This window comes from Crassostrea angulata, chromosome 3, assembly GCF_025612915.1.
Source record: "Crassostrea angulata isolate pt1a10 chromosome 3, ASM2561291v2, whole genome shotgun sequence".
Taxonomy (NCBI): Eukaryota; Metazoa; Mollusca; class Bivalvia; order Ostreida; family Ostreidae; genus Magallana; species Magallana angulata.
The window spans coordinates 17,579,806-17,837,360 of record NC_069113.1 but is presented as its reverse complement, the minus strand read 5'-3'; the positions used below and the strand labels follow the sequence as shown (position 1 = coordinate 17,837,360).

The 257,555-nt window shown below is 33.9% G+C and overlaps 16 protein-coding genes and 1 non-coding gene across 44 annotated transcripts; 9 read left to right on the top strand and 8 right to left on the bottom strand.

The window, feature by feature from the left end:
• Positions 1 to 12,594: 12,594 nt before the first annotated feature.
• LOC128178075 (sodium-dependent phosphate transport protein 2B-like) lies at positions 12,595 to 17,900 on the top strand. Its single transcript, XM_052845072.1, has 10 exons — positions 12,595 to 12,799; positions 14,340 to 14,381; positions 14,553 to 14,594; positions 14,746 to 14,824; positions 15,017 to 15,145; positions 15,483 to 15,626; positions 15,746 to 15,937; positions 16,052 to 16,170; positions 16,280 to 16,421; positions 16,516 to 17,900. The coding sequence occupies exons 1-10, from the start codon at positions 12,767 to 12,769 to the stop codon at positions 17,385 to 17,387; spliced, it is 1,794 nt and encodes a 597-aa protein (XP_052701032.1). The 5' UTR covers positions 12,595 to 12,766; the 3' UTR covers positions 17,388 to 17,900.
• A 4,229-nt stretch (positions 17,901 to 22,129) lies between these two features.
• LOC128178726 (sodium-dependent phosphate transport protein 2B-like) lies at positions 22,130 to 27,505 on the top strand. Of its 2 annotated transcripts, none has more exons than XM_052846026.1 (8): positions 22,130 to 22,368; positions 23,052 to 23,127; positions 23,342 to 23,470; positions 24,571 to 24,714; positions 24,978 to 25,169; positions 25,278 to 25,396; positions 25,531 to 25,672; positions 25,815 to 27,505. In XM_052846026.1, the coding sequence occupies exons 1-8, from the start codon at positions 22,252 to 22,254 to the stop codon at positions 26,711 to 26,713; spliced, it is 1,818 nt and encodes a 605-aa protein (XP_052701986.1). In that variant the 5' UTR covers positions 22,130 to 22,251; the 3' UTR covers positions 26,714 to 27,505. The 2 variants fall into 2 exon arrangements, with proteins under 2 accessions (XP_052701986.1, XP_052701985.1); XM_052846025.1 differs by having other exon boundaries at positions 22,131 to 22,374.
• Positions 27,506 to 33,176: 5,671 nt separating this feature from the next.
• LOC128177542 (sodium-dependent phosphate transport protein 2B-like) lies at positions 33,177 to 37,905 on the top strand. The gene is made up of 8 exons (XM_052844279.1): positions 33,177 to 33,292; positions 33,432 to 33,504; positions 33,672 to 33,800; positions 34,379 to 34,522; positions 34,816 to 35,007; positions 35,319 to 35,437; positions 35,557 to 35,698; positions 35,872 to 37,905. The coding sequence occupies exons 1-8, from the start codon at positions 33,206 to 33,208 to the stop codon at positions 36,768 to 36,770; spliced, it is 1,785 nt and encodes a 594-aa protein (XP_052700239.1). The 5' UTR covers positions 33,177 to 33,205; the 3' UTR covers positions 36,771 to 37,905.
• A 1,165-nt stretch (positions 37,906 to 39,070) lies between these two features.
• Positions 39,071 to 54,660, bottom strand: LOC128177613 (2-aminoethylphosphonate--pyruvate transaminase-like). Its single transcript, XM_052844403.1, has 8 exons — positions 54,422 to 54,660; positions 53,695 to 53,850; positions 47,180 to 47,280; positions 46,627 to 46,867; positions 46,297 to 46,461; positions 42,999 to 43,158; positions 41,565 to 41,725; positions 39,071 to 39,679 (listed from the first exon to the last, which is right to left on the bottom strand). Exons 1-8 carry the CDS (start codon positions 54,528 to 54,530, stop codon positions 39,531 to 39,533), a joined length of 1,242 nt encoding a protein of 413 aa, XP_052700363.1. The 5' UTR covers positions 54,531 to 54,660; the 3' UTR covers positions 39,071 to 39,530.
• A 106-nt stretch (positions 54,661 to 54,766) lies between these two features.
• LOC128177614 (proteasome subunit alpha type-3-like) lies at positions 54,767 to 58,318 on the top strand. Its single transcript, XM_052844404.1, has 10 exons — positions 54,767 to 54,919; positions 55,219 to 55,301; positions 55,599 to 55,722; positions 55,969 to 56,070; positions 56,436 to 56,582; positions 56,696 to 56,761; positions 57,109 to 57,155; positions 57,313 to 57,380; positions 57,759 to 57,823; positions 58,099 to 58,318. The coding sequence occupies exons 1-10, from the start codon at positions 54,899 to 54,901 to the stop codon at positions 58,141 to 58,143; spliced, it is 768 nt and encodes a 255-aa protein (XP_052700364.1). The 5' UTR covers positions 54,767 to 54,898; the 3' UTR covers positions 58,144 to 58,318.
• A 966-nt stretch (positions 58,319 to 59,284) lies between these two features.
• On the bottom strand, positions 59,285 to 93,854 carry LOC128177610 (CSC1-like protein 2). 11 transcript variants are annotated; one of them, XM_052844384.1, is made up of 25 exons: positions 93,653 to 93,854; positions 86,903 to 87,089; positions 86,636 to 86,718; positions 85,316 to 85,348; positions 83,903 to 83,999; positions 82,065 to 82,102; positions 80,779 to 80,918; positions 80,539 to 80,590; positions 80,086 to 80,268; positions 79,649 to 79,729; positions 79,409 to 79,535; positions 79,063 to 79,196; positions 78,270 to 78,395; positions 77,749 to 77,899; positions 76,191 to 76,300; positions 75,728 to 75,814; positions 74,907 to 74,963; positions 74,444 to 74,606; positions 74,020 to 74,125; positions 73,572 to 73,739; positions 73,364 to 73,381; positions 72,106 to 72,227; positions 71,595 to 71,657; positions 61,089 to 61,139; positions 59,285 to 60,794 (listed from the first exon to the last, which is right to left on the bottom strand). In XM_052844384.1, exons 2-25 carry the CDS (start codon positions 87,062 to 87,064, stop codon positions 60,642 to 60,644), a joined length of 2,505 nt encoding a protein of 834 aa, XP_052700344.1. In that variant the 5' UTR covers positions 87,065 to 87,089; positions 93,653 to 93,854; the 3' UTR covers positions 59,285 to 60,641. The 11 variants fall into 11 exon arrangements, with proteins under 11 accessions (XP_052700344.1, XP_052700343.1, XP_052700350.1 ...); XM_052844383.1 differs by having other exon boundaries at positions 93,657 to 93,854; XM_052844390.1 differs by lacking the exon at positions 71,595 to 71,657 and adding an exon at positions 61,812 to 61,838 and having other exon boundaries at positions 93,657 to 93,854.
• Positions 63,730 to 70,266, bottom strand: LOC128177609 (uncharacterized). Its single transcript, XM_052844382.1, has 8 exons — positions 69,719 to 70,266; positions 67,660 to 67,911; positions 67,270 to 67,407; positions 66,638 to 67,040; positions 65,883 to 66,053; positions 65,490 to 65,574; positions 65,080 to 65,211; positions 63,730 to 64,741 (listed from the first exon to the last, which is right to left on the bottom strand). The coding sequence occupies exons 1-8, from the start codon at positions 70,200 to 70,202 to the stop codon at positions 63,824 to 63,826; spliced, it is 2,583 nt and encodes an 860-aa protein (XP_052700342.1). The 5' UTR covers positions 70,203 to 70,266; the 3' UTR covers positions 63,730 to 63,823.
• On the top strand, positions 91,306 to 91,378 carry Trnai-gau (transfer RNA isoleucine (anticodon GAU)). Its single transcript has one exon. It is a non-coding gene; the product is annotated as a tRNA-Ile (tRNA).
• A 2,823-nt stretch (positions 93,855 to 96,677) lies between the features above and the next one.
• Positions 96,678 to 109,912, bottom strand: LOC128177611 (gamma-butyrobetaine dioxygenase-like). 9 transcript variants are annotated; one of them, XM_052844399.1, is made up of 16 exons: positions 109,838 to 109,912; positions 105,604 to 105,766; positions 104,240 to 104,397; positions 103,680 to 103,732; positions 103,090 to 103,166; positions 102,420 to 102,547; positions 101,803 to 101,989; positions 101,334 to 101,409; positions 101,161 to 101,205; positions 100,907 to 101,031; positions 99,968 to 100,108; positions 99,623 to 99,683; positions 99,128 to 99,181; positions 98,929 to 98,997; positions 98,463 to 98,567; positions 96,678 to 98,298 (listed from the first exon to the last, which is right to left on the bottom strand). In XM_052844399.1, exons 3-16 carry the CDS (start codon positions 104,394 to 104,396, stop codon positions 98,191 to 98,193), a joined length of 1,386 nt encoding a protein of 461 aa, XP_052700359.1. In that variant the 5' UTR covers position 104,397; positions 105,604 to 105,766; positions 109,838 to 109,912; the 3' UTR covers positions 96,678 to 98,190. The 9 variants fall into 9 exon arrangements, with proteins under 9 accessions (XP_052700359.1, XP_052700360.1, XP_052700357.1 ...); XM_052844400.1 differs by having other exon boundaries at positions 105,604 to 105,762; positions 109,838 to 109,856; XM_052844397.1 differs by lacking the exon at positions 109,838 to 109,912 and adding an exon at positions 108,742 to 109,741 and having other exon boundaries at positions 105,604 to 105,898.
• A 1,750-nt stretch (positions 109,913 to 111,662) lies between these two features.
• Positions 111,663 to 119,511, top strand: LOC128177967 (serum response factor-like). The gene is made up of 7 exons (XM_052844903.1): positions 111,663 to 112,217; positions 112,333 to 112,596; positions 115,488 to 115,731; positions 116,025 to 116,138; positions 116,290 to 116,403; positions 117,039 to 117,253; positions 117,780 to 119,511. Exons 1-7 carry the CDS (start codon positions 111,954 to 111,956, stop codon positions 117,867 to 117,869), a joined length of 1,305 nt encoding a protein of 434 aa, XP_052700863.1. The 5' UTR covers positions 111,663 to 111,953; the 3' UTR covers positions 117,870 to 119,511.
• A 1,284-nt stretch (positions 119,512 to 120,795) lies between these two features.
• Positions 120,796 to 139,547, bottom strand: LOC128176420 (glutaminyl-peptide cyclotransferase-like). Of its 2 annotated transcripts, XM_052842724.1 has the most exons (9): positions 139,391 to 139,547; positions 132,389 to 132,538; positions 126,261 to 126,542; positions 125,782 to 125,916; positions 125,332 to 125,431; positions 124,574 to 124,687; positions 124,213 to 124,387; positions 123,107 to 123,127; positions 120,796 to 122,476 (listed from the first exon to the last, which is right to left on the bottom strand). In XM_052842724.1, exons 1-8 carry the CDS (start codon positions 139,454 to 139,456, stop codon positions 123,115 to 123,117), a joined length of 1,035 nt encoding a protein of 344 aa, XP_052698684.1. In that variant the 5' UTR covers positions 139,457 to 139,547; the 3' UTR covers positions 120,796 to 122,476; positions 123,107 to 123,114. The 2 variants fall into 2 exon arrangements, with proteins under 2 accessions (XP_052698684.1, XP_052698683.1); XM_052842723.1 differs by having other exon boundaries at positions 120,796 to 123,127.
• An 8,605-nt stretch (positions 139,548 to 148,152) lies between these two features.
• Positions 148,153 to 168,310, bottom strand: LOC128176248 (poly(A) polymerase type 3-like). 7 transcript variants are annotated; one of them, XM_052842440.1, is made up of 23 exons: positions 168,185 to 168,310; positions 166,662 to 166,815; positions 166,261 to 166,327; positions 165,987 to 166,071; positions 165,594 to 165,703; positions 165,137 to 165,190; positions 164,702 to 164,813; positions 163,590 to 163,679; positions 162,979 to 163,117; positions 161,918 to 161,999; positions 161,638 to 161,758; positions 161,383 to 161,467; positions 161,160 to 161,213; positions 160,951 to 161,061; positions 160,228 to 160,337; positions 156,783 to 156,852; positions 156,630 to 156,696; positions 155,013 to 155,228; positions 154,358 to 154,489; positions 153,228 to 153,347; positions 152,762 to 152,887; positions 150,219 to 150,350; positions 148,153 to 149,945 (listed from the first exon to the last, which is right to left on the bottom strand). In XM_052842440.1, exons 2-23 carry the CDS (start codon positions 166,805 to 166,807, stop codon positions 149,832 to 149,834), a joined length of 2,343 nt encoding a protein of 780 aa, XP_052698400.1. In that variant the 5' UTR covers positions 166,808 to 166,815; positions 168,185 to 168,310; the 3' UTR covers positions 148,153 to 149,831. The 7 variants fall into 7 exon arrangements, with proteins under 7 accessions (XP_052698400.1, XP_052698401.1, XP_052698403.1 ...); XM_052842441.1 differs by having other exon boundaries at positions 155,022 to 155,228; XM_052842443.1 differs by lacking the exon at positions 152,762 to 152,887.
• A 7,666-nt stretch (positions 168,311 to 175,976) lies between these two features.
• Positions 175,977 to 180,219, top strand: LOC128178292 (seipin-like). Its single transcript, XM_052845396.1, has 8 exons — positions 175,977 to 176,246; positions 176,349 to 176,424; positions 177,358 to 177,433; positions 177,533 to 177,606; positions 178,311 to 178,445; positions 178,679 to 178,776; positions 178,870 to 179,096; positions 179,479 to 180,219. The coding sequence occupies exons 1-8, from the start codon at positions 176,035 to 176,037 to the stop codon at positions 179,664 to 179,666; spliced, it is 1,086 nt and encodes a 361-aa protein (XP_052701356.1). The 5' UTR covers positions 175,977 to 176,034; the 3' UTR covers positions 179,667 to 180,219.
• A 7,353-nt stretch (positions 180,220 to 187,572) lies between these two features.
• On the bottom strand, positions 187,573 to 199,658 carry LOC128175592 (menin-like). The gene is made up of 7 exons (XM_052841349.1): positions 199,209 to 199,658; positions 198,184 to 198,336; positions 194,777 to 194,961; positions 194,572 to 194,612; positions 194,164 to 194,388; positions 192,215 to 193,860; positions 187,573 to 191,064 (listed from the first exon to the last, which is right to left on the bottom strand). Exons 1-6 carry the CDS (start codon positions 199,621 to 199,623, stop codon positions 192,738 to 192,740), a joined length of 2,142 nt encoding a protein of 713 aa, XP_052697309.1. The 5' UTR covers positions 199,624 to 199,658; the 3' UTR covers positions 187,573 to 191,064; positions 192,215 to 192,737.
• A 117-nt stretch (positions 199,659 to 199,775) lies between these two features.
• Positions 199,776 to 215,639, top strand: LOC128175593 (putative lipid scramblase CLPTM1). The gene is made up of 14 exons (XM_052841350.1): positions 199,776 to 199,885; positions 208,487 to 208,660; positions 209,031 to 209,189; positions 209,549 to 209,666; positions 210,253 to 210,338; positions 210,437 to 210,554; positions 210,873 to 210,975; positions 211,069 to 211,213; positions 211,591 to 211,684; positions 211,811 to 212,001; positions 213,233 to 213,328; positions 213,434 to 213,569; positions 213,800 to 213,967; positions 214,275 to 215,639. The coding sequence occupies exons 1-14, from the start codon at positions 199,811 to 199,813 to the stop codon at positions 214,493 to 214,495; spliced, it is 1,884 nt and encodes a 627-aa protein (XP_052697310.1). The 5' UTR covers positions 199,776 to 199,810; the 3' UTR covers positions 214,496 to 215,639.
• Positions 215,640 to 223,603: 7,964 nt separating this feature from the next.
• On the top strand, positions 223,604 to 229,955 carry LOC128178468 (neuronal acetylcholine receptor subunit alpha-7-like). The gene is made up of 7 exons (XM_052845641.1): positions 223,604 to 223,621; positions 224,429 to 224,473; positions 225,183 to 225,292; positions 225,762 to 225,973; positions 227,932 to 228,258; positions 228,796 to 229,010; positions 229,102 to 229,955. Exons 1-7 carry the CDS (start codon positions 223,613 to 223,615, stop codon positions 229,408 to 229,410), a joined length of 1,227 nt encoding a protein of 408 aa, XP_052701601.1. The 5' UTR covers positions 223,604 to 223,612; the 3' UTR covers positions 229,411 to 229,955.
• Positions 229,956 to 230,579: 624 nt separating this feature from the next.
• On the bottom strand, positions 230,580 to 243,624 carry LOC128178467 (neuronal acetylcholine receptor subunit alpha-9-like). 2 transcript variants are annotated; one of them, XM_052845640.1, is made up of 8 exons: positions 243,469 to 243,624; positions 235,921 to 236,069; positions 235,704 to 235,748; positions 235,510 to 235,616; positions 234,026 to 234,240; positions 232,464 to 232,790; positions 231,554 to 231,768; positions 230,580 to 231,449 (listed from the first exon to the last, which is right to left on the bottom strand). In XM_052845640.1, the coding sequence occupies exons 1-8, from the start codon at positions 243,524 to 243,526 to the stop codon at positions 231,084 to 231,086; spliced, it is 1,482 nt and encodes a 493-aa protein (XP_052701600.1). In that variant the 5' UTR covers positions 243,527 to 243,624; the 3' UTR covers positions 230,580 to 231,083. The 2 variants fall into 2 exon arrangements, with proteins under 2 accessions (XP_052701600.1, XP_052701599.1); XM_052845639.1 differs by having other exon boundaries at positions 230,580 to 231,455; positions 243,469 to 243,621.
• Between the last annotated feature and the right edge of the window lie 13,931 nt (positions 243,625 to 257,555).

The window sequence follows — 257,555 nt, the reverse complement described above, 5'->3', positions numbered from 1 at the left end:
AAGAGCAATCTAATTTCATTCAATGACGTGTCTATTTTGATGGAGTTGGAGAAAAACAATTTCTGTAGGATGATAGCATGCACCTCCTATATAATTTTCATCACAGTGGATATTTTTTTGGATATTGTCCTCTATATTTATGATTGTAAACATAACCAAACATTGAATAAATTGAAAGATTTATTTAGAGTTTACTTAGGCAGACCAAAGTTTGTGTTCTCATTAATATATGTGCCGGTGCTTGTTTGAATGGAGAATGGGGAAGCGGGGCTTAGGAGAATTAACATATATGTGTACTACTGGTACTTTAATCAAACTTTGTCAAAAATTATGAAACCAACAGAAAGTTCAGGGTAACCCAAGATTTGAAATATAATGGGTAAAATATATAAAGAATCAGCTTTTGGAATTTTCAGTTCATTTCATTAATTCATGGTTATTCCAGACACCAGTGTGTGATAATTTGGAGTATCTAATATTTCATTAACGTAAAACTTGATTGGTAAAGAAAAACTTTTCTTGGGGAAATATATGATGTAGTGTGCAATATAGGGCGTTATTTCATTGAAATTATTGTAACAATGGAAAGGGGTACAGCACCATTTGCAATGAAATTTTATATTCAGTTGCTCGTGGGCTCTATATTCTTGAAAAGATTCTTATAACTATCGTTCAAAAATGTTCAATTACTGGTATTAAAAACATACAGAATGTTTGTTAAGTAGAGGAAAGAGTGTGTCCAATAAAAAAACCCATTAAAACAAACTAGAAAGTGTTTAAAAAACACCTTTTCTTTTTTTTTTTTTTTTGCTTATTTGATTAATGATGTTTAAAATGATAAACCACTTGTCTGCCTTTTTGTTGAACTTGTTTTGCACTGAGACAAAAACTTTACACACCATAGCAACCACTTAATAAATTATATTAACACCACAAAGTTAATGTGTGGCATATTCACGGTTTTACACACATTAATATATCATTTAGAACTATTTTCACAAACCTTCTTTTGAGCATAAAGGAAATTTAAAACAATGTTCAAAATATGAATGTACATAGTAATATGAAATCAGGGTGTGTCCAAAACAGGCCTTACATTTACGTATGTAAATGTATTTATTTTGATAAGTTGTGTCCTTCCTTCTTGCTATAGTAATAATCAAAATAGTTTTCTTTTCTATTAACCATTTTTTCCCTAAGCATTGTGGTTTTGGATTTTCTGTATGGTATTCTGGTACTTGGTTCATAATGAAGTAAATAATATTAATGAAAGGTGTAGATTATTTCAGTTTTCACTTTTCGTAACTTTCTAGTTGTGCGCACGTTATACAGTAACTTCAGACGAAGACAAGGAGGCCAGGTCTTAAGCGTGACTTCCGTTGATATTGACATTTGACCTTGACCTTTTACTAGAACATGTCTGACCTTTATGTTTGATACGGCCAAGGTTAGGGTTCTTCAGTCTCATGAACACAAAATATAATAGCTGAATGTTTTGCACACTTTATATTTTTTGTAGAGCATTGATCAGAAACACATAAGTCTACAGTTTGCAGCCGATTTTCAGGATTTCAGTTATATTGAAAGATGCAGTCCATAATAAATGCGTGCCCGATGTCTCCAAAAAATTCCTTACTATAAACTTATTTTTTAACATTTTGAAATAACTCAACCTTGGTCATTATAACGCCGATGTGATGAGAAACAAAACATCTTCACGTCATCATTTATGCTATTTATATCTAGTATTCATTACAGTACCTTTGACTCAAGATTAGTTATGGTTTGACAAAACCCGGATTTGCAGTGTTGCTGAGATGGACAAATTGACATCCTTGTATGGTGTTGTAATTCATCGTACGTGACCAGAAGCCATGTTTGATGCGTCCATGTCATGTAGATAGAGGAGAAGCTTCAGTATGGTGTGGGCAAAAAGGCATACAAGCTTTATTTTTTTTTTTACATAAATGCAGGTGTTCAGCGGTTCACAAAATGAATATTTGACACAGTTAAATTCGCAATTTTGTGGAGGGGGGGGGGGGCACATACAGGTATATGTTAAAAGATCTTGGGCCAAACATCTCCTTCCGTTTCGAACCATTTTGAAAATCTATATCGAACCAACACAATTTTTTAATCTTGTTTTTCCACAGATACACAATGAAAATAATATTCAAATCAAAACGAAGAAAAAACTCGATCAAGGATCAAAAATGCATTTTAGATATAGTGCAGAGAAAACCGACAGTAAAATATGCACCAATCCTCGATTGTTTTCTATTAAAAAAAATGGGGGGGGGGGGGGGCTTGCATGGACCTAACTAGTGCCTTTGCACTCGGTCACGAAAACCCATTAAGGTCATCGGTACGTGCAATGCAGTTTTTATACAGGTTAATGATGTTTGCATTATAAAATCCCTGTAAAATGAGGACCTGTAAACTCGCCGGAATAAATAAAAATGGTTGAGGTGAGCATTTGAGAAAAAGAAAGAGATTACATATTTACATGTATTATGATATCAATACTCTGAACAATGGGGAGGAAGGTTATAGTTTAATCTTGGGTACACTCGTATTTACCTACTCGTGTTTTAAGTCAACTTTTATTTAACTTTTTACAATGATAATCCTGCAATGGCAGCACCTTTGCACAAGAAATAATTTAGTAGGGATCCGCAAAGCATGTCTAAGATTGAAATTGTCTGCTTGAACATTTTGTGATTTTTCTATTTAAATGAAAATAACACTAGCTGGATTAGACAGTTTCGAGCCCCTTCAATAGAAGCAATTTCGGAAAATCGTTTGAACTTCGAGAGGAATAAATTAAATTCTTCTTTGAAAACAACAAATGTGATATTGAAGATAAGTAGACCTGATCTGGAAACCATTCTTATTTTAAACATAATCACCCTCCTTACTCTTGTTCGGATGGTTTTTATCATTATAGACTGCCATAGAACATGCCTGTTTATACCGGTATGAAAAGTGCTTCAATTTTCATATTCTTTAAACAGCATTGTTTATTGCATGTAAAAATGTAGCTGTGATGTACTTAATTTGCGCAAGGATTCCCGTTGTGAAATGTTGTCGATTCCCATGAAGGGAGTGTTAATGTAGAATGCATTAAAAATGCACATATATGTAATATGCATAATTTGTTTTTGTTCTTTTTGTTTTTACAGTTTAAGTTTTAAAAAAATGCTAATTTTTGATAGACGAGCACCATGTAAGTGTAAACGACAAACTGAATTTAATAGTCGTAGGTTCTCTATAACATGTGCAGATATAGAGATTTTTCCAAAAAAGTGGAAGGGGGTTAAGGTCATTTACAATCCTGAAATAAACAAACTGGTAGTATTAATCCCCCCCCCCCCTCTTCCGAACAAAAAATTATTAAACATTGTATTAAAATTCGTTCATGCTCCATGACATAAATTATAATTTTTAAGCATATATGATCGTGCATCCGCATGCAATGGAGCATGGAGGTCGTGTGAAATATTGTTGATGATTTTTCTGCGAATCTTTGTAGCACTGTGAACAGTCTTAGGCTACAGAACTTTAGGTCCAACAAACGAATACGGCCACTGAAACGGTATTAATTTATTATTATTAATCTATTATGGCATGAAGTGCAAAATAAAAAACAAACGATGTTAACAATGAATTATTTCCCTAACTGAAAATTATTATTTCTATGTTTTTCTTATATGTTTGAATACACCAGTTCAGTTCGCGCACATTTAACCAACCCCCCCCCCCCCTCGCAACCTTAAAAAAGTGTGGAGGACCCTTATGGAACCATTGAACTTTTCCGGCCAAATTTAAAAATTTGAAAATTGACGTAAGTTGTCGCTTTACAAGTCATGTTTATTTTGTATATGATGTACTTTTATTTACATTTTATCAAATTCAAGTTCAGTTTTATCACTTAAATCAAATAATTTGATACAAGAGGAACTTATATACATGATAAACAAAAGATGGCACACAGCTTCTTTGATTGAGCCACTTTTGTACTGCATATTAAGTCCAGTACCCCAAATTGTATGGTTTATGGGGAAACTGGGCGATATCCATTGATAATCTTTATCAAGGTACGGATAATAACTTACTGGGCTAAACTTTTAGTGGCGCATGATTGTAAACTTACACATATAATATATCGTTATTTTTATAAATGTTTTTCTGAAGGTTCGTTTATGCACCCATGGTTGAAATATGTTAGAGATATTCTTAATTCATGTGGTCTTTCCTATGTCTGGATTAATCAAAGTTTTTCTATAGTACCAAATGGCTAAAGTCTATTGTTAAAGAGACACTCATAAATCAGTTTTTACAAGATTGGTACAGGAGTGTAGAAAATTCACCCAAATGTTTTAATTACAGAATCTTTAAGAAAAGCTTTGGACAGGAAATTTATCTTACGAAAATTCCAAATGATCTAAGATTCATATTTACAAAATTTAGAACCTGTAATCATAAATTACCTATTGAAACTGGGAGATGGAATAACATAGAAAGATGTCATAGAATTTGTTCATTATGTAATAAAAACACTTTGGGTGACGAATACCACTATATGTTATGGAATGCCAGGCATTTTCTTTATTCCGCAACAAATTAATTGAAGAAAAATATTCAACAAATGTTAATACTTATAAATTTGGGAACCTTATGAATACCAATGACATTTATTTGACGCATTGAAAAAATTGTCCATATTTGTTAAAAAAATATCAGCACGATTTATTTAACTCTGTACTCTTCCTAACTTGACCCTGCATTTGTACATTTGTAAATATTTTTGTTTTTTGTACCTCATGTACCATTGATATGGTTTGAGAGAAATAAACATTCATTCAACCAACACTTCAGTTACTTCTCCCATTGGACTGACAATGATTGCACTGTTTTGCTTGAGTGACCTAGGCTACCTTACTAGATATACCATTTCCAATGTGTGGGGTTTTTCCCCTTCAGATTATGCAACAAACCAAACATTGTTTGGTACATTTGGCCTAGATTATGGAAACGCACATCCATTTAGTCTATCATTTATTTTCGAGATTTTCACACATCTTAAGGCGATTTATCATTCTTTTGTATTCCGTTCAGACCTACAATTTTCAGGTTTCCGTGATTTTTTGATCCAGACATAATACTAATTCTTGTATATGCTAGATACTGGATAATTTGGGTTGACAAGCTAAAGTGCTTCGCATACAAAAAAGAAACAAAAAACAAAACAAAAAAACTAAAGCCTTTCCCGTCTAGTCACAAGGCATCGCCTGTAAAGGTCCGATATAAATGTAATTCAAGAGGTAAAATGTCCTTAAAAACGAAATCAGCGTGTTAGTTTGTTTATTCTTTCATTCATTCATCTATCTATCTGTCTGTCTGTCTGTCTGTCTGTCTGAGTTTGATATGTTAAATGGTCGATCTGTGTACTTTTTGTATATTTATATTATACTTTAAATATTGGTAGACTGTTAAGGTGGTCTATGTGTCGCTCGCCAATGTTTGTGATCACAGCCTACGATCGTGATTCACAACACAGCTTTAATTCATCGACAGTTTCTTCACTTGTGCTCTGGGTTTTTTTTAAATTTGTATACAACCTAGTAAAGGGACAACCTAGTTCTTCTCGTCATTCCTTTTTCATTCTCTTTCTAAAACCTTGTCATAAACCTGAAAAATGATATCTTTAAAACCAAGAATATCAGTAAAGAGAAATGGTGTATTTTTACTAGCGACACCCAATGGTTGTAGACGGAAGGTATTTACGTGTACTGGTGACCCAGGTAAGATAGTTTAGAATACGGAAATGTGGAATGGCTTATTGTATAGAGACACGTAAAAACTGGCCCGGTTCATGATTTTCTTATCTACCTCTAGCGGAGAAGTAAAGGGATTTGCTTTTAAAGTGATTTCAAAAGTACAATTTACGGGTAAAGAAAATCAACAAAAAGATTTATTTATATATATTTTTTAAAATCCTGTCGTTGTGTCGAAACATTATATTTATAACCGTTAAATCATCGTCTCAGGCTACGGTCTGGAGTCCCTTTCGCTCACCCGCCAGATAGGAGAGGACACGAATATACTGTGGTTAATATTGCTGTGAAGAAAAAGAAACTTTGTCCGGATTTTTAGACGATTAAAAGACAAACTAATGAGAGAAGATAGAAATATTGAAATAGTTACTTATGATTAATTTTTTATATGGATTTTTACGATCAAACAAAAATTTTAGTTTTGAAAAACAGGTATTTTGCATTGTTCCTTCTAGTTCATTTAAAGGTGTACGCAACACACTTTTTATGATTAAAATTTGAAAAAAATGCTTTCCCAAATTACTTGTTTACCTCCTGCAAAAATACATTCTGAAGTCGCCTGTGTTACAATAATATCGTATCTTAGAAATTAATGAACCGCTTAGAATAACTCTGCTTAAATTGGTCACGTGATTCTATTTTTTCGAAGACGATGCACAAATACGCCATGTACGAGTATATATATATAGAACTGGGTCGTTTGCCCTAAGTTATTTTCAGAAAGTTAGAAATATTGGATGAAAATTTCAAATACGCAAAATTGTATATTAAAAAACATATATAAGGATATGTATTCCACCCAATGTGAAAATTCTTGGATTTCTATGGTAAAAAAATTATTGTGCTCTGCTGGTTCTAGCAATGTTTGGTATGCACAAAATGTTCCAAATCAAAGAAAAATGTTTTTAGATATTAAGCAAAGACTATGTGATGTCTTTATCCAGGAAAGAGGCGCATTCTTTGCATGTTCCTCTAAATGTTACGTATATATACAAATATTTGTACGACCCTTTTTGTCTCCAGTATTATCTTAAAAAATGTATATCAGAAAATATTGTTTACTATTTTACAAAATATAGATTGTCTGCACATAGACTAGCAATAGAACAAGGTCGGTATTGATATCAAAAATTACTACTGGTCAAAGCCTTCTTGCTTTAAACTTGTTCAATTGCTGAGTTCGAGAAATAAGAAACAATTAAACAAACTATGTATTTTTCTTAAGAAAGCCACAGAGTATAGAAATAATTTGCTTTAATCAATATGTATATTATCGTCCTAATGTGATTATTTAAGTATTATAAAATACATATATGTACATTTTTCTTTTCTAATTTTTTTTAATGTAATTATTACATTGTACATTTGTGGTAGTATATCATAATGGCAGATGTGTCTGCCAAAAAATTTGTTCACATTGATTATGTATTTACATGTATTTATACAATGCCTATAAACCATGTGGTTTTGAGCTAATAAACTTTACTATATTATGTATATATATTGCACATGTACCTTGAACTCCATCATTGATATATACCAATTAGCTCGTTAAGGATTACTTACAGACTTGTCAGAATTCTTTTTCATAACTTTCGATATGAATCAAATACCAGTTTTTTTTTAAAAGAAAACAATTGATCCAAATATATAAAAAAAAACTTAATTAATTAATACTTTCATCTAGTGCATCGTCAACAAACTGTTATAAGTATTTAAGGCGGTGCATGGAGGGTCAACAAGTTAACCTTCAGATCTGCCTTAAATTTTTAAGTATGATGTTTTTGGCCATTAACTACCTTTTCGTAAAAGAATAACTCAACTTAAAATTTTTTACATTTTCTTACATCTTAAACAGAGCTCTTCATATAACGGAGGTGAATATATAGCCTAAAATGGCCACGTCCATCCAGCTCTCTTAAAATACAATATTTGCTCGACAATAACAGAACAGCATTCTCTATCAAAAGGGATGGATAATCATTTTCATCTATTGCTTTATCGCCATCTGGAAAAATAAGAACTTTGTATTTTCAAATTTCAGAACTAGAACGTTTCGGGTTTTTGATGTTTCTAAATAATAGATTTGGCTAGACAATCTATATCAATTTGGTGTTGGTGAATCTGATAGTAAATGTAATTTGTTGACCATTAAACTTTCTTAATGGGTGGATTTCGTCTTGACAAAGGGAATTTAACAACTGTGTCTTGATCACATACCGATATGCTGTTCGTATAATTTTTTATCCGTATTCATCGTCCTGGCAAATTGTTACTTAACTCAAACTTCAAACAGAGTATATGAGCAATGTTTAATTTAATTCAACGGAAGCCAAAGACAATATTTGTGATAATTAAAAGTAGAAAACATCTGATGGAAAACGGGGTCGGATGATATCTGTACGGGTCAGAAGGTGTGTCGAAGTTTAAATCGGGACAGTAGTAAGGACGAATGTCCTTAGTTTCGAACCTTCTATGGTACTAGTACCATTAATCAATGGAAGGAGCCCCTCGACACATGAATAATTGGCTGCTGCTGTGGGTCTTTTATTGGATGATCAAGACACGGAGGTCTAGATTTCCAGTTGTAGAGGATTCTGTCGTATTCTAATCAGAGGCCTCGCTCTCAGTTAAAATGTAAACAGCCAAATATGTAAATGAATGGACCACATATACGGCTAGCTCGCTCTCGCTCTCTCTCTCTCTCTCTCTCTCTCTCTCTCATGTAAACCACCATGCATAATTTATATTTATATTGACCTGGTTTCTTTTTATCGCTTCTACATATTTCAAGTACATGTATATCAAATACTGAAAAACTGCATACGAATACCAATAGACGGAATTTATGATAGGAGAGTGTTAGGGTTAAAGTTTCAAACATAAAATCACTCATCTGAAGGAGAACGTACTTTTTTTTACCTAGAACTTTTTACAAAGCGGCGGAACATCAACCCGTCTAGCTTTAGTGGGCTACATAAATGATATGCACGGGTACTCAGTATAGCTTCAGTAGTTTGTCGTAAAAAGACAATATATTTTATGATTACTGGTTTATTAAAATAAGAAAATGTGGAAAGAAGAAACAGTTCCAGAGGAGTGGGAAGAGGGATGTCTCATCAAGCTTCCTAATAAAGGAAATCTGAGTATAACTGTGCCAACTATAGAGGGATAACATGGTTAAATGTTCCAGGGAAAGTATTTAGTAGAATTATGCTGAACAGAATGGGAAAAATTGGATTGTATAAAGTAGGGCAGAAAAATGAAATTCAGTGCGTGTATATTCGAAGCTGTATGCGAGTGAGATAGACGTTAGAATAGAGGTGATAAATCTTTGTCTGACGATGAAAATGGGAAAATATATAAAGCTGTTCACACTTTCATACTTATTATAATAGTATAATTTCATGATTATTCAAATATAAAAACCTAAGATATTTTTTGTCAGTCTGAAATAGTTGAATGTTCAATGTATTTACATTTCTTCTGATAAGACTATATTCTACTTCTGCTTATACTCAATATTACAAACATTACTTTGCAATTACTCTCTCTCTCTCTCTCTCTCTCTCTCTCTCTCTCTCTCTCTCTCTCTCTCTCTCTCTCTCTCTCAACATCTGTGTTGTAGTTTTGTATATTTAATAGTTTGTACTGAAAGAAAATACAAGATTCATGTATTTTTTCTATTATTGCCTGAACACTCATATCTTAGATTTTCAAACCCGACAGGATGCAGTTAAAAGATGAAACCTTTGAAACATTGCTGATCATACAGTGCAACAGCAATCTTGTATAAGTCATTAAATTTGAACCTGATAGTGAACATGAACCTGTAAATATGTTTATTAATACATGTAAGCGTGTTTTATATATGAAACATTTGCAAGAACTTTTTATTTAGCATTTAAATTACTTTAAATTTTTTAAAACTTATTGTCAACTTTTCACAAAGTAATGGTAATGGTAATGCATTACTTTACTCATTAATGGTAATGTAATGCATTACTTCAAGAAATTTAAGTAATGGTAATGGTAATATAATGCCCAAATTCATGAAGTAATGGTAATGTAATGTATTACTTTACAATGTAATTCACCCCAGGTCTGTTCTGCATGTTCAATATTTTATAATCGAATAAAATGTATATGTATGTACATGTATATGAAAATATTGGCTGTAGCTATCGCATTAAATTTCTTCGAACACGAAATTATGATTTATTTGTACTCTGAATCAATCCATATTTCTGTGATTAAAGTTAAAATTTAAAATCTATATTCATTTTATTGATTAAACGACGATGGAGAGTATTAGTTTTTCGTGTTCCCTTTATTATTTGTGATGTTCAATATGCGGATTTTTGTAATCGAAATAAAAAAGTTTTGTAATTTTGAGATGTTTAGAATTTATAAACAGTTTTACCCAAAATTCAAATTTGTGCGAGCTGATAAATTCATTAAAAATGTTATTTTACAATTTATCGATAGTATTTTATTTTTAAAGCACTAAACAAAGAGTATATTGCCGAGTGAAATAGGTGGTTATTATAAAAATGTTTCACATGGATTTGCAGTTTCTATATTATTATCGATATCATATATGGCTATTATAACTTTGTTCTAGTGTAGTGTATGTCGCTTATAATTCGTTTGAATTTTGGCAAATAAACACTACAGTTATTTACATCAATAACTCCAAGAACAATAGCAATATTCTTTTTAAGTGACGGATGTGAAATCTGAGTGAAACTTGTATTTGAGTGCGTCGATTTAATCAAGCCTATGTTTAGATTTAATTATAGATAATTAGGCAATTATTTCTGTTAAAACATCAAGGTTTCCCCCCAAAGGTGTGATATAATGACATTTAATTAATTTAGGAACAACTAATTAAGAAAATAAATGTAACTTTCACTCAAAAATGTCTAGAGTCAAGGTTGATCAAAATTCTATGCCATGATAAACTAATTTGAATGATTAAGAAAAATGTACAAGGATCATATTATTTTAAACTATCTAATGAGTTAAACATATTTTTTTTGACTATTAAAGCCAAAAGGATCGGACGCAAGTTCTTAAAAAAAAACAAACTTCGATAGTTCTATCCTTGATGTATACATGATTTATTACGATGTCGTACAGTTAACATCTTTAACATTATTTGGTGAAATAGAATTAAAATACTAGTTTTAAATGCTGTAATACGGTGCGTATCTAGAATTAAGCTTGTTAAGAAAATTATGCAAAAAAGCTATCTAATACGCTTCTTTTCTTTAGCATAATCTGACTACAGTCATTACAAATAAGAAATTTGAAAGATCATCTCCAAAAAATATAAAAAAAAAACGACATTCCGGATAAAATGTTTTAATAATATCAGTGGACAGTATTCCAAAACAGAAGTGCGCAGTTTGACCTAGAAACTGACCAGTTTCATAACTTATTCGAATTTCTCAAATACGGACTGTCTAATTCCAATTTATACAAGCGAATTTGAAATTTCATCCAGACGATTCGCGAATCAGTCGTAGCTTTTATCCTTGGGGAGAGGATTTATATAGGCACAGCCTGATCCTTGGGGAGAGGACTTATATAGGCACAGCCTGATGACCAATCCTATTATGTACTTATTTGCATAATGAAATATTCGTTGAATTTAAAAAAAAGGCGAAATGCATCAATGTATTCGTTCTTACAAATAACGTTTTATATATTCTACATACAAGAATATTATAAAAATGCACGAATTTTCTGCAGGATATTTAGACATTGTAACTTGTTGAATTATATGCATATTAATTGACAAAATTCCTTTACGATTGATGCGAATTGATCATATTTAAAGAAGCTTTTCACTTGCAAACTTCATTTTACTTGCAAACTTACGGTTTATATAATATTATTTATGTGCCTTGCTATAAATTAACGTGAAACAAATGCGCGCGGGGTGTATGCTAAAAATATACCGAGTACATTGTAAATTTGAAGCCCGGGGTATGTGGGTCAATGAATAAGGGATTTGTAAATGGTAGATCACGAGTGAATAAATTCCAAGCCATAAGTGTGTGATTGTGTCAATTGAATGGAGTTACATGTAACCCCCTCCCCATTTGAAGGCCTTATTATGTAAAGGAGGGATTATAAGACGTCGAAATGCATGTGGAACCACCAACCCCCCCCCCCCCCCCCCCCGCACCACAAGAAAAATCTTTGAATATGAATAATAAAATGATGATGTGGAATGAAAAACACGCGTTTATTGAAAATTTATATACTACCTGTACATTATAGTAGAATACTGCGGTAATCTATGATATATGTAAGTAGTCAAGATGAAAAATTAAATATTGGATTTATAAACAAAGATTAAAGAGTTAATACAGGTAAATTTCTCATGTTTTCTTTTTTGCATTAAATTTGTATAAATTAGATGGTAAGTTATGCAAGTGCAAGTTTGTATGAATGTGACGAATAAGATTTATTTTGTTTCTGTAAAATCAAAATAACTTGTAACTGAAAATTTTTAAATATTTTGGTCTCTTTTGATTCTTCAGCAGTCAGATATGACAAAGAAGACTATTTTCCGAAGAAAATTTAAAAGGTTTTAAAACCTGCAATGTCGCAACTTTCAAAAACCAAATTTAAGTAGCGTTAGATTTGCCTGGAAATTATCTCACCTTTGTACCGTTTATCCAATGAAGTAATTACTTTTGAGACAATTCGCCCACGTGGTCTATCACCAGTGATTCATGCGTTCCCTAGAGTCAACAAAGGGGCATGGATCAGGTGTGTAAGACTCCGCCCATTTTACCTGTCTATTTCAGACTGGAGTCTATAAAAAGGCAAATGAGCCCGTAAAGTTCATGATCCGGAATAAATGTTCACTTATACATCATCTCTTACCAGCAAGATAAACACATTCGGGAACAATGGATTCTCCACCTCCTTACTCGGAGAAACCGGTAAGTTGTTTGCTTGCTCTCTCTCTCTCTCTCTCTCTCTCTCTCTCTCTCTCTCTCTCTCATCATCTAGCATTCTTTAATATGTAAAGACTTTCTGGTCATTCATACATATTATCATTTTTTAAATTTGAATTAAGATTTTAGAAATAAGATTTTTTATTTTGATACCTAGTTCTTTGGTACATACACGTTTTTGTTGGAGTAAAGCGTTATTCTTTTATGTGTTTCAAAAAGTACATTTTATACTTTTCCTCCCGTAGACCTAATATATTGATAATTTGTTTTTTCCTTATAATAGGAAATATATGTATAAAGGTCCGAATGGTCCGAATGCTTTATGATAACTGCTATTGTATATAATTCTATAAATCTGCAACACATGTCAATATGATAAATACTTTATTTATTTACTTACATGTACTTTCTTACTAACCTAAAGTAATATAATTGGAACTAAAGGAAATAAACGAAGACGTCATACATGTATTGCACAAATGTTTTTTGAAAAACCGCAAATTGTTGCCACATGTGGGCATTACCACTAGATTTATGCTGACAAAATCTTTGTAATACAGGAAATGTTTCGTCATTAATATGTCGTCATTGTCATACCTTAGGCAGGTAAAAATAACAGAATGCGTAAGGCAAATCCTAGTAATTTACCAGCATTAAACACAGGTAATTCTTGTCCATCAAAGGCGACAAGCACTCTTTTTCCACATTTTTCACCCAAACGCATATTTTTTCCATTGATGCATGACGAAAACAAATGGCGGTGACATTCTGTCACTTGGTCAACAGAATTCGGTTTTCATTGTGTGGACGGAATGTGTAAAGACATGCTCGGAATTCATTCAACATGTTGTTTCTTTTTATGTTGTCAACACCAGGAGACAAAACTATAAATTACTAGAACTATAAATGACATTTCAAAATGAAATTTTCAGGGCTTTTTTTTTTTATCTTCCATCAACATATGTTAACTTGTTTTTTGTTGCTTGAGACCTTGCTCTGGTGTTTAATGATGCATATGCGAGGATCTTTAAATTTTCTTAAGAATTGAAGTTGTTGATGGTTAAGTTAATGACATGAACTATTTTTTGTACCCTAACAGTTTTAAAGAAATTATAGAATCACCAAGTTTTCTAAAATACGCAATACGATACTTCGTTCTAAATAATAAGAACTCTTTTAGAATACCTTTTAAAAAAATCTTGACCTATATATTTTATTCTTAATTTTGAGATACTTATTTTAGTCTTATATTCTAGTCATTGTACACGCTTAGATATTTTAAGAAATAAATCCCGCAGCATAAATTTTGAATGAACTTGTTGTTTGCAAGCATGGAACTTGCAGTCATAGTAATTTATATTACACCCGCACCTATAAACCCAACAAGATGACACATAAATATAAAAGTCGCATTAAGAAACCGAAAATAATATGTTGATTTGCTCAGGTAATCTGTTTCACGTTGCGCATTTACCTGTGCACATTTATAGATAAGGGTGTTTATTGTCATGAATTGTTTTTTAAGGAGACGATGTCTGAGAAAAATGGTACTGTTAACGGACAGCTGGTAAGAATTTGATAGCCATTGTTGGGGGTCATTTCTTTGAATATAATAAGATTCATCTATTCATGATGGTGATACCAATTTCGTTTTGAAATATTTGGAGGGGACTTTTGAAATATCTGCATATATCTCGTATAACCATTGTGTAAACAACTTGTTTTTCCTCGATTTTAGAAAGGGATTGACAACAAGGCTTTTGACACCAAGGACGAAAAAGTAAGTTGAAAATAACAGTTTGTCACAATTTTGCGTAAAGGAATCACGTACACCGTCACCGTTAACTGATTTTTTTAACAATTCTTGAAAATTTTAACTTTGTTTTGAACACAGTTTAATGTAACCGGTTTTATTTTCCCCCCATTTGCAGGTGGACATTGCAACGGAACCGGAAGAGTTCGACCCATGGGCTTTACCGGAACTTAAGGACACCGGAACCCCATGGAATGGTACGTACATTTGTATACATAATGACATTTAATGGTCGAACTATTGTAAACGAACAAAAAATTACAATTACTGACGATAGAGACATTCTACATAGTACATTCTGGTACAATTACAATTGAGTTTTGATGATATAAAAAAAACATCAAATCAGATGATTTCCTTTAAAATGAATGTTTTTATATACTCCACAGAGTTAGACAGCTGCGGTAAGGTGGTCCGCGTCGTGTGGACCATAGTACGGATTCTGCTGTTTCTGCTCGCACTCTATGTCTTCTTTTGTTCCCTGGATTTCCTGAGCTCAGCTTTTAAACTGCTCGGAGGTAAATTTGCATTTGATCAATGGATTATACTGAATTGGACCAACCATGCAATGAATACATTAAAAATACTAGTATGCAGTTGGAATTAAAATTGTTAATCAAACGATGTTGGCTAGCGTGCAAATACGTGAATACGTTGTATGATGGTGAAATTTCTTTGAATCAAGATCAATGTTCCAGAAGGTAGCAAATTTTTTTATAACTTCGAAAAAAGAGGAAAAATTTTTCTTTGAATCAAGATCAATCTTCCAGAAGGTAGCAAATTTTTTTATAACTTCGAAAAAAGAGGAAAAAAATTTATATAGATGATTTCTAATCATCCGATTCTTTCCTTTAGGTAGGGCGGCTGGTGAGGTGTTCAGTAATAACGAACTTCTGAGTAATCCGATCTGTGGAGTGATGATCGGGGTCCTGTCCACGGTCCTGGTTCAAAGTTCATCAACCAGCACGTCCATTGTCGTCAGCATGGTGGCAGCCGATAGTGAGTGAACTACTATATAACCGGAGTAAAAATCCTGTTAATCCTCTCAAAGATTCATGATCCACTCTCAATTCAAAGAATCTAGTATAGTCTCAATAATTTGTTCATCTGTTATTCAGTCCTGGACGTCAGACAAGCTATCCCGATCGTGATGGGTGCCAACATCGGAACTTCCGTTACGAACACGCTTGTCTCCATTGGTCAGATCACGGACGTCGGCGACTTCCGGCGAGCGTTTGCAGGTGCCACGGTTCACGACATGTTTAACTGGCTGGCTGTCATTGTTCTTCTGCCTCTTGAAGTACTAACGGGTAAGTCATTGTCTTCTACGATCCCATTCAGCAAATCTTTCAATCATTAATCCTTTCATTCATACATCATTGTTTTTTACTGAAATGTCTGGATTTTTTTTCTCAATCTAACAGGTTATTTGTATGAACTGAGCAAATTGGTTGTGGACAGTATGCACTTACAAACATACGAGGATGCCAACAAAGATTTGTTGAAGGCCATAACCAAACCATTCACAAAGCTGATCGTCGAAGTGAGTACGATTCACAATCTTCTTCCCCATTTCATACAATCATTTCATTGACAGGTAAATGCTAAAACAATGAAGCAAAAGTATTCTCATTTTTCTGTCTCTTTTCAAGGTTGATTCAAAGGAGATCAACAAGATCGCTACCGACGGGGAGACGGATATCAGTCTGTTGAAGACTTGCTGTAAGTCAAAGACCATCACTAAACTAAACATGACCGGCAGCGTCATCAGCGAGAAGATCTGCACCAAAAACTGTAAGTCAGCTTTGTAAAATTCTCGCTCACTTAAATAACCCCGTCATTTTATCTTTCAAATTTGGATTTCACAAATAACACTTTTGATTGACAGGTTCCCATTTGTTTATGGGTTCGGGACTCACGGACGCCGGGGCAGGAAGTATAATGTTGGTTGTATCCCTTATCCTCCTTTGCGTTTGCCTCTTCAGCATTGTCAAGATCTTGAACTCCCTTCTACAAGGCAATATCAGAAAAGTCATCAAGAAGTTTGTCAACTACGAATTCCCCGGGAAAGCCGCTTACTTTACTGGCTACCTCGCCATTCTGATCGGAACTGGTCTGACCATTCTCGTCCAGTCCAGTTCTATATTTACCTCGACCATGACACCGTTAGTGGGGGTGGGCGTGATAGGCCTTGACAGGATGTATCCTTTGACCCTGGGCTCCAATATCGGAACAACCACCACTGGAATTTTGGCTGCTCTGGCGACGGATACATCTGATGGATACATGCATCTCCAAAATTCACTGCAAGTTGCGATGTGTCATCTGTTCTTCAACTTGAGTGGAATCCTCCTCTTCTATCCACTAACCTTCATGCGCTTTCCGATTGCTATGGCAAAATTTCTAGGAAATACAACCGCCAAATACCGCTGGTTTGCCGTTTTATATTTGATTTTGATGTTTTTCCTCTTCCCACTCGCAATCTTCGGAATTTCTCTGGCCGGGATCGAGGTTCTAGCGGGAGTTGGAATTCCGATCCTGTGTCTGCTTGTGTTTGTGGCTATCATTAAGGTGCTTCAGAACAAAAGGCCTCATTGGCTTCCGAAAAAGCTCCAGAATTGGAAATTCCTTCCTATCTGCTTCCGTTCTCTGGAACCACTAGACAGACTTTTCACCAAAATGTGCGGCTGCTGTAAGATGTGTAGTAAAAACGAGGAGGCAAACGCCGACATTGAAAAACAAATAGACACCAAGTTGTAGTATTGCATTCTTCTTTCTTTTGTAAATATTCTTCCTCAAGAATACATATTTTGAATTTTGAAATTTTGCAGAGTAAATTATCTGGTATATTTTAAAATTTGGAATACCTGTCTGCAAACCAATTATGAATGCCAACGTAAATCAAAATGCTCTTCGATTAGGTCTTGTAACAGAATGTGTTCATCATTTGAATCAATGTAAATATCCATAACCATGACGATCTGTTAAAATCCACAGAGAGAGAGAGAGAGAGAGAGAGAGAGAGAGAGAGAGAGAGAGAGAGAGAGAGAGGAGAGAGAAAGAAAGAAAGAGAGGGGGAGACAGACACACAGATGGAGCATACTTATCTGGGGTATTTGATGTGGATGATTTAATTGACAAAAAATAAACAAAACTGTGATATAAAGTTTTCGTTTGAAGGAAACTACTTGTATATTATTTTTATACACGTATTGTTATGTATTTGTAGGACCTATAAGGTATGCCTGAAATATATTTTTATATTTTATAGTACTTTTTTCGTCTGTTGTTTGTATTATTTCAATTTTCAATCATGGAGTATTTCGGTGTAATGCGCAATTGCAATCGGTATTTATTTTCGGCAAAGGAGAAAAAACAAAAAACAAAAACGGGAAAATAAAAATAATCCAACCTTCGATTACTAAATAATTTCTTTGTATCTAAAGAGAAAAAAGTGCGTCAGAATGATCAGTGAAAATGAAGCGAGAACTGATTATTAAATCTTTTCTTAAGTGTCGAATGATCAGTAAAATGAAATAAAAAATAAGACAAAACGTTACCTTGATATCGATGAAACAAAGGCAGCCGGAAATGAAAGGAATAAGTCATAAGATCGTGAATGACGTCATATTTTTTAATTGAATTTGAATTCGCCCTCCAAGCAGCGAATGTGAGCGAGCTGCCCACGTTATTTTTGTCTGATTTGAAGCAATCGTGGCACATTTGGCAAAATGGGGGATTCGAAACAAGCCACTGTCAAAAGTTTGACGTATTTCTTTCTCTCATGAAATAAATAATTAACGGCGTATGTTTCACAGAGGACCAGCGTCAATTTCAACTTGTTTCGATGTCATTGATGCGTTATCTATGGAAAGTTACGTCACACCCAAAGTCCAGATTCTTGGTAAATATGTGTTACATTGTACTTGGATTTTTTCCCGATCGTCAGTATTATTGTATACAATCGTAACCACGTCTTGTGAACGAAAGATTCTCAAAATAATGTTTAAAAAAACCCAGATGCAACTAGAATGAAGGGAGATTATCATACGAAAATGTTTACGTTCATTGATAAAAAAAAATCCAAGCATCATATAAGATTGAAATGCATACGTAAAGAACTGAATCAGACGATAAAAAATATAGAAATAATTACATATACATGTAAACGTGTCTTTTCTGACACATTTTATTTCTGATATAAAATCTGCTATGTGGCTACCTTAAAGTTATTTTATTGCAGATTTTATACATGTAATTTGTTTCAGAAAGAACACATGCACTACTTGTATTTTGTATCAAACAAATCTTGAATTTCAGGGTTGCTGCACCTGGTAAATTCAAATCATACATTTACCTATATTCGCTTGAGTGCTTTGAAAATCAAAACGCAATTCTAAATCAGACGCTCAAAAATCCCCAATTACCATTCTGCGTATTAATTTAAAGCAATATGAGCTGCATTTCATGTCGAAATTTTTTCTTTACAAAAATGTTATTTTCTACTAAAATGACAAAAGATATCATGGTTTGTAAATTTCTGTTAGCCATATTTTTGGTGGGGAAAGCCGTTTAAAAGCCTTAATTGGAGCAAAATTGAATTATTGTCGTCCTGAACAAAAATTGATCTGCTATATATCCCTTAGAAGATAAATCTTTCTTCTGACAAAAGTTGATGATTTTTCATATCTTATTTATTATGAAAGTTTAAGTTACATGCAGATTTATCATACTAGCAGGTTTTCGCAGCAAATTAAAATTCTAAAAAACACAGCTCACATTGTTTTAAACAATCTTTAATCATTCAATATATCACATAAACGGATGGGATAGCAGGCATTGTCTATATAAATCCTCTCTGACATTCAGCAAACATTGGATAATGCATCTCATCCACATATATATAATACATTTTTATTTTTAAAAAGATCAAGTTTACTCCTGATTTTCAATTTTTTTCACCTTATATTGACGTAGATGACAACAAATCACATAAGTGTATAAAGTTTTGGGAAAACCAAGCCAAAAAAATTCTTAAATTCTTGGACTACCAAGAGTGAAATGCATATATTAAAAAAGCTTTTAAAAAGCTTTCAATGTTATATTTTTTGCGCATTTTTTGTAAGTGCAGAAAGGAAAGATGATATAAATTTTTAGAAAATAATAAGAACATCGATCACGAGGACCAAACAGAAAATTTGACTTCTCTGAATCTTTGTTCTGTGGGATGGGAATGGTAAACATTAATAATGGCCTACGTCTGATGTCTTATGACATGACAAAAAATTCTTGACGATTTCATTATTGAGTCTTGTATAAAGTTATAGATTAAGGCTTGAGGCGGGCGTATTTTAAAATTGGCTATTACTAAAAGGAGTATCAATTACTTTGCACAAATTCAGCCGTATTTACAATTTGTTCATCAAGTCTTTTAAATTGATTTTTTCTTTCACAAAACATACATTTAGATTAAAATTATTATTATCAAAGCCATTTCAAAAATTCTGACGCCGCCTTTTACAGACACTTGATAAAAGGTCGGCATTTATGATGCAAAGATTTAATACAAACAGTAACACAATATATAATGAGATTGACAGGTTGTTGTTTAAAGAACGCCATAATTGACAACATGGTCAGCTTATACCCGCAGGGTCATTCAATCTATAAAAGAAGAAAAAAACTAAACCAAGCTAGTTCCAACCAGAAAAATAATCCTACTTAACAAGAACCAAGATTACGGACCTGTCTGAGACCGAAAATTACGTCATAATTATTCTTGAAATGTTTTGATCTTTCTTAATTGTATTCGATGCTAAATTGAAGCTTACAACAATTTATCACACGAGAGAGAGAGAGAGAGAGAGAGAGAGAGAGAGAGAGAGAGAGAGAAGCTTACATCAACTTATCACACGAGAGAGAGAGAGAGAGAGAGGTATATATGTATGGCAACACTGGACAAAAAATGAGGTTACACAAATGTATTACTCCGGGTTTTCCTGTCTGTCAAACAATAAAGCCTGAAGTACTATTAGGAGACCACTCAAATCAAACGACATGGGAGTGATCTGCTCACATAAAAGCTATTCTTTGTCGGCCCAATGAATGTTATTTGCATAACCATATCAGTTTCAAGGAGCTTTTTGTGTCTTGAATTTAAACAAAATAGATCAAAATTTCCCTCCTCAAATCTCGACCCTCACAAAAGATCCCTGACTGCGTTTAAGCGTGGATAGTAAATGATATTAGTTTGTCCTGGATAAACAGCGCGGTTCTTCCCTGCAATATCCAGAAGTTCGTTTTCTTAATTCACATTCATACACGTTTTGACATTGAATTCTATTGTGGCATATTGTGATCACAAGATTTAAACACAAACCAGAAAACCTTGATTTTTTCGCATAATGCATTTCAACTGGCACACGAGAACTTGTACTTTAATCACGCTCATATATTTATTCCAGACTTTATTCAGACTGTGACAATTATTCAGCCCTATGACTCTAAGAACATAAATTGAAAACTTAATGTTATTTTCGTTCTTGTTTGTTTTTGCTACTTATCAAACAAATTATGGGTCTTTATTATTTACAATTAATGTATTTCACGTTATCATTTTCCTAAATTAAGTATACTCTCAGTTCATGGAATGGGGTCAGCATACTGCGAATCGAACTGTCTCGCTGTGATTTCAAACCTGCGCCGCGCCAAGCGCTGTGACTTTAGCAGGGGATAATTTCAGAAAAATAAAGAAATGGGTCAGGGGGGGAGGGATTAAAAATCACTAACAAAGTTGTAACAATACGGAAACGTAGTCTTTTACAATAAATTGATATATGTATTATAAAAATGATTCCATACCACATCATTATTTTAACTGGAATTGTCCTTAGCTTGGATCCTTTCAAAACAGGCTTTATTGGTGTGCATACATATATATTGTATACATAAGCTAAGACCACGCGCAATACCAACATTGTGTGGAAATATTGTTTGATTCTCTTTATCTGCGACGTGTGTCTTGGCATGTCAGCCGTATACTAAATGTCACTCGCTTAACCTGCTGATACATTTATCTGTTTCGTCAGGAGGGAAAAACGACGGTTTATCTGATCCAAGATCTTCATAAACAAGCATGATGATATGGTCATTGACCTTATTGACAGTCATTGAAAAAAAATCAACACATTTATTTAAAGTATTTAAAAAATCAGAAAATGTTTACTAATATAAAGAAACAGTATAATGCAACTTCTAGAGAATAATAATAAGAAATCTTGAAGTTTTGGTGTTTTTTTTTCCTTAAAACCTATTTTCCATGTACTTTGTCACATATAATTGATGTTCAAAAACAGAGTTACATTCACAAACACGCTGCTATTTGCGACACATATATCTACATGTACAATGTAAACGAATTAGGTTTCGGTCTGTTGGATATAATTATATGCATACACGAAAACAAAATGATAATTATAAGAGATGAAGAAGACGTAAACAGCTCCTTATAACACAGGGAGCATGCACACAATCAGCAGAAGAGCTGGCATCTCCCGTCGGAGTGACAAAGTGACAGGATATTCGCAGTTTTTACCATACTGAACAACACGTTACGTACCCAGGGATGCAGAACGACCCAGAGGCAATCAGCTGTGAACCATTGGGGGAGGGAGGTGATTCCCGTGTGGCGGGAACCGACCATTTCACAGAGGGACCACCAGGCGAGGGGACAAGTTTGACTGTGAATGTAAAATATGATCTTTTAGACAGTCCGTTTTGAAATACTAGTATACGAGTATGTGTGTACAAAGGGTTATCTGGTTTTCGGTCGATTTGGGGAATGTACAGAAAACACCCACAGCGTCTCTGCTCTTTTTATGTGATGGTATTTTGCAACAACTGAAGATATTTCATAGAATAAGGACATTTTGTTTTCCTAGATCATCTTTACAAGTACGAATCTATAACAAACGTAAAAGATACATGTGTAAGATTTTTTTTGCCGTAGGCTGCCGGGTTACGTATGTACCGAAGGCGTTTAAATGAAAACTCTACCTGGCTCATGATGTACAGTATTTTATCAGTTTACTTGTTGTTTTGCCTTTCGTCCACGCTTCTTCCTAACAAAAGCACAAACCAACGACTGACGATGCTCTGTATGTTAAACAACATCGAACTACTTTAGAGAAATAGAATGACGATTTTTACGAAAAGCTACGGGCGTAACATTTAGGGCACTGCTTTTGAATATTGAGTAACCCACACTGCCTCTATGCAAGCGCATTTTCTCTTATAGATATAGGGTGTGATACATTTTGGACGTAAAACCACTTTACAAGCTACTGAGTATTCAATTTACAAAGTTAGTAGTAAGGTTATTATCAAAATAAACGGACCTACTAGTATATCGAATCTGATTTTCAGAATCAAACAACGACTTCACCCCCAGAAGACCCCTGGGCTGGTCCTGAACTCAAAGACACAGAAACTCCATGGGAAGGTGGCATTATTACATGATGATTTATCAAACATAAAAAAAATCATGTTTTGGAATTACTTTAAAGTACGCAAATATTATATTTCCAATTAAAACCCAAAAGCAATCTAAGATTGCATATAAATTTATTTTAAGTATGAAAGTTCAGCAGACTAATATTATTTGATTTCTATATAAACGTTTTTACATGTATACTGTATTATTTTTTTCCCTAAAGAATTGGACACCAAAGGGAAGGTATTCCGATGTATCTGGACTTCTCTGCGGATCCTGCTAGTCTTCACGTGCCTCTATTTCTTTATCTGTTCTTTGGACTTTCTCAGCTCAGCCTTCAGACTTCTAGGGGGTATAAACAAATAATATAGAATACTAGTACTGTGGAATCATCATTGGGGGACCAATGTTCGTGGCTTTCGTGGGTAAACCTTGCTCACGAATTTACATCCCTACGAACGTATATTCCATCATTTGTTTAATATTTATTAAAATTACCCCGATTACACAACCAACGAAATTACATCCCCCACGAACCAGAAAAATTTTGGCTATCCACGAACATTGACCCCACGAATAAAAACGATTGTCAATATCCGGAAAGACCCTTTCAGACAAAAAAAAAACCAAGCTATTTGTGAGGAGAGTTTTTTTTATAAGTGTTATAGAGAAAGTTTTCCCTTCAGGGTTATGATTTTTATGTTAATCCTTTTAGGATAAGTGTTTTTCTCTCTTATATTATTACTTACCTTACTTGCCCGTTTGGTGGATAAGATGACAGTGCTCTCCAAAAGAGAGAGAAAGAGAAATGTTTTAATGATGAAAAGAGCAAATTTCTCTTTTTCAAAACAAGGTAATAAAATGTAAATTTGAATTTTGTTTCTGCGGGGGAGGGGGTGCTGTTGTTGTGAATTGCGACCACATATATTGCTCTTTAAGCAAACTCATATAAACAAATATTTGTTTAAAAAAAAAGAAGGAAGATGTTAAGTATATTATTGAGTTAAATTGATACAAAAATTAACTTGAATATAATAAATACCTAACACACCCATATTGATTTAAATACAATAATGACATTTCACCTTGCATTGCTTTGAATCGACCTTTTCAAGGTTACTGTCCATATTAACGTTTTAACTCTGACCTTTGAATGCAGTAAATGTGCATGCAGTATAAATAGCGTTTTTCAAAGTTTAAAACTCTGCCTTTTCATAAATGGTTTAATCATATACTGTAGTAGTTACAATGGTAATGATGTTATAACTAAACGTTATTTCGAATAGACAACCAGTTTCTTTTAGTGTATTGGGTGTACACGCAGTGTAAACATCGTTTTCACAGAGTTCAAAATTCTGACCTTTCATAATAGTTTAATCATATAGTTAACATGGAAATGGATGATATGACTTTAAAATGTTATTTCGAATAGACAATACAGTTTCTTTGAAGGTAAGACGGCTGGTCGTGTGTTCCAGGACAGTGAGCTGGTCCGTAACCCTGTGTGTGGGGTGATGATAGGCCTGCTGTCTACAGTGCTGGTCCAGAGCTCCTCCACCACCACCTCCATTGTAGTCAGCATGGTGGCAGCCGACAGTGAGTGGACGTCTGCTGCTCAGTTCACTGTGAAATGAACAGCAAAACACAAACTCATGCACGATTTAAATGGGATTCAATAACAATCATTCGAATTACTGAATTTATACCTCCCCTTTTTTTTTTGTCGAAAATGTTTTGAATTGGGAATAAAATCTTTTTTTTTAGGGGGGGGGGGGGGCGATGGTGGTTAAGGCCATCATAAGGGTAAGACGGTGCCTCGTGACCCGAGCATGTAAACTTGTGTGATTCTTTTCCTGTAGTTCTGACGGTAAAACTGTCCATCCCAATCATAATGGGTGCCAACATAGGGACATCCGTGACCAACACCCTGGTTTCCTTGGGGGAGATAACTCATCGTAACGACTTCCGGCGGGCGTTTGCAGGCGCCACGGTCCACGACATGTTTAACTGGCTGTCTGTCATCGTACTGCTTCCCCTGGAGGTGGCCACGGGTTAGTATACGTACACGTATTTTGCTACATGTACAAAATAGTTCATGTGTTAATAATCATAAAACGCTGATAGTGGCGTACATGCATGGATCTTCAATGACTGTTTAGACTACCTGTATCATCTGACTGGGGCTATCATTGGACACATGCGATTGGAGACCTCAAAAGATGCCAATAAGGACTTGCTGAAAGCAGTCACAAAGCCATTTACCAAACTTATAATACAAGTACGCCATCGTGCAACTCAATGCTTTTATATACCATATTGAAGTTTTTTGTCAATATTCCGTGATATTATAAACAATCAAACCATATGCTGTGTTTTGAGTCAAATCATCAGGCATTTTTTTTAAAAATTCAGATCGACTCCAAGAAGATTGGTTTGATAGCAAAGGGTGGAGATAAAGATTACAGCTTGCTGAAGACGTGTTGTCTGTCCAAGAAAACCACAACTACCAACGAAACGGGATACAATATCACCCAGACCAACTGTCTTAAGAAATGTAAAGTTAAACTGTTTCAAACTTTTAATTACTGAAGAAAAAACTTGAAGTATATATAATGATTAAATACTGCAAACTAGCATTGTTCTTCTCTGAGTTGTCAGGAAAACACTTTTTACGGATATATTTATTCTTTTATCAGGTTCTCATCTATTTGTGGACTCTGGATTGACAGATTCCGTAATAGGGACAATCATGTTGATTGTCTCCCTCACTCTGTTGTGTGTGTGTCTGTTCGGAATTGTCAAGTTACTGAACTCTCTTCTTCAAGGACACATTCGTACTGCTATAAAGAAATTTGTAAATTACAATTTCCCGGGAAAAGCTGCCTACTTTACTGGGTACGTCGCCATTTTAATCGGAATGGGCTTTACTGTCTTGGTCCAGTCCAGCTCTGTTTTTACATCGGCCTTGACCCCTCTAGTAGGCATTGGGGTCGTAAGTCTCGATAGAATGTATCCATTGTCTATTGGTTCCAACATTGGAACAACAACAACGGCCATTTTAGCAGCTCTTGCAACAGACACACGAGGCGGAACTCGACAGCTTCAAAACTCCCTCCGCATTGCGATGTGTCATCTGTTTTTTAACCTTTCAGCCATGTGTCTTTGGTATCCGATACCTTTCATGAGATTTCCGATACGTCTATCTAAATTTCTTGGCAACACCTCGGCCAAGTATCGTTGGTTCGCGCTATTCTATCTGGTAGTTGGATTCTTCCTGTTTCCCCTCGTTGTCTTTGGATTAGCCCAGGCAGGCTGGGAAGTTCTAACTGCCGTTGGAACTATCTTCCTTTTTATCGTGTTTGCCGTTGGCGTTATAAAATTTCTTCAGAGGAAAAAACCTGAATGGCTACCTAAATGGCTTCGAAATTGGAAATTTTTGCCTGTGTATTTTCGGTCACTTGAACCTCTTGATCGACTGTTTAAACACATGTTTGGTTTTTGTAAAATGTGTCACCATCATCATTATCATCATCATAATCAACATCATGCAGAAAGTGCACCGATCAATGCAACGGAGAACGAAAAAATGTTATAATCATCAAAGCATATGCTTTCTTGCACGTCTACAAGTTAGCCTACTTGGCATTTTGTAAGCAGGCGCCTCTTATGTAATAGTATAGTAATTATATAGTAATGTATAGTAGTATATAGTAATTAACGGCGTCAGTGACAATTGTGTCCAACTACAGACAAATGAAGGATAAGGAGTTCAAATGACGTTTAATTCAGTACATATTTTGAAATCTATATTAAAAAAGAAAGCCACATTTCTTTTTTTGTATCTATTAAAATGTTTGCTATTAATTTTAACCTTAAGATCAAAGTGGAAAAAAAAAGGTTTCAGAATATTCACTCGTTTCTATCACAGTTGAGAAAAAGAAGGGAAAAAAAACACATGCATAACACTGAGACTTGTCTTAGATGTTGTGTTCACGTCTTTTGATGTAACACCAATGTTGCTAAATAATTTGAGTGATTTTTTTCTTCATTTATTTAACCTTACATTGGGTGTAGATTTATATCTTTGATGTGAGATGGTAATTTCTTGCAAAAAACATAACGTGTCATTTCTGAGAACTCTATTAAATTGCAGAAGGCCTTCTTATAAAATACTTCTCACTTTTAATTAGTTATCTCTAAATATAACCGAATAAGTTAAACGCTTGATGTCGTGTCTGAAATATTACACAACTGGATCTTTAGTCAAAGTGATTACAATGATGAATCAAAGCATTGAGAGTACTGAAAGCTGGGTAAGTTTAATCTGTATGTTTCTTTTTTTTTAACAAGAAAGATAAAATATATAATAAAAGCATTAATTGATTGAGAGTTGATTAAGAGTTATTACAGTTAGGTGTGTATTTTACGCGATCAAATAGAGGTGATTACCTATGAATGCTTTGCATTTTACTTTTTTTAAAAATCATATATTGATAATTGCGAAAAACTAATCGCAGGATGATTTCATTCCTCCTATTATTTATGTGAATCCGACTTGAAAGAGTATTCGATTAATTTTAATGCAGTCGTATATTCGATATTATATGAGTTTTAACTTGGATCACTGAAGGTTCATTTTATCGCGAAACTGTTAATAATGGGGGGATTGGATCCCTCTTTCGTTTTTATTATTCGACCGCGAAAGTTGATCTGATTGATTCAAAATGTAGTCTTAAACTTGGCACAGTGTAAGTTCAACATTTAAACATGTTTTATAAATTATCTATTGAGGTCCTAGTGGTGGGTAGACATACCTGAAAGAAAAATAATGTTTTCATGTGTTTTTATATTTCTGTTCAAAACAATTTAGCGATAAAACGCATATATATTTCAGGAAAGAGAGGAGGTGGGCTTGTTATCACTAAAATATTGTTTTTACTCGAGCTTATAAACTCTACAGCACCTCAAAATAAAACATTAATGTAAAGAATCCCTCAATATATCCGAAACTTTTGTTAAAGGAAACCGATCATAATTCATAATAGAAATTGACAAGACTAAAAAATACTAAATACTCTTGAGATTGACTATAATTGGCTGGTTAACATTTAGAAATTGAAAATTAAAAAAATTGAATGACTTTCAACGTAAAAAATATTTAAATACGTAGATAAAAGCGTAGATAAAAAGTTTGTCAGTCCTATTCTGTAAGAATTTGACCTTTCTAAAAAAGAACAAAAACAAAAATTCAACAGCTTTCCCCCTAAACAACTATACCAAAGACCCTATGTATTATCATGTCATTAAAATACTGAAGGCATTTCTAAATACAAACAATACAAACTGCCTTAAATTTATTAAACTATTGCTAATTTTTTTTTTTATTAATTTAATTCGTTACTATTCTTATATAAGCCAGTAATAATTGCAAAAAGGCCACAAAAAATTATTAAACCAATAGATTTGATGTGATTAAAAAAAATAGCCGCAACAGTCAAATGAATTTGAGTGCAAATAGGCCGCGACATGGAGGTCACTTGATGGTATAATATGATACGTCGCCATTCCTTGGCCATCATTCTTTGTGGCCAAAGGACTCCACTTACTATAATATAAACCAAAAGAAATATAAGCCGATTGTAATTTTATACTCTTCACACAGGAGATTAGATATCAAATATCCATGAACTAAATTCAGGGTTTGAAGTTATGAAAGCTTTGAAAATTTTTGAAAAATTCGCAACGAAAGTTCAACATTCCCCGATATATATATATATATATATATATATATATATATATATATATATATATATATATATATATATATATATATATATATATATATATATATATATATATATATATATATATATAATCATGCATTTTGCATTCATATACAAATGTCAATTTATCTTTTTAATTTAAATAAAGTAGAAATCTATCATAGAGGGGTGAATTCTGACAGCTTGTTGTTAACCCCGTTCATCTAATTACATGTATATTTAATCAAAACAAAAGAAATAATGGACTACATGTATTTAGATTACTTATGCAACATCAAAACAGTTTAGAGCTGAAACTTCAAATTTGTAATTTCTACAAAGCATTATCGTAGATATGGCATTAACAATATATGTGAATTGCTTGCTCTTTCAAGTCTTGGGCGTTGACATGAAATAAGTAACATATATCCGGGTTTTTTTCTTTCGCTTGTCACAAAATTTGCGAAAATGGGGGAAATCTGTAACATTCTTAACATTTTCAATTTACGTCAGTCATTTTTTTGCGATTTTAAAAGCTTCTCATAGAAAATGATAAAGGATATAATTTCTGCGTATTCACTTATTTGCGATATAAAAGAGATCGCAAAAAACCCCAAAAATTAGATCAGCGCAAAAATTACCCGATATACGATAGTTCCTAAGCAAGCAAGGTTTGAGGGTCATCACACGCGGGTGGAGACGCACTGCTTGTTCACGATGCGTCATTAAATGTCACCAATTTAAAAAAAAAAATGCGTCACATTTGGTAAAGCGTCTCTTTTAACAAATTGAACGTAAATCATGTTAAATGATTTGTTAAATCATTTGTCATTGTGTCATGATAAAATATTGGCCACGAATGACCTTCAAATAACGAGAAGAACTCACCTCCAGAAGATCATTTGGCGTGTCCTTACCTTATAGACACAGGAACCATTTCTGGTAAATCTGATGACTGGAATTTACCAGTTAGTGTTTTTGTTGTTCTATATATGGTCTGCATAATTTGCTTAGATGCGGCTTTTTCTGCATTTTAAGCACTTTTTGGGGGGTACTTCTTTCTTATCTAAAACTCGATATTCTACCTGGAGCTTATATTTTTGCCTCATTGATTTAGTTGACCAAATTTTTCTTTTCTTTTCGTTCGTCTGTTCTTTTTTCCACGTGGTGTCTGAGATCCATCCTCCTTTTTTTCCCTTGGACCAAGTATTTGTTGTCCATTTTCTAACAGCACTGTCTTCATTAAATGTATCCATATCAATTCCATTTAAGTATGCCATAAAAAGCGAGAACCTGTTTTGGACTTTTAGCTTTTTGATTTAATAACAGGTGGTCTTTGGTCTTTTTCCTTGCTTTTCTGAGCTTTTTTATACATTTAAAATTCAATGATTTATATTTCGCTTTGAAAAAAGGTCTCTGAAAATTCACGCACTTCTTTAACCGTAAAAAATAAACATAAAAACAAGTATATAATACTTATCCTAGATTGCTTCACCGGTGTTGCTGAATAATTTAAGTCTTTTCTTTATTAAAATTCATTTTTAACATAACCTCTGTAGGCATTTTCTTTTATGAGATGGCAAATTTCTTACACAAACATTAACTGTGAACTTTTGCAAGGTGAGTCTCTTATGAAATAGTTTCTCATTTTTTAATTATTTATTGCTAAACATAAATCTTCTTTTCACTTTATATAATGTTTCCAATCTATAAATATCTACAATTTTAAGGAATTTGATGACGAGCACGTTTTTCAATTACACGTGCTAGAAACGGGTAGGTCAAGCATTACTTATTTAATTGCGTTCTTAACATAACAATACAAAATTGCTGTTTGTTACTTCACTTGTTTTCTAGATCAAGGACAAGTTTTTGTTAAAGTTGAGAGAAGAACAAGTCAGCATAAGATTCCTCCGATAACGTTAACTTTATAATCTTATACTAACATTCACTAAGTATTTTCTCCTCGATTTTTATCAAAGAAAATTGATTGTAATTCATATAGAAATTGACAAGTTTGAAATCTATATGATATAAATTCTAAAGTGTTTAAAAAAAAGATATTTCTGCATATGAGGAACACATGATTCATCTTTTAAATGCATTATTAGGAAAAATAAATGTCAACTGCAATTCAAATCAAATACATATAATAAAACATGTCATCGTTATTACCAGATAATAGGTGTCTTTTTAAAAAAAATTCTTCTGAGTTTTATAATAATTGATTTATTTCGTGATCGATCAAAACTTATTTGCTACATTGCATGGGAGCAACGAACTCTACGAAATAACCATGATGGTCTCATCTAAAATTCCTATATAAGATGATTTGGCTGTTTCTTTTATCTAACGTACATGCATTGATGTACATTAACAATAATTAAGTTACTTTCAAATGCTATCGGTATCTGAGATCAATTAGTAAATTTGTTAAAGATGTAAATATAAACAATAAAATGCATGCTTTCTTTGATGATTCATGCGAATCATGGAATATAGTGACCATTGCAGATAAATTTTAGCATATCCGCGAAGACTGGTTACTGGTTATGTACAAGTATTTTTTCTGCAATGTCGCTGCCTTTATACTTGCATGAATTGCTGAATTGGTAGTTGGGTGTAGTATTGTAAGCAGATCAAATTTGCTTATAAAAACTGAATTTAGACTTGTAAAATCGCTCTCTACGATGCACCTGTATAGCGTATCATAGAGAGGGGATTAAACAGTTTGAATAACAAGGTGAATTTGCCGGGGGAAAAACCCATATTTTTCATGAAAAAACGATAAAAAATCATGCAAAATAAAAATGGAAAATACATGTGCACTTTACATTTTATTTCATCTTTTAACTATGAATAAACTATAAACTATGTTTAGAAGAAATTCTACATGCCCTGTTTAACACTGAGAAATTAAACTAGGTAAGTTTGGATGACTTTCAACATAAACGCATGCAAATACATAGAAAAAGTCTAATTTTTTACAGCCGTAATTTGCAAAACTTGACTTTTTTAAACAGCAATTTTAGAAAAAAAAATCCGATCCTAAAATCCGGTTTCATATAAATGTAAATATTATAAAACACAAATATATTAGGTATCATATATTAGATGAACTGAGCAACAAACGAACAAAAACGACACACACACACACACACACACACACACACACACACACATAAAATCAAAAAACAAAAAATTTACATTATGGACAATATGTATCATTATGTTTATCAAATACTAGGGCATCTATTTACAAACTGCCTTTTTATTTAAAAAATTGTTATTCAAAATGATCAAATACATATATATTCTGTTCAACTTTATAAGTACTAATATACATACTTTTCTTAATCATAATTTTTCCTCATTTAAAACATATTGATGTGATTATTTTGCTTATTAAAAAATAATGGCCACGAAAGCCAATACGAAAAAACTGCATTCAAGTGCAAATAGGTCAATCAAATGCATCTAATTTTAGAGATATTTTTGAAGTATGTTTTGTCTACAAAATTCAATGATATATTTTTCAAGAAATTCTTGATACAACCACATCAAGGAGTGATATACCATAATGAACAGTTTAATTGCATAAAATTTTAGTTAAACTTCGTAAAGTGAGTGGGCAAAACGAAGACAGTTCTTTCTTTCATTTTGGCGGTATGGTTTTAGCCGCGACATTTGGGTCAGTTGATTGCATGATTTACCTGGCCATTCTTTGGCCTTGATAGTCTAAATGACCTTTATGTGGTCAAGAGGACTTCACGTTATTAACAAAAAAATTAAAGAAAATAGTGATTGCGGTCAAGAGACTTCACTTTATTAACTAAACAAAAAAATTAAAATGATGGTAACTCTATCCTCCTAACACAAGACATTTAGTGATTAAATATTCATAAAGATTGAAATTAAATAGATTCTTTGTTAGTACTCGTACGTCATGAAACTTTTGAAATTAAACAATTCACAACGAAGGGTGGGGGTCAAAAGTCCAATATACCTCGATACATGTAAAATGTATAGTTTAGGCTTTTATTATACATATAACATATTTTGGCACGCATATACAAATGTCCTTTTATTTTGAATAATGTTTTTAAAAATCGTGTTTTCATAGCTTTTTCATACATTCTGAAACTTTGTGCTCCGAATGTAACCTTTGACGTTTGGATTTGCAAATAAAATCAACCAGACTAAACATTAGTATACGAGTGGTTGACATTCTAAATTTGTAATCTTTACAATGCGTTATCTTATAAATGTATTCGGCAATATATGTGAATCGTTGACACGAAAGAAGTAGTTTCCAAACAAGCAAGATGTCGTCGCACGCGGGTGGAGACGCGCTGCTTGTCCACACCGCGTCATTACATACCGCCAATGTGGAGGAAAACGCGTCGCATTTAGTAAAGCATCTCATTTACCTTTCATTTATTGCGTGAAATTAAGCGACGCATTTTTGTTTTGGTTGCACGTTTAGACCACGTGAATTGAGTGTCCTTGTGGTAAGATAAAATTTGTTTATGAATCAAAATTTCTCTACAGATTGAGAAGACCTCATCCCAAGAGGATCCGTGGGCATGCCCCGAACTTAAAGACACGGGGACACCTTGGACAGGTATGGTTGTGAAATTTGAAACAACCCCGATTGCAAATCGCCAGAAAATTTAAAAGAAAACAATAAATACGATAAACAGTTTTCAAACTATATACACAGAATTACACACGTTAAGCAGTTATATTGCTATTTTTTGTAACCTTGGTTGGACTATTTCTTTACCGCAGACTTGGACACCAAAGGGAAGGCACTCCGTGGTACGTGGGCCTTTACACGGATAATTCTAATATTCATAAGCCTCTACTTTTTCGTTTGTTCTTTGGACTTCCTTAGCTCGGCCTTTAGACTGCTCGGAGGTAAACACATTGACATTGAAATATCAGTATCTTCTGTTTTTACCTAATCACAGAAACAAAAACAAAAAAGTTATAATTTCTCATGAACTTTTTGATAAAATAACAGTTTTAGTTGTTTATAACACTGTATACCTTGAACTTTATAATCTGTTTATAAAAATGTCAAATTCGACATATAATCGATTTGAGATCGATTATAAATGACATAAAACGAAGGCGGAAAAATCGCATCGAATTGACATTTCCCCCCGTATTTTTCAAAAGAATAAAGTTCCCATAACAGAAATGACAATCAATTGAAATTGAGGGGCTTTTTTGCTTCTACTGGCAATTCCTTACCTAATTTGATGATAGTTAAATGTATATCGGTGTTTCATATCAAACAGTTTTGGCATTTCATATATGTTTTTGTGGCATTGAAAATAAAATTCAAGCTAAAGCCCTTTGGGTTTTTTTCATGGGTTAAAAAAAGTACAGTACTAAAAAGACTAGCAAAAACAAACGATGACATTTAGATCAATTTAAAGATTTTCAAATCCAAGAAATAAGCTATTGAAAATCTTGTTTGTTCTTTGAAGGTAAGACGGCTGGTCGTGTGTTCCAGGACAGTGAGCTGGTCCGTAACCCTGTGTGTGGGGTGATGATAGGCCTGCTGTCTACAGTGCTGGTCCAGAGCTCCTCCACCACCACCTCCATTGTAGTCAGCATGGTGGCAGCCGACAGTGAGTGGACGCCTGCTGCTCAGTTCACAGTGAAATAAACAGCAAAACACAAACTCATGCGCGGATCTAGAGAGGGGGAAGGGGTCTGGGACTACGGGCATCCTCATCGTAGAATTTTCAAAGTTACCAGAGTTAACTCCCCTTTTATTATATACTTGTCAGAAAAGCTTTGACTTAAGGAAAAATATTAAAAGACTTCTTTGGGGGAGGAGTGAGTTGGTTAAAGGCGAGGGACCCCCAGTAAAAAAATCCTTGATCTGCGTCTGCAAACTAGTATGATTCTTTTCTTCCAGTTCTAACGGTGAAACTTTCCATTCCCATAATCATGGGTGCCAACATAGGGACATCCGTGACCAACACCCTGGTTTCCATGGGGGAGATAACTCATCGTAACGACTTCCGGCGGGCGTTTGCAGGAGCCACAGTCCACGACATGTTTAACTGGCTGTCAGTTATTGTGCTGCTCCCCCTGGAGGTGGCCACGGGTCAGTACCGTCTTACAGTGTTACAATAGACCACCATCTTAGCAAGACAAGTGTTTTTCGGTCCACTCTGCTACCCGGACTTATGGGAAGCAGAGTCGCCATCTTGCTCGTCGGGTTTATGGGGGCGGAGTGGTCCGAAAACCTTTGGCTTGTGAAGTTGTAAGGCCTTTATACGAAGGATTATTAAAGCGTTGGTGACGATGCGCTACCATGCTGTTATTTACGCTTTAAAACATCTTTGAAATAGGGATACTATGGCATCACCACATTTTCTACATCTTTATACTAGTATTGTCACAGTTTCTTTTTAGACTATCTTTATCGTCTGACCGGTACCATTGTCGAGAACATGCGGCTGGAAACGTCACAAGACGCCAACAAGGATTTGTTGAAAGCAGTGACAAAACCCTTTACCGAACTTATAATACAGGCAAGACATTGCGGAAGTTGCACAATACTATATACACGTGCCCGTACAGTATATTTGAATTGTGAACAACTTTTTATAAATTGCATGGTCATTCTAAGATACTAAGTTATAAACTTTAGATAGATTCCAAGAAGATTGGTTTGATAGCAAAAGAAGGAGATAAGGACTACAGCTTGCTGAAGACGTGTTGTCTGTCCAAGACAACTACCACTCCCAATGAAACGGGATACAACTTTACCAAAACCGATTGTCTCAAGAAATGTTAAGTAAACTGTCATAATTTCGCGAACATTTCAAAGGCGTTTTTTTTTACTAATGTTGAAATAGCCGTTTTAAAAGAAATGAACGTTTGCCTCACTTTTACCAAATGTCATTGAAAATAACAACAACATATACCTCAACAACTATTGAAATTTTATCATATCTTTTATCAGGTACCCATCTGTTTGTTGACTCAGGACTGACAGATTCTGTGATAGGAACAATCATGTTGATTGCCTCTCTAATTCTCTTGTGTGTTTGTCTCTTCGCAATAGTCAAGTTGCTAAACTCTCTCCTGCAAGGAAACATCCGAAAGTTTATTAAAAAGTTCATTAATTACAATTTCCCGGGGAAAGCAGCTTACTTTACCGGATACATCGCCATTTTGATCGGAATGGGATTTACAATATTACTCCAGTCTAGTTCCATTTTTACCTCGACCTTGACCCCTTTAGTAGGCATTGGGGTCGTTAGCATAGACCGAATGTACCCCTTGTCTATTGGCTCCAACATTGGAACAACAACAACAGGAATACTTGCAGCACTTGCCACAGACACACAAAATGGAACTCGACAACTTCAAAACTCTCTCCGCATTGCGATGTGCCATCTGTTTTTCAACCTTTCAGCCATATGCCTATGGTATCCCATTCCATTCATGAGATTCCCGATACGTATGTCTAAATTCCTTGGCAACACAACAGCAAAGTACCGCTGGTTTGCGCTGTTCTATCTGCTCATGGCATTTTTCCTCCTCCCCCTCGCTGTGTTCGGGCTGTCACAAGCAGGCTGGGAAATTCTGACTGCTGTTGGGACAACCTTCCTTTGCCTAATTTTAAGTATATGTATTATTAAGATTCTTCAGATGAAGAGGCCCCAGTGGCTACCCAAAAAGCTTCGAGACTGGAAGTTTTTACCCATTTATTTTCGCTCACTAGAGCCGCTGGATCGACTGTTTAAACACATGTTTGGTTTCTGCAAGGTATGTCACCACCATCACCATCATCATCATCATGAGGAAGAAGAGAAAATGGCGGGGAATGCAGAGGAAAAAGAAAGCTCGATGTTGTAATCATTAAATACATTCATTGGTAATAGTTTTAATAAACACTAATCACAGATTTATTTTCTACCAAGTTCTTATCTCATTGTCGTTCCTTATGAAAACAATGGAAATGTTATATGGGGTCTTTCAGTTTGATAATTGGAAAAAAATTTCCGACTTCCTTGGTGTGAAACGCCTTTTCTTGTCATTTTTTTTTTATCATGTTTTGATTGAACGTTGTCTGTAAAATGTTTATGACAAACCTGTTAGAGCCTCATTATAAGCTTACGTAACCACTTTAAACAGACATCATCCAAAACTCAAACATCACCAAAAACAAATAAAACTGCGTTCATTTTTTGAACGGAGGAGCCATCGTTGCCAACAAAGTAAACTCGGGGTGTTGCTTGTTTTCTTCAAACAGCGATGTTTGTTGTTCTTGATTATGTTTCTCGTAGAAAATAAAATAAGATTTTTCGTAATACATGTAAATCAAAAATAACTTTCTTAATTCTTTAGCCTTCCAAACTCCCTTTGGAGTTAGGCATTTTCAAACATTCTATATACATATATATAGCTAGTGATACAAACCGATGAGCACTTTCCTTAAGTGGTTCTGTTGTAAACAAAATTGAAAGATTTGAAAGATTTTTCTTTAAATAGTTGCCCTTTTTAAACCAGATATTTAATTCAGATATGTGAGCAAATAGGTACTCAGCCGGAAAACGCTGATGAAAATGATAAAAAGACCGGTTTACTTCGTTCACGTGAAACCCACGTGCACACTCGTGGAATAAACTGACAATTCGGTTAACAGGTTAATGGTCAATGTTTATAAACATTTACTCTTGGCAATCACTGTATAGTTAAAATTTCTATTGAAATAAATTTTTTACGTCATTTTGTTCCCTTTTTTTCTTTACAGTTCGGTTTTTTACGTCATTTTGTTCCCTTTTTTTCTTTACAGTTCGATTACATCAGTATTCGTGTCCTTATTTTTCTTCATTTTACCTACACTATAATACAGGTATAATAATAATGATAAAAGTTAAGGAACTCGTATAGCTACATACTGAATTTTATGATACATGTAGCATGCACCTGTATTAACATAGTGTACAATTATTGTTGCATAGATTCCTTTAACATGTACATTATAAGCATAAAAGCATTTAGTACGCGTGATATAAGGAAATTCGTCCAGAATACGAGCCCCCCCCCCCCCCCCCCCCGGTTGATTTTTTTCATTTTTTTTTTCATCACAGTTTGGATAGATATCTATTGCTAGAGTAAGGGTTTTAACATGTCATTAAACAACTAATGGTGAAATAATTTGGGTATTCAATAATAAAGACATGTACTTGGTACACTGTATATCGCAGTTATAAAGTTCTTTTTAAAACGTAAAATAACGTTAACAGCATTTAATGTTAAATTGTTAACTTATATCAATAATTACTTGTCATAAATAAAGACGTTCAACTCCTGACATTCTGGCAAAATGTTCCAGATAATGAACATCAAAATCTCATGAGAAGCAATCTCAACTGCATGTATTATGCACCTTTATTGAGCAAGTCAGGGTTACAATGTAACATTCTGAAATGAACATTTTCCCATAATACAGGTGATGTATACATACATGTACAGACACTCTTACTGTGTTAGCAAATACACTACCGATAAATTTACTAGCTCTTGTAACAGTTGTAGAATTTTAATGAACTAAAAAGATTGTGCATACACATGCTATTAAATTTGTAAAGTTTCTTTTGAATGGTTGTAATGAATTTTTTTTTTTTGTAAAGATCTCTTCTCCTTTTTATTGTACTATGAAATATACATCACTCCATTCAGTTTATGGTCAGTCAATATCTAACATTCCATGATTACATGCAACTTGTGCTTAATAAAAATCCACAGGTATTTGGGATATGTGGATTGATCATTCAAAAAAAAAATCAAACAGGATTTTTATGATTAACAACAAGGAGTTAAAAAATAATATCTCTTTTTAAGTGGTTTCCAAACCATACAACAATATTATCAAAAGTAAAACACCTAAAATGCTTTAAATCAAAAAACAAACATAGACACCCTTTATGAACAATGAAAAAATCACCTCTTGTAAAATCATGCACTCCTGTGCTAAAATATTTAAACTTTATAGTTTTCATGTAAAATATTTTTTGGATATTAATTGATGTAAGGTTTTCAAAAACCTTTTTTTTTCAATGCAAGTTTCCTGTCCTTATGACTGCAATGTGTTTCTCAGGGAATAAAAAGTAGGGCGCTGCCTCATAATGTTGCTCTTTCTTTTCTTGATCGAAGTGTATCAATACTTTTACTGGCACATTTAAAATGGCACCTTTGTATTGAATATTACAGCTTTTAAAGCTTTTACTCTATACTCCACATACATATTTTTTAACAAACAAATTCAAGACAGAAAAAATATTATCGTGACCGGCCATTTTGAGATTCAATACAAATCTTCTTTTTTTAACCTGAAAGAACAAATCAATTTGCAGCATCAATCCTATGGTAATTGTTATAATTTAGCAAAGATACCGGACCCATTATACAATTCCCATACACTACTGTGGAGTCCATTCATGTACATCAAAATTAAATGCACGTGCACCTAAATATATTAAAATCAAGCAATGAAAAAAATTGTGGAGTACGATGACAAAAAGCAATATAAAATAATAATACCGATACTATCCAATACTACAAATTAATTAGTTAAACACTGTCGTATTAATTAGATATAAATCTGGGGATCTAGGTGATAGGAAGCATGATGTTCATCTCTTTACAGACTTCTTCAATAGCTGCCAGTAGTTCATGGAAGTCCTCGGGAAACAGATTCCCAATAGTACCGATCCTAAAACAGTCTGCATTTAACACCTTTCCTGGGTATATCACAAGCCCTGCAATCACAAGTAAAAAGAATTATTTAATAACTTTATTTGACAACAATTGATAAACAAGTACAACTACTCATATTAATATCCCTCGTTGGCACGGATGTTAGCGTGAGGGTGTTGCAGTGGTTAGAAGCAAGTGCATTGTCCACTGCGTTTCTTGGACACCCAAAAGAAGTTTGCATGATTTTGCACAAGAATCCAGTCAATTAACTCCCTTAAATTATTTTAGTTGGAAGGGGGGAGGTAAATTGTTTAGAAAAAAACCCGCATAAATAGTATTGTGCATTAATTAAGAGGGTTTGAAGGTCATGGCTATTTTTAGACTGTATTGATCTCTTTTAGAAGATGATTTCTATGTAAAAATATAGTAGAAAAATACTTAAATAGCAGGTAAGATATATGGAATTTCTCTTTACTTACCAGTAATAGTTTATAGCTAAACAAATCATATCTTAAAATTTCAGTCAGATTTGATGGTTAATTCATTGGCCACCCAGCCTCCTTAAGTGCTCAACATTCATAGTTACATCATTAACCATACTGAATGTAGAATCACAAGTAAACAACTTAAAAAATACCAAAAAACAAGAAAAAAAACTTTAAATTTATGTGATCGTGAGAACATGTTAAATCTGTACTGTAAAGGATTTCAATTTTTCAAAAACATCCGGGGTGGTCCAGTAAGGTAAATCACAAACCCATCAGGCAACCGAGTGTACGCTTAGAGTGCAGGTGTACCTGGGGACCTAACGGTGGAGCCCCTACAATGCCGTATTACAGTTGACCAACATTCAAACACACTGTGGCTCGATCAGTGAACAATAGAAGAAAGACATACTGACCCGTGTTATTTAATTAAGAAATGGAACTTCTCAGTTCATCTATACCTAACTCTGAAATCCTCGACCTCATAGGTATTTATTCCTTTGAAGTCAGTCAAATTTTCAAAATGGCAAGATATGAATGAAATAAAAGAGTGCCCAAAGCTCATATGCTTTATAATGTCAAATACAAAACAATGCAAGAATGTGTTTAAATACACATTAGTTTTACACAACCATGAAATGTTAGTTACCTAGTGTCACTAGTACCATTATTCAATCACTTAACAAAATGAAATCATTACAACAAACACTTAAAACAATTAAGTTATTATATCCCAACAAATTTTGGACATGTAGATGTCATTTCAACTTTCAATTCAATTCTTTATTTCTTTAAACTTTACAGCTTATCAGTATAACATATGAATAACATGAAGTGGTAGTGTATTTACAGGAGAACTTGTGCATGTACAAATAATAACATATACTATACTATACTATACTATATAAATAGTGCCTGTTTGGGAGGGTAACAGTTGAAATTGACACCCCGAGAAAACCATTGTCACCCGACGCGAAGCGGAGGTTGACAATGGTTTTCGAGGGGTGTCAATTTCAACTGTTATCCTCCCAAACAGGCACTATTTATTTTGTTATACTGAATGTCTTTTTTAAAATTTTTAAGAAAATTTTACTGCTTTTATATAGGAATAACGTGAATTCTACAGCGAACCGTACGCGCATAATTTTCGCGCATGTAATATTTTTTAATGTTACCCGTTGCCAAGTGCGTTGCTAATGCTGAGGGTAATAGTAAATATTATTAACTGCGTCTTAACCAATCAGATTTCAGTATTTAACATGAAAGTATAACAATATACTATATATACAGGTTGAGATAATAAAAAAAAGACTAACAATTATATTCATATAATATTTCATATTTCATAATATTTCATATTACAAACCCATAAAGGGGAGTGAGAATTCAACACTATAAAAATCATTTCAGAAGTTATTCAAATTCATATCAATACAAGTAGAGATAGAAACAATTAACATACCTTTCTCATTAAGTTTGCTATAGAAAGTTTTAAAGTTGAAGTTTTTGTCCTTTGGATATTTGTATGAGGTAATTATATAGCCATCATGTTCTGGGCCAAGGAATTCTTCAAATCCAAGCTTCTTCATGCCTTCTTGCAATATTCTTCTATTTTCTTTGTATCTGAAAAGGACATAACCTCAATGACAAGAAAGATCTCATTTGAGGATCAAAGAAACTCAATGACTATATGGAATGGGTTTTTTTAAAATGAAAACAAAAACCCCCCCAAGAGAATTGGTACTGCATGCAGCAGCCAAGTACGAAAAGAAATGTACCGGGTACATACAAAATTGTAAAAATATCAAAGAAACATTTACTTATATCTAAACAAAAGGAAAATAAGCACTTAATATATCAGTCAAGGGCATTTCATTTTGTGAAATTAATCTTTAAAATTCCATGTCAAAAGTATGTTGAAAATAACCCTGAACTTTATTTCTTTTACAACGATTGATAGACAAGTTCTACAATTTAAATTAATATCTTTTCTTGGCAAAGATGTTAGCACGAGGGTGTCATTGATGTGGGAGAAAGCTGGAGTGCCAGGAGAAAACCCACATGTCCAAGCAAGTGACCGACATACCCTTTCACATACAACCACTAACGATCACGCGAATTGAACTTGGGTCGCAGCGGTGAAAAACGAGTGCATTGTCCACTGCCCCACTTGGATATTTTGATGTCACAAAATTAGGTAATGCACTGTAGTATTTGAGCAGATTGATTTCATAATTATAATATTTACACTAGCAATATTCTGAAGGTCAAGTATTTTAGTTCTCTGATGAGAATTTGAGTCAAACACAAAATACATGTTCTTGCAGAAAAACTGAATTAAGAACAGCAAAAAAGATTCCTGGATTAATTTGAATTTGATCCATTCAAGTTCCTTTTACAACATTTGATCATCATAAAACCAATGCACAAGATTTTACTTTAAAAGGATCGTACCAGTTGTAAAACAAGTTATGTATTCTCCTGTTAACCTGTTTTTATCAAATTATTTCAGAAAGTGCATTAACCTGTTCCTGAATCGTCAAAGTGTCTGCTTTTTCTATCCTGTTATATGGTACATGTTTATACACTTGTAAACAATCATAAAAAATTTACAAACTATTTTCTTACATTAGACCTCCACCCAGTCTATTAATATTTATGGAAATACCAGTGACATGACATATACCGAGAGGCAACCATCCCAGAATTCTGTTAATATCATAATATATCCTTAATTGTCAAATAAACATGGCTTTCGTTTACACATGCAATCTCCTGCTGAGCTGAGCTAATTAGGTATCAGGGCTATATTTTAGCTGCTCGGCATTAACATCCACATTAAAACTGTTTGGACCATATTGTTTGAAGTACAATTCAGGATAACTTGTGCTTTTACCGTTTAGCTCTCCCATGAACACCTCCTTCCTGTTCGAACTCCTTGATGGCCTGACAGAAGGCTAGCATGCAGTGTGTGGGGGGAGTGAATCGGAACTGCCCAGTCTTCTCTAGGCCGTCGTACTGGTCACAGAGGTCCAAAGCGAGACTCCGGGAGTTTCCTGTAAATATATCACATCTTCATAGAATCCTTGAACAGTTTTACAATCACAGTTCCATTTTTTTTTAACTCAATACATGTACCAAGATTGATGGTCAATGTATACTGTATACTTTTATGGTACAACAGGAATGAATGTTGATTATTTTGATATTTTTTTTTTGCCTTTTAGAACAAAGTTTAATATTAATTTTACAGCCATTTAGGTATATGTATATATGATTCAATTATCAATGCAATATCTTTTTTTTAACAATGATTCAAGATTCTATAAAATTAATGTAAATCTTTTAAATTTACTAAAGGATATTTCTACACCTCTGTGATTCTATGTGCCTGGTGGTTAGGTCTATATAACTTTGCAAAAGTTACCCCTTCCTCCCCCCCCCCTTCCGACGCCTATGGGAGGCATTCATATATTTCTGTTCCTTGCATGTTGACATAAATTATTTGTTTGTGCAAGTCATCCCAAATTGAAAATATGAAAATATATATAAACAGAGAGTTATCAATAATTCTGATCTGATTTTTTAAGAGTCTCTCTCTAAACCTGCCTGTTGTTTGCAAAAATCTACAACTTTTCAAACTATAAAACGCAATTTGAACCACAAAAGGCCCTATCATTGTTAAAAATTAAGAATAAAAAAAAATAGAATACTTTGCAAAATCTTAACAAGAGCTAACTAAATAAAGACTATTACTTGTGAAAATGATCTCAACACAGTCACTTGACTTGGCAGCTGGGGAAAAGAGAGTAAAATTAGAAAATCAGTTGCATTCATGAGAAAATTTTATGAGACCTATTTCATCCATGAACCTTGTATCAAGTACATAAAAACTGGCCCAAAGACTGAATAGGTGACACAAAAAACACCCTCCACTTCACAAAACCTCTCATTGTTTACGATTATGGTACTAAAATCTTCATCAAATAAAAGCATTCAGTATTAAAATTCAAATGAATGTGTATTCAGATTACACGACAGGCAAAGCAAAGAAGACACGATCGCCTGGCATCGGAATAAAAGTTTGGCTGTGTGACCCACTGACATCTCTTTACTTGGTGAAACGGCGGGTAATTGGGTTTAAATTTTTGGTAATTTAAATCAGTGTATTCAAATAAAAAATTCTGTGCCGTAAGTTATATCTATGTCAAGGCCTACTTCCCTGACAGTTCAGCACTATGATATTAATGTACCAGTATTTAATCACCTCATAATATAAATTTTTCTAAATATCAATTGAAGATGCGTGTCACTGAATTTTGAAAAAGAAAAAAAGTTTGATCCCTGTGAATTTTTCACGAGGCCTCCATTTTAAGTATTCCTTTCATTTATTATAATGATAAACATTGTAAATAACCACATGTAATAAAATACATGTACATGTATCTTAAAACTTGTCAAATCAAAATAATGCACATTGAAGCATCGATATCCTAAGCAATCTGGCTAAACTATTTAAAAGGCCTTATACATATTCTTATATATATTCTTCTAATATCCTTTCAATTAAATAGTTTTTGCTCATTATAATAAACATTTCAAAATTTAATTAGTTTTCAAAACATGTTCATGAGAAATGTAGAATATTCTTCGCATAAATGAGGTATACTTAACTGAATATTCAGGATTTTTTTTTTTAAGCAAAGTGTATGATTATAGATCATCTATAATAAGAGCTTCTTTGACACTAGCTTTCTTAATTAGTGTCAAAGAAATTTTACAAAAATGTATGGAACCACACTAAGCTGGATTAAACAAGTTTAATTTAATTATTACCGGTAATTAAGCATTACGTCTTTCTAACACTATGAATTGTTTTTAATCTCAACCATAAAAGTATTTTATAATGTACAGTAGCAATTCTCATATTACCAAATTCTTCACCATACATTCTTCAAACTAAAGTTACTAAACTTTATAATTAGACTGAAACATGATAAACCTAATTGTTCCTTTGCTGCTGTACCTTATTATGCTAATACAAAAGATTAATACTTGATAGAAACAGGTCAAGTGTAACGTGTATATGAGTTGATGGTTTTTAAAACAGCTGACATGACCTATTCTCAGAACCACCCAGTACCAGTCACTTTAAATATAAACCATTTAGAAACCAATAAACATTTATTGCTAATTTTGTGCAATGGATGAATATATATATATACTATATATTCGCAATTACTTTGTAAATGCATGTCTATGAATTTAATTATTATATATAGTTACATGTAATATTACTTTGACAATTGTATATATTGTATGTATTATCATTAGGAGAGGAACTTGTAAGTTGTAAGAACTTGTTTTCAATTCTTTTGTGTAATTAACACAATAAAATATGTTCAAATCAAATCAATGCATGATTAAGTTCATCAGATTTTAAGTACATCAAAATAACACATGCCTGGAAATCAAAGCAAGGTCTATCCACCCCCACCCCCTTCCATCCACAGACAATTAACACACAAACATTTCAAATGGTATTATTCTTACAAAACGGAGGGAATCAGAGATATTGATATCGTAATGTCATACAATGTTAGGCCCCTGTTACATGTAGATACCCCTTATATCGAAAGAGGAATTCGGAATCTGTATTTGCCTTGGTCATTTTGGACATACACTTGTACATAAAACTTTAAGAAAATACCATGGTGATAAATTGCAGATTACTGTTCTGCCTTCTGTTGAATGTCTGTTCTCACAAAATTATGGGTAATCTTCATGAACATGAATGACAAATTGTACTATATAATAACCCACTTCTGAAAGTAATGAAGTCATATTATAAGTTGTATATATTACAATTAGGCGAGCAGTGTTGATTAGCTTTTTTGGCAGAGAGCGGCAGCCTCTTTATCAAGTACATCACTACATTTGTAAATGTCAAACAAACATGATAGGTACAGAACATATATACACAAAATGTCTTTATTCAGATCCCCCCCCCCCCCCCCAACTTGCTAAAAATTCAATTTATGGGTACATAAAATATATTACCTATTAAACACAGAACATTTACAGAGTCTGTTCTCAAACTAAAAAGATAAAAAGACCCTTCTCTTTGATTTAACAGTATTAGTACCCTATTCCTCTTGTTCATCAATTAAAGACTTATAGGACAAAACACCCACCTTTACATTGTAGTAGCTGCTCGGTCTGGGCTATGGCGTAGGCGAAGCCCGGGATTCCCTGCAGACATTTGTTGACGGAGCTGACCATGAAGTCTATGTGGCCTCTCTCTAGATCCAGAGGCACCGCACCAAAACTGCTCATGGCATCCACAAAATAAACACTATCTGAAATGTTTTAATAAAACAAATGTAAAATTTACTAGAAAACATATCTACCAGTAAATGGATTGGTTTAAGTGTTTTTTCTCTTTACACTGGTTGAGCCTCGAAGAAAAAACAAAAAGCAACAACTAACTTAAACATTTAGAATGATAATAGTCAAAGACTTACTGGGAATCAATCTCTTGATGCTCTGTCCGAGCTCTACCACTGGATTTATGACCCCTGAGCTGGTCTCACAGTGAACGACCGCCACCATAGAGAAGGATGGGTCATCCATCAGCAGCTCTTCCACCTGCCTCACATTCACTTTGCTGTTTTCTGGAAACGACTCGATATGATAAGGGATCTTCAACACTTCACAGATTTTCCCCATTCGTTTTCCATAGGCTCCATTCTCCAATACAAGGGCCTAGTAGTGAATCAGGAATATTTGTATATATCATAAAAGTTTTGATAATCAATTTAAAGTCTGACCCAATTTGAATAAATCAGAAAAAAAAGAGGATGATATTTTTGGCCCCGCCTTCACCAACTTTCCTCAAGTCCATACTCAGCCTCAAGTCTGAGTTTTGACCTCAAATTCATGCATTTTCTTTTAATCGATAAAGGATATGAGTTGAGGAATGAGTTGAGTGACATGAAAATTCTGATGACATTGGAAACATGTTACTTTTTATAATCATCATAGTTTTATTTTGAAATTCAGGTATGCATTACCCACCCTTCCGTAAGACTTTGCTACAGCAGTGTGGAACACAGCTTCCACTGCAAACGTCCCACTGCCCTGTACAGGGACAGCTGTGTAGAAGTTTTCTGAGACTCCTTGAAGTAAAGATTAAAGAATGACAAACATGGCAGAACTGTCAAATACACAAATATAAAACTTTAGTACTCCATGCTCACAAGAATTCTAACCTCAAAGATTAACATTAATTTCTACAACGTATAAAGCAATCATATTCTATTTTTAATTAAAATCAATTTGTTAAAAATTTGCAAACTGTTTAAATCTGTGAAAGTCTACAAATGGAAAGAATTATATATGATAAGAGTTAAATTTTGCCCCCATAATTCGCCATTTTTTAAGTGTTTTGGGTACAATAAAATGTTAAATAATTTTTTAGAAGAGTTGATATAGAATATATTTTTCATCTATTAATTTGATTTTTTTGCACTCACTGGCAGTATATGACGTCAGAAGTGACGCCATTTCTATAATTCAATCAAAATCAGCCAAAAATTGACATTTTTCTTATCTATTTACGAATGGGAAATATAGAGCGCATGCTTGAACAAGGAACATTTTTTTGTCACTTATTAGTCTTGGCTAGATACATCTCTGATTAAAATATTTTATTTGTTCAAGAATGCGCTCTATGTTTTCGGAAGGAAAAACTGCTTGAAAACAAGCTGTTTTACGCTAAAAATGCAAAAATGGCGGGAAAAGGTTGTCTTTACAATGTCATATTTCTAAATTGTGGGCACTTGAATTAAAATGAATATTATGTAAACACATCACATACATATCTGTACTAAGAAAACAAAGAATGATAGTAAAATAATGATGTTCATTTTAGGGGGCCATTTTAGGCCCTTATCATATATAGTCCTTTAATGAATTAACTTCTATACATTTAATTCTTTGAAGAAAGAATTTTCATCTTTCTCTAGAATAAGATGGAAAAATTTCAGAAATTTTCATCATATTATACATTTGTACTTGCCATTAATGGGACAATAAAAACATTCACAAGTGTACTTAAATCAAAGATAACCGACTTACTGTTTGACCACCTCACTGAATTTTTACACTGAACCAACAAGTGTGCAATAAAATAAGAATGCCAAGTTCAGTTAGGTTATACTTGTTTATGATGCTTCATTTCATAATGTGGTTCATTGATAGTTTTTAACACTGGTACATTTAAAATCATTCTGATTCAAATGAAACACAGCTCTTCTATCAGTATTAAATTATTGGATTTTTTTAGGGGGGGGGGGGCTTCATGTGCACCTTTTGTAAGGCAATACATAAAAATATCATTTCTCTTCCAATCAAAACGAAGGACGAATGAAATTTATTCAATATAATTCCATTCCTTAAATGCACATGATTTTAGTTTTTTGAGATTATTTATTATACGTTAGACATGTATGTAACTAATGAACCAAATAAAAAAAAGAGGCCCAGGGGCCACATCACTCACTAAGCAACAATAGCCATAACTCTGATCAATATCAAAATCAAAATATCTTGACAATTAAGTATAATAGATCTTGCACAAATAGTTTTAAAATCTGCAGTTTTTATTCAAATATTTTTATGATAAATACCAAGCCTCCTTTTCTTGTTTAGTATTTCAGAGAAGATTATTCTCTATCCCTATTTAACCCCCAAATGTGGTCCCACTTTTCTCCAGGGAATCATGGTTTGATTAAACTTTAATCTGCAAAACCCAAGCTTTCACCTACGTTTCAGCTTTTTTGGCTGAATGCTTTTCCAGAAGTTTTAAAACAATTTTTTTTAATGTAAATTTTGACCTCCGCCCTTCCCCCCCTCCCCCATTGTGGCCCCACCCTACCCCAGGAGACCATAATTTAAACAAACTTGAATCTACACTACCTGAGTATGCTCCCACACAAGTTCCAGTATTTTGGCCTAATTATTTTTTAGACGATTTATGAAAAATACCAACAGATTTTCAGTAATTCTAAATTATCTGCCCTTTAAAGAGGGCATGGTCCTTCATTTCAATAAACTTGCAGAACTCCCTTCACCTAGTGGTGCTTTGTCCTAAGTTTGGTTCAAATCAGCCCAGTAGTTCTAGAGAAGAAGACGACAATGTGAAAAATTTACAATGCCAATGACGCCGCCAACAGGCAACTACAAATCTTGATCAGAAAAGTTCACTCGTGACTTTGGCTCAGGTGAGCTAATAATGAACCACAAATTTGACCAAATTCTTAAATGAGTTATATCTCATTCATTGACCTCTATATGTATAATGGTGATAATTGATTAGCAATATTCATTCTCTAAAAATCATAATTAAGATGCTTAAGTTTTCAAATACATGTACCGGTACTGATATAAATATATACCTATGAACGAAAACCTTTACATGAATTGCATTAAAGATGTGTATCTTGAATGCATTAATGCTTGATCATTCCCTAAAAGAATCTTTCAGAATATTTAACATCCACCCTATCTTCTGATTGGTTACATTTTAAACCATTCAGGATTTCCCAAGGTTCATGCAGAGTCTTGCATTAACACTTCCCACTTAATTCTTCACTCATGGCGTTCTTATGTTTCATGAGTGAATGTGGAGCAAGGTTATACTGAAGCATCTATTTATTGCCTCCTCATTCTTAAAGCTAAAGGTCTGAGCCCTCTACAGGATTTATTATTATCCATGTTAGTAAAACTCAAGAGCTGAATATGCAGAAGAAGAAATTTATTGCCAATACTTTCACCCCCTGTACCCTCAAAATAACATATCAATAAAATTTATAGACATTTCTAAATTTCTGTCCGAAAACTGGAGAATTTAAAAAAAAAATATGGCAACACTTGTGGGCCATATGCAGATTAAGTGCTAACTCAGTGGGTCACTAGTGTAAGGCATGCATGCACTTTAAAGGGAGCATGTCTGACCTTAAACCGAGAATGAATGTTACATATACTAGCTGGTAAAAGAAAACTAGAGCTGTTACATAAAGCAATGCAGGGCTACAGACTCAATTACTGACTGCTGAATAAATTAACATATTATTTTATCACATGAACATGAGGTAACCAAATCATGTAAATAAAATATAATACTGTCTCTAATTAAATTAGATGAACTGTTCGTTAGGATAAATGATAAATACTTATAGATAAAGAAACAGATGAATTTCTAAGAGTTCAATTGTTAATGCAAAGCAATTACCATGGCAATTTCCTTCTAGGAAAATGTTGTCGCGCGTAAAATCCTCCATGGAGATTTTCAAAAGTTGGCATGTATGTGAACATATTTTTGTTGCATTAATCATGCATATTTGTTGCCAATTTAATATACAAAAGTTGTTTTCCCTCTCTTCATAAAATATGATTTCCTAAAATATATGATATTGAAATTCTCAATGAAAGTATATTAAAAGTATTGTACCTTCCAAAAATATATGCAGCTACAAATTTATAAAGACAAAGTATTTTATCCCATCAGCCAAAGTTTTGTAAAGCCCTCTTATTAAATGGCCTATGAATTTTACGAGGCACCCTTGTATCTTATATGGCTATGCAAACAGTTTGCCTCCTACATCAGTATTTGAGAGGGCGACTTTTTATAAATCCCACAAATTTTACTTTAAGTAACGGGTAGTATTTTCACAATTTTTATGAACCCTCTCACCAGGAACACAAGCAGGTGCTGGGACCTAAAAAAACCTCTTTATATTATGACTCTTCCCTCCATTGTTGAGCATGGCAGCCTTAAAGTGTTTGAGAAGTTAAAAAATTGTTCAGAATAAAAATGACATACAACAGCCAGCTGTATTGAGGAGAAAAAAAAACCACCAAAAAATAATTCTGAACATGATAAGCTTCATATCTATTTCATTTCATTCTAATTATCAAATAAAATCTGTCTTTGCATATAAATAGATATGTACTCTTTTTTTAATTGGTAATTCCAATTTTAAGCTTCTTTTGGAATAAAGTTTGACGATTTTGTAAATAAATCTTGTAAAAGGATATTTATTAAACATGGAAAAACTCAATGAAAAAAAGATTCATTTTGTGAAAGTGAATGAGCAAGCTTAAGATAAAATACAAGGTGTGCGTCGACTCACTGTTATCTTCTCTAATAAAAGAAAGATAACTCTAAAGTGAGTGGGAATTCAAAAGACATAAAATGCTAAATTTCTACATAAAAATAATTCAAAAAGTCAGGATATTAAAGGTGATAAAAATAGTAACAAGATATTGGAGTTGTATTTACAGTACAATGTTTTTACAGTTGGAATCAATTGGTAGTCAAAAAATAAATTAAGGTGGGTCCCTACTAGAGTGACATCATTATTGATAATTCTGTACATACGCTTTATTGAAAATATCTAATATTATTACTGATCAAGCACAGAATTATTGTCTTTACCTTTAATCAATAAAATTGCATTATTAGCAGACCAATGTGTAATTTTCTGCATGTTTAAAAGGTTTTGATTTCTACATTTACTAATCTATACTCTTTAAAATATTGTATTTGCACATGCATTTCTGCATTTTTACAGTTTTTACAATAATACATATCTTTTCACAGGGTTTCCTCTTTAAAACAAAGACATCTACTATTTTTTAAAACATACAAACTAAATGACTTAGAAAAATGTTAAAGAAAAATTAATTAACGGTATTGACATTTTCCCAAATCAAGCTTATAGGGCAAAATGGGGGTATGCATGTTCTAAAAGTTGAAGAAAGAAAATAAGCATGCTGACCCATATATTTTTTTAATTAGCTTTCCAAGTGCAACAGATATAAATTGGTTGAAAACTTGTTATGAGAAAGGAGTATACATATCGCGGAGATTCTGGTAACATATCACTTTTTTGATTTCGATGATCATATATACATTGTACCTTCGTGCCAAAACTACATTCATCTACTAGAGTGAAAAAGTCCAGATTTTCTGCTTTGAAGCACCCCTCCCTGCTTCAGGTTTCAATACACAACCAAAAATAGAAAGTCTATGGGATTTTGCATTGCAAATAACATAAAAAGTACACAGATTATAAAGTTGAAAAATTGTGTGTGGTGTTCAAAGTATATCTGAAAGGAGAAAAGATGTAACATTTCCCATTATTAATCTCCGTAAGAAATTTAAATACGTTCATGTCAATTTCTCAGGGTAAAGATGAAGTGTCAATGAAGAAATCTTGGATTTTCCCCCTTGTATCAATTTCAATTGTACTTCTTTGACAGATATAAGTATTTTCGTTAAAATTCATCAAAAAAGTTGGAAGCAGTAACCTAGGACAAAGTATAAAAGCTCCGGTACTAAATACTGTAATTGAAGCCCTGCATTGATAAAAGCACTAATAATTAGGCTGGTTGTGGGACACGTACGCTTTGGCTTAAATAGCTTGTTAGTTTATAATGATACCTAATATTCTTAATCAGAATTTCTGAGCCCAAGATATGTTTAAGCATGAAGTGTATTTATTCCCTAAATTTGAAATCGCTGCGGATTAAAGTTCATAACAGAATTAGTTTAGAATATTTAGGTTTTTTTGTTAATGATGTCCAAATACTTAAAAATATTTTTCTTACATGCGTGGATGTAAATTTGTATCTTTTTGCTCATCTTCCCTTTAAAAAGAATGCTACCTTTTTTGTGTGTCCCAATTTAGTTGCAGGTCTGTAGCTCCTGATCTTAAACAATACAGATGGACAACATGGGAGCAACAGTTCCTTATGTACTAAAAAGTTGCAATTTACAGCGCACAGAAACTTGTGCTTCATGCAGCTATGGACTGCTTAATCTTATTTTCGAATGCATTCTGTATATATTTATAATTCCATAAACTTTCTTAGATATTACCACTTTACTTATACCTCTGATATTCTTTTAAACACATCACCAGCCTCGTAAAGTGAAGTAGTGTAGTTTGTCAACATATAAAAATGGTGACTCTTGATCTGCACATGAATTTAACATACTTCATTTTCTAAGGTTGATTTGCATGTTTAAAGATACGTTTGAGGCAAGTTAAATGACATCAATGGTTAATTATCTAAAGAATTTAAGGATACAAATTTTTTTCAGATATTTGAGTGAAAATAACATTATGCTTGTGCGCCGTAAATTGCAACATCTGAACATGTACGGCATTGTACATCCCAGGTCATCCGTTCGAATTTTAACAGTCTGGAAGCTACGACCTGCTGCTAGTTACTGCTTTGATTTGTCAGTAAGAGATGAAGTCTAGAATGTAAAAAGTTTACAGACAGACATACAAATGGATGCTGAACAACAGCACACAAGGAAAGCTCCTGAGAGTATTAATGGCTCTAATAAGCACAAATGGGATGACTAATTTAAATTTGTTTCTTATCATCTCAATTTTCATCATTGTGCTCAAAAATACATGTAGATAGCTATTTTAAAAGTTAATGCTTGAAAATACTTCTTTGCTTATTGTGAGCACTGAGAATAATATAGACTAATGTTTAAGTTCAACAATTACCTGCTATTTGTAGAAGTTTAGATCGCAAAAACTTGACAGTGGAGATGAACTCTACATCCCTGGATCCCAAATCCCTTAGGGCTGCCTCCCTGACAGAGAGGGACACAGACAGGGGGCCAGGTGTAAACAACTTCTTCTCCCTACCAGGGGAGCTAACTGCAACATCCATGTTAAAAATCAATTAATGGTTCATTTTAAAAAAAACAAACAAAAACAATTTGAATCCAATAAAACAAGTATGTGTATATAAGTACAATGTAAAACTACAAGGGTTATCATTCATTTTTATATTTTATTATTTAGATTCCCATGAATCAATGTCACAGGAGAAATGTAATTTTCTCATCCTATGTAGATCAATGAATTTACATTTTTTTTTATTTAGAGAAGTTGAAGCATGTTTTGCAATAGTGGGTTATGTACATTTATACAGCGATAACGTACTTGATGCATATATTCTTTCTTAAATATTCTTATCCTGTGTTATATATAAGAGACCCATTGAACAGTTGTCCAACAGTCAATGACCTATCAGTAGAAAAGTAGGCTATGTATTTAACCTGTGTGTCCAATAATTGGGTCATAATGTCTAAAAAGCTTGTTCTGTTCATATACCAGTTCAATTAACACAACAATGCACTAAAATCATGGCGATACACGGGTGATCGATTTTGAGATGCGTCAGCATGCATTGATATCAGATTACAATAAGAAGCGAAAATCTTACATTTGGTAGAAGTGGTACTAAGCAGTCTTACTGACGTGGTTCTGCAGACTCCAATACCACGGTGTGCAACGGTCGGAATGCTTTTGCAGCAACTCTGTACTACATACATGGTTAAGGATATTAAAATCACTACACCATACCAACAAAATACCCTCTATATACGTTCAGGGACAACAAAACATCACAGGACACGTGTGGTTTGACAGAAGTGGAGAGGTCCCAACATCTTGATCCAGATCCGGTTGGATGATGGTTAAATCTATTGTTCAAATTTCGCAACGTCATCAAATTATCTTATCCACATTTGTTTCACATGGCTTTTAAAAAACATTTTAATCATATATAAATAATAAATAATAAAAAAAAAAATTCAAGTGTTATCGCATTCCGGATTTTTGGTTTACAATTTTACTTTGCGTCCACAAGTATCCGATTTGAGCTGCATGACAAAGCTGGTGGAAAACTGAGAAAAGAAACATGAGTTCAATTGGAACCGGGGTAAATTTACTGTTTTTATCTTTTTCAAGCTATTTAAAAAATGGTATTTGTTTTTGTTGCATACCTTTGGCCGATAACCGAAAACGTATTTTTAGTTTATATGTGTTGTCAGGCCATTGTGCATGTTCAATGATTTTCAACATACAATATCTATTTATAGCATTGAATGTTTTCAAACTTCTCTTTAAAACTAAATTTACATTGATATATTTGTTTCTTTTTGCAAATATTGGGGAAAATTCAATGCTCCAGATAAAGTATATTTTCAGGTTACTCAGTTATTATTTTTTTTTTTGTAGTATGATTTGTCAGCCTCCCAGTTTTCACCAGACGGCCGTGTATTTCAAGTTGAATATGCATTAAAAGCTGTTGAAAACAGTGGGTAAGTTCCTGATTCAATAGTTAAACTGTTAAGTGGGTTTTTACTTCTCAAACTCCTTGAAATTGAGTTTTGTCACTCGGAAAGCATGTAAGAGGATTTTATGGAAACTATTTAATCAAACCAAATTAAACTTTTCCAATATGTTGAATATGCTATTCCTTTTCATCATCATACCTTAATAAATGCATCTTTACTAAGCTCACAATTTGACAAAGCATTGAAAAAGAATAGAAGAGTATTCATAATAATGATTATAAATAGTATTTTATTTGAAGTAAAATGTACATGCGTTTTTAGGACTGCTGTTGGTATCCGAGGAAAAGATGGGGTTGTATTTGGTGTAGAAAAACTTGTTACATCAAAGCTTTATGAAGCTGGAGCTAATAAGAGGCTATTTAATATTGACAGACACATAGGAATTGTAAGTAGATATACAGTACTTTTGATGTCATATTCAGTTATGTGACATTTAGTTGCTTCTATCATAACAAACAGAACAAAAAATTTAAACAAAAAAAATTAAAAATGCATTGAATGAGAAATTTCAAAGAATTCATGTTTATGTTATTTTGCCTAAGAATTTTAAAAGATATTTTGTAATGGTAGTTTTACATTTATTGCCAGTTGTGATTTTTACATCTTCATCAATGTACTTTTACAATTTAAGGCTACTGCAGGACTAATGGCTGACTCTAGAGCAGTAGTAGAAATTGCCAGAGAAGAGGCCTCCAATTACAGATATAACTATGGATTACCAATTCCACTCAAAGTAGGAAGTCATAGATCAATAATAGATATAAAATAAAATGATTTTGGTTGGTATGACTCTTTAAATAAAATTCACTTTCCATTTGTCTTTCTTGTATGCAGTCAAACATCCTCATAGCAAATTTCTTATGATAATTAAGTGCTTATGAATCATTATAAATATTACCTAAAATATCCACTGTGTTTATTTTACATTAATTTATAAAATATTAAAAGGGGGAAAATAGAACTGACTTCACAGTAAGCATGAACTAATTAATAGAATGTTTACTGTAATTGTGTTTTAATGTATGTAGACTAGTATAAAATTTTAAGAAAACATGCATATAGTACACTTACTTCAAACCTTTGTGTATTGTTGTGCAGCATCTGACAGACCGAGTCTCAGGCTACGTCCACGCCCACACCCTGTACAGCAGTGTCCGTCCCTTTGGAGTCAGTATGATCCTTGGGAGCCACACAGTAGAAGAGGGACCACAGATGTACTTGATAGATCCATCAGGAGTCTCATGGGTACAGTACAATTGTTTTCGTCTGAGGTGGGGGGGGGGGGGGTTAAAGGTGTAAATAAACTAAATTACTTATATTTAATTAAGGTATTACTTACCCAATTGATTTATTCACAGGGATATCACGGGTGTGCAACAGGAAAAGCTAAACAGGCAGCCAAAACAGAAATAGAAAAACTGAAGGTGAGAAGTATGGGCGTAGGTTCATGTACAGTAAAACACGCTTTATACATGTATTACGAAATGTCAGGGGTGAATGATTTTGCAACATTATGAACATAATTCATCATATATGTTAGCTTTACAATATGTTTAAAACCCAGGGGGAATTAAAATCACTTCCTTATTAGCGTTAATACATTATAAGTGTGTTTGATATAAGCATGTTATACTGTACTTGATTACATTTACAGAAAGTTTGTAGATATGGAGGGAGAAAGTCTCTCATTACTTATTCGCATAAATTGTATGTAGCAGCATGTCTGTCCAATAACAAAATTTTGCTTAAGAACATTGTTGACTCATTTCAGATGAAAGATATGCCTATTGCTGACCTAGTTAAAGAAGTTGCAAAAATGTAAGTGAAAATATGGTAAAGGATAGCTACATGTATATATATGTGAAGGTTATAATTATCTTTAGTTTGGAAGAGAAAATAAACAATAACATACACCACCAGTACTTTCCTCTTTCATGTGCCTCATTGTAATAAAGAATTTTACATTTGATTTCAGCATTTATATAGTCCATGATGAAGTAAAAGACAAGAACTTTGAATTGGAACTTAGCTGGGTTGGAGAAGGTAACAAAGTTGAAAACTGTTAAGATGGGTATTTCGGCAGGTGTAAAATTTTGCTATTTTAAGGGTCTGCTTAAATAATGCAAAAATTTTACAATTGTGACTTTCAGTAATTTGATAGAATCTGTTGTAAAAGTACACCAAAACTTTTTCTTGCAACAACTATAATTTAAATTTAGTACTCAGCATAATAGCTATTTTTATCAGTCAAACATTTAATTATACATGTATTTGATGTCAACAGTAAAAATTCACTGCGACTTGTTATTTGATTTTATTCAGTTACAATTCTATGCATATTATATATACAATTCCTTGCATATTATAAATATTTGTTAAATATTTCTTGTTATTATAAGATGTGCTCTTTTATTAAAATAGTAACTGGTGGAAAACATGAGTTGGTCCCGAAAAATGTCTATGTAGAGGCAGAGAAATTTGCAAAGGTAAGTGTGGTCTAGAGAAAATGATTAACATACACAATCCTATAAAATTAAATATACAGTTGAACTTCAACATCTCAAACACTAATGTCTCAAATACTATGGATATGTCAAAATGATTTGTAAGTCCCAACCACTTATTTTTAAAATATTTTACCCTTGATATCTTGAATACTTGGAGAAAATGAAGTTTGACTGTAGTTTATTCTTAACTGGATTCACATTCAGTATGTCACGGAACAAATTCCAGTTCTAAAGTCCTCTGTTGGTATTTTTAGGAAGCCCTGGAGGAATCCGACGATTCAGATGAAGAGGATCTATGAGACAAGATTGTTACCATAGAGACTTAAAACAAAACTTCAGTCGGAGGAAGACTGCAACATGGGATTTAAATAGTGCTCTCTCACGCATCATCAATAAATAGTGCTCTTTCACAGTTATTTTCCATCTCTGATCAAATCATTGTATTCCGTTTTATAATAAATGTTGTTTAATGGGCGTTTTTTTTAATTACGATTTGTTACTGGTATCTTTCATCACCAATATTCTTAAGGGATAATACTGTGGTTATCATTTAATTTGTGGATTTTGTTGTTGAGTTGATCCTCAATACTAAATGTTCATCAAAGTGCAAATTTTTAATAACAAATTTAATTACTGGTATTCTTGAAACTCTGATCGTCATTAAATCTACAAAACTTGATGCCATCTAATATTGATCAAACCACAGTAGATTTTAAGAATTTTAATAATTTTCTATAATACATATTCTTCACAACTTCAACAAGGTGTTCCATGACTACTATAAACATTAAAATATTTGTGTGGGAGAAAGTTTAGGAAATTTTCCCATTGGAAATGTTTTAAAAAATTTATCACAACTGAAACAGTTTCAAAGGCTTATAGTATGCACAGACATCTCACACCAGTCTTTATTTACTTGGAAAAAGAAATGAACTAAGTTAATTGAAACTTGATATTGTAGATGGTATAGCCATTGCATTATACCCCTCTTAATCCACTGATTTTTTTTTTCAATGTTCTTTTTTTTAAATATAGCCTTAAAATATACTAAGAATTCAATTATTCTAGCTGATGATCTTTTCTGTAATGAACCTTTATGGCATACATTTACAAAAAAATCTTTATAGCTATCCCACAGAATACAATACATTAAATGGTGGACACTTTCATATTGTTGAATGTTTCTTTCCTTTCATCTTATCAGTAAAATTTTGTTTGAATGCATTAGAAAGAAGATTGAACCAATCAAGTGAAAGATTGCCCCCCCCCCCTTCCTCCATTATCATAAAGATATGCTCTTTATCGATTTTAATTTTGAATTTTCTTCATTATTAAAAATAACCCAATTTAACTTAACTGAGCAGGTAACTGAAATAGTGTTAAATTTTTCAACATAAAGGAACTTGTTCCCTCCTCTAGAGATGGATTAAAAATAGACACTTTTTATAATTGACATAGATTTAATTGTCGGCAACATAAGACATATACACAACATGAAATAATTGATATACATAAACTCTATAAATCTTTAACAATAAATAAGAATATAATGGCCTTGTAAAATGTACCAGCAATGTACATATATGTGTACATATTGCACACATTGAATAGGTATTAAACGTTCTAAAATGCAACATAATTATACAACTTTATATATCTGATTGAAAATAATTTGTGACAACAGTCTAGTACATGTTCTATAATTAGACCAACAGAGACACTTTAAGCTTCACTAAAAATGGATATTTGATGATTTTTATACATGTCATAAAATACTGAAGAAAAGCCAATTATTGGCCAAGTTAGAGAGAGAGACAGGCAGAAAGAGAGATAGATTACATGCACTTCTGCTGAAAGTCACATTTTTCAGCATTTTAACATAATATTATTACTTGCAGATGAACATGTACCGGTACTAGCCAAACATATAAAATTTAGTGAAGAAAGTAGATTTAGAAGAAGCAGAAAGGCTGAAATTCATTCTAAGATCCTCATTATAATAATAGCAATACATGTACATGTATTTATGCTAAAAATGCACATTTTGTACAGTAATCATGCATTTCATTTGCAGCACAACTTTCAACAGACATCCAACATATTATGCAAGTACATACACCACAAATCAGACAAAGTTTTCTGGTTTTTCAACTAATAATAACCAATATATTTTAGAACAAAGGATAAATTAACAACATATATTAAATCATTTTAAAAAAAACCTTTTGATCAGTATTAATAAGCACAATATGAAAAAGATTTTCTCTTTCAGACAATATAAACTACCCGGTATATATTAATTTATGACTTTTTTATTACCCTCAATTTGTATTGCACTATGTAACAACATCTGAAATAAATTGGGTTTTTCCAGGTTAAGTCATTGGTTTTGCTCCATAATTTGATTTTTTTAAAATGTAAAAATTAAAGCTAGGTACAATGAAGACCATGGGTTTCGTTTTTGCACCCTAGAATTCTCTGGTTCAATTGCATGGACATACATTGGTGGTAGGTTTTTTTGTTTGTAAAATGGTCATGCTTGACATGGTGACCACCATTTAAGATTTAAGATCATTTACCGGTATTCTAGTTTTACATCTTCTAAACCCTTTAACTCCATAGCATGTCATGTAGTTATACATATAACTATTGATTCACCAAGCATAAAAAGCACTGTTTGTTTTCAGTTTCAATAATGGAGGTCATAAACTGGACACAGTGAACACCCATTGGTGTTCATACAGTTGTACAAAACTGGTGATAACTTTTGGTGTTCAGTGGTAAGGTTCAAGTTCATTTACTGGACATAGTGAACACCATTTGTGTTGATTTCATCATTCTCCTGGTTGACATTCGTGGCACCAGACATCGTACCGTAGGAGGTTGCTAGGCGACTAGAGCTGCTCACTGATGGTGTTGCACTATCCAACAGCACACCAGCAACAAATGGCTGACAAAAATAAAATAAATTAAGTGCATGTTACACATTAATTAGTTCAAAAGATATATCAACATAATATAAATATCAAGGAATAAAAATTAACTCGATTTATAGTCTTAATCCATACCAATGTAAAACCATTGAGTTTGTGATTAGTGATTAATTTTCAAAGATTTGAAAGTTACTAAGTATTAGTTAGTAAATGTTTAATACATTTTATGAGACAACCATCAGATATCTGAAAGAAAAGGGGACTATAAAAAGCATTATAAATGTAGATTTTTTGAGATGCATTCTACTTACCTTGTTCGAAGATTCTGGGGAATTTGCTCTTTGCTCTTGTTCCACAAATTGCTGCAAAGGAAGATGCTTTATTTTATTTGGATCATTTATCAGTGATTTTTGTTAAAAAAAAATTTTTATTAATAGAAAGATAGATAGATAGATAGATACATAAACTCATGACTATGATTTTTCTTAAATCTTGAGGAAGATTGATTTCTTATCTTATAAATATAAATTGTAAGTTCAATAAATTGACTGAAATTCCGGTATGTTATAAACAAGAAAAATAAACATCAATGCAGTTTGAATAACATTAAAATTCATAACAAAAATTCATGTAATATGGCATACTAATTTGTTACAACTCACAATCATAGATGAGGTTTAAAGCATCTGAAACATCAGCATCACATATTCTAATTTTGTGCTTGTTTGTAACAAATTGAATATTGTTATCCAGGACATAAACATTGTATCATGATCATATTGTATACCTAGCCCGTACTTGAATTGTTTTATTCTCTGGTAGATGTGTCATACATTACAAACAAGTATATTTATTAGCATTACTCTACCTCATGCTACCCATTAGAACAACATATGCGCAGTCTTAAATATCAAAGTAACAAGTATTTGACATCATAATGCAACATTACAATTGTAAATGTCATCCATATTATCATGCTAGCAGTAAAATGTCAGCCCCTAAAGATTGAGATAGAGTGCTGTGGATAGGCCTACCTTCTTCTCACAATCATCCTCCGTGCTCTGGCAGTGCAGTGGACAAAAATGACAGAAATCATCAATCTCAGATCAACAGACGCCACAAATACACCACATTGACACCACAGAGATATACCACAAAGGGAGATAAGCACTGCCAGGCATCAATACAAGGAGCAGGGAACCAGTGTACAACACATAATTTATATATCATAATACCAGTACAATATATTTAGTAATTTGGCCACACTTTGCCATAATTTCGCAACTCAAAATTTGCTACATTAAGAGAATCAAAATATTTCCCAAAAACATAAATTAAGCTCCAAACATTAAAATTTTCACTTAAGGTAGCCAAGGACACCTGACCCCAAAAAAACTATCCAATAGATTTTTTTAAAATTTACATATTTCATATATTAGTGTGTACTGAGCAATATGTGAAAATATGAGCATGGCATTGAGGGTTCGTTACTGAGCTGTGATGTGATGAGTTACCCCCCTTTCTTTGCACTCTATAAATCATAAAGAAATGTATAAAATGACAAACAAAAAATTTATTTTGCAACATGCATTCAAAATCAAATGAGATTTGTCATCTAGGTTCTTAGCTTAAACTTATATGAACAGTTAATTACTTCAGCATTATTAGAATTTAAAAACCAAGCTCAAATAAGTCTTAAAATTCCAAAAAATTGACAAACTTGACACACACAAATCGACTTTTATTTGGTTGTAAAAAATTATCTGTTCAATAGAATTTTTATTTTTTATTATAATAAGAATTATTTGACCAATACCATTTCTCACTAAAAAAATCATGGCCACATTGAGGGCAAATAAAGGCAGCAGATGGTCATTAACAACACCCCCCCCCCTTTAAAAATTTGAAAAACTTGATGCACACAAATTGACACTAATTTAGTTGTAAAAATTATCTGTTAATTATAATATATTTTTTTTTATTATAATGATAATTATTTGACCAATACTATTTCTCACTGAAAAAAAAATCCATGGCCACATTGAGAGTTAAAAAAAAAACATAGGGGCAGCAGATGGTCATTAACACCCCCCCCCCCCCCCCCTTCTTTAAAAATAAATAAGTGACAAACTTAACAAACACACAAATCGACGCTAATTATTTGGTTGTAAAAAAAATTATCTGCTCAAAAAAAACATTTATTTTTTATTATAATGAGAATTATTCAAACAATACTATTTCTCACTAAAAAATTCATGGCCACATTGAGAGCAAATAAAGGCAGCAGATGCCCCCCCCCCCCCCCACCCACACACACACCTTTTTAAAATTCAAAATAAATTAACAAACTTGACACACACAAATTGACACTTATTTGTTTGTTAAAAATTATCTGCTCAATATAGTTTTTATTTCATATTATAATAAATATATTTTGACCAATACATTTCCTCACACAGTATTTCATGGCCACATTAATAAAATGAAACAATATTCACACGTTTGCCAAGAAGAATGAACATGTACATGTATGTCGATCAAACAAATTTGACATGAATACACTTTGATAAGGTAAACAGATGATTTAAAACTCAAATACAGTTTCAAATACACATAATGATTATTACATATAATCATGTTCCTTACCTTAGACATATGACAATATTTGTCCTATACGACATAACTACAAAAGGTACAATTATGTCACAACCTGAGACATTGAGTATTTCTGACATGAAAACACCCAACACGATGAGAAAATAAAGCAAGGTAAAGTTACAATGTAAAAAGTATGATTGCATGTATGTCCCTGACTTTAAACATGTTAAACAATGTGCACATAAAAAAAAAACCAATTCATTTAATATTAATTTAGAAATTCAATGTACCGGTAAATAAAGAACTGCAGTATTACTTGTAATAGTATAGCTATGTTGCATATACTTCATCAATACAATATTGATGTTTACAAAATATTACAATTATATACATACTTTAAAGATAGACAAGAAATGCACTTTTATGACACTGTCCTTTTTAACAATGCTTATTCTTCCTGTTTCTCAAAGTACAAATTGATGCCTTTCGATGTTTTTGCATTGAAACCATGTTCTGACAAAATAAACTTAACCCCCTCTTGGTTGTCTCGTTGGTACGCTAGACTAAGGTGTCCAAGTCCTAGACCAGAATTTGCCAGTTTTCTTGAATTTGCACTCGAAATAAGCTTCCTTTCAACAAGTGGTACGAATGACTTCTGAAGGACATGGAAATTGAAAGGAAAAGCATCTGTTTCTTTGAATGTGAACTTAGATACAAAAAGTTCGTAAAGATTTTTAACATCTGCAAGAGCATCATGTGCTTGATAGGATTTTCCTAGGAGAACTTGTACCAGTGTCTGCTGTTTGTAGTTGCCCACAGTTTCCTTACTGAATAACTTACGTGCTAGCCTGAGTGTGTCCAAACAACCACTGACATGCCGCAAAAATTCTTGAAGAAGACCATGCTCTTGAAGTTTCTTGCTTAGAATTGGAATGTCAAAGGACAATACATTGTGGCCTACAAGAATTGGCTTTTCTCGCTTGCTAACATAATCTATAAGTTTAAGGAGAGCAAGTCTAATATCAATGCATTCTACTTTCTGTCCCCCAGAAAACATGCATCCAGATTCAAAATCATATTTCAGTCCTGTAATTTCACTTGCTTTCTTCGTTATTTCCTGGGATGGGGAAATGTAAATATTTAACTCTTCTTTCCCATCAAAAGCTGCTAATTGGATTATGTCACTGTTGCGGGACAGTCCTGTTGTTTCCAAGTCAAAGACGACCATATTTTCGTCACCAGTGAAGTTGCGCTTTCCTGGTAAAGCTTCTATATCACATGGGTTTACATCTGCTGATGAAATGCCTTGTTCGTAAGTTTTCCCTTCTTTGACATAATTTGCTGACTCCCTCCAGTGTTGTCTTTTCTTTCAAGAAAAATAGAAATATAAAAAATTTAGTAAAACAAGTTTGACAATGTGTGCTGCATTGTACCTACCCTTTTGAAACTCATTTGTAGCCTAAATATAGAAAATTATACTAACAATAAAAAAAAATCATACAGATTCTGTTCAAGCTAACAAAGCATGAAGACTAAGGTTCAGTTTATCTACTGCACAGAGCACACATACTGATCTTGACCAACTGGTTCTTACATTGAAATTGGTTAATTTTGTGATTAGTTATGCAAAATATGTAGCTCTGCCATTGAAACGAATGGTGAACATATCATTTTGTTATAAAAGTATAATGTATAAAACAATACCTTCAATAACAGGCGTCTCCTTTTGAAGGAAACTGATGCATGCCTTTTTTTATGCCACAACTTCTTCTTATCCATGCTAATTCCATGCTTCTTAGAAACCTCTCCTGGAGACAAGAGGATGTCTTTGTTTACCTGGAACAAAAAATAGTTACAGTACCAAACAGACACATATCTGCAACTCTAAATTGTTGATAAGGTACTCAACTTTTGGTAAAGAAAGAAAAGGGTCAAAGACCTATAAAGGTTGAGCTTTGACCATAATTTATGATTTTAGAAAAAAAGCTCAGGTCACAAACTGCACATATATATTACCCAAGAACATTCTTTTGCAGTTGTGAGGTTTGAGCCAGTTTTGACCAAGGAGAGCAAGAGAAACTACATAGTTACAATATCTTTAAATAAACAAGTACCTCTTCAATGTATGTGTATCCAACATTCTTCTGTAAGACTGCTGCTGAGACTCTAGTGACTAGGGATGCTGTGCTGCCATATGACCTTAATTGTAAAGAAAATTAAATCATTTACACATTTATACTTAAACACCTTACACACCCTGCTTTTGTCAAGTTCTACTTGGTCAAAAAATGATAACATTTCTTTTTCCTCTCATTTATCTCAATTTTACATTGAACGTGACAGAAACTGGAACCTTGGGCTGAGTATAACAGGTTTACATAATAACGTGGTTGTCAAAATTTATTATTTTATGAAAATAAATACATGTACTCGTATCTTCAGTATAAAATTTAGCTACATTACCTAATGGAAATTCCATTTCACAAAACAACATGATTACATCATACCTATTCTTTGGGGCCTTGCTTGCCACAATGTTGTTAAAGTTTTCATTGCTTTGTGTGGATCCAAGCTTTTGCAGCTGAGAGGCCATGCCTTTGAAATTCTCCGTTATGTTATCCAGTGCTGCTCTTAGCTGATCACCTGACAATGGTTGGCCTTTTGGAAGGTGCTTGAATCTGAAATAAGTAAAGAAAGAATCATAAACCAAGGTATACCATAGATCAGAAATTTCCACTATAATCCTCTTATGATTAAGATGCACTAAATCTACACACTGTGTTTACAGTGATTTCAGCAAAGACATAAGTTTGTCAAAACTACATAAATCTAAACAAGTCTCTGAAATGTGGTTCACACCAGTACATGTACTTGGGTCATTCCTGTTTACAAAAATATCTAACCTGTGAAACCATACCATACCCTGGTCTAGCTTCATTGATGGTTTAAAGACTTCTTATCATACAAGTACAAACATATATTTTTATCCACTGAGTACCAGTATGTTTTTCTCTACAAAGTCAATGTGACTGATGATTCATGCAGGCTATGAAGGTAGCTATCATTGCAGAATTTTTTTTATCACCATCAGCTGATGCAAGTTGTGCATTTATCTATTTTTTCTGTAATGTTGTCTACATTTATATCATCATGAATCACCAAAGAATGCATATAATTGTTTAAATACATGTAAGTCCTATTCTTTTAGCATCAAATAAACCAATTTATTGTCTGTTCTAATGATATGAAATTTTAAAAGTACCTGAATGTCTTTGGATTTTTCTGATATGTACACCATGCAGCCTCTGCACAAAGACTGTGGTCTCCAAACATGTGAGGGACAACCCTCTCCAATTTTGATGTCAGCTCTTCTTCAGAATTATGTTTTGAGGAGATTGCGTACATAAAGCATCTGGTCACATATGAAATTGTACCAGTTGGTTTCAGTTGCTTGTGATCTTTGGCTAGTTTATACAGCTGTTTTGTCAAGTTCTTTTTCAGATGATTCTTGTCCTGCTTTTTTTGAAGGGATGGAAAGTCATTTCTTAGTCGAGCGGCAGTGGTGGAATCATTATCAGCATGTATGGTCTGAACCTCACATCCATCTTCCTTCATCCGATATAGCATTGCTGAAGCCATATCTGGCTCCATGGCCTTACTAGAACCTAAAACACAAAAATTAATTCATATTAATTATGTTAATACTGATAAATTAAAAGTGCTATGACTTTACCTCAAGAAAATCATTCATTTTCTTTTCTTTAATGTTGGTCTTGACTTAGTGACACTTACCCGGTACCAGTATTTACATTAAAAATATCATTTATAGTAGCTCTTTGCTAGCATATATACTTACACTACATTAACATATAAACAATTTCAAGACATACAAACCTGACCAATTACTGGTGCAGTTGTGATTTGGTACTGTTTCATTTCTATCAAAATGATACTGACAAACTCTACATGTCTTTGACCTCACATCAAACTCAAGGACCTTTCCACTTTGAGCACCTATAATACTGGCATGGCCTGTTGATTTATAAGACAAAAATTTTAACTAACAAATGCTTACTGGAGTCCACACCTATTAATTTATTAAAGATATTCAATAAAATGTCTACCCTACATGTATATAATATTGTCATTTTTATAATTTTGAATTTATCACTTATGTATTTAGGGCATGATGTATTTTAATCTCCATAATAATTGTATGCTTTCTACACTAAATACTGTAAATCTAGCTTTATAACAATCAATGACAGGCAGTAATGTTCATACCAGTGCTACTATTGTACTGACAGCCAGATCCTCTGGTCTGCCATCCAGCATCAAAACTGCACTCCAATTGGTCTGATATAGCATCCATTTCTTCCTCTCTAGCTCTACGACAAGACTCTTTGGCCTGTTTTACAATTGATGCTGAGATCTCTTTTTCTTTTTTCTTTAATGTGGTGGTATCAATTGGTGGAATGTTACAGGTACTGAGAAAATTGATGACATGAGTTGGTCCCATACCAGAATGTATCATAGCTGAAGATATAAAATAATACAATTATAAGATATATATCAGTAAAAAAAAAATAATAAAACAATACATGAACTTTTTACATGAGCACTGTATGTTCATGTGATTTAGTATGCATGTGAAAAGTCAATTCTCCATTGGAAACTTGAAGTGCCTCTGGTGTACTGACTGTACCAGTGCTCAAAACACAGAGCTACAGCTGAGTTTGATATTTAGACAGTCAGATACTTGTTAACCCAATGACATATCACATAAATATGTTAAGAAATGTTACCTTAACAATCTCAGATCCTCAACAATGTTTGATAACTCTAAACTATCCAGATTTTTTTTTATTCCTGTCATAAATCTGCCTTTCATATTTTCACATTTACTTAGTATTGAAGTTTAAAGGGACTTAGACACAATTTGAACTAAAAAAATTATATGTTGGTTTTCTAATTTTAATGTTTAGAATGGTTAATTTGGGTATTTTTAATGCTTTAAAAATAATGCTAAAGGGACTTAGACACAATTTGAACTAAAAAAATTATATTTTGGTTTTCTAATTTTAATGTTTAGAATGGTTAATTTGGGTATTTTAACAATGCTTTGTTATTTATTCCATTTTACCATTGTGGCCAAAATTGCAATAACTTCATAAATTGCAAGGTTACCATAAAACATTTTTAATTTTATTTCATTTATGAAGTTTGAAGGATTCATACGATATTTGTAATGAAAAATATATATTTTGAGCCTGAGGATCAAAGAACCTTTAACTTTAAAGAACTTAATATTTCAATCCAACTAACTTCAAGGCTCAAAATTAAAAAAAGAATTACAGCGGGACAGCATAAAACATCAAAAATAACAAATGACTCGCATAGCTGTTTAAGATAGCATTTATAACTGCTAAAAATTGACTGATTTAAAAAGTTTTTGTATGTGCACACACACACACACACACACACACACACACACACACACACACACATATATCTGCAATTTTTTGCTCATTATGGGTAAATGAGATGCATTTAACTAGGCCTGTCCCGAGACACAGTTAAATTATTCTAACTAAGCAGTGTAGTGAAATAATTAGCATTATTGTAGGCTTGGTTATGTTAATGTCAACAATATGGTGTGTTGATGTATCTATTTCGTAAATGTCCGATATCATATGCAATGTCCACCCGTGCAGGCACGGGTCAAAGTCTAGAATATATATATATATATATACAACTGGTAATACCTGGTATATACACACACTACTATAGTCTGTCCCAAGCTATTGTTTCCATCACAGCTTTAATGATTTTTAATAAAAATACACATACATGTGAAAGAAATACAGTTGAAATTGATAAAAAGGAATAAATCCAAGATATCTTCATTGAACAATTATCATTTTCACTCATAAAACTTCACAGGAACAAAAATAAATTTCTTACGGAAATTTATAATGGGAAAAGTTTACATCTTTTCTCCATTCGGAAGTACTAGGGATACCTTGGGCGATTTTTCAACATAATTATCATTAGGGCTTGTTAATGGCTAATGCAATGCAAAATCCCCGTACTGCTGTAGACTTTCCAATTTGGGATGTGTATTGAAACCTGAGGCGGTAGAGGTGGCATTTCAAAACAGATAATCTGGACATTTTTCATATAAATGGATGAACATAGTTTGAGCATAAAGATATTCATGATTATCGAAATATCAAGCAAAAAGTTGTGGTGGCAATAACTCGGGACAGAGTATAATAATAAAGAGAGAGAGAGAGAGAGAGAGAGAGAGAGAGAGAGAGCAATCATGTCAAATTAAACTTACCAAGTGTAACTTTTGAATTGATATCAAAGGCACCTTTACTGTTTCTTTTTCCCGTGGAAACTGTGTTAGTAAATCCACAAGTAGTGCTATCACATTTGATGTATAGCAAGCTACCGAGCCCGTAACGCTTTTCACTTTCAATATTCGACAAATGCAGCCGATTGTTACAGTGTACACATACAAGCTGATCGGCAAGGTGCTTAAGTTCCACAACCCTTCGGCCATCATTCCACTGAATACCGTCCACACTTTGAACACATACGTTTTCCAGTACATCGAAATCGTCAAGATTGACAGATGTGTCGTCTGCCTGGGAATATGGCGCCGAGTCGTTTGCATATGAATGTTCAATGTTAGTGGGGATATTATCGTTGTCGTTCTTATGAACGCTATTAAATTGTTTCATACGCGATGCTTTTTTATATTTACCTCTACTACAAAATTTCCCTTTGACTTTTAGCGGCAAATGTTGACAGTCCGCCATATTGATTACTGCATTTCCGGATTAAATGGACCGAGAAGTTCTTTTTTTAGAATTCACATGCTTTGTCACGTGATCGCTATCTATAGCTACGTTAATTGGAATATAACAAAAAGTTGACAAAAATTTGCAATAAACTTCCAGTGCAAAACTAATCCAATATAAGGCATTAAATCTCTTCTAATAAATACATTGTATATATTTTGGTGACCCCCACCATCAACCGACCAAAATAATATTTTAAAAGCCCTAAATGACAACACCAATTAAACAATAAAGAAAACATCAATGTCCTAAAATTACTACATGTACTGCATGAATATGTATGTTACACTACAACTGAACTCTCAATAATGTACCAAGAATTTTTTCTAAATTAAAAATGGCTAATTATCCACCAATGGTAATAGTTCATCAAAGAAAATTTTAAGAATCTGCTCAATGCATCTAGCAAAAGTGGAATGAAGACCTAAAATAAGCCAATTTTTTATATTGAATAAGTACAAGGGTCTGTCTTTGTTGAAAGCAATCTTATAAGTGTTAAAATGTGCAGTCTCTACATCATTGGAATATATATATCCACGTACATGTAATAAAACCAGCCCAATATTTCTCCAAACACGGTATCAACATAAAAATCTGGAATGCTGTTATAATGGGCAGATTGAGAAGAAATATTTATTGGCAAGGCGTTAAAAAGTATACATGTATATAATTAAAAGCTATGAAAAGATGTTATTGTAGTATTATGAATACAATTTACTGTCATTCTATAAGTTATTATAGCATTGAATGATTTATTTTTGACGTCGTCGTGTCAATAACTGCCGTCAGGTGAGCAGACAAATTGAATAACGCGCGTTAGCGCGTTATGATAATTTGTCTGCTCACCTGACGGCAGTCATTGACACGACGACGTCAAAAATAAATCATTTAATGCTTATATTTACATTCTCTTACTAAAGAAATCAATTGTTTACTTAAATAAATCGATATAAAGTGCAGATCACGGAGGGAGTGAATAAGTAACAGCAAGAACAGCTGTTATGTAAAACCGGTTTAAACTGGTTTTCACATAGACTGTTGAGATGAGATCGACGAGCATGAAAATATAATCCATGATAAATAACTCTTGAAATGTTGCTTTTAACAATAAAGTCCACTTTTTGTTTAATAATTATAAAACATGGTGTTTTGACAACGTTCATGAAATACATTTTTTAACCGATAACATAGAAATCACGGTTTAAGAACTATTTATGTATATTACTCGTAAATTCATACGCAGTGAATAGGTGTTGCATTTAGAGGCATTTAAACATCACGGAATTTAATGGAAAAACACAGTAGAATGTAAATATATGCATTTGTAGCTTCAGGCAGTGAAAGACTTACATGGGGTGATTCTACACCGGGACGATTTTGAGTAGAATTTTCATCAGGTACCTTGTCATTTTTCTGTTCATATAGTCATAATTAAACAACAATTATTCTGCACCTTAAATCAATTCTTTTCTAGTTTTTTTACCACAGACATTCACTATGAAATCTTCCAATTTAAAGCTGCATATGCAAACACAAGCTTATATGCAGCACTCAAATAACAACCAGAAACGTAACAAAAGACAACTTATTCATGCAGTGCTTATACACTCTGCTCAAATATGACACTCACTTTAAGGAAACACATGCAAATTTCTATAGATACTTGTATGTGACATGCAAAGATTTAAGATAAGTTCAAACAATATTGATAATCTGTGCATTCCATTCTTTTTAAACAATCTTATATTCTTAATTTCAAAGCAACATTTCCAGAAACATGTATTCAATCTAACGAGAAGGTGATGAAGTTCAATTATTCAAAACACTACAATAGTAGTCATTAAGAGTGACTTGCCCTTACCCTGTATCTGCGGGTGGCCGAGGACAGATTCTTAAACCAACCGAAACAGACCCGCCCCACGAAAACCACGATGGACATAAAGAGGGCCACAGATGAGAAGACAAACACGGGGTTCACTTTCTCTGTAAAGGAAAATAATTATGGTAAGATACATTGTATTATGCAGACTACTATCCTAAATACAACAATGATATATTTTCTTGGTAATAAGGGAAATTACAATGTAGATGTTACACATAGACTAACTACATGTACAGCCATTATGGGTTATCACTGTACATGAAAAATTAGATGATGCCTATTATGATAATATATCCTCTGTAAATGAAAATTAGATACTGTTGCAACCATTATTCAGGGTTCAATTATCTGCAAAAGTTCACACAAATCTAAAGTTTGATTTGACTGGTGCTGTTTCTATAATACAAGAGTCAAACGTACATATAGCTGCATGTTCATTCAGTGATTAATAGATACATAACATCACATTCTGCCTGATTAAACTGAATGAATAATGTTCCAATTTTATATTGATGTACACATACATGTATTTATTACACGTGTAATAATGGACTTGAAAATATTTTTAAAATGTACACAAAGAAAAAAAGTGAATGAAGAATTCTGAATTTATTGTACATGTATATGGATCATATCTGTCAAGATGTACAAACGAATTTACATTCCATTTTTATTCAAGAAGTAAATAAGTACACAACATAAGTCTTTAAAAGCAATAGTTAAGAATGTGCTGATATTTTTCTTTCTTTGATTTTAAGCTATACATGTACTTTAAGCTTTCGATATGTAAAGCTAAAATCTTACAATTTCAAAGAAATCTGCAAGGTTTCTCAGTAAATCGCAAAAATAAAAGCAAATATAGATGTTCATGAACATAATGTCAAGTTGATGATGAGTTAGTATTTCTTGTTGCAGGTAAAATTGACAGAACAGATGAATTTAAACACTAATTCCTATGTGCCAGAGGATCTTCATAGTGCAAGCTTGTAAGATTACAGGCAATTTTTGTGTTTCTAACCTCTTCCATGCATCTTTGATTATTTTCTGTTTCTTGGTTAAGTTATTATTTTTTTTCCTGCAATTGCTTATACCCAGAAGAACAAGCAAATACTGAATTGCATTTTAATTGTGTACATGTAAATGACCATGATCCATAAACCTGTTAAATACTAGAGCAATCATAGAATAAAGGACACTTATGGCAGCCTGACACATTGCAGTTCTTTGCTGGACTTACCATTACTAAAGCTGATCTCTGAAACATGTGCATCAAAACTTAAAGTCTTAAAATTGCTTCAATGTCTAATTGCTTCAAATCCATTTCTATCTATTTTTCATTGAAATGAACGGCAAAGGTTGAATATTGAAAATTTAACACAAAGCAAACCTTAATAACCATAATGATAATTTTATCAACAGTAAATGGCAGCTATTTACTGCTTTACCTGATCTGAGAGCAGTGAAGAAGACAACATTGAATTGGAGCAGAATGGTTGCCACGGTGACAAAATTAATGGCGGAAGAGTGGATCTTTTTGTTGATTTTTGATGGCTTGTAGGCAAAGTAAATGTTGTATCTGTCCACTGCATGTTTTAAAATCATGTACACCCATCCTGTGAAAAAGAAACAATTCATAAATGTACTGGTAATTGAAATTTAAAGAGTTCTTTTGTAACAAATTTATCTTCATAGTTATTTTCATAGCAGTACAAGTAGTTGTAAAATTCCATTTCTGATAATTTAGCTCTTCTTGAAGAATATTACTCATACAAATAAGTTCATATTCATACCATAATTATATAATGATAGTTTTATTTGGCGCATATCAATATATTAGTACTATAAAGGTTTTAACGGTATACTAATTTTTCATACAAGAAAAGCCAGACTTACCAAAAGGGACAACCAGGGGACAGAGAAGGCTGTAGGCCATGATGACGGCAAACACACACAGCATCCAGGCGTACTGGGAGCCATACTGGAACTCCCAAACCACAGCCTGTATAACACAGCCAGGGACAACTCATTGTATCAGATTTACAATGTGAAGAAATTGAACACATTTCTGTTCATTAAGTATTATGATAGAAAGCAAAGTGCCAGGATAAACAATTTGATTTGTTTTAAATTCAATTCATTACATCTTCAAAATTTGTAATATTTCAAAACTACATCATATGAGAATTATTATTTCATTTTTAAAGTGTTTGCTATACATGTAACAGTATTCAGCTACAAATAATGTTTAAATTTGCAGGTAGTGAGAATTCAAAGGATCTGTAAGTACTTGTACATATATTTGAAAACAAATGTTTACCTTTCTAACTGCTGTCTTTTCAGCTGAGGAATGAGCAAGTGAAAGCTTGAGAGCATACATGAATAGCTCTGAAAAGCGAATTAACTCTAAAGCTGTACCAATGAAAGCTGCCGTAATGACGTAATTTACAAAGAAGGCGCCATGTCCAGCCACAAATATACACCTGTAAAGACGAAAGTACTAATTCAATTAGAGTTTGTAAAATTGATTAGAATAATAACAAATTAGATTTTTTTCCTGTTATCTTCATGCAAGTATAAACATAAGAAAGCAAACAAACTTTTATGTTGCAATTCTTTTATTCACATATATTTGTACCGATACATGTCTATAATTGTTTCGTGATTTTGATTGTCGGCCATCTATGTAATGGTCCAATCTTAGGCTCTATATTATACTGATAGTCATTTTACACTATTATGTCTTATATGGGTGTTGAATCTTTTGACAAAATCACACGTACCTCCATCTAAATGAGGACTCTTTGTCCAGAACAAACCACTGGAACAAGGCTTTAACACTGGAAAACAAGTCACAAAATTTTACAATGGACATAAATTTTAGCAATTGCAATTATATATAATGTGTTAGTACTGCTTTCCTACTTTACTGTCGATTCCTTAATTTACAAAATATTAATGTACTTATTGATTCTGCCCATGTGTAGATCATGAGAATGTAAAAATGTGAGCACCAAACTTTATTTACAATTTCATATGGTTTACAACAGTACTGTCAGTAAAACAAACGTGACAGTTTAAAAATCAGTAAGGGGTGCTTCTCATGACTTTATACGGATATTATTTCCGAGCGTTCATTTTAAAATCAACAGTAATCAGGTTTTCTATATATTCATTTACATTCTTTAAGATGAAATATACACAGCAAATACTGTGGAATCAATAAAATTTGTGGGGGGCCAATTTTCTTGGATTGCTTAAATTTTACATGTACATGGGGACGTAATTTCGTGTATTCTCATATTTATAAAAGGAAATATGACTTTATAACTCTAATTTGTTAATTTGTGGAGGATGGTAATTCGTGGAAGAGAGGTATCGGTATCCATGAATTCCACGAAAATTGAGCCACCACAAAATCTAATGATTTCACAGTACTTAAAAAGAAAACACTAGACTAAGTGATGTATATGTCAAGGGTCCTGAGTCCACAGCCGCGAGTGGACTCAGGACCCCTGACATTGTGAGGATGATAGGTACTGGTATTGGTATCAAAATAATATTTTCTTTATTGAGCCGACATCTTATATAATTCAGACATTACCTTGTCAGTCCTAGAGAGGGCAGGACAAGCACCATCAACAGCAGGAAGATAAATGTCTTTACCATGATCACATGGTGCTCAGCAGTTCTGAATAAAACAAAGGGCTAACATTGATATAGGCCTAAAAATTTATTGGTATGTTGATTATTAATTCAATTAATTGTAAGCATCATATCCACTAAAATATATCATCGACATGAACAAGTGAACATCTTCTGTCAAAATCTATTAATAAAATCTTTTACAACTAAGACACATACTGGACTGGTATATAAAAGTTTAGGGCATGCCGTAAACCAACTATTTATTGCCACAACATTTTTTTTTAAATTGATAAAGGATAAAATGGTTCTCATTGAGAAATTCTTTCAAGTTCTCCCGAAACTCACAAAATTTTCTTGCACATGAATAAAAGCTGATTTACAGAATGCCAATTGTAATGTATGTACCGGTATTGTCTTACCTTGTCCAATGACCTATGAATGTTGAGTCAGAGTAATACACTACAGTTGGAAGTAACGCGGAGAAAGTCCACAGTAACAGCGTAGGTAGGAACTCGACCAACGCTGGACTCTGAAATCAGACAGAAACCATACTGACTGTTAACGTGCTGATATACCTGTGTATAATGAAGGAATGCATTCATAGATTTATAGTAAGATTTATGTGCAGGTTTGAAGCTCATACATGTTTCTGTAGGCTTTCAGTGATTGTGAATTTGCTCAAGTGTAAATGATACAGCATAATTCAGGCATATGAAGCAGTTAGTATATTTTCTATATATTTTTTATATTTATCTGTTCATGGTGTTTACATGGAAAAGGAATGTTGAGCTTTAATTCTAGCCAATATTTTAAATCATAAGTAGCAAATTAAGACATTTTATGATTTAATCACATAAAGTTTTGCCATAAGATAGTTTAGTTTGAAAATAGATCTTAATTTTGATACAGATAAGAAAAACAATGATTAGTTCTTTAAGATTCATGCTTTCAATCAAATTCCTTTACTGAATTTTTGTTTAAAAATAGAAGTTTATAAGTTCCTCAAAAGCATTGCATTATATTTTTTTATCATATTATCAAAGCATGCATTTCCATAACCAGAATTGATCATGTACACAAAAGATTATAACTGAATTTGAGCTTACAATATTTGTAATCTGAAAAGAACAAACACAAAAACAAAACTGAATATTTAAAAGAGCAAAATCAAGGCTTACAAGGATAGACACCTGTAAAAAGAAATATGTAGATCATACAACAACTCAAACAAAAATATTCATGATAAACCAAAAATCTATCGTATGTCCGTAATTTTTGCAATGATCTAATTTACACTTTTTCACAAACTCTTTTATATCCTGAATTATTTAACACACATCATTTTCAATAATAAACTTTTTACATCGCAAAAATTGACTGACGCAAATTAAAAATGCTACAGATTTTTCCTATTTTGCAAATTTTGTTCAAAAAAACCTATCAAATAATTTGTCAAAAAAAGATCTATTCATGATGTATTGCTGATCAGTAGTTGTCACCAAAAAAATCCATTTGGATGTCATTGATAACCTGCTTAGCCAAGGATGACAACTCACTCTTCATCTCTTTTTCATTTACATGCAGCTGTTCATATCATACCGGTACTTAATGTAAAGTGTGACTAATTTGTATTTCTTGCACAACATGCATACTTCTAAAACTTACACTCCACATCTACAGTAGCCATATAGAGCAAAGTTTCTAGCTAAAAATTGGATTTTTATATCCACAAATTAACCTTAATTATTTAATACTGCAGGTCAATTACATGTACATGGTACTACAAATCATGTAGCAAATATATCTTATTCTTTTTGTTTTAACTGCATATAATAAAAATTGCAATTATGCACTAGTGATGGGAGTTAACTCTTGTACTGTGGATAAAGTATGCATGGTCTTCATGAGATTTCAATTCAACAATAATTTTCTTACAAATCAGCAGAAAATTATACATAATTTGGTACAAATACTTACGTGCTCCTGTATAGGTTTGAGGTACTCAAATTCATTAAGGCTGTTAATTATAATCAGAGGAGTAGTGAAGAAAAACAGGATAATTAACAGGATCAGGTTAACGATGATAGCGGTAATCCACCACTTCCACTTGGATTTGGACAGGTTCTCCCTAAAGGGAAACAAGTTCTCTCAAAATTATGATCTAAAATTACTTCAATCGTCAAACTATAGATGTATTTCTTGTGAGGATTTCAATAGTTTGTCACATTACTCAAACAGTGAACTACCAGTAAGTTGAAAAAATTTAATTGCATATCATATATTTTATAGAACAGGTTTTTTTTAAATACTATGGTATGATACTTAGAACTAAGTATAGTCCAAACATTCCATAACTTACTTCATTTCTAGTTTTTCATTGAGTTGAAAAAAATTTACATTTAATCTTTCAAGGCATTGTTTGATATATGAATCTGTTTCAGATTTTGTCTATTTCAATTGATGACCCTTATCTAAATACTAGTGATTGATGTATTTACCAGTAGATATTCTCGGGTGACGGAGCGTAATGTACGTTCCAGGACCAAACCATCAGGTCCTCACTGAGCGAGGAGTTCTGGGGGTTACTGGTCCCCTTACACGAGTCCTCAAAGTCACTCCTCACCCTAACGATTAAGAATTATAACGTACATTGAGCATAAATGCATCATACATGTACTCATCTACTTACATATGGGGTAATTCAATAAAACATGAATTTTGATATTAAAATTGTTACTTAAATTATGACACAATTTTGTATCAATTAGGCCAAAAAAATTGGGCCAAAATTTTGAAATGTTGATGAGGCCGGCAGGTTTTTAAGGGTTTTTTTTAAGACAATTATTTATTTGTGTACTCGTTAGCATATATTCATCAAACAGATAATGGCAAAGTATAGACATTATATTTTGTTCTTTTTTGTTGAAACTGTGTCAGACTCTGTTTCATTTTCAAAGGAAGAGTTTTTGTAGATGAACAAACATGACAAATGAAATATGCCTCTGCCTCATTTTGCAGCTCATCTTCCACTTCACAGTAATAACACAAGTCTGAACTGAAATATGGAACTCCCAATGGCATTTTACAAGTTGAATAAGCCTGATAAATCATTTGTCAAATAAAGAATTCATTTGGGGTGTTTTGTTATTGATCTTTAATGCCTGAAGAACACGACAGAAATCGTAAAAAATGCAAAGTCCAACTTTCCAAATGAGTCATTATAAAATTCTCAAACAATTCATTTTTCATTTACAATATTCCTGCTACTAGGCAATATCATAGAAGCTTTACCTGGCAGCCATGATATCCATGTGGAAGGTGACAAAGGCAATGCCTGCAGGAGACTGGTATGCAGTCACTTTCTCTTTCTCACATTTCTCCCGATACTCTAAGGCTACAGACTCATAATGCTCAATAGCATCCACCTAAAGCATGCATTAATTTACATATCAATTAAAACAATCATGATAAAACATCTGACTCCCCCCACCCCCCCAAAAAAAGTAATTCTTGAATTGTTTATTTTGTTCTTACATAAAGGAATAATTTTCTGTCAGAATATGATATCTCTGCAACAAATGTACAAACTACTATTATAAACAACTGTTAATCATTTTGGTTAAGACTATGAACTGACCTCTTGACACCCACAGGAAGTGCAGCAGCAACAACATCGCCCACATGTGACCGGTGTCATGGTTGGACGGATTCCAGTTTTATCGTATTCCATTTTGGACACAAGTAAAGCCTCTTCTGCTACTCTCCTGTAAGAAGTATAATTATGTACAGAAATTGCAACAGATAGAAATTTCATATCACTGATAAATGCTTGTTTTCATCACCATATTGAGAGATTACAATATTTTGAAACACTGACCTATTCTTATCCAATTTAACAAGATCCGAGATGTTGTAGGCAAACTGGACATCAACCACACTGGCTTCTGGATAGGCTTCTCTGAAAAAAAAAGAGAAAAACTTTTTATGTAAGGCTCAATATTTAAGTCTTAAAATTCCATGTGCCCACTTTGAAGCATTTAGACGTATAAATTACAATGCAAGAACCATGTTTTTCCTTATAGGCATATCGTACCCTGTGTGCCTTTCATTGAAGGTGATACATGTTCTAGTATTGCTTGCGACTTTTAAAATTACATATCTTCAACCCCCATTAAAATTACATACAGGTACATGTTCCTTCATTCCAAAGCATTTAATATATATACATTATATGTATTCATGGGAAATGGAGGCAACAGTTCATATCTGTACACAACAGTATCTTTTCTAGTTAGATCAATTCATCTGACTTACTCAAAATGCTGTGTGATCTGGTTTTTGAAGCACTTGTCTTTTGGAATCCCAGAAATCATCAGTGTCCGTGACACCTGTTCATCTTCCTCGAACTCCAGGTTCACATGGAAGTGTCGCATCAGACCAACCAGTAAAATCAGGAAGGCCACGGCAAGCACTGCGTGGACCCACAGCAAGGGCGAACTGTCAAAATACAGGGAGGAAATGTTTGTATTTAAATATTTATAAGCAACTAATGTGTCTAACAAGTGAGTAAGACCCACACATAAAATCAGCTCAATGTCAGGAATCATAGCGAAAATAAAGGGAGTGTGGAATATTATTAGAAAACATTCATAGAATGATATTTTATAGGCATATGTATCACTATGATAATGTCCATGTACTAATGTAAGTAATCAAGGGAGTTGACAATATGTATATACATGTAGTTATAAATATACATGTACATACTCAGGATCCAGATTCCCAATTGTTGTATGCCCAAAATCTGTTTTGTTCCCAACTACAAAACAAAACAAGCCAAAATAAATACAAGTTCGATACTTTTCATTGTGTTAAAAATGCCCTTCAAAAAATATTGAAGGTCAAGATAGCTAGTTGAAGATCAATATCATCATTCTTCCTCCATCTGTGATCTTAATGTTGTAAGTCAAACAATGACAGTTGTTATCACTTGATCATTGCACATACTGTTATTTCCAGAGAAGTTGACCGGTACAATAATGGCTACCACTAGAACCATCACGATGGTGGTATAGATGATCAGGTACCGCTGAAACGTCAGGTACTGAATGGCGTCCTGTCCACTCTTCTTCAGGATATCTTTATCTCTGAAATAAAACACTGACATTTTAGATTTATAACATCATGTAGAGGAGGCTAAATTACAAAAAAAAAATTTTTTTCACAAAATTGGCTTCAGGCTGCTCAAAATTAATTGTACCTTTAACATCCCTTCAAAATATCAAACCTATGAGGGAGGGGAATGAATTAAAAATAAAAAACCCAGAGCACAATATTTAAACACATGATTTTATGCATTTTCATTGATACAAATACAGTGAGTATTCAAGCTACATGTAGGCTACCTCTTTAATATTGCTTTTTCCTAACAATCACATTGAGTATCTGATTTATAGTCCCTAATGTGCTGTAAACATTTCAAATTTCTACAGATTGCGGTATTTTAGTAAAATAACCTCAAAAGACCAAATAAAAAATGGGTTTGTTTGTTATATAAAAAACACAATTTTTCCTAAACCTACGCGTGCAGGTTACGTGAAACGTAAAATTAACCTTGGACAGCCTAATGGCAAAACAGGGTGTTGCTTAACAAGCTTTGTCTGCATGCCATTATCCTGAGAGACCAAAATTAGAGTAAGCAGTGGAGAGACGAGAAGTTGTATAAAACATTAAAGAATTATACAGATGAAAGACAGACAAACTGTTAGACAGTGCTTGCTTCCTTAGAAAGTTGCTGAAATTTTATCTTTTATCTTTTTTATCTTTTATTTAAATTTTATCTTTTATCTTTTATCTTAGTCCTACATGTTTATTGACAGTATTTGATACTGCCAACATATGAATTTTGTATGTTGATTTGGAGTTTTCATTGAATCATTTCATTTCTTTAGGTAAATTTTCCTGGATTATTTATTTTCAACAAATTCATGGGGGTTGAATAATATGGATTTGGTCTAATGATCACGGAATTATAAATACAGAAACTGTGTTTTATAATTTGCTGATGTTGAGAATTTATGGGTAAGGGGAATCCACAGAAGCCATAAAAATTGAGCCATCACCAAGTCTATTCCACAGCAAGCGGCTATATAATCAGATGATTCTGGTCATCAGATTTTTAGAATAATTGGGCCTGAGTCCAACTCCCTGTGGATTCATTGGATTGATCTTGAGTATGTCATAATTGTCTGTTAGGACTAGGAAGACTGTCCCCTTATCTCCTTATCACTTACTTGACTCTAAAAAAGGCAGGAATCCAGGAGCACACATTCTGAAACCATAAAAAACCACAATTATTACTTGCGAGAAAGATTGCCACTAAAGATAACACTTAATAACGTGCATGGTCTGCGTAATGTCAGAATGATGGTGCATTATCGTCCTGGTCAATATGTCTGACAGATATTACTTTAAGTATTCTCTGCAAATTATTGATTAATAATAACCACATTCAACACATGGTTGTCTAAATCAATCTAACAATGGCCAACTTGATTTAAAGTTAATAAATGAGCAGATGGGGGGAAAACAAACCATCCCAAAGATATAATCCTCCAATTGAAACCATGTTGAATCCTGAAGTGCATGCAGTGCTGCATTTTTGTTAAAAACTTAACTTCTGCTACGAAAGTTCCATGATTTTTAAAACAGTAATTTAGAGAAATGGGATTCAGACTCTTAAAAAAGAACAATTAAGAGGCCTTTTTATGAGACATGAATTCCCAGTAGTGCTGATGCTGATCGTCACAGATTCTGAAGTAACTTCCTGGTAGAGGTCTGACTGGACCAGGAAGTACGTAAGGATAACCTTGACCTGCACTTTATTTAAAGGTCACTCCCATTCTATTTAGTACAATCATATTCATTTATTCATTAATTTAGATTTATCCCTAGAGCTCACAAAAATCTGGACACATGACCACTGAACAGTGAGGTGGTCTGTACAGTGATATTCTGTACCATTTATCAACACAGGTCTCTTTAAATTGATCCACTGAATTATCTGATGCCTTTTGCTTCTTCACTAATTTCAAATTCTCAATGGTATATAAGTCTATTAATCCACGGCCATAGGTAATTCAGACTAAGGGATTCTCCACACTTTGTGACTTTTACTTTTTATGACAGTCCGTTAGGTCATAACATGGCGATTTCAACTCATTGTGACACTAATTATGTCACCAAATTTTGATGTCAATCTCTGTAGTGCAGTGGGTATAACTTCGGTCTACTAACCTGGTCCCTGGTCCGGAGTTCAAATATAGCATAAATTTTTATAAAAAGCAATAGATTTTTAAAAGTTGATTTTTCCCCAAAACTGAACATCTTTTTCTGTCCTGTTCAAGTTGAATGCATACTTGAATTTCATATCTTTAAGTAATATAAAAAAAATCAGACTTGTATTAAAATTTTTCCAAAGTTGTGCAGGACCATTAATCAAATAATACAGCTAATCTTATATCATGTGAAATTCACATTGTGACTGCTGAACTTGAAATGACGTGAGATACGTACATGTACACTGTTGTGCTTGTGAGATACGTACACTGTTGTGTTTATGAGATACGTATACTGTCGTGTTTATGAGATACGTATACTGTCGTGTTTGTGAGATACATACACTGTAATGTTTGTGAGATAGGTACACTGTCGAGTTTGTGAGATACGTACACTGTCGTGTTTGTAAGACACATACACTGTCGTGTTAGTGAGATGCGTACACTGTCATGTTTGTGAGATACGTACACTGTCGTGTTTGTGAGATACGTACACTGTCGAGTTTGTGAGATAGGTACACTGTCGAGTTTGTGAGATACGTACACTGTCGAGTTTGTGAGATACTTACACTGTCGTGTTTGTGAGATACGTACATTGTCATGTTTGAGAGATACGTACACTGATCTGTTTGAGAGATACATACCCTGTCCTGTTTGTGAGATATGTACACTCTCGTGTTTGTGAGATACGTACACTGTCGTGTTTGAGAGATACGTACACTGTTGTGTTTGTGAGATACACACACTGTTGTGCTTGTGAGATACGTACACTGTCGTGTTTGTGAGATACGTACACTGTCATGTTTGTGGAGGTGTGCGTCCAGGGATTCCACGGAGCCCTGCATCTTATTGGTGTCATCGTCATGGTCACCATAGAAGAGAGAGGTCCACCTATATAATCACATTAACACACATCAACACATCACTTTAATGATAATTTTACTGCGCAGCAAATGTTGGCAGTACAATTCTTAAGGCAATTGTGTTAGAAAATAAAAATTTTAAAAGAAAACACTGGTATATATACTTTTTTAAGTGCATGGTGCCGACAATAAACATGGACAATTATGGATGAAAATCATTCATTTTTGTGTTTTTTAATGATACTGGTAATTAATAAAAGTTCACTAAAATAAAAATAATTCTCAAGCACAAAGAATCTGGTGACAATGTTACATTAAGTATTCATTAAATATTTCTAGAGGTATTTATGGTACCTTTATCAACAATTATTGGTAACCAAAAACTTATGTAAACAACTTTCCCAGCTCTTAATCATGCTATTAAAGCAAGCTACAGTTATAGGTATTGCAGACAGACAATGCTAGCTCTTGCATCTGTGGCCTGTCTGCGGATGAATTATCGCAGTCTTTGAGATGGAAAGAAAATAAAGCAACCTTGATTCCTGTCCCAAAAATCAATACACTATTCCTTTATATTCATGACATTCTATCATTGTAAAATAATGCGGCTGTATGTTAAATATTATCTATGTCTGGAGGTTTTAGTTTAAGTATAACAGAAGTTCCTATATAGAACACATTGCGGGAATTAATACAAAAATGTTTATAAGTTTTAACATGTGAAAAAAAAAGAATTTTATGGAAATTAGGGAAAAGAATTTGAAATATGTTGCAGGAGAAACTATCTAAATCTGAAATGGTCCTTTCAATGCAAAGATTAATTTACTGAATCTACTTCATTTCTTAATTATCAAAGAGAGTTCAAATCTTTATCAGATTTTCAAGCTATTATACTGATTGATAAGAATTTAAAATCTGCTGTTTCCATTAAAACACACATTAGATAGACTTTTGATCTAGCAATTATCATAGTAAACCTGACATTGATGTTAAAGCAACTTGCCACTAATTAAAAGATTGTCCTATATCTACTAAACTAAAATGTGTATATATGCTCAAAATGCAACCTTTATCCAGTATCGAAATATAATTCCATCACCTTTTGCATGCATGTATACAGTCTCTCTCTCTCTCTCTCTCTCTCTCTCATATTTGGTGTGGTTCTAGTGCATTCATGACTAGTAAGGAGAGCACCAAATTACAGGTGAAACGCCATAGGTCTAGCTGTTATTAATCACCAGGTAGTTATGTGAAGTAGGTAACATGTTATATGTACTGGTTATTGGTAGATGGATTAGAAGCTAGCTTAATATATATAGAAAAGGACAGCAATAGCGTTATTACACATTGTATTGGCTGTTGGTATTCAAATTCTGGCTGCAAAGAAAAAAAATCATATTGCATGTTATGTGAAGTAAAAAAAAAACCCTTAGGCCTTATAAAAGAGAAAGAAATGTTATGAAGAGAAAGCATCTGTAAAGTTTTGTTAACAGAATGTACGCTGCTGAATAAGGTATCAGTTAAGACCTGTAGGACAAGACCTGTACTGATACGCCAGGGTATGTGTCTATGACTGGCAGGCTTAAGGTATTCGATGTATAACGACCGCATTTTGTACCTTATAAATGAATGGTCCAATATTCTTAATCATGATATCATTTTGAAGGTGTTATCAAATAAAAATACTCCACCAAAGGAATTTTCAAAATTTTGATTATGGTCCAACTAATTACGCCTTGAATTTTGCATTAAAGTCTATGGGCAATGTATGTTTTATTAAGATATTGTAAAAAGTAACCTAAAATTCATAAAACTCTTTTGGTTAATACATGCATAAACTTTTTCTTTATTTAAATATAAAATAAAATGAATCATTTACCGCAGATATTTTGAGGAAATTAAAATTTTGTTTTTTTCATCAAGGGGAGATAACTCTTTTAAAAAAATTTAAAGTGCGAAATGACCAGCTCTTTATATGTTTTCTGTCATGTGAATTTGGTTCATTTCACTTTCATAGTTATCTAGCAATACATATTTAATTAGTTTAAAATGATTCAAAATTGTTCAATATCCCTTCGTTATACATTGAATACCTTAATTGATGCCCTTCCTGATCGACACGATTTATCTCCCTTGACTCTCATTTAGAAAAGAAACAGATACCCTCGTGAGAATTAAGTTCACATAAAAATCAATGGAAAAAACTGCTGATGAAGCTTGTACATGTAATTAGACTGCCCACACTATCAGCTCTCTCTTACAGTATGGTTCCTTCCCTGTCTCTGATTACCCCCATTTATCTTGTTTATAGGTCTGTACTTAAATAAAACCTAAACTGGGTCTAAATCTATCACCAATGGGTCTATTGGTGACAATTTGTAGCAGTAAGACTGTTAACAGAAGCATGTAAGAAAACAATAGTATTTCATCCCTAAACATATACTTACATGTACCAGTAAATAGATTTTATATGTCTAAAATCTCAATAGATATACATATCATGAGAACTGAGTACAATCTGTAATTTCTAGTGTTCTTAACCCAACTACCAGAGTAATGTTATTTACCGGTATATCTTTTTTTGTATTTATTTATTAATCAAAGCATATTATCTTTAGTATATGGTCTTAGACACCTGGGCACTGTATAAGATTATGGACCTACTTTTCTTCGGTTCTGCTGACCAAAGCAATTCTTCCATAGTCCCAGGCAAGCTTCCTCATTACAGTAAACAGCAGAATGAGAAGCTGCAAGCAAATGGAAAATACTCATAAGGCAAGGGGTGTATAAATACTTGTAGTTTACAGATAGCTGCTTAACTAAAGTCTTCAATTCGGATCAAATAAGCTTTCAATAGGTACTCTGTCATAGCCACCAGAAAATAACTCTTGAGTGGTATAACCTCTATCCTGAAAATAAAAGCCAACTTACCAACCATCCAACAGTATTAATGATTAAATTAAAGGGGATTCCTCCATATTCACCATTGGTGAAGTCTATTTTAGTCTGGTTTTTCACCATAAACGTGTCACAGGAGAGTTCCACCACACTGCCCGGGCCGATCACCCAGGGGGTCGTAGCGCTTTCTGACATGGTCAACAGATCTTTACACTATCATCTGAAAAATACAAAGATATTAAGTGAATATCTGTAAAATACAGTCACAGATTAATAGTATCTGTAAATTACAGTCCACATATGAGTACTTTGGTATCCTAAATATTCCTTAAATATCAATTTTCATGGATAATTTAATTTACGAGTTGATCCACAGTTAATTAAAGAGCATTTTCTAAAAATTTACATTTTGTAATAATTGATAATTTAATATGATTATTGCTTACGAATTTACTTGAAACTAAATCCATGAAAAATGATGCCCACAAATATTAACCACAGTAAACTGAAAATGTACTTAGATCTACATAAATAAAATTTTCATCAGAGTATAAAAAAAGAAAATATTGGTGTAAATATCTTAAAAATATGCATACCTATAAAGACTTAAATTATATAAATGAAGACCTATGAAATATCATAATTAGAATGCTATCAAATATTCTTATGAATATCAGAATTATATTGTACTTAAACATAATTATCAATATAGTACATTACAAATAACATTTTAATCTCAAATGCATGCATGTCTATGCTACTCTCTGACAACTTGGAAGTTGTTTGTTGAAGCAAATTTAAAATAACATTTTTTTACCAATACATTTATGTAACCTTAAAATGACATTAATTGGAAGAAATGCAAGGATCTTAAATAATATAAAATGACAATAATGAAAATTCCAATCTAATCCAGTCAAATTTTCATTATTTGATGATTGAATTATTCAAAACACAATTTAACCCCCAAATTAAATGTGTAGTACATATATTTATTCAGAATTTTCTACACAAATTGATACTTCAGGAATATCTCTCACATCTCATTCAAGAAGATTTATTGAAATTGACAATGAAAATTTGTAATCATAGCTGTAATAGACTCTGGTCAAAAATTCTCTGGTAAGTCTTAAAATATAGCAGCCAGTAATTCAATAGCCAGCATGAGGAATTCATGCTCTTGCTTAGGCCAAGTCAGTCTAGATTGACTTTGCAATAAAAATTTTATATCATGAAATTGATATTATACCAGTACATTTTGGTACATGACTGAGATCAACAGATCATGCAAACCTGTCGAACAAAAACTCATGACTCCCTCATATAGAATTACTCAGTTAATTCAGTTTTTGAGTTTTTTAGATCAGATTCTCAACTGTAGGAGGTCTGCATGATGAGTCCACTTAACATCTTTTCAACCATTAATGAAAATTCATTGCACGGATAAGGGATATGAAGAATTGTACACAGCTCTGCGAAATGATTAAAAACCAATCAATGGTTTTAAATACTCCTGTGTGAAATGAACCCCCACGCAGTGTAAACAATGATGGTATGATTGACTTCTCTAATCAATGGGATATACCCACTGAGACAATACTACCATATGTTTACATACAGAATAAATGTCTGACCAGTCTGTCAAAGCTGACAAGGCTAAGACTTTCCCCACACACTTAAAACGGTCCAAATAACACACCTACCTACCTGCCAAACTATCCACACTAGAGGAAATGTCCCAAAAAATCCTACAGAGAGTATGGTGCCACTGAAGCCGGCTCATATGTTAGTAGCCATGCATGCAGCAAGCTCCTCGCACCTTCCGACAGAGCGATCAATATTTCAGACAGCATACACAATGACATTCCACGGAGGACCCAGTCTCCATTGATTGCTATAAAGCTCCTCTAAACAGCAGCACTTGTACTGTACATGTATGGACAGACCACCCAATAGACTGGACTTGACAACCTTAATGGAGGACTCAATTACCACACAAATGGCCCGTCTCTGGTCTTGATTGCTTGGTGCATGTAAAAATCAAGCATGTTGGAATACATGTCCTGTCCTCTTTAATGAACTCAATATTGCACAGTAGCACCAATAATCTCTCTCTCTCTCTTTCTCTCTCTCTCTTTCTAAAAAAATAATGCTTTGTCTGTATAAAGATACAATTTTACAATTTTAAACTAAATACTAAGTGTATATCTCATCTGTGGTGAGTAGCAAAACCTGCTGTTCTCTGACAGAAGCATCATTTCCTGTGATGTCCATACACAGGCAAATTTGGCAAATTTTGTGGCACACAAACAAACTTGGATTTAGGGTATTTCTAGTACATGAGTATTAATAATTAAATTCATTTTTGTAGGATAGGCATGCAAACACAATAATAATTAAAGTCAGCAGAAAATTGCTCTGAATTAAGTGATTTAACTCATCTGCATCATTAATCATTAAACCTCATTCAATAAACTAGTGATTTATTTATAAAGCAGCAAATATATCATCATTACACAGGTTGCTTGATTTGAATAACCAAGAATTTTAGGAAATCAATGCTGTTAAAAAGTATCAGAAAATCAGGAGTTTTCAGATATGTCTTTGTCATGGGACTAAGAACACTTATTTGATAAAATGAAATTGAAATCAAAGACAAACATGGCATGTCATCAGTCAACCTGACCTTCATTTACAATTAATTTATGGATTTTCTATCATATATAGAAAAAAAACTTCATATTAAAAAATTGAAGTATATACATGTGTATAGTACTAAAACTAAAGCAAACTTGTGTGGCGCGGCTCCACATGAGGTATAATTATCATTGTAGTTTGGAGTTCTATTGAACTTCAAACACTGAACAGCATATGCCAGTATCTGTATAAGAAAGGTCGATCCAAGAAATCAATTCATTCAATGATGACAGAGTATATAATTTTTTTTGTACATGTACATGAAAGTTTATTTACTTACAATCATTCTTTGTCTGCCTGGTTATAAACAAATTTTTCCAATTTTCATTCTTAGCTACTTTTGTGAGGTTTTGGGAGGGATATAAAGTATCTTATATATTCCTTTTATTTCTGTGTTCCCAACTGTGAGTTGATCAAGAACTATGGTTGTTAGAATTTTTACATCTTAATATGTTTATATAAAGTAAGGATTTTTTGCTTCTTCTGAAGAACATTTAGAACCATTTTAACAAGAGCTTAGACTTTGGGTAGTTTTGTCAAATAGCAATGTGACGTAGGACTGTCTATTTCATTGCTGGCCACTCAGCCGTTGCTCTTAGAAATCAACAAGATTTGTCTGGGTTTTGAGCTAAAACTACGCAATCAGTGCATATTTCGCTTGAAACCGCGTCATTTTTAACTTGTTTTGACGCAAGAAATAGACAGCTACATCCAACCGAAAGTCCAAAGTCTTGTAAAAATGGTTCTAAAGATGTAATGATGTTGAATTGCTGATGGGCAAAAAAAAAAATCAATTTCAATCTGAGGAAGCTGAGCAAAACAATGACAGTGTTCTCATTTCTTTTTAACTCAAAAACATGATCAACCAATTAATTCACTACAAGTTTTTTTCTTCCTTTGTATGATGTTATTTGACACTCAGCCTCTGCAGTAGCAATTCTGTGGAAGACATTGTCATCAATATGGGTGTGTGCAAGTCATGATTTCAAATTTTCACAATACTACATGACTAAATGATTCAGTCCCTATCCCTGAGCATTGTCGCCTTTTGCTTTCAATTGTCCTTTCAAATTATCAACAAAATTGTTAAATTGATGTGAGCTGGAAAGGCAGAAACTTATTTTGAGCTGAACATTAAAAGCCCACTCTGAATGCTGAATGATATGCATTAAATTTCAATTCAATTATCAAGAGACATGCACATAATGCACTCAATTTTAACAAAAAATTGGCATGCAGATTTTCTCTTTTCTTGTCTTCTCTTGTATTCTTATAAGGATACATGTTGACTTCAGTTTCTCATCCTCACAATGTCAGGGGTCCTGAGTCCACTCGTGTCCCAAGTCCACGAGCGGACTCAGGACCCTTGACATTGTGAGGTAAGTAAACTTTTAACACATTGTCCAATGTCCAGCTATTAAAATATAATGGTCAGGAAAATATGAAAAAAATTGCATATTGCACAAAAGTAAGAGCAGCACTCAGCAGCCTGGATGGTCAAGCTCCCTCCCCCCTCCCCCCAACTTACGTACTGATCGAGTATTAAGAACACAGTTTTACATGTACCACTGTGCCAATTATTGATGATAAGAATTACCTTTTTTGAAACAGAAACAACCATGATCATATGTACTGTATGTACATCATTTTCTGACACATTAGTAAAAAGCCAATTTGTGGTTTTCTGCATGAATTTGTCACCGGGTTCACAGGTGTGTGACTGTCAATCAATATATCGGGTCTCAATAGCTCAGTGGTTAGAGCACTGGCACGATACGCCAGAGGCCCTGGGTTCGAGTCCCGGTTGAGACTTGTGTAAGCCTTCTGTCTTACAGGATCCTATTGAGGGTCAGCTCAAGCTTATAGATGACAAGTCCAGTATTTCTTTCTCAAGCGGTTTTATTAAGCGTGATCGTATAGTTACAATTACATCAGCTAATAGCAGCCCAAATCAGGAGTCTCAGAATCTATCTATAAGCGGAATCTCTAAATCTAAATCTGTTCAACATCATTTTACATGGGTATATATAACATTTTACTTATGATGGACAGTTCTGACTAGTTCGGCCCATTTACGATGATCATGAGTGAACATTTAGTGTTCAAAATTAAGATTAATATTTTATTTCTAAATAAAGTAACAAAACTGTCAAAACTGCCAATCAAAGAATCTGGATGCAGGATGTGAGTCTCCGAGTCCTGGGTCTCGGAGTCCCCCACCTAGTATGAGGCATCACTTACTCACAATACGTTCATTCATACACGACATAAAAGGTTACAAAGGTTAATATATAGAATACACAATACATGACTCAATATAGAGTACTAGAGCTATCGTTGAAGACACAGAATCGCCAAATATGTCACATGTTGTTAAACTCTCAATTTGGATATTATTATGCCCGTATTATGCACCTGGTTTCATAACATCATTTAGGAATACTACGCATTGCTACAAGAGTCACAGAGTTCATTCTGTCAATTATCATTAACACCATTCAGTGCGCAGCATCTAGGTACACATAAATATCATAGTGACCATTATGTAATACTAGCAATTCAAGGTCATAGCATGGCTATCTGTTTACACTTGACTTTTCACCACCTGTGACATTTTCTCCTTGTCATACATACCAGACCTGGGTTTGTTGGGGAGATACCCAGGTACCATACCTTTCTGGGGGTTCTCTGCAGGGTACCTCTGTCATTAAGTGTATCTCGTGTTTCACCACATCCGTCCGCCCGAGATCGGTCGGGGATGTAGAAAACAACCCACACCATTTCTCTAAAACACCATATACTTCCTTACACTGCTCTGTAGAAAGATTATCTGTATTTACCTTTACTCCCAAATCTGTTAAGGGTTTGTGATCTTTTGTCTTGTCAGTAGTCGGTGTTTCCGGATTCCAAGTATCCACTACTCTAACCTGACTTACCCTACACAAATTTGTTTTCAGCAGAATCTTTATAGCACTTGCCGATATATTACATACCTTGCCAGCGCTCTAACCACTGAGCTATTGAGACCCGATATATTGACTGACAGTCACACACCTGTGAACCCGGTGACAAATATAAATCATATACTTTAGATTTCTTTAATATTGCCAGGTGGGATAGATGTATTGACTATTTGTGATTTGTCTGATTTACATGATAAGCAATTTAAAAGATGAAGTTGATGAACATCTACAACCTTTTGATGAGTTTTTCAAAGATTTGTTGTTAAATACAAATGGTAGCTAGATGTAAAAATTAACAATACCATGTACATCAATATATAAAATTAGAATCAAAGGCCTATTGTTGTACATCTTTTCATTTCAGTCAAATGACCATGTCAAATGTCTTTCAAAAAGAAAATCAGATTGTAACAAAACAAATATGGTTCAAGAACAATGCTAATGTAATTATTTTCATCATGAGTAAAACAAAGTTTAATGCTTTTACTTTCTACATATTGTTTTAATGAGAGAACAAATATTGAGCTAACAGGCCTCTATGTCTAACTTGAGCTTTTGACATTTATCTAAGGATCATATAATATTCACTTAATTTTTTGTTTTCTTTAATATTTTCATGGAGGATAGGAATCAAACAAAGAGTTAATGATCAGGCCATGTTGTGTTTGAAAAAACTTGATCTACCTTTTTGGGACAGAAATATGTCATCAACTATTTGTGTTAAAAAGAAGATTGAATTGACATAATCGAGGTACCCAACCCATAGTATTTGTCATGTTGGTTGACATGATTTGCTTTTAAAAAGAGCTTTATCAAAAACATTTGAAATTTAACTCCACGTTGGTAGGTAAAATAAAGGAGCCATAAAGGCGTTTGATCACCAACTGGGAGTAAAACTAGTACCACGTACCTGTTGACAGCTGCTAGCTGTCAAAAATGGGGCTAGTTAATGTCAATTGCGAGCTTCACTTTTCTTAGAACAAGCTGGTAAAATGACTTTAATCAGTCACCTTAGAGCATATGTTTCATACCTTTTGTTTTAATACACAGACAGTATAAAATAAAGGTACCATTTTTACGTCGTAATAAATGGTTGATTACACGTGACTAATAGCTAACTTACTCACTTAGTCCGTTTTGACGTCTAGCTACCTTCAAAATCCAAACAAGCTAATTATCATTCAATCCCTCAGTAAGCTCGTGTACATAGTCATATCAGTCTGTGAATTTGACAGTATATTGATGCCAAATGTTGGTAATATTGACGATGTCCAGCAATAGGTCCAGCAAAATATTACACAGGAAGTTGTGATACACACGAAAAATTAAACTGCTTTACACTAACCCAATAATTCCGGTTTATAAAAAGAGGCCCACGGGCCATATTGCTAACCTGAGCAAATATAGCCACAATAAAACAGCTTAATGGAGTCATATGCAAAATATCTGGAAAATGTATTAAAAATAGATCTTGTATTAAAATATTTTCAAAATTTTCTCCACTGGCAGATATTCTAATTAAAGTTAATGTAAGCATTGGGCCCCTTTTTGTAACATAAGTTAGTCATATCACATATTTAACATTGCAGTTCTCAAGATAATATTAATTGAGAATCACAAAGATACTAGCATATAATTTTAAGTTACATATAATGGATTATAACATTTGAGTTTTTTTAAATACAATGTATATTAATCATATTTTTCCTAGGTAAAAAGCGGAACTCTCCTTCCCATTGTGGCCCCAATCTCTCCCTGAGGATCATGATTTGAACAAACTTAAATCTTAACTACCTAAGGATGCTTTGATCCACACAAGTAACAGCTATTCTGGCCTATTGATTTTTGAGTAGGAAAATTTTTCTCTTTATAGTCCTTATGATCTAAAAATTTGACACCCTCTCCCAATGTGGCCCAACCCTATCACAATAATCAGGATTTGAACAAAACTGAATCTTCTCTATCTAAGCAAGGATACTTTCACACAAGTTACAGATTTATTGGCCTATTGGTTTTTGAGAAGAAGATTTTTCTCTATACATTCCTTTGTAAAAGTTTGACCCCTAATTGTAGACCAACAGCACCACCACCCCAAGCAATCATGTTTTGAGCAAACTTACATCTACCCTACCCTTGCTTGGCCTTGCGTCCAATCTTTCCCGAATTGGGATCTTCTAATATCGGCTGATTACCGGTATATACTTGATGAAATAAAATATATAAATACATTTTCAATCCAATGCAATGTTTTTTCAGACGTCCGTGCCAATTTGTCCCCGTCCATTTTAAATGTTTTGACCATGACAGGTGAAATTGACATAAGCTGTACATTTTTGTGATGCTTTTATTTATAAATGACCTTTTTTACTGAAATATTTTGAAATATATTCCAATTAGTCAATTCTGTTGCAACATAATGTGAGAATTAGCTTAGTACTAATTACACACTTTTAAGACAAACATTTTCATCACTTACAGGTCATAGAAGATGGATTTTGATAGTAGGCTTTTCCTAATAAGTATCAGCTTTACCGGTATATTTCATACACTTCATTAAAAAAATTGGAAAATTGGATAGTCTCTGTTAAGAAATAGTATAGTATAACTAATTAAATTAAAATGAAATCCAACAGCATATTTTTCATTACCCCCTTATTAAGATACATGTATACTAAATTGACCATGACTTTTAGATTAATTTAGGTTTCCAAATAATTGATTGAGGTGAAAATTGATAATTTGTAGATGACACCATATTGGAAACACAAGCACATATCCAGCTGTGCATGGTCAAAGGCAGCAGCAGCAGAGAGATGCACTTATACGTTTCAAGCTGAAGTTTGGCACATAGGGGAAGATCAACAGAAAACAAGAGCAACAGAACTTGGAGAACAGGGGGCCAAGGTAAAGTGAGTCTTACCAGGGCGGAAATTAATAAGGGAAGGACTGTGAAGGAGAGACCAGGTTAGAGTATCATTTCTTGTGAGATCTGTGTATGGCACACTCTCATCTCTGTCAAATTTTTGGACCAAGTGTGGACTAAGCAAAGACCCAAACTGTAAGCTTTGTGGAAGGAGAGGGACCATGGCATATATTACTGAGCTCTGACTGAGAGGAAATATACGGTAGGTGACATGACAAAGACCTATGGGAGTTAATTGATGTGCTGGTGGTGGAGAGGAGAAGGAAATGACCATCAGACGTAGGGTACAGTTAGTGAAACATGATGAAGGAACAGCTGACACATGAGCTTCAAGCCGGACATCATCTGAATAGATGGTATGACTGAGAGCTCAGATTAGATCTAGATGGAAAGTTAGTTTTTTTCTTACATCATGGAAAACTAACCAACGACTAGAGTGTTAATGTCCCAACCATCAAAGATGCTGAGAGTACCATTGGAAGAAAATTGGGAGTAAAAGCCTTAAGTATGCAGACCTTATAGCAGACTGCAGGAAGAGGAAAGTGTGCTTGGCTATTTCCAATAGAAGACATTTGTAGTGCAATTAGTGTGGAAGCTGGTGGCATGACTAGGAATATGAGAGAGAGAATGTAAAACAGCAATGTGAAGACAAAGAGAGGCAGCAGAGGTCATCCTGGTAGATATGGCACTGTAGAAATGATCTTTGCTGTAAGTCAGAATTCATCAAGTAGTGGATTGGCCATCACTTCTGACCCACAAACTGGAGGATGTCATGGTCCAAGTTGAAACATCCAATGAAGACTGGAGACCATCTGATGACAATTGGAACTGACAGGTGAGCTTAAGGGGCAGAACATATACCGGTAGTATCAGGTATACACAAGAGTGCCAAGCTTCAGATGGCAAAAAATCCATCTTTTGTAAGTGCGTACTGTGTCATCATTTTGACCTTTGACCTTTTGATATGACCTTGAAATCAAGTCTAAACACATTTAATGATTATGCCCAAATTCAGCACTCACAAAAACATACTACATGTACTTAGTATTCCCCTTAAATCTAGTACAAGCTGTATCAAATTATAAAGAAGTGGGTCGGTGGAAAGTGTTGGGTTTTTTAAGTATCAGCAAAATCAAGATTCCTCACTACATATTGATGGTGACTCAATTTTAGACCACAAAATGATAATTTAACATATTAATGTACAAATATCTGAACAAATAGATAATTCAAAATAAATTTTATTTTGACAAAGCACAATAACACTTAATTATAGCTAACAGTATTAATAAAACAGCTGAGACCAACAAATATCATAATAAAATTCTACTAAAATACAAAATGTTACCTTTTGACAGTTTGGACTAGTTAGCTATGTAGAGGTAAAGCATCTATAAGGTTTAAATGTATCAACTATACCTTGTATAGAAAAAAAACAACAGAAAAATTATTCCTTGTATAGATAACCAAACATTGTACTAGGTGTCACACCCACACATAAACTAAACCGAATTAAAGTATTAAAACCATTAAATACTTATTACATGTACCAGTGTTAACACAGTAACTATGTATTACTGTACAAAGCAATATAATCAATGAACAAAATAATAGCACTCAAAAACAAACAAGAGGCCCAGGGGCCACATCAGTCACATGAGCAACATTAACTGATATGAAAAACTTGAGGCCATCTTTAGAGTATCAAATAAAAAAATGTTGACAATGAGATTTTTAAAGATTTCTCCCTATTTTTCCCTACATAAAAATACCCTCCCAACCCACAATTGTGGCCAAACCCTACCTTCAGGGATCACAATTTAATCGAACTTGAATCTGCACTACCTGAGGATGTTTTAACAAAAGTTACAGATTTTCCAGCAAAAAAGTTTTTTAATAACAAGATTTTTCTCTATATACATTGTATCCCTATGCAATTATTTAACCCCCCCCCCCCCCCAAAAAAAACCACACACATACACACACTGTGCACCTTCCCTACCCACATGGATCCTGATTTTCTATGCTACCTGACGGTTCTTCCATACAAGTTTCAGAGTTTCTGGCCAAATGTTTTTTCTAGAAAATTTTTGAAAAATACCAGTACCAACAATTTTTAATATTTCTAAATTATCTTCCCATTAAAGAGGGTGTAGCTTTTCATCTGAAAAATAAAATTTGAAATTCCCTTCACCCAAATCTGGTTGAAATTGGCTCAGAGGTTTGGAGAAGAAGAAAAGTTTACAACAAAAAGATGACATACAAATTTTGATCAGAAAAGCTCACTTGAGCCTTTAATTCAGGTGAGCTAAAAATGACAGTACTGCAGATTTTGCCATCATGGAAAGTTTGGCCCATTTAGTTTCATTCCATTAAAATTCAATCCAACACATTTTGAATGGTGATGCATGCTTAAAAAATAAATAATCACATAAAAATAGGACATATTCCCTCTCCCCAAAAAAGGAATCAGAATTTCCCACAAAAATTCACATGTAAAGCGAATGTCCTAATTAAATATAAAGTTTTATGAAGTTCTTTTGACCAGTTTCAGTTGAGATTGCACCAACAATAGTACTAACAGAAGAAAATCTTCTAAGATCAAAAGGGGCATAACTCCCTCCAAATACATGCAGGGTGGTATTATGCCTATTTTGAGTAACCTAACTATGTAAATTAAAGAAGTTTGAATTTTCCAGGGGAAGTCCCTGACCCCCCTATAGATTTGCACATGGTATTCACATCCAGCACTGATTCCCAACATGCTTGATCGGTCGTTTGTCATTCAGGTGGTTAGACAGGTAACAAAGCTTGCTCTTATATTCATCAATGTTTACATAGCATCCCTGAAAAACAAAGTTTAAGCAAGGTCACAGCATGATTGCTAGAAAAAATTCAAAATATTTGTTACAATCCTCTTCCACAGGACATACAGCCATTTCTTACCAATTCATGTATTTATCTGCGGGCCATTTCACCCAACATATTACTCTGTTAATTTGTTCTGTACCTGTAAGTGTCTAATTCCTCCATTGAGTGTAAATGCATTTCTCCCATGAAGAACTCTCCTGTTGTTGAAGGAAAGTAAATCACCTGGCACCATTTTGAATTCCAGCTGCAAAAATCCCAAATATACTTTGAGTGAAATATGCACATTTTTACAATCTACTTATTGTTATTTAGGCAACATTTAGGCAACATTTGCAAAAAAAATACTTATACAAAGCTATAAACAACAATTTTGTTGTAGTAGATCAAACTATTCATTCATAAATATATTCATAAACATTAATATCAGATATAAAGCTTTTCAAATGGGCTTTTTGAAAAAAAAAAAAAAAAGGTTGAACAATCTATGGAAAAATGGTTTCTTAAATTGCAGGTAGGTTATGTAAAAAAAAAATCCTGATATGAACTGGTCAGTCATACAGTAAATGTTTATGTGCCCTATTTATGAATATATATATAGAGTTCACCTTTGCGGCTGAATTTTTTATTGCCTCAGCAAAAATATGATATGCTTTGTAGTATGGTTCAACATCCTCCTAAAAAAATATTATCATGGAAGAATTAATCAAGAAAATATAGTATACACTAGGTTAAAGAACAAAAGATATCAATTGTAATGATATGTACATATCATGAAATACACAATGCATGTTTGTCAACACTTACTGGTCGTACAGACAAGGGGCCTTCAAATGATGGTGCCCAACTTATGCTTGTAATCTACAATAAGAACACCATTTTATAATGTACCATTAGGCAGTAAACAATGCACAGTTTGATAGTATATTATATTAAATTTGTTTGCTGATTTAATTCAATTTATAGAGGATTATATCTAAAAATACAGGTATCAGATTCAATGTCATTTTTAATTTACATGATTTGATTTATATACATGTATATAAACATTTCCCAACTCAAGTACTGTAGATTCCTAAATAAACATGAGGAATTATTTTCCGTAAAATCGCGAGAGGCATCCCTCACAAATTTTTTAAGTCTCGCTTTTATTTTCCAGACAGTTTTGAACTCTAGGAAATTATAGCAACAAAAAATGGTGATTGTGGATTTATATTCTCGCGATTTGATACAAAATGGCCGAATTGCTAAATGAAGTACTTGTGTAAAATAAGAAATTTACAGTAGTACATGAACCGGTACCTCTTTCCTATGATTGAGGGAAATAATTGGCTTCTGATATATCATGTGAACTGGATTCTCCCTGATATATAAATAAATAAAAAAGAAAGGTTTCTCTTGAGACAAATCCATGTACAGCATGAAAAACAGAACCACATCTTACAAATCCTTCAGATGTGTCAGAATTTTTTCCTCTTTCATATAAGTATATAATTATGAATAAAACAATACATGAGCAATTATTTTTTCTTTAACTAACAAGGCCCATAACTCAGCTACTTACACCATCAATCAACTTGTTTCAAATTTTAATTACCTTATCAATATCAAACAAGTTTCTAACATTTTATATTACCCCAAACTGACCTTTGGTAGTGGATTTTCTGGAATGTGGTTGGTATTTGAGTGAGAACATGAAATTCCTGTGGATTGGATTTTCTGAACACCTCTGCTACATAAAAGAGATCTAACAGGGTGCTCTCCCCTCCTTCAACACACTCATCAAACCTAAATCAAGTTATACTGTAGTTAAAAGCTATACTGTAAATAACAACCATCATTATTGATTCAAAATAGAAGATCAACATCAAATATGAAGAAAAAAAAACAACTACTGCATGTTAATACATTGGACTAGAATGTACATTCATGTTAAAGAGGGAGACTCCAGAATAAATGAAATTTTATAACTGTACAGTATGAACAGAAGAATTGTAAACTACAGTTGCACATTGATATCTCAAACAGTGATATCTCCAATACAATGGATATGTCAAAGTAATTTGTAAGTCCCAACCAATTACTTTTTTAAAGTATTTTACCCTTGGATACTTGGATATCTTGAAGTTTTTAAACAGTCCCATCTAATTTGAGGTAACAAAGTTTGACTGACTATAGGGATCTGTCCAGATTTATTATAATTGTTTATATTTTGTAAATATATAATTTGACCAACTCATAATTTGAGCAATCTAAAATCTTAAAACTGGTTCAAAAGACATTAAAACTGTTGAATTGTGTCATTTAGTTCCTTAATGCATATTTGTTTAACATTTTAACCAAATATACTCCGGTTTGATCAGTATTTGCTGACAAAATTAGATGTTCATCAAAGTGCAATTTACTGTCTACGAATTTACTTATCCTTAAAACTGTGATTTTAATTAAATCTACAAAAACCCACAGTGTATATGGAAATTTTAGATGAATTTTTAGAGTTTTTTTTAGGGGGGGGGGGGAGAGATGTTAAGTTGGAAGTCTAAATTCTTGATATAAGTATACACTGTGTTTAAATCCAAGACTTACTTCAAACAGTGCAAAAGCTGCAGTCCAGGGGCAGATTCATAGTAAATGAGATCCATGTGAAAATCAAGGCCCACGGGGGAGTAGGCCACATTGATGGGACTGGGGGTACTGACCACGTCAAACTGCTGCACAACCAAAGAAAGGAGAGACATTTTGATACAACTATCATACGAATATGATTCATCCACAGAATGTTTTTACATTATTTCACATGTTATTCCACATTCATACAATATGCCATGTTGAGTACTTACAACGCCATATATTGTTTGTTGAACTGGTGCAATGAGCTCAGCCGCCTGCAAAAATTTGACAGTTCAAATATCTCATACTCTCCTAACATTTACTTAAATAGATCAAAATTCCTACTTTTCATGTATCTCAAAGCTAATATGCCCATTTGCTAAATTTTGAAATAACTCATGACCTTTTGAACCATTCCATCTTCTTGGGGCACGTTTTTCAGCACACAAAACCCAAACTCATTAAGATCTCTAAGCCACCTGTAATTATGATTATGTATCTTGACTCTTATAAATGATAGAAAGTATTCAAATCTATTTATCCTTATGAAGACATGATCATTTGTTCAGGTTTTTTTTTTTCAGTTTTACAAAATGTAATACAATAATTATTTTCAAATCAGTCCATTTCTATACGTACATGTACTTGTATCAAAGCATTAAAAACAAATTCCAAAATTACTTTAAACCATGAATGTACTGAAATCACAAAATTCATCACCCCTACATAGGAGCAGACTGAAAATATATTGAAATGCAAGTATGATTGGCCAAATTCTTTTTATCCATCCATCCATCCACTGACCCATTTATTCATCCATCGATCTCTCTGTAATTTGACTGAAATGTGATGATGCTAGGAAGATCTCTTACTGTAGAACTCCTTGTTCTCCTGAGGAAACTTGGGAAAAATCTAATGTAGGGTATTTCTTTGGTTGATCAAATGTGGAGGAAGGCCTAAAGTCATTGGTCAGGTCTGAGTAGGTGTGTTCATACAGAAAGTCCAGAGGAATAACGCCATTATGTCCATCCGACCATTGGATGATCAGCTTACCATCATCTGACAATAAAACATAAGGGAGAATTAAAAATATGATTAATGTACTAGGGCACATGTAAAACAGGAAAACAAAAAAAACCAACTGATATCAAAAACATACATACACAAGTACTCTTATTTCATCTATTAAAGGACTATAGTACATATAAGAGAAGAACCAAAAATGCCCATTTTTAATCTTATATACCGGTAAGCCTCATAGGGTAAATCTACCACAGCTCTAACATCCGTGCCAATGAAAGATCTTGATTAAAGTTGTAGAACTTGTTTATAAATCATTTGAAATTAATAAAGTTTGGTTTGGTTACTACTAAATTAAAAACCAATCTATATACCTGAAACACCTTTTAAAATGGTGAATTATTGGGGCCAAATTCATTCTTATAGTATATATTCCATTGATGTCTTTGAAGTTTTGAATAGACTGTACCGGTGTCTGAGGCTTTCCTCACAGTTGTGTTGAATTTGATCTTGCCAACATTGATTAACTTTTGACCCGAATGATCCTGCTTGCATTCAGAACAATGACAGTTGTTTCTCATCCAAATGCTGTGAAATCTAGTGCAAAAATAACACAATTTACTAAATTTACAAAACATTTGGGTTCTCATTACTCTTTACTAAATTTACAAAACATCTGAATTTTCATCTGGTCTGTGATGTAAACTAGGGTTTTTTCTTTACGATAGTTCACCAAAGCTAGATTTTTCTGTACTAGCTCACATAACCTAGCATCTTTTAGATGAATGGCCTTTAAGGTAATGTACGTGGTTTAATTTATTGATATTTGTGGGCATTATTTTTCTTAGATTAGTTTCAGAATACTATAAATTCCTTATTTTATGCGAGAACTTAATTGTGCTGTTAATTTGAATCCAATCACGAGAATATAAAATCGGGAGCACCATTTTTGTTATCATTTCATAGAGTTCAAACTGTTTGAAAAATAGTGGTGCAATTTTGAAATCTGCAAGGGCAGCTTCACATGATTATACACAGATAATAATTCCTCGCATTTATCAATATATAATAAGGAATCTACAGTATTGTAAAGAAATTCATTGATGTAATATTTCTAGTACCAGTACACATATACTTACATGGACTCTACGCCATCTTTCCAAACAATTGTCACCTGGCGGGCATCTTCACTTGTAACAACTTTCAATTTCCTATTCTAAAAGTATTAAAAAATACATGCATTTGCAGCTCATTGTTATATTAACTTAACTTTGTCCCAAAAAAGTTTGAAATCTTTTTGTAATGTCCAATGGAATAAAATTTAACCTAACAATGACCTTGATCTAGAAATTGACCTTTCAAAGAACCAAATATGAAGTCAATATAGGTTGGATACAATATACCAGTATTTTCTACCAATAAAATAACAGATATCTTTTCTTAAGATGAAAAATAAAAGATTTTGACGACGTTAATGTCAGGTGAGCAGACAAATTATAATAATGCACTAATGCGCATTATTCAAGTTGTCTGTTCACCTGACAACAGTTATTAACACAACAACGTGAACGACGTCAAGAAAAAAATTCATTCAATGCAATAATAAAACTACTAAAGTAGAAAAATGAAAAGATATTGCAACGACGTTTTGAGATATTTTTAATAAAGGTATTACTAACAATATTTTCTTCTATGAAATCAAAAGCCAAAGAGAAATGTCAATTTTTACCGTTACACAGGAAGTTGATTGTGTACAATATCCTCTCCAATAATTAGCACTTCCTGAAAAAATCAAACACTAGCATTCATTTATTGAAAGCTTTAAACAATTTACTTAATGAAATTATTACTTATAAATTATATGAAATCAATTTGACATATCGTATCTTGAATATATTTTACTGGAAAACCTCTGCTCGCATACGTTTTGGGCCAACTCACTGCATAATTATCTCTCTTATGTTAAATAATTCACACAATATTTTGAGTGGGTCCTTCACAATTACATAAAAAATTCTTATTATGGTAATTGCATTAATGCATACACACATCAATCTTTGATCAACCATTTATGAATTTAGAAATAATGAAAGTCTGAGTTATCTCCCTGTAGCCACAGAGCTTGCCTTAAAACATCCCCTCTCTCTCTCTCTCCTCTCTCTCTCCTCTCTCTCTCTCTCTCCCTTCTCATCACGTATCATGAGACTCACAATAATGACAATAGAACAAATAAAATTCTAAATACTATATGTTATAAACTTTTTCCTTACAAAATAGAGGAAAGAATACCATTGGTTTGTATCATTTCTTTCTGCCTTTGTACAGATTCTATCACAGACTTCCATCTTCTTGGTGCTTGTTGTACAGATTCATGTCTTGACAGAGTTACGGCCCCTTGACTAAATGGCCACAGTCTTCTTATGGAATGTCTTACTCTAACACCCATTCTGTTGACAGAGAGTTGAAGATAAATAGGAGTTACCAAGCAATGTACTATTCAGCTATTATAAATAATAAATGTACTTATTTTTATGAATAACTATGCATCAATTAGCATGCATACAAACTATCTTATACGTGCACATTACACTACACATGTACTTTCCAGTACAAAAATAAATTGTATTATCATACCTCAGTCTACCCGATGTAAATTTATCTCATAAGATTACCATTTAATTACCAGGAATAAATACAATGTTCATAAAAGTTGAATCTATGTGATTAGAAAATAAAATAATTTATTGAACAAAGCTAAATTAATTAAGTCATTTCATGATATATAAACTAGATTTGTTCACATCTAACTAATATATCCTTTCATACAAAAGATTACATATTATATCATTATTGTCCATTAAAGCTGAACATTGCTCATAAATGGCACTGTCCACCATATTTCTTTTTCAGCACCACTTTCCCTAAAACCCTAATATAAGCCACAGGCCTTTCAACAGTTTAAAATATTTCGCTGTAGAGGTCTCACCTGAGTGAATTAATGTACATCTTGCCTCACTGTGTCTTACTCAGTCACAATGAAATTATTACATTTTTGCACTTTTCTCAAACCAGGAGAGTACTAACATCAAATAAACTGGTCAATGCATTATTTACAAACATAATATGCACAAATAAGAATTAAATGCATAAAATCCAAAGACTATGAAAGGAATACTACATGTTGGCCAGGAGTTTCAAATGTGCTATCGGGTGTAACGAAATCGAAAGGTTTAAAAACCAGGTATCTGTGTGACGGTGCCTATTTTCGAGCGGTGTTCATCTTTAACTATTTACAAGGACTAGTATTACATGTACATCTGACAAAATCTTTGCTATGAGATTATATGCTTTTGCGTCCAGTTGATAATAAAGAAACATGAGTGTTAGCATGACAACTTTACATAAATTTTCAGAATTAATCAAATGCTATGTTTCACATATCTGATTTTGTCAGAATTTTTTTTTTTTAAAATTACATTATTATAAAATATAAGTTCTGTTATCAAAAGATATCATTTAATATACCTTTAATCATTCTTTAAAAAAGATTTTAGTTCCAAAGTGTATAATAATTTACATGAAACATGGTCTGAAATACCGGTACATGTTATCATCTTATATCATATAAATCCTGTCCTATATTACTTACTTACTCTGTACGTGCTATTTCCAAAGTAGACAGATGCAATGTGTTCAGTCAACCGGATAATAACTAGACAACAAGCTGTCTGCGGTGTGGATTGTTATAACCTTGAAACAATCCATTTTCAGGTACCACTTGTTCAAAGTCCACACATTTACGCACTTTTAACCTGTCTTCAATAAACAAACTTGGACAAGTGCAAGATAAAAGTGTTCATTATTTATACTTGAATGGACTCCTCTTAATTCCTTTGAATGGTCAAACATTTTGAATTTTCATCTAAAACCTATTCCAAAAATGTGTACCTAGAAAAATGTTTAGATGTTAACATTTTAGGTGTACAGGTACATGTATTTGTACCAGTTTATATGTTATGATTTAACAGGGTCACAGAAATCTGCCAGTGTGAATGACATACTTTTGATTAACCTAGCTATTAGGCTTTTCTCATTTTTTTTTTCAGAGTAACTGATTAGAATTTAGAATAAAGGATTAGAATTTTGATTTATAGATAAATATTTATTAAAAAATAACTAAAACATAGGGTCAATTTTCTTCCTGTGCTTCTTTCAATAAAATCATTTAAAAACATTTAATTCACATTTTACATAATTCAAATATTGCACCAGATCACCATAAACAGAAGGCCCATGCGCCTTATTTGTCACCTGAGTGTACTGCAACCTTGGGACACTTGCCTGACATTTTATTACTGTGGAATCACTTAAATTCGTGGCGGCCAATTTTCGTGGAGTGTGACTTTTTTGCTCATTTGTGGGGATGTAATTTCGTGGATGCGTCGGTTACTGTTTCAGTAACAAAGATAACTCTATCTAAAATTGTTTTCCTTGAGGATTTAAATTCATAGGTGAGGGATACCCACGAATACCACGAAAATTAAGCCACCACGAATTCTAATGATTCTACAGTATACTCAGTGCATCCTGACATGAGCAGCAAGAAGATTATATGGTAAATGGGTTAATATCAGAACAATTTTCATTAAGCATTGTATACTTGCAGGTTTCGTTGAGTGTTGTATCCCTGCAGGTATACTTATTCAATTAGTCATTTAATGTATTTTGACAAGGACAAGAATGTATAGTTTTGGGGGGAAAACTGCAACTGTTTTCAGAATGACAAGCAGGGGCACTTATCTAACCCACCATTCAATGCACATTTTGACACAAGCTGCAAGATTATACACAACATAGGGGTGTCAATCTATGTTTTAAAAATCACCAACTACAGATAATTAGAAATTATTGATATTTTCTTGGTGTACTCTGCTGTTAGCAGTTCAAAGGGAAAGTGGATGGTTAATCTCTAAATGCCATCTTGAAATGAACATGATGTGTCTTTGGAATCGATTAATATGTTTATATAATTATACAGGTGAATCTCGATAACTCGAACTTCAGGGGACCATGATTAAACTTTGAGAGATCAAGAGTTTGAGAGATTGAAAGTTTTTAAAAATCCAGAATTTTTTGTTCTGGTCATTTTGGTTCTAAAACTGTAGTAGCCGGAAGATTATATTTATTACATGGAAGGATAGTCTTACATGATTTCATTTGTATTTCATGCTACATTACTTTAATTTAAACAATACAGAACTTAGCTGTGTGGTTATTAAGTGGGGATTTTCACGTTAAAAAACTTTTGAGCATATTATGTTTTTTTTAATTACAGAATATTTTAAGTAAGGAGTGGTTTAATATATATACCGTAATTTTCACAAGTAGTGGAAATTAATAGATCAGTTACAAATTACCTAGCTACCCTTTGAAGGAAGCAAGGGGTAGTGTCACTTACGTAAGTATGGACCATTAATTACCTACACATGTGACCTGCTCCTTAAAACCGATGGCTCAGATTCAGCATCCAAGCCCGTCAAGTATTTCAGTATCACAAGATGCATCATCAATCCAAGCTTTGTTAAGATAGAACCAATAAAAACCTATATATGGACATCAAAGGGCACCTACTCCAAAAACCTTTACCTGCTCCAAAATCTTAAACTCCTCCAGCATCCAAAACCTATGACTCAGATTCAGCATCCTAGCCCAGCAAGAGTATCAGTATCACAAGATGCATCATCCATGCAAATTTTGTTAAGATAGAACCAATAAGAACTTAGATATGGACATCAGAGAATGACTGCTCCAAATACCTTAACCTGCTCCTAATACCTCAAACTCCTTCAGCATCAAAAACCTATGGCTTAGATTCCAAGCCGGTCAAGTGCATTTGGATCACAAGATGCATCTTCCATCCAAGTTTGGTAAAGATAGAATTGTTAAAAACTTGGATATGGAAATCAAAGGGCATCTGCTCCAAGAACCTTAACCTGCTCCCAAAACCTTAAGCTCCTCTAGCATACAAAACCTACGGCTCAAATTCAGCATCCAAACCCATCAAGTGCATCAGTATTAAAGCGCCATTTATCCAAGTTTGGATAGGATAAAACTAATTATAACTTAGATATGGCCATCAAAGAGCATTGGCTCCAAAAATGTTAAATTGCTCCTAAAACCTTAATGTCTTCCAGCATCTGAATTTAATCGCCTAGATTCAGCATTTAAGTCTGTTAAGTTCATAAGTATATCTATAGTCTGTCCCAAGTTATTGCTTTCATCAATTTTTGATGATTTTTAATAAAAAATACACATACCTGTGAAAGAAATACAATTGAAATCGATGAAAGGGAATATATCCAAGATATCTTCATTGAACAATTATCCCTTTTCACTCATAAAATTTCACAGGAACGAAAACAATTTTCTTACAGAGATTTGTAATGGGAAATGTTACATCTTTTCTCCATTCAGAATACACTCGGAATACATCGCGCAATTTTTTAACATTATCATCCGGGCTTATAAATGGCTGATGCTTGTGCAAAATCTCCGTAGACTTTCAATTTTGGGATGTGTATTGAAACCTGAAGCGGTAGAGGGGGCGTTTCAAAACAGATAATCTGGACATTTTTATATTAGTGGATGAGCGTAGTTTGAGCACAAAGGTATTTACTATTATTGAAATATCAAGCAAAAAGTGGTGGAAGCAAAAACTCGGGACAGAGTATAGTTGCATCATCCATGCAAGTTAAGTGAAGTAAGGACAAGTAAAACCTTTGATACAAAACCTGCTCCAAAAACTTTAACCAGGTCCAGATGCTGATGTCGAAACTGAGCATAAGCTGCAGTAATGTAGTCCTTTCCCATTTTTTTCTCCAGTAAAAAAGTCTGAGAGTGCTATATTAATTAGCTACATAAGGTGCCGACTTCGTCTCTGTTTTAAATTGTCCATATCTCGCCGATAATATGCTGTATCACTTTTAAATTCAAGCGGCTTTTCAAGAATGTTTTCGAATGAAAATAAATTACACTTTCTTAAGATGAAAAAAGAATTTTTGAACCAGGCTCTAGTTGTTAGAATTATGTAATAAAACAAAATGATGTTGTATAGAATGTCCTAACAATATACAGCGTTGCACAACGTTGTATGAGCGATAACCCACATTGACTTTGTGTAAAAAGCGCACTGTGCGATTTCTCTGTCCTTCTCATCATGCTCATATGTCACTGGGCTAAACATGCTGTCTTTTCCTCGCGACATATATCTTTCCCTTTAAAACTTGTTAAATACATGACAGTATACTATTAAAATAAAATCTTTAATCTTAGAGAAAGGGAAAGGTCACATACCACTATTTTTACCCCGTGCTCATTGACCACGCAAGTAGTTCCATTCTAAAAATGTATGTATTATTTCAAAAATTCCTAGGGGTACCAAATGGTCGAATTTGGTTCCTTTTATGGCATGGATGGAAAGAAGAAGGTTTGAAAAAAAATACAGGCAGGAAAAAATTTAGAAAAATTATCTTTACAGGCGCAATAGAAAGGGTGTAAAAAGGCCAATGTTTACACAAATTCCAAAGTGAAAGTGAATTTTTCATGGTAGGGGTTATTTTAGGGGCCATATCTCAGTCCCCTCTCGATTGATTTTCCTGTAGTTTGGATATGTTGTTGGACTAGTGTCATTCTATAGGTATGCTGTATTTGAACTCATTTGAGCCGGTGGAATTTTTAATATGATTTATTTTTGTATAAAGGAATAAGAGGGAAAAATAATTGTGGTCTGTGTCCTATCAGGTCAAAGGTCAAAATCCACGTTTATCAACTTGAGTCTATATAAATAAGAGGGAAAAATAATTGTGGTCTGTGTCCAAAAGGTTCTACCTTATAACCGGATGTTGTTTCTCTCGTCATAAATGCGGACGAATATATTCCCGGATCAATCTTCTCGGATCAGTTGGTTTGTAGACAAATTATCTATTTCAGAACACACCGACAGTGACATGGTTGGGGAGGGGGGGGGGGTCCGGACCCCTGGACAATTCAAATTATTAATTTACATAGTACCCCAAAATAGGCCCCGGATCCCATGCATTGAAACCAAAATTTTCCCTCACCCCCCCCCCCGAAAATTTTCTGGATCCGCGCATGTTCTGCTTGGGTATATGTATATCCACAGCTGATCCAGGTCAAACGATTTGTTTTAGATGACAATTGGTAATTAATCTGTGTTCCTGTGTATTAAAATAAAAACAAACAATAGAATCTTGGGTTGTTTTTTGTGTCACTTTAAAAAAAAGGTATATTTTATTTACATTAAAACAGAGACATAAATAACATATAATAATGTTATTTATGTCTCTGATTAAAAGTACTGCACTTAAAAACATACGGGGTTGGTATGGCGAAAATTTTAAGAACGACATTCAGCAAATTTGAAGAATCAAACATAGAATCAAATGGTATACAAAAATAAATAGATAAATAACACGATCCGACAACTGAGCTCTTGCGTCTTTAAACTAGTATATGAAGATAACAAAATACAAAGTCGATTTTGGTTACTTTTTAAAAATAACAAAAATGTACATTTTTTTTCATAGAGCATATCCGAACCACTTTTACCTTTCTCTGTACCCTTCCTGTGAGACACATGGTCAGTTCTCGATCTTTAGACTAAAGTTTAGTTGATCAGGCTGCTGAAGATTAAAAAGGCTAATCTCATTCACGAATAATTTTAAAACTAAATTTTTGGATTTTTTCTTTATTGACAAATATCTTTTTAGCCATAAATATGATATTTAGAATTTTAATGCGGATCCGGTGGGTAATTTATTGTCCATCTAGCCTCCTTTTAGACGGCTTACACAAGAATTTTAAAAGGTATAGGTTCTTTTGAGGAATTGAACCCCCCTCCCCCGATAAAAATATGGAACTTTGCACAACTAATTCTCAGTATCGCGAAAAAGCTCCCATTTCGGCTGTTGGATCATGTGGTTTATCTGAGAAAATTATTTTCAATGACAACAGCCATTAAATTGTTAATCAATATCCCTTTTATCAGTTTATTCGTAACAAACTGCTGCAGCGCACCTGCATGTTTTGTCTTCTTTATTGCCCACTTGATAATCATGATATATCTTTAGTTTAGGTCTAAAATACCCACGGTCCACTATTTAATCCTCGATCTATCATCTTTCTGTGATTGCATGCATGTGGATGTATTTAATTAACACGTCTGTACCGAATTAGCAGATTAGTAGGCCTACTTGCCAGTTTGTGTATATGATAAATGACCTACATATATGTAATTAAGTTTTTTAAACTGAAGTAAGAATATTGGATAGATACGATACATTGTTTATTTTGTTTAGTTTTTGATTTCATATGCATTTGTTGGTACACATTAAAAATTTACTTTAAGTGTTAAATAGGTATAATATCAATCTGAATTTATCAGAAAGATAAAGGCTGTGGAGATTAGTCCATTATTTAATTTATTTTCCACTTGTCTGCAAATAATTAAGACAAATGAACTTACTTTGCTTATAAATTCTCAGAGAGGTTTGATGTCTTGGCGCGAAAAATCACGGCTTATTTGCATTTTGCCATATATGACTTTGAGTCACTCCATATTTGGCCGTGGACGCCATATATGGGAACCCCACATTGCCATACAAGGAACTTGTATATTATACTGAATCTAGTAAATATTATTTCGCGTTTTATACCGAGATGCTCTGTCTATAGCATTGTACTTGAATGATAGATAACAATATCTCCTATATTTTCATGTCCTTCATCAGTTGATATACGCGCGCTTCGCACCAAAACACGACAAACAGCTTGGCCTACATTTCTACGCGCATTAATATTGACGTAGTGATTCGCCCGGTATTCCGTTTATGGCGAGGAGCAAATTAGGCACAGTTGATTCATTCTTCCATTCATGAACAGCTGATACTATACGTTTGTAACTGGACTTACTTTATCGAAAACAATGAACGGGACACATATTAACCAGCCAGCCTTCCCCACCGCTCCTGGGGGAGGGGTACCCACGTTTACGATGGAAAATGTCGATCCCTCAACTATGGAAGAGGATTCGGACTCTGATGGAGAGATTTCGGTGGTAACAAATCCCCAGGGTCTCAAACCCGGGAAAAAGACCAAAGGACGGGTCAAAATTAAAATGGAATTTATTGAAAATAAATTAAGGCGATATACAACTTTTAGCAAGCGCAAAACAGGAATTATGAAAAAGGTTTGCACTTTTCTTTTTATTTTTTGGAAAGTTTAGTTAAATTTGTCTTTTTTAAAGATTTCTCCTTTATTGTTATTTGGAATTGTCATCAATTGATTGTATTTAATTTGGATAGGCTTATGAGCTGTCAACTTTAACTGGCACTCAAGTGATGTTATTAGTGGCAAGTGAAACTGGACATGTGTACACATTTGCAACCCGAAAACTTCAGCCTATGATAACTAGTGACAGTGGAAAAGCTTTGATTCAAACATGTTTAAATTCGCCGGACCCTCCACCCGGCTCCCAGCCACAAATGACCATGGACCAAAGAATGAATCCAACGGGATTCGAGGAAACAGAATTGTCATATGCTGTCGCTGAGGAAGAACATGCAAAAGTTTGTAAAACAATTATCAGAATATACTCTTCATCCTACTTAATAGATATACAAAATTAGTTCTCTCTCATGTTAGTCTATTTTTATTAGATATATATATTTTTTTCATTTTGGGAGTATTTGATCTTTAATGAAAACTTTTTAATTATAATCTGATATAATTTTTTTTTATTTTCAAAAGTTTTTTGAAAAAAAAAAAGTATGAAAGTAAATAATTTTCCTAATTGTAAATTGTTATAAAGCTTGACTTGGCATTTTTAAGTATAGGCATTTAACAAGAAAAGGGGGGAAATCATAATCATAGAGTTGGGAGTTTATTTCTTTGTCTATGTACAGTTCAACTCTGAAAATGCTGTGTTTACCATCTGTTCCAAATCAAGAACCAGAGAAAAATACCATAAATATCAGCGGTGTGTTCCTCTCAGCTGGAAGCTTCTGTGCATTTCTTGCCACTAATAGCGTGATAAGACCAAGGCAGTGTGCTTCTTTGTTTGCATCTTGTATTAGTTGAAATGCCTTTACTGACACTCACAGCAGGAGGAGGGGGGGTGGGGGTGGGGGGTCTTATAGTAGCCATGGATGGAGGATTAATTTATAACCATGTTTTATCTTATTTGTCTATGTGAAGAAAAAAGCAATATATTTTATTTGTTTATTGGTTTAGATTTATGCACTTCCACTCACATTTATGCATTTTGATGCTATTTTAATACATGTATCAATGAAAACTTTCGGAGATTTAAAAAAGATGGATATGTTCATAATTTATTAATTAATGTAATGACTTAAGTTTTAAAGTGATTCTGTTAATTAATTTTTCAATGACATGTCACAAATTTAGTGAACAATTTTGAAACCCCTTATTTATATTGCAATGGCCTGAAAACCCATTCCCAGAACTTTTAGCAGGAGGTACAAAGCCAAATTCGGCACCAGGGATTCCCATATCCTGTGAAACCCGAGAACCCCTGTATCAAGCAGCTAATTGGAATCCTTCCATGTAGGCAAAGATAAAACAGTGCCTTTCCTCACATATGTCAAATTTGTTTGTTTTATATCAAATAGGCTTCTGTGCTGCTGCTGGGAAAGTTTTGGGAGAATATAATCTGGTAATCTAACTTGGGGAATGGGCGGATCAGTTGCTGCAGCGCTTATGGAGTGTTATATCATGCAGGCTCTTACTCTAGCTGTAGCTTATCTGTAAGATTCAGGCACTTCTGTGTAATGCCAAAATGGTTTCAATGAAAGAATTACTCATTTCTTCTTTTAATCAATCACTCATTTAAAAAAAAGATATTCTTGAAAATAAGGCAGCTGTGCAGGTTTCCAAAAGTGTATTATCTTTATATTGATTTTAAGAAAGGATAATGATGAGCAGAATATGAAAGCACTTTTTTTTATGGCACCTCAATAAGCACTAAAAATAATCCTGATTTTGGTCAATTAATTAGTATTATGGCAGTAAATTGGTTTGCACTGTTTTTGATAGATCATATATAAAAGGGGGAATATCTCTCTCTCTCTCTCTCGCTCTCTGTCTCTCTCTCTCTCTGCCACACTGACCAGTTACTGTCACGCATGTACACACATTTGTTAGGAATGATGGATAAGGTGTAGATATACATACATATATACAGCCACTCCAAGATCAGGCAACAAGCACTCGTACAAGTTAAAAGGAATGAATCTATCACCATGGCAATGCTTATCCCTGGAATTTCGGCAGCTAATATCATATAAATGCTTTGTACCTGAGTGATTTTTATCATCCAGCAGCACATGCTGCAAATATGTCTCTGAGAGGCAGCATGCCAAATTTGTGGCAGCAAAGCCACTCAAAATAGAAATGAGTTGGTTAAGGAATTCGGTATTAATTGGGTTTTTTAACAGGGAGATCTGTGTTTTTCTGGGAATTATTTGAAGAATTCAATTAAGTCCATATTATTCAATTGTACTTTGAAAATAGGAAGAATGTTGGCCATGGTTGATATTAATATAATTTAAGTTATTTAACATTGTGGAAAGGTTCTTGTAGAATAGGAAAATGATGTATTAAATTTTTTAACATTATAAAACAAGTACATGATGTTGCACGTGAAAGAGAAAAAAAAAATTAGAAATGCATGTACTGGTATATATTTTATTGATTTTAAAGCAGGGTTGTATATACTGCAGTTAATTAATTAAAAATCATGATGTGGAAAGACCATTTTGATTACAAAATATAAATGTATTTTGGGAACTAATCATTAAAAGAAATGAACATTTATTCTACAAATTATGGAGTAACAGTTGTTATAAAAGTTAGAATAAATATCATTTAGTTATTATATATAAAATTCCCAAATTTTTTCTACAGATACTTCAATGCATTTCCCCCCGAAAGAATGTGTTTATGGCTACCATTATCAACAGTTACTGATAGAACTAAAACACTGTAAAATTAAACAAAAATTCAGGCACAGATTTTATGCATGGATCCAAAAATATTTCCCAGGGAAAGGGGGGGGGGGTTGTAATGGAAACTTTGTTTACCTAAGTGTTTTCCACAACTTTACTTGGTGATTTTAAAAAGTTTGAATTTTTAAGAGGGGTCTTCTTAATTTCATAAAATGCCAGCATTTACACCAATTTTTTTTTATCAGACATGAGCTGCAAAAATCAATGTTAGATGCCATGACAAGTACTGCAGACATACATATACATATAAATTACTTGTTTTTACATGTATAGCCTCTCTTGAGATAAAAACCTCACTTCCCTTTTCTCTTAATTGTGTAGAAATAAGTAGAAAGCATATACGGTAATGCATAGAAGTAAAAGAGAGACTTTAAAGGCAGATAACTCTAGTCATTGACTCTGACTAACAAGTGCATGGTTTATTATTACAGGTTGACAACACAATGAAGCCAATGTTTATGCCCGTCTCCATCTCTGAGCCTGGAGTTGTCAACAGAAGCTCACCGGATAATACCAGTGGTACTTCGTCCCCACCCCAACAGCCAACCGCCCAGAGCCAGACCACCGCACAGGCCTCACCCAACTCAGCCGCCACATCCAAAAGTTTGGCCGGGATGTCCAATGTCAATCTGACCATCCCAGGCCTTCCACCAGGGGCAGTATTAGTTCCCCAAGGTAATTGTAATAACTAACATGTTGATGACTGGATATAAGAGGGCTGGATGGTTTTTAGAATACCATATGTCAATGCCCTGGAACAGAAGATCACTGTAGAGAGATAGTAGGAGACTAGACTATTCAAGTGTTAAAATATTTACTTAATATTAATAGTTTAAAGTGGAAAAAACAATTCAAATTTTAAGTTACCAGGTGGTTCTGATGGGTTATTTGTTGGTATCTAGCCTCTTTAATGAGAATGGCTCACCAATTATACATGTTTTCATGACGTTTGTTTTTGTTGTTTGTAGTTGGAGGAGCCCCACTGATCCCCATACAGCAGAATGGTCAACAGATTGGACAGGGTGCTCAGACTCAGACCCTGTACAGGCTCCCCAACTCCAACCAGATCGTAGCCTTCTCAAGTAGGTGCAAATCTTACTTGTTAATTTATAAACCAGCTTCATAAAAAATACCATACTGCAGTACTTTTTATTTGTAATGTCACAATTCATGTATTATTTGTCATAGGAAAAAGATTGTCTCGCATACAATGATATAATTTATGATTGACAGGTGCTAGTGGAGACTCCCCCTCCCAACAGTCAATGGTGACCTCGGGGTCAAGTTCTGATAACATGACCACCCTGACCAATGTCAGCACTGCAGGATTACAGACCGCTCAAACAGGTAAATCCTCCAATACTCACATGTTCTATTTTCACAAGTTATGTTCTTATTCACCAGTTCAAACGAACATAAATTATTTATAAATTAAAAACTCAAACACATATGTAGGAACTGCTTGGCCTGTGTCTGTGCAACAGACTTAATTTTAATTCAAAATTGTTACAAGTATATTCATTTACTCTTCTAGTTCAAAATCAACATTCTACAATATAAAAAATAAAACATTAGATACATGTACACAGTAAACGTTAAGGGGGGGGGGGGGTGGCTGTTGCACATAAAGCAACGAAATCTCGAATGACTTTGATTCCCTAATACCTGGACACAGGTAAACTACCTGTTCCGCACGAGTACACTTAACCCCGTATACTCGTCAGTAAACCAATCGAAATCAATATACTATAAATAACACCGGAAACAATAACAACACGTGTTTCCCTTACCTTTTATAAATATATTGGGTGTGATTGATACACAAGCAATAAGTTTAACACATCTTATGTAAAATAACTGCTTTTCAATAATCACTTTAATCATTCACAATTTCACATTCATAATTTGATGTAATTTTATGAGCAGATGTTTTCTAAACCTATAAAATCGTGAGTAGCTGACAATCTGGTGGTTAATTGTAGGTTCACAGAACTCGGCAGCAATGACCCCGGGAGTAGTGATGTACCACACACCTCAGGGAATTGTGTATGCACCCACGACCCTTCAGGATGCCAGTCGCTCTATGTTCAACTTCCAGCCTACCCCCACAGCCTTGTCATTGCCGCAGTCAGAGAACGGTCAGCAGATCATCACCATCCCTATCCCCGTCAGTCTAGCTGCTGCAGGCAACTCACAGGTAAACATAAACAAAAATCTTCACCTTTGAAAAAAACTTATACTATTGTCCAACAGACAAAGGGCTTGAGGACCAAGTAAATGGGAGGAAATGGTGAAAATTTTATCACTGTTTTAATGATCAAACTGGTGCACACTTAGAATTCTACTGTCCTCAAATGAACTGGTAAAACTTAAAATCTCTAAAATCTATCTCCATTTACTTCACTTAGAAACTAGAAATGACAAAAAAGGAAAAGTTGACAATCCTTTCTCCTACATTTTATTTCTTGACAAAATATAAATGTATGGATTACTAGCCAGTGAAGTATTTTGTACTTAAAATGTTAAATGATTGTAGCTTTTTTAGTCTATATCTATTGTGATCAAAATGGTCTTATATTCAGAATTGATGAATTCCTTCAATTTTAATCAAATTAAAACTTGTAATTATTTAAATGTTATAATGTGTGTATATTGATACTGGTACATTTTTAATGTACAGCACATTGTATTTATTGTATGAGTTTGAATTTTTTCTATTAAAGGTTCCCATATATCAGTTTGCAACTCAGATGTCAGACACCTCTCAAACATCATTGTCCCAACCCACACCTGCTAAAAAATCCAAGAAATGACAGAGGCAGCTTGGTAAGAGAAGAGTTATCTTCTCTTGAGCAATGGAGGTGACAGTGGTTATGTGCCCCTGACTTAGTGATGAAGGTTGTCTTCCCTGAATGATAAATTCAATGGTGATTAATTAACACTAAAGTGCCAAAAACATTAGTCTAATAATTATAGATATGATGGAACAAGTTAGCACAAAGTTCATGGAATGCTGTTTCAAAATGAAGAATATCGAAGGAGCATGATTAAGATGGACAACATGTCAACACACTGTGTTAGCCATACAAATCAACACAAAGCAATAGGGGTTCCAGAAAAATCTTGATATTAATAGGGCTGGTATGTGACTTGTTACATAATCCAAACAAATTCAATCAGTCTAGCTAGATGATCAAGATCACAAGTTTGGATGCATCCACATTTATTAAATGAATGGAAGCTTTGTTAAGAGATGTATTTAACTTTTTAGATGTGATGTTATGTACTCCATGCACATGGGCATCTTGTCTGCTCTGCTCTCTGACATATATATAAATAATTTATATGTTTGTCAGGGAGCAGAGCCGATAGGATGCCCATGTGCTCCGTGTGATTTTTTTTTTCATATTTCTAATCAGTCTTTTTATTTATTCATCTTTTTAATCATATTTCATAATATGCATCAATAATTCATAGAGTTATTCAGATGTTCTCCATGTAAGTTATTGGTTGAAGATCATGGTACATGTATTTTTAAGTAGCACTTCAATGAATTTATGTGAACATGAACAGTATCTCTTTAATTAGTTAATGATCAGTTATAAATAACAAAACAAATGGCAGCTGTAGATTCACTTAACTGTAGAGTATAATTCATGTATCAGTATTGTTCAATTTTATTTAATGTACATCTGTATATCAAAAGTTTGGACCAGTTGTATTTGTATGTTACAATATACGTACGGTGTATTAATTTCATACAACTATATATATGTACAGTAAATGAAGATTCCTCATGAAATTAAAAAATTATCAGATTGTGTACAAAATTTTTTTTTTGATAATTCTGACAAGAGTCCAAATTTTAAAGATATCTTTCAAATTATTTCAGAGCATATGACAATGTTATTGAATTTCTATCCTTGCACAATGGGAATCTTCATTACTTAAATTAATAAAGGGCTTATATTTTGTTGTAAATGGTCATCTGTTTTATATCTATCGACTTTTTGCATATCAAACATGTTTAGAGTAGATTTTGTAAATGAGTATTTCTTTATGTCTTATTTTGACTGTTATCTTTTTATTTCGTAAGTTTCTTCACAATTACACGTAGGTGTTAATTCATTAAACTTTGACCTACAAAATTTCTGGCATACACGTAATGAAGTGTTTGTGGAATTAAGTAATTTACCCGACTATTTATTAGCGGTAACTAGTCACATTTTTAAAAAAACTTTTTTAGTGGTATGTTACAATTTTTTTGAAATCCAGTTCATTGTTATTTATTAATGTTGAATCATTTGTATCATATCATGTTTTTTATAAAGATTCATGTTCAGAAAGCTGAGATTAACATTTTTGTTATAAACAAAGATGATGCAAGTTGAAAAAGTAAAGTATTTTTCTGTTACTGTCTTTATTATTAAAGATTTTTGTACAGTACAAACTTTTCCTTTATTATTAGCATACTTGATAATCAGATTTTTAAAATTGCGAGCAGAATTGGTATGCTGTGCGAAGACATGCTTTTGGACCATTAGAAGATTGGTTTTGGAAAATGAGATTAATTTTGCCAAATGTTCCATTTTCCTTTCAAATCCTATTGATTTCAGATCACCCAACTTTTCAAAAGGTTTCTTGGATAATGGGATCCCGACTTTAGTCAAATGTCTTCAGATCAGAGTCGTGGCACCGTTAGGTCATGAACAACTATTGTGCACATTTAGTTCTTCAGATATATTTTGAAAAGTAATGGACCAGACACAAAAATGGGACACACAGATAAACAGAGACAGAGGACAGATATACCTTTTCAATTCTTGCTTGCTACAAATTGTCTCATCCAGTGGAATAATATCTAGAAACAAGAGATGTTTGTGAAACACTTATGCCCCCCTCCCTTGGAAACATCCACAAAGAAAATGAATGTAAACTGCAAATAACTGGAATTTTTCTAAGTCCAAGGGTTATAACTCTGTCGAAAATTGCTCAATCATACCCAATATCGAACTTGACCTTGATATTATCATGGTAAACCTGTATACCAAATTTCATTTCAATATATTCATCCTCTGCGAAGAAAATGAGCGGAAACTGCAAATAACTGGAATTTTTCAATGTCCAAGGGCCATAACTCTGTCGAAAAATGCTCGATCGTACTCAATATCGAACTTGACCTTGATATTATCATGATAAACCTGTATACCAAATTTCATTTCAATATGTTCATCCTCTGCGAAGAAAATTGGGGGAAACTGCAAATAACTGGAAATTTTCTACATTCAAGGGCAATAACTCTGTCGAAAATTACTCGATCGTACCCATCAAACTTGACCTATTATCATGATAAACCTGTACACCAAATTTCATTCTAATATGTTCATCCTCTGCGAAGAAAATGAATGGAAACTATTGGTGGACTGACAGACAGCAGCAAAGCAATATGCCCTCCCTTCTTCGAAGGGGGGCATAATAATCATACCCTATGGAATGATGTAACCAGTTGACAGGGGTCTTTATACAACCAACACGAGGTTTCTCTGATCCTCAGCTTGATAATAGTTCAAGATTCGTTATTGTATCATAAAGATTTATGATTTATATATAATATAATGCTATGCCAGGCATATATATATATATTTATTTAAACAATATAGTATTACTGTGGTGGAAACACGTAACACTGCTGAGTAGACTGTATTGAGATTTAAAATTCATTCAGAAAAAACAAACCAAATTATTGCAATCTAATTTATTAATTAACAGAAATATTTCATACAATTCATGACTGATATAAATAATAAATCATAGGTAACCTAATTGCACTGTAGATGAAGTAAGGTTGTACCCCAATGCACCAGTATCTATGTATACATGTATAAACTGTGAAGCCTTAAAAAATTAGAGTTCTTGCTTATGTCTTTAAGATCAATGTTTGTGAGCATGAAATACTATTTTGGTTTCATCATTAGTCATTAAACACAAATTATCGTGGCTTTTGCTGTTAAATGGATCCACAAAATCAAATGTGTATTGAAGTAAGAAACAGGACATTTGTAATGGGCAGGACATGTCAATTTTTCACTCATTTACATATCATTAAAAATTGTACATTTAGCAAAATCTGTGAAAATTTGTGCCAGTGAATACTGATGAAACCAGAGAAGAGGATTTATGGAACATCAAGACACATATCTAATTTGTCAACTTGCAGATTCTTTTAATGAACAAACTGATACTGAAATGTGCTCAGTAGCTAAAGGACAAAAATATGGCAAGCCTTTACAGTTTAGTCAAGTGTTACCAAATTGATATAGATAATTAGGTTCATTAAGTACAACAAATATCTTTTAAAAGTAAAATCTCAGTATCAGGCTGCTGAGATTGCGCTGGATTGTACTAATATCAGATATATAACATTGCATGCTTCTTTGACACTGTAGGGACACAAAAGGAAACTTTCGTGTATAAAAGAAAACAAGTTTCACAGTCTCTATACTGACAACAAATAACGTTAAAAATAATATGAAATAAAAATTGATTTACCAGTAACGGTATGCATTGTATACAATGTACCATACTTGTAAAATAATAAACTTTTTTCACAGGAATTAAATTAATGCATACACCTTTTTACTGGTATATGATGTAAATATTTTTCAAGAAATGAAAATTCTTTTATTATATAAAACAATAATATTAGTTTTTTTTCCCTTTACCTGATGAGTGATAAATTTTATTTAAATGAAATTATTTTACACATCAATTCTGTTAAGTTTATCAATGTGTATCACATTGCAATAGATATGCTAAATCAGAGACATTTCCATATACATGTACCAGGTAATGGTTAATATAATCAGATGCTAATGGGAAAAATAATATTCAAAATGTAAATGCCATAGACTAGAGACAAACCAATGAGATGAATGAGGTAATTAAACTGAAATGACAAACTGTCTTATTTGAAAATACTGTAAGAGTAGATATACTTGATTCCACATGAAACAAATTCTTTACATCAATAAAAGAGACTTGTACAACAATTTAAATCATAGCAGATGAGGAGGAGCCTCATATATACTGTGCATACATGAACATGTTTTTGAATATATTCCTCACTATTTTTATTCAACAGTTTAAACTGCTGGTAAGGAATTCTGAAAAACCAATTTGTGATTGTGCATTCTGCACATTTATGTACCATTTGAGAAAAATTTGAACTTGAAAAATCAAAATGATGAGACTAGCATACCACTGAATATGATACTCAAACCACTGTGGACAATTTCACCTTTTTCCTCAGGTGGGATAAAATAAAAACTTTCTCAATGAAAAACAAATGAATAATTCAGTTATCAAATGAAGAGGTTTAATTGAAAGATCTCCCATATTGCTTTTGTTGATTCCCCACCACCTACAAAGGAGTAATTTAAGAATTTATCCAAAATGCTTCACCTTCACAAGACTGATATGTTTTAAAAATGGTACTTTATTTTCAAATAATTAACATAAATTTTCATGGTAAATTCAATCAATTTTGATCTAGTCACTTTTAAAAACCAGATTAGTTATAAAACTAGGAGATACTACAAATTACCATTATAGCCCACAAAATTGTCATGTTTTCATACTTATGTACAGAATATACGGTATTTACTTTGCATATGAAAGGGTCAAGATATTGCTGGCAAATTCTAGGAAAATACTCATGCATCACCAGTATACAGTTATCATTTTGTGAAATAAACATTCTACATGCAGTTGTGCCCCTTGTTAGTAAGTCGAAGACCAAACATCAATTTGGGAGGAAACTGGCTGAACTCAGTTTAAAACACATCACCTTCTGTCATGTAAAAGAACATATTACATGTATCTAGGAGTTTAGTACTGACATGCACATTATTGCATAACAGAAAAAAAAAATAATAGGAATGTGAATGTAGCTTTACAAAAGCACTTGTCAATATCTGCATTTTAACATATATATGATATAATAAGAACTCGTCAAACCACCCCAAACATGCTACCATGTACTATTTATTACCTTTCATATCATAATTCCTCTCTGTAACATATATATATTAGTATACATTACTGACTATATATAATAAATCAATTAGTACAAAAGAACCATCTTATGTTATGTTACTTTATTATACCAACTTTACGGAGGGGAGAGAAAAAATTTTCTTTTACATTATGGCAAATGAACAAAAAAAATATGCATGAAATTAAAGTAAAATCCATCTTATCTCTTTCAAAAATTGAAATGTGAATAAAAAATATACTATATAGTATAATTCCAAACTAAAGCTTAAATTATGAAACATAATATGTACCAAACAAATTTTTCAAAGATAAAAAATGAGCAACAAAAGCTATGCAATTTTTAAAAACTGATAACAAAAATATTTTATATATATTAATACTCATCTGGGGCCAAAATAAAATTATTAATTGTTTGGAATTGCCTTTCGCCTCATTGAAATATCCCTGTTGATAAAATTTTATTAGCAAAAAAACAAACAACTTTTTTTTAATATGGAGATTTTTTTTCTTACCAATTTTTAATTAAACTTCAAGTCTGAAAGATAAAAAAAATTCCCTCCCTCCCCCCTGGGTCTGGAAACCCCAAAGTGGCAATTCCAAACAAAAATTTTTTTTTAGGATGGCCTGAATGAATGTATACTATTAACACACATAAACCTAAAAAAAATTATTTTATCTCTTATCTGGATAATTTGGCACAAGAAATTCGTAGACACTTCAATTTCATTGACTGATGTACATGTCAAAACCACAACCACATTTTTAGGAAAAATTCAAAAACTTCAGGTGGCAATTCTGTTAAAAACATGACTGTACAAATTTCTAAGAAATGATACACAGAAACTTGCCTATTCCAGATGTAAAAGGTACATGTACCATCAAATGCTTAAAGGTCTAAATATTGAGCACAAATTTTGATTCTATCTTTGTTTGTACATAAACCATTGCACAGTATCTCTTAATAATCTGGAAAAGACAGATATCTGTGCCATTTACAATATAATCAATATTGTCCTTTTAAAATTTCTCAGTTTCTGCACATCTGATGTTATTCTTTAACATATATGGTTGTGATTGCTCAATCTAGAAAACTTCCATTACTTTTTTCTTCTGCACTGGGTATGTAAGGCATCGAGGTGTAGATAGCTGGCAACAAACACTCGGAAGACCTTGTTGAAGTCTTCCGTCGTGTGATAATCTATGTGGGCGGCATCGTCACTCATTCTGTGCCAAACACTGGGAAATGGTGCTGATATAAGGTGGAGGATGGGAACGTCTGCACCACAGAAATAGAAATGTACAGACATGTAGAAAAGCAAACTATGAGTAAAATATACAACAGTACTTCTTTTTCAAAGCATTTTGTTGTCATATAATGGTACATATATAAGGAAAAAATTTATAAAAGTATGCACTGTTTTTGTTAAAGGTGGTAGTCTGAAAAATACATTGCTGGACTTACTTCTGTGTAAAAATGGAATATGATCATCTTCAATACCTCCCCCATAGTAAGGGTGTGTGTTGAACAGAATTCTGTTGTTGTCACTTAGCAGTTTATCTTTTTTCAGATGTTGTTCTGTAAATGGAAACCAGTCAACTCGTACAGTGATAAAACATTTGATAGTGTATAAGTATTGGAAAAAAGTATCAACACTTTGAAGTAAAATCTGTTGCATGAAAATAACACAAATGATTCTAAATCAAACAGAATTAGAGTACCATGCATATATACACATAATGTACAATTATAAGAATTCGTGGTGGCTCAATTTCTGTGATCAGCTGAAATTCAAGATTGTTGTGTTCGTTAATATACCAGTAGATGTAGTACCAAAATGTAGAGTAATTTTTACCAAGATTGCATGAAAAATCACAAAGCCATTCCAAAAATAATGAAATCCAAAAAAGGACAATTAATTTGATCTTTGGTTTGTGTCACTGCTGACCTCAACTCTTAATATACTTAAAGTTTTGACCTTGATCATACTTATGCATGAACATTGCAAACATTAAGTCTTTCTTGTAAAAATAAAAAAAAAGTGGTCACAAATTAAGTTGCAGGCAGAGAAAGACAGGGGGAGAAAAAAAGAGAGAAGTACAGACAGACATATAGACAGATGGGCTTTCACATAAAAAAACAAAATGACCCTGATTTCTTTTATCTCTGAGGTATAAAACATCCATAGCCCTCATTGAAGTTCTGCTATATTCATAATTTACCTTTCCTTGCCAGAAGTTCAAAAGCATTGGATGTTTGTGGAAAAAAGTTGTGGAACTGGACATCACTGGTTCCAATCAAATCCAAGAGAACAAAGATATCCTGTTGCAGGAAGAAAAAAAACAATCACACCGAAGTAGCCAGGGGTATGCATGCAAGGTTTCCCCGAAACATTTAAATCAATCTTCCCTTTAGGATAAGATATTATGTATGTATAAATGCATCAAACCTTTTGTACAGCTTTAATCTTTTTTCTTGATTTCGTTAAACATAATTAATCTAGTACTTAAAAATTCAAATTAGCAGGTCTACAGGCTAACTGACCTATCACAATAATGTTATTCTCTTTCATGGAATACAGAAAAAAAATCCCACACATCATCAAAGACTGCATGAAAATTTTCCATTTTGCATTTACCGGTATAGCAGAAAACACATGTTTCAGTTCTTACGATATCTTGTAGTTTATTCTCTTGCTCCCATTTTTGGGCGAGGTGTCGTGCTCCGTAGATGGAATCTGTTGCTGACCATGTGTTGTATGCCTCCTCCCCATCAAAGAAAACAATCTGTGGGGTAATGTCACGAGCCTGCAATGCCCATAAAAGGCAATCAGTACATTCTGTTTGATTATTGACAAAATGGAAAAAGCATAAAATAGTTCAATCCATCACCATAACAGGGTTGTCTCTAAAAATTTAAGTAGAAGGAAGAAATAAACAAGTAGAAGGGGGGTCTGGGGGTCTATCTTACAGCTAGATTGTGTTTGAAATTTAATAATAGCAGGGTAAGGCATTATAGGCAGGGGAAATACTCGCCCCCAGGTCTGAGAGACAACCCTGGACCATATGTACCATATGTAAAATTCATCATTTTAAGGTTAGAGAATTTGATTCTCATAGAAATCTGAATTATTTAACTTTGACTTTGGTACCTTTTCTCCCTGGGCTTTTTCAAACAAACAGTTTAGTTGTATAGCTAAATCAAGGAGAATTGCACAAGGCACGGCGGAGTCTGTAGCCCCTATAAACTCTCTCCCGTTTCTGTCTGTAATATTCTTAGAGTCATAGTGGGAAGCTAGAACCATTTTCTTTGGCTTCCTTGGGTCTTGTGTTGCTATGATGTTGACAAATGTCTTCCTGCCCCACGGTGTGTCATCCTGAAAGACATCTTCCTCAATGTGCCAGTTAAGAGCACGCAGAAAGTTGACAAGATACTGTGAAAAAAAAAAAATCAAATGTTTATAGTTAAAATGCTTACTAAGTATGACATGCAATACAACACAAAGGTATGGAAATTTCTAAGACATAAACAAAGGGAACTCTTTTTGGAACTGGTTAGAGGTAGATTCACAATTGCCCATAGCTGAATGAACAACAGTTGGTTTTCTTCACACAAAAAACATGGAGAAAATAGTAAGTAATAGTAAATCTATTGATACCTATATGTTACAACCTAATATCATTAGATTCTGAAGATGATATGATGGAGACAGTGATTTTAACAAGACAGAAAAATACTCTTTCTCCTCCCCAAGTTTCTTGACTGTGGTACTTCATTAGTAAATCAGGGCATTATCTCTGTAAAAAGTAACTTAAGGTACTTCTTCTAATCTACCCACACTTGTGACCCCACCATAACAATTACCAGTCCCATTCTGTAGTATCTAAAACCCATTACGTAAATTCATGTAAATATTTTTCCCTTTACCTAGATCAGAAATAATGTGCATTGTAATGACATCAGACTTCACTTTTGAAGCTCTTTTTATCCATATTTTGAAAATGGTCAGTCATGCTTAATTCAATTTCAAATATTGGCTAATAATTATTTTTCTTACTTTTTAGAATAAATCTTAAAAGTAGATAAATTACAATTGGATATAATGTTCCTCATTGAAGAAGAAATAAATACAACTTTATTTCTTCAGCTCCTGTAGCCCTTATACCAGTATTTGATGATCAAACAAAGAAAGCGAAATATTGTTCAAAACATTTTAATCCCAAGATTTCATTTTCTTTCGGTAAAGTGCTTTAGAATGATCAATATTTCTGATTGCATGGTAAATCATTCTTTTTCACCATGTGCTTTGTTAATTCTTACGATGTCGATACTAACAAAATACACCATCAAGATCTCACTACTGCTGGTAGTGTACAGCAGAGTGACTATGATGTATGAAGTGTCAACTCCATCTCATTTGATTCTTTGTAAAAATCATTGCTTCCAGTTCTATGAAAAACAACACCCCAAAAAATCAATGCTTTATCTTGAAATGTAACAATGGTCCGAAACAAGCATTAATCAAACTCAATGGTTTTATTTCTCTTCCGAAAACCATCCAGTTCGACCCAGTCCCAATGTACCGGTAAATTTTGAATCATAATTACCAATCTGAGTTTGATGAAAGAAGTAAGCCCAATAATTCCAGAGTAAAGACTGCTGAGAAAAAAAAATTAATTGCCCCACTCCTCATCAAGTTGATCAGATCTTGATGAATTATTCACCCAACGCTGATTTTCTAATTAATACACAATGAAGTTTCCTAGGTCCAATAAATCAAATCAGCTTCCTTTAGTTGTTGTTTTATTAATTTATACTCATTTTCTGGCCCACAAGTAAAATTTGGTGGGTAGGGTTTGTTAAAACAGCTTTTTTTGGAAAACCATCCTTTGATGGTATAATTCCAAATGGCCATCATTTCTACATTTGATGTAAATGACAAGTGACCTGGAATAGATTATAAAGACCTACAATTCTTTGATGCTAAATTTGGTCTCCGCAGATACCAGATAACTAAGTCAATATTCGGTCATCTACAAAGCATCTGACATGTATTTAAGAGATATGATGAATTGACCCTTTATTCTTTGTATGTAATGAATCAATTAATCAATAAGTCTTAATGAATCTCTTTGAGGATTCCTAATTGGAATTTTCAAGTACCAATATAAACTCATTAATATAATTTTACCCTTAAACTTCATTATCTACTGGTATTATTCATTTTAAAAAGTAAAGCGCTAAAATTTCTGAGTACATGTAAACTACTGTACATGTTTTCTTAGTTTATAATCACTTATTTATTATAATTTTGGAAAACTTTCAAAGCACTTACTGAGAATTCAAAGATTAATCAAATTTCTACGGTACTTTTCAATATTTGTGTACTTTATATGATATTGTACAATCTAATTAATTAGATTGTACAATCTTTGATTTTGAATAAAGTACTTGTACTCTAGTTCATGCACTTTTGTCTAAATTTCCACCCCTTAAAGAGACTTTTATTTTTAATATAGTTATTATAGTACATAAAAGTGGAAGTCATAATTCCCCTCACGTAACTGTCGTGAACACTCCTCATGTTTCGCTGTTCTATTTTACATGTAGGTGTGTACGTGGCAATCCATCAGCGCTGTTTTGACATCAGCAGAGGGATCTCTGCGTGATTCCAGGAAATTTCCAGTCCCATGGTCTGTGTCGACATCACTACTGGCTTCCCCAATTGCTTCACACCCCTAATAGTGCCGATCAATTCCAAGAACCGATGTCAACACCAGACAATACCGGCCAAGTCATTCTAATTCTGTTATTTAACAATTCTTATCTACCAGGTTTTACAGTGAATGCAAAAAATAAATGTCGCATTCACAAGTGATTTTGGGTCTATGATGGCTTCATTAGGTCCGATATCAATGTAAATTGACATTAGGTAAAAAACGTTGATTTAATTACTTAAGTGGGATACTACCAGATATTGGAGTCTTTACAGACTTCATTAGCGCTATCTCTGAATTTGAATCCATTCATTGACAAAAATAAATGGAAGAACGGCAGAAGTCCACCTAAAGCGTCCTTTGCAAAAGAATATTGACCGAGCACAAATTGAATCGGAGACATTCCAATTTTTTTCTCAAATCTTTCACCTAAATGACAAAGTACCTGTATTAGTGGCACAACATTAGACCTTCCGTAAATATATCCATCTGATTGAGTGCATAGAACCAAGTATTAAGTAAAAATAGGCTTGAATACGATTATTTTGATCTAGATTAATTGCTTGTTTAATCTAACAAATTAAACCACTACTTGGTACCTTAATAGAACAAGGCAAAGACTAAGCAGCACTCTTTCAGCATCAGTAAATTGGATAAAATGTCGCCTCACTCAAGGGTCAAGGAAAAGCAGGTTGATTAATTCTGAAGAACCATTATCTAAGGTCCAGTAAAAGTTCAACATCATCTGAGAGAGAGTGGAGGAGGACTTGATATGTACTTCACGTCATTCAGAGGAATCTGCCCTTGCCGTCTGATTGTAGCCATGCATTCAACTGTGGACTTTGACGATGGAATGACCAACTAATTGTCCAACAAACAACATTAAGTCCATTTTCTCCCAAGAGCGCTTCCTGATTCTTGACTTCTGACAACACATTAGGTGATGAATATTTGATTTCCCCATTTCATTTTTCCCAATAAAATAGACATGTTCAAGGTGACTGAGGTGCCTCCATTATAAAAGTTACTGCTAGTAGTGGATTCCTAATATACAAGGAATCATTCCATAGTCCTTCTGCAGGATGCTAAAAACATATCTGTTTATTTATACATTTCTGCACTTTAATGCTAGCTAGGTCAAAATGGCATCTGTGCTGATGCTGAGCCATGAATTTGAAAAAATATATAAAGTACTACAAAATAAGAATTCTTAATACGTACAGTATTATTTCAATTTGCACTTAAGAACAGGAACAAGAAAATCTACATATATTTTTTTCTTTAAATATTTCATTATATTTTTATAAAAAAAAAAGTTAATGTTCATTCTATGCAACATCTGTCTTTTCCTCCCTAAAAATTTATAAGATACATGTACTTTTATTTAATGTGTATTGATTATTAGTATCCATGTGTTATTCATATTTAGTTTAAACGAATGAAGATACTAGTAGCTTCATTTCCACAATCCAACTTATGAACACAGCGACCGAAAAAGACGATTCTGATTCTCTGAGATCAATTTCCTCCTGTATCTGACTTCTTAGGCAGAGATGCTTCATTTCCATGAGAAAATTAAGCAAGACAAAAAATCGAAATCCTGTCACTTATTGTGTGTAAATCTTTTTTCAAAGCCTGGTCTGAAATAATTTTCCTGCTTAACAAAAAGACTGATCACCATTTCGACCAAAAAATAACGTAACAGAATAACAATTGAAGAATTTCATCTCCCGTGAAAGGAACAAATCAAATATTAATTTGGGAAAAGTTAATAATTTTGGTCACTAAGGTACACTAAATTTATTCATTTCAGGATTTTACCACACCGTATGCTATAAATTATTGTTTTAAAGCATAGCATTGAGAAATTTATTTCATCTGTGGTAAGATCTTATTTTCGTATCTTTGAATTGAAGTGCATGATGCTTTTGATAGTCAAAAAGCAAACCCGAAAATGAAATTACAACATGAAATTTCTTACTTCCTGAATCTGAGAGTGCAAAAAGGTCACACATATAACTTTCTGCACATAACTTTTTCGGAATCCCTCTTAATTTAGTGTGACCATTGTGCATAATTAAAAACAATATTTGAAGATATAAGTTTGCTTAATCAAAAATACTGACAACAAATACTAATCAGGCTGATATTGCATTTTAGGTGCAAAAAGGTCAAACTAAATGAAGGGATGAATACTGACCCCCCATTATCTTTGTATTTTTTTAAGTGTTTTGTCTACAGATTTCAATGATAAACTTCTCATGAAATTCTTGATACAACAACATTTAGGAGTGGGATACCTTAAGTTGTAAGAAAATGTAAACACGTACAGGTTTATACAGTAGAATGGACTAAGAACTAGGATTCATGGCATGCAATGCTGACAGCTAGGTGAGAGGATATAGCAGAGTAGATGACAGGTGATCATAAATAGGCCAATAAATTTCTCACCTGCAATAAATGTATATGTCATCTACACAAATCCATCCCTAGGAAATTTGAAATAAACCGACATCCCCTCATTGATGACAGAAACATTTGTTTGACACCATCATAAAAATGACTCTATAGGTACGTAACCCTCTCTGTCATTACACGATCGACCCTCTTCATTAATTGCCACTACCCTCTCTCCATTCACATATACCACTTACATTTCTGATTTAGTTATGAAAAAGTGGCATTTCATTGGCCCTCTATCCACAATCCAATTTATCCACAATCTTCTCTAGCTCAAATATATAAAACTGGCCTGTATCATGTCTATATCTCTTCTCTATTTTTTTCACATCCCCAAGACGCCCATCACATCATACTATCTTTACTTTCTTCCTCCCACCAAAACAACATTCATATTTATGATTTAAAAATTTCTCTCTGCATCAACCTCTCTTTCTCCCTTAGGAACAACACTAAAATTTCTGACTGGAGTTTTGCCCTCTGCATCCAACACCTCTTTACAGACCCACTTGCACTTCTGACTTGAGTATTGGCCTCTGCATCCAACGCTTCTTTACAGACACACTTGCACTTCTGACTTGAGTATTGCCCTCTACATTTTTAAAACACCTCTTTACACCACTTGCATTTCTGACTTGATTTTTCCCCCCTGCATCCAACCCATCTTTATACTGTTTACATTTCTGCCCTACATATTGGTCTCTACATTCAACCCTCTTTACACCGCTTACATTTCTTTTAAGTATTGCACTTCACATCCAACACCTATTCACACCATTTACATTTTTGACTTGAGTATTGCCCTCTACATTCAACCCCCTCTTTACATTACCTTCATAATTTCTGATTTGAGTATTGGCCTCTACATCCAACCCCTATTCACACTACTTTCATTTCTGTTTCGGGTATTGCCCTCTGCACCCAACCCCTCTTTACACCACTTACATTTCTGACTTGAGTATTGCCCTCTACACTTATCACTCTTTACACCCTTATAAATTTCTGACGAGCATTGCCCACTACATCCAACCCCTCTTTACATCGCTTACAGTTCTGACTTGAGTATTGCCCTCTACATCCAACCCCTCTTAACAACACTTACATTTCTGACTCGAGTACTGCCCTCTGTATCTGGCATTCTAGGGATGAGAATGGGTCGGACAAGTTCTTTAAATTCGGTGAGATCTGAGTATTCCTCTACTATTGTCCTGAGGGCTTTCCCTGAAATCCATCTTGCTGATCGAGCTCTGTCCTGTTAAAGAGAAATGAAGAATGTGATTACCGGTAAATTCAAAAATCAATTTCAGCAAACCACAAATCTTCCTTCTAATAATTAATTTTCCACACCTTTCAACTCATATTCTTACCCCCACCCAAAACTCCAACCCCTAAAAAAAATAATAACAAACCATGTCATGTTCAAAACAAGATCAAATTACCAAAAGCTAATTAATTTCAGTGGTCAATCCCTTATAACCAAAATAACAGCAATTTCATGTGTCGGTACCACTCTATCATTCACCCTTGGGTGCCATTACGGCTTATTTTAGGTCTTAAAGAGCACAAACAAATTAAATATTGATATCTATGTTACTTTAATATTGATATCTATGATTTGTAGCTTATCTTACATGTATATTAACTATTGGATAGCTTTGGCAAGACAAAGCATCAAATCCTACATATTGTATAAGACCTTGCTTTTACATTTAATATCACCCACATGAAATAGTACCCATTATCCTCATACTCACAACATTTTTTAAAAAGATTAAGTCTAGAACAACTCAGTTTTTACTTTTTTCACCTTTGGCTATCACAACCCCTTAGCCATCAAATAATCTTCCAAAAAAGAGATCCTTTTTGGGGAAAGGGGGGATTCTGTAAGATTAGGAAAAACTCATGAGTGTAGAAAAATAAAGCCCGGGTAGAACATGCTAATTTACAATTTTTTTTTACATTTTAATTAAGGGGACATTTCATCAGGGATTAATCTATGTTTTGTTGGGAACTAGTGACCTGTTTGGCAAATGTTGGGAAAATCGGCTGGGAGTCACACGCCCCAGATTAATCCATGGTCAAGGGGGTCTGCTTAAAAAACATAAGAAATCTGCAAAATTTTCATCTCAGATTATGACAGAAATAAACACACAGTGACGGAAGCCTCATTCTGGCCAAGTGACTACAACATTTGTACCAATAAATTTCCATAACCATTAAACTCTCGAAATGGCGAGGAACCTAAGTAGTGAAAAACTAATCATGGAATCTAAGGCCAGAAGGGAGAAAAAACACACCTCATTTCATCAACTGTCTGATCTGTGTGTGCTTTATCCAGGGCTTTGAAAATTAATTGAATAATAGCAGATTCTGAGACAGGTAGGATTTATAACAAGTCCTTGTGATTGATATCACAGAAAATGAATCAAAACTGATGAATTTTTCAGCATGCAGAGAGAGAGAGAGAGAGAATAGAAATGGAATATGTTAATCAAACTGGGAATGGCAAATCTTTTCCTTGTGGCCGTTTCTATTTCCAATTACAATGTCTTGATGCCGACTTTGAAGAGAATTCTATTCTAAATAACGATAATGATCGACGCATTTAGAAAATTAATCATTGAGGTGTACTGCCATAAAATTTTTCAAAGTAAATCTACTATTCTATTAAGTGCATTGAAGTAAAATGGAAGTTCTTCATATTTTAAAAATGAATTGTACTTGTTTGAAAAATAATGCAAATTTAGTTTTTGAAATTAATGTCTTGAATTTCTGAACTACCCTACTCAAATTACCCTACCAATTAGACATATGTTTTTGAAATGATTTTTTTTTAATGTTACAGGCAAAAAATAAGGTACCCACAAAAAAATCCAGCTATACAGGGATAATCTATCTTACAGTAAAAGTGCATTTCACCTTTGTCCAAAATACAATATATAAATAGTGCAAAGCATCTGTTAACACTGGTTTTCGAGGGGTGCCAATTTCAACTGTAGCCATCCCAAACAGGCACTATTCATTTTATTATACTGAATGTCTTAAATTTAAAGAAAATATTACTGCTTTTAAATTTATTTGTTAAATACGTAATTGACCAACAAATTAACTTGAATCCTATGGGGAACAGTGCGCCCATAATTTACGTGCATGTAACAATTGTTGTGTTACCCCTTGCCAAGTGTGTTGCTAACGCTTAAGGTAATAGAACGGATATCTGCATCTAAACCAATCAGATATCAGTATTTAACATGAAAGAATAATAACAACTAGATGCAATCTCGTTGCGAGCAATGAATAGGTCTTCTGTGGATTTTCAAATGATAATGTACAATCCTGAAAAGTTTTAAATCCCAAAACTCATTGCAATTAAAAAAGTCTCATTAGACACTAAATTGCAATTGCAAAGACCATGAAAAAAGAAAAGAAAAAGAAACCTTGATCCACAGACTGATATGAAAAACCAAAACCCATTAAAAATAATTTTTCGTCCTCTCTGACAACTTGATTAAAACACGACAATAACAAAGACAAAAAGAGACGTCAGGGTTACCTATTCTGCACAGCAACATGTTCATTTCTATTTTATGGCAAAAGTTAAGTTGCTCAGTCACTAGCCATCATTTAGATCTTAATTGCGCTAAAAAATTCTATCGAAAATTACAAGTAGAGCATAATAATAGAGAAACAGAAACCTTACAAAAACAACGTCTTTCACTGAAAACAGAAGACCTTAATAATTAGTACTAGATTCAGAAATAGCAAGGTATTGTCAACTGTATTACCACCTATTTACTGCATTATTGCAATCATATAGTCTCATACTTAACCTTTCTGTGGGAAGTGTGGCAATACAGAATAATGCAAAACGTCTACTCTTAATATCAAAAATGGTTGCAAATTTCTCTGATTTTCCTCCATTTGATGTTTGATGCTTTTAACCTCAGTCAATAAATGCCTCATTAGTTTATCCTGCTAAAGGCTTTTTTTCCTACCATACAAATATTCAAAGAGTTCCACTACTGGGAGAATAAATATATCTCCAACTGTCACCCGGGGACTTGCAATAAATGAATTGCAGAACAGAATAGATAACCCCCAGAAATGTTATGTGGTCTTTGGTTGTTTTTTTCATCCATGCAGTCATCATTCATGAAAATCTAATTTCTTTCAAGAAAATCTGAATAAGCTTGACAAAAAAAAAAAGGATTTTCAAAAGAAGGAGACTACCCATACGGTATAGTTATAAATTTGATTTTTGGTGCAAAAACATTTTATCTCAGATTTTGTGTTCATAATGACCTTTTTTACATATCAGACTTAGAAAGGATGATTTGCCAAAACCCTTAATTATCACCACAAAGATGTTAAAGGTACTCAATAAAAACATGAGTGAAACAAATATCATAGAATCAGAAAGACATTGAGTCAAAAGTATCATGGGTAATAATAAATTTGCCTTTTGCCTAAAATACCGAGATGGACATTGGGAGCTTTTAGAGCATTTGAAGTAGTTCGGATTTTTCAAGGCATATACTAGAGCTGTAGTCTTAAGCCAGTACTGTTAAGTCTTTGGTTCGCATAGTACCGGTACATATTTAAACAGTACAAAACACAGATTGTTAAGTGAGTCAGATCTCTCAAATACCAAATCGCAGAAGATGGAAATATTGATATGGACAAACACCTGATATCATTGATTCCTCATCACAAAGTGATCAAATACTCCTTGTTTGTAAGTAGCATTAAAATACAACTTGAACAGGATGTGGTTGGCTGTAAATGGCTGTCTGACGTAAATTTCACAAGACATAGGAAGGATTTGTTGAATGTCAATCCTCGTTAATTACTACACTAATTGATTTCCTCAGTCAATTTTTCCACTTTGTGTGTAGGCCTTAAACGCTGAACAAAGTCATCTTTGATGTCAATGGAAAGATAATAGCTTGCGTTGGAAATAATTCTACGGCGTATAAAATGGCTGCGGTTTGATTAAACAAAAAACATTAAAAAAAAAAAAAACCAAGCAAGAACAGTAACCAGTTCCCAAACATTTGTGCATTGATTATTTAAATATGTTTTATTTGTGAGTTCGAAGATTTAAGAAAATTTCAAAAAAGGTAATGGATGAGAAAAATGTACAGTAAAAATATCATGATCTAGTTTTTATATTTTAATGCAGTAGTTTCAGATAGGAAGATGTAATACTTATTATAAATGCTCCTCTAGCAAAATCTTTTATTAAATGTACTAGATAAGATTTTTTACCATATTTGGTATTCCTAGTTGGATTGTTACGCAATATTAAGAATCATCAAAACATGTATGAAATTGGCATCTTGAGTTTTCATCGACGGATCTGCTACGACATTTATGTATATTGAACTATTACTCTGCAAATAAAACCATTAACACATTTCTCCCAAGTTGTCTGGGTGCATCATTTCCTAAAAGTGCTTGTTGAATTTACGACATTCATAACTCATCCATTCATTGATCATTAGTGGCATAGACTCCGGAAACATTAAAAAAATATCTACCGTTTGCTTTTTTTTCCACCCATGATAACATACTTGCTTTTTGCCTCACAAAGTTTTATATTAAAACAATAGTTCTGTATAGCCTATCCTAAATGCTACGTGCAGAGCAAATCACTATGCTAAGCGTAGGGCAAATCATTATGCGTAACCATCAGATGATTAGTTCTGCTTGTTGCTGACTCCACATTCCATTAGGAAACGCAATTATAATACGTAGATAATTTTGAAAATAATTCAATAAGTATAACATTCACTTGCTTAATCTACTATTTAAAAAATAGTCCTAATTACAGGAGTCGAGTGATTTTCCATACAAAACCAACCGTATAAAGCTACATAACATAAATAGGAACATAGCACACTTAGACACAATGACTATAGCTAAATTTGGTTACAGGTATTGACAAAAATAACCATATATAGCAGTGTTAATTTCAATAGAAAACTCTAACTTGTTGCTATTTTACTATTAAAGACAAAGAAAACAGTATTACCACCCACTTAAAACAAATGGGTTATTGTTATTACAACCATAAACACAATTCAGATATCCGGATGCTTCATCTATCCAGACGATTTGACTCTGGAACCAAAGTCATACGGATGCTTTCGTTCGTGACTTTGGTTCCACTGTATTGTGAAGTTGCACTAGCTCACGCACGATTAGCTGGCGAAGGATGAGAGTTCCTGTTTATGTTAACAATGGACCCACAAGCTAAAGCAATTAAATTAGATCTACAATAAAAAATATTTCATGAATTGTCATCCAGAGAACTTGGTCAAGCCACTGTAGACAGCTCATCTGATGATAAAGTGCTTCTATTGTAATTGTGGAAACGTTTTCTCAGTGTAAACGTTTTCTCAGTGTAAACCTTGCAAGTCATATACATGTACATTACTTTATTCAAGGCTATCTATATAAGCTTCTATTCTTCTCCAACTAGCTAAGGGTTGGATTAGTGGATGCAATACCAACAACTTAAAATCACTGAATCCTAATTATGACAATCATTAACTTAATTGGACTCAAAAAATATCATTATTCCTCATACAAACACTTTTGATTCTGCCACTTCTCAAACAACTGCTTCAATCTTTAAAGTAATTTAACTATGTTTTGAAGTATTTCCATAATTTTAAAACAACAAAAAAATATCAACAGTTTTTAATGCAACTAAATTTTTGAGAAATTTGTCCACTTAATGGAGTAAAACATAATTTCCTGCTATATTATATATTTGCCATATTTTTTTCCTTGTATATTGTACATTAATATCAATTACAAATAATGATTTATCTTTAACTAGTAGTAAGAAATTTAAGACAATAAAAAATTGTAATGTTGTACATGCATTAACTCGAAAAAATTTCCAAATGATCAAAATTATTGTAATGGAAGAGAAGGAATGACCACAAAAAGGCTCAAACTCAGGACCCGTCAGTTTAAAAACCAACGCTCTACCATCTGAGCTAAATGGTTAACCCACTTGCTGGTGCTAGTAGGAGGGTGGCATATACACACTATCAAATTTTATTTTTACCAAAAATGTTTATCTTTGATAATTAATCTTAGTACTTATTAGTACTTTTGTGCCTCCATCCATGAACTATATTATATATATTGATGACACAGAATCCGACAAAGCAATAAAATATGTGCACAAAGATTATAAAAACTAATATGGACAATCATTTTTTTTTTCTCATATGGTTGATGGTAAGATCCTTAGGGCAAATAATGACAATTTCATTGATTATTATGAATCCATGCTGTGTTCGTAATGGGTTAATACCAACCAATTCACAAGAGGGGGTCAATGTCGTACTGTCATATCATATAACTCGCCAATATATCTTTAAAAACATTTTCTCCCTTCAATGTTCATAAACAAAGTACAGTTTAAGGTTGCCATTGGTTGGTCGGAGATATTCTTATCTGTCAGTTGACCGTGTATTATCAATGTTTTTGGGGTTTAGTTTTTGCTTGGTGAAAATATAATATCAGTCATAAAGTGAATTTTCAAGACAGAAATATTTCCTTGCATTCATCCAAGACTTAAATTCACAAAATATCCCAATATTGTAACAATAATTAATAAGAGCTATAGGGACAGAAGGGTACAGCAGATATCCAATCTGATCTTAAATTTCTCCTATTCTCATGATTCTCTTAACATAAGTTAGGCTGGCTGTCTGGGTCTCCTTTTTTTTTTTTTAAATACTATTCTTTCAAATTATGCCAATAAGTTTTTCTTCCCTTTTTGAATTAATGGACAGTTTTTAGGATATATCTCGTATTTCTGATAAAAAAAAAAGATAATGACCACTGTATTTACGTTAGGGGATATGTAAAGCATCTGGGATCATGTCGTATATATAAAACAGTATATTACAAAAATATATTTAAAAGCTTGATATAATTATATTATACATACAGATAAGATAAACAAAGCATGATGTCTGTGAGAACCGAGAAACAAGGGGCACCTGTTCTGTACCTACCAAGCTATACACAACACATAGTTGCATTCCATGTCAGTGTCAGTAATACAAAATATACTTACACTTTTAGACTTTGCGATGGCACACGCCGTACACAGTAGTAGCACTATGCCTTTAACTCCAATCATCTCACTGATATTGATTGAACTGTCCTTAGATTCAACATATGTTGGAGTTTCATTCACACGGTCCTTCGGAACACCTTCAGCGTAACTCTATCCTCGAGGTTTTCCGAGTGTTTGATTGTAGATAATGTTGTGCGAACGCATTTATGTTAATAAAGCTTGTCTGCACAGACGCTTAAAGTTACGTTACGCTATATGCATAAGAAACAAGTGCCTGCGATAATTACATATTTCCCACTGTGTTACAAAATAAATATTCGCTCAAAGATTGTTCCTACTGCGAAGATGCTATGATGCGTAATATGACACTATTGATCCTTGATCTAATGATATATGTCAGATTTTCTATTATTGAATTAATACGATGGGTTATGGAGTTTCTGCAAGAGATTTTATTGAGTAAGACGTTGGCCAGTTTTACTTCTAATTGTTCAATGCTCACAGGCACCACAGTGACACTGTTCAGGTACCCATGCTCATGCATGACTTATATATCAAAAGGTCTATTTAAGAACATATTTTCTCAAGCTAAAAGAAAAACGGAAAAAATCTTAATTCTATTTTTGCAATTATTTTTCTTTTCAAAGTGCAGATTTTGACAAACAAACATTTAAAAAAAAAATATTTCATTTACCTGTATCTATCTATCTATCCATCTATCTATCTATCGATCGATCGATCGATCTATCCATCCATCCATCCATCCATCCATCCATCCATTCGTTCATTCATTCATTCATGAATCTATTTGTTTATTTATTATATAATAACCACAGACACTTGTTTCTATAGTTAATCCAACAGTATATATTTACATTTACAAGTGTCTTTGCCTGTGATAACACTACGTATCGATTTTGTACTATATAACCCATAACTTCAAATGAAGCCAAATTCAGCCGCCAGCGGGGTTTGCTTATTTATAATTAAATATTAAATCGTACGATGGTTTAAAATTATATAGATATATAAATAATAAGGAATCATTCTTTGAATATTATGAGGTGATAATTTCGGTCGCAGTGTGATCAAATCTATCCATTCGGGCTTTATTGGATTTTATCACGCCCCGACCAAAATTATCACCTCATAATACTCAAAGAATGATTCCTTATTCCTTATATAATAATAAACACATTTACGTGTTGTTTAATGACGTTTCGTATCAAAGCATTGTTATAAGCATGTACGAATCTGAGGAGGAGGGCGATTCGTGTAACCATGAATAAACCCATACCTTAACAAAATCTCGGATCTCGCCTTAAGGAAATTTTTGGATGAATTGGGGTAAACTTTTAATGTAAAGAAAAATGTATGTATAAAAACAATTGCCTGTGAAATCGAAGACGAAAGCACCTTTATATATTTAAGAATAATACTGATACTAGTACTTGGCGTTTGTTTTACTAATACTGTTTATCTAATACACAAACTTCGGGGAAAACAAATAAATGGATAAAACTAAAAATGATGGTATGGTTTTTCTTTTTTAAAGGAATAATGATCTGAAACAGGCTGAAGTTCAGCGACAAGTTTTCGTAAGAAACCCGTGGTCAGTCTCGAGTATACGATATGCGACATGTCAACCGTGGGTTTCCGCGATGATGCAGTGAACTATACATAACTTTGTAATTTTTGTCGACTTTTTGGTCGTAAAACACCATTTTCCATTTGGTCGTTTTATTATCCTGAGCTAATACTCGAAAATTTATTGATATACAAAAATGAACTTTTTAACTTGCTGTTTATTTTTTAAATACATGTAGACAAGGGTATGATTTACTTTTGTAATATAAAACTTTTATTGGAGAGTAATGGTAAATAACAAGGAAAAATATCAATTCAAATAAAATGAATTGTTATCATTAATTATTATTCCAATATCTATTACAAACTTTAATCAGAATGTTTATATCGTTGCGATTTCCTGTTTTCCACGGTTTATCAGTTAATTAGTTTGTATTTTGATGCTGACTAAGACTGGTAGAGAAAAACAAAATGACTGTATGTGACGTCATCGCCAATCGCTGAAAATGGCATGAGTTTCATGATGCGGCAAGTGGTAGCAGACAATATGCCGCATGCTATAAACAAATATCATAATGAAAACCCACACGCCATTGTATTAGGGAATAACCCACTGCATAAAATAATACAAACGAGAGACCTATAGGCCACATCCCTCACCTGAGCAATATTGTCCTAATTCGCAAACCAGTTTAGTTTTATCAAACACAATCCAATACCATTCAATCGAATAATACACATGTGGAAGTCTTTCTCGGACTCAATTCAGAGATTAAATATTTTAAATAAATTCTACTTTTCTCAAATCCTGGCCTTTTTATTTTTAAAAGAATTGTGTTTATATACATATTCAAATTAACACCATCACTTATGTCTTAGAGTAACTTTCTCCCACACCAATTTCATAATTTAGAGCATTTACTTTGTACAAAAGAAGAGGTTTCCATTTACATGTATCAATATAACAACCCCCCCCCCTCCCCCCACGAATAATTGTTGCCTTTTGACTTGAAAAAAAACAAACATTTGGCTTTTCTGGCTTTTGGTCTAATAGTGCCAGATTTCAACAGATTTGAATCAATACTTGTTTCAGGCTAGGGTGCTCACAGAGTCTGGTATATGTACTACAAATTGTAATAATGCAGTCCTTTCGGATATTTGATTTTAAAGAATTTTTACAAATAAATAAAACGTTTTAGGAAGTTACACTCCTTCTGGGGTCCCACTATTAGCATAGTTAGAACTGAACAAATTTAGAATCAATACGGAATCAAAAGCGTTCATATTTGTGACATTTTTATTGCAGTGGTCCTTTAGAAAAATGCTGTATATATTTCCACAATTTTTTTTATGAAAAAGAATATCTGGCCTTCGTAGGTACAGTGGTCCTTCAAACGAAGTAAAACATCAAAATTAGAATATAAGTTTACGGGCTTACAAATGCACTTTAAAGCGGTCAAAGTGACACATGAAAATAGTCATCCGACCACATGATATAAGATTCGCATGTAAATTTAACACACACACAGAGAGAGAGAGAGAGAGAGAGAGAGAGAGAGAGAGAGAGAGAGAGAGAGAGAGAGAGAGAGAGAGAGAGAGAGAGAGATGATCAAAGAAGCGTGTTTTCTCGACAAATTACAGACGCATAAAACGAAGACCTTACTTTATAACTATATCGTCATTTTACGAGACCAGGCGTTAACAAGGGTGGATAATATAGGGTTTCACGTCGAGTAAATGAGTAGAAGAAAGAACGCCCTGACGCGATCATCTATCAATTAAGCCCCTTCCTCTTGGCTGGTATTGAATTGATAGTAAAGGACTCAAGTCAGATATCGACCAATCAATTGATCGCATCAGTCTGTTAGAAGACCATTATTGGTAAACCTTCCTTCAGTGAGAAGCTTAAAAGGTGATTTCACTCCTGACTTGGAAATACTAGTTAACCCGTAGGTGTGATTCCTATCTACCCTCATTAATAGTGGTTTGTTGACAAAGAAACGGTGCAATCGATGTGGGATGACACTAATTGAGAGACCATCAACATGGGTTTTTATATGAAATTATTACTTACCATAACGTTTCAATAATCAAAAAAGAATATTGTCGAGGATCTATGAAGTTGAGTGTATTATTGTCCCTAAGCTTCTGGTTATTGTCACAATTAGTATATATCTTAATCTAGCTGTACAGAGGAATTTAGGATGGACACACATAAATGATAGGTTTATGCATGCGAATAAAGTGCCTTAGCTATTTCATTAATTCTTTTGATTTAAGGAATACGGAATAATTCTTTGAGAATTATGAGGTAATAATTTTGGTCGGGACGTGGTCAAATCCAATAAAGCCCGAATGGTTTTATGATAGATTTGATTTTGCTCCGACCGAAATTATCGCCTCATAATATTTAAAGAATGATTCCTTTACTACTTTTATATAATTTTTAGCAAATGCACGAAAAAATTAGAATGTTGTCATATTTGTGTGATTTTCATTTCTTTCGGTCCATTCAATTCATTTCATTCAAACCCCGCTTGCGCCCCAACAATACGTCATTTTAAATTAATTTATTGGACAATACATTACAAATTCTGTTCGTACTAAATGTTATCACAGACAAAGACACTGAAAATGTAAATATATTGTAACATATATAGTTGTAATTGCTTGCATATTCTCAACGACTCGTCCTGAAAGGAATAATTTCACATACACTAAAAACAGTGACGACATTATTTTACAACGCATAAATTCATTCATTTTTTGTTTACTTCTAAGAATATTCAGAGTGGAGCTGTCTTGAAACTGTGGGGAATGTGCTAATCCCTTAACTTGTAGGCTTGCTTGATCATACACCAGTCTCCCCGAACGAGAGTTGTAGCTGGTTTTGTTGCATTGTATTAATGGAATTCTGTTGTACCAGTAATCAAAAAATGACGCACAAAGCAAAGTTTAACTCAAGTCCAAGCCAGCACAATGGCATCAATCTTAGTTACTTTAAGGGGAAAATAAGAAACTTCTGTCGCACTAAATGGAAACTTGTGTATATTCATCTTTTACACGCGAATTAAAACCGGATAATGGTTAGGTTTATTAATTAAAACCTTTTAAGAAAGTCACCATAAAAATAGTAAACTAACCACAAAAATTAGCTAATGGGGTAGCACTTTGTTTGAACTTGGTTTAAACCATTTAAAGCTGCTTGGTCCGATTTTATATCAAATTTTATGCACGCTTTTAAACGATGGCTATGCTTAGTATACGTATAATAATAGACATTGCAGTAGTTTTACCCGTCATTTATGCCAAATTTCAATGAAGAAAAATACGTACAAAATTTGCTAACAAAACAAACGACATTAAAAGGTACCGCGTTATTTCGCCTCATGTTAAATTTCACCCCTGACGACGAGACGGGTATGGTTGTAATTACGACTTTGACATCGCTTTAAATAAAGGTCGAAATGATCAGACAAATTACAAATAAACATGTGTACGTTTTGTTCGCTAATATTTCCAAAGTCTGCTTTCTTTACAATCGATGCATAGCATGCGGGTTGTATAACCCCAATTAATCATTCGGGGGACGAAACCAAGCGGTTTCCTTTTCTAAATATTCCCGTGATGCATTTTGGTTTGTTTTTTCGTTTGCCCAAAGAGAAATTATTTTTATTTACTTTGAATATTTCTAACTTTGAAAGGAGACCGATTCTGCTGGTGTAAATAGGAGAAAGTCCATAACTTTCTAAGATAAATGATTTGTATGGAAAAAAATTTGATACTGTAATTACAAAAAAATCGGACCAAGCAGCTTTAATACAGAATACAAGAATGTAAGCGTTAATATTTTCGCGCACTTTTAATTACGCGAACCCAAGCTTATCGAAAACAGTACGGTGGCTAATATTGAGTATAAAAGGGATACTTTTTCTCTCGTGAATTTAAGGTGTGAAATCATATTTCAATAGAAATACTTTATACATCTTCATGTATGCAGATCCATCAATTAATATGTGGGAGTGTCGAGCCACCTTTCTATTGATTTTCCTCCACGCAAAATATTCCATGTTTGCATAATTGAGGAAAAAATATCCATCTTATTCAATTCATAAATAAAGATCAAGTTGTTTTGCATGTTTAATATCCATTTTAAACAATTTTTTATTCTGTATAAAACAAGATGGGGACCAATAAGGATTGGGTGGCAGGCAATCTGACTATTACTAGATGACTTTTATTACACTAACCAGCTGTTCACATTTCGTAAGAACTAAGTGTCATACAGAACACGCGCATTTTTGTACTTGTGTAAATCGTGATTTGGTTCAACAACCTGACATAAATGTCACAATAAATTGAACAATTTAGAACCATTTTAACAGGAGCTTGGACTTTGGGTAGTTGTGTCAAACAGCAATGTGACGTAGGCATGCTTATTTCTTTGCTGACCACCCAGCTATGGCTCTTTGAAATCAACAAGATTTGTCTGGCTCTTGAGCAAAGACTACGCAATCTATGTATATTTCACTTCAAACCAGCGTCATTTTCAACTTGTTTTGGCGCAAGAAAAAGATAGTTACATCCTACCGAAAGTCCAAGGTCTTGTTAAAACGGTTCTGGTGCCAGTATCGATGATTTTTGCTACATTAAGAATTGGGTGTTAAGTGATATACAAGTGAGTTCTTTTTAAAATAGCAACACTTTCAACCAGTTTTCTGCGATCAGAGACTATATACATGTACCAAGTAACTATATACATACATCCCTCCTGCGTCACACCCTTGTATCAGTCGTCGCTGGGTATATGTGAGGATTCAGACGCAGTTCATAAATCTGTTCTTGTTTGGAATGGATGCCACGAATCGCCAAAAATCATTAATATGTTCCATAGTCTGCTAAAACGATATTCTATTCCTACTATGACTAAGTCCCCGTTTTCTTTAGATCTGTTTTGGAATAAGTTATTTTTTAAAGACCCCCCCCCCAAAAAAAAAAAAAAATAAATACAAAAATAAATAAATAAAAAATTAACAAAAATTGGGTCGATAGGTCGAATATATATAAGATTAAATTCTTTTAAAAGTTGTTAAAATCTAATTTTATCTATCCTGATTATTTTAATTAATATGACAGTTTTTCTATATCCATTCCTGACTCCGCCAAAAAAGTTATATACATGTATATTGAAAATTGGGATCGGTCGGTCTTGAAAAATAATAGACGAAGGCTGTGTCTGTCCACTGTTCAAAAGAGAGTTACTCGGTCTCGGATTATTATTCTAACTTTAAAACAATGAAGTAAATAAATTGATGTGTCACACGCAAGCGTTTATTTCGAGTTGGTGCATGACGCATTCAGAGTGGTTGTTCAATGTATGCCATGTGTCCAGACAATTTCTTCCGGACGGGGTGTGGGGTCTGAGGGATCATTTTGTTTCGCAGCATTGTTAAGGCGTCCCGATGCTTAAATACGGCTGGAAAACGATATTATTTGAATCATGGCAAATATAATTTTACCGGGAGTATTTCTTTAAATCTATGTTACATTTATTGACATTGATGTTAAACATTATATTTGATGCATTTTTTGTGACGTCATATGTACTTCGTAATCACGTGACAGGCGAATCCTAATATTGCAAATGATCTAGTTAAAACGCATCGGCGCAGGTGATTAATGACATTAAATCATGCATATTTTTAAGAAAAATCATTTGTTCAGTCATAAACTTTGAAGTTCTTGCTTGGGAAAGAAATATTTATTTCGTTTATAGAAGATATTGTTGAAACATTCCACAAAATCATCAAAATAATGCACATTTTTACTAATCAAAAGCCATTTACAAAAAATTGGGGTAAATCCGTAGGTTTCCGCAGCACGATTCACATTGGTACTTATATTCTCTACCAATATTACGTAAAATATTCTAAAACTGTGTTGATCTTTCACCTGCGCCAAGCTGGTTTTACATGCATTAAAATTTCTTCATTCAGTTGTTTACACGTAGCAGGGAGAGTCTCCAAACCACTAGTTGCCTAAACTTTTATAGTATGTAATAAAAAGCATTGTTTTACAACACGAAAGGATTGTAAATGCAATGGAAATTTGTGTAGCAAAGAAATTCACGCAGAAATTCTGTTTAAAAACTTTATAGCCACGGTAATTATTTTGTGCAAAATTCAAGGTTGTTTAAGCTGGATTACCGCCACAATTAAATATCAACATTTTATATTTCATATAAGAATACGACCCATTCAAAATGCCTCAAAATATTTTTCTTATTATTCAACTTGTTACCATAGCAACGGTTCTTAACATTCAATTTTAAATTCTATGTTGCACATTGATATGAGTGGGTTATAACTTGGTTACCATGGCAACAGGACCACATTGCAACCATTGAATGTTTTACGACACATCAAAGTCTATTAAACTTGAAATCAGTGACTTTGTGTGGCCCTGAATATTGATTCTTACATAGAATTTATCTTAAATTCTGTTTGATATTGTTTTTTAAAAATGAGAAATGACAATGTCATAAATGAAATTTCATAATGTGCCTAAAAACCAGTTTCTGTCATATAAGCTTGATTCAAATATTGATTTCTCAAAATGCTGTTTTCACACTTCCTATTAGAAAGCTTTTGCTGAAATATGTATGTGTAAAATCTATAGATCCCATACTTTGGTCACTGTCTGGAAACGACAAAGTTTATGGCACAAATAAACTAAAACTTTCTTGCATTTTTTTAAGTAAAAGCTTAAATATTACTGGTTACTTGGCCCAAATCTTTTTTAAACATCCAATTTTTTTCTATTTTCCTTATTCCCTTAATTTTTATCTCCAATTGGAAGAGAGCCTGGCCCTTCATTTGGTCAAATTTGACAGCCCTAAACTCCAAGATGCTTCATGTTCATTAAAATGATATTGGCCCAGTTGTTCTCAAGAAGTAATAAATGTAAATCTTGTCTCCCTATTTAATTGATCTCAGCAAAGGTAAATTTTGGTCTTTAAGGTCTTGGCAACAGGTATCCAATTCTTCACTTGGTGTCTATAAAATACTACTGGTATAATAAGGTTCAATATAGATTTCAGAGACAAGCAATGCTTGTCTCACCTTTTCTTATCACTTGCCTCTAAAAAAAAAAAAACCCAACAAAAACAGAAGTGGTTTTTGTAAAACAGATTTATTTGTTTCTGCCATCATTCACAAAGTATGTACACTTTAAATCTTGCAAAACATACATCATCCAAGATTAAACAAGTCATGTTTTGAACATACAATGAAATGCTAAATCATACTGTTGGTATGTATATTACAAAGTTGTTTGTGTTGAAAAAGTGATGATCATAAAAACAAGACACTGAGTATGACGCACACTCGATGAAACAATAGGCCAATGCCTGGGGGTAATGTCCTCAGGTGTTGAAACACCTGGGTTTTCTTCAAATGAAGAGAGACTGGAAAACAAATAACTTACTCACAGGTCCTTATTCCTTCCTTTCAAGTATTGAACTTACTAGCTAGGTAAGAGAGAGGAGATTTCTTCAAACTTTCTTTAAATTTTTGTTTTATTAGTACTGTTCTCCAAAAACAAACAAGACATGGCAGATTTTTTTTTCATGTTGTTATGAAATTCTCAATATTTGCGGTAGGAGTATTATCCACCATGTTATGAAAAATGTATACAGACTGATGATGATGAGAATATACTCCCACTTTCATACGATGTCTGTGATAATTGCGCAATCAATACATACTGGTACAATAGTTCTTCAGATGGAAATAAAATGATTATTTATCAGACTCTGTGATAAGTTAACAGCAACTAATTGAATCGTCATTTACACACAATGAATTTCATTCCTTTCTCTCACAACAATGTAAGTTGCCTCCACAATCTAAATATATTTATGTTTTCAATATGAAATATCAATGAAAATATACCAACCTGAGTGAAACTTATACAATTATTTTTATCATATACATTTATAAAAGTTATGACAAACTGATAATGACTGACGAAATAACAAATAAACTATCATGAACATGTTGGTATGTCCTTTCACACATCTTGTTCACATTATCATCTTTGATCTTCGACAAAGGAAAGTATCCATATCAAACCATTTCTAAGAAAATATCGTTGCTTCAGAGAATGAAAGCAAGACATTGGTAATGCCTAAATAGTAATAATATTATAACATAAGAAAATGTCTCAAAACCTTGATACTTCATGGATTCCATACACATGTCAACTTGTCTGAGAATCCAGCTCACAAAGAGAATTACAGCATTGTAGCTCTTTTACAGCAAGCTTAACAAAAGTTTACAGCATTGATTCTGATTATACTGGGTGTGCACTAGTAATAAGTATTGTATGTCTGCAAGCAACAGAGATTATCTATCTTCAAAATGAAAAAAAATGACTTTGATAAATCTGTTATCAAATATATGCATGAAATGTCCATGCCAGTTTTGTACAAAACAAAGTTCTGATACAAAACTACAATTGATACCCCTTCATTAGTTTCTGCAGCCCCTCAAGAAGACTTGATATACTGACAAGAGTGACAGAAAACTCACACAAAACAGACTACAAAGCACAGACATATACCGTTTCATTCTTTTTCCTCACAGTTCATCCTCTTTTATTATTTTAATTGACCTGACAATCACTATAGCACTATCATTGAAATACCTTTCGATTACACTTAATTTTTTTAATATCCATCTGGATTTTCTTTTTCTTTCAAGTAAATTTGCCTGATACTTTTCCATATCTGTATTTCATTCCAACTCCTAGGAAAACCCTTGAACTGAACTATCACTGCTTTAGGATCACATCATTTTAGCTTCAGACGAATGTTTTTGTTGGACATCACCTGAACAGGTAGATTCTGGTTGGTCTGTGGGCTCATCAAGTCTGGTACATCTGCACTAGGCAACCTCTTCACATGCTGTAGGAAAAAAAAAAAAAGAAATCCAATAAACTAATCCAATTTAAACTGCATTTATTTAACAATCATTGATAAAAAAAAAGTTCCCCAACTTATATCTCTCTCGTTGGCATGGATGTTTGTGTGAGGTGGATGATGACATGATGTTAGGATACATTCTCAGTCTCACATACAATCACTGTCAATCACAGCCATCTAACTCAGAATAGGGTCATTAAAATTGAGTGCGTTTCCCACCACACTACACAGGCACCCAATTTGTGATTTCTTTACCTGATTTACGATGGGCTTTTCCTCCTTGTCTTCAGATTCAGGCTCCTGTCGCTCTTCCTCTTTCTCTTCAGATCCATCTTCCTCTTTCAGAGGTGTAATCTCATCCACATTCATTGGGGACTCAACAGCACTCTTCAAGAAATCAAAACAGAATATGTAAACAAATCAAGAAAAATAATATGAACCATGAAAACAAACACACATGTAGCTTGCTAAATAATAATTTGATAATTGAAAAATTAGCCATGCCCTGGTATTTAATATCAAAGAAAGTTAGGCCTTATCATTAAAATTTGTGCAGGGGAATTTTATTTTCCACTTTTATTTTTTCCCCATTTGCCCAAATTGTGCATTAGAAAGGTTACTTAATGTTAAAACTGCTTCGTTTCATAAATCAACCTCAAAATGATGTACCAGGTATATAACCTTTCTCTTAGAATTTGCGCAGTACTTTTCATGAGAAATTGAAGAAAAATAATGACACACCACACTTTGGATTATGTCTCCGTCAAAACAAAGTCAAGACATGGTCATTTTTTAAATGATATTAAATCAAAATTATCATAGAAGTATTACATTTCAATTTGGATAGAAAATCTATTGCAGAATTAAAAAAAAATAAAAATTAGTTCTCTCACTCTCACAAGAACACTTTTTCCCATTTTGTTCAATTGAAAAAGGGAAGTAATACATATAATTTTTTAAATGGTCCCTACTAAAAATTTAATTTGATATTTAAGTTATGTTTTGATTGATTTTGATATGTCTTTAGGAGCTCTAACTCATACTAAACTTTCATTAAAATTACTATTGTAAAAAAAGAACAGGGTCGGTCGTCCTTAAACATGAAGATTTAATATCTGCGTAAAATCGTGAGAAGCACATCTTGCAGATTTTAAAATCTCACTCTTATTTTTTCAAACAGATGTAAACTAAATAAAGCTATGATAAAAACTTCATTTTTGATTTTATATTCTTCTGATTTTATGCAAAACAGTTGAATCGCAGAATAAAGTACTCATGTAAAATAAGGAATCTACAGTAAATCTTTCATCTAATATACATGTAAGGGATTTTTTAACAAGTGTGATAAGGCAAAAACAAGGGACCAAAATGCCCCTGTATAATTTTTATTTTAACAAATTTTTAGGTTTTTAATCATTGTCATTTGTATACAGAAAGTATAAATTGGCTGTTCAGAAAATGGGAACATAGAATTTCAACTAATGAAAAACAACAGAGAGTCTTTAAAAATACAAGAAGAGTTTCTAATGCCAACATTATGAAAAATTTTATCCAATTTTTTCTGAGAATAAAGTAGACTCATGCTAATACAGTGGACTTCACGTACAATGAAATTAGATATCATTAGCTTCTGTTTACAACAAGATATCCCCCCCTCAAACTATAATACAATTTTTCATTCATTGTCTGTTCAGCCTAAAAAGTCATTGTGATTAAAATAAATAACTTATAATTTCACAGCAATGCACTTTGCATTTTTATTTAGATTAGAGTAAAACACAAATTAGGTTTCCACAATTAAATGTTTTATGTATGAGCATAATTTTTTTGGTGACACAAATATTAAACCAACCTACAACTAAGGTAACATTGACAGGGACTTGGCAGATAATGGCAGATAGATTAAGTTTGGGACACCGACACACATAATGAAATTAGCTGTAAATGCACATTAAACACCAATGAAGATCAAATCTAGTGAAAAAAAACAGTGAATTCTCTTCACATTACATCAGGTATGATAACAATAGACACCCACTAACTGCCCATTTTGGCCATTATTTCTGTCTGAATTGTCTATCATTATAACTGCTATAAGACTTAAAGAAATTGAGTTAATGATGAAATTACATAAACCTGTAGGTTCAAACCATTCCATTCAGCAACACTAATTAACAACATTAGAAATAATGATTGTAATTAGGTAAAAAGCTAAGATACATGTAATTATTGATGCAACTTAAAAAAATTAACATTTTTGTAAAACTGATCCCCATTTGTCTTGGTTGTATTTTAAAGGCATTTAATAAGATATTGCAGGTTTCCATAACTCTTTGAATGCTATCTTATTACATCAAAGATCTGATATATGTAAAATCAACTTACCCTTTATATATTTTCAAGAAAAAAGGTTGCAAAAACACAACACTTTTTTATTATTTTTTTCCAATACATGTATTAAGACAATTTTTTTTTTTAACAGTGATGGTAAAGAGCTGTTATGTTTTAATTATAACAAGAGTCCAAGAAATTTCATTATACCAAAAGTCCACTGTAATCCCTTTTAAAACAGTCATACACAAAAGCAGATAAACCATTTTACAACACATCTGAACAGCTGCTCCTAAAGACTGCAGCATAACATCTAGATAAAACACTTTCTTAACATCTATCACAGAAATCTAGTTTTAGCATGCACAGTATTTTCTAAACAGTTAGAGCAGAAATTTGCCAATGAGAAAGTTATTCCCCCCATAGTTCCCTTGGTTAGTGAATGGATGATCGGCAGGCTAGGATACCTGAGAGGCGTCCTCCTCCGATTTAACCCGCTTGACCACAGTTTCCGACCTGATGGGTGACCCTTCCCGTTTCCTACTTGGATTAAGAGCCGAGTTGTCATTGTGCATTGACGAACCCAAGTCGTTCTGATAAAACACAAACAACAGATGTAACTCCACCCCACATGTCTACACAAAATATCAGAACTCCTTAAAAACTGTCATTACGTGCATTCCTAAGAGGATCTTAAAAACCAAAAGAGTTCTTTAACTTTAAGAACAATCTTTGAGCAGTAAGAAGTATAATGCAGGTAGCACATAATTCCTAAAACTTTGCACCAAATTAATGTCCAGCTTTGAATTTATATGTAAATGCTAGAATTGTAGAGAAAAATGTGTTTCCAATAAACATGTTTCCTTTGATAATTTACATGCTTAAGTCAGTAAAGATTTTATTCCTTGGTTTTTAGACAACATTAAATCAAACCTGGTCATCCTGAGACCTTGACCTTTTGACGGGACTCTCACTCCCGGCGGGACTGGCCTCTCGCTTGGAATTTGGACTTTGCATTACACTGTCTGTTGGAACTGGAGATCCAGAGACGACCTTAAAAAAAATTTAAACAGGTTAATATACCAATTTATTACTAATGAGAAATCTTTTGAGTAATTGGTTGATCCTCCACAGTATTAGCACACAAATTAAATCATGCTTTTAGCCAAGTGCCATTATTGACTATGATTCGTAATCAGCAAAATTAGTTTTATCCTACAAGTTTATAAAATATTATAAAACCACAGAAAATAAACTTGATTTTACTGTAAGCATAATTATTAATAACACGTTTGCAGCAACCATGTTTTACAGTACATGTACATTGCTTCTGTCTGCTTTTAACACAAAAGGAGATGCTGTAAGCTTTTCACAGTGCAACATTGACAGCAATAACCTAGCTTGCCAACACATTCTGCAGCAGTGACAGGAATGAAGACTCAAAGGTGTACATACAACATTCATCAAGTCAAATGCCCTGCAGGTATAGTATTTTCAATTCAATTCAGTTTACTGAAATCACCATGTTGGCATACAGTCAAAATGAAATCAAATGACAGACAAAAAATATTACATAGCATGCAAGACAATTTTATACAATTCTTTATAGTTCCTTAAAACGGTTTTCCCTGCATAAAACATATATCTAATTAGACATATTAGAGATCACTAGGTACCAAAAAAATCATCTTTTCTAATTTTCCTAATTATAAAAATGTTACTTAAGAGCAATCAAAAACAAAATCAAGAGAAAAAACGACTGAAAAGCTTTCAGGTAGCTAAGTGAAAACAAGTAAAAGCCTGTGTAGAACAGCATAGTACAAAAAGCAGAAGAAGAAATATTTTTCATTAAAAACAGTCTTGGGTGGTACTTTGGTCATGGTACATACATAGGACATGTAGAAGAATTATGTACTCAACATACACATGAATTTTAAGCAGGTTCTTCAAAGCTATTTATTTCATGCAAAAAATGTTCAGAATGTAACGTAAAAAAAGTAGTACGAATCTAAAAAAATTTGAAGATATTTTTTACTCCTTGGTAGATGAGCAGGCAAGGGTACCTGAGTGATTTCTTCCTCGAGTTTGACCTTTTTGAGTGGACTACATGTATCCAACAAGATAGGCGACCCTTCCCTTTTCCTACTAGCATTAGGAAGGGTAGGGCTGTCTTTGTGCATTGATGGAAAAATGTTCTAATAAACACAAGTGTAAATTAAACAAAACTTCTCAAACCAAAGTCAAATAATTTCACATCTGAATGTGTTTACAACTGTCCAAAAACAAACTCATCAAAACATTAATTTGGCAAATACAGTACATCAACCATTACACATTATATTAGTGCTACCACACGTTTTAAAGTGGCGCCAATTTTAAACAATGCATCAAACAAAGTTGTTGTTGAAAGTAAAGTAAAATACATTATTAATTTTAATTAAACAAATGTATCCACTTAGTGTATCAAAAATAAGACTGGTGTTAATAGAAAGGTCCGAAAGTGAAAAATTTAATTGGAATGGAAAACAAATCTAATTAATATAATACCTAATTGGTTTGAGATCACGATATTAATGTCGAATTGTTGATATATTTAATTGTAATTCTCATAAACTTATAGAAAAGAAATTCATTTATCCTCATGTTCTTTGTTTTTTTTTCTTTAATCTCTAACACCTATTACTTTAATATTAATATACACATATTAATAATAATTACCTTCCTTACATCTCCATTAATGGCCTCCTTACTGGTTGAGGACAACTCGCTGCCAGATTTTACAGAGTCACGACTGGATTCTGCATCCTGACTGATCTCCTCTGACAGATCCACGGACATGGAGTTACTCCTGACAAGTTCCGTGTCGGAGCGGCTGTGATGGAGGGTCTGATTGGATTCTGACTTGGATGCACTCCCTATGCTGGATCTGTGTTCCTATCAAGGAAAAGCAGGAAAATTACAGAAAATAAGACGATAGATAAAACAAGATATCTGTGAGCCAATGCTCACTAGTGATACCCCTGCTCTGATGTGAATATGCAAAATAAGCAAAGTTGACATTTAACAGAAAGCTGGCATCCGATTGGTACAGAAATATGTCCTACATTATGACATGCCTAAACAAATAGTGTGTTAAAATTTCAAGCATCTGCGATAAAAAGCTGCTGAGAAATCTTTGAGGAAAATTTGTTTGAAAATTTTGGCTAAAATAAACAAAGTAATCATTTAACAGGAAGTTGACGTCCGATTGGTACAAAAATATATCCCATGATATGGCATGCTTTAACAAACACTGTGTAAAAATTTCAAGCATCTGCAATAAATAGCTGCTGAGAAATCTTGGACGAAAATTTGTTTGAAAATTTTGGCTAAAAATAAACAAAGTCATTATTTAATAGGAAGTTGACGTCCGATTGATACAAAAATATATCCCACAATATGGCATGCCAAAACAAATAGTGTGTTAAAATTTCAAGCATCTGCGATAAATAGTTGCTGAGAAATCTTTGACAAAAATTTGTTAGAAAATTTTGGCTAAAAATAAACAAAGTACTCATTAAACAGGAAGTTGACGTCCGATTGGTACAAAAATACATCCCACTATATAGCATGCCTATACAAATACTGTGTAAAAATTTCAAGCATCTGTGATAAACAGTTGCTGAGAATTCTTTGACAAAAATTTGTTTGAAAGTTTTTGCTAAAAATAAACAGTCGTCATTTAAAAGGAAGTTGACGTCTGATTGCTACAAAAATATATCCCACGATATGGCATGCCTATACAAATATTGTGTAAAAATTTCAAGCATCTTCAATAAATAGTTGCTGAGAAATCTTTGACGAAAATTTGTTTGAAAATTTTGGCTAAAAAATAAGCAAAGTCATCATTTTACAGGAAGTTGACGTCTGATTGGTACAAAAATATATCCCACGATATGGCATGCCTTAACAAACACTGTATAAAAATTTCAAGTATCTGCGATAAATAGTTGCTGAGATAAATGCGACAGAAATTTTTTTTACGGACGGACAGACAGACAGACACACAAGGGTAAAACAGTATACCCCCTCTCCTTCGGAGCGGGGGTATAAATACACATATGATTCCCAGTAAACTGTGTGGAATTAATAACCTCTTCAAATTTCGAGCAAGCACCCTTTACAGATTTTCATATTCCTGCTTTTATTTTTGTTAACAGTCCTGAACTACTTGTATGGTATATAAATGTTTTATGAGATTTGAACATCAATGATTTTTTTATTCTATATATTGGGTACAAAATGGTGGAATCCAGGAATAAAGTACCCACAAATGTATAATTTATTTTTCCATACCTGTGCTACAGCTGCCCTCTTGCTTTGTAATAAAATTTTGGGAGGAACGTAGAGATCAAGTTGTCTCCTATAAAAAAAGAAAAATAATTTACCCCCATTTAAATACCAAGTTAATCCTATATAATGGTACATTATATTTTGATATTTACTTACCTTTTCACATGCTTTATTTCAACTTTCATTCCATCTTTCATGAGGTTAATATGATAGGCATGCTTATGAACTGGAAAGAAAAGAAATCATTTTCTTCAGGTTTTTTTTTTACCATATACAAGCATTAGAGCTGTAATAAGGAGTCTTAGAATGAACAGATAATTAAACAAGAGGCCCATGGGCCACATCGCTCACCTGAGGAACAATAGGTATGATAAAGTCAGCTTAATGGAGTCATAATACAATCTGGACAATGTACATTAATACATGTAGATCCTGTATAAATAAAATCCATTTTCCCCCCTTGGAACTCGGATAGCCCTGATTGCTGAAAATATTTACAAGAGCAGACTTTAATCACCGCTCCTGCACATATATAGGGACTCAACGTTATGCAGGCAGGGATGACCGCACACCTGCGCAACTCAACAGGTACCAACGTTAATGCAAGCAGAGATAACGCAAGCAGGGATGACCTCACACTTGCGCCAACAGCTCAACCTAACGCAGGGAGTGCCACACACTTGCGCTAGAAAGGCCAGAACACCAGCAGGGATGACCATACACTAGTGCTCCGCCGCAACCACCACCAATACAAGCAGGTATGACCGCACATTTGTATTATTGCGATACAGGGCAGAAATGACCGCACATTCTGTATCAATGGTTAGAAAAACACGAAGAATAGAAAGAGCAGGGAAGTCAACACCCTCAATCTCTCCGTACTTGTTCAAGTTTAACCCCAAACAGTCGCTCATTGCAATGCAATAGACACTGTCCCTATATATGTGCCAGCCTAAAATAATTCATAGTATCTAAAAATTGGAAATCAAAAATAAACAAACTAATCCAGCCTAACCCAAAACTACTTATGCAGAACAACTTATATACATTGAATATTTATTATTGTATAAAAATAATCATCACATTAATTGGTTAACAGTGGATGCATTAATTAAAATAATCAAGAATCAATAAATCAAGGGCAATAACCCAAAACAGTAATACAAAAAGATTCTAATGAAAAAATAGCTGCCTGCTTCAATTTTATAGTCATATCACATGTTGAGTATTGCAGTTCTCAAAAAGATCCTTTACAATTGTTTATATATGGGATATTTAGCTACATCAAACTCTGAACCTTCTTGTGAGGCCGAAGAATTGTCCTGGAGCCAAAGTCTTAACAATTATAAAGAATCATCTTGCTGATTAGTTTCTGAGAAGAAGATTTTTAAAGATTTACTCTTTATTCCTATGTAAAAATTTAACACCCCCCCCCCCATGTGGCCTCACCCTACCCCCAGGGATCATGATTTTCACAACTTTGAATCTACACTACCTTAGGATACTTCCCACAAGTTTCAGCTTTCCTGGCTGATTAGTTTCTGAGAAGAAGATTTTTAAAGATTTACTCTATATATTCCTATGTAAAATTTTAACCCCCCCCCCCCAATGTGGCCTCACCCTACCCCCAGGGATCATGATTTTCACAACTTTGAATCTACACTACCTGAGGATGCTTCCACACAAGTTTCAGCTTTCCTGGCTGATTAGTTTCTGAGAAGAAGATTTTTAAAGATTTACTCTATATATTCCTATGTAAAACTTCGACCCCCCATTGTGGCCCCAACCTAACCCCAGGGGTCATGATTTTCACAACTTTGAATCTACACTACCTGAGGATGCTTCCACACAAGTTTCAGCTTTCCTGGCTGATTAGTTTCTGAGAAGAAGATTTTTAAAGATTTATTCTATATATTCCTATGTAAAACTTCGACCCCCCATTGTGGCCCCACCCTACACCCGGGGGTCATGATTTTCACAACTTTGAATCTTCACTACCTGAGGATGCTTTCCCACAAGTGTCAGCATTCCTGGCTGATTAGTTTCTGAGAAGAAGATTTTTAAAGATTTACTCTATATATTCCTATGTAAAACTTTGACCCCCCATTGTGGCCCCAACCTAACCCCAGGGGTTATGATTTTCACAACTTTGAATCTACACTACCTGAGGATGCTTCCACACAAGTTTCAGCTTTCCTGGCTGATTAGTTTCTGAGAAGAAAATTTTTAAAGATTTATTCTATATATTCCTATGTAAAACTTCGACCCCCCATTGTGGCCCCACCCTACACCCAAGGGTCATGATTTTCACAACTTTGAATCTACACTACCTGAGGATGCTTCCACACAAGTTTCAGCTTTCCTGGCTGATTAGTTTCTGGAAAGAAGATTTTTAAAGATTTATTCTATATATTCCCATGTAAAACTTTGACCCCCCATTGTGGCCCCACCCTACACCCGGGGGTCATGATTTTCACAACTTTGAATCTTCACTACCTGAGGATGCTTTCCCACAAGTGTCAGCTTTCCTGGCTGATTAGTTTCTGAGAAGAAGATTTTTAAAGATTTACTCTATATATTCCTATGTAATACTTTGACCCCCCATTGTGGCCCCAACCTAACCCCAGGGGTTATGATTTTCACAACTTTGAATCTACACTACCTGAGGATGCTTCAACACAAGTTTCAGCTTTCCTGGCTGATTAGTTTCTGAGAAGAAGATTTTTAAAGATTTACTCTATATATTCCTATGTAAAACTTCGACCCCCCATTGTGGCCCCACCCTACCCCCGGGGGTCATGAATTTCACAACTTTGAATCTACACTACCTGAGGATGCTTCCACACAAGTTTCAGCTTTCCTGGCTTTCTGGTTCTTGAGAAGAAGATTTTTGAAAATTTCTCAAAATTTTTCATTAATTTCTAATTATCTCCCCTTGAAAACGGGTGTGGCCCTTAATTTTCACAACTTTGAATCCCCTTTGCCTAAGGATGATTTGTGCCAAGTTTGGTTGAAATTGGCCTTGTAGTTCTTGAGAAGATGTTAAAAATGTGAAAAGTTTACGGACAGACGGACGGACAGACGGACGGACAGACGGACGGACAGACGGACGACAGACAAAATGTGATCAGAATAGCTCACTTGAGCTTTCAGCTCAGGTGAGCTAATAAAAAGGATTTTTCTGTTCAAAAATTTATAGGATAGCTAAACTCTAAAAGAATACTTTTAACTTCAAAGATAGAGAATATTATTTTTAGAAATCTTTTTCTCAACAGAATTGGGCTTTTAAATATGTACCCTTATTTAAAAACTCATGTAGATGCACCCAGACTCCCTTGCTGTCAATGCATGAATGTCACAGGCAGATGGACCTGTCTAAGTACTAAGTACTGTAAGCGTAGTATATTTAGCATTTGGAAGAATATGATTTCTCAACAAGTTAACGTGGATTTGATTTAGAGCATTTCTGAATGTACCTAATTATCTACTTACATAGTTTACATTCGGATGCCGTTTTCCGCCAAAAACGCTAAATAGAATACACAGCCAAATGTAATACATTTACAGTAAGTGAATTACCTTAAGAGAAACTAGTTCTTACCTGTATTTGTGAAGGATTGTATGTCAAAGGTCAGATCCACATTTTGGTTCTGGTTTTCTATTTTGACAAAGGTAAGACCGATGAACCACCGACACAAGTATTCACCATCACTACAATACACATTTAACAATGCTGTAAATATCTAGGGGAAAAACATTGAATGATGGGGCACAGTAACCTGTAAAGTGGGATAAACAGAGTAATTTCAAAGTATGCAATGGCCCTACAATTGTGAAGCAATTCTAGATTACTTATAGCCATTAAGTATCAAAATTCAGAATTTGTCCATTTCATGCAGTTTCTACTTTATTATTATTGTAAACCAAGAAAATTTGAAATGTTTCTGAATATTGTTTTCACTCAAAAATTGATACCAGCAACTTTATGGGGAGTAGTATCTATGGCATAAAAAAAAAGTTGTGTGTTTAGGGTAACCCGACCTAACCTACAAAATGCCCCGATCCTACCATTTTTAGATGTCTGTTTTTATCTGATTGTGAATTTTATATTAATTCTATTAAAAAATCTGTTTTTAAATATGACACAAACAAAATTCTCAGGATTCATGCAGAAAAAAATGATAAAATAAAAAAAAATCCCTACCTATCTAACCTAATTTTTTCATCAGTGTTACCTTAAACACACAAACCTTTTTTATAGGCCTTATTTATATTCTGACTTTAGTCTAAGACTGCTTCCTGATTCTTGGGCTGTAGTAGTTACCTCTCATTCAGGGGCCCAAGTGGACTAGGATGCACATGAGCCAGTTTTATGCAAGGATTCCTCTCTAAGTTCCCAACCAGTAATCTGATTTTTGATTCCACATAGCCATGCCTGTAAAATATAGGAACAAAAGTTTTCTTTGATGTCAACATCAGCTGCAAGTTTCATTTTAAAATCATTGTGGAAGAAATCAAAATGTCTTATTTTACCATTCTAAGTAGTCCTTTTCTTCCACTGCACTGGCTGTTAAAACTATATAATGTCTACAAGGAAGATACATTAATATACTATCAATATTAAATAGGTAACCTATCTATCTACCTATGAAGCTTTACAGTATTTCATAGTGACTTAGACAGGTTTCACAATTTATTGTAAGTAATTCATCTTGAAATTCTCATTGAAGAATTCTGCTCTTTTCGTGTTACATACTTGTACTTCTGGAAGAAATTTGAGGGTTCAAAAAGTGCTCCCCATTCTTCTCTACCCTCGTAGATTTTGCTCACTATTTCTAGCCCTGTAGAAAAAGAGATTTTGTTAAAATAATTACCTTTGTAAATAATTCCATAATTCCTTAATAAAGTTTTCCCTACAGGTAAATTTTCATTATGTGTCTGAATTGAATTTCAATTATAATACAAAATAATCAACGCTATGAAAGAGAAAACAAAGTAACACTGGTCGTACCGTCTTTGAGCTCCTCTGTCATTATGCTGCGTGTAGAGAGTGTGACGTTGAAGGTGGAGTTCTGTTGTGGGTAGGCTGGAGTGATGATGGGCATGAGATGGAACCTGTCAGATGTATTTACCTAAAATATACACAAACAATTATTTAATGTAATATGTCGATGTCAACCTGACATTCTTGCCCACATGTCTTAAAATAAATCAAATACACACGAAAAAGTATTGATCATTGATTCTCATTTCTAAATTTTAAACAAAATACAAATGACTGTCACTCTTACCCTTGGGTCCCACACAGGAAATGATAGATTAAATTTGTTCTCATGAACCAAAGCTTTTAATAATACAGGCTGAGGCCAATTCCTGCAAAATTCAAATGATCCACACATGTACACTGTATTATGATTAACAGTGTATGTAAAGGACTATGTGCGGTATGGTCAAATATCTGCCCCCGATTTCAACCAATCTTTAAATAGTATCGTATAAAAATAAAATTTTCACAAATCATTGTATAGAGGATGCCTATAACTTTAATAATGATTTTAGTCATCATCATTCGCTGTGTATCTATGACGTCACCTCAATGGCCCAAATCCCGCAAATTTGCAGACAAATGAAAATATTCTCATTTTTGCTATATATTTTGCATTCGAAAGTATAGAGCGGAGGTCTGCTCATGTGCAATTTTAACATATGTTTTTCCCCAGATAGTTATACACATTATACTAAAATATGGTACTTGAGCAAGCATGCGCTCGATGTTTCCCAGTCGAAAAACCATCGGAAAACACCCATATATCGCTACAAAACATCAATTTATCAAAATAATGCAATCTTCATGACGTCATTTCTACATTATGACGTCACTGTGGTGATAACCTTTTTCACCTCTATTTCCAATATGATTTTAACTATCTTTCACCTTATTTTTAAAGCTCTTTCTAAACCTTTGATTTTGGGGGCAAAAAATGCATAAAACCGCACATAGTCCTTTGTATTAAAGCTAAAAAAATTTGATGTTTAAACATAGCTATCACTAATTGATTTATGACTATCTGGTATATAGTATACCACTGAATGTACAAGCAAATAAGATAACTGGTTTAATTTGAACCTACATGAATAAAACTCTTATTGGTTTAATTCACCATATGGCCTAAAGACAAACACTGGAGCAGATTGTCCAAATAATTAAAAGAAAAAAGATTGAAAGCAGACATAACTGACAAAAGCAATTCTGATATAATTATTCGTATAAATTCATAGTGCAACAAATCTTATTCCACAGTTTATGATGCCTCCATGTAATTTTTGAATGATTATGAAGAACTTGTTTTACCATTTGTGAATGATCATGAAGAATTTATGGAGGAGGGTGGCTGGGGCAGCGTTAGGGTAGAGCTGGCAGACTCTGGCCACAAGCATGGCCCATGAGACACCGCCCAGAAATCCCAATGCATTGGAGTAAATTCCTTTTTCTGAAAATTCAAATCAATCATTAGATTAGCACAATACATGTTGACATAATTACTCTAAACATAAAACCTTGTACATGGTAAAGGTGAATCTGTAGAAAGTATCATTATAAACTATTTTGAGACACAATCAAGATCTATTGGATTTAATATACTGGTAGAATTCATTTTCATTAGCTTCTATATAAAACTATATCAAAATGATATAGATCATAATTCATTTTGCTCAGTTTTCCATTTTCAAATACATGTACATCATAATTCTTTTAGATATCACATTTAAACTTAAGTACATATACAAAAGAAATTCATAATTTAGCTAAATACATTTACATATCAATTAAAGTTGCATGTACACATCTTCAGATGGTGTTTAACATATCAACAAATTTTCAGACTATTCCACGACGCAGTAAAACTTCGTTTGTGGGGGAATAATGACTAAGAGTGATGTTTTAATTGAACCACAGCTTACTTTTAGCCCAAAGCTTGATTGCTCGCAAAGTCATTCTAAAGCTGTGTTGATTTGGAACCAGATGTAATATTTCATCTGTTACTCTGCAGCCTAAAAATGAAGCAGCAGAAAAAGTAAGATTAGTGGCAAGCATGAATTGTAAAACATGAAGAAAACTAATATGTTATTTCTTTATGTTTCTTCTCAGTGATAACTATTTACATGCATAAAGGTTGTGTGTCTGCCCCGAGGATCAAGAGAGATAAAAATGGGGAAAATTGAAGGACTTCTGATTTTGTTTGGATATATTATTTGCATACATGTGACATGTACCAGCTGTATGCAAAATCTACAGTTTTATTGACCCCATTCACTGTGTCCCGGTGGGACATCAACATTCACGGAAAATGAAACTTTGTATAGTATTTGAATTTCTTGCTAAATGCCTCTATTTTCCTCAATTCTCGCTTGTAAAACTGGAAAACATCACATGTCTGACATGTGACCTCTGACATGTGACCTTCTGATACTTGTGTAGTAAACACAGTCATGTGTGAAGGTGTGAACTGCCAATTGGGATACTGGTAATTATCTCGCTATACATGTAAATCCGTTCATTACCATGATTACGCTGAAATAAAACACATGGTTTAAAGTTTTCATGTGCAGAAATATACATGTGTTTAAGGTTGCATTTGCTGATAGTATTTAACATTTCTGATGTATATATCAGTTCTATGAACAAGACATAAATCGGAGACGTTGACTCTCACCGTTATGTATTATAAAATGTTGCAAACAAACTATCATTTATACTAGCTTGAATTATACGATTCCTGAGAAAATTGGAAATATAAAACACAATATGAAATTTTAAAGCATGTAAAACTTCATAACAACATTTAAAATAAGCAACATTTGCAACAACATACATTTGGTGCCAAATTGGTGGTTTAGAAATAAGGTGCCTTATGAGAAGAATTTTGCGATTATCATTTTTTAGTGGGAAGTTATTTGATCCAAATTCCAGTTTTTTACATGGCTCCGGTATAGTTTTGTGGTCTTTGGCTAGAAATACATAAATGTATGTGCATGTATAAATTTTTTGATGAAATAAATTTAGTACTACTCACCGTTCAGGCTTCTAACACACTTCTCATTGAGGTTCTTGAGCAAGCTCTCATCCCTGAGGTCGATTTCTTCCGGGATCTGAGGCAATGCTAACCTGGCAAACAACATATCAAGCTGCAAGAGACAAGAGCATTGATTACTTGATTGCCAGTTTGAAATGGAGAATAACTCAAATTTTTTAATTCATATATCTATAAAATTTCCCCTTTTTTAAGATGCCCCCCCCCCAAAAAAAAAACTGAGTAATAATAATTGCCTGTCATATTATACATTTAAGATTACAATGTAGGTTAGATAAATGTTGATGGACTTAAATTCATGGTACATGTATTGATACTTCTCTTGTAAAGCATATATACAGTTGGTGTTCTTAATTAATGAACTTACACTACATGTACATGCTCTTCAAAAGAATATTGAACTAAAAGTATCCATACCTCAATACCATCAAAAGTCATCTTGATCACAGGAACAAAGGCCTCCTCTACTGCCTGTGAAATGAAAACAATGCAACATATATAAATGGTTTCTTTAAATTTATAGGAGCCCTACAAATTCAGAAAGTGAGTGATCTATTAATTTATGCATGTAGCACAGGTTGTAAGAGCTCCTTGAAAGGAACAATTATGGGTCTGATAATAAAACTTATACACATGAAATTATGGATCCTTTCATGTAATAATCCTTTGTTATCTTTATTAATCATGAATCAAACTAATCAAATTATTGCAAATAGACAACAGATAACATAATTCTTAGAACAAGATATCAGTAGACTGAAATAGTAATTTACTATACAAACACAAAACTTATTATTGAGTTACTAGAAATATATTAATTATAATTTGATGTACAACGTATGCCCTAACAATGGACACAGAAAATTACACTTACTCTCAAGTCCTTGACTTCTGGGGTATTTTTCAATATTTCAAAGAAGGATGAAAAAAAGTCTGATCTGTCCACATGTCTTGGAGCAACACAAAGTGTATCTATATCAGCACCTAGTGTAAACAAATAATTGTTAGTTTTAGATGCAGTGGTATAATGGTTGATACAGAAATCCAAGAAAACAGCAGTAAGTAAGTATTTAGTGCACAGGGTTGTCTCTAAGACCCGGGGGTAGGGAATTCCCCCCCATCTTAAATGACGTAATTACCCGTCTATTATTGCATTTCTAACACAATCTAGCTATAAGCTAGACCCCCAGACCCCCCTTCTACTTTTGTATTTCTTCCTTCTACTTCAATTTTAGAGACAACCCTGAATACCCCATTTTTTTTTTACCTTTTGTGTGAACACCAAGTCTGTATGAACCAAATGTGCAGACTTTTCCACCAAATGCATCAATTTTATCTTCAGGGTAATTATTCTATGAGACAAAAAATCCTTTGCAATATTCATCTGAATATTTTTATATTCTGTTAATATTCCATGAAATCAATCATTAAAGCATAGTCATCAGGCATATTCCAAATGTCTTCTATTTTTGTATGCATGCATAATCTCTTTGAAGTAAAACTGAAAATATTGAAATTTTCAACCACAAAACAAAGTTTACCTTTTGTCTGCTGACATCTTTGATCCACTCTCTGACCAAAGTGTTGATTTTGTGCAACACATCCATCCTATAAAGTAACCAAACATTCAGAAATCTTATAAGAGAATGGCAATTATTACATAGATTTTTAAAAAATGAGAAACTCAGAAATGATAGGGACTGAATAATGTCGTCGGATTGGAAAACAATGCACAACATCTGGATTAAATGTAAACAAACTGCATCACTTTACTTTACAGAGCTGATGATGGAGTTAAAAAATAAAGGGATGTTGTTTGTAGTAAATTGTCAAAGGTATTATTTGGTATCACACATAAAAATCAAATCAACAAACAAAGAGACATTGTAAAAATTATATTTAGACAAAATATATGTTAGCTTTAATCAAATGACAGAATTACCGATGTGACATTTCTTCCTCACTCTCGAAGACCCCATGAGGTCTCATGGCCTCTTCCAATTTCTCAGAGAGTTTAAGGTCCACTGGTTTGGGTCCCTCCAAACTAATTGGGGAGGTAATCCCTGGATAGTTTTTAGCTGGTTCCATAATTATAACTGAAACATTCAAAAGGTAATTTTAAGGTTTACAAAATAATCTTAAAAAGCGTTGCATTTGAGAATTTCTTTCAGATACAACTAAAAATCTATTGAAAGGATGTTCAAATCTGATGCAGGCGAGATAGTGCTATCTTAATTCTAAATCCAACAAGCAACTGAATTTGAGGACTAATTTCTAGAATCAATTTTAAGTATAAACTGTTTTGTGAAATTGATGAGGATGTCATCAAAACAAAATATGATCAAGCCGTCTCAAATCTTTGCCAGCATTAACCATTGTTGCAAAGCATGACAAACATGTACAATCCTCTCCAAACTCTTTCCTTTCGATTCCTATTATCCAGACAAGTGGAAAACAATTGCAGCCAATGAAGTCAGTGATCTATTCTGATGTATTTTATATATGAAGGTCTAAACATGTTTTTTCCAGTAATATGCCTCGACTAAAGATTGTGAAAAAAATACTAAACGTACGAAGCTTTAAATCATTATCTAATTCATAGGTGAAAAAAAATTGATATATGAATTTTTAAATACATTTTACTGAGAAATATATTATAGTGCAAACAGGCCTCCATATCAAAATTAGGTTCTGATGCACACCGAGAGATCATTGGCTGCAATTGTTTTTCACATGCTTAGATAATGGGAATGGAAAGTAACGGTTCCAAGGAATGAGGCCATGTTGTACTATGAATAAAATCAATTTTTTTGAAGACAGAAACACTTTGTTAAAACGCGACTTTCAGGATGTATAGGCTCATTTCACCTTTTTATAAACATCCATGCAGAAAAATCGATCCATATAATTTCTTATATGAATGTGTTAATTCAAAGATAACATTTTAAAGTACTTTTCCTTGTGGTAAACATAATGCGCTTTTTCTTCAGATAATTCGAGATGAATGAAAAATGAGTTTCATTTGGTAGGTAATAGGTACCTTGTACCTATATACTCTCCAGACAATTTAATAACCACCAAATGGGACTCAAACCACCAATAGGTGCCTAACCTCAAGTGTATCGATAAAAGATTTTTTAGCCTGCCAAGTCTCTGCGTTTTGAGTAAATGTTACATGTGTATTGATTCATCAACCATGCACAATGATAATTTTCCTGACACAGAATATATGTTTTTCACATGGTTTGATTATAACATTTTCCACCTCACAAAGAAGAACAATAAACGTTTTTCGCAATCTAATGATGATGACAACATTTTCAAATTATGTTATACATGTATTTAACATTTAATTACTTTTGTATGGAGTTGACAAGAAGCAAAAATTGTCTCTGTTCAACAATAAACAAAAGCTTTTTAAAAGACTCATTTTGACAAAACGGCAGCTAAATTTTAAACAGTTACCTATTTAACCAGCAAATCACCCAAATCTTATGGTGGGGTATTCCTTCGATTACATGAGTGAATGAAATTGACGTTGTTTTGAGTTTTGAAGCATTTTGATTCTTTTTCTCAAATATGGCGGAAATATATTTTCGTATAAAGATAATGAACTTCAAATAATAACTTTGTTAGGATTTTGATTGAAAAATGAAATAAAATCAACAAAGAGAAGTGGTTAAATTTTAATTTTTTTTTTGTAAAAAAGAATAAAAATACGAAAACAAATTCAGCTTTGATAGTGAAACGATTGAAAGAGTTATCTTCCCTTGTTTGTATTTTTATTATCAGTAATTATTGTAAATAGTGTTATTAAAATGTCAAATGATTAAAAGAGTGATTCAAGTATTCTTATTATATAAAAAACAAAACAACAAAAACAGTTATTGTAGTTTCTTATTAGTCAGATAGACTTATAAATCGAGAGAATATGTTTGGATGTCCTTAAACACTTGTGTTAGACATAATGCAATTGGTTTAAGAGCCAGATGGTGTCGCTGGTTGGGTTGGTTGATGTTGTATAGTCTGTACAGTAGTCTTATACGAGAAGTAATCCCTAGGGCGAATTACTGTGTAGTAGATTTCACAGCCGTGAATTCTGTAAGTAGAAACTGGTTCATTGAAGTTAATTAAATTAGATTCTTAATAGAGTGACAAATTGATAGGCCAAGTGGCATAGCCAGATTGATTGACCAACTTGCGTTACCAAGTGGCCGAGCGACAAGTTGCCTTGCCAGGTGGCAAGGGCGGTTGACAAACATAGAAATAGCCACAAGGCAGTGGCTTATATATATCTGTATATATTGAGAATTACCACAAGGCAGTGGTTAAACTATATCTGTATATTTTGAATTAAAGCTTTTCTGTACATCATAGAGGCACTTGGCAAGTGTCTGCATTCCCTATAAAACTCGGGTGAACCGTGTACGGACCGAGACGCCTGGTCGAGGCCGCGACACGTTACAAATTTGGTGGCAGCTGCGGGATTTTGTAGGGAATTATGACGGACAAAGAAAAGGAGTCAGGTGACATTGAGACCAGTTTGCGTGAAACACTTGACAAAATGGAAGAAAAGTTGAAGAGGTACCGTATAGATCAATCTACGCCAATTGGTAGCCAATATGACAAAGTGTCATCAAGGGACAGTGGTCTTGCCACTGGTCGGTTAGATGATACATATGACTATGAAAGGGCACCAAGAGACATCACCCTGACAGATAGTAGGAGACATGGGTATTCTGACAGAGGTACAGATTATCTGTATGATCGTATCTACCAAGGCAAAGGAACCAACTCTCCTTACCAATACCAAGGTGCAAGACCGAAAGTTCGCTTTGAAGCAGACCAGTTTGACAAGGAGAAGGACTATTTGCCAAGAGACAATTTGCCTTATAGATCCAATGTACACCAGCCTTCCCTTAAATCTGATGTCAACAGGACATTGAATGAAACATATAGAGACGAAAAGGACAGCAAATTGACAGTTAAGCCAGCTACATATGATGGCTCTAGTTCCTGGCTAGATTACAAGTGTCACTTTGAAGCATGTGCCAGTGTCAATGGTTGGAACGAAGAAAAGAAAGGCTTGTTTTTAGCATTATCCCTACGAGGTCAAGCTCAAGCAGTATTAGGTGACTTGCCAAAGGACAGGGGACAGCACTATGAGACACTTGTCAGGTCTTTACAAGAAAGGTTTTCACCTCCTAACCAAACCGATCTATACAGAGTGCAACTTAAAGAAAGAAGACAAAGACCATTAGAGACTCTTTCGGAATTAGGCCAGGCCATCAGGCGGTTGACTAACTTGGCATACCCAACTGCACCTGGCGAAGTTCGTGAAACATTGGCTAAGGATCAATTTATTGATGCCTTAATTGATTCAGACATTCGTATTCGAATCAAGCAATCTCGTCCTGCCAATCTGAATGAAGCCATTAGCCTTGCTGTAGAACTGGAGGCATATAACAAAGTTGAAAAACGAGATAGAGAACTTAGAGGACACTTGAGGACAGCTATTGCAGATGAACAACCCCAGCTAAATGGTATCAATGTTGATAACAAGCTGGAAACCTGGATGAAGTCAGTAGAAGAAGGAATGAAGTGCATTACAGAAGAACTGAAAGAATTAAGAAGCTCTAGGCAAAAGAATAATGATGACAGATGGTTTCGAAGTGACCGTGCAAATAACAACAATCAAGAGCGCAGGTGCTATGAATGCAAGCAGACAGGACATTTTAGACGTAATTGCCCTGATCTACGCAGAAGACGGAAACAACATGACAGTCTTGATAAAGGCCAGAAAGATGACGCACAATGTGATAAGAATGCAGCGAGAAGACCAAATGTGTCAGTTGGCCTTGGTTCATCAGTTGAGGAATGTGGACTGTATGTAGAAGTTCAGGTACAGGGAGAAAAGGCAAAGTTTCTTGTGGACACTGGTGCTACTGTAACACTGGTATCAGAAACTCTATACAAAAAGTTACCAGTGGCAATAAGACCTAACTTGCGAGAAGTATCTCAAACAATATGGGCAGCTAATAGTACCCCACTTTCCGTGCATGGAAAAGCAGAGTTCAACATTTGTGTTGACCAGGTGACATGCTACAATGATGCTATAATTGCAAATCTCAAGATTGACGGTATTTTAGGCCTTGATTTTATGAAGAAAAACAAGTGTTCAGTTGATGTCAACAATGAGACACTCATCATCAAGGGGCATGAGAAGCAAATGGCGATAGAAGGGTTCCTTGGCTGTTTTAGGATAAAAGCTGCCAAAACAGTTAGCATTCCGCCAAGAAGTGAGGTCATAATACCCGGCAAAGTTTGTGTGCCAATAGGTTCACATATTCCATCTTGTGAAAGTATAGTGGAACCAGTTGACCACATTGTTGGAAAGCAAGTTGCTTTGACTGCAAGGTCAGTTGTTTCTCCTGGAGAAACTGTTCCCGTAAGACTCATGAATACGGAACAAGAATCAAAAATAATTTATTCAGGAACCACAGTAGGACAGCTTTCTGAAGTGAATACAGTACAGAATATGTTGTCAGATGAAGATCCCCAGAGTGCAACCATGCTGCGGAAGGATCTGGCAGAAATGTTGCAGAAGACAGTAGACACCCTAACTCCCGAACAACATAAAGAGGCAAAAGCATTTTTATTACAGTACACCTCTTTGTTTGCAGAAAACAATTTTGACTTGGGCAGAACAGGTGTTGGCAAGCATCACATCAATACTGGTGATAGTCGTCCTATCAAACAGCATCCAAGGAGGGTACCGGCTCACTTGACAGAGGAAGCAGATAAAACATTAGATGACATGCTGGAGAGAGACGTCATCAAACCATCCAATAGCCCATGGTCTTCACCTATTGTCATGGTGAAGAAGAAAGATGGCTCATATAGGTTCTGTGTGGACTATAGACGCCTCAACAGCTGCACCGTTCAAGATGCATATCCTCTCCCGAGGATCGATGAATCCTTAGACCAGTTGTCTGGGTCAACTTGGTTTTCTACACTTGACCTTTGTTCGGGCTACTGGCAAGTAGAAATGGAGAGTGCAGACAAACCCAAAACGGCATTTGCAACGAGGCGAGGTCTCTTTGAGTTTAATGTAATGCCTTTTGGCTTGAGTTGTGCTCCAGCTACATTCGAACGCCTCATGGAAAGCGTGTTAGCGGGTTTACAATGGGACATTTGTTTAGTCTACTTAGACGATATTATTGTCACTGGTAAGACTTTCGAAAATATGTTGGAAAACCTGGGTAAAGTTTTTGAAAGGCTACAGAAAGCCAATTTGAAATTGAAGGCCAAAAAGTGTTGCCTGTTCGCCAAAGAAGTTACTTATCTTGGCCATGTCATTTCTGAAAAAGGTGTCGCCACAGATCCAAGCAAAATAGCTGCAGTGAAAGAGTGGCCCGTACCATCAAACGTCACTGAGATAAGGTCATTCTTGGGTTTGTGTGGCTATTATCGCAGGTTTATCAAAAACTTCTCTGCTGTTGCCAAATGTCTTCACTCCCTGACTGAGAAAGGAAAATCATTTGCATGGACAAAGGAATGTCAAGAAGCATTTGAAAAGTTAAAAAGCCACTTGATTAACTCCCCTATATTGGCTCACCCAGATTTCAAAGTCCCATTTATACTTGATACTGATGCAAGTGACCAAGCAATAGGAGCGGTGTTGTCACAGAACATAGATGGGAAAGAATGTGTCATAGCCTATGCAAGTAGAACGCTGACAAAAAGCGAGCGTAGATACTGTGTCACACGAAAGGAACTCTTGGCAGTAGTTCATTTTATAAAACATTACAAGCACTACTTGTATGGAAAAGAGTTTTTGGTTCGTAGTGACCATGGTTCACTAAGATGGTTGTTTAACTTCAAAAACCCCGAAGGTCAGCTTGCCAGATGGCTAGAGACATTAAGTGCCTTTGATTTCAAGATACAACATAGGCCGGGGCTTCAGCACAAAAATGCAGATGCATTAAGTAGGTTACCATGTAGACAGTGTGGATATGATCCATCAAATCAATTGCAAAAGCAAAGTGTCTTAGACAAACCACAAGATAAGTCACCAAAGAGTCATGTCAATGTTGTTAAGTTAGCTTCTGAAAGCAAAGATTTATGTCTCAACATCAGGGAAGTACAAAATAAAGACCATGAATTGAAGCAAGTAAAGAGCTGGTTGGAAAGTACAAGCAAACCTTCATACGAGGATATAAGTGGTCTTGGATATGTTTTAAGATCTCTTTGGTCTCAGTGGGATAGCCTTGTGGTAGAAAATGGTATCTTATACCGGAGGTATGATGCTGGCAATGGAAAAGCATCTTGTCTACAAGCAATAATACCCCGAAGCGAACGCAGAACTGTTTTGCAATATTGCCATGATATGGAAACTGCTGCACATTTGGGTGTTACCAAGACACTAGCCCGAGTTCGACAGAAATACTATTGGCCAGGTTTACAAGCTGACACTAGAACCTACATAGCTGGCTGTGAAAAGTGCTCTAAGAGAAAGAGTCCACAAATGAGGAAGCGAGCACCAATGAAACTTGTAAAAAGTGGGATTACCATGGACAGAATTGCGACTGACATCTTGGGTGAACTTCCGTTGACTGAAAACGGCAATAAATATATTCTAGTAATTTCCGACTATTTTACTAAATGGACGGAGAGTTTTGCCATGCCAAACATGGAAGCTGCAACCGTTGCTAGAATTATAGTTGAGGAAGTTGTTGTACGATATGGAACACCCTCAATCATCCATTCTGACCAGGGTCGCCAGTACGAGAGCGAACTGTTCTCCGAGATGTGTCATGTCCTACATATAAAGAAGACACGTACCACCCCTTACCACCCACAAAGTGATGGGATGGTGGAACGTTTTAATAAGACACTTGTGACGATGCTTAGTGCATACGTAAATGATCACCATTCTGACTGGGATAGGTTTTTACCTTATGTCATGATGGCATACAGATCATCAGTACATGAGACCACAGGGTTCACACCAAACCTCATGATGCTTGGTAGAGAGGTGACTACACCGCTGGACATTATGTACGAGATGCCAACGGAAGTTAAATATATTCCAAGCAACAAGTAGGCATGGCAACTCAAAGAGACAATGGAAGAGGCTCACAAGTATGTCAGAAAGAATATAAACACAGCTATGGTGAGACAGAAAAGGTATCACGACCAGAAACTATCATGGCAAAAGTTCAAGCCAGACGATCAAGTTTATGTTTACTTTCCTATCAGAAAGGTCGGAAGATCCCCGAAGTTCACTAGTTACTGGCAAGGTCCATTTAAAGTACTCAGAAAACTGACAGACTTAACCTACAAGGTTGATTGTGGACAACGTGGCAAACCACAGGTTGTGCATGTTGACAGGTTGCGACTAAAGCGTGACCAGGTGTTAAGAGAAGAGGTTCTTGAAGAGGCTAGTTCTCAGGTAGAAACTAACCAATCTGCTACAAGCAACGTCAAGGCAGATGTTATAAGCGATGAAGGGTCTGAAACAGATGAGGTTGACAATGATGTTAATTTGGGTGCAACGGGTGGTTCTAGAATTAGAAGACAGCCTAAATGGCTGCAAGATTATGTCCAGTGGTAAATTGTCTTTACAACAAGTTTTTTTTCTGTTGTAGAGTAATGGCGAAGACGAAGACTACCAGTGCAGAACAGCTGAAAAAATGTCCATTCTGTTCCTTTAAAAGTAGATGTCACTCGGAATGGAAAGACCATATGGCCGAGTGTTATGAAACCAGACACTTTTGTAGACGATGTGATTATTCGACTGATAAGAAAGTCAACTACATACGGCATCTAAAGAGAAACCATCCAGACGAAGTTGAGAGAGGAAAAGGCAGCCAACAGTCTGATAATGCAGAGGGTATAAAATCCAGTGACGATAGTTTATCTGGAGATCTCCACGAGGACGAGTCTTCAGAACAGGAACCCGACATTACAATTGACGAAGAACCGGGTACCAGTAACAAAGAACCTAGAGATTGTATAGCTACCAATGGACCTTCACCCTGTGAGAAAGCCGTCGATCCTACTGTTAGAAAGAGGACTCAACCCATGCCCGTGTATACACCCGACAGTTGTAAGACACCAAGGCTGGATGACAAGACAAATGACCTCACGTGCAAAGTTGCAGATAAGGCTGTTCAGACAGACCCAGTTGTATATACCAAGTCGATCAAGACAACGACCATTGTCCGGGAGCACGGACGCAAGAGGGAGAAGATGCTGTAGATCATCGGCATATGGATTTGTTAATTTTGATTTGCTTATTGTTTGTTCTGACTGTAGAATCATGCGGGACGCATATTCTTAAGGGGAGGGAAGTGAAACGATTGAAAGAGTTATCTTCCCTTGTTTGTATTTTTATTATCAGTAATTATTGTAAATAGTGTTATTAAAATGTCAAATGATTAAAAGAGTGATTCAAGTATTCTTATTATATAAAAAACAAAACAACAAAAACAGTTATTGTAGTTTCTTATTAGTCAGATAGACTTATAAATCGAGAGAATATGTTTGGATGTCCTTAAACACTTGTGTTAGACATAATGCAATTGGTTTAAGAGCCAGATGGTGTCGCTGGTTGGGTTGGTTGATGTTGTATAGTCTGTACAGTAGTCTTATACGAGAAGTAATCCCTAGGGCGAATTACTGTGTAGTAGATTTCACAGCCGTGAATTCTGTAAGTAGAAACTGGTTCATTGAAGTTAATTAAATTAGATTCTTAATAGAGTGACAAATTGATAGGCCAAGTGGCATAGCCAGATTGATTGACCAACTTGCGTTACCAAGTGGCCGAGCGACAAGTTGCCTTGCCAGGTGGCAAGGGCGGTTGACAAACATAGAAATAGCCACAAGGCAGTGGCTTATATATATCTGTATATATTGAGAATTACCACAAGGCAGTGGTTAAACTATATCTGTATATTTTGAATTAAAGCTTTTCTGTACATCATAGAGGCACTTGGCAAGTGTCTGCATTCCCTATAAAACTCGGGTGAACCGTGTACGGACCGAGACGCCTGGTCGAGGCCGCGACACGTTACAATATGAATAACATTAACTTGTACGGTGTAACATTTGCACAGTTACATAATATTATGTGTTGCATAATGTATTTATTTCGGTACTCTTATTTCTTACATATTATATTGCCCAAAATACATCATATTAAGATTTTTCAGAATTCTTTGAGTTAACGATACAAAACACGAAAAGATTTGGATAGAGTTGCTCAAACTTGAAATCGTTTCCGGTACAAAGTTCCATAAACAAATGAAATCATGATTTTAATGTTTGTTTACAATATCCTTGGATGGCTTAAGGATTCGTTTGATTTAACTTTATCAAAGTTAAAAGAAATTCTCACTAGAATTGCTGTTTTCATCACTGTTTTTATGATTTTGCTATGGTTTTCTGCTTTCCTTTATGGAAGTTTTTATTTTGCTTATATGCCTCCTGTGTCTCTCACTAAACCTGTGAATTTGCAGTTCAAGTAAGTAAACTTGATAAACAATAAAGATTTTGAATTTTCTGGTAATACAATCTGATATGCAAAACCAAGGGCAAGATGAAAAGAATTCAGAATTCTTTACAGACTATGTGAAGATGGCATTGGAATGTGTTCATACCCTGCAGATAATATCACCCTGGTTCAGGAGGGCCAAACAGAGGTATTCACAGAAATCAATGTTTATGTAAACTTACCTGAACTAGCGCACTGAAAAATATGGTCTCATCATTACTGAAATATTTGCATTCAAAGCCAAATTTCTCCAGTTTGTGTGTTTTAATTTACTATATTCTGTCCCAAGAAATTTATGCCACACATTTTTTAAATTGTTCAATATCAATAAACACCCCTTGGTTCAAACGGTGCTCATTCAGTAGTATAAAAAAGATCCCAAGATTTCCCTTTTGAAATGTCCCCTCTAGCTTGTCAGATTTCAATACACTGTGAAAAATAAAAAGGTTTCCATTGCTAAAGAGATAATGTTGACAAATTGTGCGAGGTATTTCGAGTGACTTCTGAATGGAGAAAAGGTGTAAACATTCCCAATTATAAATCTCCATAAGAAATCAGTTTTAATTTCTGTGAATTTTTCCGAGTGAAACACAATAATGAGTCAATGGAGATTTTTTCAATTTTCCCTTTCATTGATTTCAATTGCACTTTATTCACAGGTATGTGTATTTTTATTAAAAAATGTCCAAATGTGCAGCATAAGCATCTTGGGACAGACTATTAGATTTATTCATGTATTGGTGTGTATATCAATTGGTAGACAGTAGTTTCCAAGACTGCCTAAAATGCTAAAATATTTTAGCTAATAAATCAACAACATACTTTAATGTATCTGTCCTGATAAGGTTGCTAACTACACCTTAGAATAGTCTCTCAAATCATCAGAAATTGCTTGGAGATTTAACTCTTCTCATACACTGAAAAAAAAATTCTCCAGAGGACATAGTTTAAACATTGAGTTGTGAGAAAGCAAACAAACAATTTTCTAAAGGTGTCTAATTTTTTTTAGAGTACACTGTTTAGATTTTAAGGTTTATATTTTAAACATTATTAAACTTTCTCTAAAATATCTTTCTTCCAGGTGTTTGCGAGAGGTGAATCATATACTATTAAAATGGAAACAGTACTACCAGAATCTCCCATAAACAAAGAACTAGGTGCAGTAACAAGTCATGTCCAAAATTATTAATTCCAAAAGAAACAGATTCAATGTATATGATAGATGCTTCGATAAACATGTCTTTTTTTTTCTTCAGGCATGTTTATGGTGAAGTTGCAGCTCTTTGACAAGTCTGGAGGCACTGTATCTAGTTCCTCAAGATCTGTAAGTGTAGGTGAAAATTCTTATCAACCCTCAATTTCAACTGCATTCCCATCTTGTGCAAAAAAAACCCCCAAACCACCTGATTTTGTTATCATGCTGAACTAAGGATGTTTTTTAGTTAAAAAAAAAAACAGAGTTCAAAACTGTGTGTCTATCTTGCCAAAAAAACAGACCTCTTCAAAACTGCAGTACAGTTTGTGATAAGGTTTATAAACAAATACATGCATATGTTATTTTATTTGATTTATGATTAAGCATGGAGTTTTACAAGTTTTTAAACATTACACATACTTGATCTGCACTCCTTCTTTTCCATCACATTCACACACTTTTGAAAAGTACATGTATATATACAGTTCATGATTTATTATTAATGGGAATAGATGATAATAGCACATGCTTCAATGTTCTGATGTTTTTTCAGGAAACCTCAACATGCTCACGCTCTCACATAATTGAATGGTTTGTTTTAATTTTCTATGTAATGTGCAATATTATCCCACAACAGAAAAATGCAAAGGATGTAGGTAACCATTGCAAAACAAAGTATATTGTGTTATCCAATAACAAGCCATTTCTAGTACAAAGAACAGTGAACTCATGAATGATGTTTAGCCATTCAAAACATGCATTAATACACATGTGAAAAATTTGCATATATACTGTGATATTGATGTGCTATTAATTTGCTGATATTTATTTTCGTTTAGATAATGTTACACTATAGATCTGAGCTGCTGAGGATCATGGACACATTTGTGTTTTCTCCCCTGCTTTTGTCCGGCTTTGTGGAACAAAAGCAGTTTTTAACAGTAGAATTTTACAACAATTACATCGATGACTCAGTAAGTTTTTGTGCTACAGTTAAATTGTCATGCAATTTTATAAAGCTTGAAATTTTAACCTCATTTCTTTTGAGTTAAAAAATAAGAAAAAATTGTCTTTAAAAGTACAGCTCCCTTATTCCTCCAGAAATACAAAACACAGAAGACACCATCATTGCGTAAAACCCTTCATTTAAGTCCATTCTTAACATTAAGTGTTATGATATTTAATCTAAGATTTATTTCAATTTCAGTATAATCCAGCCGTGGGGGCATACATAGAAGTCCAGAATAAAAAGATTCAGATTTATACAGCCACATTAAAGATTTATGCTCACTTTACGGGCTTGAGGCAAGTATACTGCACTTATATGTAACACTTTTAGAATGTTTGTGATTCTTTTGAGAGCCTAGACTGATTTTTTCCAATTTTGTGTACTTACAGATACATGCTGTTCCATTGGCCTCTCCTGTCAGCTGCCATAGGAACGACCCTAAACATGTGCCTGCTGAGCTTCATTGCTTTGTTGTCATGGTATCAGATTTACTACAGCAGGGGTAATGGCAATTCCAATTCAGTGGAATATGAACCTGAGACCAAAAGTAAAGATAAAAGTGCAATGGAGGAACGAAGGAAAAATATAAGAGAGATGTTGGCAAGGGAAAGAAAAGGTATGACGAGCTAGTAGATACTATTTCTCCTTGATGATAAGTAGACTTGTAAAGCAGTATTATCATTTGAGATTAAATTTCTTGATTTCTTTGACAGTATTTATCAGTGAAAGTAATAAATACCCTATGAAATCTCCATGAAACCATTTTTGTTCACAAATCGCCAAAATTTTAGCTCAAAGATGTTAAAGCCCCCCTGTATTGCATTAATGTATATATTTGTAATTACCAAACTTTTTTGGCTCATTTTCTAAGACTATGTGCTGAAAAATATCCGTAGTATGCATAAATTTTTTTTCCTAATACCTACAGTAGAAGCATGTGCTATAAACAGATTTATTATCTAAGCTGAAAACAATAAAAACTTATTGAATTTTTGTAGCAACAGAAGCCCAAATGCTGGGGAAATCTCATTCCTACCCTGAACAACAGTACTCCACGTTGGAGACAATGGTTAGTAGAGAGGTGTCAGAAGACACAGAGGAGAGTCTAATTTCAGGAAAGAACACAGAAGGTTCGGAGAGTGATTCTACATTCCTACGTCACAGACACCCTGTCACTTCCTCCTGATCAAGACCTTGAAGTGATTGCTTGTCATTGTAACTTATATTAAAACCATTTTTATTTTTTTTATTTTGTGTAAATTTGTATAGAAGCGCAGATGAGCATTATTTGCATTGCCAAGAGTTTTTCAGCCTAAAGGTCAGTTATTATGTGTGATAGAGGACATTTTCCAGTGTGCATATGTAGATCAGAGTGTCTGTTTGAAATAATATAGAACCAAAAGAATAGTACTGTTCTGTGTGTGCTTTTATATCTACTGTTGAAAATACACATGTACTGCTGTAAAAATGAAAGATAAATGAACGTTTTACACTGTATGCTAGTACCATGCATTACCATGCACCAATACTTGTTTTTATCCATGCTTAATACTTTACAGTATATCATTGTTTTTAGTTTTCCATTATGTATCTACAGGACACATAATGTGTTGAGGCTTGTACATGTATTAGTGAGATTTGATACATGTATATGTTGAGAGTGGAATAGTGTTCAATACATTTACTCAGTGAGAAAGAAACCAGAAACTTGCTCTAGATACAGATTCACTCTTACTTGCGGTCATTGGCGACGAATTTACGTATCCTTGAAACTGTGATTTTCACTTTATCCACGAAAATTGATACCCTTGAATATTAATGAAACCACAGTATGCCAAATGAACAGACATACATGAAGAATAGTTTCACAATGGAAACCTAATATATTTATGCAAAATCAGGTCACTGAAATATAACTGCATTTGTACCACAGTGTATGTATTTTTCAAGAATTCAAATCTTTACTGTTGCTTTTTTATTTCTTGTTTGAATGAAGTACATTCCAATAATTGAGTGTAAAACATGCATGTGTGCACTTTTTACATAGTAAAGCTTTATTTGTCATGTGAATTAGAGTTAATATTCAGTTAATGAAAGTTCTTTAAAATGGACCAAAAAATGTAAACAAATATTAATACTGGTAGTTATATCTTTAGTATTGCATGAATTAGTATTTTTGCTGATTAGTTTTTGTCTCTGGCTATCTTAGATAAATATTTCTCAATTTTAATTTATTTTATGATACAAAAAAAGAAAGGGGTATAAAGATATGAAATAGTTGTGTAATAATGTAAAATGTTTATCTTATTCTAAATTGAAATTGATTCATTTCTTATCATCTTTAAATTTTCTCTTTTCAGTTTTGTATACTATCTGTTTAGTATTAATATTCCCTTAGTCTTTCAATGTTGGGAACTTGTGTTTTGTTGTGCTTGGCACATTAAACCTTAAAAACGGGTAATAGTAAATGTTGAGGTGCTTGTACTAGGCATTCTGTGATCCAATCACAAAAGTTTGCTATGTACATGTATATGTACCATTAGTCAGTCATTGCCAGATAATCACATAATGTTTTTGTTTATTTTATATGATTTTATGTGTGTGTTTCAACTTGTGGATGTGCCATTTTCAAAGATTACAGCCTTCAAAAAGGGAAGATACCAGTGTAAAGTACCATAGTTTTTTCACTATGTTTATTTTGTCAATTTTTGTTTGAAGTATATTTTTGTGTCAAAAGTTCAATTTTATCTTTTAGTACATTTGAAAATATTTTATAAAGCTATTGATTATATCGATGTGCAATACCATTTATACCATTCAAACATACAAATCCAAGGAAGCCTTAAAAATTTGGTTAATGTATATATATTAAAGACAACTTTCCAATTTAATTTGTTCTTAACTTATGAAAAATTGCATTAGATGTTTTGTCTGTCTGTTTTTACTGTATGACTTTATTACCATTGCTACATGCTGTTCTTAATTTAATCAAATCTTATGTACTGACATGTGCAATAAAACATCAAAGTTTCATTAAAGCATGAAAGAAACTAATCATGTTTTTTTCTTCCTTGTATATACATGTAATTAATTACCGGTATCTAAATACTCCACTATGAAACTTTGATATCTATCAGAAACTCATAATTGACAAGGCATTTTATTATTTTATAAGTAATTCATTTCTATTTCGAAGATACAGTCAAACTTTATTATCTCAAACTTGATTGGACTGTTTAAAAACTTCCTGATATTCGAGATATTGAGGGTAAAATCCTTGATAATAAAGTAAGGACTTACAAATCACTTCGACATATCCATTGTATTCAAGATATCAGTGTTTGAGATATCGAAGTTCAACTGTACATGTATGACTCCGAATGGGATATTTAGAAAGTAAAAAGATATATTTGAACTGAAAGAAAAATATTTGAAAAATATTTTGTTTTGCTGTAAGAAATATTTTTATAAAATTATAAATACTTGTAGATATCTCAGTGGTAAAGATATCGGGAGATCGATATCTCTCTGAAATACCTCTTATATGTAGAGATATGTTGCTTAACAAATATGTATCCCTGTATAGATAAAATTGCAAAATGAATAGGAGATTGGGGACTCATACTAGTAAACTTTATAACATTTAAAAAGTACATAATCTCAGTCCCTTTTGGAGCTATGTGTTGCAAACACACAATATAATTAATTGTTCACATTAAATATAATCCTAAGTATACAGTACGCTGATGTTCTCTGTGAAACCAACCCTTGATGTTGAGTCATGTAATATAGGCCTGACCTTTGACTTGAACTCACAATTTTCTGTGCTATATTGTACATGTATTACATATTTATCACCAGTAGTTGTATCAAGCACACTTGGACTTTGATCTCTTTTTTCCCTGAAATACATTCTTAATGTAATACTATATACAAGAGGCCCAGGGGCCACATCGCTCACCTGAGCAACAATTGCCTTAATTCTGATCAAATTAGCATTACAGTATCAAAATATCTTGACAACTGAGTACAGTAGATCTTGCTAAAAAAAAATGAAAATCTGCCAATTTTTATCCACCTCTTATTTTTTTGGTAAATACCAAGCCCCTTTTGTTGTTGTACCTCTAAGATTTTTCTCTATTCCTATATACCCCCCCCCCATTTCATGGCCCCACTATTCTCTAGAGAATCATGGTTTCATCAAACTTAAATCTACCTTTAATCTCATAACCTGTGCTTTCACACTAAGTACTGAGTTTTGGACCAAGATTTTCTCTATATATACCTATGTAAAAATTCAAACCGCCATCAAGGTCCCGCCCTACCTCTAGGGACTGTGATTTTGCAAACTTGAATTTACACTACCCGAGGATGCCTCTACACAAGTTTAAGCTTTTCTGGCCAAATAGTCTTTAAAAAGAAGATTTTGAAAGATTTTCTCTATATATTCCTAAGTAAAATTTCATCCCCCATTGTGGCCTCACCCTACCCCTGGACTATTATTTAAACAAACTTGAATCTATATGATCTGGGGATACCTCCACTCAAATTTGGGCTTTCCTGGCCTAATACTTTTGAGAAGAAGACTTTTAAAGATTTTCTCTATATATAAAAATGTTTCCCCCATTGTGGCCCCGCCCTACCCCCAGAGACCATGATTTGAACAAACTTGAACAAACTTGAATCTACATTATCTGAGGATGGTTACACGCCAATTTGAGATTTCTTGGCCAAATAGTTATTAAAAGAAATTTTTTAAAAGATTTTCTCTATATACTCTTATGTAAAAATTGATCCCCCAATTGTGGCCCCACCCTAGCCCCGGGGACTATGATTTGAAGAAACATGAATCTACACTACCTGAGGATGCTTCCATTTTAATTTGAGCTTATCTGGCCTAATAGATTTTGAGAATAAGATTTTTAAAGATTTTCTCTATATATATTCCAATGTAAAACTTGATCCCCCTATTATGGCCCCACCCTACCCCCGGGGATCATGATTTGAACAGACTTAAATCTATACTACCTGAGGATGCTTCCATTTTAATTTGAGCTTATTTGGCCAAATAGTTTTTGAGAAGAGGATTTTTAAAGATTTTCTCTATATATTCCTATTTAAAACACGATCCCCCTATTGTGGCTCCACCCTACCCCCGGGGACCATGATTTAAACAAACTTGAATTTACACTACCTGAGGATGCTTCCACTCAAAATTGAGCTTTCCTGGCCTAATAGTTTTTGAGAAGAAGATTTTTAAAGATTTTCTCTATATATTCCTATGGAAAACTTGATCCCCCAATTGTGGCCCCATCCTACCCCCAGGAACCATGATTTGAACAATTTTGAATCTACACTTCCTGAAGATGCTTCCATTTAAATTTGAGCTTTTCTGGCCTAATAGTTTTTGAGAAGAAGATTTTTAAAGATTTTCTCCATATAATCCTATGTACAACTTGATCCCCAAATTGTGGCCCCACCCTACCCCCGGGGACCATGATTTGAACAATTTTGAATCTACACTTCCTGAGGATGCTTCCATTTAAATTTGAGCTTTTCTGGCCTATTAGTTTTTGAGAAGAAGATTTTTAAAGATTTTCTCCATATATTCCTATGTACAACTTGATCCCCCAATTGTGGCCCCACCCTACCCCCGGGAAACTATGAATTGAACAAACTTGAATCTACACTACCTGAGGATGCTCCCATTTTAATTTGAGCTTTTCTGGCCTGATAGTTTTTGAGAAGAAGATTTTTAAAGATTTTCTCTATATATTCCTATGTAAAACTTGATCCCCCTCTTGTGGCCCCTCCCTACCCCCCTGGACCATGATTTGAACAAACTTGAATCTACACTACCTGAGGATGCCTCCACACAAGTTTAAGCTTTTCTGGCTGAATAGTTTTTGAGAAGAAAATTTTTGAAAAATACCAACAAATTTTTAATAATTCTCAATTATCTCCCCTTTAAAAAGGGCGTGGCACTTCATTTGAATAAACTTGAATCCCCTTCACCTAGTGGTGCTTTGTGCCAAATTTGGTTGAAATCTGTCCAGTGGTTCTTGAGAAGAAGATGAAAATGTGAAAAGTTAACAACGACGACAACGACAACGACGACAATGACGACAACGACAGACAACGGACAAATTGTGATCAGAAAAGCTCACTTGAGCCTTTGGCTCAGGTGAGCTAAAAAGGAATTTCTAGGTGTTGTTGAGTACATTGTTGAAGAGGTTTAGATTAAAAGCAAATTAAAACAGATGATTTTTAACAAAATTAATATATTTTTCAATATATCAAGCATAAATATATAAACCGAAGATGTTTTCCTGAATTGTTATATATGCTTCTTGGAGGCAACAATTTCAATGCATTTTATGAATTGTTTGAAAACTAAGCTGGTCATTGTTTCAATTCAATTAAAAGATCACAAGTCCTATTTAAGTTATCTGCTAGCAAAGGGTAACGATGAATGCTTTCCAAGAGGTAGAAGTACATGTAGTCATCTCCTTTACAGCATTTATTGCTAATCATAATTACGCTAACAGTTCACGTTAATAATTAATCTGATATGTTTAGCTTTGCATTGTTAAGACCAAAGAATATTACACAATTGGCTAATTAGTCAGAGGTCCACTGTGTGGCAGATCTATCTGTCTGTCCATGGGTTTGTTTATCCGATATAATCATTAATTGTCAAAAGCATATTTTCTCTCCCCATAACTTGATCTGGCTCTGATTTCAACAGCATAGTGTTTTCATGTGAAAGGTTGTACAGAAACTTTGAATCAAGTTTCATGGTCAAAGGTTAAGGTCAAAGCAAACCTGTATATAATATTCTTATTTTGACCTTCTATTATCTCCCCTTGACCCTCCCTTGAATGAAGGTTGTACATTGACCAAAGTTTCTAGGGCAGAGGTTAAGGTCATCAGAACTCTTTAAAAATTCTTGTCCAGACCATATTTTCTTTACCCTTGATTCTATCTCGCTCATACTTCACATAAATAATGCTTATGAGTAAATGGTGTGCAGTGACCTTGAACCAAGTTTTTCTGTCTGAGAATGATGTCATACATTCAGTTTTAGACCTTGATAATTTCTCTCCCTTTGACTAAATCTAGCTTAAACCTTACCATAAGACTGCCTGAACATAAGCATTACACAGTGACTTTGAAATGACTTGAATCGTTTCCATGTAAAAAGGTCAGGGTCATTCACTTTCAGACCAATTTGTAAAACCATTGTAAAGACCCTGTGTTTTATATATCTCTTTTTTTTTATCTGCCTTATACTACTACCATATAAATTGCCTATTGAATACAGGATGTTTTATACTAAATTATACTAATTCATAATAATCTCAAGTAGTATCTTTAGGTAAAGAACAAGCTTTAAACACTTTTCATTTTTACATCCTTTTTTTAGTGGACCCATTCAGATGGTCACCATTTCAATGTTGTCCAGTTCTAGCTGCCAACTCTTCTTTTGAAACAGTTACCCTTACCAAAATGAATTGTTTGCGGCAAATTTGCAGCAAATTGATTAGTTTACCAGAAAACTTTAGAACTTGTTTGCCGATCTTTGCCAGTAGTAGCAAACTTCTGGTAATCCTCTTTTATTTTGCCTGAAGTTTACCAGACACCCAATTATGTTTGCAGCTTCTTCGCCAGTAGTGGCAAACTTTTGGCAAACTCCTAAAAATTTGCCAGAAGTATACCACAAACTTTTCTTCTTTTTTCTTTGTTTTGTTTCCTTCCTTAGCTTGCCAAAGCTTTACCAGAAATAAGACATACCGGTACAATTTTACACATTCATCACAACTTAAATAAAGACTGTCAATTATAATGAAATGCTTTTATAATTTTGTATAGAGAAAAAATTAAAATTAAAATTTCTATTATTACAAATATATAAGATCAATACATCGTTAGAAACCCAAGGTCGGTCTCGCTTCTCTTACAAAGCAAGACTGACCATGGGTTTCTGACGATGGTTTCAATACATAAAAGGCAAAATGATCCCCCCCCTTTCAAGACCCCAGGTATTACGTAAACACCAACCTGTCTGTTCTTTTGTTATGCTATATTCTTTTTTCCTATGTTCAAATATCAATCAACTCAGATTTGAGTATCTAAACCGCTTGATGTTAAATCATGAAGATTGAAGAATTTTCCGTATGCTGTTCAGTGTTTGTTTCTACTTTTACTTTTATTTCAATGATAAGCTATGTGCCCGCTGATTGGTCGATCAAAAGGTAGCCGCCAATTTTCACATTCGATGCTGCCATGTTGTCTGCCATCATCGAGATGGTAAAATGAAAGAAAATCCTAAATTGACATTGGGTCAACGTCATGACAAACCCTCAGGTCATAAGCAATCTTTATGTGAATTAAGAACTTCCAATATTTGTCTATAAGAAAGATATGGACCGGATATGAATTTTGCACTTTTCTGCCAGTGACCTTGCCCAAATGACCTTGGGTCAAGGTCATGACACACCCTTAGGTCATAAGCAATCTTTGTGTGAAGTAAGAATTTCCAATGTTTCTCCATAAGAAAGATATGGGCTGGACATGAATTTTGCACTTTTTCTGCCAGTGACCTTGACCTTGCTCAAATGACCTTGGTTCAAGGTTAAGGCATACCCTTAGGTTATAAGCAATCTTTGTGTGAAGTAGGAACTCCCAATGTTTCTTCATAAGAGAAATGTGGGCTGGACATAAATTTTGCACGTTTTCTGCAAGTGACTTTGACCTTGCCCGAATGACCTTGGTTCAAGGTCAAGACACACCCTTAGGTCAGAAGCAACCTTGGTATTAAGTAGGAACTTCCAATGTTTCTCCATAAGAAATATATGGACAAGACACAAATTTTGCTTTTTTTCTGCCAGTGACCTTGACCAAATGACCTTGGATCAAGGTCATGACACACTCTTAGGTCATAAGCAATCTTTGTGTGAAGCAAGAACTTTCAATATTTCTTCATAAGAAAGATATCGACCAGACACAAATTTTGCACAGACAGACGGCCAAGGTGATTCCTAAATACCCCCAAACTTTGTGGGGGGTATAAAAATCACCAAACAGCTAGCTTCTTTTCACTTTAAAAATTTATTGATAACAGAATGACACGACATAACATCAATGATGCTAAGTTACATCAGAGTGTAACCTACATTCTACACAACAACAAAGGAACAGTGCTGGCAAAGAATCTCAACAACAAAAAGTCCGCAAACTGCTACAATCTACTCCCAACTCCAACAACAAAGCGGCATTTAGAGGAGGTGATGAAAGGAAGAAATTAGACTCATAGCACTGATACACAGCAAAAACCAACAAAAAGAAATAAATAAACAAAATACAATAGGCTTATGTATGGGTTACACAAGAACTTACTCCTTACAAAACTTGGACAACTGTCAAATAAACCTGTGTCTCTAAAGCCTATACTTATGTTCATTTTCAGATTAAATTTCAAAAACAAAATTTTTGAATTAAGTCAGCTCTCTGTAGATTGTTACAATACCATTTATGGTAATACAATTACATTGTATCTTAAAATAAAATCTCAGATTAAAGCATACTGTAATTAATGTATCCTTTTTCAGAAATAAAAAAAATATACAATCGAAATATCAAAGTGTATGTCTGTGGGTGTGGATTACCTGCAATATCATAGCCCCCTCCAGAGAACGTCAGATAAGTCATGGAGGGCTACTCTATTGAAGCTAAGTATGGTTGGGTGTGTGTACATTTTAACAATGAAAACAAGTATACCCAAAAAACAATTGACAAGTCCTTTTTTTTTTTAAACATAATGCAAAAATACCAAAGAAAAAACAGTTCACAGATTATGGACAAAAGCATACAACACATTAGTTCATCTTAAGACTGATACAATATAACTTTGACAATTGAAAAATCAACAGAGATAGCATAGCTGCCTGCATTCACTGCTTTGATGAACAGCAAGGAACCTAACAGAGAGCAGTACATATCTAAACCATACACTTGTGCCTTTCCCCATTAAATACGTATTGTGTGAAGAAATAATGTTTTATTTACAAATATTGTGGAAAAAAAGTTGAATGCAGATATATATCACACTCTGTCCCAAGTTCATGTTTCTAACACCTTTTGCTTAATATTTTAATAATCATAACAACCTTTGTGCCAAAACTACGTCCATCCACTAGAATGAAAAAAGTCCAGGTTTTCTGTTTTGAAACGCCCCCTCTACTTCAGGTCTCGATAGAAAACCGAAAATAGAAAGTCTACAGGGATTTTGCATTGCAACAGACATTAAAGTACCCTCATGATAACTTCGAAAAATTGTACAAGGTGTCTTAAGCATTAATTTCCAAATAGAGAAAAAATATAAACATTTTAACATTATAAATCTCTTTAAGAAATTTGCTTGCCTTCTTGTTAATTTCTCCAGGTAAAAAGAAATGAAGTGTCTATTAATGAAGAAATCTTGGATTTACCCCCTTATATTGATTTCAATTGTATTTCTCTGACAGATATGTGTATTCTCTGTAAAATTCGTCAAAATGAGATAAAAACAGTAACCTGGGACAGACTATAGTGAACATGTTGCTAAATTTATCAGTACTTAATAACAAAAAAATAGTATAAAGGGCGCCCTGAATTTTGAACACATATATATGGATGACATACTTCTTTTTTTAGAAATGAGCATTGAAAGTTAAAGAGCACATGTAAAAATATTTATGCACGATGGTTGACATCTCATTCAAGATTTCACATGGGAAAGATAATGTTATACTGATCATTGTAGTAGTACCATTACAAGCAATAAAAACAAATTTAACAGGATTGCATCAGAAAGATTCATAACAGGGGACGGTGAATAACATGAAACAAATCTAATTCTGTAGACAAGATTCTTTATATCTTTTTTCTCAACCAATAGGTTTAATACCTTCAAGTACATGTACTTTCAAAATGGAACTCATGTTTACATTGTAATCTAGAGCTTCCACGATTTACTTTTTAAGGCAATGAAAGCTTGTCTACAAATATTAGCAACTACATGAGATTAAATAAATTAATCAATAAAACCATTCATAAATACAACTTGGTCTTGAAAAAATTTAAGATGGTTTCTGTGAAATGATAACATAAGTATGTCACTCCAGACTTTTTAAGAAAAAAGTTTTCAGAACTATCCATCTTCCAGTACATGTATTTGTCTACATCCATATTCCATTTATTATACCTAGAAAAACAAATGTCACACTTAGTTTGGATTGTAACCTCTCCCTTCTTCTCATTACAATTGCAATTTCTGAATTAATCACTGTAAAAGCAACATCAAAGCCATTTTTTGTGATAATTCTCATTGGACAAGCTGTGAATATACCTCAGATTAAGCATAAAAAGCACCTAGCTGAAAAATTCAATTATGTACCTCTATAAATTATCCAAGGTATAAACTTAAGCTTCCCCTTTGTAGCTGTCAATTTAGTGGACTCAATTTTGACATAAGAAGAGTAAACAAATGAGTTTGGATAAAAAGTTCAATGTAATATCCCCCGAAAAAAATTAAAGTTAAAAGATACATTGGAAGATTGGAAAACAAATATTTGCAGACATTACTTCCTACTTGTACCCCACACTTCCTAATGCATTTACAACACCTGAAGTTACATCAAAATTGAAGGGGATAAACTATTTGTTTCCAGTTCTAACTAAGTAACTAATCATAATGCCAAACTTGAAAGCCAGTTTTTCATATATTTTAGTATTTACTGTGTACCTCTGCCTAATCTATTCCCAAAATATAACTTCTGACTTAAAACATATGAAGAATGATACTAAGCGAGAAAACTTTTGGTTTTCTTAACCCCCTAATTCATTTGAGTTGCATAAAAATAAAACTGCTTCAGATTCAGAGAGCAGAAGAGGGAGAGAGAAAGAGAGAGCACATGGACGATAACAAAAGTCATTAACAAACATTTTAGTAAAAAAAAACCAACCATATGTACATTCTTAAAAAAATAATCATCGGAAAAACATCTTAAAATAGACAATTCTCAATCAGTAAAAAATTATTCCAAAACATTTTTTTCAACAATGAAAGAAACTGAGAAATATTTACAGAATTTCTTTTCATATTGAAAATTATGCAATATATTATTACATTGCACAATTCCTTAATAGAATAAAGAAATTTAACATATCTGGTACATAGAAATGAACGAGAGAATTATTTCAGAACAATAAAAAGTTAGCACTTCATTGCAGCATTCTTAATGGCACCAAGAATTTTTAATTTAAATTACATATGTATTTACATTCTATCATCTGACATTCTACATATCATCAGAGATGTCAAAAGCAAGGAAACTCCTAAACTAAATACACCAATATTTACATTTTAACAAACTTAATAGAATGCCCTAATGAATATGTTAAAACAAAAAAAAATGCATCAGACTTGGCATACTCTCTACTAGAATCTAGCTTTTAACCATCTAACATCCAATCTTCTGTAAAACTAGTCTGTGATGTCCAAGTTGGAAATATCATCTCTCAATTTTACATTTTACATGGTTCTTACCGTATATTCCCGCTTATAAGTCGGTATTTTGGGAGTAGAAATTTGAACAAAAAGTAGGGGTCCGACTTATAGGCATGACATACAATCAGAAAATTTTTCCACTGGGTAAAACTTCGTTTTTGGGTGATCCCTATACTTGACATGTTTATATTTTAATTACTAAAAAAATAAACACATTAATAAATGCATTGAAAGTTTCAACTGTATTTCTTAAAAATATAAACAGGGTTTATTTGATAGGATCTTTTATTTAAGCAGGCAATTATTTACGCCTGAGGTGATAATAGCTGTAGGCATAACTGTACTAAGGACAATACAAGCCAACACTGAGTGTAAGGGGCTAATTACCAACCCTTATCGGTCAGTATGGGATAAAATGCCTGTCATTTTGTTTCCAGTAGCATTTAAACTAGTTTTTTAGCTATAATCAAGTTGTAATGAGTGTTAAAAAAAATAATGGCGTCCAAAATCGAAAGTTACAAATTTCAAGAAAGATAACTCTGTTTACAGAAAACTATTAAAAAACATGGCGTCTACAAGCGATCTAGACAGTGGGATTACAGAACAGTAATTTCTGTTGAATACTTAAAAATTAAACACTGAAATAAATGCTGGTCTGTTTAAAAAAAATAAAGATCGTTTTATAATTATTCAAAATTAATTTCACCTGAGGTGATAATAGCTATATTGGTGGCTGTAGGTGGCATGTCACCTAAAACAACACAAGCTAACACACCAGTTTTAAAAGGGGCTATACTATCTTAATCAGTCAACAGGGGATCAAAATCACTATAATTTTATTTTCAACAGTATTTTAAATAGTTTTAGAGCTAATACCAAGTGTATTAATGAAAAAAAAATGGCGTCCAAAATCGAAAGTTATTATTCCAGGATAGATGTCTTAACTGAACACAACACTTTTAAAATGCATCTAGAAATGATAACAGAGGGGTCAAACACCAATACATTTTATCTAGAATATAGTCTTGCTTGATAAAATGTGCTAATTTGATTGAGAATTTATAGACTGATTATCCTGAAAAAGATACCCGACTTATAAGAGGGTCAATGGCAAAATCTTGTAAATAAACTTGAAAAAAGACAACCGACTTATAGGCGAACAATACTTATAGGCGAGTATATACGGTATTCACTATGTCACAAAAAAGTATCAAAGGGAAAGCTACTGGAACACTAAACAATTTTCATCAGCCTGATGATTTTTCTTGCAAAATCTGCAAAGTCGATTTATGATGTAAGCGAGTTCTACTAATAGACAACATGTCACGCTTCGAAAAAATTACTAATACTGATCAGTCTCATAAAAATAAATCAACTGTGCCACTAAAATGCAAACCAAAATATTGCAACTCTTGAACATCGTTAATAAAATGCAAATGTATTAAACATGGTTTGGTCTACTTGTATACTGAAAATGAATGTAAAAATGACTATGAAAGCTAGAAAGATATGACTGAATTTTGATATTTACAAATGTGGAATCCATGAAAAATGATCAGACAGATATGATGAAGAGTAAACATTACTTTGATCGAATCAGCTGAAAGACAAACTGCTTACATTACAGAAGAGGTCAAAATTGACAGTATAAAAAATGGAGAAAAAAATATGAACTACTTCATGATAGAGACAGATGCCCTTAGTTAATTACTCTCGACGTGACCGTTTCCTGTGAGTTGAGAAATCTGAATCGGTGCTTCTTTTACTGTGTTTAAAGTGAACCTGCGATTGAGCAGTCAACTGTAATTTAATAGCACTAGCATTCAACTTGGATGAGGCAAAGATCTTTTTCAACCCTTTCATTTTTTGGCTATGCAAACACAGAATAACTGGGGGTCCAGGTTCGTTGGGGGTAGGGCTTGGAATGATTGTTTCTGACTGCCCCTCTCTGTTGTCAAGAAGAGGGGATGGCGTGTGGGAAAAAGTGGACGGGGGCCTTTTTCTGAAATTCACCATGTCAGACGGACTCTCTGCTTTTAACATGGAGTCTACAGTCATTCCCATGAAGGGAGATCCATTGGACTTGCTGCTCAGAAACTCATCCAAAGACGCCTCTGCGTTTGATGTTGTAACTGAAGTTGTGGTGGTCGCTGTAGTGAAGGGCTCACCACCCCCCAATAGAAACTCGGGATTCAGAATGGACTCGCTACAAGCCTTAGCTAAATCTGGGATATTTGGGTTGATATCCTCCTTCTCACTCTCCTCCCCTCCAACTTTGCTTTCAAGTTCTTCAATCGCACTCTTTATTTTTTCCTCCTCTGAGTTACCATTCACTGCTGATGTCTTGGTTGAAACTGACCTCTTCTTTTGTCTTCCAACCCTACCTCTTGCTTTGGTTGTATTTTCCTCCCCATCTTTTCCATCTGTCTTGTTCCTAGAACTCTCCTCCTTCACATTCTGATTTTTGTCTTTAGTCTCACCACTGCTATTCTCGTCATCTTCGCTGTCCTCGCTTTCATCTCCATCTCCGTTCTCTCCTTTCAGATCCACTCCTATTCTCACACTGATGTCAAACTTCGAGATTGAAAATACCAGCTGTTTGGCCCAAGTAATGTGTAACACGGGGGTTGGGCTATCCTCCTCCCATTCACAAATGCCATCGTAAAACCGAAGGAAGTTGGCATAGCTCTCTGGGTTGTACAGAAGAGAGGTGTGATGAATTCTGGCTGCATTCTCACCCGCCACATGTTTCATCATGGACGGAATAAGATCATTGGCTATCTCAAGAAACTCCTTGTAGATTTCCTCATCCTCTCTGTTGTAATTGTACCTAAAACAAATCAGGAAAAATGTAAATGGTATCTTAATGCAAATCTGAAAATGACATGCAGTTGTAAAGAGGTTGTGTATATACACTGTATATCATGTATACAGGTTGTTTAGCATATAAATGTGTGTAAATAGCAAGCTCAAATTCATTTACTGGTATTTGCAAAAACCAAAGCCAAATAAATACATGTATATGACACAAGCAACAACATAGTAAAATCTTACAATACATAAATTCTGGTCATTGATACAGATATAAATACAACAACCATAATGACTTAAGAATAAAAAAATATTTCCTTACTTTTTAATTACGGAAGCAGCATCTGCCCAGGCCTGCAGTGCCCCGTTGTAGTCCTGTTTGCGGTACAGATATCCTCCCAAATACGTGTAGGGATAGACATGTTGATTATTGTAATACTCCTGACCACTGGCAATGGCCTCCTGAAACAACTCAATGGGCTTCTTGCGATTTTCGGATGGAGTTATCTCTTCTAAATCTCCAAGGTTACCCAGTGCCATTGGATACCTACAATTAATATTCACATCAAATTACACTGTACTTCCAACTCTATACAATGTAATATGACTGATATGAACCTAGCCAACTGTATGCTTAAAAATCAATTTTGAATAATGAATTCAGCTCATGAATAATAGTCAACATTGTAAAGTGGGCTATAAATACAAGAAGTTAACTAAGTTAACTTACTTTTTCAAATGCCCCATATCATACAGCAACCACAAAAGTTCCTGCAATATACCAAAAAAAAATTCAATTTCAAAATCTGCAACATCAATTTTTGGTGAGTGATGAAGGATTTGTGAGAGAATACAAATGCCAAGTAATCAAGAATGACAGCAAATCTCTTAAGCAAATTAGCCTACAATGAGAGGAGTTACCGTAAGTTGTATACCTGTTGAAGTGAGCCAAGCTCAACACTGTCCATTGTTGTTGTGATAGCTAGATTGATCCCACTCACAATGGAAGACACCTCCATTTCTCTGGTGCAGATGACAGGGTAGCCATTCAGGTAGAGCCAGCTTTTTTCCGTCGTCCCTGCTGTTATAGGCTGACCTCGTTTGTCTTCATTTCCCTTCCCTTCAATGATACACCATTTGTTGATTTAGAAAACCAAACCATCTTATATCACAGCACTCAAACACCATCTGTTGGTACTAGGGTCGTGGATTTTAAAATTACAAAAATCGGGGAAAACGTTATACAGTGTACAATTAAACTTAGCATACTGTATATCTGGGTTTTTTTTGCGTGCCACAAAATTTGCAAAAATGGGGGAAATCTGTAGGATTTTAAATTTACGTCAGTCATTTTTTGCGATTTGAAAACTTTCTTATAGAAAATGATATAGGATAAAATTTCTGCAAATTTAATTATTTGCGATTTAAAAGAGGCCGCAAAATGAGATTATCGCAAAAATTACCCGACATTCTGTATTTTTGGTTTTCTGGTGTTTGTTAAACTTAATTTCTGGGTTTCTTTATATTACACACAAATACATCAGCAGCAAATTGAGTTATTGTATATCCAAATACTATAAATATATTATATTTGGCTTGTACAATAATAGGCAGAAATTGGTTTTCCAACAAGTTAGCATGAATATGAATTAGCATATTTCTCAATACACCTTTTCTTACACATAAATGCAATGCATGTCATTTAGCAAAGCAAACAACTTGAATAAGGTCAAGATCTTGTAAATGAAAGATGCCTACAGGTTTAGGCCTAAGAAAAAAAGTTGTTTGTTTCTGCTTTCCCGACAGACCCTAGCTGTTACCCCCCGACTCAAAACTTTTTAAAAGGATTTTTGATGGAAAATCGTTTATTTTCGTTTTTATCCGATTTGGAAAAAAAATTACTCAAAATTTTGGTCACAAAAACGCTTGAAGCAGTTACTCTTCTCAAATCAGTGTAACTCAAACGTTTCGTTTATAAATGGCTGTATGTTTCCATGTGTTGTAGATTTTAATAATGCTCTCATCGTTGGCAGAGGAAGTATCTGATAAATAATATCATTTTTGAGTTTTCTTAAGACCAGCTTAATAGTCAGGAATGATATTAAAAGTATTTCTCATTTTATACCATTCAGCAGTGTCAGTATCTAACCGGCATGTATGGATACTGCAATATTAAAGGAACAAAAATATTTGAAAAAAATTTTCAATAAAAAAAAATTCCGAGCGACCTACTTTTTTTCAGCATGAAAGCCGAAACAAACTATTTTTTTTGTTAGGCCTTATGAAATTCATGGTATACTTCATAACAATAGCTTTGTTTGATAGGGTGTATTGGGGCTTAAAGTTTTAGTAAACACAATGAAAATACATGTTTTTAACAGTCAATTTCTATGTAATACAAAGAAAATAAGTAAACAATCCCAGAGTTTTGTCCTTTTATGACTAAGGAAATCTATCTAGAATGCCTACAGTCTCTCTAAAATCGGCATTAAACAAGCTCTTGACCTCCCCATTTAAATAATATTAAATTGAATACAGATATCAGGATTATTTTCCCCATGATTTATTTAATTCAAAATGTCAAGAAACTGTTTCATTTTCGACATAATTCCTTCACAGCCATAAAGTACGGGAAAAAGATTTAATAAATCAACTATGACATCTTAATGGTTTTAGCACCAAAAATGCACTCAGGAATCATTTACTAGATCTTGACCTTATTAAGCAGCTACTTTCTACCAAAAATACTAAAAAGAATACACAGCTGTATGTATAAATAAGTTCACAGTAAATGTTCTTATCTTTGAGAAGGAGGGATGCTTAAAAAAACTAATACCGTATTTTCCCGACGACTCGTCGATGCGGACGACTCGTTGAATTGCCCATTTTTCGCCAAAATTTTAACAAAATCCTTCGATACGTCGATCTCAGACCATACGTCGATCTTATCACTTCAAAATGGCCTATAAAACTGCAGTAACATTATCAGTGTATGATGCCACGATGTCACCGATATTGCTACCAATTATTATTAATGATTAACATTTAAACAATTACGCTTTATACTTATGCATCAAATTTTCAAATACCGGCAACTTCTACAAAGTCGCTTGCATTTTAAACAAATCCCGATATCACGTGTTATGCAAAACTAAACTTACTTTGTCAGAAATATTTTATTCCCAAGCATTAAAATAAGTATCCACTCTGACTATCGTCAGTGTATTTGCCATTACGTAACAAGCCACCTAGCTGTTGACTCGGCGCGTGGTCAATGTTTGTTTAACAATTTCCGGTGTCATTGGCATGCACCTGTCTCGTGTCGGACTTCAAAGGGGGATCTCAAGTGCAGAAAGCTTAGCAATTACTATGATTTGATGAAACTTGTTTACTTTGTATCCAGTAATGCAATTACACGCTATTGTTTTACATAGACACTGTTAGAAATAGATCGATCATTTGTACGACTTGATAATGACAATATACGACATACATACGTTTCCTAAAACAATTATCTAACAATAATCAAAGAATTGGACAATAATTAATCAATGAACTATATTCACTCTTATAACGGTACTCTTTATATACACAGGGAGTGAAATTGCCGTAAAGATCTCAGCCTTAGGGCAAGATTATTAACACAAACGGTGTCAGCCTATTGTATAAACATTAGTATTGATAATTGCCGATTACGTATTTTAAGATTGAATTTGACCATTAAATATTTCTGATTTATACTTTCCACTAACAACTCTTTACAAATAAAATAATTAAATTTAAAAAAACATCCCCCGGACCTACTGCAATATTTTCTTCCATTCAAACTTGGTTTCAATTTTACTGCGCAATGTTATCTTCCTACTAGTGATACATAGAACCATGTGACAATGTGTTAATAAAAACGGAACGCTAAAACTTTAAATTGATTAAAGACAATGTAACATTTTTTAATAACTGTTGTTATTATTATGTATTAAAGTGTTGACAGATGAGTGAAAATGATAATTATTAAAGATGAACAGTGAATTCAACAACGTAATTTTCAATCACATAGCCAACTCAAGATGATTAAAACCAAGATTTTTAATGCTATTTTTAAAAAATTTATGACATCGAGCCTACGACAAGTCGAACAAGACAATAAGTCGGGTGCTCTGCTTCAGAGGAAAAAATTACTGACTAATCGTCGGAAAAATACGGTACATTCATTTGGAAATAAGTTACCTTTTTTCAAAGGGAGTTTTAAATGGTTCCAATTATAGAAAATCAAGAACACTAACATGACATGTCAGAATACAATTCACTAAATGGACTAGGACTGAATAGTGCAATGTCATACCATGCCATGTTACTTCTGCGGTTTCAGCAAGATTCTCTCCAAACACAACCCATGCATGGTCCTCTGAGAGCGCCAGATGCACATCTTTATATCCCAGGACCTGGAAAGCTGCCACTACTCCAAAGGCAACCCCAAAACAGTCCAACTTGTTACCTGTTTAGAAAACACAACAAATGAGCAATTCAGGTTTATCTTTAAAAATAGTAGAGCTGTTATACACATAGTATGAAATTATCCCTCGCAATAACTAGCTGTACTTGACTAATCAGAGAAGCAAACCATCACTGCTCGTTTATTGCAATACCTGATCAATACAAAACATTGCAGATTTATTTTTTTGGCAAAAAAATATTCTCTTACATTTCTCCAATTCTACATGTATATACTCTTAAAGTAGTATCAATATGAAAAAGTAGAAAGATGTGTTTTTACTTAAGCAGAGTATTAGGTGAAATGGGTCATTCAAATTCACTTACTTGAAAAACTCCATTTATTTTTTATAGATGTTCATTGTTTAAAACAAAACTTTAATGTTTAAAAATAATCCTTCACACCTGTCTCCTTTTGTGAAATCAATTATTCATATCAAGGTAGTTACATTGTTACACTTATAGTTTAGAAACAGTGAAGTTTAAATATATTGTTAATTGAAGTTGTAAACCTGTATGATTAAAGAAAGATAACTCAAATTCATTGCCAATTCATTAATCTATTTAAAATTATGCAGTGAAATGAAGATTGAGTTCATAAAGGAAAATATTATTCACTGATGTCAGAGGTAAAATTAAAAATAAAAAATCGATACCAACACATCTGCTTGTAATATGATAATTAGCCTAGTCAGATATATCGACCAAAGTGTGACGCTACCGTATTGGCTACACCAAATGCCCACTTAAGAATAAAGTTTTTAGGACTATAAACAAATGACAACTCATCAAAATTATTGCAATGATACACTGAACATATACAGTTAAGGTATACTAATTCCAATTATGCGTAGAATTCTTTATAAAGTAGTTTACCCGTAAGAAAACTGTACAACGATTGTAAATGAGCCTTGTCCTTGTAAAAACTTCGTGTAAGCGAACCCCATATAACATCAGATACATGCTTCACGAGCTCCCTTGTAGCATGAGGACCTGGGAACTTTGTCAAATCAACAGATCGTTTGATATGGGACTCAAACTTTGAATAAAGGGCTTCAATGGTATGTAGTTCAACAACCGGGAATATTGGTTCCAGATTTGCCGAATTATCCACTTCTGTTGGTATTGCCCTATTGACAGTCAAAATGTTTTCAATTACTCCAAGAACTATTGACAGCAGTGATAAATTAGGCTCCTCGCCACATGTCAACTGGTCCCGAAACAATTTTACAACGTCTTGAATATTTTGAAGTGGGAAAAATTGTTTTTCTCTATCGCGGAATCCCGCCATCTTTAATGCTAAATTCTTACCCTCTAAAGAAAATGCTAATACAATAGACATGGTTAATATCCATGAAAATATAAATCTAAGACAAATATGAACAATTTTATAATGTGTTTAAAATCTTTGGTGGTTTTGCACGGGCATCAATGATTATAATAACATTGCATTTTGCTTCGAGATTAACATTTAGATCATGGCGGACACTCAGCTGGCACAAGGATCGAATGGAGATGTTGCAGGCAATCCACCGGCTGATGGAGCGGCGCAGGTAAATATGACGGCACAGTTACAACAGTCTTTCTATGTCGCTCTTATAAAAGTCGTAATGTTGGCTCTTTTTGTATGACTTTCTGGATAAATTACCATCCCCTTTTTTGCTTTCTCATCACGACAAAGACACGTTGTGTTGATTCACATGATGAAATCAAGGGTTTACCTAATTACGTATATTTTGTCAAAACAATATGGGCTTTAAAATGCTTTCTTTTATTTATCACTTGGGAAATGTCACATGTATCAAACTCATTTGGAAAGATAAATGTTTAGCCACTACCTGGTTAAAATGTTTAAGTCTGCAGTGACTGAGTGAGTTTTCATTATATACAATATTTAAATATCCAGAAATGTTTAAAATCTGTGTGAGGTAATCCAAATTTTCCAAATGAATTAAAGATGTTATGATTTCCCCATTATGACTTCCCAACATTACAATTTCTCAGTAAAAAGATGCAATCTCTCAGGGAGTAATCTTTGGACTTTTTTCCTTGTGGCATTTCAGCTGTTTTTAGTTGATGTATGTGGCAATTTCATGATGTCACCACCACATATTGGTCCATCAGCAGGCACAAAGTTAATGACACTTGGAAATATAAATTTGTCTCAATTCAGTGGCGTAGCGCCCTTTACGCAAAAACGCAAATGAATACACAAAATTTTGCAAAGCATAGGTCTTATGATTTGAGTTTCCTGTTGTTTGCACGTAAAAAAACGTATTGAGACTCCACTGAATTATAATCTGCATATTTAGTATTCAGTTCTCATCGTAAACCATGCAATTACTACGATTCCGGAAAATACAGTCATTCCATACTTTATATTAAAATTAATTGGAAGTTCGTTTGAATCATAACTTAAAATGGACGAGCTATACCTTTGACTTTCATGTTAAGACCACAGAACATTAACTAGCAAGATTGGAAATATACAGCTTACGTCAGTTTGAAATGGTCGGGAACAAATTGACACGGACGTCTGAGAAAACATTGGATTGAAACTGTAGTTATAGGAAATGTATTTTCAATCCACCTCAGCATTTCTAACTTGCATACGAATGTAAAGCGATCGAAAAACATTTTAATTAGTATCAGAAAAGCGATTGAAAAACCTTTTATTTCATCAATAAGCGGCACGTCTTTTAACCCCAAGGAACCCCAAGGAACCCCAAGGAAACCCCAAGGAAACCCCAAGGAACCCCAAGGAAACCCCAATGACAGAAATAAATAACTATTGATACCCAAGGGGGTCTCATTAGAGTGCAAGGGTCACCCCTTACCCTTGGTACCCCAATTATACCCCAAGGAACCCCAAAGATAACCTAATAATACAGATTTATAACTCCTGATACACCATAGAACCCCAAGGAACCTCAAGGATACCCTAATAATACAAATTTTAAACTCTTGGTACCCCTGGGGACTCACTGGTATTCCAGACACACCTCTAAGAACCACAGGGAACCCCAGGGATATCCCAAGGAACTCGAAGAATACCCTAATAATACAGAATCATAACTCTTGATACTCCATAGAACCCCAAGGATACCCTAATAATACAAATTTTAAACTCTTATTAACCCTGAGGACTCATTGGTATTCCAGATACACCTCTAGGAATCCCAGGGAACCCCATGGATATCCCAAGGAACTCCAAGAATACCCTTATAATACAGAATCATAACTCTTAATACTCAATAGAACCCCAAGGATACCCTAATACATTGTAATACAAATGTAAAACTCTTGATAACCCTGCGGATTCATTGGTATTCCAGATACACCTCTAAGAATCCCAGGGAACCCCAGGGATATCCCAAGGAACTCCAAGAATACCCTAATAATACAGAATTATAAATCTCGATACTCCATAGAACCCCAAGGATACCGTAATACGTTGTAATACAAATTTAAAACTCTTGATAACCCTGGGGACTCATTGGTATTCCAGATACACCTCTAAGAATCCCAGGGAACCCCAGGGATATCCCAAAGAACTTCAAGAATACCCTAAAAATACAGATTCATAACTCTTGATACACCACAGAACCCCAAGGATATCTCAAGGAACTTAAAGGATAACTTAATAATACAAATTTAAATTCTTGATACCCGTAGGGACTCATTGGTATCTCAGACAAAACCCACGGATACCCCAAGGAACTCTAGGGATACTCTTATACATGTATTGGTTATATAAATTTTATAACTCTTGATATTCTATGGAACTCCAAGGATACACTACACTCTTGATAATTTTTGGGTCACTTTGATATCCTAGACAAATCACAAGGTATCCCAAGGAACCCCATGGGTACCCCAAGAAACCTAAAGGATACCCTAATAGTACTCTAATAGTAAGAATACAGATACCCCATTGTTATCCCTGACACACCCTATGGATACCTCAAGGAACTCCAAGGATACCCAGTAATATAACTTTTGATACCCAAATGAACCCCAAGGATACCCTAATAACACAATTTTATATCTCTGGATACACCCTCGGGGCTTTTTGATATCCCAGACACCATTAGGTATCCCACGGAACCCCATGGATACCCCAAGGAACTGAAAGGATACCCTTATAATACAGATTCATAAAACTTGATACCCCATAGAACCCAATGGAACCCCAAGGATATAGCCTAATAATTCAAATTAAAAATTCTTGATACCATTGGGGACTCATTGGTATCCCAGACACGCCTCTAAAAACCTCTATAATCCCTAGGGAACCCCACAGAAATCCCAAGGAACTCCAAAAGATACCCTAATCATACAGATTTATAACTCTTGATACACCATACAACCCCAAGGATACCCTAATATGTAATACTTTGAAACACATTCGGTCTAGCCGAAAATTTTTTGTCTATAAATTTGTTTCGGACTTGTGATATTGCATTACATTCTAAAATATAATGAAATTCATCAGCTATACGTTTTTTGTAACAGAGAGGACAAAATCTTTCATTTAATGGGATACCTTCCCATCTTCCCACTTCAACTGGTAGATGGTGATTTGAAGTACGAAAGAACTATATATATGATATGAGTTAAATTTGGCCCCCATTATTCGCAATTTTTTAAAGTGTTTCAGGTACAATAATATGTTATGTTATATTTTAGAAGAGTTGATGTAAAATTTATTTTTCACCTATTTATTTGATTTTTTTGCACTCACTGGCAGAAAATGACGTCAGAAGTGACGCTATTTCAATCAAAATCAGTCAAAAATTTACATTTTTCTTATCTTTTTATGAATGTGAAATATAGAGGGCATGCTTGAACAGGGAAAAAATTTTTGTCACTTATTAGCCTTGGCTAGATACATCTCTGATTAAAATATTTTGTTGGTTCAAGCATGCTCTCTATTTTTTCTGAAAGAAAAACTGCTTGAAAACAAGCTGTTTTATCATGTTTATGCTAAAAATGCAAAAATGGCAGGAAAAGGTTGTCTTTACAATGTCATATTTCTAAATTCTGGGCAGTTGAATCAAAATGAACATTATGTAAAAACATCACATTTATATTTGTACAAAGAAAAATGATGATGTTCATTTTAGGGGGCCATTTTAGGCCAATATCATATATATAGTCCTTTTACAAGAATTTTCTGAATTTCATTGGTAAAATATTGATATAGTTCCATCAGTCTGAAAATGTAGTCCTAAATGTACATGTTGTTGAGCATTTAATTCTTTTATATCATAACCACTATAGCCAAATTGTATGATGTACGTGATAATTCCTCTGCATTTCTTATAAAATTAACATTTATAGTTTTTTTCATTATTAAAATCAACAGCCCAAAACTTGAACCATATAATGTTTATTTTTTCAAGGTTCTTGATAAGGGACATAGAAGGGGTAGTAATGTCATAGTTTTCCTTCTCCTCAAAAGAATGAATATTGAGTAATTTTACATGAAATAAAAATCAGCTTGTACGATCAATTATGATAGAACAAACCCTTTTTAATTATCAAAATTTACTTCTATTACAAGTATCTGATTAATTTTTTTAACTTTATTTTAAACATAATCTAAAAAAACTGCCTGTTATTTTTTTTTTTTATTAAAAATTTGCTTAAGGTCAATAATTGAACAGACTATAATTTACCTGTAATTAATTTCCTTTGTTCTTTGAAACCCTTACCTGAGCACCATTCCCACTTAGCTAAAATCAGTCACCCATAAAAATTTCATAATTATAGCAAAGTGGGAAGACACCCAAAATTCACAAGGGTTGTCTACCAATAAACAAGGAGATGTAGGTGTAGGTAAATATATTGCAACAGTGATGGTGAGCCATTGTGTATACATGTAAAGGGTTATGTTGGCCCTTTAATCCCTGTCCAAGAGCTACCACCAATATACAACGGGTGTCTACCTGCAATTAACAGGTATTTTGGTGCCTCTCAGGTGAACATTCTGCAAGCATAATGGGTCAATCCATTGTGTTGTACCCACGAAGGGGAGATAGCCCCACTCCACACTTCCATGATCACTTCTCCAATAAGGGTAACACCCCCTATGTCAATAGTAGAACAAGTTTGGGTCTTTGTAACTGAACAATATCTTTCTCCACTTCATTTAAAAATTTCACCGAAGAAACATTGTCATATTAATTTTAAGTGTTCATATGAATGGTTCACCGGAAGAATTGCAGACTTCCTTGTGGTGACATAAAATTTAGTGCCTTATTTTCATGAATTTGATATAATTTGTTACTGATTCAATATTGGCTGATCATCAGTTGGTAAGAGACAACAAATTCTGCCAATTAACGGTACTCGATTATGATTTTCAACCGATTTGACAACACTAATTGTTAAATTCATCCAAAGTGAACAGATATTGGAGAAACATTATTTTTATCATACCAGTATGTATTGGGGTATCACAAGTGTTCCTTGGGTTGCCCAGATGTTTTTAATGATATTCCATTGAGTAATTGGGTATAATTGGGTATTAATTAGTAATATGTTTTACAGTACAACCATTGGGGTGGTTATTAAATTCTATCAATTGGGTACCTTACAATTGGGGTTCCTACAGGTATCCTTGGGGTACCAATAGTTGACCTTTGGACTCCAATGAGTATCCTGGGGTATCAATAGTTATCAATTTTTATAATTGGGGTATCCTTGGGGTATCAGGAGTGACCCTTTGATTTTTAATGAGACCGGCCTTGGTCATCAAATTTACTTTCCACCATTGACTTTATTTGAGGTATCTATGGGGTTCTCAAGGGTATCCTTAATGGGTTCTCATTGGTATACTTGGGATTCATTTGGGTTCTTTGGGGTACTTATCACTTTAAATACATATGTATAACAGTAATATATTTACAAATTAATGTATCTGATGATATTTTTTTTTATTTAATTGTTTTAATGAAAAACCAACAAAATGACAATAATCCCACCCTTTGCAGTAAATGGAAATACCGATAGCCAAGTAATGCTCTTCTGTTGATAAAACTTTGAATATCTTTCTAATAAGAGTCTTAACAGATGCAGTTAGTTGTTTCAAATTTTCCTCACTTTCTGCTATGGCCTATGGTACAATGGAACTCCATATCAGAAAATTGATCCCATAGGACTTTATATATGATTTTCTTTGACAGGCTTTTTAAATTTAATAAACTCCCAAAACATTACCATAATTACCATACTATGTAAAAATATGTAAGAAAGAAAATTTAATATTACAAACAATTTTAAAATTGCAGAAACACTACAATCATATCAGTAATTTTAATAAATCTAATTTAAATTAGATTCCCTATAGGGTCTTTTCATCAATTTACTTGCATGACTAATAAATTTAAACAACTTCTAAAAATAGTTCACTTCTTTATTTTAATAATGATATTATTTATTTCCTTTTAAATTAGCCCCAAAGCCACTGCCCATTTTACAGATTATCAATTTTCCATACACACATGCTCCATCTAAACCATGGCTCAGATAATGGCCCCCTTGGGACAAATGAATTCAGCCAGCTCCTAAGAATTTATCATTGACAAACAAAAATTCTGCATTGTCAGTTGATAGAATACTTATAAAAGATAAATTTAGTTAACGCATAAAGACAAATAACCTCCATTTGAATGTATTTTATATATTTTAGGGTGTTTTAATGCTATAAATTAATAAAATCTGTAAGGATTACCTCCCTTACTTTTCAACATCAGTGAACAATATATAGAATGAGGAAAATGAAAACTGTCATAAAATCATTAAATCTTGTCTGATCCTAAAAAAATTACAGGTGCACATCTTCAGATGGTGATCAACATATGTACAAATTTTCAGACTGTTCCATGCAGTAGTAAAAAATTCTATAGGGGGGACAAAGTTGCATCTACAGAGAGACGGACAGACGGACGGACAGGGTGAAACCAATAATACCCCCTTAAACTTCATTTGTGGGGGTATAGGGGTATAATGAGACTCCTGGGGTATCACTAGTTACTAATTTCTATTATTGGGGTTACTTGGGGTTCTAATGAGTATACTTGGGGTTCCTTGGGGTATCACTGGGGTACCTTGGGGTGAGCCTTTGATTCGAATGAGACCCCTGGGGTATCACTGGTTAATAACTTTATCATTTGGGTTCCATGGGGTTCTTACGGGTTTCCTTGGGGTTCCTTGGGGTACTAAGAGGTGACCCTTGAAGTCCAATAAGACCCCTTGAGTATTAAAATTTATTAATTTTTGTCATTGGGGTTCCTTGGGGTATCCTTGAGGTTCCTTGGGGTTCCTTGGGGTTTCCTTGGGGTTCCTTGGGGTTCCTTGGGGTTAAAAGACGCACCCATCAATAAGTATATAATCAGCAAATGTGAAAAAATACCAATTCGGAGATATCATACGCAGGGCAAATCATTGTCCGATGACTTCTTATATGAAACATTTTAATTCTATTATTGGGTATAATTTTAATCTAATTAATGGGAACTTTGATTGTTCTTCTCTGTGAATAAACCCCACTTGATATCAGACTTGTGACGACTGATTCTCTGAAGTCATCGGACAATGCCTTGCCTTGCGTTTTATCTCTCCCGAATTGAGATCTTCTCATATTTGCTGATTATATACGTATTGGTAAAATGATTTTTTATAATCACTTTGCTGATATTAAATATAATGTTTTTCGATCGCTTTAATTAACATGTATATAGCAAGTTAGAAATGCCGAGGTGGATTGAAAATACATTTCCTATAACTACATGTACAGTTTCAATCCAATGTTTTCTCAGATGTCCGTGTCAATTTGTTCCCACCCATTTCAAATGCTTTGACTGCAACAAGTGAAATTGACTTACGCTGTATATTTCCAATCTTGCCAGTTAATGTTCCGCGGTCTTATTGGCTTAAAGAATGATCTACAATAAACTTATTAAAATGAGATGAACAACTTTTAACTCCTTTCAAGTTTAAACATTCATACTAAAATCTGAAAACACATCAAGTTTTGAGTGTTTGTCCGTAATTGTATTCTGTCAGTCTATACTTACATGTAATTTAAAGTCGGCGGTCGGGTGATTAAAATTTTGACAAAGTCACAATACATTGTGATAAACTTGATCAAAAATTTGTCATTTAGGTAAGTATGTTACGGTTTGAATAATTGACCTGTTTCAAAACGCCTATTATCTTTAGTCATATGCAGTTGGTTTCCGCTGGGGTATCAGTGCTTCATATATAATTACACATTCTTTTAAAATTCAACATTCCCCTTACACATACAGTATGTAAAATGGTAACATTTTGAGACAATATCTCATTATCAAAAGCCTGTAAATCTAAAAAGCTAAAACCTAAAATCCAAGAGCATCGGGGGTCTTGAAATTTTAAAGAAAATATTCGAAGAGTACCAGGTAAATAATGTTTGTCTCGGAATTCAGCAACTTTTGTTCATATTTATTGGAATCATAATACAATCATAAAAATGTCATATTTTTAAGGCTGTTTTGTCATTCAAATAACATAAAATCCAGGAGCTTCGCCCCCTGGGCCCCCACCAGGGCTCTGCCCTGGACCTGCTGGGGGCCTCAAGGCGGCCCCCAGACCCCCTACCTTTTTTTGAATACAGTAAATGAAAAGGTAGTTACGCCACTGCAATATTTCCTGCTGGTACAATGATATACCTACATATGCTTGGGTCAGTGCACATGAATATTTATGATTTCTGTATATGCGTAATATATGAAATACTCCTGTTCAGTTATTTATTACTGTACAAGCCCATGCATATTCATGAAGAATGACCCAAGCTAGAATTTTTTTTTTAAACATCTCATTCAGTTGTCAAAACTGTTTAACCTTCACGGGAACACTTGTTCAGTATTCCTTTTAACTTCTATTGCATCTTCATCATGAGGTTTAAACAAACCTTTAAAGATTTGCTGCTGATTAAATGGTAACACTACTGTTAAATAGTTGTTTTTGCTCTCTGGGTAATTGTACAAAGTTACAGTCATTCTCATGCTCCTATTGATGTCCATTTAGATATACAGGTATCACCTTTGATGATGTAAAATCAAACAGACAATTCTTTAATTCTTTGATATTACTCTTCATTTCAGGAACAAGCTAGACCAGGAGTATGGGCCACAGTGAAATCCTTGATCTTCCGTATGCTGATTATATACATGATCAGTAGTTTCTTCAGAAGAGGGACTCCCCCAGCTAACCAATCAGATGGAAGTGGAGGAAAATCAATTAATTCACAAAACATATATCCCAAAGGCATGAAAATGGTTTGTGTCAAGTTTAATCCATTTCATCAAACATAACGAAAAACCGGTACCCTACAATCAGAGCATGATGTAGTAGTCATATTGCACCTTTCTCAGATTGAAATCTAAGGAATTCAATTTCTATTAAGACTTCTATGAAATGCGGTTTATTGGTAAATAGAATTTTGCTAGTTTCCTTCTGATTTTATTTTCTAGAATGTAGTATAGATGGGTAATTTTCTTTAAAACTTGTTAAAAACTTTTTGTATCATAAGAACAATTCATTATATTGCAATTATAGAAAGTTTAATCTTTTGATGTTCATTAATATTCATGATTCCTATGTGACTAGATTAATTTATGCTAGTTTACATTTGTTTTGCTGTCTTAGGACATGTACATTTACCTGTCGGAGCAAGAGGATTTCACGGACTTCAACAATGAAGATGCATTGTTTTGGTCCCTGAAAGGACTTGAATATGGGGATTGGACCAGTGGGCCGAATGGTGATGGCTCTTATATCAAAGAAGGAAAAATTCAAACACCCCCGGTAAGAAAGACATCACAATGAAGACACCTGGACACGGTTTTCTTAAAGTGATCAGTAGATTAGTCTGAATAAATGAAGAAGTGGGAGGACCAAGTCCAAACATTTCCAAACATCCTTGTAGGATTAATAAATAAATGACCATCATTTAAGTTAGAAAAGAAAAATTCTATGATCCAAATCTTAGTACATGTAGTGATTGATAGAACCAAATCTGAATATGAAATTTAGAAAACAAGAAGACCAAAGGCAAATAAACAATTAATGATTATTTTGATTTGTTAGTGAATTGTCTTAGGAAAGGAAATGAGGAGTGAATTTTTTCAAACCAATTTTAACTGAATTTTGTTTTATTGATACAGAATGTGATAAACAATGGATCTATCTACCTCCATTGTTACTTTGTCAAGGAAGGCAAATCCCCCAACCCCAAAGATAAGGGGAAGTACTCCAAGAAACTCACAGTACACAGGTCTAAACGTATGTACATTTATAAATGTAAAGCATCAGTTAAACAAATAAAACTTTGTATTTTATTATGCCTCCCTTCGAAGAAGGGAGGACATATTGCTTTGCTGCTGTCTGTCGGTCGGTTGGTCTGTCTGTCGGTCCACCAACAGTTTCCGTTCATTTTCTTCGCAGAGGATGAACATATTGGAATGAAATTTGGTATTCAGGTTTATCATGATAATATCTAGGTCAAGTTCGATATTGGGTACGATCAAGCAATTTTCGACAGAGTTATGGCCCTTGGAGGTAGAAAAATTACAGTTATTTGCAGTTTCCGTTCTTTTTCTTCGCAGAGGATGAACTTATTGAAATGGAATTTGGTATACAGGTTTATTATGATAATATCTAGGTCAAATTCGATATTGGGTGTGATAGAGCAATTTTCGACAGAGTTATACCCCTTGGACTTAAAAAAATTGCAGTTATTTGCAGTTTACGTTTATTTTTTTTGTGGATGTTTACAAGGGAGGGGGGCATAAGTGTTGTACAAACATCTCTTGTTTCTGTTAAGATTGATCGCTCATCAGCTTTTATCAACTGCTACATGTATATTCAGGTATCAACAAATACAAGAAAAGGAGGTTCCATAAAACTGTCAATCTATTGACAGGAGAGACAGATGTGCATCCAGATCTCATCCAGGTCAGCCATTTTGTAATCCAGATACAGATATGGATACAGCTCTGTTATACAGAATCTTTAATGATCACTTTTGACTTTTATCCTCTTAAATATTTCAGACTGAGAACAGAAGTGCCTTTGAGATCCTGAACCACTGGCATCCCAATCTGACCATTAACTTGATGGATGACCACTCCCCCTGGATGAAGAACCATGTTCCACAGCCCCTAGATGAATGTGAGTGACTTACTATTGAAATAATATTTATGGTGGCTCAATTTTTGTGAATTTCATGGGTACCCCTTATTCACAAATTTACACCTTCAATTAAATCTGAAATTCAATATCTTTCATTAATCATGAAAGAAATCCGCAAAACAACATCCCTAAAAATTGGTATTAATCTGGCAACTCACAAAGATTGGCCATCACTGATTTAATGGTAAAAGTTTAGACAAATTTATAATACTACTTCAAGTTTTATTTTTATTTAGAAGATCTGAATCAAAATGGAATTCTTAAAAGTCTTAGTCTAATCTATTTCATATTTTTTAGATATTGAATTTCTTCCTGGCACAGACAATTACCAACCTATACTGTACTTCAACGATTATTGGAACCTTAACACAGACTACATGCCAATAAACCAAACCACTCCGTAAGAGCTTCTACATGTGTTTGAACGCTATTTCACTCTAGTATCAGAGTATTGTAAGGGTAGACCTTCATCAGACAATGCTTTATTTTGCAGTGTGTTGAACCTGACCATAACATACAGTCCCATCTCCTTGTTCAAGTGGCAGATGTATGCTGCCCAGGGGATGAGAAATAAGTGGTATGGCATGCTAGGGGCAGACTTTGTTGAGGAATCAGATGAAGATCAGGACAGCCTAAAGGTAGAAATATTATGCTTGCAAGTTTGTCTTCTCATTTGCATTGAAGAATGATGTGACTGATAATCTAGGACAAACATTTCATGAATACATATACTGTAGAAATAAAATTATAAGAAATGATGTGTAATCTTTTTATACACTATTTTAAAGGAAAAAAATAGTTTTATACTTGAACAAGAAGTTGACAATAAGATGAGTATGTGATATGACATTAAAGTTACATTAGCATGAGTCTGAATGCTTCCTTTTGCTACTCACAAGATATGTTGTAGATTATGCGATTCATTACAGACTTTGAGATTCTGTTTTATGTTTATGAAGCCAAATGAAGAATATGAATAAATGTAATTAGATTTAAAAGTACATCATGTTTTCAGACCACAGTGTTGGAGACTAATCCTTACCTTCTGGCTTTGACTGTGATTATCTCCATAGTCCACAGTGTATTCGAATTCCTGGCCTTCAAGAATGGTAAGTCTCTAAAACTGTTCACATCAAATTGCTTCTTAGGTTCTATTGACTCAGTTTGCTGTATAGGGGATCAAAGATAATTGATGCAAATTCTTATGTGTGATATTTTGCTCTTTTTCTCTATAGACATACAGTTCTGGAAGAACCGTAAATCCCTGGAGGGTCTTTCTGTGCGATCTGTCTTCTTCAATGTCTTCCAGTCCCTCATCGTTGTCCTTTATGTCCTCGATAACGAGACAAACTTCATGGTCAAAGTCAGTGTTTCCATCGGCCTTCTTATTGAAATGTGGAAAATTACCAAAGTCGTCACTTTCAAGGTAGGATTTTGTCTGTTTGTTTTGCTTAATAGAGTATGAATTTGATAGCTGCCAAATTTATAATCACATAAACTGGGTTGGGACTGCAAGCTTTTAACTGTTTTAAATGGTTAATGATATTGGAGCTTTTAATGTCATTGCTTAAAATTCAATTTTCTATTAATATTGTTAAGTATTGGTAGAGATGAATTGTGCTGTTGTAAATGGTTAATAATAATAAAGTAACCATTGATTTCATTGCTTAAGGTGGAATAACACATCATCACAAAATTGGTGACCGCTGATCAAAACGAGATTTCGTTTTATTAAAATGTAACTTAATCCATAGCTGAGTGGATAAAGTGTCGGTCTTGTGATCCGTACATCCCGAGTTCGAATCCCACAGGGGCTTTTGTTGTTACTTACTGGAATAATTACATGTATTTTAGATATTCATTTTTTATCCCCAAACTGCAAATTTTTTGCTTATTTGACATTTGTACAGTTTATTTATCATTATATCTGTCATCTTTCATTATCAAAAAATTTCCTGTTAATTTGAGTGACTTTTTCCAGGTGTGTTATTCCACCTTAAAATTCAATTTTCTAACAATATTGTTAAGTATTGGTAAAGATGAATTGGGCTCCAATTAAAAAAAAAAGATTTAACTAAATTAAACTCATCATCATGCAGATTGATATGTTGAAGGCTCAAGTTATTGTGGCAAAGGCAAAAAAAAATTATACGTGTAAAACAATTTTCTTAGGCTGTCGAATATCACGCTACCAAAAGAAATTGAATAATTATGGTTTAAACAATTTTTTTTTTTTGGAAAGTTCTTATAAATATGATAACCTCTATACATGTATTACATATGAAACAAAAGAGATGAGCGAATGGTAAGTTATAGAAGGTCGGGTTTAATTTCGGTGGGAATTTGTTGTTTTTGTATATTAATTTTTTTTTCACATAACGTGTAGCTTAACATTCTGTTGGTAAAATTTATTCAGTAAATGTAGTTAAAATTCACCCATGTGAGGAGATATCATGAGAAACAAGAGATTACTACTAACAACAATACACATACTGACAATATTTAAATGCATGGTTATAGTGAAAACTAAAAAAATACCTACCATAGTTAAAATGGTGATCTTTTCTTGTCAGTAAAATCTTTAAAGTGAGTGATAAGAATGTAGTACACTTGGTAATCTGGGACTAATATTGTTTGTGAATGGTTGATAATTTTAGATAGATAGAGAGAACCTCTGGTTTGGAGTTATCCCTCGGGTGACTTACGAAGACAAATCAACTTACACCGAGTCTATGACCAAAAAATATGATATGGTAAGAAAATCATTGAAAAATATTGTAAAAAAATATTCTCACTATAACTTGTCCAATGTTTCTCTGCATGTGTTAACATGTTAATATATTTTATGTAAATAATAGATGGCGTTTAAGTACCTGTCATGGATGCTGTTTCCACTGCTGATAGGATATGCTATTTACTCACTGCTATATCTAGAGCACAAGGGCTGGTACTCCTGGGTGCTAAATATGGTTTATGGATTCCTATTAACATTTGGTAAGTGAAAACTTCTGACTTGCATAAAACATCATAAGAATTATAAAGTTTAACAATTCTTAAACTCACTGCAGCTCCATCTGTAGAATCAATAACATGGAAGTCAAATATTGGACATAACTTCAACAGTAGAATTCTGTTATTTTGTTATGTAAAAGAACTTAGTCATGTCATTCACATCAACAGTTCCTTGTTATACAATGTAATAAGATCCATTATTACGTTTTCAGGTTTCATCATGATGACACCTCAGCTGTTCATCAATTACAAGATGAAGTCTGTGGCCCATCTTCCATGGCGGATGATGACCTACAAGGCACTCAACACCTTCATCGATGATATATTTGCATTTGTCATCAAAATGCCCACGCTGTATAGGATAGGTTGTTTTAGAGATGGTAAGCTATGTTTTTTTTGAAAGATGCAACATTTGTGTGAAGATAACAGAACTCTTTTGATAAATGAATTATAGTTTCTGAAAATACAAGATATCTTGTCCACTACATTTGATATCATAGGATAATTATGCTATTACACATGTAGCACAAAGTCCTTATATTTTCATCTAAATCGTATCCAGTCATCTTCCAAATTTCATTATAGGTATTTGTCATAAATTATTAATGATTAATGAATGTAATACTGTAATACATGTAATACAATACTGTGATTAATACATGTAGTATCATTTTTATTATATTCCAGATGTGGTATTCTTCATCTTCCTTTACCAGAGGTGGATTTATCCAATTGATCCAACTCGTCTTAATGAATTTGGAACTAGTCAGGAAATGCTGGAACAGAATGGAAAGGTCACAGCTGACCAATCAGAGACTGGGTCAGAGCAAGCCAGCATAGAACAGTCTAAACCTGAGGAGACTGAATTGCCATCAGAAAAGCCTGCCAAGGAGAAAAAGAATGACTAATGGGGAAATATATAGGTTATAGTTGTTTTATTTTCCATTGTGATGTTGTCAGATCTCATCAATATCTGAATTAATGACTGTGGTAAGGTGGGAAGAATTGTTTTCATGCGACGTGAAAACTCCTTATAAATAAGAACAAGTTATGTTGATTTGTCTATTTGCAGCCCCCCCCTTCCATGTTAAAAATCGTTAGAGATATTTAAGTGTTGGAAAAAAAAATTGAATTCCAATGTATTGTACTAGTAAACTTAAATTTTCTTAAGCAGTAATAAAAAATGTGTATGTTCATTACTGATCTACTGGATCAAAGTGAATCAGATTTATGAACTCTTCCCATAACTTGCTATGGTTTGTTACTGGGAGATGATGTGTTCCGCTTTGCTGCTTTGATGTTAGATTTTGTATGATCTTGTGATCCATCTCATTTTGCTGTGTTACAGCAGTATGAAATGTAACTTACCAGATTTGAACAAACTTATTTCATTTTGAATTTCTCATTGACGCAAAATTAAATTTCTATTTCATTTGTTCATTGTATTGGCCAAAGCTATCATTTGTTTTCATTCTACCATGAAGATTGTATGCTGGTTTTCATGCATTATATCTCAACATTGTGTTCTGTGAGTTTGAGATCAGGTCTAAAAAATTTTATCAAACTTTATTTTTTTTTTTTTCATTTTTTGTACAAATATATTAAAGCTGATGTTATCTTTAAATCAGTATATATGCCAAAAATTCTTTTTGAAAAGGAGAACAATGGTACTAATTTCATATTGCTGTTTTGCATTTTTATCAATTAGATATTATGGCTAGAAGTAGTGTTATTGTATGTCAGAAGATTTTATTCTACACTATGGCCATTGCCATCCACAGAAATCCTGTAGACTTTTAGAGAATCATGAAAAACCTACAAAGGCGCGAGACCAACAAAACTTACAATGTCATATGACTGTGAGAACTCTACAATGTCATGTGACCATAGGAGCCAACCATGGTCATGTGATTAATAAAACCTGCAATATCATGTGACTATTTTTTTCCCATAGGATTGTACATTTGAACTTATATTTATTTTATTCAGTTTGTAATGGATTTTATAAATGATTATTGTAACCAGTTATTAAATAAAATATTTTGATTTTTATTTGCCTCTTGTTTAAAACTCTTTATTTCAGCCTTCGACATAACATTAATATATGACTATACGGGAATAGTCTTCCGTGCAACTTATCATTAAGATATTAATTTTAAATACACTGCATCTGATGAAAGTGATTAGAGCGACGTCATCAATATCAACTATTCAGTGCATTAAAATTTCATTCGTTTTAGAATGAATTCTTTTTAAATATTATATCTAGAAATTTGAAAAAAAAGTTGCAAATAGCGGAGGGGGGGGGGGGGTAAACATTTGTTCATTGGTTATTGTTTTTTTAAATACTTAAAATAAATAAAACTAATATAATTGTTAAATCGAGATTGATTTTATAATCTTGAGGTTTATTCTAAGTGATTTATTTTAAAGTCGATCGGTATTTCTATAGAACAACTGACTGATGACAAACTTTTATGTCAATTCAGTCTCTCTAAATACCATATTCTAAAGTTTTTTTACTCACGTATCATGAGTTATTCTAAAGAGATGCGAATATAAAATGTGCATGTACATAGTTTTTTTGGTGGTTCGTTTGTTCTTTCCTATCCAGCTACATGTACCTTCATTAAGGTAGCAAACGTGCGTTACCATTTTTTCTGCAGTGTCAGCAGCCTACGTAACTTGTATGAACTACCACGAAAACATATCGTTTAAATATTGCCAAGCAAAGTGTGATAAAATGGAACTTGAAAACTTGATTATTTTCTTGAACTCATTTAAAAAGACCCCTTCTTGTTACTTTTCAAAGCTTGGTACATGTATTTGACGACCGAATTTGAAAAAAGGGCTGAAAAGAATATTATACTATAGTATGAGGATATGGAAAAAATGTGATAAAAATGTTTTTTTTTCCAAAAGCTATAATCAGAGAATGCTGTATAAATTATTCTAATGAGAGATATTCATATCTGAGATAAGCAAAATTAATGAAAAGGAAATTTAATTGAAATGATTGTTTAATTTTTACTGAATTGAGCTGTTTTTGATGCTCGGCATCTGTTGATAGCGACATTAAGCGCGTTCGGTATTCTTTCTCCTAAAACCCCTGTCACTCCAAAGCTGCGTCCCACGGCGATCCCGCTGCGTCCTTAAATAATGTAAAACGCCAAGGTTAACGCAGTAGAGTCTCCTACAGTGCCGTAACAACGCAACGGCATCTTCGTTCGTGGCAGTGGGATCGCCGTTTTAGAACGCCATGCGACGGCGTGCACTTTGAACATGCACAAAGTACGCGCCGTGGCTCTGCGTTCTGATAAACACGTCATAGAAGCGGAGTGAGGTCGCTCCAACAGCGCCACGAAGCTCCGTTGGCGCACTCAAGGAACGCAGCTAATCGCAGTGTAGACGCAGTGTTAAGTCAATTGCGCTTGCACGGAGACCTCACGGAGTCCTTTGAGATCTCGCTGCGACTCTATCGCGCTCTCACAGCGCATCCACAACGTTTGAACAAGTTGTTTTTCATTTGTCTGCGTTCACACAGCGACCCCAAAGAGCTGTTGCTGCGTTCATTGCTCTCTCTTGACGTTTCTTCTGCGTTTATTAGCGTTTGAACCGCGCTCCCACAACTTTTCTCGTGCGATGTCATCCAGACTAAGAAAACTCTAACAATGGTTGTTGTACATGCAATAGCAAGCGATGTAGTAATTATCAAACTGGATATGGATGACTGTAAAAAGTAGCATTAATTTTGCTAATATTCCAGGACCTATCAAAGGAATTCATGCCATTTGGTTCTTCTGATGCTTTCACGTCTTTTCTGAATTTTCTAACATCTAATAACGGGCCATTTTTGTAGACCTGACTACTAAGAGTTTTGTCCTAGTCCTTCACAAATTATTTAGAAGTAGTTACTTTTCATTACAATGTACCTATTCATCAAAATAAAACAATTTTTTTATCGTTTTTTACTAGTTGTAAATTCTTGTTTGTTTCCCATACAATTGTACAAATTTACATTAACCTACCAAGAAGTAAAGAACGTCTTGTAAACGCAGTCAGCGCACAGAGCACGCCGTGGACGCGCGGTAAAAACTCTTAGCACGTCATGAGCGCTCGGCGGATACTTGGTGAGAGCCCAGTCAATCGCTAAGTAGAACTCTGTCGAAACGCATTTACACGCCGTGGGAGCTCCGTAAGAACGCCTTAGTCGCTGTCAGGACGCCGTGACAATTTTCAAATAAAATTGTACTTTTTTCTGAATTTTCCTTGCGATCCTACGGCGATGCCATGAATTTTAAAACGCCGTGAACATGCCGTGGGAACGCAACTTGGTGTGATAGGGCTTTTAGTCTCTGGGAAGGAATCAACTAAACTTGGCACTAAATATTTATGGTTATAGGAGACTTTATTTTTTTCAAATGAAGCACAGATGGTTTCAATTTTTTCCCTCCAGAAATATTAGAAAGCCACAAAGTGTGCTTACAAAATAACAGGAAAGAATCATCTAATATTTTTTATCCAGTAAATTTCATGTTTGTAACATCAATTTTTTTTAAAGGTGTTATTTGTTACTCGGGTGTCCTATTGACATTTGTGTTTGTCCATCGTCGTAGGTCGTTTGTGAGAAACACAATCACCTGTCAGATGTGCAAAATGAGATCCTACCTACAGTATAATGTACGCTGGAAGCATGTGTCTTCAGCCACGACAATTGTGCTACAATATAGCAACAAATCAAAGTTTTGCTAAGTGAAATCGGAACAAAGAAAAGCTTCATCTGTTTCCAGTATCAAGCTTATTCGAAAACTTTGGAAAATGTTTGAAAGCTTCTCAGAATCTACAGGACCAAAATGACGAAACTTGAAGTGTTACATTTACAGGGTAAAGGAAAAGAATGCGTATTATTGTGTTCATGACTTTCTCCCAAGAGGGAACAAAACAAATGAAAAAAAATTGACGCAATCTTTGAAATAAAAATGGTTTAACTAATTAACAGATACAAGCTCTACTCAAATGATGAAATTCATGACCTCTGCGTCGCCAGAGGCTCTGGTAGAAGGGCAGAGTTCTTTTGACTGTTAGTAAACAAGAGGTCAATAGGCCTTGAAAGTCAACTGAGTACCATAGATCAAAAAGCAATACTAGTATATTACCCGAGTGACTAAGTAGAGTGACCTAAAAAGAACATGTTCACTATATTGCTATATTTGTCACCCCCCCCCCCCCCCCCCCCCCCCAAAGAAGCCTGAACCACTCTCTCACAGACAGTAAATCTCACAATTTAATAAGAGGACATTATGGACATAATAACAATGCATTTAGTTTATCTCCCACCACTGTGAAAGTACATATAAATATAAAAAATTTATTCAATTCACTACGTGGAAATATTTACCCTAACCAAGGATTTGAAACCCCGACCAAGCAGTCATGAATGTCACAATTTAAGTAGAGGGTTACGTGGACATCATATAACCATGCACATAGTTTATCTCTTCTGCTGCGAAAGAAGAGAAATATCAAATCAGTTTCCCTGTATGGCCATATTGGCCCCGACCATGGGCCTAAACTCCTGACCCAGGGGTATGGTGTCCGGATAGGGCCATTTGCGTTAGCGCGACATCGCGTTCAGGTAAACGAGACATCGCGCTAACACACAACACGCCGTCGCGCTAACGCAACTTTGCATAACACGCCGTCGCGCTAACACACAACACGCCGTCGCGCTAACGCAACTTTGCACAACACGCCGTCGCGCTAACACACAACACGCCGTCGCGCTAACACACAACACGCCGTCGCGCTAACGCAACTTTGCACAACACGCCGTCGCGCTAACACACAACACGCCGTCGCGCTAACACAACCTTGCATAACACGCCGTCGCGCTAACACACAACACGCCGTCGCGCTAACACAACTTTGCACAACACGCCGTCGCGCTAACGCAACTTTGCAAGTTTCACAGTGTAGTAGGAAGTCGTGTCCGGAAATATCAGACTGCGCATGCTTAAATATGTAGGCATGCACGCAAGCATGGATGAAAAATAAATAAAATGTACTTTGAAATATATATATTATTTTCATTTATTATCAATGCATATGAATAAAAATATAGTTACTAGTATGTCACTGTATAAGGATATGCTAGAGTGCATATAAATTATTAATAAATCTACCAATTGATAAATTTAGCTTAAATATTTGATGTAATTAATTAATTTAGCAATGATAAATTTATAACATGTACATGTCACAAATTCATATTAGGTGCTCTGTATATTACCAAAGCAAAGAAATTTTAAAATGTAAAATTACAGGTATATAACATGTCACACTGGCGTCGGAAGCAAATTGAAAGTGGGGGGCTAGACTGATCCTCAAAAATATTGAGAGAGAAAAACCTAATTCCCAAAATCATGAAAATCCTAATCCGTGGGGGTGGGGGGTTATGCCTTTTACTCCAACTTCTAAATATTTCAAACGTACGTTACGGAACAATTATGTTTCCTGCGATAAAAAGTGTGGGGGGGGGGGCTGAACCCTATATTCTGCTATGTTCCTAATGGTTAGGTATAACTTATCAACAAAAAAGAGGGGGGGGGGGGGGGCTCCCCCCCCCGGTTCCGACGCCTATGTGTCATGAATATATTATTGTTGATTTAATGAATTTTATTAAATATTTAAGGTCAATGTATCAATTGGTAGATTTTATAATAATTCATATCCTTATACAGTGACACACTAGTAACTATATTTTTATTCATATGCATTGATAATAAATGAAAATAATATATATATTTCAAAGTACATTTTATTTATTTTTCATCCATGCTTGCGTGCATGCCTACATATTTAAGCATGCGCAGTCTGATATTTCCGGACACGACTTCCTACTAGACTGTGAAACTTGCAAAGTTGCGTTAGCGCGACGGCGTGTTGTGCAAAGTTGTGTTAGCGCGACGGCGTGTTGTGTGTTAGCGCGACGGCGTGTTGTGCAAAGTTGCGTTAGCGCGACGGCGTGTTGTGCAAAGTTGCGTTAGCGCGACGGCGTGTTATGCAAAGTTGCGTTAGCGCGACGGCGTGTTGTGTGTTAGCGCGACGGCGTGTTGTGTGTTAGCGCAACGGCGTGTTGTGCAAAGTTGCGTTAGCGCGACGGCGTGTTGTGTGTTAGCGCGACGGCGTGTTATGCAAAGTTGCGTTAGCGCGACGGCGTGTTGTGTGTTAGCGTGATGTCTCGTTTACCTGAACGCGATGTCGCGCTAACGCAAATGGCCCTATCCGGACACCATACAGGGGTCATGTATTCACAGTTTTGACAGAGGGCTTCATGAACATCATTATCTTTAGCACTATTGCGGAAGTAGAAAAGAAGATTTTCTAGGATTTAATACCTTTTTACAATACGGTCATATTGGCCTCGCCTTAGGACCTGAAGCCCTGAAGCAGGGGTGATGAATTTTACAATTTAGGAACAGGGTTATATTAACATCATAGCCATGCGTTAGTTTTTCTCGAATTTATATGGGAGAAGAGAAGATTTTCTAAAATTTAATATATGTTCATTATACAGTCAAATTGTCACCGCCCTAGAATCTGAACCCTTTACACAGGGGCCACGAATTCCACAATTTTTGTGGTAAGTGTCATAGACAACCATGCATTTAGTTTTTCCCCATATGAAGAAAAATTTTGAAATATGTGGCAAACTAGTATTTGGCCCCGCCTATGAGGCCCCGAGGGTGGTAAAGTATTGAATTTTGATTTCTCTGATCCTAAATACGTTCCAAACCAAAAATAGTAACAAATGGCCTTGTAAGTCAAAATGTAAAATTGTTAACGGACGGATCACGACTCACGAGGACGGACGAAAACCAATGGCAATAGGTCATCAATAGCCGTTAATTCTTTAAAATCATCTGTATTCCAGGATATCAATGTCTGCAACTTTTCTATAGGTAAGAGATGTATTTCAACATGGAGAAAATGCGAGTTTAAATGAAAAACATATTCAGATAATGTTACTACAAAAAGCATTAAAAGGTCCAAACACACATAAAGACCCGCGTACTATATAAAGTCATTTCTTAGAATTAGCTGTAACATTTCATGTTCGGAAAACTGAAGTCCCACGTCTTGGTGGCAAAACCAATAAGTTCAAACACCACCGGTGGTAAACCATAAGGAATTTTAATGTATATAGTTGATAAAAGAATTTATGTCTATAATAGAAGTTAGTAATTTCACTTCTAACGCTTGAACTAAATTTATGGTTTTCATAACACTTGGAAAATTTAATTTATTGCAACTCATCTTTTCACTTAATATTGAGACAAAGAGAATTTTCTGCAATAAAAATTAACGTATGGCATATTTAGAAACACCTTTTCTCGTATACATCAAGGATTTGATTTACTTTAAAAACGAATGCTCATTTCAAGAAAGTTATCAAATATCAAAAACACACATTAAAACCGACGGTTCAAAACACAAAAGCAAGAGGCAAAGTACTAGTATTATTGAATAAAAAATTCGTACAGAGGGTAAGGCGAGTTGAATAATATCTTAATGCTTGTAAAAAAATGGTATATATTGATATTTATTTGCAATCGCGTCAGCACATCGGAAGGTTGATGGTATGAATCTTTTCCGAAACAGCTGCAATTTACCCAGCCAACCTTTTCGCTTCTATAATGAAATTTATGTTGATTTTCAATGTATGCAATGAGTCCGTCTTAAAGTGCTTTAGGCATTTTTGTTGTTGCCAATAACAGAAAACGTTAATGGGGACAGATGGTCGTGGACATTTTTAAGCTATATTTATCTCCTTTTAATGAAGAGCTCTATATGACGATATAACGCTCAAATTTTAAAGCTAAAATATTTTGATTTTTTCTTTACTTAATAATAAGTTATGGCCAAAAATATCATATTTAAAAGTTTAGGCAGACATACATGATGTTTAATTTGTGACCCTCCAGCCGTTTCATCTACTGTAAGTTTTCCCCTGTATCCTTTTATAATGTTTTATCATAATATTAAGCATCTCACTTGCTATAAAATTAACAGATATGGTCAAAATACATAATGTTTCGAGTTTGTTCATCGTCAGGGTACATGTACATGTACATATGTATATCAGACAGGCAAAATCACATTGTTACATGACCGGTTTGGTTAGGTGGTTTTTTTTTTTCCAAGAGAGCTATATAGTTTGTTGTCTGTAATTTGTTCTCATCATGCACCTTATTCGACGCCAACAGCTTCTTAATGAGGGCAAAGGTTATCGTTTACACGTACAACAATTTGTTCATCATTAATCAATCAATCAGAACATCGTCCCTTTACTTTAATCATTGTTTTATTTTCTATCTTGTTACTTTATTGATGATAGTATTCTTGTGATAATATCGGAACCCAAAATCTTTTTACAAAGCCATTTAGATGTTTCATTATAAATAAAAAACTATATAAATATTGCAAACCGCTCTTTATACCCAAGCAGACGTACAGACATCTCACACATCTGCGCATGCCCAAGTATAGATATAAAAGAATACGTCTTAAAGATTTGAGACTAAATTTTAAAATGCTTACATTGATTGGAATTTTGTTATTGAGTTTGGCGGTGGGAGGTAAGAACAATAGAATTTAAAATTACATACATGTATTTATATTAATAACAATCTTTCTCAAATGTTTACTGGCATGTAATATTCTAATGCCATAACTGTATGTTATAATCAGAAAACTTTCAAAGGTAAAAAAGACATCGTTTTGCAATTGGAAAAGATATAAATCAAACCTACTCGCTATATGTCCCCAGTTTTATCAAAGATATATCGTCCTTCTTTGAATTTCTTCTAATATATATGAACGCAGGGAGCAGTTTGAGCCATAAGGATGTCCCAACCACCCGACTCGTCAAGGATCTTCTACAGGACTACGATCCCCGCTTGTTGCCTGTCAGGAAATTCGGGGAAAACGTCTCCATCGCGGTCAACATAGCTCTCCGGCAGCTGATGAGACTTGTATGTACTTCATACATAATATAATCATTTACTTAATGTTAATAAATGTTTATCAGTCCAAAGCAACATTGAAGCCTGTTTGTTTCCATAATGAAATTAAGACTATATATATATATATATATATATTACGAGCGAGTCTAGCTTTACCTTTTTTTTAGTTGCCTATGATTTTTGGGAGTTGATTTTAATCAGACAAACCGAAAGTGAAACAGTGTTTGGACCTCAGCACAAATCATTGCTGCTGACAAGACTTAGTTCTTGAAAATAATTGATAAATTTGATGTAATGTATGCTAAAGCATTGTTTTTCAAGTAAACTTATTCATAAATACCTTGAAAATAGTCAGATTTTAAAGGTACGAACAATTTAAATATCTTTTGTAGTCGTATGTATTCCTACGCCAGAGTTCAATATAGTCTTGTTCAACTCGACGCTCGGCTGTCTCCGTAAATCCTTGTCGAAGATTTACGGTGTCAGCTGAGCGTTTGGTTGAACGAGACTAGAGTTCAATATTGCTTGGATCCATACAATTTTCGAGAAATATTTTTATTACTGATGCATAGTTTGATTGAATTAATTTTATTTTTAAATATTATTTAACATGATTCCTATGGGGGTTTCTCGACATTCTTGTCGAAAAAGTCCAAAACTTCATATTATAAAAATGTACGTAATTCAAATTAGAAACGACATGTACTTGTCATGCAAAATAACATATCATTGATTTTAAAATAAATAAACATCAACAAAATCAACTCCCGTCAGTTCTTCAGTACTTTGATTTGTGCTTTGATTTTATAATTGCAGGATGAAAAGAACCAGATTATATCTCTGAATATATGGATGCGTCTGGTAAGTAGTCTAACGTTGAACAATGTCGCGTCAATAAATCAAACTTTGATCGGAAATAAAATCTAAACCTTTGTTAGTGTTGCAGTAATAATCGTGTTTTGTTTTTATGTTTGTTAAAGATGATCACGATACCTCATCGCAAATTCTCGAAATCTCTTTTTTACTTATTTCATTTTATTTACATCTACCGAGCATGATTTCCTCTATTTCTTACGGAAACTTTAATATTAAGTTAATTCATAGCTCTATAGAAACAGCAAGACTGAAATCTACACGCCCCGTTTATCGATTGGTCGAAACCTATAGCTACTGAAACTGACAGAAATTAACAAGACTGAAATCTACACGCCCCGTTTAACCATTGGTCGAAACCCACAGCGACCTAAGGAAAAGCACGGACTGCACGGAATAATCATGCGGATTCCCATTGGAGACGATTTTTGCTGTTTCTTTTAGCTAACGCACTGATGTACACTAACAGTAATTTAGTGAATTTTACTAACTTTTTAGAATCAATTATTAGTCTGTTAAAAGAAACATGTAAATATAAACAATAAAATGCTTTCTTTGATGGTTTATGCGGGTTATGGAGGTAGCGATCACTGCAGAAAAAATTACATAAGGCGTAACGCGGGTTATGCATTTTTTCTGCATGCTATGACACCACCTTTAATCTCCTTCGTAACCTACAATAGTTGTTCTCCTTCAGTGGTGGAAGGATCCCAGACTTCGTTGGAACGCTAGTGATTATGGAGGAGTTAATCAAATCATTCTGCCTTTCCCAAATGTCTGGACACCCGATATCACAGTTTTTGACAGGTATGTAAAAACTTATTTTGAAATTACATGCATTTTGAACATTTTTATGCGACTAATCGTTCATGAGTATTTAGAAAATTAAATTTTTAGAAAGTTGTCCAAGAACAAGGCAAGCTATAAAAATTGGGCTATATTTACCCTGTATGAGGCTAAAGATGAATCTAGTACATTTTGAAAAAGAGAATTAACATGTATCCCTTTTATTGAACAAATTGAAAGAGTCATGAGCACACTCGGACGATCACATCAATTATATTCAGTGCCATTGTTTTTAACAAGCGTCATAATTTAAAGCATGCAGAAGCAAACTCTAAAAATAAAGCAGTCTAAAATTAAATTTTTATCACGATAATTGATAATGTATTTCATTACAGTTCTTCATATTATATCGATGATTTAGTGTCTTATTGTTGGTACCCTGCATTTGTCTAAAGCACACATCCTTTTCCAATTATCCTTTCTCCCTAAGCGCCTCCGAGACGATGATGCCCGGGCGCCGGACGTATCGCCCTATCGTGCTGAATGACGGGACGGTCATTTACCTGTACCCCACCATTATATCCAGCATTTGTCCCATTAATGTCCTGTATTTCCCAATGGACACTCAGGAATGTCGGATCATGTTCGGATCGTGGTCACACTCCGGGATTGAAATCGATTTCCAACCCAAAATACCCACTGGTAATATTACATATTCATGAATTAGGAGAGTTTTTGTTAACGATGATTACAATTGTATAGCTTTTTGTTTGTTTTGTGTGGCATTTTTAGTACCTACAACACAACACGCTTACAAATATAGTTAGCAAAAACTAATGGATGTGTTTCCGTTTTGCATCCATTTAATAATTAAGTACAAAACAATAAGTGTGAATTGTGTTTTTAAATGATTTTCACAGAAGAGTTAAAAGTGATTTCTGTGCATGTAACATATAGTGATGCTTTTAAATAAGATTAATGTTTTAATATAATTTAATTATTTAAACTGTAATGTACTGAAATACACAAACCACTAGCTACGTTTATTTATAATTTTTTTTTAAATTTACACTGTTCAAACTGCAAATTTACAATTTATGTGAAAAACATCAGGATGTTATGTAATATTACCCAAAATATTTTGTTATGTTGTTTAAGTTGTTTATAATAGTAACATATGAGATGTTATCACCTAGGTATTTGTTAGAGGTAAAATCGAAGAATTATGATACCAGACTATACAATTCAGTAAAATTCTTATCCGGACAAATTTCCGTCTTGCAAACATTTTTTCTGTGCTAGATTTTCAAATGTATGCAAAAGGACTTATGTTTTCAAGATATTGTATAGAATTAATTCTATTTTCAATCTATTATTTACATGACCCTTATTGTTCAAGTCATTAAGATGATAAGATTGCAGAGGAATTTTGCAAGTGGTGTTAATGTTAAACAAATCAACTATTTAATAATTGCACAGGCCAGGGCAAACAATAAACTTTCTTTTGAAATACTAAATGAAAGTAGATTTTCTGTTCCACATTGACTGTTTCAATACAAATAGCCGAAACTGTCACTGGTACTTAGTTTATTGTTTTATCAGAAGCAGTTTTATTAGTGAAATAAGTATTCCGAATGGGATTGAAGTACTTTACTAATGCGTCATACATATCCACATAACGGGATGATTTAACTGTATCTACATGTATATAAAAGGAATGGTATTCTATGGTATCGTTTAGATTTTATCAGCTTGGCGCCATATAATAAAAGTAAATGATTAATTAAGTAAGTAATTAGCAAGTACTAGTAATTGATCATCTTGGGAGGAAAGATAAATGGTGTTGCGGACTAAGGCAATACATAGAGGGTTATCAAGGGACCAAAGACCCACAAAAAGACGGTTCTGTGCAGACGTAATATATATGAAACATACGAAAAAAAATCGCGTAATTATTTACCTACAGTCTTGTCTCACTTACACATAATTTAAAAACCTATTGTAAAACCTACGCATAATGGTTTCCCCACTAGATTTGAATGGTAGTAATTAAAGCACTGCTGTGATGTCATTCCTTTGTTCCAGGAGTCAAAATTTTTACCTGTGACAGTCCGATATTAGTGAGCTTCTTAAAATCAGACCGTTACCAGTGGTTACAATATTGATGTCCCTCACAGTCGGACTGTCTCAGTTAAATCAACAATGAAATTCAATGACAGTATTAATATTTTAGGTACGATTTATGCCTCAAACATATCTATGTTAAAAAAAAATATCAGACAGTTCTCGGCCCCAACGGGCACCAAAACTGTCTGATATTTTTTCATACAGAACAGTTTTCTGCATATATCCATTACACACAATGCTATAACCATTAACATTTACAGTATATTTTCGTCGCAATCGATGGCATATGGATATTTAAAGGAAGTCCGCTCTAAAAAGTATATGATTCATCACGAAAATAAAACCCATTTTCTTAAACGTATGAGCTTGTACAGACTGATTAAAAAAAATCCAAATTTGTACACCGTTTTAGGCTATTATATTGAACAATTCAGTGCCACATGATCACTGGCATCTGAACATAATTATATATATATACATGACATCTTGGATATTGATAAGATGGCATCACCGATATATATTTGTACATGTAGGCGACATGGATTTCTACGTCAGAAACAACGAGTGGACAGTCATGTCTTTCCCAGCCAGGAGAAATGTGGCCTACTACAAATGCTGCCCGGAACCATTTCCGGATGTGACGTTTTACCTGAAGATTCGCCGAAAACCTCTCTTCTACATCTTGTCTGTACTCTTTCCTTGCATGCTGACGTCATCTGTAGCTATTCTGGCATTTCTTCTCCCCCCGGAATCCGGAGAGAAGGTTTCGCTGAATGTTACGATCCTCCTATCCCTAGCGGTGTTCCTACTGATGGTCAGCGACCAGCTTCCGGCGTCGTCGGACCATTTTCCATACGTAGGTGAGCCGTGAAATCTAATCCACAGAGGGTCAAAGAAGATACAGTTGAACCGATGCATGTATTGTAATAGAAATACTAATGTTTTAAGAATAAACATTGGACTACACATTAATTTCAAATTTCCATTCATTTCACAAAATATATTTTATAAACATCATCGCATATTATAGAATCATAGATTCTTGGGGACAGTTTAGCACGGTTTGTCCAAATGAAAGTCACTGATATCCGCTTTCGGAATTGTATAGTCAGTCAGTGTTTGTAACTTAAAAAGGTACGGAATACTCAAAGAATTTACAAAATTTGATGATCGTAAAAAGTCTTCATAGTGAATGTTTTTTCTATAGAGCAATAATTTAAAAAAAAATCAAAACATTTATTGTCAGACATGCTCAAAATACATGTACGAATTAATCGAATAAGAAATACTTAATAAAATATTAAATAAATATTTACAACAGCGTTTCTTGTGTGGTTTAGCACTTCAAGTTATCGAGGAATTTGATGAGAGTTTGTGCATTACACTTTGTCTTTCAGGAATGTATTTCGCTTGCTCGATGTTTCTAGTTTCCCTATCTTTGGTGATGACCGTTTTTGTACTAAACATGCATTTCCGGACTCCCGATGAGAGAATGGTTCCACCGTGGATGAAAAAAGTCTTTCTACGTTTTGGCAGGCGGTTCCTGCTTCGCCAATCTGAGAACAAAATTCAGCCGTCCAGAGTTCGTAAAACTTCCAACGTAAGATTACAGGTAAATTTTTAAGAATCTTAAGTTTATAAAAATTTCTTTTACTGATTTGTTATATTTTGCATAGCTGAAATCGTCATGAATTTCGCTTTAGAATATCAGGAAGTATTCCGACGATCAAAATCGAAATAAAACAGCGGTATTCAACTTGTCAACCATGGACCTGCAAGAAGCTACACAAGGTTCCTACATCTCATTGAATGTCACCAATGAAATAAACGAGATCACTCAGTCTGAACAGTTCAACATTTGCGACGAATCGGGGCCACTCGGAACTTCCGGGAACGAATGGCAGGAGATTGCCATGGTGATGGACCGGATGTTCTTGATCTCGTTCATCATCATCACTCTCGTTACCACCATGGTCTTTCTGGGAATGATGGACAATGAAGAACAAAGTTAAAATGAATGTCATAGCAATAGATTTTAAAAAATCCCGTTGAGGCCTAATAAAAAAAATGGTTTGTTTTCGCTTTCCCGACCGACCCTAGCTTTTACCCCCCGACTCAAAACTTTTTATAAGGATATTTGAAGGAAAATCGTTTATTTCCGTTTTTATCCGATTTGGAAAAAAATTACTCAAAATTTTGGTCACAAAAACGCTCGTGGCAGTTACTCTTTTCAAATCAGTGTAACTTAAAGCTGTATGTTTCCGTGTGTTGTAGATATTAATAATGCTCTCATCGCTGGCAGAGGAAGTATCTGATATATAATATCATTTTTGTGTTTTCTTTAGACCAGCTTAATTGACAGAAATGATATTAAAAGTATTTCTCATTTTATACCATTCTGCACCGTCAGTATCTAACCGGCATGTATGGATACTGCAACAAGAAAATATTTGAAAAAAAAACATTCCGAACGACCGACCCTACTTTTTTTCAGCATGAAAGCGGAAACAAACCATTTTTTTTTTGTTAGGCCTGATTTGAAGTAGAAATTGAACCATAAATCCAATCAGGGTTTAGATAAGGTTGAATTCATTTTTGAATTTTCACATACGCTGATAAAATAAGTCTTTTGACATTAATCTGGATATTAGTCATCATTGTCCAAAAGCTGTTCATCTATGACGTCAGTGTAATAGACTAATTCCTGCAGTTTTGCAAACAAAGAAAATATTGTCATTTTTTTTTCTTCATGTTTTGCCTTTGGAAGTATAGAGCGCTGGTCTGCTCAAGTGCTACTTTTACATATGTTTTTGTTCATATAATTATACACATAGTTAAAAATGGTACTTGAGCAGGATGTGCTCGATGTTTTCCAGTAAAGCACCCATATTTTGCTCAAAAACATTGATTTATCAAATTAAGACTATCCTCATGACGTCAATTCTACATTATGAAGTCACTGGTGATAACCTTGTGCACATTTACATTCAATGTGATTTCAACCATTTAAAGCTTTTTAAAGAACTTCAATTTTGGGGACGAGACGTGCATAATACCGCATGTAGTGGGTTTTTTTTACTTTGATAAACATTTGATTTCGTGGATCGACTAACAACGCAGTAAATGCACCTCACAAAAATAAAAAGTACCGCTTCCATAAACAAACAAACAAACGTAAATATCTTGTGTACATGTGTATTTTCTGTGTTGACCTTTTTCACATTTTTCAATATTTTCAACAGAATCACACTTATGTCTCGCTATTATTATCTGTACATAAACTCAATTTGATTGTCGTGTAATTTGAAACTAATCTTCTAATAAATTTACAAAGAAAACAAGTTATAAGTTGTATTTTATATGAAACGTGATGAAAGTATTAACCAATTTTATTGAATCAGCAAGTCGATAAAAATCAGCGATAAATGATTTATAAGTATGAATAATAAGTAACACAGTATAGCACCACGCGAGTAATTCAAACGAATGAAAATATTTCCTAAAATGTTATCGTTCACAGATATGTGAAATGATTAACAGAACTAATAAAACATGAAAGACAATTTACAACAAAAAAGGACAAAAATCCATATAAATCAAACAAAATTGTAGATGAAGCATCCAACACAATAAAAAAAATCACTTTGTTGCGCTTGTAGAACAGAATAAAGAAAAAAATGAAGTTTCATGACCCGGCCATTTTTGCTAAGAAAATGACAGATGTTAAAAATGTCATGAAAATATAAATAAATAAACACAATCTGTCGAGTACTTTGGCTAACAAATACCACTCATTGTTCGTCTGCTCTTCTGACTCATCCTGTTGCATGTGACCTTCGATCTTTTTCAATGTGTCACATTGTTCAGACATTAAAGTAAGCATTGGGTCACTCGACCGTAACAAGATATCACGTGATGACGTATTCGTAACGAGGCTTGGAAGACGAGGCGGACTAACTATGCTTCCATTGCTGGTTCGGTTTCTCGGCGTCGCGTCTTCACTATCCATCTTGAAAGTTTTATTAATGAAGTTATTTTGATTAGGCTCTTCCTGAAACTAAAGAATTGTATGTATTTTTAATTTTTGAAGAATATCATAACAGACGATAAGAACACATCTATTTAAGCAAACATTTTAAAAACATTTTCTGTTACCTGTTTTTTGCTATCATTCTTTTCTGAATGAACTTTATTCGACGTTGCCTTTCCAGTTTTGACAAACAAAATCCAAGCTAATCTGTTCAGGAAAAGTTTTCGCATCCAGTTTGGCAATGTGTTGCCCGTAGCACCTCGGAAGTGAATGTTCAGAACTAATACTGTCATTGCACACGAAAAAGACACCAAGATCATAGACGAGGCAAAGTACATTCCTAAAAAACAGAAAAAAACGCATTGAAAATTGATGACTTTTGTAGATATTTCAGTTTTGTATGTGATATGCTATACCAATTTTTTAGTAGAGATACATTGTTCATATTCAAGCAAACTAGTCTATACACTGTCCCAAGATATTCTCGATTCACATTTTGCTTATTATTACTCGGTATTTATAAATACCACAGGGTTCAAACAATGTTCATTCAAAAATTTGAAACTTCCTCTAGCTCATCGGGTTTCAATACATAGGTTAAAAATATTATGACTACGGGGATTTTGCTTTGCAACAGAATGTGAAAGTACCCGGATGATAACGTTGAAAAATTGTGCGAGGTATTCCGAGTAGTTATCGAATGGAGAAAAGATGTCAACATTTACCAATATAAACATCCGTAAGAAATCTGTTTACCTTTCTGTGAATTTTTCTGAGTGAAAAAATTTGAATGTTTGAATGGAGATATCTCGGATATTTTTTATTAACAATTTCAATTGCACTTCTTTACCGGTATGTGTATTTTTATTAAAATCGTCAAAATGACTTGGGTTGACAAGATGCCAATCATTGTAAGTTTCATTTGTGAAATTATCTATAAATTGTTTCTTACCCTCTCACACTTAAGACTCATTTGCCTTTTATAAAATGTAAAATCTATGTGAAATATGAAGTTTATACTAATTGTCAACGTACCAACGTAAGGGAAATTAACAGACGAAGCAGGAAGTTGTTCGGTGACCATTAACAAGAACACAGCAAGAGAAAGCAACACCGTGACCTCAAGGGAAACCTTTTCGCCAGACTCTGGGGGAAGCACGAAACCAAGGGCCGCCACAGACGCCGTCAGAATACAGGGAAACAGGATGCTCATGATGTAGAACAAAGGCTTCCGTTTGATTTCGAGGGAGAATGTAATATCTGGATACGGATCCGGACAGCACTGATAATACAGGACGTTCCTCTGCGCTTTCATCGAGACCACGTCCCATTCATTGTGAAAGACCAGGTTTGTAAGATCAGCTGAAGTTGATTCAAAGAAAATCATTAAAACAGCGAACAAAAAGCTGTAAAAAGATCATCGTTTTTAAAAAAACAAAACTGGAGAAAAACAAATTAAAACAATTATCAATTATAACCATAACGTTTTTTTCAGTTTACATATCAAAGATATCCGTGACTTGCTATTCATTAAAAAATATTGATATTGGTTACGAAAGAAAAAGGCAGGTGAAATCTAAAAGCATTTCCATAAGTACAAAAACTCTACGTGTATTCTAAACAACTACTTAACCAGATAAATGAAAACCAAAGGGTAGCGTGCAATTTCACATATTTTAATGCAAAAATACATTCGAGTATCAGACCATGCTTGGTTTTTTTTTAAGCGCATATATAGGGAGAAAGCCTTTCGCTGCTTTGGATTGACAAATGATTATCCATTCAGTGTTCTCCGTCTCTAATCATCGTTAGGTAACATTATTATATTTACAAAGCATGTTTAATACATTAATTCTGCTATATCCAGTACATGATGCAAACCATGTTTGTTTATACATTGTTTGTACACATGTATATATGAACTGCGTCGGTTTTTTTTAAAAGGTGCACATGCGCATGCAGCATATATGTGTCCATAGTAAACAATACAGTAATGGCCAATATTTGCACTTGAAAAAAAAATGAAATGTATAGAAAAGGATAGCCCTCTAACTAGAGATTTTTATTCTGTCACAACATTAGTTGAATGAAAAACAGTAGTGAGAATTGAATAAAAGGATATAAAGATTTATACTAGTAATCTGTTCACATCAAATCATCATCCATTTCCAATTTTATGGATAGTATGCCAAGTATTACAAACAAAAGTAATTCATGAAAGAAATTCCCATTACATGGAAGAATAATGAATAGTACATATATTTTGTGCGGAGAACACGCGCATAACCTCCGAATAAATACTAATACACGTACAGACAATCTACAATATACTTCTACATAAACGAGCAACATGGAGTGGAAGTTCTGAGAATTGTTCAACAATAGAGTTAAGTGTTGAGTGACATCTATTAGAGACACAGAGAACAATGGACGGCTGTCTACCTACCCAACAGTAACAGCATATCATTACATCAAACAAACCTCTAAGTGTCAGAAATGTAAAACGCTGGATTATAAGTGTATACAATTAATGCTTTAACCCGTAAGCTCCGATAAAATTCCAAAATCAGTTGTAAGCTACTTGCTTATTGGCCTACCCTGGTCAGTGCTTGGGTAGAGGTCAAGCTCAGCCCCGCTGTGGGACCATGACCCAAATTTGAGGGTACAGGTCTGGGTGTCCATAGGGAAATAAAGGACATTGACGAGGCATGCGCTCTGAAGGACCGTGGGGAAGTTGTAGTACACGGTCCCGCTAGGGTAAATGGTGGCCCGGTAGTCCGTCTTACCCGGCATCATCTCCTCCTCCGCAGAACTGAAAAAAAGCAAGTGAAAATAGAACAAGTGGAAATATAGCAATTGAAAATAGAACAAGTTTAAATAGAGCAATTGAAAATAGAACAAGTTTAAATAGAACAAGTTGAAATAGAACAAGTTGAAATAGAACAAGTGGAAATAAAACAAGTTGAAATAGAACAAGTTGAAATAGAACAAATAGGACAAGTGACGACAGTTTGATAAACGAGGTTACCTTATTGCCAGTCAACATTTTTAAAAGTAACAACGAGCTCCCTTAGATATTTTGTTTAAGGTCAGACGACACGTTCCTCGAGAATCTTTTTTGTATCTCCTCGTAATAAAGAGTTCCAATAAAAAATATTAATTTTATAAATAATTAAAACATGATCAAAATTTACTTGTAATTGGTTATATGTCTAGATGGTCGAGTGGTTAGAACCGTGGCCGCTCAATGCCAGAAGCATATTGGTTCTAGAGGTCTTGAGTTCAAAGCCCCGCCCCGGTGGAGATATTTTTCTAACATAGTGAATTTCGCAGTGCTGTAGATGTATTTATTTTTATATCAACAATTCAAGTGTATTTTCAAGAAGATTATATAGGATAATGCATACTCTAGTATTTTGCAGAAATGCCTGGTAAGGTACCCTGATTTTTTGCAAGAAAGCTTGTCAAAGTAGTAGTAAACCATTAACAAATTCCTGGAAAAAGTTATCTAAAATTGAGGAACGTGTCGTCTGACCTTAATTGAAAGAGAGGCGTGCCTATAGTTGCCAATGAGACCAAAACGCGTCACTAATTTTCGTCTCAATCGAGAACTGTACGTGTGCCATGCTTTGTTGTTGATGTTATAAATTTGCTTTCAAAAAATATGAAGCCATTTCTCCCGCTACTTATAAATCTGACTTAGTTGAAACAAAACGTATTGCATTTTTTTGGAATTGGCAAGAGAGCACACTTTTAAAATTGTTCTCATGACTTCAAACATACACTTCTTCTTTTTTTCCGAAAAATATTTTTCAAAGTACAACAAATGCCTCCGCCTAGTAAAAAATAGCTTCGACTTGTAGATACCTGTAACGTTTTGTCATGAACCCAATCAAATGAAATAGAACAGCGAAGCGATCAGAAATGTTCAATATTTAGACAACATCAATATTAATGTACTTTTCCCCACGAGATGAAGGTTAAACAATCATAAATATAACATTGCTGTCCACAAGCTCCCTTTGAAGTCTTTGTTCTTTTCCGTCCCACGTGAACATGTAGGATATCCTTTCCTCCTTACCTGTCATAGAGCGTGATATCGGGCGTCCACACAGTGTCGTACGGAACCACCAAGTGTGTGTTGTTGTACTGAGAGGTGTTCCAACTCAAGCGGCAATCAGACCATTTCTGTGGAAAGAAGCCCCTTAGATCAAAGACAAAACTGTATTGATTTTAAATGAGAATGCACTGGTATCTAGGTTAATATGACATTACCAGCCTCAGCCAAATGTTGATCGTCAATGTTTGATCCTTCTCATTCTGTTCAAAAAAGTAAAAAAAAAATAAAAAAGTAAAATGAAATCTCGAATTTACAAGGTTTCATAACTTTAAAAGGGTAAAATCAAATAACATTCGTTTCTTGCTCTCTTTTTTTGTGAACAATCAAAACTATAAAACTTCATGAAATATTTAAAAGAAAACGATGCAATACCAGGTTCATCATTTGTCGGAGGGCGGTCCCGAAGAAGACGTCCACTTTACCCCCCGGGGTACACACTGGTATAAGCTTTTCTTTGTAGTTTGTGAACAAATGTGAGTACAAGGAATCAGTCACAGAGTTTGTAGATGTTACCACAGGCACTGAAATGTTTATGATAACATAACTTTGAGTTTTGTTTAATTTTTCTTCGTTTAATTTGACTGTGCTTAACTACAAAATATTTCGCATCGAATTTTTAAAATGTTTTTCAAAACAAGCGTAAACCAACAAAGGATGCTTATCGATATATCTATAATTTGCCCCTAAACTGATAAGAAAATAACATAGAGCAGTTATGAAGGTTGTCATCTGTTCGTGCAGTTAAATCCTTTGTATCGACCAATCAAGCTCACCACATGTATATGTCTCGTTATACCGGTATTTCAGATTCTAATTATATTTTAACATGATTCGGCGCTGGAGATATTTTAAAAGGCAGGGTTCTTTATTGCACATGGACCATTGCCAATCGTGGCAAACATATTCTCTCAGTCCAGTCCAACAAACCATCGACCAATCAGTTATGTAATTTACATGTATTTAAAATTGGTGTTAGAGGTGTATGATTTAATTCTTATTAATGAATGAAATCTGTCAGGCAGAGATCCTGTATAAATTGTATTCGTCTGTAATATGTTCATGTAGCAAATGTTATAGATATTTTAATAATACTAATTGAGTTTCATTACAAGAACTGTATAGCCTCTGAGGCACACTATCACCTACAATTAAGTGTCGTGTTCATTAGCAATAACAGTAAGAATTATTGATTAATTAGTTCATTCCGTAATTACAGTCTTTCTGTTGCTTACTATTTCATGTGAAGAGATGTAGGTTAATTTTCTTTGTACAGGGGTACTTTTATTTATATCAAATAGGTAAATCACGAGTCTGCTTAGGGGTCACAATGCAGTATATTTGTCTACTGAAAGTAGATCCCCCAAGTCTAAATTCTGCCGCTTTGCTGATGCAATAACAACGTCTCCAAAAACTAGATAGAACTAGTCATATTTTGCGGTAAGGACAGCTTCTTTAAACGGTTTCACGGACAAAGACAAAGCAACGCGGATGTACGTGCACTTAGCTCTAGGAAATAGTTCTTCCATCGGAGCGAAAAGGTCACAGCGTGTGATTGTGGTTTAATGTGAGAGAGAACTGTACATCCTTTGTCTTACCCATGATCAAATAAGATTTATTAAATTTGAAACATGTAAAATGTGTGTCCATTCATTTATGAGCTATTCATAGCTTAGAGCACTATCTTAAAAGGATCCGACTTGGCAACGAAACATGTATAATTTGATACCAAATATTCAAAATGGAAAAAGAAGAATAAAATGGGTATAAAACGCAGCAGACATAAATTTGGTATCAAAAATAAAAGCTTGAAGACGTGGAACTAAGAAGAATTTTATTATTTACATGAAAGATCTTTGATTGACCAAAGAAGAGTAAACCCCTGAAGTCAGGGACGTTTCTGTATGGTTGACGATTATCCCAGGCAGAAAATAGCCGAACCATCAAATTAACTCGCTGGACCCGCTATAAAACTCCAATAGGTCGTTTACAAAGATGCGTCAATTATCCACACGGCCATGTCGACAAATTTATATGTTCTGAATGGAGGTTTATTTGCAGTAGAACTTCACCCTTAATTTCCTGTGTATAGGCGATCGGAATGTCAACATAGCTGTCCCAGTGTTTACAAACGGAATAGATTGTCGATAAATTGTGAGCATCAAAGATTAAAACACCTACAGTTTTCCTTTACGAAGATATACAATTTCAAATAAGAGCTGGCGTTAATTGTTGTACATGGTCTTGATTAAAGAAATTTCAAGAGTTAAGTATGAATAACGTATAAAAAACCCAAGTCAAAAACCTATTGGCTTCGTTAATTTAGCAAGCCATAACTTAAAGGACTTCAATGATACGTCAAGAATCTATTAACTTTCTCATTATTTTTTTATTCGAGATTTAAAAAAAAATTTCTTCAGAGATTACGTCTAATCTTCTATCGATTTCATAGATACATATTGTTCAAATTTTTAAAAAAAAATGTGGAGTACATGCTTCTTGTGCAGGGAATTTGAAGCGAAAAATAATACATTTTAAGATACGTAATTTAAAAAACACTGTCACCAATTCTCGGCTAGAATTTCTGCATTCTCTACACCAATTTTTTGTTCAAATCTCGTATATTTTAAACAGAGGTGACATTTTAATTTCACAGCCCATTGATAATTTGGCAATTGGTAGTCAATTTTTCTCATTTTCTCTCGGTTTACCATTTAAAACACCGTTATTAAAGTTTACCCAAATTTTAAATGTCTGTGATATGTTCTTGCTGGAACTTGTAGACCTTTAGTTATATCTACTGTATATTTTTATGAAACTTCTACAAATATTTCGAATTTTGAGAATCTACATCATTTCACATTTTATTTAAGAAATAAAATATGCAAGAATTCATATAACTCATGCATATAACTCCCGTAATTCTAAACACCCAAAATGTGGACGGGATTCATCTGAGAGAAAAACAAAATAAGGTTATAGCGTGAATAATTTGCGAGCCGTTTTCGATTTTAATCGTTTTACTCTGGTAGTTCTGTAATAGGAAACAATCATTTTTATTCTTGTGTGCACGCTGTAATGGTCGTTCCGACCGAGTAATTGTATGTTTTATTACGCCCGCTTGTTTAATGTAGATATTAAAATGTCGACTTTTGCAGACAATTAAGTACACTAGAACTCTCCAGGGTGAAACTCATCACAAAAATTGACAGAAAACTTGACAGCAATTTGTTGGAAGCTTTGTTGAAGGTTTCTGGAAAGGAATACGGTCTGTTATATAATTACTGACTCTTTTAAGAGATATCTTTCTTTTAACGTCACAATTTTAATGGAAGTTTATATACATTTCATGATTTTCCTTAATTAAGTGAAAATAAATATAGCATTGATCCTTTTCACAACGCATGCGTTTACAATATACATGTATATTACTCTCATCCCTATATCACCGGATTTGTTCTTTCTTTATTAATTTAGAAGGCACATTTCATCTTTGTAATCCCTATTCCCTGATCAATATCTCTTTTAATTTGACCCCTATAAAGTCTATCAGATATAAAAACTAGTTGCTTGTTGATAAGAGGCATCTCACGGGAACACAACATCTCTATATGACTCGTTTACCATAAGCAGAGTGAATAGGTGGGCAGGATCAACAGTTGTATGTACATTGAAGTACATCAGATAACAAGGTAGATTTGGTTTTGTTGACACATACATATTTGCATATACAGTACATTTATATAGTGTTGTACGGTGCAGTTAAAACATGATCGGTCAATATGATATATCCCCGTCATAAAGAGGTATTTACATATTTTACATAACAATGGCTTATCTAGCAGTATTTTAACCCTACCAAACTTGGTTACCAAAGGACTAAATCAACACCGGCACTCTTTGTTTAAAGTATCTACATTTTCTTGTGTTGGAAACCTATCAGTAAATAAAAATTAAAATCAACAATAGCAAGTATATAGAGACAAGGAACTTCTCTGTCAGCTATTGCGCGATAGGTCAAAATGACCCGGGGTTCGATCCATTTAAAAACAAAAATTGACAACATAAGTGTTGGGTCATAACAATTTAAAAGATTTTAAAATATCACAGTACAATTTAAGATCAAACACTGTGGACGGGGTTGGGGGGGGGGGGGTTCTATATATGAAATCAAAAAATCCTCGATTGGATGGTAAACAACAACTCAATAATCTCGATGTGGGAGTTGGAACGGGTGTTTTCTCACCCACAAATAACCTACGATGAAAATGAGAGGCCAAAAGTTAATATTAACCCTCCTTTTCTTTGCTAAATGGATATAGAATTTAATGTTTAGTTCGTTTGTTCCTTTGCTGGTTCCTCAACGATAGCGGCCACAGGGAGGTGACGCTTACCGATAAAATACCTCGCCTGTATAAGAAGAAAACGTTAATTTGCAGTAGATCTTCAATGCTGTAGAACGCATGAAGATAACAGAAAGTTTAATCGAAAACGAATATGTATATACAGATCAAAGAATTACCCCTCCCCCTTCAAGAATGTTCAAATTACTTGAATTGTTCCTTGAATTTCAATCAATAGCTGAACGTTATACTAATATTCAACTTTGGACTTGGCTTCTCAGACGATGCTAGCGTTAACAGTACTTGCTTGTGTCTAAATTTTCATTATAATCTTTGATCCCTTTTGATTACGCATATTTAGCTTTACCACTCTCAACTGCCGATCAAATTGATAAAAATATGGTTTGATTTGAATTTTATATACAGGACGGCGTTATACGTCATACGTTGATGAGAGCATTTGCTGTAGGGCGGCTCGGGATATGCATACTTATTATACTCCTTTGTCGCCTAGAGAGGCAAAACATTACTGTTAAAATGCGGTCTATGAAATGATATTTGGAGCGTACCTTTCATCGCATTTTTAAAGAAATAGAGATGATTATCTACATGTAATATATATTAATGATTCATATTCATACGGGGTGAGAGTTTGGAAAATAAAGGTTTCATGAAATTTACTTTGGGGAAATAAAAACAATGCAAATGAATAACAATAATGGATGATGTAACCACCGGCGATTTCTAAACTGTCTCGAATTCCGTGGAATTGGGATAACGTTAACACAAATCCCATTTGCATAAGGCTCTGAAGGTATCTAAGAAATGCTTATTAGACAGAAGTAAAAAAAAAAGATTTATACTTTGTGAATGCTCATAATATAATAATAGAATAATAGAATCATGAATCATGAATAATAAAAGAGTAGTGAGTATATATCTAACGATTCGACATTTTACGTTAAAATGATACTGTTTCATATAATAAAAAAACCCCACTCAAAGAGGCTGGATGGTAAACAAAATCAACAGACCTGCCTTAAAGTTTTCGACTTTATTTCTTAATTCATACACTATTTTTCAGTACAGTAATATCCCTAATATTTGAAGCATTCTTTTACTTTTGTACAAAGCTCTTCTAAAGAAGATAAATAAAGTCTAAAATGGCCAAAACCATCAGCTCTCTTATGCTGGTATTCATTTTGTGAAAGATCGTAGGTGAAAAGAATTCCAACCCGTTCCATCCATAGTAATGCTACCGACAGTTCTCTTTGGTGTAATATTTTAGGGTCACTTGACTAGTGAGCATTTAAAAATTATCAGTTAATAAATCATTTTATACGGTATTACGAAGTTTTGCAATACGAGTATAACGTATTACATATCACTTACGGTGTATTATTATAAAAGACCAATATGAAAGCTTACAAATTAGCAGTTCTACAAGATTGTTTATAAAACTTTATACGTATTGTATCATTTATACGTTATCGAAAGAATAAATGAAACTGATTAAATTAAAAAACCTAAACCACATGATGTAGAAGGAAGTTATGTAACTTTCAATCCGTTGGTGAGGAAACATGATTCTGACATTTTAATATATAACAGAATTACATCACCTCATTCTTACGGATTTACTGCACTCTTCTTTAGGTGTGTAACGAAATACGCCTATTGATCGTGAAGCAAATTTTATGGTGTCATTTCTCAGAATCCTTTTTTCTTCCTCCTATGTCGCGTAATAATGATTTTAGACAGATATAATTTCGGACTGAATTTCGATAAAAAAGTTTTCTAAATCCTAATGGTTATAAATATCATGAAAATGATTGAACAAAGTATAGCTCAAGCTGGTTGAACATAATAGACGATAAAGATTTTGTTTCGTGAAGACATAGAGTTCATTAGGCAACCAACAAATGAATTCTTAGAGATATAATTTAAAGTATAAAAACAAAATTAAATACCGAACCACTGATTTCGTTACCCAACCATATAAGTCAATGTTTTTAACCAACCCCAAACCAAACATTTTCCAAATGTTGTAAATCTCATAAATGTTAATTATTGAGTGGCTCGAGGGAAATGAAATTATTGAGGTTGTCTATATACAATAGGATGTTATTAGGAAAGTTTCAATATAGATGTTTAACCAACCACAAGTGGTTTATTAAGGAACAATAGCATTGTTTAATATTAATAATACATGTATATAGTTAGTACGACTCCAGTATGGTGCATCCAATATGACCAAATTGTTATCATTGAGATGCACAAAGTGATTTGGGTAGCAAAAGCGCGAGAAGAATAAGGCAAAGTCGACAGTAATTTTCTTATCGTCGACTGTTCGCATAAAAAAAAAAATAACAAAAGTGCTTTAAATGCAATACACGACGCCACCAGGATGTAAATTAGACTTTAATTTAAATTTTGACAATATTTTACTAAAAAATAAAATTAAAGAATTGCAACGACAGACACAGCTTCAGTTCAAAGCTATCATTACTTAAAGTCACTTAGTAAGAGTTGCAATATTATTCCCTACCTTCTACTGTTGTTGTCAAGTATATTTGAAAACATATTAAGCGAGTGTGTAAAATTGTTAGATACATTAAGAGTGGGGAGAAGGCGATGATGCGCGGACTGTAAAGATGGTATCATCTTGGCCCATGGTGTGTACCTTGAACACACAATGGTCTGAACTCTGACCAATGCTGTTAAATGTAGCTATGAAATTCTCGGATTTGTAAAGGATGACTAGAAGTCAGGATTTTACTACGTGCTCGAGACAACAGTATCCATGCAGTCCACAAACAGGTTAAGAATATTAGAAAGCTATCTGCACCACGAAAAAAAAGCCCGGTGGAAAACAGCCAACAGCATCTTTTTAAATCATTTAACAAAAAAAAATATAGAGGTATAGAGGAGATTTTGAATTCTTGTATATTGACAAGCAAAACAATTGTTGTCCTTTACAAAAGGCAGACAGAAACATATTGCTTGTAGAAAATGTAGCACGGTCATTTAGATCATTCTTTTGTTTGAGGGCTTGCACATCGATGTCTGTTCAGAATTACTGAACACAATTTGACAGTTTGTTCCTCGTGGGAAATACCCATTTAGACTAACAATTAAGTATTGATGAATAATTTAGCAGCATCTTCCTTTGTTGCTGATTTTGCGTAATTTTATCATTGAATGATTTGATGACACTCGTGTAAACGTAGGAAAAGTAGAAAAACAAACAATGGCTTTGAGAATCTTCCGACATTTAAAACCTTATCAATGACCAAGTAAATAAAATAACAGGGATGACCATGTCATTATTTATGCAACAGGTTGTCATGGGCTAGATAGCTGAGTGTAAGTAAATTGTCGATAATTGATGACCACTCTCAAAAAATATATCAGAAGAATAGCACAACAGCCTAACCTGTTTTAAATGTCATATCTTAACCATGTTATCATCTGAAGAAATAAATTACAAATAATTTAAGCAGTTTTATTTTCAGAAATTTATCATAATAGAATTCTCATTAAATTCTTAAATAATGATACAAAACATTAAAACACTTACCAGAACTTAAAGATGCATACGAAAATAAAACGAAAATTCCTTTCAAAATATAATCCATTCTCCAAAGATTGTCACAGCTTGAAACTGTCTCAACTATTTTAAAGCGACGTATTGCTCGGCTCGGGTACGTAATGACAGAAATGACTCAGTTCAATGGAGCGAATCCGGAATCCCGTTAAAGATCCGGATGTTATTATTGATTGATAGTAGTTGCTTCAGTGACACGAATGACTTTCGTTTTGTCTTTCAACAAACGTTTATGACCATTTCACAACTTTGTACAATAGCTTTTATCGGTAACAGATTTTTTGTACGATCGCCATTCAAAACCGTATAAGTCAAGCTGCCGCCATAGGTATCCTTTTTCAAAAATATTTGACGTAGAACTGCGATATCAATTTTTTTTTTACTAAATTATTTGACAAAAGATTAAGAAATAAATCATCCGTAGCAAAGATCAACAAACAATTTAAAATTGTAATTAAGGGGGAAGGTTTGTGGGTAGGGAATTAATATACGCGTACGTGAGTTAGGTAGTGGTGGGCAATTCGTTCCTGAAATGAATATTAAGTTAATTGTTCAAGTTAATAAATATTATTATCACAGTTTCTACAAATTTTTTCAACAAATTGCAACATTTTTAAACGCATGGAAGTCAACACACGTTTTGACATGAAAATCATCAACCTTACATATCAATATTGTTGTAAATTATGTGAATTTTTTCCCCGTATTTTTCAAGAAATTAACGCAAATTGTTATTGTAAAATTTATATTTTTGTAGAAAACTCATTAGAAGCCTACAGCCTTGACCGTCACCCGAGTAACATAGCCCGTAGATGGATCAGTCAGGGGAGCCTCATGATTGTATTTTAAACTGCATTTCAGAATCTAAACCCTTATCCAAGACTCCTCTGACCATTATCTCCGCTTTATTATTCATTATTTGATGTCTGCAAACATCAATTCTTAAAAGGGGGAGGGGACAAGAGTCGGCGAGTCGAAGGAGTTATCTATACCCCGGCTTCAGGAGCCAAAAATTGTAAACTTTTGGTAAAAAAGAGACCTGTAAGCATGGCCCTTTCGTGGTCAATCTTTTAAAATATTTACAGTTTTATTTTTAGAGTTTTATCAACGCAATGCATTTAATCTTTAAATCCTTAATGTTTCGTTTACACTTGCGCACTGTCTTTTTTTACGCATCTAAAGTGTAAACAATTCAGATATAATATAACCAAGAACAGTTTTTTACGGGATAAATACAACCAATTGATTCGGTCACTCCATAGTACAATAGACTAGTCAACCCAAGTCCTGTTAAAGCAACGCAGTGCAAATTGTAACCTTTTTTTCTCTAAAATAAACAGCTGTAAGAAGAGGTTTTTCAAAGTCATATGTGCTACCAGACCTGGCTCTTTAAGTCGTCGTCATAAAGTGAACTGTTCTGCAAAACTGTCTCACAAAGATCCTGTCCTCTCTGACTGTAGACATCCAGGGTAGCTCTCTATCGTTTCTTTGAACAAAATAGAAAAATCAGATTTTTATCATTTTTTAACTTTATAGTTATGTCTAGAGAGTTCTAAATTAATCCTTGTATGGTATGTCCGACGTTGATGTAGCAGGTTGTAAAGGACCCTATCATCCAATGATTGTCGCCCCATCTTCTCAAATTGTGACCATTTTAACTCGTGTTATGTAAATTTTATGGTTATTTCCTTCAGAGAAATTTTACACTCAAATTTTTTAAACCTAGCTTGTAAAACATGAAGATTTTAAAAATACTCAGGTCTCTCATCAACGTTGATTAAGCAATATTAATGTTCCGTTTTCATTCTTTACCCAGAATTAAGTTTCCCCTTTACTTATATTTCATGGCAAGGGATGTCCTTTTTAGCTCACCTGAGCTGAAAGCTCAAGTGAGCTATTCTGATCACATTTTGTCTGTCGTCCGTCTGTCCGTCTGTCCGTCCGTCTGTCCGTAAACTTTTCACATTTTCAACATCTTCTCAAGAACTACTTGGCCAATTTCAACCAAACTTGGCACAAATCATCCTTAGGCAAAGGGGATTCAAAGTTGTGAAAATTAAGGGCCACACCCGTTTTCAAGGGGAGATAATTAGAAATTAATGAAAAATTTCGAGAAATTTTCAAAAATCTTCTTCTCAAGAACCAGAAAGCCAGGAAAGCTGAAACTTGTGTGGAAGCATCCTCAGGTAGTGTAGATTCAAAGTTGTGCAATTCATGACCCCCGGGGGTAGGGTGGGGCCACAATGGGGGGTCGAAGTTTTACGTAGGAATATATAGAGTAAATCTTTAAAAATCTTCTTCTCAGAAACTAAAGAGCCAGGAAAGCTGAAACTTGTGTGGAAGCATCCTCAGGTAGTGTAGATTCAAAGTTGTGAAAATCATGACCCCCGGGGGTAGGTTGGGGCCACAATGGGGGGTCAAAGTTTTACATAGGAATATATAGAGTAAATCTTTAAAAATCTTCTTCTCAGAAACTAATCAGCCAGGAAAGCTGAAACTTGTGTGGAAGCATCCTCAGGTAGTGTAGATTCAAAGTTGTGAAAATCATAACCCCTGGGGTTAGGTTGGGGCCACAATGGGGGGTCGAAGTTTTACATAGGAATATATAGAGTAAATCTTTAAAAATCTTCTTCTCAGAAACTAATCAGCCAGGAAAGCTGAAACTTGTGTGGAAGCATCCTCAGGTAGTGTAGATTCAAAGTTGTGAAAATCATGATCCCCGGGGGTAGGGTGGGGCCACAATGGGGGGGGGGTCGAAGTTTTACATAGGAATATATAGAATAAATCTTTAAAAATCTTCTTCTCAGAAACTAATCAGCCAGGAAAGCTGAAACTTGTGTGGAAGCATCCTCAGGTAGTGTAGATTCAAAGTTGTGAAAATCATAACCCCTAAGGGTTAGGTTGGGGCCACAATGGGGGGTCGAAGTTTTACATAGGAATATATAGAGTAAATCTTTAAAAATCTTCTTCTCAGAAACTAATCAGCCAGGAAAGCTGAAACTTGTGTGGAAGCATCCTCAGGTAGTGTAGATTCAAAGTTGTGAAAATCATGATCCCCAGGGGTAGGGTGGGGCCACAATGGGGGGTCGAAGTTTTACATAGGAATATATAGAGTAAATCTTTAAAAATCTTCTTCTCAGTAACTAATCAGCCAGGAATGCTGAAACTTGTGTGGAAGCATCCTCAGGTAGTGTAGATTCAAAGTTGTGAAAATCATGATCCCTGGGGGTAGGGTGAGGCCACATTGGGGGGGGGTGTTAAAATTTTACATAGGAATATATAGAGTAAATCTTTAAAAATCTTCTTCTCAGAAACTAATCAGCCAGGAATGCTGAAACTTGTGGGAAGTATCCTCAGGTAGTGTAGATTCAAAGTTGTGAAAATCATGACCCCTGGGGGTAGGGTGAGGCCACATGGGGGGGGGGTGTTAAAGTTTTACATAGGAATAAAGAGTAAATCTTTAAAAATCTTCTTCTCAGAAACTAATCAGCAAGATGATTCTTTTTAATTGTTAAGACTTTGGCTCCAGGACAATTCTTCGGCCTCACAAGAGGGTTCAGAGTTTGATGTAGCTAAATATCCCATATATAAACAATTGTAAAGGATCTTTTTGAGAACTGCAATACTCAACATGTGATATGACTATAAAATTGAAGCAGGCAGCTATTTTTTCATTAGAATCTTTTTGTATTACTGTTTTGGGTTATTGCCCTTGATTTATTGATTCTTGATTATTTTAATTAATGCATCCACTGTTAACCAATTAATGTGATGATTATTTTTATACAATAATAAATATTCAATGTATATAAGTTGTTCTGCATAAGTAGTTTTGGGTTAGGCTGGATTAGTTTGTTTATTTTTGATTTCCAATTTTTAGATACTATGAATTATTTTAGGCTGGCACATATATAGGGACAGTGTCTATTGCACTGCAACGAGTGACCGTTTGGGGTTAAACTTGAACAGGTACGGAGAGATTGAGGGTGTTGACATCCCTGCTCTTTCTAGTCTTTGTGTTTTTCTAACCAACGATACAGAATGTGCGGTCATTTCTGCCCTGTATCGCATTGATACAAGTGTGCGGTCATACCTGCTTGTATTGGTGGTGGTTGCGGAGGAGCACTAGTGTATGGTCATCCCTGCTGGTGTTCTGGCCTTTCTAGTGCAAGTGTGCGGCACTCCCTGCGTTAGGTTGAGCTGTTGGCGCAAGTGTGAGGTCATCCCTGCGTGCGTTATCTCTGCTTGCATTAATGTTGGTACCTGTTGAGTTGCGTAGGTGTGCGGTCATCCCTGCCTGCATAACGTTGAGTCCCTATATATGTGCAGGAGCGGTGATTAAAGTCTGCTCTTGTAAATATTTTCAGCAATCAGGGCTATCCGAGTTCCAAGGGGGAAAAATGGATTTTATTTATACAGGATCTACATGTAGTAATGTACATTGTCCAGATTGTATTATGACTCCATTAAGCTGACTTTATCATACCTATTGTTCCTCAGGTGAGCGATGTGGCCCATGGGCCTCTTGTTTAAAGATGACACCTGCATGTTTTAGAGAATAATTTGATTTTTTACATGAAAAATGTGAAATAAGAGAGTAAATATTTATGGAGGGTAGTGTATGCTTTCAAAGACATAAACAACCTTTGTTTTATTGTCAGTTTTCATTTTATAGACGAAAATTGATGGAGAAACCATACTTCTTAAAATATTACCAGTAAAATCGTTAAAAACTATCAATATCGTTTTTATGAGCTATTAAATTTTATATCCCTGTCAATGTCAATGCAATAAACATTAATTACAGGAAAACTGACACCCGTTGTTATGGTAACAAGGCCAAGAGATTGTGAAAATTGACAGTGACTTTAATTGGTTCTTATTCTTGATATTAAAAATTTCTAGCAGTTTGTTTCGTTGGTACTTGTTAAAATCTACTTAAATGCTCATACTATAACACAAGAAGTTTTGTTATGCATGTGTTGTTGCTACTGAGATGAATAGAGCAAACAAAATCAAGCAGAAGTTCTTACTTTTGGAAAAGTCCATAACAACGGCAATATGTTAAGCAAAATTCTGATTTTTTTAAAAAAAATTGCGTTATATTTACTGGCAAAAAAGCTTTTTTTTCTTCAAGAATTGATATTAAATATTTTCTTATTTCATATATGGATAATACATATTTAAAAAATCCTCAAAATATGATTTTTTTGTTATTCTTTAGCTAAGCAACAGTTCTTAATTTTTAAACACCAAACTGCATAGTCATAATAGTGTATAAAAATAATGATTGGTATTCTAATTCAAATGAAATAAAGAACTCATTATTTAAATTTCTGTTTAATTACAATGGAAACAATTTAAAAATCTGCATTTCTCTATAACTCTATTTTCATACTTATTCTTTCCTGGAAACTCCGATTTCTTGCATTTATTACTAACAATATTTTCACAATTAAACTTTAAAATGCCATTTTGGCATATTAACCCACTGTACCATCGAAACGGATGTATTCTGTTGTCATTTCATCTATAAATCCATGTACAATACGGTTGTCATTCTTTGATATCCTTAACATATCTGTATAACTAAAGGTATATGCTACTTGTAGTCCAGGCAAACTTTCATAAACCCTAGACGAATTGCAACATAATTTTTTTCTTGATACATTATTAGTATAATGTATATTATTAAACATAAAATCTCTAGTAAATCATATTAAGGCGAAAGATGTTTTGTTATAAATATTAATCAATTTGATAAAATATGAAGTGAATAAATGTGCTACCTTACACACAAAGGGAAACAGTTATTGCCTAAAGGAAACGAAGCAGTTTTGGTAAAAAGGAAGCATAACTCATTTTATTATAATATCGTAGTTTTCCCAAGCACTATGCTTTCTTATGGAAACCCTTTTCAACTTAGGCTTTTGTTCTTCTTATCATGAAGTTCAAAATTTTGAAACCCCTGAAGCATCAACCAATTGCAAAGGCATTGATATCCCAGGTTGCACAGTCCAAAGCTTCATTCGGTTTGTAGTTGATATTGTTGATCACTACATCAGAACATTTGATGGCAAAGGCACATTTCATGGAGTGAGAGTTATTGCAGGAACACACTACCAAGAACCAATCTCTAGATATGTTGTCTCTGGAGAGGAACTGAAGCAACTTGCATTAATGTAACATACTATAAACCGCCAACAAATTCAATGGCGAGTCTTTGTCTTTGAAACCAGGAACTCGACGATTAAAATATCATAGACACAACCCGGCTGGTGGATTTCTAATCAGTTATCACTTGGCCATTAATGGCTCCTACAACTGGATGCTCTGGATTCATACAAATGGTTCGGAATGGTGAATATCAATGAAAATCTGATGTGGTCTTCTTACTTATGATTGACATAAATGCAAGTGATATTTACGGTGTTTTTTAATCTTCAACTTTTTTGTTCCCAGGCAAGATATTTGTCATAAGAATTTTTGTGAAAAGGGCTACAGATTTGGATTCAATATTCTAAAATAGGATGTGGTTGTGTTTGGTGGCTATCAAAACCAACCATCTACTATATAAAGACGTCGCCAACTGACTCAAGTCCAGAATGTTGAAAAATGCTCCTGCTATAGACTTTGTGGAAGACATGCCTTTCATGTAAAGAAAAAGGACATTTTTTGCAAACGAAAACAACAAACAAAGGTTCACTGACTTGCTTTATGAAACTTTGAGAATGATTGGGATAACAGTTTTCACAAAACTGATGAAAAGATGAAAACATGAGTTGCAAAACTTCTCATTGTAAAAACTGCTATCGATCATGCTAAAGAAAAAGAAACAGTGGTCACAGGTGAAGACACAAATCTACTACTAGTAGTTCTCCTCCTTAAATTTTTACATGTCCCCCCCCCCCCCCCCAAAAAAAAGGGGGGGGGGTGGCTAACTCGATCCATGTTCATTCAATTTTTCATATGTAAATTTAAGAAAAATGATTTTTGAGAGGAAAAGTGGAAGGGGCAGCAACCCCCCATCTTGCTTGAATAATCCTTAATTTGTGGTATTGATATAAATACAGAGATATTAGAAATTTACAAATTAGTATTTGTTATTTTGCTATTGATGAAAAGTTCCACCATTGACCATAAATGCACACCAGTTCGGGTGAAGTCAGGTTTCCAGAAATGAAATGTGGCATGTATCCTATTGACATTGATCCAATCCTACCATGGGACTTTCCTGAAAAATCTAACAAAAACACATCCAAGGTTTCAAAGGAAATAATTCGAGCAATATCTTATTAACACATACAATATTTGAATATTTACTCTTTGATTCTTCATCAACCTTAAGTCTCTTTAACATGTTATGCATGGCATCGGATATAGGTATAAAAAATCAGCTTCTATTCATTCTTTTTATCGATCGATCTAGCCGTCGATTGATTGATGTCGTTCTTCTAAACTAATTTTTATCGGAACTAGCAATGTTTACCATTTTTCAAAATGATTTTGTCTTAAATTATTAGATGAGTCAACACCAGAAATTGTCCTACGCCACAGTCTCGAGATAAGACGATAATGCTCGTTGCTACGAACCCCCTAGTCGTGCACGGTATCATCATACCCAAGTCAATATAAATACATCTTATGCCTCCAGTTAATAGCAACCGAAACGTTCAAAAGAAGAACAAGAGGCCCATGGGCCACACTGCTCACCCGAGCAACAATAGACATTATAAAATCAGCTTTACAGAGTAATATACCAAAAAAAAAAATTATGGACAATGTAGTCTAACAGATCCTGTATTTTTAAAAATCATTTTTTTTCCCTGGATTTTCTGTTCATCATTGATCCCTTTCTGTCACAGTATAGTCATTTTACATATTGAGCATTACAGTTCTCAAGAAGATCTAAATCAAATGGGATATAAACCAACATCAAACTTGTGAAGCCCAAGAATTGTCCAGAAGTCAAAGTCTAAACAATTTTAAAGAATAAAAAATATGTCAAAATGCTTGCATATAAGTATAACCATATATTATAACATTTGAGTTTTGCAGAATTTAAAATGTTTCTCTTTGTAAAATTGGACCCCCCTCACCCCATGTGGCTCCATCCTACTCCTGAAAAATATGATTTTGACAAATTTGAATCTATACACTATCTAAGGTTGCTTTCACTAAGGCCATTCCAAGTTGTTTTTTATTTATAAACAACATTCAAAATGTAAGATGTCAGTTCTACTATAATGCAGGGAATTTATTTGATTTTTATTTCTTATATGAAGTTTTGTGCCAAAAATATGGATTTTTTAAAATTATATTATTTGTTATTTTTGATACAAAATGAAGAAAATACTTCAAAATGTATATTAAATTTTATTTTGTTGAACCTTTAAAGTTGTGTATTTTTCTCAGTTTTGTGGTATTTTTCCTGATAGAAAGATAGGCTTTTGAGTTTTGGGTGGACGCTAAACAAAGAAAAATCTTGCAATGGCCTTAAACAATAACGTTACAGGTGGACATTTGGGGATAAAGTTATGTGGTTGGCACTCCCTTAGAGAGAGTAGCAATCAATATTATGGGACCATTGTCCAAGTCTAAAAGGGAAATTTGTACATATCATTTACAGGAGATCATTTCACAGTGGGTAGATGCTGTACAAATACGCAATCAAAAAGCATCAACAGTGGCCAAGAAATTAATTGACAGGATAATCAGTATCTTCGGAGCCCCTGTGCAAATAAAAATGACAAGGGGAGATCGTTTTTAAGAAATGTGTAAAAACCACCCCAAATAGACCCCAATCAGATGGATTGGGGATAGACAGAACCTGAAAATTCTTTAATATGTCAGAATATGCATACAAGTTGATTCAAACTTTAGAACGGATACATACTTTTGCTAGGGGCAAAATAGAAATAGCATCAGAGAAAATGCTAAGGGAATACAACTCTTAAAATAAACTTCAATGGTTATACTGAGAGATGCAGTTTGATATTATGCCCAAAATGTTAGTGAATTGGGATCGCCAAAACTGCAATGTCATAAGGTAGGCCCCCATACAGTTATTGCATTAAAGAATGCAAAAGGGAAACCCAAGGTGGTTCACTATAATTTGCTGAAGCCCTACAAGGGGATAAATACGGCCAGTTTATAAAAGAAATAAAACACGCCCAGTTTATTAATGGAATATATAGATAGTAGACTTAATCATTTTAGTATACCAGTACTTTTAATAGCGAGCGCAGCTCGCCGGCGCGCAGCGCCGGCTAGCGAAGCGAGCTCTAAGAACCAGTGTGCGCGGGAAAAAGAACGAGCTAAACCTACAGTTCATCAAACAAAATTTTTTGTCTACGTCCCATAATGCTCTCTAATGTTTTCACCCGTGGTGCTATGCCAAAAATGGCCGACTTTTAACTCGTAATTTAAAGTTTGAAGACACGTTTTGAGTACCGCATATGCTTTGGCGAGACTCAAAAGATTTGTTACATGCTTCCATACCTTCGTATACCTTCGTATAGAGTCGAGAAACGTAAACAAAGACGAACAAAGTCATGGATGACGTCACAGTGCACTCGCGCTATATTTCCCGCGATAAATCTAGAGGTGGATCAAACATCTGTAATGAGTGTACTGACTATTCCAGTATAGTCTGCGATACCTGCTTCATTGGCATATGATTTGTTTTTAATCTTTTTTTTAATATAGCGATTTTATATATATACTAGCAAGAGCCATACGTGCATACTTTACTGTCATATCGATCCATTTTTAAACTAATTGTGCATGCATGTACAGTAGGCAGGTACATGTAAGTATATGAGTAGGGAGGAAATAAACAATAGGACATTTTGAACTAAATAAAAAGGAATAAAATGAAAAAATAAACAGGTAAAAAAATTATGTAGATATTGCATATAGTCAGACCATCAAATTTAAAAGTGGGAAATTACACACCTACAAACAGGTACCGGGCTCTCTCTCTCTCTCTCTCTCTCTCTCTCTCTCTCTCTCTCTCTCTCTCTCTCTCTCTCTCTCTCTCTCTCTCTCTCTCTCTGGGTAGGGGGTTCGGCTGTATGTATCATAACCATTAAAATTAGTATCTTTGGCATACTTATTGTAGAGCAATACTCTCTTAAAATTTCTTTGACGTTCGTTGATACCTTAATAAAACTATAAGTTGACAATGATGCAAGGTACAGTATGTGTAATTCTTGCTGCGCTCGCCAGAACGGTAGCACCGTAAAACATATTATTAACTGTTATTTCCTCCCATTACTTTGGGATCACTATTATTATGGGACTGAGTATACCTACATTTATGTTTTATAGGTCCAGCGTTTCAAGTGCGGACAATGAACCGAGGTGCGGGAGTTTACACTGCAGGTTCATTGTGAGCGGCGGTTCACTCTGGATTTGTGTTTTGATGCAGTGCGTGTACACATATATTTGGGCGAAGGGACCAAAACATGGCTGTATAGGGGCCACACTGCAGCGAGTGAAGAAGGAAACTCAGACCTAGACAATGGAGGAGGAAAAGGAATTTGAAACTTTCAAGAGAGGTAGGGGAAAAACGTTGTGCCATATATGAAACCTTTACCCCTAAGAACTAAGAAGAGGACAAAGTTCACAGACCCCACAATTTAAGAAGGCGAAGAAGAAAGCCAGACAGAAACGGTTGCCTCTTCACCCTGCATCTACATGTACAAGGCCTCAGTCACTAAATATAACAGAGTTTCCCTCCCTTCCTGAGAAGGTTCCATCAAAAGATCTACCTACCAAGGAAACACCACCAAAGAGGCCGCCAACTGACCCTTCGGAAAGTTTTCCGCCGCCAACAGACCTTTCGGAAATCTCCAAAGACCCCAGAGAGTGTTCGGAAGTCTTTTAAGAGACTTTACGGGACTATCTTGGTGATTCAGAAGAGGACGAGGAACAAGAAACAGTATTTGTTTCCCGATGTGTCTGTATCGGAGCCTATTGTCACATCAAACCCAATCCAGACTGTCACAGTGGAAACCATACGGGAATACTCCCTCACAGACGCAACAACGCAGAATGACTTACCGTATCCTTTGACTGTCTGGTCCGTTGCCACTTCACAGTGAGACCGAGTAGGCCTTGATGTTGGAGGAAAGATGTTTTTTACGTCAAGGACCACCCTCAGGAATTACCCAAAGTCGTTACTATTCAAGCTGGTGGATATCCGCGACTCCCTCATCGTGTACTTCGTCGACCGGGATCCAGAATTCTTCAACATCATACTACATTTTTATAGAGACGCTGTCCGTAATGTAGTATGCCATTTGCCGACCTATCCGACCATCCACCGTAAGCTTCAAATTGAAGGTGACTTTTATGAGCAGATTCGTTGGCCGACATTACGTATAACTGTCGTAATATATGCGTATATATGTAAATAGTATATTTATTGTATTGTAATATATAATGTATAAATTATATTCGGTTCAGCTATTGGCCAATTGAGGTTACCTAGGGGTACGTAAGGGTATATATACCCCTAACGTCTGCTAATTGGTATTCGCATAATTATTAGTCTCAGGGCAACATCGTATCTTTGTGAAAGCCTATACACCCACTTCAGGGATGGCCGATGTATCCCAGGCCCGTTGGGTAATAGTTGTTATTTAAGATATTATATTATTAAACTGAGATACCCCTGTGGGATACCCAATACCTTATTGGAAGCCCATAAGTAAAGTGGGAGGTGCCACTTAGGATTATTAAATTATAATAGGAAATGCGATGCACATAATTGGGAAAATGGGAAAGAGAATATTTGTAGGGCTTTAAATAAGTACAAATAGTTACTTTAATTATTTGTATATGTAGGATTTTTTTTATGGGATATGGGAGGATTTTTGACTAGGAGTTTGTGTGATTTTTTCATCATTATATCATCTGACCATTTTATTGTTTCACCTGAATAAATTATTGTTATATTGTTAATCCCACCTTGTCCATTTATTTCTTATCAAATAAGGTTAACTTATGCGAGTGGATAACCCACAAGTTTGCTTACTCTCACCGGGAGAAGAACGCAACATATGTACTATGAATATGATATGGTTCCCCACAGCCCATTATAATTCCATACATTATCATCCTCGCTTTCCCACAATTCCATATTAAAACAAGTCTCACAAAACTGTGGGAAGGAAAAACAAAATAATGTAAGCGGTCATGTCTTGATTACACACCGTTCAATGAAAACAATCAGGCACATGTTCCCAAGATCACTTAACATAGAAGGCACAGGAGACACGCCGAAGCTCACTCAGCAAGGGCACAAAATACTGCTCGGCGTCCAGACCTCTTCTCACAAAAAATCAGCTCACATCCCTTATATATAGCCACCTAAAGTAACCAATCGAGTTTAACTACTAAAGTAACTAAATATAGTGACATCCGGTAACACCCCTAATTAGACAACATTGAGATGATGATCATCTCAAAGGGCCCCGCTTAAGTAATAGACAATAGGATGAAAAGCATTCTAGAGAATTCTGCTTTGACCTTGACCTATAACTTCGAAATTTTCCAGTTGGCATAAAACTTATTTCAATCTTATTACCAATTACATAGAGGCATTTTTGTTCAACCTGAGCAAGATGAAGCAAGTGGGAAATAAACTGATTATAAAGAGATCTGCTATGACCTTTACAATGATTTAGTTCGAATAGTAGAGTCAATGCACACCATTTACCCAAAAGGCGAAAAGCTCTGTTAACGTGAAGTAGGAGCCGAATAGGGCCAAGTGGAGAGTATATATATGCTCTGAAAAAAGAAGTTTGCTTGATCCAATATCACCTTGACACTTGACCTACGAACATCATTTAAGGTCACTGCACACCTTTTGATTGTAGGCACTCAGTAAGTGAAGTATAAGCCAGTTTAGACCAAAGGGAGAAAAGATATACTGCGGACAAGGATTTTTTATATTATTTAGCTATGACCTTCGAATTTGGCCTTGAAACTTGGTTCAAGGTCACTGCACACCCTTTACTTAAAAGCTCTGTTTATGTCAGGTATGAGCCAATGAGGACGTAGTGGAGAGTATATATGCTCTGAAATAAAGAATGTTTTCGTGAACTTCAAACTTGATTTAAAGTCACTGCATTTTCTTTGACCATAGGCACTCTTTGTGTGAAGTTTGAGCCAGATTGGACCAAGGGGAGTGAAGATATGCTGCGGACAAAGATTTTTTATATAATTTTGCTATGACCTTCAGCTTTGACCTAGAAACACGGCTCAAGGACACTGCAGACCCCTTACCCAAAGGCACTCTGTGGGTGAGGTATGAGCAAGATTGGGTCAAGGGGAGAAAAGATATGCTCCGGACAAGAGATCTCGGACGGACAGACGGATAGAAGACTGATTATTATAGGGCGCCCGCAGAGCGGAACCCTAATAAAAATCTACACTATTTAACCAAACATCCCAATGTAAATATAGTAATATCAAGAATAAAACAATAATGCGTAAATATCCGACCAATAAAATGAACGGTAACTCCAACTTATCAAACATCTTGAAATCTACAAGACCAATTTCTACCCGTTTTGATTAGAAGCATTTCAGGGATAAGAGAAAGCTAAATTGAGAAATTAATGACCTTACCACCCCTGAGCCTCTGGTTAGGTCCAAATATGTAAAAGAGGGCCAAATGTTATAAAAAAAAATTCTGCTTTCTCACATGTGGGAAAAACTATATGGTTATAATTTTCATAAAGCCTTCTACCGGTAAATTTATGGCCTCCAGGGTCAGGGGTCCATACCTTAGGACAGGGCAAATAAGTATATGGTGAACATGTATTAAATCGTATAAAATCTTCTTCTAGAATCGAATCTCGTTTTATTTTTAAAAATACTAATTACATGGTTTTTATGTTCTATAAACTTAATTACATTCTGAAATTCACGTGTCTTAACTTTGTGGTTAAAGCCTCAGAGCGGGAACATAGTGTGAACACGTTTATATCTTTATAATCTTTTTTTCCGTATAAATTCGAGAAAAATTAAATGCATGTCAGATTATA

Excerpts from the sequence above, each read along its gene's own strand:
- LOC128178075 (XM_052845072.1), top strand. The coding sequence starts at position 12,767 with ATGGATTCTCCACCTCCTTACTCGGAGAAACCG. Across the intron at positions 15,146-15,482 it reads AGCTTTTAAACTGCTCGGAG|GTAGGGCGGCTGGTGAGGTG; the intron begins GTAAATTTGCAT and ends TCTTTCCTTTAG. Across the intron at positions 15,938-16,051 it reads GCCTCTTGAAGTACTAACGG|GTTATTTGTATGAACTGAGC; the intron begins GTAAGTCATTGT and ends TCAATCTAACAG.
- LOC128178726 (XM_052846025.1), top strand. The coding sequence starts at position 22,252 with ATGCAGAACGACCCAGAGGCAATCAGCTGTGAACCATTGGGGGAGGGA. Across the intron at positions 23,128-23,341 it reads CACAGAAACTCCATGGGAAG|AATTGGACACCAAAGGGAAG; the intron begins GTGGCATTATTA and ends TTTTCCCTAAAG. Across the intron at positions 23,471-24,570 it reads AGCCTTCAGACTTCTAGGGG|GTAAGACGGCTGGTCGTGTG; the intron begins GTATAAACAAAT and ends GTTTCTTTGAAG.
- LOC128177542 (XM_052844279.1), top strand. The coding sequence starts at position 33,206 with ATGTCGTCGCACGCGGGTGGAGACGCGCTGCTTGTCCACACCGCGTCA. Across the intron at positions 33,293-33,431 it reads AGGAAAACGCGTCGCATTTA|ATTGAGAAGACCTCATCCCA; the intron begins GTAAAGCATCTC and ends ATTTCTCTACAG. Across the intron at positions 35,438-35,556 it reads TTACCGAACTTATAATACAG|ATAGATTCCAAGAAGATTGG; the intron begins GCAAGACATTGC and ends TATAAACTTTAG.
- LOC128177613 (XM_052844403.1), bottom strand. The coding sequence starts at position 54,530 with ATGTATGTAGTACAGAGTTGCTGCAAAAGCATTCCGACCGTTGCACAC. Across the intron at positions 43,159-46,296 it reads GCAGCTACTACAATGTAAAG|GAAACTCCCGGAGTCTCGCT; the intron begins GTGGGTGTTTTG and ends ATATATTTACAG. Across the intron at positions 39,680-41,564 it reads TAGCAAACTTAATGAGAAAG|GGCTTGTGATATACCCAGGA; the intron begins GTATGTTAATTG and ends TTGTGATTGCAG.
- LOC128177614 (XM_052844404.1), top strand. The coding sequence starts at position 54,899 with ATGAGTTCAATTGGAACCGGG. Across the intron at positions 57,156-57,312 it reads GTTAAAGAAGTTGCAAAAAT|CATTTATATAGTCCATGATG; the intron begins GTAAGTGAAAAT and ends ATTTGATTTCAG. Across the intron at positions 57,381-57,758 it reads ACTTAGCTGGGTTGGAGAAG|TAACTGGTGGAAAACATGAG; the intron begins GTAACAAAGTTG and ends TTATTAAAATAG.
- LOC128177609 (XM_052844382.1), bottom strand. The coding sequence starts at position 70,202 with ATGGCGGACTGTCAACATTTGCCGCTAAAAGTCAAAGGGAAATTTTGT. Across the intron at positions 67,041-67,269 it reads CTGCACCAGTAATTGGTCAG|GTTCTAGTAAGGCCATGGAG; the intron begins GTTTGTATGTCT and ends TTTGTGTTTTAG. Across the intron at positions 64,742-65,079 it reads GGAGACGCCTGTTATTGAAG|AAAAGACAACACTGGAGGGA; the intron begins GTATTGTTTTAT and ends TTTTCTTGAAAG.
- LOC128177610 (XM_052844384.1), bottom strand. The coding sequence starts at position 87,064 with ATGTCAGAAAGCGCTACGACCCCCTGGGTGATCGGCCCGGGCAGTGTG. Across the intron at positions 74,607-74,906 it reads GAGTCCTCATTTAGATGGAG|GTGTATATTTGTGGCTGGAC; the intron begins GTACGTGTGATT and ends TCGTCTTTACAG. Across the intron at positions 73,740-74,019 it reads TCCCCTGGTTGTCCCTTTTG|GATGGGTGTACATGATTTTA; the intron begins GTAAGTCTGGCT and ends TCTTTTTCACAG.
- LOC128177611 (XM_052844394.1), bottom strand. The coding sequence starts at position 104,956 with ATGTACATTAATTCACTCAG. Across the intron at positions 103,733-104,239 it reads AGAAATGATACAAACCAATG|GAAGTGCTAATTATTGGAGA; the intron begins GTATTCTTTCCT and ends TGATTTTTTCAG. Across the intron at positions 101,990-102,419 it reads GAGGAAAGCCTCAGACACCG|ATGATGGTAAGCTGATCATC; the intron begins GTACAGTCTATT and ends TTTTATTGTCAG.
- LOC128177967 (XM_052844903.1), top strand. The coding sequence starts at position 111,954 with ATGAACGGGACACATATTAACCAGCCAGCCTTCCCCACCGCTCCTGGG. Across the intron at positions 112,218-112,332 it reads AAACAGGAATTATGAAAAAG|GCTTATGAGCTGTCAACTTT; the intron begins GTTTGCACTTTT and ends TAATTTGGATAG. Across the intron at positions 116,139-116,289 it reads CCAGATCGTAGCCTTCTCAA|GTGCTAGTGGAGACTCCCCC; the intron begins GTAGGTGCAAAT and ends TATGATTGACAG.
- LOC128176420 (XM_052842723.1), bottom strand. The coding sequence starts at position 139,456 with ATGATTGGAGTTAAAGGCATAGTGCTACTACTGTGTACGGCGTGTGCC. Across the intron at positions 132,539-139,390 it reads CCATCGCAAAGTCTAAAAGT|GACAGAGCTCGATCAGCAAG; the intron begins GTAAGTATATTT and ends TCTCTTTAACAG. Across the intron at positions 125,432-125,781 it reads AGAATAAACTACAAGATATC|GATATCTTTGTTCTCTTGGA; the intron begins GTAAGAACTGAA and ends TTCCTGCAACAG.
- LOC128176248 (XM_052842440.1), bottom strand. The coding sequence starts at position 166,807 with ATGGAACCAGCTAAAAACTATCCAGGGATTACCTCCCCAATTAGTTTG. Across the intron at positions 161,468-161,637 it reads GACAGAGGAGCTCAAAGACG|GGCTAGAAATAGTGAGCAAA; the intron begins GTACGACCAGTG and ends CTTTTTCTACAG. Across the intron at positions 154,490-155,012 it reads TTAATGGAGATGTAAGGAAG|AACATTTTTCCATCAATGCA; the intron begins GTAATTATTATT and ends TGTGTTTATTAG.
- LOC128178292 (XM_052845396.1), top strand. The coding sequence starts at position 176,035 with ATGATTTTAATGTTTGTTTACAATATCCTTGGATGGCTTAAGGATTCG. Across the intron at positions 177,607-178,310 it reads GTTCCTCAAGATCTGTAAGT|ATAATGTTACACTATAGATC; the intron begins GTAGGTGAAAAT and ends ATTTTCGTTTAG. Across the intron at positions 178,446-178,678 it reads ACAATTACATCGATGACTCA|TATAATCCAGCCGTGGGGGC; the intron begins GTAAGTTTTTGT and ends TTTCAATTTCAG.
- LOC128175592 (XM_052841349.1), bottom strand. The coding sequence starts at position 199,623 with ATGGCGGGATTCCGCGATAGAGAAAAACAATTTTTCCCACTTCAAAAT. Across the intron at positions 198,337-199,208 it reads GTTGTACAGTTTTCTTACGG|GTAACAAGTTGGACTGTTTT; the intron begins GTAAACTACTTT and ends TTTTCTAAACAG. Across the intron at positions 194,613-194,776 it reads AGCTTGGCTCACTTCAACAG|GAACTTTTGTGGTTGCTGTA; the intron begins GTATACAACTTA and ends GGTATATTGCAG.
- LOC128175593 (XM_052841350.1), top strand. The coding sequence starts at position 199,811 with ATGGCGGACACTCAGCTGGCACAAGGATCGAATGGAGATGTTGCAGGC. Across the intron at positions 199,886-208,486 it reads CGGCTGATGGAGCGGCGCAG|GAACAAGCTAGACCAGGAGT; the intron begins GTAAATATGACG and ends TCTTCATTTCAG. Across the intron at positions 213,968-214,274 it reads GATAGGTTGTTTTAGAGATG|ATGTGGTATTCTTCATCTTC; the intron begins GTAAGCTATGTT and ends ATTATATTCCAG.
- LOC128178468 (XM_052845641.1), top strand. Across the intron at positions 225,974-227,931 it reads CCAACCCAAAATACCCACTG|GCGACATGGATTTCTACGTC; the intron begins GTAATATTACAT and ends TTGTACATGTAG. Across the intron at positions 229,011-229,101 it reads CTTCCAACGTAAGATTACAG|AATATCAGGAAGTATTCCGA; the intron begins GTAAATTTTTAA and ends ATTTCGCTTTAG.
- LOC128178467 (XM_052845639.1), bottom strand. The coding sequence starts at position 243,526 with ATGGATTATATTTTGAAAGGAATTTTCGTTTTATTTTCGTATGCATCT. Across the intron at positions 232,791-234,025 it reads CTACCCAAGCACTGACCAGG|CTGATCTTACAAACCTGGTC; the intron begins GTAGGCCAATAA and ends AATCAACTTCAG. Across the intron at positions 231,769-232,463 it reads TGTTAATTTCCCTTACGTTG|GAATGTACTTTGCCTCGTCT; the intron begins GTACGTTGACAA and ends TCTGTTTTTTAG.